Genomic DNA, 288358 nt, shown 5'->3' on the forward strand with positions numbered 1-288358 from the left:
CATGTGTACTCACTCTGACTCAGACACAACTGCTCATGCTCATGTCCACTCCCACACATTCCGCACTGTACATATGTCATACATGATGGAAAAAGACAGAAGCTTGCACGCTCAAACTGCTGCTGGACTGTGACTTTGGAGGTTCACACAAAGGCTATTGGATGATGACACAAACATTGAGGAGGCAGAAAGATGAGAGAGTTGTGAGTCAATTTTTTGTCACAGCAGGTTTGTGTGTACAAAGGTTTTTCTTTATTTGCCTCCGGAGGCCGCCTGTGACTTGATTGTTGAATAACTTCCACTTTTGCAACAACTTTGCCTCCAGCTCCTCAGAACTTTATTGAATGAGAGCGGCAATGTCTCTCTTTGTTTTCATAGACTGTCTAAAGTCCTCTGCTGACACTTTATTTACCAAGCTGTATACTAGAGCAACATTTGTAGAAATGGATCCCTGTGCACACGTGTGTCTGTTTGGTTGTGATAAAGTGAATTCTCCCCGCCTGAATGACAAGGATGCCAGTGGAGGTGCTTGTGGTCAGTTGAGCATGTGTGTGTGCACATCTCAGCAGGGTGCTTGTGGTCAGTTGTCTTTTGGGGTTGGATTAAGTTTGTTTGTCTTTACACATCTGGCCACTAGAGCCACTTCCGACTCCAGTTAGGATTTCCTGAGACTCAATAAAGGGGATTATTGGTCTGCAAAAACACTAGCCCAGACTCTCCCACCCTCATTCGCCTTCCTGCCCCAGCTGCTACGCTCATTACTCCAGTCAGAGCTACAGTCTCACTCCACTAGAGGCTCACAATGACACAGTGACATAAAGCGACATAGACGAACCGACCCTTTTATTCTCCTGCTTTTCTTACAACTCTTTGTCTCCTCCTCCCACATTTGATCTCTGGTTTAGACTCTCCTCGTATGCGAAATGCATCAAGTTCTTCATAAATGATGAAACTGAAGCAATGGAAAAGGAAATTCTCCCTAAGTGGCTGAAGAGAGACCACAAGAGTCTGTATACCAAGACGTGGTTGGGCACAATGCCCTGTTACAGAGCACAGGGGAGCTGGGCTGTGTTGATAGGGGGTCCTGAACGGCTGCTTGTGTGGCAAGAGTGATCACACAGTTAATATTCAAAGGGTTGGGCCTGTTGTAAAGAAGCCTCTAAATAGAGGTTGACAAAGCGTTACGTACAAACAAAGGCTTCTCCCTAAGTAGACTGTGTATATAGCACGAAGTGCAGTGAACGGATGGGCTTTTCTGGGGTGGTCATGTATGGAGTCTATAGTGAGGTGTAAGCAGGGCCTCCTGCTCTTCCTCCCCCATCATCACAGTTAACTCCAAGTCCAGCCACACATTCTTCATTTCATGACTCTTTGGCTGAAATTCATCAGTTCATCCTTTAATTAAGTCACATGACTGTAGATTGCAGTGCGGTGGATTTTGTTACTTGAAATCAGAACTATTCTCATTACACATAAACCACATTATTTACTTCTCATTTGCAGCATAACAACTGCAGATAAACTGCATTATTTCCGCTGGTTTCCATCTGAGTAATGATTGTAACGTCCATGTGCTTCGTATTGAGTATAGCCTTGCAAATTTCCATCCCTGCATCACCACACACACACATTTCAGCCATCTAAACCTAATTATTTTCCCCCTGCTTCCCTGTGCCAACCAGTGATGTCACCCACAGAGAGACGGGGCCTGAGGAGAGGAGATCAGTAGGAAAATGAGGGGGGACCCCCACAGCTTGGCTGGCCCTTGTGTTGGGCTTGCAGGGATTAACCAGCCTGCTCTGTTGCTGAACCACACAGAACCCGGCCTCCTCCTTTCTGCTCCTTCTCCAGCTCTGATAAACTCTGGCCAACACATTTAAGGCTGAAAGGAAAACATGGAGGAGATACCAGAGCCAGGGCCCGATGGGGGACTCCCTCTGCTTGCTCCTCTCTTCCCATCATCTCCACTGGCATTCACTGGGCCTGCGTTGAAGCCTATTCATCCACATTAAACTGTTGCATAACAATGTGGCCTGCCTTTTGCTGCAGCACTGAAGTTTTTGGTAAAACAAGGCACCCTTGGGCCCCCAGAAACCCCCGAGCCCAGGGTCCACTTTTTTGTGTTGTGGGGGAACCTTTGAAGGCTGGAACTTTGGTGGGAGTGACTGGACATATGGGACACACGTCATAGTGATGCCAGGCATTAATGTGTGGCATATAAGACTTGTAATAGTTACGGTCTAAAGTTATAAAGTTATAAAGTTAGCCAATTTGGAAAGTACACTTACTTGGTATGATGGCTGTTAGCAGGTATTGCCAGCATTGCACCAGGAGAGCCATAACACAAGTAGAGCTGATTCCAAAAATATTAAACCTCAGTCGTGAAAAAGGAAGTTGTCCCTGATGGTCTCATCTTAAATATGACAAAGACAGCCACTGTCAATGGCAATAGCAGTTAACATCACTTCTGTACATACAATATGAGCTTAAAACCTCTGATGACAACAGACAGAACAAGGGAGAAATTACTGTCTGAGAAATAGCAAAACAGCATGAGATTTATTCTGCTCTCTGGAAATCACGTATAAAACCTCTCTCCCTTCCTTCCTCTCTTTCTCTCTGACACATGGAGATCTGGTGTGTTTGGCACAGGGAGAAAAGAGCAGGAACAAAAGGATGGGTGACCAATGCAAAGTTGTGATGGCCAGCTGAGTTATTTGGGCAAAACCCAGTAAAATGGAAGGACAGGCTGTTGCTAGGCTGTGCTGAGAGAAAGGGAGAGCACTCTGGGGGTGAGCTTACTCAAAAGAACCAGGCGTCTGTTTACTCACAGTGATATTCCACTTAAGAAGCACTGCAATCACCACCAATTAGTATTATTACCCACTATTACCTCCTACCACTCTCTTTGAGCCTTCATTGGCCACTCAACCTGGTGAAAGGGATCTAAAGAACTTTTCAAGAGTCCCGGACAAAGTCTAAATAGTAGTGAGTGACAGGTCAAAAAATGGACATGGAAATGTACTGAATAAGTATTTTACTGAGGTTATTGCAAATAGCACTCAAATAAAATACATATTCACACCCTATTCTTCCCACTCCTCATTTTGTACTTGCACATGTGACACTGCTCTGAATGAACCTGTTTGCACACTCAGTACTTGGAAAATCAAAGGTCTAAACAACGTGACAGTGTAATGGTCTCAGTGTTCTTGACAAACCAAAGCACTTCACACCAAAACAAACACAACTCATTCTGAGAACAAATCACATATATATATATATATATATATATATATATATATATATATGTGATTTGTTTGTATATATATATATATATATATATATATATATATATATATATATATATACATATAAAATATATACATATATCATATATATGTATATATATATATACACAACATTTTATCAATTTAGAAAGAGATACGCTGCCTATAATTACAAACACTGATATTCTACATGTTCTATGTTTATCTTATTGTTGCCATATTCAGAGTTGGCAACTGTTGTTTCCAGCTGTTTTCAGAAATTATATGAAACAAATCAAAAATATTATTTGATATATTTGTGACTCTTTTTTTTAGAACGCTAGATAAAGAGACAAACTATACAGCACTCTGTACACCACATCAACCCCTGGCTCTGTGTTGTGAAAACTCAGGATGGGCTCCATAGGAAACAGACTTGGAGGATTATCTTGGGCCGGCCCAGCAGTAAAACCAGCATTAGAGATAAAGAAGAACATAATTTGAGAGAATAGAGGGAGAAAAAAATGCAGAGGGAGGAAGCAAAACAGAGGGCGAAAAAGGAAACTCATTGAGATATATGTGTCGAATCCCTGGAGGCCAATGTCTTGTTTGAAGAGCCCTGAGGTTAAGGTCAGAGGTTACAGGTTAGGCTTAGAGGTTATCAGCGAATGTTTAGGGTTAACTACAATTGTCTGAGTAGACGAGCACATCTATAGTTAAATGGATTATCCCAGTGAAGGTATTTAGGGGTTAAAACCAGAGTACAAGCCCACATTATCCACACAGACACAAACACAGAGCATGTACACTTTTTTTGCACCTTTATTGCAGGCTGTCAGACATTCTGGTGATGTAGCTCTTGTCACTCTGGGTGTGGTCGAATGTAGAGCTGGAGTGCGAGAGGAAGCCAGTGGGGAGCAGAGGTGTTGAACCCTGTCATCCTGTTGTTACTGGTCACACCTGCCTGTGGTTCCTGGGGAGTGTAAAGAGTTAAGGCCACATTATACTTCTCCGACTGCGTATGCGTTATCCGTCTGCGTCACCACGGAGACGCCTCGAGCATTTATACTTCTGCGTCGTGGTGACGGACACTCGCTGCAATTTCCCGCCCGATCAGTAGGGGTCGCTGCGCAAGGTTGTTGTGCTTCTGGCTACAGTGAGCAATGGCGTCCGAGAAAGAAAGAGAGAGAAAGACTGTTGTTGTTGAAAAAGTGGCCGTTTCTCACTTTTCTGTGTCACGGAACGCAGTTTTAAGATAATTTGAGGCGAGAAATTGGCCATTTAGAGTCTAAACATGTGCTGTGTGTGTTAAGATATGACGTATTTATAGTTCGGCAGCGGCGTTATCGGCGGGGATCAGCTCCGCTTCTGTCAGGACGCCCGGAGCGCACTGAGAGCCGGCACAGAGCAGCTTAGCTCGGCCTGTCCTGAGGACCAATCGCAGCTCTTGCCGTCTCCGTAGTCCCTTGACGGAGTGACGGACACTTAAAAAATATTCCGTGCACCCGGAGACGACGCAGAGGCTCTACGACAGGTTCTGCGTCGACGCAGAGTCTCTACGTAGCCTACGCAGAGCACTTTACGCAGAAGTATAAATTGGGCTTTAACAGGAGGTGATGTGTTTATGTATAAGACCAATGAGTTTCAGCATAGGAGCCCGTTAATTATGACAATCGTCATAACTAATTTTGACCCATGGGATTTGCTGAGTGTATGTAAGTACAACACACATCTACCCACTTAAAGGACACACACACACATATATGCACGCCCATATACACAGACACATGCGGCTGATCATGGTTGTTTAACACCTCTGTCAATCAGCATGCTGGGGGATGCACTACTGTGTATACTCAGTGGTCTTCCAACTGTGACCAGAAAAGTGGTGTGAAGGAGGAGGGGATGGGGAAGTGTTAGGAATAGATGGAGGGAGGAGAAGAGGGAGGCACTAACTTCAGAAACTAAAAGAGACTTGGGTGTCTTCACTGACCATATTCTAATGAAACTAATGTTTTATTCACTAAACCCTTGTTTTCACCCTAAATCTGTTGTGGTCTATTGTGTGTTGATTGAATGCACTCGACTGAAGCCATCTCTCTGTATTTTTACTGAGCCTAGCTTTGGTCAGAACTGCTGTCACATCACATCAGAGCCCCTCGCAGCAACCCCGTCCATGAAAGGCACCACATCTCTTGGTTTCAACTTGGCAACATCATTATTTTTGGTCCATGTTGCGGTGGAGACCCCACGCGGTAAATTCTGTGTATCTTGGACTGATCTCAGTCATCTCCAGTGACCCGCAGAGGAGTCACTGCAGATGACACGGCAGTCATAATGTCCATCTCTGTCCTGCCGGTGCTGTGATCAAACATAAACAGAGCATGCCTGATTACTTCCATAGGATTTAGTGACAATATGGACATTAAAGTCGAGAAGGGTGCCACTGTGTGGACCATCAGAGCTGTAGGGTCCCGGGCAGAGATCTTGGCACAGAGTGGGCCTTTCATATGCAGCATTTTACATTCTGATTGACAGACATGACTTTGAAGAGCTGTTTGGTGAGGCCTTAACGCCAAAGCTGGTTAAAAGTGTTGACGTGGATCCTTTGCAATCACATAGGTTCGCATATTTAATTTTCTCATGATATATTACACTCAGTCTTGTATAAATAAAAAGGATAATTAAGTAAAAGTATCTTATCAGAAAATGACTTTTGGTAGAAGTTGAATTCACTTTATATCATCATCATGACAACTATAAGTATCAAAAGTAGGGCAAGTTGTCTTTCAACTTCAATTCCTGGCTCTGCTAGTCCATATGTGTCCTTGAGCAAGGCACTTAACCCCATGTTGAAGCGTGTAAATGGCTAAATGGTAAAACTGTAGTTTAAAGCAGCCCATCAAGACTAGAAAAGCTCTATCAGGGTTTCTCACTCATGTTCCTGGGGAGCCACTGCTGCCACCTGCATGTTTTAGGTGTTTCCCTGCTCCCAACACACCTGATTCAAATAAATGGTTTCATTATCAGGCTTCAGCAGAGCTTACTGAAGAGCTGACCATTTGAATCACGTGTGTTTGAGCAGGGAAACACCTAAAACATGCAGGACAGTGGCTCCCCAGGACCAGGAGTGAGAAACCCTGCTCTATATTCTTCTTCTTGTGATTAAATTTGGTAGTAATGAGTAACAAAGCTAGTTAGAGGAAATGTAGTAGCGTAAAAAAAGTACAAGTTGCTAGAAATATAAATGAAGTAAAGTACAGATAATTTTATACTTAAGTGCTGTAACAAAGTGTTGTGTTTTGTTACATGACAACACTGATTCCACTGTAATTTAAACTGTGATGTATACCGATCACAGTAAGATGTATAGAGAAGAGGATTATATATGGGATTGGTAATGACATGTTTGTGTCTTGCTGTAATTCTGTGCTTGACATGGATGGAAAAACAGGGGAGGGCCATTAATTGTGGAGTCACGGTGCTCCATGGGCCATAATAATATAGTGCTCCCATAAAAATAGCAGATAAGGTAAAGGTACTTATTACAACTTACATGAGTGATAAAGTCTGCCGCGCAGTGTCATGCTCCAGTCTAGCTGTCAAGGCAAATTATGAATAAGTGAACATGCCTATTTGTGACAGTACATGTCAGTCATGAATGTTTTTTAACACCAGCTTGTAAAAACCACTGACATATTGTGAGCATGTAACACTACAATGTACTGCACATTTACACGACTTCCATTACCAGTTTTCTACATATACTGGACAGTTTTTCACCAGGTAATGTTAATTATGAGGTGGTTGATTTCGGCATTGTGTATTGCTCTAAGTCCAAGATGCCAAAAAATAGTGCATACACTGCAAAGTGGATATTTGAATCACTGGTTTTGTCCAGTGTGTAGGAAGTAGTGATAATAAAGGATAAGACTGTATATTGTCAAAAACAGAGGACTTCTCCACTCACCCCTCTCTCCCACATGCCTAATTGATCTACAGCGGCCTTTGCATGTACTCAACTGTAAAGCAAGGCCCTCGATATATAAAAATGGCACCTTCTAAAGCAGAGTTTTTCACTCGGAGCCACTGTCCTGAATGTTTTAGATGTTTCCCTGCTCAAACACACCTGATTCAAATGGTCAGCTCATCAGTAAGCTCTGCTGAAGCCTAATGAACCATTTATTTGAATCAGGTGTGTTGGAGCAGGGAAACACCTAAAACATGCAGGACAATGGCTCCCCAGGACCAGGAGTGAGAAACCCTGTTCCCTGTTCTAAAGCTATGAAAACCAAACCGTGTTTATTTAAAAACAATTATACAAACCTACTTATGGGTAGTACTTATTTGCAAATAAACCCTCTGCAAATGTTACACACTGGACCTTTAACAAATTGAGTAAAATAACTACAACAGTGGCTGTAACATAGCTTTACAGGGAGTAAAAGCCCAGGTACCAACCATATCCTGTCAACTGCCAATTTACTTCGTTATTTATATTACTTTTACTCCACTACATTTCCTATATAAAATGTGTACTTTTACTCGAAACAGTTCCTTACCACCAGCTGTTAGCCGCTTAGCTGTTAGCCGCAGATTTCGGCTCCATGTGGAACACACCAGCGGCTCGTTGTTTACCGTGTATCCGACACCGAGGCTCTGGTCTCCGGGTTTCTGGCCTCCTGTCTCCGGGTTTCTGTTGTATGCTCCGGATGCACTCCGGATTTCAGCTCTCAGCTTTTAGCTGTTAGCAGAGCTGCTAACCGGTGAGCTAGCGAGCTCACGCAGATAAACCGCAGCTGAAAACACGCCTAGAAGCTCCACAAACTCCAAAAGTTTAAAAAATACCAACAGCAGCTCACCATTCATGACAGAAGGTTAATTTTAATGTTGTTTGAAGTTGTTAGCCTGTACCTTATGCCTTTATTGTGAAGAAGCCACCAATAATGTCATGTTCAAAAGTGTAATTGCTCACTTTGTTTAAATACTTTTAGTTTTACTTCTAATAAGTACATTTTATATCAGAAAAGCACAGTAAATGTCAGGTACTTTAAGACTTTTACACCAGAATTATTCTAAAAGGTGACTTTAACTTCTACCAAAGTCATTTTATGGTAAGATACTTGTACTTTTACTCAAGTACTGCTTTCAAGTACTTTATACAAGACTGCAAACAAGGCAGCATGGCTGTCATGTTCTCTATTTGGCCGGCGCTTATTCGCTTTGAAGTGACTGTGAGTGCCAGGGTCAACATTTGTTATCTTGCTGTTGATGTATTATGTTTTTGAGTTGAGTAGCTGGAACAGCCTACATCCTTTAGGCTTCATGTTGTTGTGTTTTTCTCTTTTTTTTTTTTTTGTTTAAAAAAAAAAACCTGTGTGGGCCTTATCTGGAAGAAACATGCTCACTCGTAGTTGAGTCAGTGCTCCAGTCCAAGCCAATAATCATGTATTAATGTATAGTCACTTCCCCTTTTGAAGCCGTTCATCTCTCTTCCATCGCTGGGCCTTCAAAGCCTAACCCAGCAGCAGCCTGCTGGTCCAACAACAATATGAGGCCAGGCCCATAATATTATATGAACCTCTGGATTTCTGCCCACATCTTGACATGTTTGATTCAAGTAGCCTATATATATACAGTATGCATATATATATATCGTAGACACATTGAGTTATTAATGCTTAATCTTTGTGATAAGAAAACAAAAATGTACCTGCTTTAAATGTAAGACACATGTTTAGTTTATATGCGATAATATAAGCAATAGCTAATAACAATATTAACTGCACTGGCTGTGGTTTATAGTTTAGCATTTCCTCTTATTATTGGTCTTGGTTAAATTAATCACCGCTTTATAGTTAACATAGTGCTTTCATGTTAATGACATGTGACACATTTTTATGTTCATAGTTGCCTGCACATACATGTGTTCTGAATATACACATGTATGCTCACTATAAAACTCACACTGAGTGTAGGCCAGTGTTGACTGAAATAAAGGAAAAGTAATACAATTATTAACAGCTGCATTTCATTTAAACGTGCCATATTCCATGCCCATATTTGGCCATTACTCACTGGCCTGAGACATAATTGAATACTTCCAAGCTTATTAACAATATTACTTCCACCTGTGCATTGCAGCTGTGATGAGTCAATTATAAGTCATTTAAAAATGAGTCAAGGCATCTGCGCTCATATAAAGAGAAATGCAATAAATCAGACTAACATGAATCAGCACTCATGATATATCATGTCTACCATAGAAGGAATGATACTACAAAGTTGTACTTCCATCCACAGGTTCATTAAATGCACATAAACATGTTGTGCAATAAACTAAAGACACAAACACATAGTGAGTGATTGTAACTTGATTGGTCTTTCAAGTCTTGGAGTCTGCAACACTGTGTCTGTGATGTCAAAGGTCAGTAACTCCTCCACGCTTTCTGACCCTTGTTTCTGCATCAACAACCTCTGACCTTTCACCCCCCCATGTTCCCCTGGGATGGTCTCATCCCTTGGGGGCTGCCTATAAGGAAGGGTAAAGATCATTCAAGAATATAGAGGTGCTAATAAACAAGATAATATTTTAGTAGAACACCTTAACCACAGAAGCATTATATCTCGGCCTTCTGAAAGATTTATGATGTCAACTACACCCAAATTCTACTGGGGTTATGTAGGCAAAATACAGAGCCTGACCTTGGACCTAGTTTTATATTCTCATAGTTGCATTTTCACTTGATACAGTCAGCGAGACAAACTTCCTTGCAATTCCTGCTATTGTTTTGCCAGAGATAACACAAGAAAAAAGAAAGGATGTAATCCTCTGAATCTGAACAGTTTACAGATTAATCAAAAATAAATAACCCTCTTATGCTGCGACTTTCCGGTAAATCAAAATCCTTCTGGGGATACTGTGTTGATGAAAGTTTGGATATTAATTCCTCCCAACTTTACCCATGGCAGTATCAGACAATACAGTGGATATTACGAGAGTCTGCTCTGTTGGTGGCCTTTGCCTTTAAAGGCTTTGCCACATGCAGCTGTGTCTGAATACTGTCTCATGCTGTCTCCTCGTTGAGTGAAATGACTCTTTTTAACCTGGCTGACTTGCACAACAATAGAACTGCTTCATTCTCCTGAAGAGTTTGACAAAAAAGCAAATATGGTCCGGCAACAAAATGTTTTGTTGCTGTGGATGTTTGCTCAAAAGATTTTGTTTTTGTCTTGTAAAAACGTGTTGTAGATCACTAGGTAATCCTTGCCTGTATGCGCTGAACAGCTCAGTTTAGAGACAGAATCACTGGGGTAATTGCAGCATTTTTGCACTAACCAAAATGAGATGCTCCTTGTTGCGCAGTGCTTCAGTCCCACACAGATTAGTGCAGTTATCCTCTTCACTTTGGTTTTGCATGTAAAGCAAAACCGCAGGCATCATTATGTGGATTCATCGCATCATTAAAAGAAGAGGTCAGTATATCTACAATAATGGTCCGATCTGTACTTTGTCATTATGGTCTCTGTGCATATGTGTGTATGTGTGAGTGTGTGAGTGTGAAATTGTCTCCAGCGTATGCTTTATTGCACCTTCTGGCAAGGGCAGTGGATGTGGTGGCCAAGAGGCAGCAGTTACGCCTTTTCCTCTCGACTCCTTCCCTGTTCCGTCCACAGCCGCTGTGGTCCAACCCGTTTCCGACCTATGCTGTGTACACTCAGATACACACAAAGATATGTGCACATAAATTGGCAAGACATGGTTACACATGTTGCACTTGCAGTAAATCAATTAGTTAAGCTTAGAAAAAGGTGTAAAAACCCTCTTCTTCTAAACTGGTGTATGAGCAAAGTTTCCTTTAGACTGACAATATTTATAAAATGTTGCCAAAACGTTTCCTTCAGACCAAGTGTGTATTGTATCTCGAAATGTGTCCTAGTTTCTGTAATATTTCTATAATTGTGTGCTGTATAAACAGGATACCTAGAGAGGAAAAGAACAGGGTGGGAAAAGACAGAGGCAGGCTGAGAGTGGAGGTGAAGTGATCAAACAAGTGCATGAACAAATCACTGTGCAGTTCCTGTGTGAGAGAGGAACTGTGAATCACCATGTGAGAGAAAGGGGCAAACAAACATATCTGAATTAGAGGACTCTTGCCTAAACAGCTTTATTTACCTGGATGAACTATGGGTGGGAGGTGCAGCTGATGATAGTGAAAAGGATTGGATATGAAACATAAACACCTCACAGATTACAAAAGCAGCTCCTTGCTGCTGCTGCTGCTGCTTGTTGTTATTATTATGAAGCTTACCTTCTCAAAGTTGGTCTAATCCTTTATTGTGGCATAGTGTGCAGTTACATAACTGCATCATGAAGAAGCACAGGGCAATGTTCTCACGCGCAGAGGAAGACCGCACAATAAGTTGGTTATGACGCAAAAAATCCATCCACGTCTGATGTGAACAGGTGATGTAAGCGCAGTTCAAATGCACAGATATAAGCTGCTTATACGAAGGCGGAAAGAGGAAACCTTTAGCTTTTAAGGTGGACAGTGGTGCACTGTGCCAGATTTCTACTCTCTGGATGTGACCTTCTTTTTTGGACAAAGTGTTCCCTTCACCGTGGCTTACTCACAAGGTACGGCCTATTATGCAACCAGTGGGAGGAGAGGAGCCAGGAGAAGGGAGAGTGAGTAGTGATGGATGATCCATTTTTCTAAATATAAAAGGTTTCACAAAGCGGAAGACTTCTGCGTAAGAATGGGACACAACACAAGTCTTATTTGCTCAAGGCATGACCACGGGTCAATTATGACTGTAACTGTCACTGGAGAGGAAATCCTTTTGACTGATGGAGAGAAACTGGGAGAGATAGGCGCTAATAGGGGGTAGAAACTACCAGGTGAATAAGTTGCCTCATTAATGTTGAATTGGAACGACAACATGAGCAGGTTGTTGTTTAGTTTGGTGTAGACAGGGGAGTGTGAATGTGTCGGACCTGTGTTTATGATGCATGTACAGCTGGTAATTATAAGGTAAACACCGACAGCTTATTTGTGTTCTTAATTTTACGGATGTAAGGCCCCACCTCCGCCTGATCCTAAACAAACAAAGGGATGGGTTATAACAAGTGCTTAAATCACAGTAGAAAGACGAGAGAGGTCACAGAGAAGCACTCCCAGATTTATTTGAGGGGAGACACTTTATTGTCCCGTGCCAAGTTAATTTTGAATCATAACAGTCAACAGAACATTGAAAGGCCATAAAATAAATGACGTTTGTCCAAAATAATTAATTTCACCGTAAAACAGAACAGAAAATGCTTTGATGCCGAGTATTTCACACGCAAGATGACACAAAAACAAGTCTGAAGAGGACAGATGTGTAAAAATAAAAGACATAAAATGCAAGGGAGTTAAATATCTGAGGCTACACAACGATTTGCAGAGGGTAAAGAACAAAGCAACATCAGAAAATCAAGCGGTCACATAGACTCACAGGATCTCAAGCCAGCCAGGGGGAATCTCCTCTAATCCTTCCCCATTTCAGACATGCCGTCTCTGAGATTGCACACACTCGGTGCCCCCTCAGGTGGATCTAAATGAGATCTGGCAAAGCCGGGATCAGTGGTTTTTTGTCCGAGGGGATTTTTTTTTTACAGTGGAGATTGAGTCAAAATGTGACAGTGTGTAGTAGCATCCTTAAAATATTCATAGTATGTTGTGTGTTGGAAAACTGCGCATTACTCTCCTCATGCAGGAGGCGGTAAATGGGAGTCTACATCAGAGAAGTGACTGGGCCAGAGGTGCATGCTATTGTGGCTGATAGATTCCCAGGGGGTGAATAAAAAGCGAGGATGGAGAGACGGTGTCAGTCAGCTGGTGTAATGGATAGGAGAGACTGACAGCTGGTGTCATGAGAGGTGTCCACACTGCCACTCTGCTTCTCTCAGAGAGGGGAGGTAGGAGGGACACAGGGAAAGAGGAGTGGGCAGGGTGAAACCAAGAAGGGTCAGGGAGTCAGAGAGGGATGACAGGTGATAAATGCTGAGATTTAAATGAGGCAGCAACAAGCCCTGATAACTCCACAGCAAAGAGCAGCCCTGACCTCTGAGACTGTGATGGACACAGAAACTGACGGGGGTTAAAGTGGGAAGTGCAGTATTAAGTATTTCAAAGAGTTGTTACGTGACTTGAATGACGATGTATGATACTGATCTGCTGTTTGTGTTTTTTTTTTCTTTTTCTCAATAAATAATATCAGTGTGAGAGTAACTTAAAACAGGCTGTCTCTAACTGTCCACCTGTACGGAATGACTTCATACGCTCTGACCCAGGGAGAGATGAGTGAACTTCAAACAGAAACAAACAGTTTACAGCAGTGCATTTTAACTTCTAACCGCAAAATGTGTGCCTATAAAACATGAGTCTGCACCTGACAAATGTCTTAAACAAAGGCCAGGAGCATGAATCAAACTCCTAGATCCTGATGACTAACCTATAGCTGACAGCCACAGAGAGCGGTTATTCTTAGCACACCTCAGCTGCTTGAAAAGTCACGATTTGTTATCACAAAGTGACTGTAATTTCCTGAAATTACAATAATTTTTAAAGCTTAACATTTTAAAAGGTCCTCTATTTCGTCTTGTTTTGTTAGTCGGTCAACAATCACAGCAGGTTTGCGGTCTTTCTGTGCAACAGTTTGTTTTGTGTCTTTATTCCCTAACAGACAGGCAGCTTATAGTGACAAATGAGCCTGATGCTGCAGGCCATCTGGAAAAGCAATAAAGTGTAGAAGGTATATGGTTGTCTTCTCCTCTACCATGTATTGTATCTAAACTTTCATTGCATTGACTAACAAATGTATTTGGGTAGATGTTTGTTCTGTGTGAACGCAGATAAAATATTCAGGAAGCTCCTAATCTTCCATTATGGCTCTCTCTTCCCTTCCCATGTAATTTATAATCCTAAGGGTAAGTGTGGCAGCTTCAAGATTGGTTTTATTCTTATGTAAGAATGTGGCCAAAAACGGTTACTACATTCAAATTCAAAATACCAAGGTCTTTTAGGTTTGTTTTCTGACGTAATTGGCAACCCGTGGTTGCTCTGCAGCTGAGACTCTACTGAGTGCAGTGATTGGTAGACGGCGGTAGGTGGCGCCACATGCCAAAACATGATTTCAAAACATAAACATGATTTGCAGTCTGCAAAATATGTTTTTAATGCAAATATTCTGGCTGTACTGTTGTTGTTGGTGAGTCTTTGTGACATATTGGGAAGATTTTATGGCCAGTTGCTTTAGATTTATTACATAATGCACCTTTAAATATTCCATCTCTCAGAGCTGCAATTCCACATGGCAACTACACTCTTAGAAATAAGGGTTCCAAAAGGGTTGTTCTACAATGGCTGAGGTTCTACCTGGAACCATTTGCTTCTGGAAAAACCCTTTCACGAAGAAGGGTTTTTCAAGGGTTCTTGGTAACACTAACAGTTCCAGTAAGAACCATTTTGATCCAGAGAACCCTTTAAAACCCCTTTCCTGAATAAAGGGTTTTAAAAGGGTTATTGGTGGAACCCTCCAAAAGGGTTTCAGGTGGAACCTTTATAAAAAGGTTCTACCTGGAGCCAAAAAGGGTTCTCCTATGAGGACAAGCCGAAGAACCGTATATGGTTCTACTTAGCACTTTTATTTCTAAGACTGTAGTTCAGTTATCATCATCATCATCATATAGTGATTTTATATGATGTGATATGTTCTTACCTGTTTTGGCAGGTTGTGTCTATTTCAAATGTAAGCAACCCGTCCGTCCAGCAGCACCAGTTCAGAATTAGAGGAATTCTGGAAAACACCAATAACACAGCCGTAAAATCAAGAGGAGTCATTGATCGGTAAGCCCCGAGATTGCTTCTTGACCATGATAGCTATTCCAGATGTGAGTGAGCAGAAGGACATCCATTCATTACAGTAAAAATATGTCTGTCTGTGCTCATGCACCACAAGACATGACGGGTTTTAAGTTACTGAATGGAGCATAAACATCGAACTAATGAACAAATAACTCCCGGAGTAACCCAAAGCAACCCTATTCAAGCATCACGGGAAACATTCCTAAACACTGCATGTAAATAATGTGGGTCAACAGCTTGCACTGAATATTATTGTGAAATAAATGAGCTGAAATAATTCAAGCCACTCATTTGCTTGAAGAATACTCTGGCCTGGTAATTAAACAGCACATCAAAAACTCACAATATATAAAGGCTGTTTGGAGATTTTCATAGCGACCCATGCAAATTGACCTGTGAGTGAATTAACCTCTTGCTCTCACGTGTTTCCGAAAATAGCCTCTGAAAGCAGGGTTTGTTGTGGAGAGCTGTCATCCACTCTTTAGGCAAGAGAAGATGTGTCCAACCCGACCGCTGTCCCTGTGACTGTAGCTTGCACAAAGATAAAGCTTGTCAGATGCAATTGCCATCGACACACTGCGCCCATGACATCATTCTGTGCCTGCAAGTGACTGCTAAGCAGTGTTAAGTGTGAGAGCAAAGGAGAGGAACGTGTGGAAGAGCACACAAACCCTGTGCCCTATGCATACACAGAGCACACAGAGCAAAGCCAACATGGGCAATGATGTCAACTGTTTTCCCATAGAGGGACTATGGGAAAAACTGGGATGCGGGGAGCAGTAGCCCCCTTTTCAACATCCTCAGAGAAGAATGACAGATTATTTACTTCACAGGCCAACACATTAAACACACGAGGGGTAGAGGAATACAATTAAAATACAATTACTGTGTTTCCCATTATTAGGATTCAAAAGAAGAATGGCAATAAGTATAACATTGTGATATTGGCAAAAATAGACAGAAGAGGGTTTAATTTAATAGTATAATACTAACACCAAAATATCAAACATCACACACTGCAGGTGCCAATGGTCAACTTGATTTAATGTATAGAGCTTTATACTGTCAGCTGGTCCTGCAGAAATAAGTACATACAAAGGGATCAATGTTCAAAGTTTCATAGCCACTCTTCAGGACTCCTGCATTTTTACTTTGAAATAGGTTGCCCCCTGTTGGTGAATTTTGAAAACTATCACAAGCACCCTTAATATATTTTTTTTTGACAGGAGAATATTAAATAAATATCAGACAATGCATAATTATAATTGATCATTTAACCCAAAAAATACCAACAATAGAGTAACACAATAATTATGGAGAGGTATATTTTTCTGCATAATTGAAAATAGTGTTTGCCATTGGACACTACACCAGCACCATCACTTAAAATAAGGAAAGCAATTACACAGGGTAGCGATGCATTTACATGTGTTCAATGTTTGTCATTGAGAAAGAATAAAGGAAGAAAGTACAGCACATAACGCATCCATTTCCTAACTATAGTGCAGTTTATGCTTGATTACCAACAAAAGTCTGTGTTCTAATAGTTGCACTATCAGTTTCTTTGTTGCTCGTTATTATTTTAATCTTGCAGACTGCAGACTCTTACAAGATGGATACATGTAGATGTTGATCTGATTGATAATTTAAGAGCTGATTCTTCTTTCCTTTTTTGCTGGAACATGCTGTGTGCCTGTTCACCAACGTGTCCTTCCGCGCAATGTCATTCGTAAATAATGATTCGCATTTCTGTTAGAAGTAATACATAAAATATAGCCATTATCTACAACAGCATTGATACATATTACAATGTTATATACTATGAAATGTTGTTTTAATAAGCAATTATGTGCACAAGCTGCAATGGCGATGTGCGGATCTACTTTCTCTCAGTACCTAGTTCCACCCACTTCGCCATTTCATGGTCTGTGGTTGCTTCATTGCGGGGAGTAAACCAACTATTATCCCGTAAAGTCGGGTGTACTTTAATCCGTAAAATATTGTAATTTTGATCAGGTTAAATGATTGATTATAACCAAGCTGTATACTAACCACCGCAACGATAAGAGCGCGTCCTCGAACGAAGATCAGGAAATCAAATATAGAGGTAGCTGGTGAGCTATATAGCCGGCCCTGGCAACGTGTGTGCTGCTAGTAGGCGACAAAGACGACACATTTTTCTCTAAAAACTGTCAACTTCAAGATATCGCATTGACGACCACCGTGCAGGACACCAAGACCGAGGAGATGGCGAGCTCAGTGGGAAACGTGGCTGACAGCACAGGTTGGTTGCTTTCACTTTGCTAATGTTAGCCAAATGGGTGCTAAATGCTAACAAGAAGACGACGACACAGTCCGCCGCGGTCCAGTGTCTGATCCAAGATGGTGACTAACAAACAAACGAAGCTCTGTTAATGAAGCAACTAGTGAAATAATAATTTAATTCATATGAATAGTCTCGGGCCTATATGATCGTGTAATATGTAGCATATCGCGCTGGCGCTAACAAATCGCGCTCTCTCAAAACCGCCCACGGTTGCTCAAACCTATATATTATGATGTAAATAATCGCAATATTCATTGGCGTGTACTGCTTTCTTATTGCTTATGTTAAAACGGCGTGCGGGTGGCTATAGTGTAATCCGAGCGACATCAAGACATACGCTGTTGTATTTTGATTTGCACCAGAAAATGGCGTCCTCCATTTAATGAAACGCCACCAACGCGTTTGAGTCTGATAGTGTCAGTTATCGAACTACGCCAGGTCATGGCGAGTCACAAACAAGCCGTTTTATCATTGAACATCCAATCTGAATCTGAATTACACGTATCCGTAATTGATTTATTATTATTATTATTATTATTATTATACACGTATTCGTTATGACTGAGGTGAATTTACCTCCAGTTTCACCGTCGCTATGATTAGTCGGAATGAAATTGTATATATTTCAAACTGGGATAATGGTTAGTCATAAATTAGATATCTAATCTTGGTATGCAGGTGACTATGGTTAATGGCTGCTGTTTTTCCTGTCACACTGCTGTCGATTTTCTCGAAAGATGCTCAGTGGGACTGATGTAGTTAATGGTGGCCATTCACTCCACCTAGCTTTGTGTAATAAAACCTGTCCATCCTTTGTACATACAAGCTCAACAATGTAAGTCATTGGTGGACAAACCTGTTCTACTGCGAAGATGTCTGCTCTGACAAAATAGCGTGGGTTACAAAGATGTCTGTTAATCCCTACTTATCAGAAAGTCTATTCCACCTGGTTTTACATCATACATGATGTCCCTGTGGCCTGGTACTGTTTATGCCACAAGCTGGGATTAATCTTCTCACAGTATTTTGATTAGGTATAATTGAATCATCCAGTGAGGTACATCATCTAAACCAGGGTTTCTCACTCCTTGTCCTGGAGAGCCACTGTCCTGCATGTTTTAGGTGTTTCCCTGCTCCACCACACCTCATTCATATAAAGGTCGTTATGAGGCTTCAGCAGAGCTTACTGATGAGCTGACCATTTGAATTAGGTGTGTTGGACACCTTACACATGCAGGACAGTGGCTCCCCAGGAGTGAGAATTCCTGATCTAAACATTAAATCTGGAGCCTAATGTTGTATATCAATATTCTGCAAAGTCTGAATATGTTGTTCACATTCATGTCAGAGCTTCTGAAATTCCATTGCTTGGATATTCTCCCACTGTCTTTCATCACACATTTTTTTTTTGCAGCACATGTTGCTGCTTTTTGTGCAAACCCTTGTTTACTTCAATGGGAAAAAGCATCTCAATTAATACAATTTACTGATTGACATGCATACATGGCAAAACCTTCAATCAGTCCGATCTCGAATAAAATTGCCACAGCTACATTGCATCCATATTATTGGCAGTTTGGTAATCCAATACAGCCTGTCATTAACTTTTTTCCCCTCACCATGACCACAATGAATTAAAACTTAACCTTGAATGGACATTGTGATCTCTGCACTCTGGCCATATCCTTTTATTTTACATTTAAATTGAACTTAATTATTTATTACTGATTCCTTATTTTGTGTTTTTCATTTGTCTGCTTTAATTTCTTCCATCACCTCTAACATGTTGTTTCCCCCCTTGGGCTGTGTTGGTGCTCCAGAACCGACAAAACGTATGCTTTCCTTCCAAGGGTTGGCTGAGCTGGCGCACCGGGAGTATCAATCAGGGGACTTTGAGGCAGCTGAGCGCCACTGCATGCAGTTGTGGAGACAGGAGCCTGATAACACAGGTGTCCTGCTGCTCCTGTCCTCAATCCACTTCCAGTGCCGAAGACTCGACAGGTGAGGTGTGGGGGGGCTGACTCGATGCTCACTGGGCATGTGGTGTGGAAATGGCAAAGAATAATGGATACTCGGCACACAGCTGTGTCTTGGGAAATCAAATACAACAGCTCTGCTGGAAATCCTGTTGCTTGGTTTAGTATGGTCTAATGCTGTTGCCTCAATTCTAACTCTCTTCAGTTGGTGGGCGTACTTTTGCTTTGCCGGTTCCGTTGTGAATGTTTTGGGTGTTGTGTGAATTTCAGGATTCCATTTTGTTTGTTTTTTGATCACGTTAATGCAGTATTCTCCTGAGTCCAATAACTATGCAGGAATTAGGTTATTAATAGTTAATACGTTTGCAATTTTGTTTGTGATTCAATTGTTCATTCTGTAAGAATTCTGGGATAAATGATTTCCATTCAGAGCATGTGTATTGCTTTTAAAAGCCATTTATGATGCATAATATAGAACTTTCAGGTTGAGTGTACTGATGAATTGCATAATACTGTTGTACTATGCATAATTGTTTAAAACGCTCGTCCCTTACATCTTACAGCAGGTTTCACTTATTCATCACATATCTTGCTGCTGCCTCGGCGTGGTGCATTAAGTCAACACTGCCAGCTGCTTTTTTCTCAGTGTTGTAACCATTGTTTCCTCTTCTGGCTTTGCAGGTCAGCTCACTTCAGCACCTTGGCCATTAAGCAGAACCCAATGTTGGCTGAGGCCTACTCCAACCTAGGGAATGTGTACAAGGAGCGTGGCCAACTGCAAGAGGCCATAGAGCATTACCGCCATGCTCTAAGACTAAAGCCAGACTTCATTGATGGATACATCAACTTGGCAGCAGCTCTGGTGGCTGCAGGAGACATGGAGGGAGCAGTGCAAGCTTACGTGTCTGCATTACAGTATAACCCTGTAATTGGAGTTCTACTTAATTGACAAAATATGGTGAAAAATACATTACTGTATGGTTTATTGTACTAATAAACCATTTTTCCCCCTCAGGATCTTTATTGTGTGCGTAGTGACCTGGGAAACTTGCTCAAAGCCCTTGGGCGTTTGGAAGAGGCTAAGGTATGTTACAGCGGGTTGTCATTTGAATTGATGTGTTGTTTGGTTTTTTTTGTTATAGATTTTTCTTTCCTTGGCCATACATTTTTGTTTGTAGTTTCCCCGTTGAGGCTATAGATGTCCCTTTTCTTTGGCTTTTTTTAATCTACATGGAGTACTCTAACATGGAGCCTCTAACCCCAAATTGCCCAAAACCTTTGGAAATATTGGACTGCTATGAGTTGCCTCAACACACGAGGCACCTCAGATTTTTTTCACATTCAAAGAAAACGCATTTTTAATTATTTTTGGACAGTATTTTGACTTTTCAGTACAGATAATTCACTTTGCAAATGTCCCTATTCTCTCCCAAAGTTCAGTGCTTCATTCTGACCTTTTCCGGAAGGTCAGCCCCTACCCTTTCAGGAAGAAAGGCTGGCATTTTTCAAAATTGATACAGTGAATCTTAATGGTAAATTCCAAACCTCAGTCCATGCATTTTCATATCGTTGGCTTAGGAGGGAAAATGCTGGCTCGGTCTTTGAAGAATACGTGAACTGATGAGAAACTAGTTTAACCATGCAGCACAAAAGATAAAATGGTTTCTAACCTAATGGCTGTACTCCGAAAACTTCCCAAGTTCCCAATGGCAAGTGCCTGCTCTCAGCTGGCAGGGTGAATTGTCTTTTTAATCTCCCCCCAAGTGTTTGACTTGTATCTCTTACTTTTAAAACTTGACTATCTTACATGGGTTCCCGGGGTTGGGTCAAATCTGGAGAAGTGGAGTTGCCTCACTGGTTACAGGCCATCTTATTTTGTGCTAGAGGGGGGTAAAGGAGTGGGGAGGAGCATCATGGGGCAACAAGCTCTCCTGCTCTGTCGCTCCCCCCCCCGCGCGCCTGCTAAGGTTTGGTGGAGTACGCGCTTAGAGCTGTCTTCCTGACCCTTTTGCTATGCATAATTGGTGCTTATGCACTCATCATTTAGTTTTTCTCTAGGAACTGTGGCTGATGATGTCACACTACCAAGGTGGTTATCAGTTCTGATAGCCACTATTATTGAGTAGCCTGTTAAACTGGGTTTAATCAAGTAAATGTTCTTGTGCCTTGGAAATGGGCTGATTGGTGTCAAGCAGACAGCTCCGTATTTGTATTCCACCTCCTGCGTCAGATGCTGGGTTAGAAAGACAGTATGCGCAGCAGCAGCAGCGATGACTTCTTTATTTCAGAGCTGTGGAGGATTCTAGATACAAGTAATTAAACCACAGACTTTTCTCTCCACCCCATTGGCCAGGATTCAAGAAAGCAGGCCAGGATAACGAAATCAAAGTCTCAAATATTTAATGAAAATGCCAAAAGAACAAATGCAAAGCAATGATTAATACTTTTTCCCCTTTTCCTTCATATATGTAATATTATTCCCAGAGAATTGGGATCAGTTCATTTGGCCAAGATCCAGCCAGTAACTGCCCTCCTGTAGTTTGACATAAACCTAATTGACAGACAGAAATCCTGGCTAAATAATTGTTACAATGAACACAACAAAGCCTTTCTTCCCTCCCTGTTACCCTTGAAACATTCCTTTTTGTTTTCTTTGAAATGAAACATTCATTGCATGAATGAAAACTAAGAATAGTCTGTTTTGTTAGTGATATGGAAGAACCTATTTTGTTTCCATTTTTAAAAATAATGAATTGTTTGAAAACTTTACTAACGATCTTGTTTTCTGATTTTGTCTCTTTTGGTTTTTCCACAACTGATATTGTTATTTAGAAGGTTTCAGGTGGGTGACACTATTCCTGCGTAGGTGCCTGGCGGAAAGGAACACTAGGGCAGCCTCAGTCCTCTCCTCTTCTTCCAGCCAGCCGCGGCCACCACTCTGACAAAGTCCAAAAATATGGTAACGGGTTTGTAACTGCCAACAAAAGAAAAACCACCTCACTTTATGCTTAAGCTCCTCTGTCTTGTGGCTTCCTTTTGAAGAGCAAATGAAAAAAGTAACAAATCAAATTACTGTTAGCATCTCTTAAAATATTCTATACTAATTTCCCAACTCTGTATTGAGTAAAAAGAAACTTGGATTTGGAAGCAATTATCGTGAAAAACAAGTAAGAACCCTCTAACTCTTACATGTTGGTTATTTTTCCTATTTTGTTTTGTTTTTCCTTCTTTATTTGGAGTTGCAGCGCTCTGATGAAGCAGATAGTGCGCTGTGAGTCTGCAGTAGCGCAGGGGCTGCGCAGCGATACCTTCCAAAGCGACCAAAAAGGTGGAAAGCGCAGGCATGCGACCCCCGTCCCCTCACCTCCTTTGGCCAGTTGGTTGCGGACCTCGCTCCATTTACTACCAGCCTTGCTCCCAAATGCCCCAAAAATCTCATACATACATACAATTGGCTACCAAACAGTGTGCATTAACTAATTTTCCTTATTCAACAAGTGACTGTACATGCCCCATGTTTTAAGCCCAAAATGTGGCCACTGGTTGATTTAATACCTACAATCTCCCCTCATTCTGAGATGTTTTAATGGGTGCTGAGCGTGAACCAGTCTGGTGTTGCAGATGTTCTGCCAGGGGTTGTTGGTCTGCAGCTTTCTCATCTGGCCATTCAGCGAGCGCAGCAGCGAAACGCAATGACCTATGCCAGGCGCAAGGTCGCGCAAGCGGCATAATATGGTGAACTGTGGTACTGGTGGCAATAGACACCGTACACACCGTGCGTTTGTTGCGCATGCATTACAGGGACCATCACCTGCACGAATTGTCTAGCATCCCAGGTTGTGAGTTACATGCCCAATTAAAATGGAACCCATTTGATACCTGATACAAGGTATTGAATTTAATTTTTGCGTTTTAACTGAGTAATTTGAATTATGAATACAGATATTATTGGAGGGCATATTTTAAATCCTGTATCTGGGAACCACTACATTTTTTGAGTGTTGTCATAACTGCGGGATGTGGGACTTACGTGTGGGTGTTGGTTGGATTTGCGCAGCGTAGGGAAAAAGCAATGCAGCTTAGCGCGGCAGAATTATGCGCAAGCAAGCCCATGCTGCAGACTCACTTTTTGCCATAATTGAGAATGGTCACTAATTTTGCTTTCTCTGCCCTTTTTGTTTTTTCTTACTTTTACTCTCAATCTTCTATTTGTTTTTATTTTACACTCCCTTGTCCTCCCTTCTACAAACCTATACGTCCCCCATTCTTTCTCTATCCTTTCCTGTCGTTTTTCATTGTAAACCCACTGAAGGCTTGTTACCTGAAAGCCATTGAGACTCAGCCCAACTTTGCGGTGGCTTGGAGCAACCTGGGCTGTGTGTTCAACGCCCAGGGAGAAATATGGCTGGCTATACATCATTTTGAAAAGGTCAGTCACATCTTTTTGTAATGTTCTATCATAATGCTGAATGTCATGATACATTTTCATGTTGCATATTTTTAACCTATGTATCCATTTTTAGGCAGTTACCCTGGACCCAAATTTTCTTGATGCTTACATCAATTTAGGAAATGTTTTGAAGGAAGCCAGAATCTTTGACAGGTGAGTCTGTCATGGCAGAAAGTGATGTCTTTCATGCATGCATGTCTAGTCTTATGTCTTTATGGAGCACCACCCTGGCACACCTTGTGTGGAATTTAGAGTCGAGTCAGAAGCAGTGTTGTTTCAGTTTCCTTATGTGTTCATCTTCCATCGTTGTTTTCACTGTTAAAGCAGGACACAAATGTTACAGTTATGATTACAGAACCACCTCTAAAACTGTGCATAACGCACTTCAGCTTTTAATGAGGGTTTTAAGGTTTTTTTGTAACTCGCTTGTTCTTGATCTTGCATCTTTTGAAATCTGTCCAGAGCTGTGGCTGGATACCTGAGAGCCTTGAGTCTAAGCCCCAACCATGCTGTGGTCCATGGAAACTTGGCATGCGTCTACTATGAACAGGGTCTAATTGATCTGGCCATTGACACCTACCGTCGTGCCATTGAATTGCAGCCCCACTTCCCAGATGCCTACTGCAATTTGGCAAATGCCTTGAAGGAGAAAGGCAATGTAAGGCCACACTTCCTGTCATATGTCTGGACGATGTTGTGCAGCTAAATTTTGACCATTTTATAGCTGTCTGTAACAACATGCATTTACTTAATATCATTTCATTATCTCTCTCAGGTTTCTGAAGCAGAAGAGTGCTACAACACAGCCTTGCGTTTGTGTCCTACTCACGCTGACTCCCTTAATAACTTGGCCAATATCAAGCGTGAACAGGGCAACATTGAGGATGCAGTCCAACTCTACAGAAAAGCCTTAGAGGTAAGAGAAAATTATATTTTCTTTTCTCAGGTATGGTTAAGAAATATTGCTGTATAAGGTATTGTTTAGGTTTGTATTCCTTTACCAATCGTCTTCACCTTTTATTGTTTTTCCATCAGGTGTTCCCAGAGTTTGCAGCAGCTCACTCGAACCTGGCCAGTGTCTTGCAGCAGCAGGGCAAACTCCAGGAGGCTCTCATGCACTACAAAGAGGCAATTAGGTTTGTAGCCGGCTCACTTAGTTTATGTCTGCATGATGTCCTCATCACGTTTAGCTAAATGCTGACAAGTCATCGTCACAAATCTCCATATAATGAATGTGGTCTAATGTGAACACTCATATCAGTAAGTTATTTAGCAAATGCTCTTGTGTTAACAATTTTTCCTGTTTTGTTGTAGAATCAGCCCCACTTTTGCTGATGCCTATTCCAACATGGGAAACACACTGAAAGAAATGCAAGATGTACAAGGAGCACTGCAGTGCTACACCCGTGCTATCCAGATCAACCCGGCCTTTGCTGACGCTCACAGCAATTTGGCTTCTATTCACAAGGTATGGATAGCTGTTGTCAGTAACTTTGACAGTATGACTCAGGTTTTTACTTGTGTGAAATTGCTTGATGCTCTCCATGCTACACACAAACAACATGAGGTTTCCAATTAATGTACCCACAGTAAATTGTCTTGTTTGTATTAAATATAAAGGATTCCGGAAACATCCCAGAGGCCATTGCATCTTACCGGACAGCCTTGAAACTCAAGCCAGACTTCCCAGATGCTTACTGCAACTTGGCACACTGCCTGCAGGTACGTGGATGCTCACAATTGTCAACTTTTACAGAACTACAAGTAGTGACGTTAGATGCCCATTCTCTAACTTGCGGTGCGTTTTTTCTCTTCCAGATCGTGTGTGACTGGACAGATTATGACGAGCGGATGAAGAAGCTTGTGAGCATTGTGGCCGATCAGCTGGAGAAGAACCGCTTGCCCTCAGTGCACCCACATCACAGCATGCTGTACCCACTCTCTCACGGCTTCCGCAAGGCCATTGCGGAGCGACATGGAAACCTTTGCCTGGACAAGGTACACAAAATGATGAAAGCAAGTAAAGTTTAATTCTTTTTCTTGGGACGTGGCTGGTGATGGCAGTGGCTGTCTGCTGGGACATAGGATGGTAAGGGTTGAGTAAGATGTGAATTTTAAAGATGGTGGTGACTGGGTTGCTTGCAGGGCTTTCATTTTTTTCAGTTGATGTTTGACATAACTATAGATGAACCAACACCAGTCTAACACTATTGTTGATGCCACAGATCAATGCACTGCACAAACCTCCATATGAGCATCCCAAGGATCTGAAGGCCAGTGGTGGACGTCTGCGTGTTGGCTATGTCAGTTCTGACTTTGGAAACCACCCGACTTCCCATCTGATGCAGTCCATTCCTGGGATGCACAATCCTGAGAAATTTGAGGTAGGAGATCTTTATTCTAACTTATCTGTCGAAATTAAAATAACCGTGTGGTACAATATAGCGTCCTTTATAAGCACATTCATAAAGAATGCTAAAGACATGTCTTTTTCCCCATAGGTGTTCTGCTACGCACTCAGCCCTGATGATAGTACCAACTTCCGTGTCAAAGTGATAGCAGAGGCTCATCATTTCACTGACCTCTCACAGGTAACTCATCACCTTGAGTTGGCTTATATGAAATGTACTGGGTGTATATCAACCCTAAGAATCGTTACTAATAATGATTCCTCTCCTCCAGATCCCTTGCAATGGCAAGGCAGCTGATCGTATTCATCAGGATGGAGTCCACATTCTGGTCAACATGAATGGATACACCAAAGGTGCCCGAAATGAGCTGTTTGCCCTGCGCGCTGCCCCTATTCAGGTTAGCCCTTTAAATTACTTTTTACTGACACAAAGTTCTATCATCTCTGCTCATCTTAAATGGGAGAATAGAGTAAATGCTTTGCGTCAAGGTATGCACACGTAATCGTTGGTCTGTCCTTTACACGGAACAGACGATGTGGCTCGGTTACCCAGGAACCAGTGGAGCTCCCTTCATGGACTACCTCATCTCTGATAAGGAGACATCACCTATCGAGGTCGCTGAGCAATACTCGGAAAAACTTGCCTACATGCCCAATACTTTCTTCATTGGAGACCACGCCAACATGTTCCCTCACCTCAAGGTCTGTGCTTTCTCGCAGTGTTGCCATTTCCGTAATCGCTATAGGTGTAATTATGGTGGTAACATATTTTTTTTGGATTCACAGAAAAAGGCAGTGATAGATTTCAAGTCTAATGGACACATCTTTGACAATCGCATTGTTCTCAATGGTATTGACGTGAAGGCCTTCTTGGACAGTCTGCCAGATGTCAAAGTAATAAAGGTGAGTTCTGAGAACTAAGTAATTGTTAAGCACCAAAAGACGAACCAGTGGGCTAAGTGTTGCCATGTCACTGCTTTTCTGACCAGATGAAGTGTGACAACAACCAGGAAAGTGCCGGGGACACAAACGGAGCTCTGTCCATGCCCGTGATTCCCATGAACACAGCAGCTGAAGCCATCATCAACATGATCAATCAAGGTCAAATCCAGGTCACAATCAATGGCTTCACTGTCAGCAATGGCCTGGCCACCACACAGGTATGTCTCACTTGCACACACTTGTCGTAATGCTAGGGTCAAAGTGTCTACAAATGCTGAAGCAAATTGCACTGCAGCGAGTTAATTTAGCCTGCCGCTTTTCCAGATCTTTTCAGCCGATGAAGTTGTAGTCTATCGGAATAAGTCCAAACAGGTATGAAAGCAAGGTGTTAAGTGCAGAAGTGTTGGTGAGGGGAAATGGTGGCACTATTGATTGGGTTTAAAATGATTCCCCTATGCTCTTGGCTTGGCAGCATATTCACATTAATGGGTTTTTAACAATCAAGACCAGTCACATAAAAATAATTCTGACCATTCCTTCTTGCATGCTTTGTCCTTCATTTTAGATCAACAACAAAGCAGCCACTGGTGAGGAGGTGCCACGCACCGTCGTCGTGACAACCCGCTCCCAGTATGGTCTTCCAGAGGACTCGATTGTCTACTGCAACTTCAACCAGCTCTACAAGATTGATCCCCCTACTCTTCAAATGTGGGCCAATGTAAGTTCGATTGCTCCGAGTCGTATTATGTCAACTCTGTACTTGAAAATGCTTTGTTTCTTAAGTTGTGTCTCGATTTTCCTTTTTGTTCCAGATCCTGAAGCGTGTGCCCAACAGCGTGCTGTGGCTTCTTCGCTTCCCTGCAGTGGGAGAGCCCAATATCGTGCAGTACGCTCAGAACATGGGTCTGCTGAGCTCCCGCATCATCTTCTCTCCCGTGGCGCCCAAAGAGGAGCACGTGAGACGGGGCCAGCTGGCTGATGTGTGCCTAGACACTCCCCTCTGCAACGGTCACACCACAGGCATGGATGTTCTCTGGGCTGGGACACCTATGGTCACCATGCCAGGTGAGAATAATAAATGTGTGTAAAAGATCCTTAAATCCAAATAACATTCTAACATTTTATTAATTCAGACTTAAGATTTTAACTGTAAGACCTCTTTGTAAAGGTGAGACCCTTGCCTCTCGTGTGGCTGCCTCACAACTCAACTGCCTTGGCTGCCCTGAGCTAATAGCCCACAGTCGCCAAGAATATGAAGACATCGCAGTCAAACTCGGCTCCGACATGGAATAGTAAGTAGTCGTTAATCCAAAGTTGTAAAAAAAAGAAAATGTATCTCTTCAACTGTTAAATCTGACACGTGTCCATGTTTCCTTTTAGCCTGAAGATGATTAGAGCGCGTGTTTGGAAGCAGCGCATCTGCAGCCCTCTTTTCAACACCAAGCAGTACACAACAGACCTTGAGAGGCTCTACCTGCAGATGTGGGAGCACCACAGCAATGGCAACAAGCCAGAGCACATGGTCAAATTCCAAACAGTAGAGACCAGTGAGAATTCTTGAAGTAGAAGCATGTCAATTTTCTTTTAGCTCATATCCCAGCCCTTGCCAGTCGTCGTCGTCCCCCCCCCCACTCTAGCTTGAATGATCAGTTTGTAGCCCCCACCTCCTGAGTGATTGTCAACATCTTCCTGTACTACTAATGGGACTCTTTTTTTGTGAAGGAGCCCACGTGTGTATACTTTTGACCCCATTGCCGTCATCACACATCTGCATTTCCTGAGCCAGAAGGAGCCTGAGACTTTCAGGCTCCTCACCTGAGACTCTTGTCCTAAAGCGCAGTATATTTGGTGAGCATGAAAGGATTGTATATGCCCTGTTTACCCTTTAGTACTTTGATCAGTGGATTTTGTTTTTCCTGTCACTGTGCAAACAGGACTAATTGCAGCATGTGGAGACAAATGCCCAACCATCATTACTTGTCAAACAATTCTAAATGGATAGAGTGTTGTGAGTTTTTAAATGGACAATGCTACATAATGAAAATTGTTAGTCCAACTTTTTCGTCTCACCTGCTTAAAAATGCAACTGTTAAAGATGGATCGCAACTGCTCTTTACTTTGTCTTTAAGCTGTTATTAAATGACTGCAATTAGTTTATGTGCAAGAATATGGTCTGGGTAAAGTCCTCTTACCTAATGCCAACTTTAATTTTGTCGTCAGTTGAGGGATCTGTTCACTAGCTGTCGTTCCTGTATGATGTCACACTGCTTGTAAAAAATTATTGGACAAAGCTGGGCAGTGGAATTTCAGGTTGTTGGAATGGGCCTGAATTCCACTTTACTTGTCAGAGCTGTGCACACAGATTTTTTTTTATTATTATTTCACAAGGAACAGCTTGGGTAAGTATTTTCTAAGCAGTTTGTTTTTGTATTGTCTGTTGACTGTATGCTGTTGATGATGCCGCTCGGCTCTGAATATAATAAAAACAAAGAGTTGGCAAAACAAATTGTAGTTCACTGGAGATCTTACAAACACTCACATTTATTAATAACACTACACTACAATATCAATATGAGAATAGTGTGGCGATAACTAAATTATATCGTAATCCTCAAGTATTAGATTGATGGGGGCTGCAACTGTTGTTTTTATAATCAATTAACTGAACGATATGTTTTCTTGACGATCATTTTTAATGATTTATTTGTTTCTGGAGTAAAAAAAAAAAATGGAATCAGAAAATATTTTAATCTATGATGCTGACAGATCTGAGAGTTTATTTAAATTTAAACACACGCACAACAAACTTCATACTTGACATTATAATCTGGTAATTACCAGTTTTGATTCCCAAACACCTTTAATGTGAAGATATTACACCAATTATAGTCTACAGCAATTCTCATAACCAAGCTATTACTTGAATATCACTTTGGAAATGATATGGCACACAGTTACCATTGTTATTAATGAGCTGGAAATTGCATCACGGTATTACGATTATATAATTAATTTGATAAGTCAATTAAGGCTTCAATTATCCTATTATCGGTCAGTCTTATTTTGTACATTAGTCATGAAAATTACCATGTTAGTTTTTGTTCTTTTTTTTGAATGAAGCAGTCAGAATTGTACGTCCATGCCGAACACTGCTCGTCGCTGTCATGTGGCAACTATGCACTCTGACTTTTGTGCATTTTCTGAGCTGGTAGCCTCACGACATACACGTGATTACCAGCCACTTCTGTGTCTTCACAGGGACTAAGTTCCACAGAGCTGTGGGCAGGTCTTCCGTGGTACAGGTTTATAATGGTTTGATTGAAGGGATAGTAATTGTTAATCTTTTTGATTTTCTCTCTCTTGAATTTGGCCGTTTTGGGACATTTTGCATCTAATGCCTCTGGCGCCTCCTCTTCCCCTGTTGCATCGTCTGGTCTCTTCTTTGAACAACCTTTTTGTTCACGGATATCTGAAAACGTGTAAAAAATTGAAACCACCGTGCAAAGCAAAGAGGGATTTGGGAGTTACCAAACATACTGCATATGTGGTGTGAAGTGCTCACCTGCTTTCATATTAGAACCCTCTTTCGACACATTAACAGCATCCTCTTGTCTCTTCTGTTCTGGATAGACACAATCCTGAAAAAAATACAAAGGCTGTATCAATATAAAAGCATAAATTGGATTACAAATTGGATTACATGTCTCGACTATATTTGAAAAATATTATTCATATTTCAGTTACGCACCAAATTGGCAGAGTTTCTCATCTTTATTTCAGTACCAGTGAGGTGGAACTGCAGAAGCCTTGCAGCCTCTGCGGGGAGATGGGCTAACCCTTCAGTTTGAACCATCTTGTTTTGTCTCTCTGAAAATCAAGCGTTTGTGTAAGACGACACCCACACGAAGTAACAGCACCATGTTATTCTGGGTATTCCTGAATGGGTGTTTACCTCTTTTAGTGGATTCTTTCAGGAGAAAATTCAAGTAAGCATTGCTTTCTTCCAGTTTTCTGGTTCGATCCTGTAAAGGGAAAGCAGGATTTCTCATTGGAATTGGAAAATAGGTCACATAGAAAAAAACCCACTATCACTGGTGACCATGAAGCAAGCATTACACCAGAGTTTCTCACTCCTGGTTCTGGGGAGCCACTGTCCTGCACATACCTGATTCAAATAAATGGGTCATTATCAGACTTCAGCAGAGCTTAGTGACCAGCTGACCATTTGAATCAGGTGTGTTTGACAGTGGCTCCATAACACCATTAAACGAAAACATTAAAGCCTGTAAGGGGACACTTCCCATTAAATAACTTAAGCAATGGATTTGAAAGCATCTCTCAAACTTACTTTGGTTTCCTTGGTTAGCTGGTTAAACTGCTGTTGTAGGTAGCAGGAGAATTTCCTCTCCTCGTCGAGCTTTTTCTGCTCACAGACTAACTGATGATTGAAATAGGCTTGGCACAAGTGAAGGTTCTTCTCTAAGACCTACAAAGTAGAAGAAGAACATTATCTTTTGACCTCTGCCAAGGAGGTTATTTTTACTTTAAGGGGGGTTTTGGTTACAAATCCTGGGTTTGTAGGTTATGGTTATGTGGTTTAGTGCCGGTCTGGATACAGGATTCTTTCTAAATGCTTGATAACCCTGTGGAATAATGAAAACACTGTGGAAAAGTGAGCAGCATTTGGCGGCGGTTTGCACTCTCTGAGTGCTTTCTCTAGTTGAGTCTTGTTTGGATTTGTTCAAAAGTGTAAAACGCCACCAAAAACTGCACTTTTAGAGCAGCAAATTATAACAGATACCCAACGTTCTTTATTCCCGTAGAAGTTTTCATGACTTTTTCTTTGGTGTACGTTTGTGTACCTGTATCCTCTTGTCCTTCTCCTCCAGCTCAGCCGTGGCCTGGGCCAGCATGTTGGTGAGGTCCTCTCTCTCCAGCAGGTTGCGACTCTTGCTGAGTTGCTGCAGGTCTTGAAGAGTGTCCCTCATGTTCAGGAGCTTATGCTCCGTTTTCATAAGCTGCTTTGCGAGGTGATCGCGACAGGTGCGTGTCTCACGGAGCATTATCTGAAGGACTTTGACGTGGCGTGCATGCCTGGCGAGAGTCTGGGAACAGGAGTGGCATCAAGCAAGAAAATGGAGAAAGCTTTCAAATGTCAATCAGATTTTTTTTTCCTGAAGAAATGAACCAATTTGATGTCAAATGCACACAGATAAAACAGCATTAAAGGTGCCCTCCCCTCACAACCACAAGTATTTTACCATCTTAGATTAGACAGAGGAGCAGAAAAACCAGAGGGACGTAACCAACCAACCTCAGCAATCCTGCTTTCCATCTCTTCGAAATGCTGTAGTGCTACTGTGTGGTGATGCTGGAGCTTATTCAGCATCTGGTTCTCGTTCTGGACCTCGGTCAGCTGCCGCTGTAGGCCACACACACGGTTCTTAATCCCCACCTTGGAGCTGAAGTCTTCAAGCTGTAACTTAAACTTTGAAAACTTTGGGGGTTGACATTCATCAGTGCATTGGAGTTTTTTACCTGAAGAGGAGAATCATAGGTTTACTTCATGTTATTATGGCACTTGGCATTCGTAATGTAGCACCACTGCCTTTTGGATTTAAACACTGATAGTTTGAAATTGAACAATCTATTTTCATGTAATTCCAACAACACACATATGGACACATGATAAATAAAGTACCTCTCTTTCTCCCCGAGAGCTGTGACAGTTGTGACATGTCTGAGGACATGGCCTCAAAAAACATGGCCTCTGATGACATGCCATCGAAAGACGTGGCCTCAGATGACATTGACTCTGATTGCGTGGCCTCTGAATATGTTGCTTCTGATTGCGTGGGGTCAAATCGAGTGGTCTTTGATGACGTGGCCTCTAACAACTTGGCCCCGTCAGATTTCCCGTCACTGTCCGATGTGCCATGGAGAATGTTTGATTCACAGGTGGGAGCAAAACAATTCGAATTATCGTCATCATCATCATCATCATCGTCATCATCGTCGTCATTATCATAATCATCTGTGTGAGGTGAACCCTCCTCCTGTAGGCTCTGGACGTTCTCACATGTTTCTTCTTCTACAGGCTTTTTCACTGCGAGAAAGACAAATCACAACCCTTACATGACAATGCAAAATAAACTGAGGACCATATTCCTGTTGGCATGGAATATAAGTATATGCATACAAGTAAATAAGTAAAAAGTACAGCTTTTTGATGTTTTTTTAAAGGATTGCAATGAAATGTGGTCACAAAAGCAGCTCTCAATCAGTTTTTTAGACATTGCAGTTTCATCATCATACCATTTTCTTGTTCTTCAGAGTTGTCCTTGCCCTCTCGTTGCTCCATACTGAAGAATAAACTAAAGAGAACGCATTGACTGGACTGTTGTGCGGAGGGTTCCAGAAATCCATTCTGGATTAGTTTTTGTTTATGCTTTAAAAATGAATTAACGCTCTCCTTTGATCTGCTGTGACGTCATGAACCTGAGACAAATATGTCACACATCTGACATCATACACTGAGTCCCAGACCACAATAATTAGTTTCTTCTTTGCTTCGCTTATGATAAAAATCAACAGCGAATTGAGTTTGGTCAACGCAGCATTGACCCAGCTTGTAAACACTTTGTTTCTAAGTAAATAAATACATCAGTGTACTTCACTGTTGTCATGAAACAACTGTGCTGTTATTGGTCAAAGTACAGATTTAATTACTTGATTTACATTATGCTGCAATGTTATTATAGATTAACGAATAAATTATGCTATGAAAACCCTGTCTACTGTAGGCTATACTGTGTCAGTATTGATACTGCTCATTCAAATGTGTGTCAGATAGATAGATAGATAGATAGATAGATAGATAGATAGACAGACAGACAGAGACAATTGCTAGCTAAAACGATATCTTGATAGATAGATAGATAGATGGTTAGGTCATTTCTAGCTAAAATTACAGCTTGCTAGCTGATAGATAGATAGATATATTTTGACTAGTAAGAATGACGTCACATATATCTGTGATCTATGTCTGTGACTACACTTCGTGCTAGTGGGACTAGCATTAATTAATTAAAATCAGTTAATTAAATATAATTAAAATTTGTTAACATTTAATCGCAAAATTTGACCGTACCGGCTACCGTACACGGAACGTCACGTGTCATTTGAAGCCCGTACCGATTGGTCAAATGTCTCCGTGACAACTTCCGGTTCAATGGAGCACAAGATTTGAATCCCTATCGTCTTCTCTGAGCGACATCTGTTTTAACCGCAAGTGCCGTGTTTACATTGACTACAGACAACCAGCGTTTGGTAACATAACATTTTATCCACCCATCCATATTTTTGTTAATGTATTGGTTTATAAAAGTTATGTGTTTTAGGGAACATTGTATCACGAAACAAGGTGCAAACGATTACATTCGACTGTAGCTATGGCCGCTTTGTCTGTATACAAATACATGCATTTTTTCCCCTCTTTTTCTCTTTAGCTTATTAAATGACCCTGTTAAATATAACAAATATTTATATATATGTGTTAGACGCCCGCGAACTTAACTCTGTTTAACGTGAATCCAATGTTTGATGTGAGTGCTGGACTTTAAATGTTAAATGACAGTGAATGTTGTATGTGCACTGTCCTCGCAGAGGAAAGAGGAAACTATGAATGATGATAACCGCAGGTTATTTGAAAGACTTTCTAAAAAGATGGGGTGGAACGATCAGGAAGGAGGACTGGACAGAGCAGAGAGGAAGGTGTGTTGATTCTTTTCACTGATATATGTACAGACATAGGCACTGTTGGTACTTGGGGAGATTTCTTGTGTTCTGTCTCCAAATTTGCATTGTTTGTTTGCAGTTTACTAATATATTTCAAATACATTTTTTTGTACAAAGCAAATGTTAAATACATTCAATTGGCAATTAAATAAAACTAAACCTTGCCAAATTAGCTTTTGCATACAAAAAAGGCTTAGTGCACTTTGCAGTGTCAACAAGTTTCTGACTGCAAAATCAGAATTAAAAAGAAAAGTTAACCCTTATCACTAAGCAACATTAGGGCTATAAAATACTAAATATTATAGCGTTTCTATTACGTTAACTGCTTTTACTTCTCCCATATATTAAATGGAGCTGAGGGGAAGTGCAACCGTGACATTTGTGACATTCAGACAAAACACTTTTTTTAGCTGCATTCCAGTTTGGTGTTAATAATTTTATCTGTATTGTTTTTTGTCTGTCTTAACTGTTTCTAGTTGATGAGCACAATTGGCAAGACTCGTCATGGTGCGATGAGCGGACATCCATGTGTAGATCGATCAGCTTCGCCGACAACAGTTTGGCTCTCTGACGATGAAGATGAAGCGGAGAAGGAGAACTTTTGCTCCAAGGGCAATGACTACAGAAACAAGTCTTTGATCGAGTCAAGTGACGATGACTTTGACCAATGTGAGTGAGTTAATTTAAATGCAAAATGACGATCGAGCGAGTCTACACACTAACTTGTACATTTTGTCTTTTTATTCTTTAGTTCTCGTGGGAAGGGCGACACCAAGAGCTAAACCTGTTGCACAGAAAACCTGTAGCGCTACAAAGAAGGAATAGTATGGAAATTAAGTTTTACAGGAAGTCTTTTCATGAAGCACATCTTTGTCCTGCTTTACCTTTCTCATGAAAGTTTGGGCTAATGGCAGTATGACTTCTAAACAATTTCCTTCTTTTTTTCCAGTCCAACTGTAGTTGTGGCGAGCTCTGACGATGAAGACAATTTTGAAACATGTAAGTAACCCCTTTCTGTTTCATAATTACTGACAATAAATGAGCCAAACTTTTAACATTGTGGATTATATACTCCCTCCAATTCATCCTCTTCCATGTTTAAGTTCTGCAGAAAGTGAAAACGCCTACCACCAAGCATAATAAAAAACCACAGAGTGAGAGTGAAGACAGGTGAGATTGTGTTGTATTTGTTTCTCATTTTCAAAGTCACTGAAAGCCTGTTTTTGAAAATATGTGATTTACCTCTGTTTTTCTTTAAAGCCTTAAACACTTCATTGTGGATGATTATTCATCAGGTGATGACTTTGTGACACCATTTTCTTTTAAAGGTATGACATTTTAATGCACAATTTGAATGTGGATGTAAAACTTTAAAGAAAAGCAACATTGACCTAAATGTGTTTGATATGGATGTTTGATTGCTCTGTGTTTCAGTGCCAAAGAAAAGCAACACACCAGCATCCAAGCCTCCACGGAGGAGACCACTGTCTCAATTGGAGTCCCCAGTCTTTTTTACTGACAGTGACGATGATTTGTCAGATATTTTGGTCAAGAGCACTTGGAGAACCCGCCACTCCAAACCTCAACCCGCCACAAAATCTAACAGTGATGATGCTCTTCTGTGCCGTAAAGATGAGCATTTGCCGTCACCACCTGTCTGTTCTGTCCAATCTCCATTTCCTTTTCATCCACCAAAAACACCAACAACACTGCCCGAGTGTACTTCTTCAGCATCCTCTAAACTGGACGAATCTGCCAGTTCTGATGAGGAGTTTACATCCTTGCTGGAGAGGCTGAAAATGAAAAACAAACTCGTTGACAGGCCATTCTCACCCAAGAACATCAAAGGTAACCACAAACCAACAAAGCTCTTCATTGTACTTATGAAGCTGATAAATATCTTTAGTTTTGTGTTTGTTTTTCCCTTTTTGAAATCTAGAGAGTAGCAAGAAGCCTCCTGTGTTAATTCCTCCCACAGAGAGACGCCCAACACCAGCCTCTAAATCATTAGGGGAAACACCTCTGAAAACACCAGGGAAATCCACCATTTTGAAACCTACAGTCAGTCAGACAGAACCCAGACACTGTCCAACCAGCAGGTACGAGGGCTTTTCACCAGGTTTTAGGTACAACTTTAAATGTTGAACAAACTCTCAGTGGTTGTAATGATATTTACCTATTTTGTAATGTGGGTTCGGCAATGGTGGTCACTCAGTTTGACATTTGTCTTTCCGTATCTTGTAGGGTAGCACTGTGTAAGACCCCAGGCTGCTTCTTACAGTCACTCTCAAACCCAGGCTCCAGCTCTGTCCAAAATTTTAAGAAGAATAAGGAAAACCTCACTGCTAAACTCTACCAGCTGTACAACACCAGTGTATTCGACAGCAAGGTGGTGACGAATAATACTCTCCCTTGTTGTGTTAATTTTATTCATACAGATGTCTGATTTAAAGCTGCATTTGTTTTGTTGATGTTAATGTTTGTTGATGTTAATGTTGATGGAGAGGGCAAGATGTGTTTATGCTGTCGCACTGAGTTTTCTGAACCGTGGAATTTTGCTTTTGCAATTTTTCATGGGCATTTTTCACTCATTATACAGCGTTCTCGCTTTAATCAGAATCAGAATACTTTATTAATCCCTGCAGGGAAATTGGGTGTGTTACATTTGTTTCTTAAGAATTGATATAACAACAAGATTAAGAAAACACAATATTAGCAGCAGATAAAAATATATACCTTAACATGACATAAGTTTGTTCTTGCAGCCTGTAGACCCAGGTTTGCGACCCTAGTCGAAACAAGGGTCTTTCTCCTTGGAGTTTGCTTGTTCTCCCTGTGTGTGTATGTGTGGGTTTTGTCCGGTTTCCTCCCACAGTCCAAAAACATGATGATTAGGCAAATTGGACACTCTAAATTAACTGTCGGTTTGAGTGTGAGAGTGGATGGTTGTTTGTCTCTATGTGGCCCTATGAGGGACTAGCGACCTGTCCAGGCTGGACCCTGCCTTTCACCCTATGTCAGCTGGGATTAGCAAAGCAGCCCTCATGTGGAGGATAAAGTGGTAGAAGATGGATTAATTAATTATGTATCTTCTTATTACGAGATATGACCTTTAGGTTCTATGACAATAGATGTAACTAAATAATATATGGAATGTGTGACTGTAAAGTATACACAGAAAAACAGTTCATGTGACTTGAATCAAAGTTACTGGTTAAATCGGAAATTATGCTGTCAAACCTACAGGGTTTATAAGAGCAACATTATTTACCTTAGCAGCAGAGACATATTGCGCATGATATATTGTACCAGTGATTTGTTGTGACAGTCGGCTCATTGAGTGAATCCATTCCAGTCTATTGGTCCAGAGCATTTTTGACATCCAGTAGGATGAATGGCAGCAGCAGGAATGATTTGTTTAGATCGGTCCAGTGACTACATCGCTTTACTGAGAAACACAGGGCTTTGTGAAAAGTCTTTTGACAATGGTTTGAATCTAACAGACATTTGTTTAAATGAAGAAATATTGTTTTTGTTATTGCTGTATTATTATGTCTGGTTGCTCGATTGACGTATCCTTTTCGATTTTCCAGTTTCCTGCCGACATGTCAGTGACCTGGAATAAGAAGATGCGGAAAACGGCAGGGTACTGTATCACAGGGCAGGAGCGAGGCAGTGGAAGCCGCTACGCCCGCATAGAACTGTCGGAGAAAGTCTGTGATTCTGCAGGTAATGCTTTAGTAAAGTAACAAAATGTATCTGCTTGATTTTTATATATATACAGTGGGGCAAAAAAGTATTTGGTCAGCCACCGATTGTGCAAGTTCTCCCACTTAAAATGATGACAGAGGTCTGTCATTTTCATCATAGGTACACCTCAACTGTGAGAGACAGAATGTGAAAAGAAAATCCTGGAAATCACATTGTAGGATTTTTAAAGAATTTATTTGTAAATTATGGTGGAAAATAAGTATTTGGTCAATAACAAAAGTTCAACTCAATGCTTTGTAATATAACCTTTGTTGGCAATGACAGAGGTCAAGCATTTGATGTAGGTCTTCAGCAGGTTTGCACTCACTGTAGCTGGTATTTTGGCCCATTCCTCCACGCAGATCTTCTCTAGAGCAGTGATGTTATGGGGCTGTCGGCGGGCAACACAGACTTTAAACTCCCTCCACAGATTTTCTATGGGGTTGAGGTCTGGAGACTGGCTAGGCCACTCCAGGACTTCGACATCCTTCTTACGGAGCATTACGTTGCCCGGGTGGTGTGTTTGAGATCATTGTCATGCTGGAAGACCCATCCCTGTTTCATCTTCAATGCTCTCACTGATGGAAGGAGGTTTTGAATCAAAATCTCACGATGCATGGCCCCATTCTTTCTTTCCTTAACACAGATCAGTCGTCCTGTCCCCTTTGCATTAAAACAGCCCCAAAGCATGATGTTTCCACCCCCATGCTTCACAGTAGGTATAGTGTTCTTGGGATGCAACTCAGCATTCGTCTTCCTCCAAACATGACGAGTTGAGTTTGTACCAAAAAGTTGTGTTTTGGTTTCATCTGACCACATGACATTCTCCCAATCCTCTTGTGGATCATCCATATGCTCTCTGGCAAACTTCAGACGGGCCTGGACATGTACTGGCTTAAGCAGGAGGACACGTCTGGCTCTGCAGGGTTTGATTCCCTGTCGGCGTAGTGTGTTACTGATGGTAACCTTTGTTACTTTGGTCCCAGCCCTCTACAGGTCATTCACCAGGTCCCCCCACGTACTTCTGGGATTTTTGCTCACCGTTCTCATGATCATTTTGACCCCACAGGATGAGATCTTGCGTGGTATTGAGTTGAACTTTTGTTATTGACCAAATACTTATTTTCCACCATAATTTACAAATAAATTCTTTAAAAATCCTACAATGTGATTTCCAGGATTTTTTTTCACATTCTGTCTCTCACATTTGAAGAGAACCTATGATGAAAATGACAGACCTCTGTCATCATTTCAAGTGGGAGAACTTGCACAATCGGTGGCTGACGAAATACTTTTTTGCACCACTGTGTATATATATATTTAAATTTCTACTTTGATTTATTTTGATTGTCCATCCTTCCCAGATCGTCTCAGGGACACACTGATACATGAGATGTGTCACGCTGCAACGTGGCTGATTAATGGTGTCAGGGATGGACATGGACAATTCTGGAAGTTTTATGCTCGCAAGTCCACAGTTGTGCATCCTGAGCTGCCCATGGTCACTCGCTGCCACACTTATGACATCAAGTACAAATTCCAGTATCAGTGCACCCGTTGCCAGAATACGTAAGTCAACCCTCATATGCTCTAAAATAATAATAATACTATTCAACATTTTCCAGGTCACTTTCCACCTAATTCTTGCTGTCATTCTTCACAGTATTGGCCGTCATTCCAAGTCTCTTGACACTGAGAGGTTTGCGTGTGCCCTCTGCAACGGTCGGATCACCCTGCTGACTCCTTCCAAGCCACGCGCCCCCACGCCTTTTGCCAACTTTGTCAAAGAGAACTTCAAGACCACACGACAGGAGCTAGCTGGACAAAGCCACGCAGAAGTGATGCGCAAGCTCAGTGCAGACTTTTCCTCCAAAACTAAACTCAGTCAAAGCTGAGGTGACGTGCATAGAGCTGTGCAATCATGAGAAACCTGTCCAGATTTTCAAATACCTCAGGCAACTAGTCTTACATCAGGGAGCAGCTGTGAATATGAGTACTGTTTCTATTTTTATACTTTGTGTCAGTATGTGAAGATATACTGGATCTGGTGTAACAGGGAAAAAATGAGCCTAGTCATTAGCAAGTTCATGTTTTTGGGTCTTTCTTTATGTAAGTCTGTTTGTGTCTTTCTACTGTGCTGGTGTTGAACAATAACACTCATACTTCCTGTTTTGTATATACGTATGATTTGATATATATGTATGTTTTTAATCTACAAGTATTTGCTGTTCCTGTCTTTAAATGTTATAATAAAGTGTTGTTTTCTATTATTGTACCTTTGCTTCAATCCTGATAACAAAGCTGATTTACTTGGGCGGGGGTTTGTGAAAGTGATTAAACCGACAGCCTCTTCTCCTTGTGTGTAACAGAAAAACAATTGAATCACCAGATCAGATTGAATAGGTGTGATAATGGATTTGCTGTATTAATGGTGAGTACGTCTCATGTTTTCCCTTCTTGACAGCCACTAAAAGTATTTTTTTGTGTTATCGTTTAGCTACCTACCTTCTCACAACTTTTGTGATTTGTGTTTTCTCAGGAAACCAAATAAGAGTGGCTGATCAAATTGAGCTTTCTACCATGGACACCTACTGCAGTGTGACATTGATAAAGACTGAGACACAGGTAATCATCCTCTACTGCCTAATGGAGATGGTCAGCATGTGTGAGCGTTACTATATTTTACTTAACTATTTACCTGATAAATTCATGGTAACAAAAAAGTGCTACTAGGTAAGAAAGTAAATGCAATGAAACTATGGCCAACATACCGGGCATTTACCTGGTAACTATATAGTAAATTATAGTGTGTTATTGGGTAATTACTGCTGGTAATAAGAAGGTAATTACAATGAAACTATGGCCAAAATGTTGGGTATTTACCTGGTAGCTGTATGGTAAATTTTATTATATTGGGTTATAAGCTGGTAATAAGCAGATAGCTACAGTCCCCAAATTACTAGCTATTTACCCAGTGAATATATGGTAACATAAGTGTGTTACTAGGTATTAGACTGTGATAAGAAGGTAAGAACAATGAAACCAACACCGTTTTTGTCCCGCTGCCCACCACAGCACCCTCACCGACGTGGAGTAATTACCCAGTATTTTGGCCATGGTTTCATCGTTCTTACCTTCTTATTACCAGCAGTAATTACCCAATAACACACTATAATTTACTGTATAGTTACCAGGTAAATGCTCAGTATTTTGTCCATAGTTTCATTGTATTTACTTTCTTATTACCATTGGTAATTACCTAGTAGCACTTTTGTGCTACCATGAATTTACCAGGTAAATACTTGGCAATTAGGGGACTGTAAAAGAAACCATTATCCATCTAAAACATGCAGGACGGTGGCTCCCCAGGACCAGGAGCTATAGATACTGGGTGTAACATGTATAATTGCAACAAAATAAAAATAGCTCAGTTTTTGTTAGTCTGAGAATGAGTCTTTAAATGTACTTAAGGCAAGCGTTGCCTTGCTTTGTAGAGGCTGCCATTCTTCTTCTGGTCAACTGGGATTGGCTCCAGCTCCAGACTTGAGGCTCCCTAAAGCTAATTCTATTCTATTGAATTATAAATGCATCATTAAGCTCATAATGATTAATAAAAATAAAAAAAAGACAGGACTAGCTTTAGTATATTTAATTTGTCTCACAAAGATAAATATGTTGTATATCTGCTCCATAATTCACCGTACAAAACTGCCAAGAACACCGAAGAGTAAATGTACACAACAGAAAGTTAAACACGAGATGCTACAAGGAAAAACACATCCAACAATTAGCCGATGAGACGTGTGGGGGAAGGTGTGCAGGTCAGAGAGGTTTGGGCAGCTTCCCTGATTGTGATCGCCCCCCTAAAAGAGGCACAGGCACAAATCTGCAGCCAGCGCTGGGGTGAGACACCATTCCCCCGATCATCAGCGCTTACCTCACAGCTTAACATTGAAAGAAGAAGAAACATAGTATAATTCAAGCACCTATAGATGGCTAAATCTTCAAAATGTACAAACTGTATTGTAAATCAAAGCTCTGCAATGTACTGTGTCACTGTATGGAGGCAGGCACTAAGAACCAATATTCTACATATTTTATTTATGACTCTATTAACAGCATTTAATTTAAATCAATGGACAATGATTGGGATATTATTTGATGTGTGCAACATGTAAACCTCTTTGTATGGCACGACATAATAACAATAATGATGAGGGAAGGTTTGAGATAGAACTTTTGCATGATCTCTTCGTGTGTGTGTAATGATAGTAAATGGATGTTTGCCCTGCGATGTCCAGAGTGAACCCGACTTTCCCCTACGTCAACTGGGATTGGCTCCGGCTCCCCGTGATCCTCGCGTGGAGGACAAAGCAGGAGGAAATGAGTGAATGAACTACATCTATACATAAGAGCAGCATTACATGTAAAACCACCACTTTGACTCTTTGATACTGCATCACCGACCAGAACACCATGACTTGTTTCTTCAGTACAGACAGGTTTTCTTCATAATGCGCAGAAACTCCTGCTGGTTGACTTCTCCGTCTCCGTCCCGGTCTGCTTCATCGATCATTTCCTTCACAAACGCAGCATCAGAGGTGTGTTGACATTATTAAACAACTACAGTCTATGATGAGATGTGAAAACAACGAGCCTGTGCTGTGCGATTACATATTTACCTGCAGCTCTTCATCTGTCAGGTTCTCTCCAAGCTCTTTGGCCACTCTCTTCAGATTCCTGAAGGAGATCTTTCCGGTCTCATCATCGTCAAACAGCCGGAAAGCTTTTAGGATTTCCTCTTTGGAGTCTTTCTCTGCCTGAAGGGACAGCAAATGGAGAGCTGTTTTACCCAAAAAACACTACCTTAGTAAGGCTGACTAATGGTGGTTGCAGGAACACTGTTAAAGTTTGAACGCAATGAGAGCCGAGTGTGAAACATTCAGTAGGGCAGAAATTGGCAGAAATGCGTAAGTGTGTAATCACTTAAAAATAAAGCCACTTGATTTTCATGGCCTTAAAATAAGCCTTTTATATGTCTGGAGGCTGCCATCTTGCGTCACCATGTTTCTGCGGCAGCCTGAATCGACAAACTAGCCAGCAAGTTTCATTACACTCTGCTGTTTCACCATTAGATAAAATAGACTAGAAAAGAATAGAACTTAATTGTCCAACAAGGTGGAAATTTGCCTTTGGCAATAAAATCATAAAATCATAAAGGGAGACATACAGGAAGTCATAACAACAATAAAACAAGATAAGAGGTAGTCATAAAAACATGAAATAGGAGACAAATAAGAGATGTCACTAATTCTCACACACAATCCATACCATTTTCTGTGTCATGACACTGAGGAAGTCAGTGAAGGAGATCTTCCCTGTGCCATCTTTATCCACTTCACCAATCATCTTCTTGATCTCCTCTTTCTTTGGTTCAAACCCCAGAGCTCTCATCGCAACCTGGTACACACACACACACACACACACACACACACACACACACACACACACACACACACACACACACACACACACACACACACACACACACACACACACAGACAGACAGAGGAAAGTGTTAGTTAGTTTCTCCAACACCTGTTGATTGATTGACCGATTGATTGTGTTTACCTTGAGCTCTTTGACATCAATGTATCCAGAACCGTCTGTGTCAAACAGCTCGAATGCCTCCCTGATCTCCTGCTTCTGCTCCTCGGTCAGCTCTGGTTTGGGGGCAGTCTTCTTGCGAGGAGGGGGCACTGGACCCTGCAGGGATGGTCTCTTGGCACTGGTTGCCTGTTGGGGTAATAATAAATATAATAATGATGCAAAAGCACATCCTTGTTTACACCAAAATTATTTATATATAGGTGTATTATTGGATTAGTTTCCCCACCTACAAACCAGAATTATGTAAATATCCATAACCTATAACAACACATTAATAAAGGTTTAGGCTATAATGACAGTACAAGACATTTTGACTCACCATTAGTGACTGTTTGTTTGATTGACTAAAATGACAGAGACCTGCAAATCTACTGAGCAATCAATGTTTTCCTCAGGGCGAAGAAGAATCCTCCCTCTCATTCAGGGAGGAAGAGGAGAGACAGAAACGACCTCCGCGTCACACCAGTGACACAAATTAACCCTTTAACAGCGCTAAATGTTCGATAATCTCTTATTCTTTAAAACATAACCCTGCTTTTTTTTAATTTACCGGAAACAGCAAAATAAATGCAGAGGAAATAACAGCCTGTAGCGACCACCATGCACAGATTCAGCTAGCTGCTGTTGGTGATGGAGCCTGGGGTGTGTTTCATTTGTTCATCCCAATGTGTCTGAAGACGTTCTGTCACCGCTCGTGTGTTCACACAGGGCGAGGCGGACACGAGCCGGGGTTGAAATGAAACGCACCAGTCGGGCAAAAAGATGATTGGTTGCTGAAAATCACGGGGGCGAAAAGACACGATCATAAAAAAATGCAGAGAATTCAGAAAATATGAATTTAAAAGCTCCTGAATTTCACACAGGGTTCATATACATTACTGTAGAGTAGATTGTGGGGAATGAGGAAGTTTGTGACAAAATATATGGATTAAATAGTGCAAACACTTTACTTAAGTAACGACAGCAACACTAATGTGTATTCATGTGTCACCGTAATGTAAAGTATGCGTATATACAATAATACATAATTATTAATATAATACAGATACTATTAGATAACATTTTATAGCCACTACATTTCTGATAAGTTAATATAATATAGATCATTATTTACATGCCATCTGTGAATAGTCATCTATAGTTCTAAAAACAACAATTAATATAATTAATAATAATTAATTAATAATTCAGCTGTGAATATCGAATATAATATAATATAATAAAATATAATTACCCTCATGTGGAGGATAAAGCAGTGATGGATGGATGGATGTATGGAAATTGTACATTTTCAGTTGTTCAATTAAGTACAAAAAATATAGCCCTTTAATATAACTAAACAGCCATATTACATCTTACTGTGTGACCAGAACAAGAAAAAAACACGATATTAGAGAAGAAAAGTGAACTGAAACTAGAAATCAATCACATTAATGTTGACGGTCATTCGGGGGGCGTGGTCTCTGAGGTGGGCGGATGATAAAACATGTTCTCGACCCTGATTGGCTTGAATTGTGGCGTTCTTTGACGTACTCTGTATGTGATTGGCCGTCCGCTGAAGCCATGTTTGTGCTGAGCGTCAGCTCCGCCAATGACAGAGCTGCTCTCACTCAGCTGATTCACGCTGTACACGGTTGGTCTTGGTACAGCAGGACGGTTGTAAGCGGTACCGACTGAGCACAGGTAACAAGTTTAACTGACTACTGAGTTTTCCTCTGTACACTTTAAGTTATTAATGATACTTTTCTTCACATACAGCTGCTGTCTTTGTAAGGTTTTCACCTCAGTGCCTTATCACAGTCGTCATGGCCACACGTCTCAGGCCGGTGAGTGTCCAGTTTTTTTAAGTGCTGTCATTTACCTTGATTTAAAGCTGCAGTGCGTAACTTTTGGTGGATTTTTATTGACATTTTCATTCTTCCTCTGTTCGCAAACTGTGTACATTTGTAGGCCCTTTATCTAAAAACGGGCTCTATATATTTATACTTAATTTTTTTATGTTTTATCTCCACTGCATACTTCCGTACGTCATTTGTGTTTTGGAGGTTTACACAATACTTCCTCTTGAGGGCAGTGACGAGCACCAAGTCACAGGCAGCAATGAACATAGCGACCATGAAAAGGGATTATTACCTCCACCAAGGTGGTCATGTTTTTGCCGGAGTTTGTTTGTTTATCTGTCTGTCTGTCTGTCTGTTTGTTAGTTAGCAACAAAATTTGAAAAGTCACGGACGTATTTGGATGACATTTTCGCAATGTCCGCAATGGGACCAGGAACAAGTGATTAAATTGTGTGTGTGATCCGTAGACACTATCACTGGTTACAACGCTCGCTGTCTGACCATAACATGATCACTGGTTACAACAATGGCAGGGTGTATATTGTTTGACGAGGCCAAGGTGCCTTGGTGGAGGTCTGCGCTCTCCGAGTGCTTTTCTAGTTTTTAATGTGCTTAATAGAAATAGAATAAAATGCAAGCGGATTTGGTATTGGTGACCACTTCATGTAAGCTGTCCCATTAATAGGGAATATTACTCTGATGAGAGAGATTGATGGCAGTGTTTTCAGTGTTTTTGTATGTCACACTGTGACCTTTGACAACTTGCTCTGCTGGATAGCCCCTCGAATAAAACCACAGTGTCTGGCAGTCATCTCTGTCTTTTGCACAAACTATAAATGGGCCTTAACACTGTTAGGCCTGAGTGAGAGTGGCATTTGTGTGTATACAGCAGCAGAGCAGGGGCAACAAGGGTTTACGCTGTCTAACTGCTGAACAACTAGGTTTTTTGAGCAGTAGAATTTCAGTAGAATCCATTCACAGTCGGCACATTTTGCTAGTTTTGTGTTGCTGTTGTCCCGTCTGGGTTACACACTACAGTTTTCAATGTATTAAAAACACTTATATAATCCATATGTTGTCCTGATGCAGGGTAATAAGCGGTGTGCAGTCATCGGCGGCTCTGGCTTCCTGGGCAGACACCTGGTGGAGAAGCTGTTGGAGCGAGGCTACTCTGTGTCAGTGTTTGACATCCATCAGAGCTACGAGCTGCCTGGGGTCACATTTCATCAGGGAGACCTCTGCAACAAACAGGTGAGGGCGGATACTGTAGGTCTTATGAGTTTCAACCTGGTACCTTACCTTTTATTGATTATTTTCCACCTCACTCCTGCGTAAATCAAAAATGACAGGTGGGAGAACTGGAACGCGGCAGAGAAAATGTGTTGTAGAGGCCCAACTGAAGAAATAGCTAAAATTCTTACAGCCATTTTAAGAGTTTAAAGAGTTTAGTGAAGTTTTCATTTAACCCAATGCTCTCACCCTAACTCTTATTCATCTTCAGCTGCAGCTGTGATGGTAACTGGTCTCTTTGTTGTTCTGGTGCAGACTCTCTTGCCAGCGCTGAAGGACGTGTCCCTGGTATTCCACTGTGCTTCTCCAGCTCCTGGCAGTGATAACCGTGCATTGTTTGAGAAAGTCAACATCCAGGGCACACGCACTGTTATTCAGGCCTGCAAAGAAGCTCAAGTACAGGTGAGGCAGCTACAGGATCAGAGACAAGCCTTTTTCTTTTTACATTTAAGTCTGAAAGGAGCCACTTAAGTGTTTTACCTGTTTGCTTTTTGGCAGAAATTGGTCCTGACGAGCAGTGCCAGTGTAGTGTTTGAAGGCACAGACATTAAGAATGGACGTGAGGACCTACCATATGCGAAGAAGCCCATCGACTACTACACAGAGACCAAGATTGAACAGGAGAAGGTAGGAGAGGAATGAGTTCAATTTAAGTTTCATCATCGGCCACATCTACAGAGAAACCCAATAATCAGACAGTTTACTTTATTCTGAAAATTGCATTTTTCAGATGATTGTTTTCAAAGGAACATTGCATTTGTATTCCTGTTTACGTGTTATAGAGCACAATCTAATTATGATTGCATCTACATTGCGTCCACTCCTGTGAAAAACTCCACTGAACACACAATAACCAGGTTAGGATTTATACGTGTCTACATATTGCTGCTAAGACTGGAGTAATACCTTAATCTTTATTTATGGCAGTATTTGGCAATTATTTTGGAAAGTCATGTTATGTGACAAAAACGTTCCAACTTCTCATGTTTCGTGAGGGGAAAAAACGATATTGACTGAATTAATCAGTGATTGAGAATTTTTGTCAGATACATGTTTTTTATAATAATTAGATTAATAATTAGACAACAATATGATATTGAGCCGCAGAAGTGATTTCATCTTATCTAGACTTCCTCTAATTGCATGTCATCTTCTCCACGCTCTTCACATATCAGTCACATCTAAGTCAAGTGAAGGAGGCAAACATCCAGAGCCACGTTGATTAAAGTCAACAGTTAATATGTCATCTAATGTTCTTTGTTACAGTTGGTCCTCGCAGCTTGTGACAAAGAGAACGGTTTCTTCACAGTCGCCATCCGCCCTCATGGCATCTTTGGCCCTCGGGACCCACAGCTGGTTCCTATCCTGGTGGACACGGCTCGCAGGGGCAAGATGAAGTTCAAAATTGGGTATGCTTTTGGGGGTCAGGTTAATCACCAGTAATTTACACCAGTGCCGTTTCATCCATCAATGAATTCTATAGAATGTCATTGAGTTTTTTTTTTTTTCTTCCAACTTGAAGGTTGCATGTTTTATCCCACATGTACATGCCGACGTGTCATGTGCCAGACAGTTAACCTGCTGCTCCACATAGCTTCTGACAGCTATGTACCCAGTGTGTGAATAGGTATGACAGATGTGTGATAGAAAAAACACTAAATGTAGAATGTTTAAGTGACGGGGTGTGTATGGGTGAATAACAAAACTGTGTAAAGTACTTTGAGTCGTCATCAAGACGAAAAAAATCGCTTTATAAATACACACCATTTACGTCTAAACCCATTTATCACTAGCCTTTCTTCTTTGGAAAGTTTGATGTTGAAGTAGAATAGGTCTTCAGCTCTCAAAAAATGTTACCAACGTGTTGAGAGACAGTTGTTTGTTGTTTTTGGACACTCTGTTCTAGGGCTGGATATTGGACTTTAATACTTTGGCATGGGTATCAAACTTATGTATAAAAATTGTGAGAGCAGAAAGTTGCACTGTGTTTGACTGCAAGAACATAAGCGGACCAGCTTCCACTAAAGAATTTTAAAGTCATTTATTTTCTCAAAACAGATTCCATAAATTGGTGTTGAAAAAAGTATGTTTTTCCAGGGATCAAAGTGCAGATAATGATACTTACTCTATATTCAGTGGTGTTTCTCTATATTTCTCCACAGCGATGGGACCAACCTGGTGGATTTCACTTTCGTGGAGAACGTCGTTCATGGACACATCCTGGCTGCTGAACACCTGAGGTCAGACTCGCCTATATGTGGAAAGGTGAGCAAACAGGAACGTTTTTATCCAACCGGCATACATCTCTGTGCCGTCCTCGCAAGATTAAATATTTGGTCTTTTATCCTCTGCTTCAGCCATACCACATCACTAATGACGAGCCAGTGAGATTCTGGGACTTCATGTCCGACGTGCTGGTCGGACTGGGATACGCTGCTCCGCGCTACCACCTGCCCTACACCTTTGTGTACGGACTGGCCCTCCTCCTCTGGCTGCTGGCTCTGATCTTGCGTCCACTAGTGTCATTCAAACCCACATTTACCCCAATGAGAGTGGCTCTGGCTGGAACCCACCACTACTACAGCTGTGAGCGTGCTAAGCAGGACATGAGCTACAAACCGGTCGTCAGCCTGAAGGACGGCATCGCCCGCACCGTGCAGAGCTACCCTCACCTCAGACAAGGGGCCTGATGTGAGGATGGAGATGAAGACTGTCGAGATGTGTAATTCTCTGAATGTTAGCACAGTCACGGTGAAAATGAGGTGATAAAGTCATCCATCAATGGACTAAACAAAATGGGAAACCTCACTTTGTGTACTGCAAAATGTTTACATGTGTGGGGTTTTGTGCCAGCAGATGGCAGCAGAGACAGTCCTGGGTTTTGTTTGGCATTTACTGGAGTCTGTTATGAACAAGCACTTTTTTGAAGTGAACACATTATTGCTGTTTAAATATCTTGATCTTACACTTACACATGTTCTGTTTTCATGTTTCACCTGTGTGCTGTATTGAGAAGCTGCTGATAAAGGACCATTCATACATTCCACTCGGTGATCATTCTTCGTTTTTGTTTTAAAATGTTCATCAAATGCTCAGAAGTACATGGAGGGGACTATGTCTATTTTGTCCGGGGCTGTTTTCTAAACCCATTGATGGTACAGAACACAGTGATTTATTTCACAAACACTGCTTTCAACATGAGGTGACAGTTTAGGATTGTGAGTATGATAAATGGCACAGGAATGTTTCTTTTTTTTGAAGAAGTATTTGATGAGACCTTGTACACAAAAGCCTCAACCTCATCCACGTCCACATCTCGAGGATGAATAAGGCAGCGACTCTGAGCCAGACCTGATCGTTTAAAACCAGTTGCTGAACTGAGGCAAATCCCTGAAGCCATTCAAAAATCTCAAAGTCAAGGCTGCTGTATACAGAGCTGTTTTAAATTCACAGATGTTCACATGGATAAAAAGTAGAAAAGAAGGATCAAATTGAGAGATAAAAAGGAATTCCAAATGTGGTACGTGATTCTGGTGTAAAAGACAGTTCTCATCCTGCATAAAAATATGCTCTTTAGTTCAGTCAGAGCTAATGTGACAGAAAGAAAAGGAATCTGCACTGAAAAAAACACTTAGGGCAGTGTAACTTACATTTGATCTTCACCTCAGACAGGTTCTTTAATATCTGTGATTGACAACATTAGAACATGTCAACTTTTCTCATAAATGAGATGTTTAGCAATCAAAACCAGAGCTAGAATATAGTATATGTATATACAGTGGCCCTTTGCCCTCTGTAAAAGTGCCCTTGAAAGTTCGTTTTATTATGTTGTTGTTTCTTTAAACAGTGTATGTGTATGCTCGACGATTAAAAGCGTGTGATAACGTTGCTCCCAAGTAATATGCCCCGCCCCCTCCTCCTCCTCCGCCGCACACACCTCCCTTGCTTTGTCAACGTGAACGCGCAGAGCGGACACAAACGGAGGCGCGCCGCGTTGCCGTTGCAGCAGCAGTGCCACCTGTCCTACCAGCCAGGTAACACATAAATAAATACAGTCGAGTGTATTGTTTGCCCCCTAAGCCTCAGTTGCCAAGCTATAACTAGCATTTATTTGTCTCTGTTGTGAAGTAGCCTGTCTCATACAGCGCCACACAGGTGAGCATAAATTAGCCGACTGCCCACCTGCTCAACAAGCTAGATGCTAGCCCAAATCACTAATAGATAAGTACGGAGCCCCGGACATGACATGGTCAAAAAAAATTAAATTGTGGCCAAATAATACTATTACGTGGCCACAATTTACTATTTTGTGGCCACGAAATAGTATTATGTGTTTAATATTTCTTGCGCACGTTGTACTTATTTCGTGGCCACAATTTTTTTTTCGACCATGTCCTGTCCGGGGCTCCGTAGATATGGCCAGGCAAGGAAGTAGGGAAAAACACTGGTTGGATAAATGGATAAATGAGTAAAATTTAAAATTTGGCCTAAATGTTGTCTTATGTTGTGTGTTTGTGTGGCTGGCTTCGTGCGGGTTTTATGCATGTTGACATAAGCTCAGTCTGCAGGGCTTGTGTGAGGAGGAAATGCTGTTTTTGTATGAGGTCATTGCAGGCTGTGGGGGAGAGATGCTGTCTTTACACTGATGAGCAAATACTGAATTTTATTAGAGAGTTGATTTTTTTTTATAGTTTATGCATTGTTAAACAGAATTGTCTTAGAGCTCATTCAGTGAAATTGCAGGAGAAAAGGGGTAAAACGGGGTAAAAAGTAAAACTACAGCTATAGTTAACATAATTATATATAATTTGTAAGATTGGTAGGTATATAGCAAACTGAATTGATAGTACAGTATATAACTGCATTGTCTTTATCAAATAACCCACATTAGTTGTCTGTCCTCCATAGGCTTGTTGAGTGACTGATGCTGCCCGTGAACCCGTGTACCTGAAGGGGGTCCAAAGGAAGTGGAATGAGCCAATAAGAGAAGGAGAACCTGAACTGATGAGAACAACATCATCAGCAGTCCAATCTAAAGGAGCATGGCATTGTGTCAACTGAGCCAGTGCGAGGAAGTGTACAAGATCAAGGGATACCTGCCTGGTAAGAGAGAGACTGAAGCTGAAGTTAGGAAGACAGGAGCTACAGCATACAGAATCTTTAAAGACATGGCATCGAAGAGGATGCTGCTTTAGAGAGTGGTATTGCACCTGCCCCCCAAAATGTCCCACTGTATATATATCTATATCCATATAGATATAGACATATGAAAAATAAACATTTGTTTATTATTTATTTTGAATGATCCAGTATCGGTTCATAAAATCACAAATTCAATCTTTCAATATACCTTAAACCAAAAAACTAAAGGTGGAAAGGTTACTGAAATATTCTACTTAAGTAAAAGTACCACTATTTTGATACACATTTTACTTTAAAATATATTCAAGTTAAAATATAAAAATAGATTGTTTAAAATTTACTTACATACAAATCTCACATTAATTGTTTTTAATTAAAGGCAAACCTTTACAAATTAAAGTGCTGACAAAATAAAACATATAAACATATAATGTATCAGTCAAAATAGGTCAAATGTCACAAATGTCACTCACTCAGGGACCTTAATTAGTGCCAGTTCACCTGTCCTCATTATTCACTGCCAAAGTTTCCAGGGCATGAATTTTTTTATTTTTTTTTTAAATTCAGGCCAACATTTTTTTACTCAGTAACGGATGTGGTTTAAAACATAGTAAAGTACAGTACTTAAGTAAAAGTAAAATTACAAATTAAGTAGTACACAAAAAACATTCAATTACAGTAACGCGAGTAAATGTAATTCATGACTTTCCACCTGCAAAGCACATATCAGTATCACCAGGGACTCCTCAACTGAAGGCACTATATACAGATATTTGGTTTAACTCATTTTAAAAACTACAAAGACTGAGAATCTCAGGCAAGTTGGTATTATAAATGAAATATCTCAAACTGAACTGACATTGGACCTGTCCAGGGTGTACCCTGTCTTTCACCCTACGCCCCACAACCCTCATGTGGAGGATACAGCAGTAGATGAATGAATGAATTGACACTGAGTATGATCAAACTGAGCCCTTGTTGAAGCAGAATTGCCACAATACCCAGAATGACTAATCACTACTAATGCATGATCTTGTGACGAGAGGATGCCACAGAGATGCCTAATCCAGATTTTCCAGACTGTTTCTGCGGTGACTCTGCCTCTCTGGTATTTGATGCTATATTATGTCATCAGAAACACAGCAGGTGTTTCCTAGCAAAGTGCTTGACTATAAACTATTCAGGACCTGTCACTGAATACAATAATGGGCTGGGCAATGAAAATGCATCATGAGTTCCAATTCTATTCCCACACTCAATATGTCATTCTGATCATGACCAGTAAGTTATTTTCATTGCCTCGTCTTTGCAGCATTCATGTGTTGTTCAGCGTATATATTTAGATTTGCTTTTGAGGTGAATAGAGATGGAGAAGATGAGTTTTGAGTTTTTTTCTATGTTAATCATTTTTCCTCATTCCTTGTCTTGGTGTGGTGACCACAAGGTGGGGGTTAAGACTAGATACTTTGCATTCTCGTTTTAATTCTCTTCCAGCAGCACCCAAATGATTCACAGTGAGACTCAGAGACACCAGGCAAGGCCGTCGGACTGGTTTCTACAGGGACTGGGATCCGTGCAGATAATAGACTTGAGCGTCTACGCTTGCTGGGGTGAAACTTTGGCTCTTCAGACTTGCTAATTTCCTCTTCCACCTCCTCTTTGTGACACGTTGTGAAATCCACCCACACCCTTTTTCTCAATTGAAACAGTTTTGTATTTGTGAAATAACACAGGCCCTGTTTTTATGCCAATATCTAGGTTTGTGTTTAAGTGGCTATTGATAAAAAAAACCTGCGGTAAAAAAGCAGGGACATCAGACATCCATTTTACTGAATTTCACTTGTACAAACAGACAGCCACTTAGATTGAGCAAACATGTTGTTTATTTTAGGCTTATTAGAAGGTGATAAGTAAATTCACCTTCAACAAGCTACAAGTATGTGAATATTAATCATCCTTAAATCTGCAACACATTTATAAGAGTGACTGTTTTCGGTTTAATATTATTGACAATGTACTGACACATTTTATTTCAATTTTAGCACTAGAAATCAGTGTCTTAGATTGAGTTGTGTATTTATTTTCCTTGCTGTGTGTGGACCTGTGTTTCTGTTTATCTCAGCTCCTAAGTGGTTTGTGTTGTTCTTGATCTCATTTTAATGATGTGTGTGTGCTTCCTGGGTTTTCCTGCCCAGTGAGCGTGAGAGCAGAGTTCCCACAGGAGATGCTGCTGGCAGTTGCTTCATTTATTGTGAGCCGTGTTGTGTGCCGTGTCGCCGCTCTGTTCCCTTCACCCCTGTACACTCTCTGTCGATTGTCGGCCACCTGTGCGACAGGTATATGCCTGCTGAACAAACCACACAGGTGTAGTAAACACAAACTGAGTTCTTAGCAACCTCTGACGTGTGCGTGCGCGCACACACATGGGCACATGCACATGAATAGACAAACACCCACTGCTCCACCCCACATCGAACTTCCTTGACTGGTTGGGCTTGGTGGAGCTTATGCCTGTACTTGCTCACTGGCTCAGAGACTGAGACACCTGTCAGCCACACACAGAGAGAGACTCCCCCTACACTCACACCAGCGTCACTCAGTGGGACAAACTCGTTCTCGACTGAACTACATGGACTTTGCTCTGCTGGGTATTAAGTGAAAGCAGGTAGGCAGTTGTTTGCGTTAGTTACAGTGCGATGCAGCAGCTGATCCCTGGATATAATCTGTGTTTAGAGCTTCGTTAACCGGCAACAGTAAGGAGACATAAGCGTGGAATGTGTGTGATCATTATTTATTTGGGTGTTTCCCCTGCCATTATTGTTTTGACAGTAGACTCGTCTGCCCTGCTTTTTTTGCTCTCTTTAAACACTGCCGCTCTTCATTAATCATTTATCATGTGTTCACTGATGTGTTAAACCCAGGATAAATGTGCTTTGTGAGCCCTGTAAATTTGTTCTGTCAGTAATATCCAGGACAAAATCCTCAAGAGATATCGTGGCAGCAAGCATTAGAAAAAGTGAATTTACAGCCTCGGGAGCTATTTGCATTTTGAATTTGGCAGTACTCTGTAATTTTGCATAACTTGTGTGTGTGTGTGAGTCGACTTTCAGATCAGCAAACACTTTGTTTCATCAATATTTTTTTAAAACTCCTCCTTTAGGTGTGTTTGCCTCTGAGCTGTTCATTATTGAAAAACCTGAGAGGTCAACTAATTTGGATCTTTGTGATATCTGTGACTATATTTCACACCCAAAGATGAATGAGTATGTGTGCTTGTCCATTGCGATTTAGGAAATAGGTGTATTTTCTGTCTTTCTTTCTCTTTTGGAAAGTGGTAGGACAGGATGATCTACATGTCTAAAGGATGAGCCTGAGGAATGCTTTACAGAGCATGTGTTCCTTATTGGGAGGGGACACATTTTCAAACTGACTGTGTTATGATTCAGTTGGCTGTGAAAACGGCTCACTTTGAACACAATTTCTGTTCCTCTTTTTAAGGTGGGCTAAAACAACCAGAGAAGAGAAACATCGAGAACAAACATGTCAAAAGGTGAGCGGGCTGACTGACCGGACAAGAATGTGTGATTTCCTCAATAATAGCAGAGGGCTTTACAGGGTGTGTCTCTGTGATTGTCTGTTGAATGTAAATTTCTCTCATTTAACGAAACTCCAGGTGTTTGATTATGTGTTGTGTGCCCAAAAAGGTCTGGAAATTGTACACTGTCGTGCAGACAGTGATGATGCTGATTGTGGGTAATGTCTCGGACAGCAGTGTGAGTGTGTGACGTGCATGTGTCTGTGTTTCAGAGGGGGACAAAGCTTCTGTATTTCGCACCACCAAAGTGCGGACCAAGCTGAAGGGAGATTTCAGCTGGATGCAGAGCCGTAGTGCAGCTCAGGAGGAAACTGAGGGCGAGAAACCCTGGTAAACCACATGCTCCATTCAATTAAAACAACTTCAATAGTCCCAGAGCGGTAATTCAAATGCACATGGAGCAGTTGTCAATAAAAACAAGTCAGCTAAGTTCTGAGAAGTTTTAAATAAGAGTCAATTTAAATAAAACACAGACAGTATTTACATAAGGTGCAAATAGTTTGATGTGTTGAAATAAGGTTATCTCTCTGTGGTGTCCATTACTGAATGAGTAGACAAAACTAAAATCCATTGTTTCTGTGCCTTAATGCAGGATAGCAGAGGTAAGGGCGAGCCGTGAGAATGGAGCCCCTATCGAGACCAGTCCAGCACCTTCGCCAACAAAGTCCACTCCACCGCCCAGCAAGCCCGACACTGAAAGGTAAACACCAGTTTCTGCTGTCAGTGTCTTATCTGCAGCACACTTTGAAACCTCTGAAAAAACACGATCGTGCTGATAACAAGTCTCTGTTTTGAACCTAGAGCGCCAACATCAGGATACCTGATCAGGTAAGACTTGGTTTTATGAATTCATGGACATGTCAGTCTGGTGCCAAGTGGTTTCAGGGTTTACAGGAACAACATTCAGAAGTCATTTTATGGCCCAAACGTTTACCATTACTAAATGTTACTTTAATCTGATTTGAACCTGAATTATAAGTGCAAGCAAGAATATTTGAGCTCTAAAAAAAGAAAAAGAAAACCTAAATCACAGATTGTGTAGATTCTCATTCATCCACTGGAGAAGCCTTGGATGAGAGGTAAAACATCTCATGATATCATGCTACTGATTCAATGACGTTTGGAAAAATCATCAATCACCCGAGAAATGTCATCCAAATCTATCCTTTACTTTTTGTGTTATGCAGTCAAAAACCTCACACTATGCAAAAAGTATAAATCTAACACTCACTTGTTTTTACAGAGGCGTTTTCACCAAACTAGACGACAAGCCTGCATCATCCTCAACAACTAATGGTTTAAGGTAAGAGCTTGTCTTACTGTAATGAGCAGAACTAAAAGTGTGACGGTGATGCACTCTGACTGACCTCCTTTTTTTTTCTACTTTCGTTTTGCAGCAGCAGCATCAGCACAGCAACACAATTCAGCAAAAAACCTTCAGAGACCTACAAGAGAATGTGAGTGTGCACAAACCAGATTTGCCAGTGAAGTGCAGGCATCTGAGTGGGAAAATTGTATTCATAGGTGTCTGTTTGTGCCTCTGCTCCTCAGAGCTCCTCACACTGTGAGGCCTACTTCAGAGAACCAGGATGATCAGCTCAGCACTGAGGAAAAGGAGAAACGGTAAAAGACTCTCCTCCTCACACAAACAACACTATCCAATCTGTACTCGCACAACCCGAGACATTACATTAACATCATAATGATGTATTTCAAAGGACGGAGGCAGCCAGCAGTGTTCTGCAAAAATCTGCGGTCAGGCAACGGTCTTATGTGCTTTCTGCCGCTAAGAAATTCGAGTAAGTATGTCTTTATGTCTCCTTATTCTAATCTTAATGCTCAACCTGTCTCTGGAATTTTCAACACATAAAAGAAGTGAGTTAAGTCGTACACTCACAATGATTTTATGGGAACTCATGAAAGCTGTGTGGTGACAAACCTTATTAGGTCTAAAGAACCCGAAACCTCAGTGATCAACAGCAGTCCATCATTTGTGGCTAAAAGGTAAATACTCCCTCTGATGAGACACTGAATCCAGAAAGAAAAACCCGCCAATGCATGTGTGATTACATGTTTGGTTTCCTCTTCATGCAAATGTGCAGGGTGGAGATTTTTGATGATGATGACAGCACCCCAAGCCCATCGCCTATCAGCTCTCCACTCCCCGCCCCTGCCACACCTGTTTCCTCTGCACCAAAACCCAAACCAAGGAAAATGTAGGTCATCTGCCATGTTTCTATTCTAAGTGAATAAAACATTTCTATTCCTCCATGTTTATTTATTGTCCTTGTTGATTCCAGAGCGGACACTGGCGTGAAATCACCTGTTGATGTCACTGTTGATGAACCAGTGGCTCCAAAGGTGCAGGAGACCAAGTCGGATGCTGTGACAAACGTAGACCCTGCTCCTGTGCCCCTGACACCAAAAGACCCATTTGAAGACATGAAACCAGGGTGTACCAAGGTGGCCACACCTCTCCCTGAACTCATCCCCGTGTTTGTTCAAGCTGCCAGTACAAAGCCGGAACCTGAGGCTCCAGACGTTTCCGTGCAATATGACACCAAGCTGGTTGAACTCACACCAACATTACCGTCGGAGGAGTCGACAACACCGCCGTCTTCTGTCCTGACTTCAACCGTCTCAGAATCCTCTGACTCATTTTCTACTGTGACAGCCATCTCAGTCATGACAGAATATATTTCTGAACCCGATCAAAACCCTGAACCAGAAACTGAACCAGAGCCCGAACCTCAACCAGAAGCAGAACCAGTAACACAACAGGAACCTGAACCTGAACCTGAACCTGAACCTGAGCCAGAACCGGAACCAGAACCAGAACCAAATCCCAGGTAAGATTCTTACCAATAACATCAGTGTTGCCATATGTTGTATACTATGTATCAATGGTGCATATTTGTTGGGTATTTATATTACCTACCTTTTATATGCCTACTCCTACCTATACGTAGCTAATATATTTACTGTACACATGTACAGTAAATATATTGGTTACTACTGTACTGTTCACACATTTAGTCACCGGAGCACTTGAATATTAAGATTTTACAAACAGAATTTAAGTGGGTGTCAACATACTGTATATGGTGAATTATTAGAAATGAATTATTATCAAGTATCTTGAACAAATAATGGTAAAAGGCTGTACTGAAAATAATATAATACTACAACTCAATCTTTTGTACATTTAACTGACAATGTTTTAATATTTTTCTTAAGCAAAAAACCTTTAAGGGTATTACATTCTTAAAGGGTATTTCCTTGAGGTACCGGTAAAAGTGTTATATATATAATTGTATCTCTTCGCTGTGACGGTGTGCCTCAAACAACATTATATTTGCACAAATACTTCTTCTTATAGTATTTGAATGTCATAATTCTAAATCAGCTTACCTGTGCCGACTGTTTTCTTTGCTTATACCAAAGGTATGTTTGCTCACATTCTTTTCATGTGTGTGTGTAAGAGTGAGACTGAAAGCTGCTCTTAAAAACCATTTGTTTGTTCTCCATTTATTTTCACAGCGCCAACGTCGGGACTCTCGCTGCCTTTTATGACTCCCTCATTTCTTTCGACTCAACAAGTTCAACAAGGTACTGGACAAAAAGAGATTACCATGGCAGTGACTCTTTATATGATGACAAAATACTCACTGCATAAATCATGGAAAGAGCACATTTGTGCAAGATATAACATGTCTGACAATTGTTTTTTTTTACTGCCATTTCTGTAACACCCAATGTTATTTTGAATAGGTAAACCAGACTTTTCCAAATGCAGACAAATGAAGTTGTAACATAATGTTTGATAATTGAATTACAACTTAATTTCTCTGCATAATATTTAATAAATCAAATCATTACAGACAGTAACCCAGTTTCTAAGAATGACTGTGCTAAAGAACATACCATGTGATAATCAGATTTGATTCTTCTCCAGTCACAAGGATGAACCAGAGCTGGTGCAGGAGGAAGCAAGCTTGGTGGACACTCGCGCAACAGAGCTCAGGTATGAAACTGCCAACATCTTCCCCATTCCTGTCATAGCAGAGCGGGCAGGAAAACAGACACTCCACCACTGTGTTTCACTTCAGAGGAATCACCGTTTCAGGTGTCTTCAAGAAGAGGGTGTTCTAAAAGGGTGGGGGGTGTTCTCCTTCATTAAAGTGCTGCTTAAAAAAGGAACAGAGATTTCTATCTGTAAGTGCCAAAGCAGGAGCCTTGATTCTTTTTGTCTTTCTTTCTTTCTGCCTGCAGTGATAAAAAGGAGCCAGTTCTCGCACTCAGCAGCCGTGAAGTACTAACAGACGATCTCCTGGCTCTCAATGATGGGTTTGTTAAATATGTTTTTTTCTGAGTGTGCAATTAAGTAATCCCCTTAAACATAACCCACAAGGTGGCACTGTTGGACTTGTATAAATTTCCCTCTGCTGTGATGTGTCCTCTCTGTAGTCCAGAAGAATCAGCACAGCCCGTTCCTCAAAGCCCTGGACGCTGGAGTCAGGATCTGCTTGGTGGATTGGACAGGTATAGGAGGAGCTTTTTGTTCAGCCAGAATTATCTCTTACTTACTCTTAACTCTTTACATAACGTGACAGTAACAACATGGTAATAATTTTATCATAGGGAGGTTACATTATGGCAATACCATTTAATTTATCATGCAGTTTGCAGCTTTGTAAAACAATGGCAATAGTGTGATGCTAAGGATATAATATTAGAGTAATAACATGTTATTGCCAAACTAATAGCTTCATAATGAGATTTACTAGCGGCTACGATCTGAGAATTATGATGGAATTGCCATAATATGACTCCCCAATCACAAAAGTATCCACAGTACTGAAATGTTAAGTGCGAGTGAATTATCCATTCATCAGAGCTCAATAGCTCCATTGTCAGTAGCGAGCTGGGGAGTCAGCTTTACTTCCCAGAGCTGGATACACAGTTTGAATTGAACGGGTTCCACAAACTTTGTCCTCATTTGTCTTCTGTGTTTGATTTCTTTAGTGAGGCAGAACCAGTCAAGACCAGTGGCGTCCTGGATCTCCTCTCTAATGACGTGATTCCAATCAACACAGAAGCACACAGGTGAACCACTCATTACAATCACTACATATAGAGATTATACGGAGTATGGGCAATAGTCTCAGCTCCCTGTGGTGTGGGAGTTTAAATAAATCCCATTGGGCCCAAGTGTGATCCATACATCAGGGCTTTTCTTAATGATCTGTGATCTTGATGTGATAAGGGTTATGTATTGGCAAGAATCTCACAATAAGATACATATTTAAATACACGGATGATGATATAATATATAACAATATTACAAGCAAGGAGACATATTGCAATATAACAAATGGCCAAAAGCCTGCTGCCACCTGGTGGTTGGATAATTTCCGATATATTGATATTCACAGAATCAACACAGCATGGCCATGAAATGTCGCAATATTTTAGTATATCAGTATTTTTTTACACCCATGTGTGCGAAATACCTTGAAGCACAAAGCCACGTCTCATTTGGACTGAAAAGAGAAGAGAACATTTTTGCACTGATTAATATTCTGGCATTGTTTTTTCCTCGTCCAGCCACAGCACACAGCCAGAGGAGGAGGAGGAGGAAGAGGAAGAGGAGGAGGAGAAGGAGGAGGAGAAGCAGTCTGAGGAGACAGCCAAAGACACAGAAAGGTAGAAGGAGATGACAGGCTGCTCTTAAGCAATTAACTGTCTGTTCAGAGCTGCTCCTGCTAAAAAAAAGGCATTTTATACAAACAGGCCCTTTAAAGACTGCATACTAACTCGACATACTCTCTTTCCACCAGCACCACTGAAACAGTCACTATAACCACCACAACTGTGATTATTACTGACAAAAGGTATGAGAACACACGCACACACACTCACACTGTCCTGTGCTATATTCAGATGGTTTTCATGCTTGTTTAATAGTGCAGTGGATTCCAAGCTTTTCTAATGGACTGGCACTGTAAATAGTGCATGAGGAGAACCACGCTAACCTTTACTTGCCCTCCTTTTTATTCACATGGTGCCATTCATCTGTATCGCCCTCCTTCCCTTCTCCCTTCATACCCCTCGTGCAGTGAGGAGCACAACGCAGATCCCTGGAGCTCACACGTGGCGACAACATTCACTGAATCGAGGTAGTTTGTTTACTGCCATGTCGCATATATGGATGTGTGGGTGACTGTGTAATATATATGTAAATGTCTTTAAAATATTGTACCCTATTGACAGAAAGTGGAGGAGAAATGATTCAATCGTAAGGCACAGTATGGTCCTTGTAAAATGAAATTGATTATCTGAAAAACGCTTTTAAATGACCAAAGTAGAATGATAATAATTTTTTGATCTGTCCAGTGTCACCACTTATATCAGGGGCAATCCAGGTTCATTTTAGGTGAAAAACTCCCCCACTGATTTGCCATTCAGCTGCACAATAGACTTCCCATTTGTCAGAGACATCCAGATTCTGATTTTGATTGAGTCTTGCCCCCGTCTTCCTCTGTGTTTCTGTTTACCATTCAAACTGCATTAAATCTTTCCATTATGAGTCAATGTGATCAGAATTCCTCCAACACAAGATTGGCCATGCTGACAATTGAGAGTGAAATCAGTGTGAAATTGTTTTTCAGCTCGGCTGATCCGTTTGATCCATATCCGATAGGGACCACATCCCCTAACAGGTAATCATATTGGTTTGGAGCTGTGACTGTTTTCCAGCCAGCCAGATATCATCTCTGCATGCATAATGCAGCACTTTCTGATTATGAGCCACTTCTCTCTTTTGCAGCTCCTCTGACCTGCTCCAGCCTCTCGCAGATATTTCCATCAACAGGTACATGAATGATAATGCAAATGACTCGATTGCTATACAACGACCACTGTCGCTAACATGACACCGCGTCTATTGAAAACCTGCTCCCTTTTGTGAAATTATTCAAATAATTTATTCATAATCAGCAGCCGGCAATTGACACTGTGGCCAGAGCGCGTCGTATTGATGTGTTTGTGTTGATTTATTATTTATTTTCTTATTTCTGCAGCGCACCAATCACTTTAATGGAGAACAATGATCCAAGTCCAGAAACAAAGTATGTGGTAATTTTCTGTCACTTCATCTGAAATTAAGCCAAACAATGCACAGAATAAGACAGGCCCTAATGATTGTGTTCTCTATTGATTCGTTTGCTTAGTTTCTGTTTGCTTAGAGCTAACATTTAGTCAGTGAGAAAAAGTGGATAGAATTTTTTTGACAATCAATTTGCTCTCTGGATATCTTTATGTTCATATGACATGTGGCTGTTTTCTGACACACACCAGATCAAAAACAATGAATCATTTAAGTGACAAGATTATTTTCAAATGAATAAGTAATAGGTATATGTAGTTGTTAGTTACAGCACATGACCACATGAATCATGTAGACCAGAGATGTCAAACTGGTGGCTCACCACTTAATATCATGTCATGGTTCAATATTTTTTATAATAAAAATAACACTTTTTTTTAAAGTAATTATAGCATTATTAAATATTATACAATTCTTCAGTTCAAAAGTTTGAGGTCACTTTACCATTTTTGTTGGTGTGTGTTTTCCATTAAAACTCACACTTTTATTTATCAAAAGTGTGCAAAATGAATCGAAAATATAGTCAAGACATGGACAAGATTATAAATAATGATTTTTATTCAAAATAATAATTGAGCCCTTCAGACTTTGCTTTCGCCAAAGAACCAGCAAAACTGTTTTCAGCTGTGCTAACATAATTGCACAAGGGTTTTCAAGGGTTTTCTAATCATCCAATAGCCTTTTAACACGATTAGCAAACACAATGTACCATTAGAACACTGGAAATGGGCCTATATACACCTATGTACATATTCCAGCTAGAATGGTCCTTTACCACATTAACAATTTATATTTATATATATTTCATGTTATATTCATTGAAAAGAAGTGCTTTTCCTTAAAAAATAAGGACATTTCTAAGTGACCCCAAACTTTTGAACGGTAGTGTATAATGTGTTTGAAGCTCTGTGAAATAATATATCATGATGAATATCTGAATATCTAATATCATCTGAGTTCGACACCCCTTGATGTTGACTGTAAAATATTGTAAAGTAGGGACAAAAGCTTTCACATAAATGTGTTTGACCAACAGAGTGAAAGATATTAAAGTTATAATTACTTTAAATTACATACTGCAAATACTCATTTACAAATGTCTTAAATTCTTCTGTTTTCCCCACTACTTTAGTGTGTTTGACAGTGTGAGTGGTGACACCATGAAATCCCTCGCGGATGACCTTATGCCCCTCAGCAGCACAAGGTATTAAACGTGTGTTATGAGTGTGTGAGTGACAGTGTGGACCTGCAGAAATCAATTTCTCACATTGTGTACATTACCAATATCTGATGTGTGCTTTATCTGTCACAACTCCTCCCTGCACTTTGGCTCTTCAGTCTCAGCACTCACAGGTCGTGGGCACACACATGGGAGACGCAGACGAACACAGAAGAGAGGTGATGACACACTCTGATTTACACTTACACACGATGCGGCCGACTATGTCCCACGCATCCGTCGTCGTCCATTACTTGTTAAAAGCCTTTCAATGTACTGTGTGTCCCCTCTCAGCCAAAAGCCCGAACCAGAAGCCCAGGTTGAAGATCAACAGACGGTGGTCATGTTTGAGAGAAAGTAAGTCATCTTTTTGTTGAAAGCCTTGGGTGCATCATATCTGCTCCTTTTATTCACGTAACCTCGTTCCCTTTCACTGCAGTGAAGTAACTGGGCTTTTGCAGCATTCAGCCATTGAGCCATAAGACATTGTGCACTGGTGTTGATGTAAATAGGTCAGATACTCTGTATACTGCTAACAAGTTTTCCTCACAAAGGTGACACACGCACACATACAGAGACTGGTTTTTATGTTAGTGAGGATGCTGCATACACATAATGCATTCCATCGCCCCTTACCCTAACCTTAACCACCTAGTGCCTAACCTAAACACTTAACCGAACCTTAACTGAAACCCAATTCTAACTCTAACCCTAAAACCAGGTCTCAACCCTGAAAAAATAACTTTAAAGTTTCCTCAAAATGTCAGGTTTTTACATTTTTTTGACCTCACAAAGATTTAAATACAAAATTGTTTTTTTATATCTCTGTGAGGAAACCTTATAGACATAATGCTGTCCATAGCCCCCTTACCTTTACATTAACCATCACAACTTAATGCCTAACCCTTACCTAAAACATTGTAACTGTAACCCTAAAACCAGGTCTTAGCCCTGAAAAAGATATTTAACTTTGTGAGGATCAACAAAAAAAATCAAGGTCAAACATGTTTTTTTGGTCCCCACGGGGATAGAAAAACATGTACAACAACACACACACACACACACAGACAAAAAGAGAGGGAAAACCCCTTAAGGCGTCTTCTATCCTTCTTTGTTTCTTTATTTTCTTTCTTTCCTCTCGTGCAATGCCATGTCTCTTTTTTCCCCCTGAAGGTCCGCTGAGAATGACTCACCGTGGGACAGATGGACGTCACCCACTGTCTATACCATTACTGCAGATACAGGGGAGGAGGAGGAGGAGGAAGAGGAGGTGGAGGAAAGGTATCGCTGCAGATGCTGAGCTCATTAAATGCATATTATAGCACCTTTAACAGGATGTGATTATAGCACCTTAACGTTCAACGTCTGTCAACCATTTAATTGAAAGCGAGCTAAATACAAGTTCCTCGCGGTTCCTCACTCTGAGAATAATCATCTCCTCCTCAACTTTTTTTAAACTCTAATGCAATCACGTTTTTTTCATCAGTGCTGCCATGACTTTTATTATAAAGCAGGAATGTCCTCTGTTTTGCAGCCGCGAGGATACACACATGCAGACAGTCACCACCGTCACCACTATCAGGTGAGGAAAAACTTTGAAAACCCCCGACTTGAAAAAACCCTCTTTCAGATGGGACAGGTTTGAGATTAGAGGGAGTGGAGAGCATGAGTGGCGAGTGACAATTACAGTGTGTTGGAGGAGGGATCAGGATGAGGTGACACTGCAGTACAAAAGAAAACAGACCACACCTGGTCAATAAACCCTGATCCCTCTGGAGCTGTGAGTTAGAAAGATCAGCTTTATACACTTCATTGGATAGCGTCCAGCTTATTGACTGCGATAGCCTACAGTAAAATTCTAATACAGCTTTCTTTATTTTCCAGGGAGATACACAGTGAGCCTGAGCCTGCTATGGATCGGTAAGTTTATGATTTTGTTAGTGTCAGACACAGCGTAATGCTAGAATGTTTTCTCTGGAGTATTATTTTCTACTATTTGCTCTGTTGAATTTTTCATTTTGTAAAAACCTCCTTTTTATACTTGAGCTTTTTGTCTTTTATGATGGGAAAATTCAAATACACAGTGTGGAAATGACACCGATCAGCCACAACATTAAAACCAGTAAACTGTTTAAACTGTTTTCAAGTGAGCTGTGTCTGTTTAAGGCTAAACACTGGATCTAGAGTTACCTGGTGCCTGATAATGAAGCGATCTCCTGACTCAACAAAAAATGTGCTCGCCCCCATTGTCTTTCAATTTGCCCTCATTTCCTTGTCTCCAATTATCAGTCTCCAGATGTCAAATTAATGATGTGTATTACAGATGTCCTTTTGTCAAATCACAGCCTGTTTAACAGCACGCCATTAACAAGCAATGGTTGAAAATGATTATCTCCTGAGTTTATCTCCGGATAAATGTCGAGTCCCTCTGTACAACCAATCACACTGCGGTCATCAGTGCTTGAAAACATGAGACTAAATGCTGCCTCTCCTCCCCAGTTATGAGACATATTCCCGCACCGTGGTGGAGGAAGACCAAAGTGTCCAAACGCCAGAACCTGATGCCAAAAAGTGAGTGATTTTTACTGAAAAAAAAAAAATAATTAAACAGTTTCCCAACCATTAACACACTATTTTCTTCACCTGCCTCTGTTCAAGGGCGATCGTATATGTGAAGGAGTATGTCAACACATCAGAACTGGCCATGCATAACATCAGGGACATAAATGATAGGTAAGACCACAGTATTATCTACACAGTCAAATATCAGCAATGATTGAAAAAACACTACTCTAATGGTGATTTATTTATCGCTCTTGTTTTCACAGTGGGTCAGATTATTTAACATCAAGCTCCACCAATTACTCTTACAGAAGCCCCTCGACTTATTCCAGGTAATGACAAAGTTCTCTACATCAGTAAATATCTCAAAACTTAGTAAAAAATCATGGCTGAGTTCCATTTATTTTCCTCATTTACAGTAAGGGTGCTGGTTCCTAACTTACATGAAGTGAAAAGAGCCGTCTCAAATGCGATCAGTCACGCCTGTGCTTTTCCTGCTAAAACGTGTCAAAATGGCTGCTGAAATTGACTTACACTGCTGTCTTACACCTTTTTTTTTAGTTTTACACTTTCACACAGAACGTCTACTTCCAGCTCAAATTATCACTTACACTTAAGGGGACATTTCTACTCCTCAGCATTTTTTAGTTGAACTTAAAACTTACGTCAGTACGTCAGTCAATGCTGAAGCTTAAAATTCATACACAAATTTAATTTTCACTTCCTTTGAAACTGAGACCTACCTTATGTATTCAGTGCCACATCACTTCCATTTCAGCTTTATCTTTAGCTATTTCACATTTCTCTCCTTTCCACAGTGGGTCAGATTGTTTGATATCCAGCTCTGTAAATGACTCCCACATCAGCTCCTCCATTTAATTCCTGGCTCCAACTCCATTTCGCAAACCTGTTTTGAACCAGCTTTAAGCTGCCGGCCCCTCTACCTTGTTATTTCCTGTTTTGATGAAACCAGATACGTGTAAGCAGTGGGGCGAAAATTCCGCCAAGCCTGCTCATTAGGAGGAGGCTGTGCAAGGGAGATGAAATGATTATTTACACTTCTTAAGTTCCCCTCACACAGGACAGAAGAGGTCACAGATTATTCAAGAAGACAGAGTCGCTGTAACACAAGCTGTTTATGAATGAGCTGCCAAACACTCGTCTCAATCACTCTCTCTTTTCCAGCAGTTCACTGTCCACCTGTAACTACTGCGGAGAGCAGGTGGGCAATGATGCCAAGATCACCATTGAGCACCTCAATATCAACTGCCACCCTTCCTGCTTCAAGGTAATTCATCTATCTGCACAGATTAAATGAGGTACTCACTGACCTCTGAAATACAGGATATGGTCACGTCCCTGGGGAAAAAAGAGCTTCTGTTGACCTTAAACAGAATTATCACATTTTTTAATTTGCTGAAAGCTACTTGAACAGACTGATATAAATCATGTCTGCAGCAAAATGAACACCAGATATAAATAAATGATGTACAAGCTGGATTAGAATAGAGACTGTAAAAGCTCTCTGTAGCTCCAACATCTGTCTTCAAAACTGTTCTGAAGCTTCATAACTTCATCTCTTGTTAGTGTCAGACTATTTCTTGGCCTGGAGCAGTGACTAACTCTCTCCAGTGGTTTGCATGGGAGCCTATTGTTGACAAGGGTGTCACATAATCCCCCTGCAAAAGTTTGTTTTTCTGAAAGACAAATCAGATTTAATGTGTTTGCTGTTCAGATTTGGAAGTGCCGTTACTCGGCATTTGCCTCATCTTTATGTTAAGCTAAATGCTGCGGCTTAATATTTGACTGTAATGAGTGTTCCAAATGAATCACTTAATGTGAATACCATTTAGGACGATTTATTGGAAGAAGTGGAATATACTACCCATAGGCATGTTTGTGCAAGTGTATAATTGCCTTAAAACTAAAATTGTATATAATATATTTAAGTAAGGAAAGGGCCTTGTTTTACGGAGTCCACTGCCATCTTGAGCTGTCATGTTTCTACGGCAGCCAGAACAGATGTGCATTTTGTGTTACTACACAAACGCCTGCCGAAATAAACCTGATGCAAAAACCAATTAACAATGAGGAGGGAAGCAGCAGAGAGAGTGAGGGAGAGTGGAGATAGTTGGGAAAGTGTTTCCATCCTTTCTGGTCTGCAAAGGTCAGCGTAGAAAATGAAGTATGAGTAGATGAGTCTACCGTTTGTTGCAATCTGGAGTCTCACCATTATTTATCACTCATTTTGCAAACTGGATCTAATTTCAAATACAAATCATGTTCACCTATTGTTCTCTATATTGCTGTGTGTGATAAGATTAAACCAGCAAGTGTTTTGTCCTCAGTTTTGTCTCATGAAATAAAGATTGTGCTATTGTATTGCTGAATTACAAGCACACAAACACTAACGTTATTCTCTCACTCTTGCAGTGCGGCGTGTGCAATAAGTATATGGGAGACCTGCTCGACAGCATGTTCCTGCATGGTGGGGAAGTCCACTGTGAGAGCTGCTACTCCAGAGCTTTGGACTGATTATCAAAGCTCTTCGGAGAGCCTTGTGTTAATTTGCATATTAAGTGGTGATCAAAGAGACTCTTATAGTGAACAATATGATTTCTTAATGTCCATGCTTTACATGATATCAAACTTCTAATTTCTTTAACATGTCTTAAAAGCTTGTCGTTATTTCTTTTCCCGTGGTGGTGAAAGCTGTATCTGCCTCCGTTTGAATATGAAGGATATGTCTGTGCAACACGATGTGCCACGTACAACTGTGCAAGGGCTACATTACTATAATTTAGCAAGAAGTTGTGCAAGAAAATGACTTTGTTACAAAAATGTTTACTTTCTTTGTTCTCCGTGATACAAAAGAGTGTGCTCACATATATCAATATGATGGTTTGTTAAAAAAATAAAAATAAACTGCTTTATATGATCCTGGTAAAAAAAAAAAAATATGTGAAACACAAACTTACTGTGCATACAGATGACTGTGGTGTCTCAAGCTGTTACATATTTAAGAAAATGTCATTTAAAAAAAGATGACTGCACATAAAGATGAGCTTATAGCATCAAGTAACAGAATACAGTTAGAACAATAAAGTATAGCACAGAAATTCATTAGCCTGTCCTGAGAACTCTGTTAGGATCACAGTGGTGATTTTTTCCCCACTGGGAGTTGTGCTGCATAACTTGACATTTGTCTTTCCTCCACCCATTAGTGAACATAATATTTTCCTTGCATAGTCACTTATAACAGCTTTGTACATAAATGTGACTTAAGCCAATAACCATCAGCTACCTGCAGAGTAACCGTTAACAAGCTTGTGTAGTTCCTTGGCTGCAGTCCTGATGGTCTTCACACACATTTAGGCAGAGCTCCCTTGGTACAAAGGACAAGTCTTTGGCTCTGCCCCAATCCAATGAAAATGTGCCTCCCATGACAATGTGCATCTCTAGAACAGCTGCACTGCATGCAGTTAACGCTAGCGACACAGGGCAAGTACCTCTGCCACAGTAATAAAACTTGAGAATATTAACATATAGCTCTCTAAAACATAATTTCCCCATTACTAAACTCAGGGAAAGGACAAAGGAATCCAAAACACCTGCACACAATGTCAAAATCTGTTACAGTCTAACTAAACTGCTCCTCAGAGTAGGAGTTTGGCTCAGGTGCAAAAATATGAGTAATTGCTGCTTCATTCCCTCATTTAAACAGAGGCTTCGTAATATCAGACTCCCTCTAGTGTTTTCCTCTGGCTCTGCTCACAGCCATGTTTTGGATGTGCTTCCACAGCAGTGAAGGGTCTGACTCGTTATGTCTTATTAGAGACTCCAGCCCCTGTGCTTGGTCCAGACTCTGCCAGTAATCCTGAGGCCATGTCTGTAACCATCTGTGGACAGATAAGCAAACGGATTAGGCTCATCACTGAACATATTTTAATCACACAATTAAAATAGGTTGATTTCTCTCCCCTCGTGTTATCCCACATTAAAGTACAGAAGACTTCACAGCTGGGACAGTGAATCATTTTGGATGCACTCACCCATCATTTGCAGGCAATTCTTGGACGTCTCCGTAGCCAGGACTGGGCAGTGGGCATCCCATGTGCGAGTTATCAGCCATTTTAGGTTGTGGAGATTTGTTCTTCTTAGGTGCTTTCCTATATGCTCGTTCCGTTGCCAGCCGTGCATTCTCCCGATCACACACGTAACATTCGAATCCATTCAAGTAGTTGGGTTTACTCATGTCATTAACTCCCCACTCACGAGTCTCAAGAGCTTCCAGTAAGCGTATGTTCGTTACATGCCTGGGGCTCTTGAACTCTAAATATTTTGCATATTTATCATCATTTTCATCGAGATGTTTGAGGAAGTCAGCGAGAGCTTTCGGTGACGGGAAGTTATCAATGATGATGGCACTGTGGTCGTTGGGCATCCAGTCCGTCACCACAGAGGAGCCTCGGTAGACGGGCACACAGCCCTGATGGAGAGGCCGCCAAAGCTTCTCCGTCATGTAATCTGGACACAGGCCATTCTCCAGCGCCAGGTGGAACTTGTAGCGTGCTACAAAATTCATGAATCTGGGTTCCTCGCCGGTAGCAGTGGACGTGTCCTCCAGGTGTCCAGGTAGAGGCTTGTTGTTCAAGCATTTCCCATAAGAGTCCACCTACAGAGACAGAAATGAAGCATGAGAAAAGGAGTGTTGTGAAATTAAATGGTAAACTTCTTTCTCACGAAAGCCAAGTCAGTCATTTCTAATTGCCAACTATATTTTCACTGGTAATACAATTAATGATGTTGACCGACTAACTTGTGTGCACAAGTGTATGTGAGTAAAAATGGGGGAAAAGAATTGCAGTTGCAGCTGCTATAACTGCATTTCATTTAAAAGAGTGGTCATGATATGATTCAAAATCAGTTTAAAGTGTGTTTAAGACAGTCCTTAAAGGGATACTTCACCGATTTGAATGTGGCTTTGTATTGCTAGAATAGCAGTAGTATTTTTTAGAAAATGTGCTTCCCTCCCTCAGTTTTTCACTGAGTTGTAAAAAAATCTGTTTTCCATTTTCAATATTTGCCCTACTGTGATGCAAACCGCGTCATTTGACTCACAGTAGGGCACATTTGGATAAGGAGTGAGATTTTTTTACAACTCAGTGAAAAACTGAGGGAGGGAAGCACATTTTCTAAAAAATACTACTGCTATTCTAGCAATACAAAGCCACATTCAAATCGGTGAAGTATCCCTTTAACGTGTAATTGCACATCAACAAATTGATAGACTTTAAATCTTTTCTGTTGATCTATATTTTGTTTTCTTTAATGTTAATAAGCATACAATGTTATGCAGAGGTGAACTTATAACAATTTTATAGACAAATTATACTATTTATAGTCGCAGGGGATGGTGGGGGGGGGGAGGCACGAAATGTATTCTTCATCCTAAGGGGGGCATAATAGAAAATAATTGAGAAGCACTACAGTCTGTTCTCTATGAGGAGTGCTTTGTGATTTTTGAGCATCACAGTCAAATGTGACCCTGAAAGACCTTCTCGGTGCTGTACCTCAATGTATTTCATGAGCTCCACGACATATCTGTCTCTGTCTGATGGTACGTCGCAGTGGGATTGCATGTACAGCACAGGAGCCATGCCCTCCCTCCTCAGACGGTTCTTCTCCTGTAGAGACACAGCTGAAGGCTCCAGCAAGTATTCAAGAGAGGGCAGCCACTGCAAAGTCAGCGGGTAGTCAGACTCCCTGCGAAATGTGGCGGTGTAGTTGAACAGCCTGATCCCCGGGCTGTGTGAGAGGATGTAGTTATTCATGGGTGACTCTTCATGGAATAGTGCCCATGCCTGGTGGTGGAGACGCGGGAGCGGCACCTCATATGCCCTGAAGTCTGTCCCGTAAAAGATGATGGATGTTGTCCGTTTGTACAGCTGGACCTTTAATATCAAACACAAACATTAATTAAATGAAATGATTATTACTAATCTTTGCATGCATTCCCTCTCTCTGTGTGTCACCAGAGAACAAAGCTGTGGGAGATAAACACATCTGTGTACCTTGCGGTTCTTTGTGACCAGGCAGGAGGAAGTGGCACAGTCGATTCGTTCGGTGTTCCCAGGAAAATGTGGGAACAGCCCCCCACTCCACCAGAGGATAATAGGCAGCTCCTTATTGCTGCGGTGGTCAGTGTTGCCAGGTCCTCTGTATGAACTGATGGAGGCAAACTCCATTTCAGACAGAGCACTCTGGGGCAGAAAGGCTCCTCGGTCCACGTCCTCCAGGGAGAGATGATCATCTGGAAAGGAGGCAAAGGAGACCCACACCCAACACAGCACACCAAACAGCCCCAGGCACACACAGGGCACCAGCCTGCCCCTACCTGCCATCTGCAAAAGTAAAAAACAAACACAGAGAGGATGCATTATTCTTCCATTCAAAACTTAATAATGCATGTTAATCAACTCAAATTGCATCCAGACAGACAGAGTGTAATAGTTTAATGTCCTGTGGTTCAGTAAAGGCAGCACTGCCGCGTTGGTGCTACGTGTACACGTTTCTACTTTACAGACAACCTCGTTTAACCAACACCGCACACAGAAACACTCAGAGCAGAGAGACGCTGCTGAAATATCTCGACACTTGACCGTTTCTTACCGCTGTCACTGCTGTAAAAACATGAAGCTACGTTACTCTTTATTCGACTGAACTTCTTCTCTTCCTCCACTCTCTGCTGAATCACAACAGGAGGCTCCTAACGGTGCAGAGGAAAAAAAAAAACACAACAGCTTTTTCTTCTACGCTTTGTATTTCCTTTATTTTTTCTTCTTCACGTTACACGTGACTTACCAGCCCACAGCGCCTCCTACAGTTCCTGCTCACGACAGCAGCGCTCTTATGGTCACAAACAGGTTGACAAAAAATCATTATGGAGCAGAGAAAATTATAATCTAAAAACAGTGGAGGATTATTTATTTCCAGAGGAAAGCAGTCATGCAAAGAATGAAATGACGAGGGAGGAGGAGAAAGAAGATGTCAATAGAAATAATTAAAAACAAATGATATACAGTTGAAACAACAATACAAAAAACAACAAACACATCAATTACACTAATAAAATGTTACCATGCCATTCTATGATTGACTTTGCCTGATTTATTATGACTAATAATTCTGAAAATCATTGTTTTTGTCCGTTCAATTCAACAATGATTAAAACAAAAGTATGATTGTTTTAATTACTTGATTTATGGTGGAAATGGATGACAGGAAGTGGACCAGAGGGTTTGCCAGGTTCAAATCCCAACAGGTCAAGTGTTTGGATACCTCTGAGTAGGGTACTCAATTTCCATTGCTCCCCATTGATTGGATTAATTATCTACACTAAATCCATGGTTCTCAAACTGTGTTCTGTGCACCACCAGTGGGACACAAGATTCTTCTGGTGGTACTTGGAAGAAAATAGTAAAATAAATAAATAATAATAATAATTAGAGTCTGGTTATCTCTCTCTTCATCTTAATCTAATTTCACTATACCAGTGTGTGAAGAATAATATGAGGAAGAGGAGGATGCGAGAGAGTAAATTATCTTGTTGGGAATAAATCTGCCTCCTGTGAAAAGTCAGTATCTGACTTTGTTTGACTTGTTTATATATGGCAAAAGGTTTTAACATTTATTCGGTAGATATGATATTCATTACCAATGTGCAACTTAATTTTTACTTGTCAAATCTACAGTTACAGATATCTGCAATTCAATTTCTACTAGTCAAACTTTTCATATAGATTCAACCCTATATGAAAAGATTCATATAGGGTTTCCACAACTGAATTGTAGTTATCTATAATTCCACTTTCAGATATCTAAAACAAGTCATAATGATGTTGGATTACTGAATGGCTCTTCCGGTCTCAGGCCCAGGGGGCCAAGACCTCAGGGGGCCCTGAAGTCCAAGCCTCTGCTACCATCCTGATATTTTTGGTACTACGCTATTCATTCCAATATTTTAATGAGGCCCATAAGCCAAATAACAAAGGTTATTTAATCTGTCCCAGATTGTAAATAGTTGAATTTGACAACACAATCACCCTGTTTACGTCATTTATCGGAGGTGGTGAACCTGTCGGGCTTTAGGACTACGCACTGCCGGGGCGCTGTGTGTGCACGTGCAGCTCCTCGATAGACGCGCGCACGTCACGACACTCTCAGATGCAGGGCAACGGGGCAGACCACTCATCCCACAACTGCCAGGAACAGGGTGAGTGTAAATACAGAGAGTTTGCCCTTTCCTTCGATTGTATTCGTTTACAGACATGTCTCCTCCGTGCAACGCGTGTTCTTTTGTTGCCTACAAGGCTTTTAAAACTCTTTAGAGTCGCATATGTTTTGAGGCTAACGGTTAGCCTTGGTCAGTCTGGAATGTCAACAAGCCGTCAGACTAGCCGGCTAGCTTGCTAGTTGGCTGTGAGGCTTGCTAAGCTGCTGCACAGGATGACAGTGTCATATCTGTCGCAGGGAAGTTTTCAAGTAGAAGACCGTTAGTCGTTCCTCACATGTTCACTTCCCGAGGAAGCACTCAGTGATTTGCATGATCACACAAACCGTCGCTGAAGCAGTTTCATGAGTTTGATCCGTCTGCATGTCTCGTGTCCAGAGTGGCTCGCCCTTGTTGTTGTTGTTGTTGTGGCGTAGAACCCAAATCTATTCACTTTATTTCACGTACATTGGTCCATATCTTTGCAATGATAAATAAATAAAACAGATCATAATATATACATTATTTGATATATGTGTGTGTAAAATTAACGTTTTTCTTTATCAGTTAGTGTAATGCCTATTCCTCAAACGAGTTACGTTAGGTCAGGTGTCATGTAGAAGTCCGTCATATAGTTTTTTTTTTAATGGTCAATGCTGATCTTTAGAGATCATGACATTTAATAACATTTATGGTGTGTCTCCAATTTGCATTATGTGTCTGCAATGTAGTTTGATTAAATAATAATGTATACATTGAATATTTTTATTCAAATAATGCAAAACCAGATTGATAAATTGGTTTACTTTACAACTGTCATGTTGTCAGCAAAAAGGCTTTAGTTCTCCAGCCCACTTGAACCCTTTAGCCAGAGACATTTGGCAGACATCTTGGTCATTGACCCCTGTTATAATGTTCCCAAAACGAGTCAACCATTAAACCTGTCACACATGGTTTTCATTGTTGACAGAAAGACATCATTTGACATTGAGCACCTATTTTGCTTGGATGACAGTTTTCTCCCTGATGAACTGCAGTGCATCATCTTGAGAGATCAAGGTGTTGCAATGTTGCTCTATTTCATTCATCAGCATTGGCAGATTATTGGCTCAAAATAGGCACATTTTGTTCTCAGAAACTTGATAAATGCTGCCCTGTGTTCTAAAACTTTTTTTTCTACAAAAAAAAAGGTTTTCATCCAGAACATGTATTGAATATTTTTCAGGTATATAATATTTTTCCCAAGAGTTTTCACTTTTAAATAATAAATGTAAATAATAAGTTAGTTAGTGATTTGATCAGATTTAGGGCTTAAAGAACATGGCATGTTGTGTTTATTTTGAGGATAATCTTTCATTTACTTTAGCTCAGTAGTGCTGTACATATCACCTTTGATTATCTTGTACTAATAATGATGTCTACATTTGTCTTTTGTTGCCCTCCTTCGAGATACAGTTGACCCTGGTCTGCCACCAGGTGTGGAGGGCTGTTTCCCAGTGAGGAGGCCTTTCTAGGTGGTAGGAAGCATGATGAGTGGAAAGAGCCTGCTGCTAAAGGTCATTCTGCTTGGGGACGGAGGAGTGGGCAAGTCCTCCTTGATGAACCGTTATGTCACAGACCGCTTTGACTCCCAGTCCTTTCACACCATCGGTGTGGAGTTCCTCAACCGGGATCTGGAGGTTGACGGGCGCCTGGTCACTCTTCAGATCTGGGACACAGCAGGTCAGGAGCGCTTCAAGTCCCTGCGCACGCCCTTTTACAGAGGCGCCGACTGCTGTCTGCTCACTTTTGCTGTGAACGACCTGCAGAGCTTTCAGAACCTCGGCTGCTGGAAGAAGGAGTTCATGTACTACTCGGATGTTAAAGACCCTGAGCGGTTCCCTTTTGTGGTGCTTGGCAATAAGGTAGACATGGAGCAGAGGGAGGTGGGGGAGGACGAAGCACGGGCATGGTGTGAGGAGAATGGATGCTGCCCTTACTTTGAGACCAGTGCTAAGGATGACACTAATGTCACAGCTGCATTTGAGGCAGCTGTCAGAGAGGTTCTGGCTGCCGAGGACCAGATTGACCATGCACTTCTGAGTAGTACTATTGATCTCCATGGCAACCGCAAAACCTCTCGTGCATCTTGCTGCTGATTGGTCAGATGTGAATCCACCTTGTCTTAATTTCTCTGGCTTAACCTTGCCTGAGGCAGTTTTTAAAGCCATTCAGATATTGTTTATGGTACATATACTGTAGGTACAAGGTACTGAGCAGCATTCATTAAAGATAATATGGATAAGATACAGGTTCTGCAAGAAGGGTGGTGTCAAGAATTCAGCTGGTGTCTAGATTGTTGAATTATTGCTGTAACCAAGGTACAGGCACACTGCAACAGGCATACTCGTCTTTTGTGCCCTCTCTGCTTTCACTAGTGTTGCACAAGAACATTTTACCCAGCTTCAGCGTTGTCTTCCTATGCAGGGGTTTTTAATCAAACAGTGCTTTGAAAGCATTTGTTTTAATTAGAATAATTAAAATTTCAGTGAATACAGAGACCAGTCCTCTTGTGAAGAGCACATTCTACCTTTGGCACAGCAACACGGCTGGTTTTGTAACTGCTTGACTTTCTATCCATGAATGGATTTTACAATATTTTTAGAGAAGGACTGAATACAACATGACCTTCTCTTCATATTAAATATGGTAGCAGTGACCAGTGAGATCTGAGGTACGAGGTAACTGGATGATTTCTGCATATAAGAGGAAGATGTTCTTGTTTGCCTTCAATTGGAAGGGAATTGTGAGATTTAATTTTACAGCTTTGACTGTAAGCATTGGGTACAGGCGGTAGTGGTGCTCTTATGCATTTGATCAATAGCTATATTACCACTGACTGCACTTCTGTGTTAAGAGTTGACCGATATAGTTTATGTTCCTTATTATTAGCAATCAGGGAGACCAACATTTGAGAATTACAGCTAATATACATCAGCAGGAAAACTTTTGAGTCAACATAACACAAACATTTCTATTATTTTGTCCACACTATTTATATCAATACAAGTCAACATCTCCAAACACCACACTCTCAGAAACGGCCATGAAATTGAATCAATAACTCTAAAAACAACATTAATAATGAAATAAATGGACATTAAAGCTTCCGTGAAACAAGGATTTAATGAGCAGCTGGCGTATTAGACTGCATTAGTTGTAGCTAGATGTTGCTAATAAACTGCCAACTAAATGTATTTTTTTGTTTACTTCTGTTGTTGACAACAGAGAGCGGTGGCTGCGTCAGAGCCAAATTAGCACGTCATTTATGATCAGTTGGAAACAAAAAGATTCTGATAATTGTGACATGCTTAAATATCCATTCATATAACTACACAGTGTGTGTGTAGCCTCAGCTACACAAGAGGCATCAAGCCCACAAAACGGGCATCGGATCATATTTATTTGTCATTATTTATGTATGTGGCTCTGTTTATTGACTCTCAAAGTTCAGAGATGACACTGCAGTTGTTGATGAGCTGCTGTCTAGCTTTTCTGACAAGCATCGACAGATATTAGTCTTTCTTTGGGACCTTCATTAGGCTTCTGTGTTTAATCAGGGGCAGATGGTGCATCCGATATGCTGTAATGAGAATATTTAGAATTGCCATTCATTTTCAAAACCATGGTTGATGTTACTGTCCTATGTCTGTTTTACCGACAGTGTAGCAGGACTTAACATTACAGTTGTTAAGCGCTGCCTCCTCTGATGGGGATGCACTTTGTGCTGTCAGTGTGGTCATTTTAGGTTATCAGGTGAATGTGAAGTAGCATGAGCACAAGGATAGGCTATGACTTATGTGTCACTCACTGTCACCTTTACTTTCTATTCATGCAGCATTGTGTGAAACTTGCGACATAGTATTCTGAAAACTTGGATGTTTACTTGTATTCCTCTGAGCGGTACTTTACTTTTATACCAGTGTTTTTACAGAAAGAAGAATTTGAATAAGTCCCATAGTCCCTTTGGTTTGGCGGCTTTCAGTCAAAGAGCAGTGTTGTTTATCTGGAAGGGATTAGAAACTATGACTGATCTTCAGTGCTTTGAGCGGAGTTTGATACGGTTTTAATAGATTATTTTCAGTATTTCAGTTGCTGCTTGAATAGCATTTTATGTTACTGCACCAACCAAACCTGGTGCACAAATACAATATTATGTTTTCTGTCATCCGAGTGCACAAAATTGCTTTGGTTTCCATGTTGGCCCAATGTTCTCATACCTTTTTTTCCCTCTTGTGTTGATTTTTTTGTCGTTTTTCTCATTCTGAGATCACATTTGCTTTTCAAGGGGAAAACTATCATATATCAATGTGTATGCAGGTGAAAATTACAAGAGTTTCACCGTGGTAATGAACAGACTAATCAGGTACTGACATAATTTTGCATAATTACGTGGTTCGGTTCCTTGTTTTAATGTGAGACTGTAATTCATCGATTTCTGTTTATGGAACTGATGAAAGTTTTATAAGATGAGCTAGTGGTACTCGCAGATTTCGAAGGGTAGTTTATTAACTGTGAAAAGATTTTGTCATTTTAAGAGAACACAGCCACATAAATTCAAGGTAAAAAAAAAAAAAACCAGGGCTGAAAGTTTGTCAGACTTAATGCTTTCTAGATTAAACGGAGTACTTTGTGTTCTCACTGTAATGTTTCAGTTTATAAACTGTTCAGATAATGTAGCCTGCCACAGTGTTTACCTGAAATCTAGCATACCTGAGAATCAAAACTCTGCAGTATAATGTTGTCCATGTCTTCTCTCACTGCAACCTAATGTCAGTATTTCTTTTTTTTTTTTTTTAAATAATGCTGTAATATTTATGAATGTAAAAGCTTATTTCTTTGGGCTATCCATATCAATGGCTTATGTCAGTCGCAAAGGGCATTAATTTTATAATTACGAAACAAAATGACAGTGAACGTCTGTTTCATTTTGTGCTTATCCCATGAGTGTGATTCAGGTTGTGTGAACAACTGTGTTGAACTAATCGACAACTTCTCGTACTCCTCTTTTTTGCACTACAGAGGGTAAGACTGGTTGTGCCAACGTGCTGGCAAAGTGTTGAATACCCTCCAGTGCTTGGCTTCAAATAAAACATGCAACGTACCAAAAAACGGAAACACCGTCTTGGCTGTTGTTTTTGTGCCGATACCTTTAAAAATACATGAAAGCGTGTTGCTTTTGAAATTACTGTTGAAGTTTGAAAACAAAAGCTCTTTTTAAAACTATTTTTAAAACAAAAATAGGTCACTCAAATCTATCAGTACCTTATGTTCCCCACCTTTCTCCAGTCACTTCATCATTGTGGGAATAAGGTCCCAATTAATAATAATGAGCAGTAATGCAGAAATCAAGCATTTCTATATTTCGCAGTGACATCGGGGAGTGCAGTTTTTTGAAATTTTACTCTACACACACCTTGTTTGAATTTAAAACCTTGAATGCCACTGAATTACCAAGTATATGTGAGACCCATGAGACAGTGAGGACTGTTTATTTCCTCTTCATTAAAAAAAGAATATCAAGCATGCACTGCATTTTTATTTTCCCCTCATTAAAAATGATATCAAGCATGCACCGTATACTGTTTAGTTTGTCCTCGGCAGGATGTTTTTTTCCCCTATCCCAAAGATAGATTTTTTTTAAATCTTGGATGTTTATGATATATTCAGACATTGGTCAAATACAGGAGTAAATAAGGACAAAATATTCAGCTGTTATGCACAGTAACGAAGAAAAACACTCCAACTGTATTCGTACCACTTCACAACTTATTATCTCGAATAGCCTTAATGAAAACATAACGAAGGGAATCTTGTTTGACAACGGCTCCAAAGCTATAACACAAAAGTAGAAAATAGAACTTTCACGACCACTTCATTTCTGATGGTTATCCCTGAACGTGTCAGCGGTGAAACAGGACACGTATGATGTCTCTGCAGGGTACGGAGAAGACAGAACTTCTCCCGCGTCCCGCTGCAGCCTCCCACATAGGTCGTAGCCTTTCCACTCGTCTTTCGCCCTTCGCCTCAGCCTCCTCAGGTACACCTGGTTCACTGCCAATTGCAGGACACAGTGCACCTGTGGACACAAGAGGAGAGAATACAGCACACCTTACAAAACACCTTGGCCCATAACTGTGGCAGGAAGCCAGGGATGAAGCCTTTGTTTAAACACCTACTATATTTTCAGTATTTTATAGCCACTCTGCACAAAAAAACTTTAAAGAATATTCTGTTTTATTAAAAAAAGAATTATACAAACACATACACACACACAAAAAAACATCATCAAACAACCAACTGGCACTTCAACCAACCATTCACAGCTGGGTAAAGCTTCAACCAAAAGGCTTTTGTTAGTCATAAGTATAAAAGCATTTTTAAATTCATCTACAGTGAGTAAACAGAACTGTTATACAATAACTACAACTCAATCCTAAATAAAGTACGAGAGACAAAACAAAGCTGTCCCGCACCTAGTGTGTTTGACATCTCAAAAATCATGAGAAACAATTTTAGACCGTTCTAGATCAGAATTTAACAAATATGTCCCTTTGTTAGAAAGAAACTATTCAAGACGACCTGGAATTCCCTCAGTCCTCTTACTAGGAATCCATCATTTCCTTTATCTATGGGGGGTAGTGGTCATGCAGCAGCATGTGGATGTGTTGTGTTTGGTTGTGGTCGCCAGAAGATCTGCATTGTGGTTGCAGAGAGGTCTAACCTCCCTTTGTCCAGAGCACCCTCTCCTTTGACATGCGATACAACCCTTGGCAGAGACCCGTGGTGCAGGTGGTCCCCGGAGCTGCATCCTTATTGGCTAGCTTTCAACACAAGCATGACTCCATTGTTGAGGCGTCTCTCCAGCCCGTGAGAAAAGTCTCGAGGTCAGCATGAGACTGCAAATGCACACTTGTCTGACACCATGGCAACCAGATGTGAGGGATGGTAGCCACGGCAACCTCTAATCCCTATTCTCCATTAACAGCTGCATTGAAGCTGCACATGTATTCCCAGTTGGCGGTCAGTTAATTCTTGCAAATATTAATTTGTTAGAGGAGTGATGTAATTTTAAATGTGATGAAGGGGAAACTGAAATTAATATGAGACACTAACCTCGGCAAGCAACATGAGCTTTGATTTACAAATATTTGGTGAAAAAAAAAAAACACATCACAAAAAAAGGAAAATGTATATATTGTATATATATATATAAAAAACATGTTTCCCTAGGAAAGTAAAAATATAAAAAAGACAAGATTTTCATAAATTCATGGTGGTTCTGTGCAGATGATTTGGAAGAAGAGAATGGTTGTCTTCCCATTTAGAGCCCCTTGCTGGTGGTGACAAAGCAGACAGGAAGTGGGTGAGCCTAACACCGTGCACCTATTCCCTTTCTCCCCAGATACCGCAGAACGGCAAAGTTATAGGTGGTCGACACAGTATAGGTGAGCTACGGAAGGAGAAGAAAGCAGACACAGGGAGTGTCAGAACAGAAGCGAAGAGCAAAGCACATCCAGAAAATCCACAGATATGAAAATACAATATGATTAACTGTTAATGGCATTCGCTTGACGGAAGACATCATCTGTGTAACGTCGTCTGTAAATGGAGTATAATTGTCGCGGCATTTGCGCGACTGGAAAACTACCAGACATTACAACTTTATGATGGTGTTTGTATCAGCTGACAAAGAGGAACAGAGAGCAACAGTGCACAAGTCATCAGTCATGGAGGCCGGAGATGCCTCGCCGCCCACACTACGAGCGTCACTAACTCCCATCAGCCACAAACGCCATTGTTGTACCACGCTGTGGGTGAACGTGCAGCCAAATGAACCCCAACTGGAGCATAATCACTCACCAGAGCCAAGAGGTTGATGCCCGCGCCGACGAAGGCGGCAATGTAGAGGTTGTAGGTCGTTTGGTACTGAAAGCAAGAGATTTTGGTGACAGCGGCGATGTCAACTTTGTGTCATGTATGTTAGGGATGTGGAACATATCTGATTTACTTCCTGATTCTTACCTCTCGAGTCCTGCACACAGTGGACAGGGTCATGCCACAGGCTTTTCCTGGCACTGCATTCCATGGCAGGAGCCCTGTTAAAAAAAAAATCAACAATTAAATACATTTATTTCATCATGCTGTCAACAAATATTATGAAAGATAGCAAAAACCAGTGATAAAACTGCCATTATCAATACTTTTGCTATTTGCCTGCTAGGGCGCTTATCTTATCTACTGGGACAGCATTGTTTTTGTCTGGATCCAACAGGCTTTCTGTTTTGTGTCATCACGTTTACCTGAGCTGCACCCTGTACACAGTTGTTAACCCTGGTTATTGCTTGTTTTCCACCCTGATTACAGGAATGTAAAGAACAAATGGTGGTTAATATACACCTGGATATTAAAATGAAAGCCCAGCTATTGTGACCACACTGGAGTTTTCAAAAACAGGCAACATTATGTACTCTTATACTAACAAATACTTTACAAAGACTCAAAACCTGTGCAGTGTTGGGTAGTGACACTACCGAGTAATATATGACTGTAATATTGATATTTTACCCTTTATTAAAAGGTGCCATATGTAAGAATGTGGCCAAAAGCCGTTACTACATTCAAATTCAAAATACCAAGGTATTTTACGTTTCGTTTTCTGACGTAACTGGCAACCCGTGGTTGCTTGGCAGCTGAGACTCTACTGACTGCAATGATTGGTAGACGGCGGTAGGTGGCGCCACATGCCAAAACATGATTTTAAAACATAAACATGATTTGCAGTCTGCAAATCAAATTTTTTTTTAATGCAAATATTTTGTCTGTACTGTTGTTGTTGGTGAGTTCAGTTTGTTATATGAACATTATTCCTGAGTCTCTGTAACATATTATGAGGATTTTACGGCCAGTTGCTTTAGATTTATTACATAATGCACCTTTAAGTATTTTAAGGGATTACAATTTACAAAACCGTAAAAAAATTGTATAATTTTACAATTACAAAGCAAAGTAACGCTTATGATAACATTAGGAGGAATATACGGAAAAACAAGTCATGCTGCTGCAGATTAATTCACATGAATATTTAGAAGCAGCAGGAATGTGTAAGTGTCACCAAGAACAAATGTGTGATTCATGATTTGAATAATGGAGGAATAAACTGTAACAGGCTTGGACAACACAGACAACATTAGATATGATCTTTTCAAGGGATTTGTTAAGTAAAAAAATATATGATATGATTATTGAGAGGGTGCAAACACGTGTTGCTTTGTCACCGTATTGCCTCGCGTCGACACAGAGCTGGTTGATACTCGCTGGAGTCTCGGTCAGCACGTCGATAGTGTGGCAGGTGGCGTCCATGTTGTAGAAGAAGTACACGGGCAGCGCGGAGAAGGCGAACACCAGCAGCCACAGCACAGCAAGTACATATGTCATCACTATAAACTGCACGAAGAGGGGGAAAAACAGGGTTAACGTTATGGTGCTTCATCACAATAAACGTATACGCATATTGGAAGTAATTTGAGTAATGAAGCCGTTTTTTTTCTCTCCTAAGTTTCTTATGATCTCACCATCTGCTCTCCTCCTTTAGTCCATCCCACCCCCTCAAAAACTGCTTAAACACACACTGTATCCTTTTCCATGTCCCTAAAGGTTTTTAGCAGCCTTAAGATTTTTCAGCTCAGCACCCACCAGGGAATGATATTTCTATTAATTCCATCCAATCTCTCAAATCCCATTTCCCTTGTCCCACTCTGGGCACTCTCACCGAGGAGCTGAGGCAGCGGCCACACATGGTGCTCCTGAACTCTCCGAAGGTTTGTTTTGCAGCGCTGGTGGTGTAGAATCCTTCTGCCAACAGCACAATGCAGTAGAGGAAGAAAAAGGAGGCCAAACCATAGATGACATACTGGAAATATTGAATGCTGATAAAGAGAGGAAGTAAAGAAGGAAAGAAAGAAAGAAAAGTTAAGGTTTGCAGAGAATCCACACCTTTAAAAATAGAGACGACAGCCCCGAGGAAAACAATCTGCAATGCTTAAATCTTACTACTTACATGTAGGCAAGGGTGATGTAGTCCTGAAGGTTACGAGCAAAGTAAGTCTCAATGAGTCTCTCTGTCTCTGTGAGTGCCTGGTGCCCACAACCGCAGAAGAGGGCAATGCCAGAGAAACACAGCAGTGTGGCAACCAGGGAGCAGTACGGCACTCCACCCAAACAGCGCATACAGCAGTCATAGCAACCTGCATGGATATCGGGGCACATTATTAATAAACAGACCATACAAGTACATACTGTGCACAATCGAATATAAATGGCTGACTGTCCACGCTTATAAGTATGATAAACATTCCGTTCAATTCTGGCAGTGGTGAGGAGACGATGAAAACACCAAAAGCTGTTAAATATCCACCATGACAGCACAAAGATGCCCTCGTCGCAATCTTGTCCCGTCTCAAACTGAAGATATTTTGTTCGCAGGGATATAAAGTCAGCTGAAACCAGGAAGCTGTTCTTGCTGAATGATTAATGAATGCAATGTGTCACTTATCAAAGCTGTCAAACTTTGTTTTTTTTTTGTGGATTGACAGTTAGATAAAATGACAGCAATTTCTCCGTCCATAAACATATTTTCCTTTAACCCAGGATATTACACATTACACAACAACTGTTTCTTCGGCGCACAGTAGTTTCCCATGAACAGTATAGTGTACAGTGTATTTTCAGGGTAACAGGAACTCTGACATTTTTAAAAGCACATAAACATTCCTTTGGGGTGATGGCAGAAACCTCCAGAGATGAATATCTTCAAATGAAGGCACATGAAAGTATCTGCATTCCTAGAAAACACTAAAGGCAGGTACGATTTTATTCAACAAAGCTTAGCGGAACATTAAAATGCAGCACAGAGCAGCCGTTAATGTTTCAGTCCGCACAGTCAAAGCTGTGCATTCTCCTTAACAGTCATGTGCCGTTTGAATGGATGCCCAGGGCCAAGGGCATGGGGATGCTGTCTGCTCTGACCCCAGCAGCTCACACCCCGACTCCATTCACCCGCCAGCAGGGAGAGTGTGAGAAAAAGAGAGGGAGGACGGAGAGGGGAGGCAAAAGCGAGACAAGGAGAGAGAAGCTGCTTTTGTGACCGGAAAGACAACAGTCTTTGTCCCAACGCCATCGTGGGGGCACAAGGGCCACCAATGTCACGCAAACAAAAGGCCAGAGGTACCACTATGCCTGACTGACACACACACACACAAACACACACACACACAAAGACACAGATTTCCTTCTGGAGAGACACAGGCACAAGAAAGTGATAGTGGTGTGCTGTCTGTGCTGCGACGACAACAAGCAAATCTATAAACAAACAATGCAACTGTGTGCATGTGTGCCATCACACTGTTGCATGCATGAATCCACACAGAAATACACACACAGAAATACACACACACACACACACAATAGAAACAGGCAGACTGGTTGGTACCATTCTAGTAAACACAGATGGCAGGATGGGGGGCAAATGGATGGCTCTTAAATTGAACACATCTCCACGGTTGTGTTCAGGCAAACTGTGATCACTCTCATTCAGATAACACAACTTAACCATAGTGTGGAAGTGGGGAATTTAGTTAATAACAGACAGTTAATTTCACTATTGTTTCGATTAAAGTGGGAGCCAAATATAGCAGAGCAATTATTACACACAGAGGTTATATCCCCTCCCCAGAAGTTAAAGACATAGACGGCTTATTTTTTAATTTTTTTGCTGGGTGTACGACGAGCAGCAGGGAAATAAGCCTTGACCAAAAAGATGGATGACACAGAATGGACTGACCATAAAAAACGACTGGACAGATGTAACAATGGACGAACTTGAAGATGGACTTATTCACATAGAAATATTATTTTATTTGTATTTCTTATTTCTAAGAACACGTTTGCTAAAGTAATACTGAGCTCCTACAGATGTTTTATTGTAATTTTTTTTTTACTTGTTATGCTTATTCTCTGAATGGACCAGTACCACGACCAATTTCAGTGTTTTTATCTGTTATTGCTGGGCTTAAAATGTTCCATACATACAGCATGAATACATAGGCACACATCTGATTTTATTGACTGTATTATTTTCATTGTTTAATCTTATTATTATTATTATTTTTTTTTTTTTCTCTTATATCATTGCTTACTCAAAGATGCAAGAGGATAGAGAGCAGTAATGTGCACACTCTATGGAAAATGCATGCATGCAAAACTCAATAAGAGCAGGAACAGGGTTCCAAACATCTTCTGGGCAGCGTGCTTTTCCACACACCTGCCAGTTAACTCTTTAATGACATCAGCAGCTTGAACAACCGTGGGTGTGTGTGTGTGTGTGTGTGTGTGTGTGTGTGTTCAGTGTGTGTGCAGACGCTCAGATAAAAATACAGGCCTGAGTCTGGTAGAAAATGCAGAGCCGAGGCCAAGCTCCTCTCTTTAAATATTGAGAAAGATTGCGACCAAAAGCAAATGCGACAAGGCTCCTCCGAGGAAGCCAAGTAAGCCTGTCATCTCAAGCATGAAATAAACCTCATCATACAAGTGGAGCATCCGACGGTGAGAAGCGTCCTCTTAACTGACAAAAAAAAACCAACTTATGATGCACTGTCTCTCTCAGTCCCTCGTATATCAGAGTACATCACATATAATAGAATACAGATTTGATCATAATAAGCTTTCATTCTAAAGGCTAATAAAGTTGGTCTCTGCAGTAGCAGCAGCAGCAGCAGAAGCAGTCTCTTACCCATGTTTGGAGGAAGGATGCGTTCACGGCTCGTCGGCTCAACAACGTTGCTGTCTCCTCTGCAGCTGCTCCACTGATAATGTGCGCAACTTTGTCTGCGGCCCCCGTATATATCAGTATATCAGCGTCAACTCTCTGTCTGTTCTCCCCCCTCACCCCCTCCAGCACAACAATGAATGCACAGACCCGCTCATGACTGCAAGTGCAACCTTAAAGAAACAATGTCGCTTTTCAATGAACTCCGAGGCGCAGAATAATGAGGAGTTCAAAGTTCCTGTGCGCTTGTGGATATTTACTCGGGTTCATTGTTGACGCACATATGCGGAGACGCAGAGACAGAGAACAGATATAGGATTCTCTCCTGTGAGTTTGCATCCCTTCTTCTCAAGGCCTTTGTTTATTCCCCCACCACAGCGTGATAAATAAGTTAGATAGATGAGAATCATGCTGGCTGAGGCTGCTATGTGTTTCTAAGCAGTGCATGTTGATTATAATAATAATAATAATAATAATAATAATAATAATACCACCATCAACATGAACCTGTGTGTACAGTCATGTGCTGCTCTCCAGATTTAGGACATTTTAGTTTGACTGCAGTCTCTGAGATATGTGGCTGAACAGGAAAGATTTGAAATCCCTGCTGGCAACACTGTTATCTCTTAAATTAGTCCATTTAGAGCTAAAATGTTCCCCATGCTGACTTCAAGTGGCATTCACAGACCATTAATATGTGGATAGCTCAACTTTTGATTTAGGAGTTTAATGAATTTTAAGATGGGTAGTTGGAGGGCATATGCCTCTTTGATAAGGGGGGGGGAAAAAATCTATTGGTGTTTTAATTAGACTGTGTTGTTATGTCATCTTTGGTTTCTTTGTCAATGTCAACTCATGCAACTTTAAAACGTTGTGTTTGATTAAAAGAAAAAAAAAAATATGCAAATGAAACATCAGTGATCTCAGGCGACCTGACGTGACTGTGGCAGAGTGAGGAGACCATGCTCTGATTCATCTCCACCCTCTGGCCAAACACTGGAAATAATAGTCGGATTTGGCTTTGCTTGTGTCCAGTAGATGGCAGACTTTCTCCTGTCACATCATGTGTTTAGCAGCAGCAATAGCAGCAGCAGCAAACGCATCAACAGTTTTATCCCATAATTCTACTTCCCCCTTTTTCTGGGAAACATCAACTTCATCAGGATACTTCTCCAAAACATGATGCTCTAAAAACCACTCTGTATAATTGATAGACTTATTTTGTCAAAATGCGTAATTTTTTGCTCTCTTTAAAAATAAATAAATAAATAAATATGAATCCATACATGATGTAATCTCATGAAATCAGTGATACCTCATGTAAAGATGTGACTTTAATGTACAATTATGTTATGGCGCCTCTTATTTTCTCTCACTTAATGTAGCTCATCTCGGTGTAAGCACAGGGGCCTATTGGATTATTTATTTTTGAGCTGCTAGCTTGCAAATCCTCAGAGAGACACCACTCATGTTGTACAAGCCTTGTTCTCCACTAACCGGGATGTTGTACATTGTGTTTTACAGCCTGTGACTACGAGCCTGCCTCTTGTTCTCTCACACAGGTGTATCTTGAAAAGATCACTCATTATGATACCTTACAGACAAAAAAACAAAACAAAACAAAAAAAATGACATCATTTTAACCCCAGCTAAAACAATTAACCTCCCCTCTGGGTGTAATTTTGCGTTCACAGATTAGTGAACATATTTTACACCGACTCATTCATACTTAATGCGTCACTTAACCCGTTTTTGATGTCTCAATTGTTCCCCCGGCATACGAATGTATCAGTAACGCATGAGAGTGACTGGCTTTTGTAAAGGTTTTCTTTGAACTCCAAACATCTGTTGTCGGAACAACAACAAGTGGGTGCAGAACAGTGGGATTTCAGCACTTCTGGGTACGGTCCAGTTCTGTGGGTGAGAAGCAGCGCTATCAGGTGACAGCTGCGAGGTGGTGACTTGAGATGGCCGTGTGCCTTCCCCCCCCTCTGCCGCCTCTTACCTGTCCACAGCCGCTCTCACTCTGCCGCCTCCTACGGTTTCTCTCAGAGCTGAGCTTCTTCAAGAGCTGACTTTCATCACCTTTCCACTAGAGGAACATTAAACCCTTTTGTCTGTCTAAATAGTTTAGACTCCACATCACTCAGTGTTAGAAATCTGAGAAAGGCCCAATCGACTTAGCAGACCATTACTCCAGTCTACTTCTGGCTTCATTCAATTCCTGAAGATAATACTGGTATTATAGTGATGTCTTGCCTATACCGTGCTCTATCTAAGGTTAGGTAATGGTGCATCACCACAGTCAAATGATGATATTCAACATTCTTTGATAGAAAGCATGGGGAACCAGTCCCTTATTCTAGTAGGAATATCACATACTATCAGCTCACATTGTATTTGCTTCCCTGCTAGCTCACAGGGATCTTTATCAGAAAATGGATCAACTTTCTTTCTCCCGCTTCGTTGTTAACAAATGTTTAAATACACTGTGTGTTAGGGATGTGAATCTTTGGGTGACTCACCATTCGATTCAAAATCGATTCTCGATTCAACCGATTCGATTCATACGATTCTCAATTCAAACAATTCTCGATTCAAAAATTGATACAATGCATAGTGTGTTAAGGCAAATTATGGCATCAAAACGATACAGTTTGTATAAGATAATGTGATAATGTGGTCACACAGAGGCAAACTTAAGACAAAAGTTAACATTTATTCATTCAAAACAAATAAAAACTTACTTACTGTACAAAAAAATAACTTGCATAAATAAAAGCTTAGACTAGCTGCCTTTTTCTCACAGAAGTTACAAAAATAAACTGTACACAAATAACACAAACTGGTGCTTTGTGTGGTTTTTCAAAATAGATATTGAGAAAAAAATCAAAAATCAAGTTTTGAAGTTTATGAATCGATTCAGAATCGTGGATGATTAGAATCATGATTCCTATGTGAATCGATTCCCCCCCCACCCCTACTGTGTGTATCAGAATAATTCAACAAAATTGTTTATTAGCACTTTTTTTTTTAACATTTATTATTACATGTTTCATCTCATAAACTGCCTTAATCTTTGACACTGACTGAGTAAGGAATATACACATTGTTTGATTCTTTTAGTCGTGAGAGTTATATTTGTCCCTGAGTGGGATCTCGTTCTCGTCAATCTGTCCCCTTGTCTTCTGATGTACTCTTAGTCGCCGAAGCTTTATGTATAAAATTGATGTCACTAGAAACAAACACATGGACATCAGCATTAATCCCATGCCGGCTAACAACGTCAGCTGAGCAGACCTCGGCGTCTCTATTTCACATATCGGGGCACTTGACGGGGTTTGAACAAAGTTAGATGTCCCTGTCCAGGTCGGTGCCCTCTCTAAGTGGCAGGGCTCCGCGCTCTCGTTGACCAACAGATTAACCCAGACGGTGCTAAAAAGAGGAATCGGTTTCCCCCCATCTCTGACCACGACGAACAGGTGATGCATTCCCAGGTGCGTCTGTAGAAGTCGCTGAGTCAATGTGATGTTCCCAGACCTCCAATCCACCTGAAAGGGGCTGCTGTTTTTCACCGACTCTGGTGCCACAATAGTGTATGTAATCTCTGAATTCAGCCCTGAGTCCTCATCAATGGCGTAGACCTTTGTTACCACGGAGCCTGCTGTAGCAGCAGGAGAGACAGTCAGGCACGAGGAGTTGCTGCTGGGGAAGATTACTTTGGGCTGGTTGTCATTGATGTCCTCCACAAAGATAGTTACCCTGGCAGTGGATGTAAAATTCATTGGGTGACCATGATCGCTGGCCAGCAGGTAGAGTTCATAGCTGTCTCGCGTCTCACGGTCCAAGTTTGTGGCGGTGTGAAGTGTCCCCTGGAGGTTATCCACAACAAACGGTCCACTGCTGTTAACAACATGCAGCTCTGTGTTCCCATTCTCCCCTTCATCTGAGTCTGTCACCCCGACACTCCCCACCAGGGTGAAAGGTGGTACATTCTCAGAGATGAAAAAGATAAAGTGAGGGGTTTTAAAAACAGGTGCATTGTCATTCTGGTCGAGAACACAAATAGATACTGTGGCCGCAGACTCCAAGGGAGGAGAGCCGCCATCTCTTGCAAACACAATGAGTTTGTGTTCACGCTGCTCTTCCCTGTCCAGAGAGCCTGACACAGACAGTTGACCTGACACACGGTCAATGTAAAAAATAGTAGATGCGTGTTTGTCCAGCCTGTAGGTCACCCTGCCGTTGTGTCCGCTGTCTGCGTCTGAAGCCGAGACTCGCAGAAGTGACATTCCCGGCCGGTTGTTTTCCATCACCTCCAGCTGGTAATGAGACTGGAGGAAATGTGGAGAATTATCATTGACATCTGCCACCAAAACCCTGATCATGTGCCTGGAAGCACTGATTGTAGACACTTCACCTGATCGCCCATGGACTATCACAGTAATATGATGTTCCCTTTTCATCTCATAATCCAGGGGCTTTGATGTGGAAAGCAGATATTTGCCATTCTGTGGGTTCAAAGTGAAAGGCACTTCACCCTCAATGGCAAGAGATGAGCCTTTAAAGCTGCTGTCACCCTCGAGCTCTAAAACAGCTAAGCCAGTGGGAGGCTGGTTCTCTGGTAACACCAACGTCTGGTTGTGATGGTCCACTATGAACTTGATCTTGATGGTCAGCTCTTTGTTTGCCTTGGGGAGCACGGATACGGTTACCTGAATGTCTGCTGGAGGGCAGTGACGGCTGCTCGCTAACACTTTTAACACCAGCTCCTCAGAGTTGTCACTATGGAGGTCCTGTGTTAGCCTGATGTACCCAGTGAGGCTGTCAAGGCTAAAGAGCTTCTTGGCCCGCTCAGAGACTTTGGGACTGAGGGAATAAGTGATGGCAGCATTCGAGCCTAAATCTGAGTCTGTGGCTCTGACCTGAGCAACAAACATGTTTTTGGGGGCATCTCCGGGAATGGTGACATTGCGAGGGCTGTCGGAGCTAAAGTTGGGACAGTTGTCATTAACATCCGTCACTGTGACTTTTAAAGTTGCCGTTGCACTTAAGCGGTCTGTGCCACAGTCGGTGGCCACCAGCGCCATGCGGTACTGGTCCTGAGTCTCTCTATCCAGAGCGGCTTCCACAACTAGCATGATGACAAGTCCTTCATCTTCAACTTTTAAACTGAAAACTCCACCAGAGTCTTTCAGGTGGTATTGCACCTTTCCATTAAGACCAGCATCACTGTCCAGAGCCTGGTCGTCTATTACAAAACTGGTCCCTACGAGCACGTCCTCAGAAATCCTCAGGTGTATTTCATTGTTTTCAAAACGAGGTGCATTGTCATTGATGTCCTCTATGATCACAGGAAACTGTATAAGCTCCCCAGACGAGCTCACAATAGCATAGTGCAGAATAATGCATTCTTCAGCTTTTGTCTCCTCGGGGCAGAGGATCTCACGATCAATGTTTAGCTCAGTGGTGTAAAGATTCCCTGTGCTTCTGTCCAACCACAGGTAGTCCTGTGTCAGGAGCTGGTACGGAGGTAGAAAGTGTTCGCTGAGAGACCCGGCGAGAGTGCCAGGTTCCTGTTCCTCTGGGACAGAAAACCGGACAGAACCGCATATGATCTGCCTGAGATGGACCAACAGCAGTAGATTCTGACGGAGAAAGAAACAAACTGTTAGCACAAGGTGGTTTTTTGTCTCTTTGTAAACTAATTTCACCAGTTTTGGCTTTGATTTGGCCCCATGTTGTTGTCCTTTAGTTTGACAGGAAAGGTTTGTTCCCAGGTTTATTCACGCCTCTGTGAGCTCTTTTAAAGGCAGGCAACTGTACAAACAAGGTAATGTGATGCCCCTAACTTATGTCCAACCAATTACTCTCACATACAAAAAGCAAACACTAAAACATGTATTTGGTGTCACAAAAAACGGCATATTTCTCTATAAATATTAATAAGATTATAACTGGATTTTCCCCACATTACCCAGTAATTCTTCAGTGACTCTCCAGTGGCTGCTCCAGCACAGTACATTTAGTTGTGTTAATGTACAGTAAATAATAATAATAATAATAGTTATAACCTTTCTCAATCAGAAACAACACAGAGATCATAGTTTAATACCACCAGAATGAATAACCCCTTGCTTTGTTTTCGCTCACTGACCTGCAGAAGTCCGGTCCAGTTCATATTATGAGGAGTTCCATGACCCATCGGCCTCACACATGTTACTCAAGTTCCCCGGCAGCAAGTAGTGAAGACCAAGGAGAGACGCAGCAGACTAAACCTGTACAGCTGAAGGCATAATTCATTACACGCCCCTCCTACAATGCTCTGTGCGTGAGACCGACACATGAGAAGTCCGAGGAGAACAACAGGTTTCCCTGCATCAGCTGAATACCTGTTATCATCACACAACAATGAATAAAATGTTATGTACACAACTTTTCACAGAACGACTCGTCTGGCATTATTGAATGTGTTTACCTACCTGTTTTTATAGCCACACCTGCCCCTTTTATAATTGTTTGCCTTGATTATTGTTTTTTTTTTCTCTCTGCATGTTTAAATAATGCGTTAACAATGTCAAAATGAGCCTGGGACATTCATAATTTCCTCTGTAGGTAAACGACGTACTCAAATAATACTTCGAGGGAGATTTCAGAGGGAGTTGTTGTGCGTATTTGTGTTCTTTGCCAACTCTATTGCGCTGTATGTTTAGAGGATTTAAAACTGTGGCATTAATTTTACCCAATCACTTCAATCAACATGCAAAGCCACTTTGCTGAAAATGCAAAATGGTCCTCATACTCGCTGCACAGCTGCTCTCCAGCAGCGGGAATTACATTTGAGAATCCTCTATTGACAGAGCAAAGTACTGCACCATTTACGGCACAATCATCATACAGTATGGCATACAGGCCAGGTTTTGTGCATATGTTGTATGTGGAGAAAGAACTCTTCTTATTGAAACTTCACACTTTTAAAGTCACGGCCTCGAGCATGAATTGACTCGCTCAAAATGCAAAATCATTTTTAATTTGCTCAGGTGTTGGAAATCAACTATACAATGTAAGAGGTGGAGGAATTATACTTTTTTTTTTATGACAAACATTGTCACATATGAATCCATGTCTCCAGACAGACCATTAGATTTGGCTGTTATTTTACTTGTCATTTAAAAGCAAGGGTCCACAGTTGGTGTAGTGGTTAGCACTTTCGCCTTTGCAGCAGTTCCTGGGTTCAAACCCCGGTTGGAACAACTTTGGAACAAGGGCCTTTCTGCAAGGAGTGCATGTTCTCCCCGTGTGTCCCCCGGTTTTCTCCGGCTTATTCCCACAGTCCAAAAACATGCAATATGGGGATTAGGTGAATTGGTCACTCTGGATTGACCGTGGGCGCGAGAGTGTGAGTGAATGGTTGTTTGTCTCTATATGTGGCCCTACGATGGACTGGCGAGCTGTTCAGGGTGTACCCTGCCTATCTGGTGGAGGATAGAGCGGTAGATGATGGATGGATGGTTGGATTTAAAAACAAACAAAACCAAAACATTTACATTGTCCTTGTGTTGTGGCACTCTGGTATGACTCCTCTTCACTGTAGTCTATTCCAGGGGTGTCAAACATACGGCCCTCAGGTCAGAACTGGCCCATCAGAGGATCTGATCTGGCCCACAGGAAGAATTTGTGAACATTTCACTAATAATGTGATATTTTCAGTTCTAGATACCTGTGACTAAATGTGTTGTGCCTTTGATCTGTGCGTTGTAACGCACTTGTGTAAATGGTAAACTTAGGCATAATATTGTTGAAATTGCACTTGTTTTTCTGACTATGTTCTGTAAAGAGATACGTCTTTAAAATGCAAAACAAAGGGAATCATTTGGCGTCCTTGTTGTTTTATAGGTTATTATGTATGCTATTATTTTACTGGTCTGGCCCATTTGAGATCAAATTGCTCTGTATGTGGCCCCTGTTTATACTATACGCAGTACAGGCATTTTAATTACTGAATTAATTAATTAAATAAATAAATACAACGTGTTACCTGTGAGACCTGACATCCCCAGACTGCACAGTGTGTCCCTTTACAGTGTGTGTGTGTGTGTGTGTGTACATGGGCTGATCGTCTCAGTTTATATTCTTCTATAAAAGCTCACTCTGACTCTGTAAAACCCTTCAGTCAGTCGTGATAAATCTCAGATGAACAGTCTACTAAAGTGGGGGGAAAATTAACTTTCAAAGTCCACACAGAGTTTCCCTTATTATTTGACAGCGTGATGAGAGGAAAACCTGAGCATGCGAGTTGCATAACGTCTTCTTGCTTTGCATTGCATCTCGTGTGTGTGTGTGTGCGTGTGGTTTTCCTTTTCAACCTTCCGCCCACCTTTTTTTTTTTTTTTTTTTTTTTTTTTTTTTTTTTTCCACTGACAGTAAAATGGGTGGCGCGACCCGCTACTTGAAGCGGGTGTGGAGGACTTTTTTAATGAAAGTGCAGTAGCGCAGCTCTGAACTCGGACACACAGCTGCGGCGTCTCATTTCACTGATCCACTATGTCCTCACATGTTTCCACAGGTGAGTCCACAGCTGAGCTCAGCTTTAGGTGATAATGATACAGTGTTGGTGTTTACAGACCTGTTAGACCACATGTTTAATCATTTCACTGAGGCTGGAACTTAGACTAAGAGTTTTTAGTTGTTTTTTTTCCTCTTGTTTTGTTTTTAACCATTTGTATTTCTCATGTTTTCCTTTTTGTTGGCAGTTGACAGTGTCTTGTTTTCTTGTAAACTACATTTTTACAGGTGATTGGTTGTCTAAATCTGAAAAAAAGGGTGTGTTGTTGATCCTTTACTGTTATTTTACAATTGCAGAATTGTGATTTATGTAATATTTTCTTATCTTCTTATCACAGTTTGCAAATCAGGAGTTTTTACACGGTAGTTTTATGCCCCATCTATCTATCTATCTATCTATCTATCTATCTATCTATCTATCTATCTATCTATCTATCTATCTATCTATCTATCTATCTATCTATTAGCACCCTATAGTCTGGCATATTTGAAGCACTTACTTATTTCTAGCTCTTGTTTCTACCCAAATGTTGAAATGCACTTCTTGTAAGTCGCTTTGGATAAAAGCGCCTGCTAAATGACATGTAATTTAATATCTATCTATCTATCTATCTATCTATCTATCTATCTATCTATCTATCTATCTATCTATCTATCTATCTATCTATCTATCTATCTATCTATCTATCTATCTATCTATCTATCTATCTATCTAAGCTCTTGTGGTCCATGTGCAGTAACCTCAGATGATCCTCACGTGGTTCCTTCACTGATGTAATGTGACTTCTGTTCCAACTGCTGTCACATTTTCCACAGACTTGGAGCTGGAGCTGGGTGAGCTGCTCCAGGAGTTCCAGGATGTGGTGGAGGAGCTGAAGGCGCCCTCGCAGAGCAAACTGCACGCTTACCAGCGCGTACTGCAGGAGGCCAAAAATCGCACGGTGCACGCGGACGACAGCGGGGTTGAGGACTCCGATTACAGTGAGTAAAGCTGTGATTATGAGGGAGGAAAGACGTTATTTACTGCACCGTTTGTTGGGTGAGAACGTCTGAAGCCCCCATGGGTTTCGGTTGAGCCCCTTTATCCGCCCCAAACAAGAGCCGCTTGACGCTTTTAATTTGCATGAAATTAATGTAACAAGAGGACACTTCCCTGCACACTTGTCATAAATGGGTATTTTGCTCATGACAATAGATGTGTACAAGAAAGAAGCGCGTTTACAGGAAATCCATCTTTTGTAATTGTCTGTATTTTTCTTGTTGCCGCTCTTTGTGCGTTTGTTGAAGGTTACGAGATGAAAGAAGGAAAGTGTGTTTCCCTGTTCCCATGCGTCGTCATTATTGAAAAATATTTTGGCCCCTAATGTTTGAACAGGCAAAAGCTGACACATGGGAGTCGCTAACAGAGAAGGTGTTTACCTTCACTTTATTGTCATCATGTGCCACCACTGCTTTGTGTGTCGAAATGACTGTCGTCGTCGTCGTTGTTATTGTGTGTTCATTTGCATCGGCTGGCCTTCGTGCCTGTCTTCTGGTTATTATCTCTGCTCACTCTCTCCTCATCTCCCCTCCTCCAGGCAGTGAAGCTTCTTTGGGAAACAGTTTGAACACCAGTGAGGAGGAGCTTCACACAGCAGGAGTAACGCTGGCACCGAAAGGTACTGGAGGCTTTCGTCAGCCTATTTCCATCCACATAGGCCTCGTTCTTACGGTGATCTCTATCGCTTGTGCTCAGATCAGTATCACAGCCACACAAAAATGCTTCACATTAGGCCGGCAGCTGTTTTGTTTTCACACAACAAAAACCCCTGCCGCCTTGTCTGTGACGTCCCAGCCCTCCCTTTTCTTTTCAATGTCTCTTGTGGGGCTGATTTGTGCTGATACATGGTGGCTCAGGTCTGCGTCCATGTATATGAATGGGAGCTGTTTTGTTGCATGCAAATTTACAGACTGTCCTTAAATCTCAAAGGACGAAAAACAGGAAGGTGACCGGGGGGCAGTGTGAGCCTGCTCACACATTTACAATAGAGATATTGTTGAAATCCATCACGCTGTGGAGTTTTTGTAGCTCTTAATCTCAGTTATTCAAAAAGAAGCCTGCTCGTCCAAGAGCGGTTTGGTTCATATGTAGTTCTGGGAACTCGGTTTGCTTTCAGCGTTTGGTCCAAAGGAAATATCACCTAACTTCGCTGCATTCCTCCACAAAAAAAAAAATGTTCCTTTCTATTTCACCCCCCTGATATTTTCCTCAAATACTATTTCTTTCTGTCCTCTTCCCGCAGCCAAGCTGGGAGACACGAGGGAACTTGAGAGTTTTATTGACATGTTGGACCGGGAACTTGCTGGTACGTATTTAAGAGAAACATATCACTCAATCTTTGTTTGATTTATTTTGCACCTAAGCCGACAAGCCTAAAGGATGCTGTGAGTAATAGTTGCACTGTTCCATGTGGAGTCCATGTATTGTCACACTCGTAGCCTCTTTGTTTTTGCCCTGTACCCCCTCCCTGTTTATCTCTCAGTATCTCTTGTGTGTAAACTCCCTGTCTGGGGACGCTGGTTGACTATCTATGCACTCTGTTATGTGATAACAGTCTACTTGACTACAAAAGCATCATGATGTTGCTATCAGCTCTAAAGCAGTGGGGCTTCAGAGGTTTATGTACATATTCATGCCCCCCCCCCCACACACACACGCACCTATGTTCAAAAACAAAACATGCATTCTCTTTTATCTGTGGTCTTAACACAGAGAGTATTAATGTTATGAATTAATTGGAGCATACTTGGGTGACTGCAAATATCCGTGTGCTTTTTCTCTTAATCTGACATCTGAATTTGTTGTGTTTTTTTTTCTGTTTCTCGCTCTCTTGCAGAGATGTGAAAAGAGAGGGATGGCGAACTACATACGAGGGGGGGGGGGGGGAAACAGGCCGGGAGCGACATGGCTTGGCTACTGCCGAGCAGACCGGCAGATCTACACCAGAGCAGATCTGAGGGAGCAAATACTCCCCTGGCTGCTTTGGGGAAAAAGGTTAACATCAGACATTAAAAGGGCACTCCATTCCAAAATGCAAGAGCACCCTGAAACCCTTGGTAACACCTCATCCAGCCGGCAGGATGATGTCCCTGCAGCATCGGATCCAAGCTTCCATCTGTCTGGGTGACTCGGAAAAAAAAACCTAGTTTGGAGTATAGAACACATGTTAATGCCACATTTCAAATTCCCATGTACAATGCAAGTAAATCCTCAGTGCCGTTTATAAAGGACGCTGATCTTTATGTTGTTCAGAATGACAGATGGCTTGTAAACAAATTTCACATCCAGGAGGTTCAGAACCGCTGTCAAATGTCACTTTTATACTGACCTCTCCAGTGTACAGTTTTTGTGAATATTCCTTTATTAATTATAAATTGTACAGATGAATGCACATATGAATAAAGCCACTTTTCTTGATTTGATGTAGTTCTATATTTTATTCTTTGCTGACACACAGAACAGAATGTAAGGCGGCTCCATGGTTCAGAGACACTGCTGACCTTATCCTCTATAGACAAAAACAATGTTGAAAGTTTTTCACAGAAAAAACAGCACCAACTGTGTTGGCCACACATTATCTCGTGTATGCTTGCACCTCCTCTATCCCCTGAACTTACTGCTGCCAGAGTCGCGCCACATGCCTCGGGAGCCTTTTACCCATTCTTCTTTGTTGCCGTGTTTCCTGTATGTGTGTTCTTGTTATGCTTTGGGTTTCACTTCTGCCAACTAAGATCAGGAAACACACATTTAACACGGAGACCATGTGAAGAAGGACTGAAAAGGAAATGCGTCAGTTGTGCTGCTGTGGGAAACAATGCTCGTTTAGACTATGGGCTGTAAATTCTTGCATGGGCTGACTGACTTTGTCATAAATTCAGGCTTTGAACTGGAAGAAAGAATTTTGTTTGCCTGCAGAGGAACATCTTAATGTTTACCTTACTTGACTTTCCCAGTCTGCTGTCATTTCAGCGTAGCGTTGGACAACCTCTTGTCATCCATTCCCCAGTGTCTCCTCCCTGTTGTCAAAGCAACACAGCTTAGAGAGACAGACTAGCAGCGATGTGAACGCTGTGGTTGTATACTGTGATTTTGTACTTGTGACGTGTGATTTTACACAGGGTGGGGAAAAATTGACATTGTGTGATTTATTTAAAAAAAAAAAAAAAAAAAAGTCTCCCACAGAATGGTAGCAGTTGTCAATTCACCATAAACACTACTTAGATACGCTCTATTCATTTTGACCCAACATTTTATTTTAAAATCTTACAGCACTTCAGTGAACAAAAGCTCAAAAAAATATGCCAGATTCTATTTATTATGAGGGGCAGGTAAGTATAGCAGTTAACTGAAAAAAAAAAAATTTCTGTTGCACATGTTTTGCACCACTGTCCCATTTGATTTAATTAGATGTCAGACTGACCTGACATGCGGTGTGCACTGATTTTGGAAATATGACTCGTTCTTCCTGTCTCGAGAAATGTGGTTTAAAAAGAGTACATGATGAGGTCTACTTGCTGATGATGAAAACTGATAACTGACGAGTTGTGTACAGTGTTTGCTTGACTGCTTTGCAGACATTAAATCAGCTTTAATGAAGACAAGACAGTGAAGTGGTGTCCCCAATGTCCCGCTGGCTCCGGATTCTCTGTTACAAGCCTGTGTGTAGAAGATTTTTTAAATGGATCTTCAGATTCATTCAGTAGTGAAATCCAGCTTTTGTCAATTGCAACTTTTAGCGAAGGTCAAGCCTTTTCTTTCTTTTAATGATTCTGAGAGGCTCATACATGCTTTCGTCTCCACCAGCCTGGATTATTGTAATACCCTCTATGTTGGTGTTAGTCAGGCTGCCCTCTCCCGCTTGCAGTTAGACTGGAACACGCAAGCAAGAGCATAGCACACCTGTGTTGGAAGAATCCATTTTAAAATCCTGCTTTTTATTCCAAAAGCTGTAAATGATCTCACCCCATATTATCACAGTGATCTTTTACAAGCATATTCACGTCACAATCACTGAGGTCTTCCCCCACATTAAACTTGCTTCCACTCTGCCTGTCTCGATTAAACACCCACTTCTTCTCCTTAGCGTTACCCGACCATGTATTAATTTTGGCAGTTTTAGTGATTTATGTATCTATGTATAGATAACACTTTACAATAAGTGTCCCTTAATTAACGTTACTTAATTAACGTTCCATTATTAAGCATTAATTAATTTAATAATATATTAACAATCATTATTAGGTATTACTTTAGCTAACATATTAGTTAATGCATTAATAAGCAGTTAATCAATGTTTACTACTCAAAATTAGTTAATAAATTATTTGTTTAATATTGTAATTAGTTATCATTATGTATTAACACATTAGTTAATAGTAAGCCGTTAATGTCTCTAGTAATCATATACTAATGGTGTTTATTTGGAGTGAATAAGCATCATGTAACAGCTAACTAATGCATCTACTAATCCTTCGCTATATGGTGTACATGTTACCTGGATGATCATTAATAAACAATTCATTTAGACCTTAATTAATCATTTACTAATGCTGTGCTGTGTATGTCATCGGGTAACCCTTACCTACGACATTAGTAACCTGACCTAACCCTTAATAAGTGCCTCATAAGCATGAATTAACCATAGTGTCATGCCTGTGTCTCCTTCTGTGTCTCTCTCTGCTTTATTTTGTAGTTCTCCTTCCTGTGTGTGCTTGTGTTTCCTCTCACTTACCTGCTGTCTCTGCTCACCCCCCTCCCTTCCCTGTTCTCTTGATGAGCCTCATCCCACCTGCATCTGATTTGCCACACCTGATTTCTGTTCTCCACTCACCTTCCTCCCTACTTAATCCTGCCCTTCCCAGTGTGTCTTTGTCAGATTGTCGCTCAAGTCTGTGTCGCGCTTCCCATGTGTTCTTCTATCTCCCTGCCCTGATTCCATGTGTTTTTTTTGGATTTATCTACCTGCCTGCCCACGTCTCCCCCGCTGGTTCACCCACTCCAGCCCCTCCTACGTCTGCTGCATCCATGCCTCTGCTCATCCGTCCTGCTCTCTTCTCTGGGGACACTGGGGACTGCCGCCCCAAGTGCAAGCTCTAGTTTGAGCTAAACTCTGCCACAACGATCCAGGGTGGCGTTCATTATTGCTCATCTGAGAGGCAGAGGCCTAGGTAACAGCGGAGTGGGACTGACAGGCGGACATATGCAACTCTGCCGACGCCTTCCTGGATGCCATCCAGAAGGTTTTTCACTACGTCGCTCCAAGTTGAGAAGCCGCCCGGTCCTTTATTAACCTGCGCCAGGGGTCGGAGAGAGTGGCAAACTTTGCGGTGCTCTTCGGGACACTGGCCATAGACAGTGGATGGAATGAGTCTGCTCTAATCGATGCTTGTCTCCTCGCCACTAACGAGAGCACTGGTGAGCCCCGCCTGCATCATTCCTAGTCCCTCACGACCTCTGCTGCTCCTAGTCCCTCACGACCTCTGCTGCTCATCACTCTATCGGTCGCCGCAGACCACAACCCTCATTGACTCTGGAGCCAACGCCAGCTTCATCTCCCTTGCTCTGTTGGAGGAATTGGGGCTGGAACTCCACACTCTGGCCTCTCAGATACAAGCCCACGACCTGGATGGAAGCTGCATCTGCAGTAAGTCGCATCCCTGTTCAACTCACCTTTGCCGATGGCTACACAAGCTCCTCGTCTTCCGTCTCCTCATCGCCTCGCTGCATCCTGTGGTTTTGGGACTCCCCCTGGCTCCAGCACTATCATCCACAAGTGAACTGGGTAAGGCGCACCATCACTCATTGGGGAAAGGGCTACAGCCAGGGGTGCTTCTCACCTTTTCTGTTTCTCTTCTTTCTGTCCCTAGGTCTCAGCTTGCTGCTGCAACAGCCCTCCCAGTTCCTACACCTTATTTAAACCACATCCCAGCTTGTTACCACGACCTCCAAGAGGACTTAAGTAAGTCCCGTTTTATGTCACTTGCACCTCACAGTCACTACGATTGTGCCATTGACCTACTGCCAGGTACCGTCCCCGAGAGTCTGTTTTCATTATTCAGACCTGAAACTGCAGCTATGAAGAAATACATCACTGAGTCCTTGGCCGCTGGTATTATTCGTTACTCGTCTTCCCCTGCGAGCAGGGTTTTTTTTTGTTGGCAGAAAAGATGGCTCTCTCTGGCCATGTATTTATTATAGAACACTTAATAAAAAAACGCTACCCGCTTCCCCTTATGAGTTCTGCTTTCGACCTCCTCAAAGGGGCAACTATTTTCACAAAATTGGATCTGGTGATGAATGGAAGATAGCGTTTAACACTCCTAGTTGGCACTATGAATATCTATGCCCTTTGGCCTTACCAACGCCACTGCTGTCTTCCAAACGTTTGTAAATTACGTTCTCCGGGATCTCCTAAATCAGTCTGTTTTTGTCTGTATAGACGATATCTTGATTTTTTTCCCCCTGATATCGCCACCCACCAAATTCACGTCTGCCAGGGGCTGAAGAGATTGTTGCGGCATCAGCTTTTTTCAAGGCGGAGAAGTGCGAGTTCCACATCCGCTCCGTCACCTTCTTGAAGTTCATTATCTGACCTGGTGAGGTTAGAGTGGACCCCGAGAAGGTGCGAGCGGTGCGGGACTGGCCTTCTCCCACCTCCCGAAAAGCCCTTCAGCGTTTTTTGGATTTTACTAATTTCTATAGATACATGTGTAATTTTAGTTCTGTTGCTACTCCCCTGCACTCCTTAACCTCTGCCTCGCAGCCCTTCTCCTGGAGCCCAGAATCTGAAGAAGCTTTCCAAGGCTTCAATGTACACTTCACCACTGCTCCCATCCTCCGCCAGCCGGACCCTCAAGCTCAGTTCCTGGTGGAGGTGGATGCCTCAGACTCTGGGATCGGGGGCCGTGCTCTCGCAGAGGTCAGGTACGGACCAGAATCTCCACCCCTGTTCCTTCCTCTCTAGGAAACTATCCAGCGCCGAACAGAACTCCCTCCCCCCGTGTCCTTGAGATCTATAAATATCTCTTTTGATGTGTAAACTGTGTAAAATGCTTTATGTGATTTCTTCAACTACATTTCAGTGGTTAAGTAATGCTTATTTATCACTGTTATGTGTTTCCTACGGGATATATGTTTACACTTTACAATAAGGGATCAAAAAGCATTCAGTAATGGTTAACTATGGTTAATTTTATGTATATGAGGCACTTATTAAGTGTTAAGTCAGGTTACTAAAGCTCAGTTCGTGGTGGAAGTGGACGCACCAGTTTTTTTTTTTTTGTTTACATTGTTCATATCCTGTCTATTTATATATTTTTGCATTGTAAAACACTTTGGTCAACATTTGGATTGGGAATGAAAATCGCAATTATTGAAACTATCAACCCGCAATACAAATTGAATTGGGCCTTGAATACTGACTCCTGAAGAATGAGCAAACTACAAGCAGCAGTCAACAAATCTTTATCTGCACCGCTTACAGCTGGTTGTGATTGATTCGATGCTAATACTCTGCTGTCGGGCGAGACACTGAACCAAAGATACAGCATCTTTGTGTTGATGTTCAAACGTAGCATGTGGCTTTTTGTGTAGTCTATTTGACAAGGACAGTGTTTGTCCATCTGCTTACAGTAATTACTCTTAAGACTCTGGTTTCAGGCAGTTAAAAGTAAAGAAAAAGTTTAGCCTTCTGGAAACAGAGATGTCGTAGTCCAGCAGTTTATTGAATCCTGATTGTTTTCTCCTTTAAAATCCCCAGACAGTTTGTTGATACAACCAGCCATCCATACCAGCGACCCTAGTGATATATTATGGAAAGACGTCTTGGGTGAACCTACTCTTTGTCATCATGTCAATGGCAGTGGCAAAAGGAAGGAAGGCTGGATATTTAAGTTACTGCCCCTGACTCCTCCATTAAATACACAAAAAGTTCTACTCTGGCCAAGAATTCAACCCTGCTGACCGGAGCAAGACCTTACGTGAGTCTGGGGGATACAGGGATAGAAGGGTACAGTATAGTTGCAACAAAAGGGCTCAAAATCTAAAATTACTGTCAACCAAAAAAGAATAATGGGAGCAGCATGACACCGAAAGGGAAAATAAGTTCAGACAATCGGGAAATACACAGGGGTGGTATAGAGTAACCTGTTCCTTTCCTGTGTTGTCTGTTCCACTCAGAGAAAGGCGAGGATGACTGATTGAGGCCACAGCTGTTCCCGGATAATAATACATTTTCTTATACACTTGATGGCGCTTCCCTTTAAATGAGAGACTCTTCCTGTTTTCAACGGCCGAAGGTGAGGAAGTGCAACTTCAACAACTCATGACGGTTACATGACGATGTCGCACAAATGAAACTGAAAGGCGTTTGATTAGGATTCCCACTTTGTGGTTTTTATATGCTTGAATTCTCAGAGGTGTTTAAGATCTGTATCCAGTCTGGTTCGTGACGTCGCTGCCACACTGCTCTAATCCAGGCTGTCATTCCATTATACATAACAAGTCACCAGAAGAAAAATAATGCTGTGCGAGTTTCATTAGATTGCTCTTCAAATGGATCAGACGTGATGTAGTGTTTCATATGGGAGCAACTCTCCGCTGTTTACCTGCTGATTACTCTGAGGCTGGTATTTGATTGGCAGCACACTAAAGTGAGAGGCTAGTATGTTTGCCAGTTGCCTTGTTTAGATAACAGTGTAAATGATGAATGAGCTGAGTTCATTAGCTGATAGATTAAAACGGAACGATGTTATGATGAGGCAGCGAATGGTCTGCAGCGATAAAGACCCAATAAATACCGTGTTGTGCTCCTCATCACCTATAGACACTGGAATAAATGTCGTGTGGACTTTGAAACCTCCGCACACAATGCAGGGTTTATTTTAAACTAGTTAGCGAGCTAATGAAGATGTAATTGAGTGTAGCAGAAACGAGACACTTGTTATTATCAGACAATGAGGAAATGAAGCAGCGATATGGCCTGTGCTGCGCGTCTATCATGGGTGAGATGAGTGCAGCATGCAGAGCACGCCGTTGTCTTGTCATCTGCCCGATGTGAGACCGTAGCAACGGCTCTCCCTTGAGAGCGCTCCACAAATGGTCCAGGCTAACAGCGCTCTCCCAAGGAATTAGCTTGCTCAGCCACCATACACACTCTCTCACTCACAGGGGTCGTACAAAAAAAAGTAAAAAAGGGTCCTATGTTCCCCTCTTTGTGGAAGCCTGGGTGTGGAGCTCCAGGGTAAAGGGTTAGGGTTAGGGTAAGGGTAAGGGTTAGGGGTTCGGGTAAGGGTTAGGGTAAGGAGTAGGGTCCTATGTCCCCCGGGTCCTTTTGGGTGAACAGCGGGGAACCTAGGACCCTTTTTTAGAGAAAGGGTCCTAGGTTCCCCGGTCTCATACAAAGCGGGGAACATAGGACCCTTTGGGTGAACAGCGGGGAACATAGGACCCTTTTTTAGAGAAAGGGTCCTATGTTCCCCGGTCACATACAAATCGGGGAACATAGGACCCGGGGAACATAGGACCCCGGTGAACATAGGACCCCGGGGAACATAGATAAGGTCCCCGCTCACACACACACACGGTGAATTGTCACACTGGCTGATGTTACATAACTGAGGTCAGAGCCTGGGCCCGGGATCAAGGACACACATCACTGACTTGTTATTCTTGCTGAACTCACAAAAGGCAGCGTTAGTCTGTCTGCACCCATAAAAAGACCGGGGCTCGCCTGGCGTACACTGTGAAATGATATCTCTCATATGACCTTTTTCTAAAGCCATGAGATATTCATGTAGGGCGGTAAATAATGTAAAACCATTTCTCTGATATTGTGACATAAGAGGACAGTAAACACTGATACGATCTGCGGCAGTGACTATAACAGTGTTATATAGCTCGAGAGCAGTGTGGTTCTCGGAATAGCAATGCCGTTGAAGGGTTAGACGCTAGTTGGTCCAATATATTTATGAGTTACCTTTACTGCTGACAGAGATTCACGATGATGTGATGTGACAAGCTGTCATGCCTGTGCCTGTTTGTCTCCTTTTGTGTCTTTCGCTGCTTTATTGTGTAGTTTTTGTAGTTGTGTGTGTTTCCTCCCTCTTACCTGCTGTCTCTGCTCACTCCCCCTCCCTTCCCTGTTCTCTTGATGAGCCTCATCCTGTTCACCTGCTTCTCATCTGCCACACCTGATTTCTGTTCTCCACTCACCTTCCTGCCTACTTAAGCCTGCCCTTCTCAGTGTGTCTTTGTCAGATTGTTACTTGAGTCTGTCTCGCGTCCCATGTGTTCATCAGTTTCCTTATTCCAGATTACATGTGTTTTTTGGGGGGGGAATTTATCTGCCTGTATTTCATTACTGCCTTTTTTGATCTGCGACCAGCCTGCCTGCCTGTGTCGTGACTTGTTTTGTTTTGTTTGACCACAGTCCTGAATATTGAATAAATCCTAAGTCTTTTTGAACTCTGAAACACTGCCTGCGCTTGGGTCCTTTGTGCAGCCTGATACTCGCACAGTGTGGACATTTCAGCGATGTGAATCAAGGTCTTTGCTTTACAATGAGTATCTCACGAGGTGCCATCGCTTAGTAACCACTAAATGCAGGTGCCACACACAGCTGACTCGGATTAGCAGATTAGACTGTTCACGGGTAAACACACAGTGAAGGCAAATATTCAGCTAAATTAGGAAATTATTGATTATGAGTCACAAGTCTTTTTTTTAACTTCCCTTTTTTTAACTTCCCTCTTTAATATCATCTTCTTCAGTGTGGTTGTATAACCGTGGTTTTTGTGCTGTTGTGCTATGTCTTGACTTCATTCATACTGCTGTTTTTTTTTTATTATAGCCATTACCACGACAGCCCTAATATTATGTATTTAGATTTTTCCTACTTTCAGTCCCTCATGTGGCACAAATTTTCAACTTCTTTCTAATCATTCAGACAGAAATAGAAACTGGAACTCATCTTCTCATCCATACCAGTTCTATGCAGCATGCCAGATTGGCTTCAGCTCAGGCAGAAGGCAGCAATCCCACAGCAATTTTTTTCCAGAAATTGCTTTCACTAGTTGTTTTTGTTTTTATTTTATTAACTTTTAATGACTTACAATATTGTCCTGCTATGTTTGACTGATGTATACATAACTTGTAGTACTGTTTGGTACTGCTTTTTTTTTTTTTTTTTTTTTTTACACACAAATTCAGTGAAAACATTTAAATACCTGATTTGGATTTTTGTAGTTACTCTTACGTAAACTTGAGCGTCCACGTATGCAGACATTTCCTGTTTTCCTCTCTGATTCCACAGACATTGTACAGAGGCAGGAAACCAGTGAAATGCCTTCACAAGGATTTAATTCCCAAAGAATGTGACTCACCCCGTCTTCCATGAACTTCAAATGAGCTATTACATCAGTGCTGAATGGGGATTTCTTGACACCATCTCACCCTTCCTCATCTAACTAAGAGAGGAAATGAACTTGAATGCGTCACTGAAACTCAAAACACAAAACATACCAAAGAGCTGAAATGTAGCTCCATTCTTGGGTTATGGAGAATAGCTGTATTTTAAATGATGTCCGATTTAAGCTATGGCTATAAATTGGACATTTGTGAAACCAGGGAGTAAAACAAGCTGTGAGAAGATGTGGATTTGCAAATGAAAGTGACAGCGAAACACAGTTTGAGCAAATGCCACGAGCTACCTGTAGGCAGGGAAACTGTGTTCTCTTATTGAAATGTTACACGTTAGTATGCTGTCAGTCACACAAGGAGTTCTCAGAGCATCTTCACTGCTGAGCAAATGTTTCACAATGTGTTCAGTGGAATGGATCAGAATCAAATGAGGACAACATTTAAGATCTACGCCAGGGGTGTCAAACTCATTTTCACTGAGGGCCACATCAGCATAATGGTTACCCTCAAAGGGCCAGATGCAACTGTCATACAGAATAAATGTCACTAAATATAATGTAAAATAAAGGTAACTACTCCGTAACATAATTGCTAAATAACGTTCTGTATTTATTACTTATTCAAGTTACAAACATTATGCATTATAGATGTAACCTGGATGGTGTTTCTTGACAAACTAACAGTTTTAAAAGTCTGTATCTGGTCAGGGCAGACCTGCTCACACACCTTCAGCATGCACTGCTTCAAAAACACACCCTCAGAAAAAGACTTTGAAGCACAGGGGATTTCTTCAGCTACAATAAAGCAAGCTTTCACTGCCTCATCACTTTCTGCTGCGATCACAGTCTCGATCTCAATTTCACTCGTCGCATGATGCATATACAATGATACACTGCGATCTAGATATAATCTGTGGATAACGTAATCGCCATGCATTGTGGGAAATGTAGTTTATGGTCAAGGCATTGCACGTCTTAAAGCAGCATAGACCTATTTTAACACAGATTTTTAAGACCAATTAATCACTCGTGGGCCACATAAAATGAAAAAACTCAAGGCCCGGGGGTTGAGTTTGACACGTGATCTATGCGTAGGCTTTTGCCTGATGCTACTTTGTTCAAGTGTGAAATAACGTTCTGTTTTTTCCCCCCTTCTTCTTTATGTGCCATTAGCTGACATGTTTATATCATAGCTCATAATATCTAATCATGGTGTGTGGAAATGCTGTTGTTTTCTGTTTGTAGTTTGCATTAATATCAGAAGGAAAGAAAATCCACAAATCTCTTAAAACATTTTTTGAATTTAAACATTAACAACAACTGTTCAGTTTATAAGAAAAATAGGAGAATTTGCTGCACAGTACTAACATTTACTTAAGAATTGGCTTAACTTCAAAAGATATCTCCAATATATCACAGAAATAAAAATATTGATGCAGATATGTCTCTCTTTTGGAGAATGCTCAGATACTGACTTTAGACTCGTTGGGTATTTGATCTGAAAGATCTGTGGAAAGCCTGGTAGTCTGGATTAGCACCACAGATCAAAAACTGTGCCACTGAAAGTCAATTTAATGTGATCTAAGTGATAAGATACTTCCGGGAAGTCCACAAAGAATCCTCTGTAGTCTGCAGCAGGCTGGCAAGTTCAAACACCAAACGACTACTGACGCAACCTTCCTCCTGCCACCAGTAACACACATCTGACAAAGGCATTAGTGGACTGCCACCTGATGGTTAACTCCAGCTGATGCAACTCAGAGTTAGCACAAGGCCCGGCCTCAGCTGGTGAGGGACGACTTTGTAGAATGGCTCTGAATCTGCAAGATAATGCTGTGAATGATGAGAGTAGTAGGGGCAGTATCAAAAGCCCCATCCCCACCCAACCACGACCAACTAGTAGGAAAAATTAGCCTTCAAGTAGCATCTCATTGTAGCAGGGTTTTCTGGACAGGAACAGGATAGATATTCAATGGAGGCTTAAAATGTGCTTGTTGCCTGCTGTTGTTGCTTCACTCTCACCCATTGAGAGTGCACAGGCTGTAGTCTCAGCAGCCTCATTGGTATCTCAAAGCCATCCATCTTACAGAGGGAAGATCATTATGCAGTCAACAGGCAGCTTTAGGCCAGGGGCAGGTGGGACTGCTTGTATTAGATGAACCCTAGGCTGCTACTGTTCTTTACTGAACCTCCATAAAAACAAAACCAGCCCTTTTTTTTTTTTTTTTTTTTTTACTGCCGGCCAGTACATTAAAGCTTAAGCTTGTTCTATTCTTGGAATGCTTCTCCAAAGCTGCATTTCAAGGATCATGCAAGCGTTATTTTATCATCAAAGTCCATTTAAATACCAAAAGCAGCACTAACAAGTGTCTGTGCAGCCTCGGCCTGGAGCTTATGTCCCCGTGCCACAGAACTTGTCGTCGTCATCTAATAACCATTAAAAACCGATAAAACAGCCACACTATTAGTTGCTAATTTCAAGTTATTCTGACACCACTCTTCAGCAGCCTTTTCTCGCGTTATGTCAGGCAGACATCGCTGGGCATGCTGTGGTCTGCGGCTCCCTGCTCAGCTTGTTTTAAGAGCTATGAGGAGAGAGTCACTCTGCCTGTGTTTATTGTAATTAAAGAATATGTCACCCAGTCTGGCACTTTTCGAAGTGTCTTTAATAGTATTTGGATGAGGATGTGTTCAGCAGCACACAGGCATATGCTGCGAATGGCTGTGGCTCCACAGACAACAGTTGTTAGCAGGATTGTTTGGTTTTGGCCTTATTCTTGGATTTGTTCTTCGTGATTAATAAAAAAAAAACAGAGACAAACTATTCCAGCATCATCCCATGCTGGCAAAGCTGTGAGGAACAGAGCTCAAATAGAGCCCTTACAGAGATGCTCTCTAAGATAATATGATGACACATACATAAAACAGTATTATCAGTACCAAACTTCTCGGTCTTGGCGCTCCCTCTGAAAATGGATGCTGTGTTCTATATTCATGAGAACCACAAAAAGATACAGAAAGAATAGATATTTATTTTGATTACTCCACTTTGTGTGATTATAAATACATTCTATGGACATGAACATATCTGTACAGTGACACTGAGATAACAGAGATTTATCATGTTGTATTTGGGCTCAAACACAATTGGTTTAAGTGATTTCAGTCCAGGCTTCGGGTGGAGAATGTGTTATATTACCGTGGTTCGATGACACCAAAAAAGCTCCAGTTTGGAAAACCTGAACAATATGCCAGCGATTTTGTCTAATGCTCTGTTGGTACAAAAGAAAATCATCAGGAGTGCATTTTTCACATGGAAATAATAGTTTATTGATGTTCTGACAAAATGCAAAATGATTTCCCTTTGGAGAAAAACAGGCTATTTAAATTTTAGTACAAGAGTTTTGGTTCAGTGACTGGTTCCACTCTGTCTCCCAATAAGTAATGTTCATTAGCTTCTTAGTCTGCAGAGAAACTCAGCAATTTGAGAAAATTAGACCTTTAATGATTGGAAATGAGCGAGTTGTGCAGATTATGGCACTTACAAAGTAGAAGAAGGAGATAACGATCAAGTCGTGTCTGTGTGAAACAGAGGTAGAGTTGCTCAGGCTGACTTTTGCAAAAAAAAATAAAAAAGAGACAAAAACAAACAGCGTGAAAGAAAAATAAGAAGAGGAAAGAGACAAATGTGACACAGGAAGAGAACGAGAGATGAGGGTGAGAAAGAGAGTGAGAGGAAATATAGGTAACAACATGCTCACTGCGGTAGAAATAAAATTCTCACTACACACACCTGCAGCACTCTCCCAGCGGGCGGTACTGTGTAATTTGGCACATCCATTTCCTAGGCTGAGTTTGTCTTCAGTGCTGTCGAGGCAGTCACAAGCCCCATCGGGGTATTCCAGCCAATTCTTCAATGATGTCACTTTCAAAACATACTCGCTGAACTGCAAACAAATCTCGACTGTGCAAAAGTGTCTCACTCATAACTGTCCCGTTTTTTTTTTGACTGGTGGTTATTCTTCCCTGCAGAAGTTTGAACACATTTTTCTAGACTTCAGGTGTCTGAGTGTGGACATTTTTTCTGATTATAGAAGATAGTCTGACCCTGTTTTCTCTCAGTGCAACACACCACTGCAGTTTCAATGGTCTATCCCTGTGGTCCGACACATAATTAAGTGGCTCTTCACAGGGCCGTGTATCCCAAACCTGGTCCCAGAGGCCACCGGGTCTACCCTTGCCAATACTCCGAGACATCTGCTCTGCCTTAAGAGCATATGGGGAAATTACATGGCAAAAAATAGGTTGCCCTCCCATGACATTTCTTCCCTTTGATAGTTCACTCTCAACTCCACCACTCAATTTTTAGCCCTGTGCCACAGTATGTCTATTGCAGCCAATGGAAACTGACCTCCCACTGCAGGCGAATGAGACGAGGGACCAGTTGACTTTGATTATTTGATAATTTGGCCTAAAGGGACATTTGACCAGAACTCTTCAAGGTACATGAGGTGAACTCATTGCAAGAAAAAAGAAAAATGGCTATGAATCATAACATTCAGTGGCAAACCAGCCATGCTCATAGTATTTATGAATAATTTCTGTGGACCTAGAGCGTTAGAATTTATATTTAAAATTAATATAGCAAACTGTTGTTTATTTACACATCACATTTCAAAATTAATTGAGCTTAGTTGCCAAAAACAGCTGCCTGCTGCAGACTAACATGAGAGGTAACTGTATTAAACCCTGTGGGGAAAATGGCATTGTTTCTCAAATGAAAACATCATAGAAATAAAAAAAAAAATATATATTTGTTCCATCTGCTATGGAGGAAGTGAGGACTTCTGCCCAGTACTGCAGCCAAACAATAGAAGAGGTGATCCACATGATATTTCTTCACTTTTGTGAGCTGTCATGTTGCCCATTTACGCTCAGTGGTTATCTTTTGACTCCCCCGTTACATACACTGTCATTTGATCCATGGTTAGTTTGAAAATAATTACTCCGAGGACATGTTTTATCTTGATTTTTTGATGTAAAAATCCCATTTACTTTGCAGAAATCTCTCTTTTTTTTTTTTTTTTTTTTTTTTTTCTTAAACCAAAACTTCCTGCTTGATTAGATTCAACAATATCATCCTAATTCACAAATTCGTTCGGATGAGTGTTGAAGTTTTTCAGACTTTGGAAACATAAAAAAAAGAAAGGTTCACATCCACTTTGCAGTCGAGTGCGAAAAATATCTCATTAAAATACTACTCTCTTTGTGATGTCTGTTCATTGTCTGCCTGAAAACAAGGTTCTGCTGATATTAGTGACTCCTACATGAGCACATGCACAAAGAGACATTATTATAGAAGCCAACTGTGTGTTTTACTCGCGTTTGCAGCTCAGTCAAAGACGGTGGCTGATGAGCAAATACAGCATGACTCATTTATAGTCTCCCCGAGCTATAGTATTTCCCTCAAATAACCCCGTCGTTTTTTTCTGTCACTGGCAGGTTCAGGGATGAGTTGACCAGATTGTGGTTTTCACTCTGCTGCGCCTCAAATCATTAAATAGTGGGGAAGTTGTAATGGGATGCTTCATAGAGATGGCGAGGTCTATGTGCATGAAATGTCTAAGAATTTGCAACAGCGAGGATCACTGGACAGGTCACTTTACTGTGCTTCGCTGTAACACAAGAGACTGCTATGCCATGATACTTCATGAAGTAGTCAGTTCTACTTGAAGCATCAATAACTCCAGTTTTCTCCCAGAGAATAACACATAACAGGATGCAATGTGAGTACATCAAGGCAATCTTTCCACAGTATCCCTTTTGCTGTGCCACTACTTTGCATGAATTACAGTAAAATCTGGTGTTATGCATGATGGGGCCCCCAGCTGTTAGCCTGTTTTTCTCAAAGGTTTCAGCAAGAGAAATGAATAGAGGCAGGAGGAGGAGAGGGAGAGGGAGAGAAGGTAAAGAGGAAGTCCTCAGGGGGGAGGCTTGCACTTGCTGCAAGAATGTGTCTGCTTAAAATCATCATTCAAATTGAAATAAAAAAATTGAACTAAAAAAGATACACAAAAGGGAGTAAAATATCTTTGATAAAAAGAGAAAACAAAGTTTAGTGAAACTTTATGTTTCATTTTTTTTTTTACAGATTTAATTTGGCACATGGCACAATCAGCATGTATGCATCTGGTATACATAAATAAATATTAAATATTTTATACATAAATATACATATAGAGCTCTTATAAAGACACCTAGAGCTGTCTTGGCTTGGGATGTTTCAAACAACAACAATTGATTAATTGAAAATATTTCTGTTGGTGTTTTTTAAACTGAACAGTGTTTTTAATTGATTTGTAATGTCTCCACAGAAGCCCTATACATATATGTATGTATGCCCATATTTATATATATATATAATTCAAAGAAATACAAGTGTGCACTGATGTAGGTTTATTCAGTGCAAACAGGCCACTGTCTGCATCCAAAGAGGAACTCTTACAAAGTCAATGGAGTCATGTCAGTTAGTTCAGTTGAATCTTTAGCTATTTTTTTTTCTTCTCTTACACATAAAATAATAGATTTATTCTGAAATCTTTAAGCAAAATTAGACATATATAACTTTGAAAATAACAAAAGAGCTATTTTTTTTTTTTTGCAAAGACAGACACCCAGAGACGCAGCGGAAACACTACTGGTGATGAACCAAAATCAACATGAGAAAGTACCCTCCCACCCCCTCCCTCCCCAAAACCACATTATACAACTGACAAAACAAAGGAAAAGGACACACACACGCACACACACACACATTGCTCTTGCATTTGCAAGTTACAACTGTGTGTCTCGATCTCAGCCTGTAAACCTCACTTGCACGCAGGGAATGAGAAATCATGTTCACATGCACACAGACACACAGGTGCTCTAAGCAGCATGTGTATGTGCACACTTCGTGGAGATAATATCAGAATATCAGATAGCTTAACAGATAAGTTGGCTGTAAAAGATGCACTTTTTCTTAACAAAACAATCACAGTAACATATTTATCTTTGCCTTCTCACAGCAAGTGCTATCCCACACAAATCATTTCTATACGAGCTTTAAAAAAAAGAAATAAAAAGCACATTTGTGTGGCTGTTGCTGTGTTGGTATGCAACAGAAAGAAAAAGAAAAGAAGAGTTGCCCATAACAAGTTTAAAATCTCTACATCTGCATATCCTCAAGGTTCCCCATCCTGGATTCAGTCTCTCATCTTTTGAGTCTCATCTGCTTGTAATGCAGTCCACTTGGAATAGTCTCAGGGAATAGAAATAATGACAAAACAGAACGAGCTTTGTAAGGCATTGAAACGTAAAACAAAAAAAAGAAGCAATTAAAAACATTTTGCAAATACTGACTTAGAGGCCATTGTTCTAGATGTGTCTCCCGCAGGAGGAAGATGGAAAATCAAAAGCACTTTTCTTTTTAACTGTAATGAATTCAAGAAAAAAAAGTGTTGATATATCCACAGTCTGCTTAAAAAGGCTTTTAAAATGATTATTTTAGAAAAAAACACTGCAGAAAACCCCCTTCCCCCTTTCAGGAGAAGGGAAGCAGTTTGATTTTGGCAGCTCTGCACAACTTGACATCCACAGAGAGCTCTCAGCAACTCTCCTTATTGTAAAAGTCTAGTTAAATCTCTTCACATCTTAATCCGACTCCTGCCCTTCCCTTTCCTGTGATATTTATAAAACACAATCTTCTCCTCCATTTGTTCGTCTGCCTGCTCGTCCTCCTCCACCTTCAACCCCCCCTTTCCCGCCTGCACCAGCTGCCCATGGCCTCCTAAAGCTATACACGGGTGGTTGAGTGGGAGTGCGGCAGGCCAGTGGAGTTGAAGCCGGTTGTGAAGGTGTTGTAGGGGTGCAGGTTGGGCATTCCCACCAGGGAATTGGGGATCATGGTGATGGTGTTGGGGGTCATGAGGGGGATGTCGTCGGGAGAGCGTCGCAGAGTAAGCGTGTAGTCGGGCAGCGAGGCCAAGCGAAGTGCGCCCTCGTTGCTATTCCCTGCCTCGCACTCGTGGTGCGTCTGGTTCATCTGCAGCGACATGATCTCCTCCTCGGGCGCGTGGTGGCCAATGTCATTGGAGGTGGTCTGGCGCTGTGGGCTGGGCTGCCCATGGCCGGAGTCTTGCCGCCGTTTGTCCTTGCGGTAGTAGAGGGCGGCGAAGGCCAGCACGTTGAGGAACAGCAGTGAAGCTCCAACAGCGATGGTGACACTGAGCTCTGTGGAATAATCCCGCGGATTCTCCACCACCAGTGGGCCTGTGGAGTCTTCGTCCTCGCTGTTGTAGGCCGGGGACATAGGAGGCCGCTTGGTGTTGAATGGCCAGGAGGTTTTCCCGTTGGGCCTCTTGGTGGACAGGCTGTTCTGCGTGGTCTCTGGCGGGGGCACTTTGGTTGTGGTGGACGTGTAGTGAAACATATCATGGAGGTTGTACAGGTGGGGCACTAGATGTTTCCAGAAAGCCACTTTGGTGGCGCGGTAGTGGTCGCGCACGCGCGGCTTTAGGCCGATATGCAGGTACAGCTGGTCCTGGGGGTTGTACTTGGACCAGGCCACCTCTTCAAAGCGGTTGGCCTTGGTGTGAATGAACTTGGTGTCTTGGGGAACCGGTTTGTTGGGATCCCTGTAAAGAAGATCGTGATAGTGTTAAAATAGATTTTGAGAGTTTATTTAATTATTCATGCTCTGGCATTCATATGGGGGGAAAGAAAGCAAATACAAATACTAAAAAGATAAGACGGTCACAGTCACGGTTTATATTATATGGTCTGAAAGGGGTTCTGCTGATACTAGAGAATTATTTGATCTTGCTTTGTGAAACCCACAACAGCAAATGCACAAACACTCAACACGCTGCAGTTAATAATTGATCCATGTGGTTTGTATCTCACTTCGTGTTGCTGCATCAAATGATGCTGATTTAATTATTTCCTCAGCAATAAACATACGCACATCTCTGTTTGTACTACAAGAGCTCACCAAGGCATGACCCCGTCCCCCTGTCCGCTCAGGCTTCTCCCATGTGGGCATATTATTCCTGTCTGTCAAACACCACCATCTCACCCCCTCTCCTTTTGCCCCAGATGTAGTTCTCTCATTCAGTTTTGATGCAGCCCACCCACTAAAAGACAGTGTAAAGGCTTTTAAAATATACACATATGAATAAGTCAGCAGGCTTTAGGGCTCACGTCAGGAGGCATCTTGTTGTGGATAATCCAACGCTGGTGGAGCCCTTCTGATAATTGCTCAGGGAAAGCAGCACAGTGTGCAGTGGCAGCCAGTATACTGATGTAAAATTGACTATATTAATCAACGCCGTAAGAGAGAACTACAGATCACACCAGGTGTGTTTGGATAAAAGGATATTTTGTGTGTGTACAGGATCGAAAGAGAGAGAGACCATGTAGAGGTGTGTGAGGTTGAGGGAGTATCCTGGATGCAATACCTCTCTTAATCCCTAGAGTTCACTGTTCCACTTTTCTGTTTTTGACACATGGCTTCAACACCGGGCGGCCACCCTTTTCAATTACAGAGAAGATATTGATTTATTGAATGAATTAACATATAGCAATCTCCCACAAACACACACAACTCCTTGCAGTCTTATTGTGCACACTTTTTCGGGAGTGGGAGTTGTGCCGCTCGTGGTATTGCTTTTGGTACAGATGAAATGGCTTTCTGTGGAAGAACCTGAAGAACAGACTCGCTGTCGACTTGAAAACAGTAATTGATGTTGGAGCTGAGATATTAAAGTTCTGTTACTGCAAGAAAGCGGCGATCTGCACAACATTTTTCTCGAAATGTCACGAAATATCCCTCTTGCGGGTCTGACTCCACTGGCGGTGGCAAGCAAAGTCTGAATTCTATTGGGGATTTTGGGATGCGGACATGTGGACATTGGGCTGAAAAAACTCCAAACATGGCCAATAGAATTAAAAAGCCATGCCAGGAGAATTCACAATCCTCTCCCCTGTTAGTTTCTCTGCTGTCAATTTTTCTTTTTCAGGTCAGTGCTTCTGGGAGAGGTAAGGGCGGGGGGGGGGGGGAGTGAGAGAAAGAGAGAGAGTGAGAGAGAGGTAAAGCAAATTGAGATGGCTGCAGCTGAATCCCTGAACCTGGGCTGGTGTCAGCAGAGCAGCCCCGTAAATAACCTTTTTTATTAGGCCCGTAATGATCCCCAATGTATATTGACAGCAAGACTATGATGACTTTGTAGCTGAATATCAGTAATTAAGTTTCAAAGGAGTGGGTGGTGGAGGTAAGGTCATATTGATCTCCCTGTGTGTGCAACATGCCAGAGAACAGGACGTCAATGAAGCAGCTTGAGACATGGTTGTCTGCAGTTGCCGTGCTTCATGAATTCTCAAAGCAGTCTATTACATGGTGCCTTCCGCCCCCCCCTCCCCCACATACATACAAAAACCCACTTGACAACAATAAGCACCCTATAGAGACACTGAGACTGAGTTTATGGGAAATCCAGGGATTTACGTGACAATGCAAAATGCTCTCTATTCAGGAGGGTCAATTGGCTGAATAGCGGTAGCAAAAATATTGAAAGGGTACACTAAATACATCTTACAAACAATCAGTGTTTGCAGGAAGCAAAGGAGTCATGGTGCAGAGGAGTTAGGAGAGCTCTTTGGTGGCTGGCTGGTTCAGTGCAAGTGAAGATGAATAATTTAGGGAACACAAAGAAATCAATGTGGCATCTTTAGTTAATTTGATTTGCCGCATTAGAGAACAACTGGCTGCCTTATCTAATTACATACACATATGCTTGGGTAATTGTTGCAAAGTCAATAGTAAACAGGGAACATTCCTTTGAACAATTTCTACCACTGCTGCTCAACTTTGGGCTGTTCGCCGGCTTTGAAGTCCTGCCCTGAGCTGTGGAGTCAGAGAGCGATCTGAGCTCACGTTCTGCTCCTCAGTGTGGTGAAGGCTACTAGGTTACCACGCTCTATTTATACTGAGGCTCACTGGGTGCTGTGTAAAGAAATATTCCGATCCGGTTTATAATGCGCTATGCTGCTGTGTTTACCACATGGCAAGATAGTACTACAGTCGTCTGCATGGTTTCTGCAGGTGGCAATATCTCTCAGTTCTGTGGAAGAATCACAGACAATGTGGTTCACCGAGTAACACCTATGTACAATATAATCTAATAGAATAGAATGATAATGAATTACTGCCAGAGAAACCGGATGATATACGCAGAAACACTTAAGACTGACATTCACCTACTTATTATTTCAAGCAGTTTTTTTTATACGTAGTTAGTTCACTCTAGAAAATGACTAAATAAGTAGCACACTCATAACGGAGCGCATGCTAATTTCTCCATTTAGGATACATAGAGTCAGAGAATTGTTATTACAGAGTTCGGTTGTCCATTGCTCCCCTCGCCTATGACATTTTCTGTTAGAATACTAAAATATTGTGTAGTTAATATAACTACACCTTACTCCGAAATATCCGAACACACGGATGGATGATGGTGGTGAAACAGCTGCAGAAAGATACATGCTCAAAAATGTAATCATTTACCAAATCAGCCTAATTAATTGTTATCATAATCACAAAAATATGGGACTTTTACCACCAGATAATTGTGCTTTTAAACGTCCTCATAGAACAAAAATGAACCCAAGTTCATAGGGTGTTAAAGGTGCATTATGTAATAAAGCTAAAGCAACTGGCCATAAAATCCTCCTAATATGTCACATAGACTCAGGAATAATGTTCATATAACAAACTGAACTCACCAACAACAACAGTACAGACAAAATATTTTGCAGACTGCAAATCATGTTTATGTTTTGAAATCATGTTTAAGCATGTGGCGCCACCTACTGCCATCTACCAATCATTGCAGTCCGTAGAGTCTCAGCTGCCGAGCAACCATGGGTTGCCAGTTAGAAAACGTAACCCCTCTGTATTTTGAATTTGAATGTAGTAACCGTTTTGGGCCACATTCTTACATATGGCACCTTTAAATAACCAGAAACTCTAACCCAAGTTGCACACTACACCATATAAAACCTCTCTTGATAATAAAAAGAGGGTAGACTGTGATGATTGTTATGTCAAATGTACTCTATAGGACTAATGTGCAGGTTGAAAAAACTGTGCACACTGGGAACAATGTGTGTGCAGACAGATTTGGTCTTGGCTATGTGCTCTTAATAGTTTGAATGTGAAACAATTAAATGGTAATTAAGTTTGCAGAGACGAGTCACAGCTGAATACCTTAAATACACAAATAAAGCAAAACAGAATGAACAAAGGGAGGCTTGACAAAGCTGACAATGTATTATCAAACACCTGCTCCAAATACCTTAAAGTAAACAACTTTCATTATTACAAAAACGTCGAAAAACACTGAAAAAATGATTGTTTTTCCTTTTCGTTTGATGTGACTAAATAGCCTCCAGCCAAAAAATGACACATTCTGCCCATTGTGTCATTTCACATTTAAATCTCTGATCAGTCTAGTGGCAAAGCTCGAGTGGTGCGTCATTGTCCAAAGACTTCCCATGCTCGCAGTATGTGCACAAACACCTTGTTGTGACTTGCATGAATAGTCCTGGCATAATGTTATGTTTGTGGTTCTGTCCCTCCGCGTTCGCTGATGGCTTTCCTCCTGTCCTGTCAGCCCTCCCACTTAATCTGGACGGTCACTGGAGCTGTAGCTGGACTCCCAGGCAGAGGAGAGGGATTATTACACCCATAAAAGCAGGCGTTTTAATGGCCTTTCAGATTTCCTCTGATGTGTTCATATGGCTGTGGTACTATAAACCATAGCCTTCATCTCCTCCTCTGTCCCTCGTGATGACCTGCTGACCTCTGCTAACCTTGGCCTGTCATGTGTGTTTAAGTGCTCTCGTGTGTGTGCGTACCTGTGATTGATTGGGAGTTGGCGTGTGTGTGTGTGTTTGTATTTATGATGCATCATGGCGTAATGACCTCTGCAGCCGCACAAGTGCGGCACTCCAATGCAAGTCATGTCACATTTCACAAAGTCATACATGCCATGATGATAATGAGCCTCTTCAGACTGAAAAAAGCCTTCTTTTCTGCTCTTCTGTAAGATGCTGCACCTCCTGAAGACGTGCACATTTCCCAGCTCTATACCTACACATGTGGCAGAACAGGGTCTAAGCTCATTACTTATTCCAAGCTCTATCTGCAAGCACTGATGTAAAAGGTAGATAAGAGGCAGAATGATTATCATTTTCTTTCTTTTTTCATTTCCCATGTACCTCCCTCCTCTTTTCACCATGATGTAATTTGAAGCGCTTGAATGATCATAGACGTAGCCATCACCAAATCTGAAAAGACACGTTTAGGTGCCCTAAGGCAGAAGACAAGAATCTATTTTCCCTACACTCAGGGTCTCTGACTCTTGCGAGTATAGTTTCTCAACATAGAACAAGAGATGTGTATTAATTCAGTGATCCACTGATGCTCATTTTGCTAAGCTGCAAAAATATGTAAAGTTGAAACCATTTTTTTTTTTTAGCTTTATTGTTGCTGTTGTGTAACAAATTCCTCCCCTGCAGTTGTTTATCTACTTACAAGGTAACACAAAGTAAGCAGCTAATTGTGATTTTCAGACGGTTCCAAACAGCTTTTCCTTGCAGTCGGTGTAAATTTTTAATAAAGACACTCCCATCTAATTCTGTTTGCAGGTTTTTGCTTTGCATGGCGCAGAGGGCAACTTCAGCACTGAGCGGGCAAATTGTCAGACTTTGCTCTTTTACCCTTCATATGGCTGCATGCTGGGGCAGAGGTTTGAGTGATGCGTGGTTCATATTTAATGGCAGCCTTTAGTTCAGCAGGCTAAATGACGCAGGGCAAGGCGTTGTGACTTTGGGGCGTGCAGAAGTGTTGGAGGACACAGCTCTGAGACCACTCCTTATTATGGACACTATTGATTTGTTTGATTTGATGAGTGGCAGCAAACAAACACCTCCCCCCTCTCTTCCATCATCCTTCCTACAGCTTTCCTTTCTCTCACTTGTATCCAACTAACAGCTTTCTGACACTTACAACTCGCTATAGTTGATTACTTAACATGAATTTTCTTAGTATTTATCTGATTTTAATATGACAACTACTTACATACGGTTGAACACATGCACATCTACTTCCTCTTCACCTCCTCCCCCTGCTGACTGCTCATTATATTCAGTCCACAAAACCGATCAATGGCATCCAGGCCCCTTAACAAGCCACACCACTTCCTTACCTTCTCTAATGCAAATCAGGATATTGGCTACAAATCTCCTATCAAGTGAGTACCTATTTAATGGAGTAGGTAGGTGGCTGTTTGAGGCGCTGTGCTGTTCCACCATGCCAAGCGTTCAGAGACTCCTGGTACATCCTGAGATGGTCCTAACTAAGGATGGTAAAAGGAAGGAAGGAGGATAATGAGGAGAAAGGACGAGGAGGAGGATCACGGAAAAGTAATGAAACAGCCAGCAGCTGCGGTGAAAAGAAAAGACTGGAGTAGTGTGTGTGTGAATGAGGTCAGACAGGAAATGCAATTGATTTGTATTTGTTATCACCTCAAGGAGGGATGTTTGATTGACAAGCTGAAAAACAAAAACAAAAACCAACAAAGAGATTTTAATACCAACGAACAGGCTGTAACTTCGCTACAGGCTCTTTTCGTTACTTCTCTGTATTAAAGCTCTCTTAGAACGAGTAATTTCTGAATGGAAGATGCAATGGTTTGCATACCAGCACACTACTCTAGTGTTAAACTTGAAGGAGGGAATACAAATGAATTTGAATTTGATTAGAAAAAAGGGTGGTGCTTAGAGTGCATAAGGTGAATAGACTAATGAGTGAGTGACGAGGAAGGGGGAGCAGTGTAGGAGAATGAGGAAAGGAAAAAAAAAAAACCCTGCAAAGGAGTTCAAACACATAAAACAGTGCAAATGAGCACCAGCCATCGGGGGGTGGGGTGGTGGAGGGGGACAAGAAGTGAGAAGATGGCCCAATACATTTAATATACGAATGGTAGATAATGATTGATCTTTTCTGAGCCTTTCATCTTTCCGTCCTTTCTGAGGTGCTCTGCCAGTGTTGCTGTGCATAGCAATGCTGTTGTGCACGCGCGAGTGCGCGAGGAAGTCTGTAAGTGGCGGAATTTGGACAAAACATTTGGTCAAAACAGGCAGAAGAAGCAAATATGGCAATAAAGTGAAGGCCAATTTTGTCTTTCAACAGCAAAACAAATGTTGCAGCCAAAAAAATAACTGAGCTGGGTAAATCCCTGGCTTCTGAAACATTCCTAACTGCGACGAAAGAACAGCCTCATAGTGTAAACATGCACGCACGCACACACACACACGAACACGCACACACTAAGAAGATTTGACAGCATGCACTCACTGTATGTTTTTATGCTCCACTGACATTGATGGTAGGGGGGAAAAAAGAACATGGGCAGGGATTTGCCCTGTAAAGTTGACACATGAGAGCCAGGGACAGGAGGAGCTTTTGGGTGGGATGCTGCTGTGATACACACTGTTGACATGGGGACCAAGTGTCTCAACATTCTGTGACACATGTCTCTACAACGATTTAAAGATGCCCCCATCTTTAAAGTGCAATCTGGGTCAGTTCAATATGAACATCTGGAAGGGGAGAGAGAGCTGCTTTGTAGATATAGGAAAGATGCCGTTTGGAAGGGCCACGAAGGCAAAGGGAATTCAGTTGGGTCTTAATTAAAAGTGTGTCCTCCAGAGTCAGACTGGCTTGGCCGGTGTTGGAGGAAGAGAGATCTAAATCCCCTCGTGCAATCTGAATGAGGAAGCTGAACTTTAGAATTCAACCCCCCTGGACAGATTGTGGTAGATTCGTTTACATGAATTAAAACTACCAGCACACAGAGTTTTCCATTGTCCTGGGATCTAATCCCAGGCTCTTTATCATCTGAGTGCCTAATTGTGGTCCGTCTGTAATCCCCCTGCGTGGAAATTCGCCAAGGCAACACACTATGGTGAGGTACCGCGGCAGACACAAAGATCCAGTTTACTGCTTCTGAGCGCTGCTTGAAATTGTGATAATCAGTGATCATATACTGTATAAACTTCTAGTTGCAAAACAACCTTGTGCTTTGAAGCCCTGAGATTTGTGATTTGTGCCATGTCAGTTTGTGCAACCCCAAATGCACAGAAAACATCTCTTTTCCTTGGCATTCAATTCAGATTGAGTTATACAACTTGCTTTTTTTTCCTTTCTTTTATTATGTTATATATCTAGATTTATTTTGTAGTTTGCTGTATGATTTGTTTGACCTGTTTCTGCTGTGTATTTGTCAACGCCGGTTGTGTCGGTCAACTCCGGCAGTTTTAAATGTGCTATATAAATTAGAGATGCACCGAAAAACTGGGAACAAGACGACTGAAACAGGATGTTGTGAAGACGCATGCAAAAACTGCGGCCAGCACGCGCCTGTCTATTCCCGCTTAGTCTGTCCAAGATCAGTTTGGAACACCATTAAAATGGTTCCAACAAGATGTGAGTACACGGTGGAACAGCACCTATTAAATGCTGGAAAGTCTCTTGGCGCAAAAAAGGGAAACTTGGCTGCATACAGCACAGATTATGAACACCCCACGACATTCACTCGGAAAAAAGAAATGTTTACTGACATGAATCAAGTGAGAAGTAACCTCATTTTACTCACAGACTTCCATTCAAACTTTTTGCAAACAGCAGATTTGCCCCCTGGTGGCTAACTGCTACTTCCAAGGCTTATATGTCCTTACATCTATGCAAGTGTAATACATAATTAACACAGGATCAGCAGTGCAGTGCAACATGTCCTTTGAACTCTGTGCACTGTGTTGACTCCGATTGGTTGTATCAGAAGTCATTTCACTGATGTGACAAAATCAAAGTTCAGTGTAATTCTGTTACCTGCAGGGCTCAAATCTTTCTCATTAAAATTAAATACATTCCTCCATTGTAAAACAACTGATAATATTTATGGGAGGACAAGTAAAAAAAAAAAAAAAAAAAAAAATCCATCTGTATCTACAAACTGCAGCTTTGTGTACATTGACACAACATGGCCGCCAGACAGGGAAAACAGCTGTTTAGTCCAAGCATCACTAATGGACTCCAATGCTTTTCCTTGAGGAGCCAAAACAGCTGATGTCAAAGCCAGACGGCTGGATGTAAATGCCACCTGATTGGACAGCAGATGATATAGAGACAGATAAAAAAAGAGAACAAGATTTCAGATTGTATCCAAGTCAGGATGGGATCAATACCTCTCTGGTAACAGGGGGTTATAAAATTAAATTTCAGTTGTTGCAAATGGTTACTAGTCGTCATACAAATTGGCTAGACTTTGTGACGGGTGGTGGTGGTGGTGGGGGGTTGTTGAGCATAGTGGGGACCAGGAGTCACCCAAGGCAAGAGTGATTGACTGGGTTCAGGCTGAGGGATCGATACTGCTGGGGGCAAGACTTTGATATGCCTCCCTGATAAGTCTCTGAGTCCTTTGGGCCTGGGTTTAATAGCGCATAGGAAGTATTTTCAGCCAAACACACACATTACATGCACGCACGCACACACACACACACACGCACGCACACATAAAAGTATACAGAAAAGCAGAAAGATACGCACAATCCAGAGAGTCAGCCGAGCACAAATGGCACAACACACATTCATTTAATCTTCCCCGGATTCAATATGTCCCAGGTTTTCGGACTGAGACCAAAGAAGTCCAGGCAAAAAACATCTCTGAAGAAAAAAAATAAATGCCTCTGTTGAAAAATTTATTTTCTGGTCCATTCAATTTGTTGTAAGGATTCCTATTCCCTGCAGCTTCTTCTTGTAGCACTGAAGCACTTTTATCGAACAGAGACGGGACATCTCTGTGCTACGATTAATGGCTCAGAAAGTTTGTAATGTGTTTGATCACTTGTTTTACTAATTTGAAAGTAATGTTATTTAACTTCTAAAACGAGTACACACACGAGGCACATTGTCAGTCAATGCTAATTATCAGTATTTGAAAGTTAAACACAGAAAACAACAACATAAAGACATTCTAGCAACACTATGCAGCTACTGTCTCTGCAGCCGGTCAACTGTCAAATGCTTGATTTCATCTGATGTTATACAGCAACTATAATGAAGGTTATAAAAACCACTGATGCAATTCAATATTTATAATTCAGAATTAAGAAAGGGATATTGGTAAGAGTACCAATAATACTGATGCGCTTGACTTAATCAGTACACAATGAAATAGAGAGGCCAATGTTTACCTATTTACATCATCATCATTAAAAACATCATCTGATATGGTCTCTAATCAACATAATGTATGACTATTATTGGATTCTTGATGTTTATATTGGAATGTATCTTCATAGGTTTCACTTGAGTTGTGCAAGTTTATATTAGTTGTAATTTTAACAAGTTCCACTATTAATAAACGTTCTGATGATACATTTCTAATTGGTATGATAAATGAAAAATGAGATTGATTTTACTCACCCGGTCTTGGCAAAGTTGGTCCAGTAGGTCATTACCACAGCACTGAGCATGACATCGTTCTTAGAAAAGTTACAGGGAAAAAGGTCAGTGGGACCAATCATAGGAATTCCAAAAACGTATGACACTTCATCCCCGTGGGCGGCGTCGGACCAGGCAGGCTTCATCACGCTCTGGCAGTGGTGATAAAAGGCGTAAAAGTAGGTGGGAGAGCCATAGCGAGCGTGGAGATCAGCCGTCACCACGGATGGCTCGACCCACTGGTGATCGGTGAACAGCGCCACCAGCGTTTTGCGTCTGGTTTCTGGATTGTCTCTGTCCGCCCAGTCTGTGTACATGAACTTAATGGTCTCCCTCAGTGTGTCCTTACCCTCGGGGTACCCGTACAGACTGTCCACAAAGTCTGAGACTGAGAAGTCAAAGTCATTTCCAGACACGCCATCCTCTGAATCCACCACGTTCTCCACAAAGCGCAGGCCTTCGCCCTGGTTCACCCCCAGCATGATGTCATAGTTGAGGAACTCGCCCTGCTCCATTAGGATCTCGGGGTCATCGGGAATAACATCGCCGTCGATCACAGGTCCAAAGGCCACGTGGTACCTCGCAGGTTGTATGTCCTGCTCCACCAGCTCCCTGGAGCTCTTCTTCCTCAGACAGTCCACCATGTCTAAGGTGTCCAGGACATTGCAGCCCACCTTCTCTGCCAGGAGACGAGTATACTTGACTGGCTGGTAGTTCACGGCCCAGCTTGAGAGTGCTGACCCGCTCTGAATGATGGCTCTGTGGAACAGACCTGCACAACGACAAGAGGAGACAGGATAATGATTGGAGTGTCGCTACATTGCGGAAGATAATTCAGTTACATGTTCAACTACATGATAGTTAATTTTGTTGCTGCCATGATCAAGAGGGGGCTGTCAGCTCCACAGCCGATAAGAATAACAAAGGCCAGACAAAGAAAGTCCTTGTTGCCACACGTAAAAATAATGGAATCACGGCTGTGATAATGAATGTGCAGATGGCCTGGTCTCACAGCTCACAGACACGAGAAGGGAATCGGTGTTCTGTCTGTCATTTTCTCTGCTTCCATCCATCTCTATATGCTTAGTCTGTATGTTTGTCTGGAGCAGATGTTACCAATGTGTGCCTCTGCAGGCTTTGTCGCAAATAGCGGATGCATTGAAACTGGCAAACCAGACTGTGCCATACCCAACAGGAATTAATTTACCAGTGTAAAATGCACTGTGCTCGTCAATGTATGAACCTTATGCACAAGCCCACCTCCTGTTAATGTACTCTTCACTGTAGCTGTAATTGGATGAGCCAGAAACACTGCAATTATAGACACAAATGCTCCTTTTCTGCTGTCATTAAACACACACACAGAGAGAGAGAGAGAGCGAGAAAGAGAGAGAGAGAGTAACTCTGCATCAGTTATGCCCTGTGTCAGTTAAAAGTCTTTCCTTTTCCTACCTGAAAGATCACTAAATTTTACAGGAGTTTGTGGGTGGATTCCTATAAATAAATGTAGACCCTTTCTACCTTTTGTTTGCAGGAGTGAAGCTGCACACATTCACCCTGCAACACAATGCAACACAGTGCCACACAACACAAAGACCTACCTGCACTACATCAAAATCATCTGGGTCTATGTGTGTGTGTGTGTGTGTGTGTGGGGGGGGGGGGGGGAGATGTGGGTAGGTGAAGGGAGTTCAGACAGTGAGGCACATCTACAAGTCTGATGGGGTTCTCGCACAAATTGAATTACATTTCCGCTGCAGAGAAATATGAAAGAAATCTAAAATCACCACAAGGAACAGCTCCCAAACAACAAACATCATTCCCTCAGAAATAATCAAATCGCGTCCTCTTTTGAAACATTTCTCCAATACCGGCTCGTGACCTGAAGGTGACATGGCAAACTTGTCTCGGGTTAAGTCTTCTTCACATCGTCGCCAACACACAAAACCTCACTTTCTCTGTGGCGACTGACTGACAGCGCCACTCATCTGTCCAACTAATATATGTTTTGATTTCACAAGTGCTATTTTCCAAATCTTGGAGAAAATCAGAGACAAAGCTGCCACCACTTGACCACGCTGCTTTATTGCATGAGGCTCTGTCGCTGCTGGAGTCGAGTGATTCCACTGATACTCGTGAGATTGTAAACCACAGCAGATTAAGCACTCCTGAAATGACACACATAAAAAAATGCCATTTTATGATTTTACGTCGAAGCCACAAAGCCCAGTAAAGAAAAAGCACACAGTCTTAGTTTCTGATAGTTCAGCATCAGTGTGGGTGGCTGTGTTGAAGTCTGTTGTGTTTATGAGGTAAACAGCAGAGTTAAGTGCCAGATATATCACTTTTGGTAGTCTTAATCAGAGGCGGCGGGGGGCTTATTTCTTCTTGGCAAAGATGAAGTGTTTATTTACAGCGCTATTTACATTTATTTGTTCACAAGTAGTAAGTAGAATTAATGTGTCTGGGCAAGTGAACTGTGAAATGTTTCTGTGGCGAGTGTGTTTACAAGTAGAAACCACAGTTGGTATGTTTGAACAATCATATTTGGGCCTGACAGTAACAATTTCAATAAAATAAAATAAAAAAAGCCCTCAGAAACAAGTGCTTCTCAGTGCAAACACGTTTCATGTTTATTTTAAAGATTCTGCATTGTGTGTCTTATTTGCGTAGATGAGACTGTTGCACCCCCCCCTTCCCCTCCCCCCCTCCCACTGCCCTTCAAGCTGTCCTGTGGCTGTGCGTCTCTGCAGGATGACGGCCAGTGTCGTGTCCCAGTGAGCGGAAGCAGATGTCGAGGGTTTCACCCACTTGAAAGCATTAGAGGAACGGCAGCAAGATGAAAGATGGCCACTCTGACGCAGAAACGGGCTGGGGCTTAATCCTGCCATCCCTCCCTTCTCCTCCTCCTCCTCCTCTTCCTTCCTCTTCCCTCCCCTCCCTTCCCCTCCCTCCTCTTCCTCTCACACTCTTTAGTGGTATTGCCTCTCTTCACATCTCAACTCAGATTGCACTGTGCAGACAGTCAGTCATGGTGCAGGAAGTCTGTCCTGAATCCCAAATGCCGTGGCAGCCGCTGCCACTTTCTAAATGTCTTTGATCAGAAGTTGCTGTAGGAAAGTGTTTGCCAGCAGAGCAGTTACTGTGATTGCCAATGCCATTTGACAGACATATGTATATCAAATCCGTTTGTTGTAATTGAGGAGAGCAAATTGAATGCAACTCGGCTTTGCTGTCTGTCTGTCTGGTCGGACCCCAGAGATGGCCACCTGCTGAGGAGTCATAGCCAGGTTGACGCGACTTGATTTATACCCGGCTCTGGTTGATGAGAGGTAGGAAGAGTGATTGAGGCTTCACTATTGTTTTTCTAGGACCGTATTAATCCAGCGCACACAAGCTGTCAGTGGACCAATAAATATGTATTAGTGCTACGTTTGATGAGTCCCGCTGTGGTAGGAAGCTCACTAGGGAAGGTCAGAGAGAGAGAGAGAGAGAGAGAGGAGAAAAGCACAGGCTCTATCACCCACTGAGGGAATCCACTAATTATCCACACTGGGAGGTGTATACGTGTGTCTGTGGGTGTATGTGTATTTGAGTAGACTTTGATTGATAAGCCGCGGTCATGATGAATAGACCGACAGACGACGGGCATCACCATGATGGCGGTTAACCATTTGTGACATTGTTTTGTCTCCAGCATGCACTCTGTGACATCGGCGCGGTCACTCACTCAATATCCCGACAAATTAACGAGACGGAGCGTGATGCAACACCGTCAACATGTTTGGCCACATGCATGTCTCACGTTTAACTTTAAAAGCCCTATCATTATCACCCTGTGTTTGACATGCATGAACCCGACACCAAAAACTGTGAGCAGATCCATCACACCATAGCATAGCTGGCAGATTGAGGTCATGCTGAATTATGACTGGAGCGCTGAGGTAATCACTCATTGGGTCCCCGCTAAAATACTGTCGCGCCGCTCGGCAGCCGCCTCTGCGCTGCTGTTTTCTGACCTCGACCGTGCTGCCCCCTCACCAGACACCTGTTAAATGGGCATGTGGTTCAGGCCCTGCATTGGAGGATTGGCCTGTGGAGATCATTTACCACTGATGGAGGGGGGAAAGAAGGTTGACCTTGAGGCTATAATGACCAGCGGATAGGTTAGAGAGCCACATTTCACATGCACGCACTAAAACATGAGTTTGGACCATCTCCTGACAACCGCAATTTGGATTAAATGCTGATATTAATGAGCCAATGCTGCATTACTGAAGAGAGAGAGAGAGAGAGAGAGCGAGAGACAGTAACATGACATGGCTAAGCTGTGGATCACTGCTGATGTGTTACGTGGCAAATATGGGCATGTTTGAGTGTTGGGCTTGTGTTAATAGTTGATGCCAGTAAGCGCCATAAATGACTGCACTTTGTACTCTGGAACATCTGGACAAAATCACTGAAGCATCAGCAGTGATTTTGTATCAGTATGGCCCTAAGATACATGTGAGTGTAAAATGCATCCCGGAAACTTAACAATGTCATCAAGCCAAAAAAAATAAAAAATAAAAATAAACTAAAAAAGTTAACAAAGATGGTATTAATGAGAGAGCTATCAGATGACCTTGAAACTTGGCTGAATCTCATTTTATAGGTCAGTATTTAATTTTCTTCACAATATTTCATGAATTTCAGAGCTAATAGGGATAAAATATGTAAAGAAGCTAAATCTAAATTCTTCTCATATCCATTACAGACATCACAAGGGAGAAGTAACGTGGCCACAGGGACATGTCTTTTTTTTTTTTTTTTCCTCAGCCATAACTCCTTCTCAATCTTGTACTTGCATTTTCTTCACCCTCAATCTTTCCTGTGGTCTGTTTTTCTGTCTCTCTCTCTCGTGATCACGCTCTCCTCGTCAGTTTTCTGAGAGACCACGCTGAGTCCCTCCCTGCTGATGATTAGACATAAGCCTACGTTCAGCGGAGCCTGAATCCTCTGAGCCATCTTACCTCCACCATCTCTTCACTGTAAGCAAATCTCCACAGACCCGCGGACTATACTGAGCCCCTCTGTTGCAAACATGTCTCTCCGACTCAGTCCTCAATACATTTTGTGCTGCTTCTTGCAGCATTTCACTCAGACTCTTATCTTCCTTCTCTCTCAGAGCTGGTTTTATCATCTACTTTCACAAATCCAAATCTGTTTTTTTTTTTTCTAAACAGTAAATATATATGAAGAAGTTTATTCCCTTCTGGAGTATTTAAAGCCAGTTGAATGAGGAATACTGTTTGTATAACATTTGCCTAATTGTACAACCTTGGCCACATGCAGTCACATAACATGGTTAAAGTTGCTGTCTCCATGGTTACAGCCTACAGTACCACAGGCTGCTTCCACTTAAACACAAGTGCCTCTGGTCTGATCATGCATTAGTCCATGGATAATTTCACACTAGCAGCCCTGGAACAACAACACCTTCATTATTTTTTTCGTTCGCTCTAATATTGAACTTCAAAAACGACCAATGTAGAAAAAATAAGTGAAAGGACAAGATGTGCATTTCTGACACAGTAGTGGTATCATTGAATACACTGGATCTCCCACAGGCCACACAGTGATTTCCTGTAAGCTAAAGCTCTAAATCTTTCCGGCAGTAAAGCTGCACATATTCATGTAAGTGTGTGTGTGTGTGTGTGTGTGTGTGTGTGTGAGAGATAACATCAGACCAATTATAGGTACTTGTTTGCTTAAACATTAAAAATAATACATGGCCTTAAACACAAAAGGGGAATTACTATTTAGGGCTCTATTCTTGTAACAATGGCGTTACGTGTTTGTTCTATTCAGATTAACTTTGAACTGATTTCATATAAGATGAGCTATAACGGGATAGCTGCCAAAAGAAAAGCATCTTCCTCACATAAAAGGAACGGTTTGTTTTACATGGATCCAAACGCACAAGTGCACACGGTTTCTTAATTCCTTTGTGAATTTGTCTTACATTCTGGGAGGTTTTCGGAGCATTGTTTCAGTGCAGAGAACGGGGCTTTGAAACAGAAGGACTGCTCTCCTTGTGTTTTCGTAACATCCATATCGAGGCAGAGTCTGAGTGGCCTGTGTTTGTCAGTGTGAGATGTGTTTCATGCCAGCTCTATATAATGTTGTTTGAAGCTGTTGGTCTTCTGTTTCAGACTAAAGAACATCCACATGCCTGCCGGCTGTGGCTTAGGCCAGATAAAGAGTCTGATCCATTAGAACGCTTGGAAGGAAGAAAGAGGGAAGAAGAGCAGAAAAGAAGGAACAGAGAAAAATATAGGAGAGACAAGAGGAGGGTGGAGGGAAGAACAAGGTATGAGTGAAGAGGAGGATGAGAAATGGCAGGAGAGGAGAGAGGAGTGAGAGGTTAGGAGATGAGAAGAGAGGAGAGGAGAGGAAAGGAGGATAAAAATGACCCCATCGACAGGCTTTACTACGGTTGTGGGATTGATGTGTTCCTGAGCCCACTGAGTGTGATATCTCCTTCTAATCACAACGTGACATCCACTGGTCAATACCACACACTCCAGGCATCATCATCATCACGCGCATGTTGGCCTCCTTCTGTCCACATGCACAGCACAGCGGGGGCCACTGCTCCGTCTTGAAGTCATCAGAGTGACTGCGAATCACAGGCATAAACGCCACACCTGAATCCAAGTGATTCTCAAAATTAAATTCAGCCTGGGATCCAGCGTGGGAGGGGGTTTACAGCAGCAGATTAAACGGAAATTTCAAAACGCTTCTCTCGGATTGTCTTAAGTTTTCGGTGTTTCTGTGTTGCATTGTCCAATACTGCAAAATTGGATCTGGCACTCAGAGCTGGATAAAGCTGCTATTTATTTGTGTAAGCTTTTTGATCGAGTTATGGTGCGCACAGACGGAAGCACGAGTATATTTTAAATGCCCGTGTATCCGCTCACTGACTAAAAACCATCTTGTGACACTTAAAAAGGCGAAGGCAGCTTTTAAGTACTTTGCTGATGCCAGTTAAATGTTGGGACGAGTGTGTGATGGATGAAACAACCAAAGGGTTAGAATGGGGTCTCTTTTCTGCAGCTGACATTTGTCGAGTGAGCTTGTCATGCTTTATGTTGTCTGGAATAATTCTATAAAAGAAATACAAACCATTCACCATCAGTATCGGCATTGTTCATATCACTGTTCCTCGTTAGGAATAAATAATGAAGAATAATCAATATCTAAAATATTAAGTCTTATCACAAGACCCAAAACAAGTGGAAAATGTTCCATATGTTCATGATGTGCCATCATATCTTGATATAAAAAACATCTTTTAAATAAATCAAAGCTGTCTGTGACTAATATGACAAGTGGTCAAGGGAACAACAGCCACTGTGATATTAAACGTGAGGATATTAAAGCCTACAGTAGGTGATTTGAATAAAAACCCCAAGGCAGTGAGATGAGTGACAAGAATTGTCCTAACAACTACTGAAATGTATAAACTGCTCGTTTATTTTTCTTTTACATTATGATTGCTTTTCTTTTCTTTCATTTTCTTAAAGCTGTTGTAGAATGCAAGAAAATTCTCAGTCTCATCACCGGGTCATAGAACGCTAATACCTGAGCCCCTCCCACCAGAAAAGTACAGAACATACTTCAAGTGAGACAAGTGTCCTGAGGCAATCCTTCCGTCTCGCTATAATACACACATTATATTGCATACTGTATTATTGTTTGACTCTTTCCTTTTTTAAGTTGCTTTGCAGCATAGACAGGAACGGCTGACTATCACTGTTTTGTGTCCGATACAATCCAACCTTGAATTTCTACCACTTGATATCAATTTGATTCAGTATTTTCTACCTATTTTGTTTTAAACCTTAGCTACTAATATGACATTTGAGCCATTAAAGAAAAAAAAAAAAAATATAATGCTCCAATTGGTGCATATTTGCAGCCATCTCTCACGTGCTGGTCACACGACGATAGTGGTGCACATCACAGGTTTCTCCTTTTTCCGATATCAAGTCCAGTGCTCTTGGCCAGTATTGACTGATACTGAGTATTGTATTGAATTATTAAAACAAAAAGTCAGTCTCTCTGTTCATGACTTGTTCTGCAGACCAAAAACCAACTGCAAGTATTGCTTCTACCTGAGGAAAACAAAAAAACTGTCAAATTCTCATGAATTGCTTGCCTGTGCCACTTAAGAACAAAATGTGTTCATACAAAAAAACATTGTGTAACATTCTTGATTTACATTTATGATAAGAAAATGCCCTTTACTACACTTATTATTCATTCAACTGTTTCCTGTGTTTTTCTATATAACGTTAACTGTGCATTCTCATGACTGCATGTACCACGCATGCAGAATCGATTTCTCGGCTTCTTCCCCCCCCTGCAGCTTCTCCACAAAACCAAGAGAAACGTAGAGCCTGCACACTGATTTTTTATTTTTTTTTTCATTTGCACTCATGCATGTGTCACTAATGCTGCAGCGTCTCAAAGGCAGAGAATGCTATCTCTGTGTCCTTCTACTGCTGTAGCTCTCTTTGTGTTGTGGCATGCGAGGTAGAATTCACTCAATCCAAACTGCTGCAGTGCTTAGATCGGCCTGATAGCTGTGCACGCACAATAACAACACACACACACACACACACACACACACACACACACACACACACACACACACACACACACACACACACACACACACACACACACACACACACACACACACACACACACACACACTGTCATCGAGCCCTGACTAGGCGTCAGTGTGGAAATGGGAAGAATAATGAGTTATTACAGGGTTATCTGTGTGCATCTCCATGTCATGACTGTGTAAGCAGCTCTGCTAATCTCATTAGACGAGACAAGTTGTTTAAGATGTTTTCTGACGTCCTCTCTCTTTCCCTACTGCGTCCACAAATAGATTTCAAATCAGTGCGTTAGGAGGAAATCACTTGTGATTTTGGCCACCACAGAAACTGGTTTTCATGGGAGAACTGTGGAGGTGGCTGCTGTGCGGTGACAGTGAAAAACATCTGACTCCTGCTGTTTCTAAATATAAGCATCCTGCTTTACAGCCCATCTGCACGGTATAGCAGCCCAAAAGCTCATTTTTTGTATGTACAACAAACAATGACAGGCAAGACAGAGAGTGCATTAACTTCAACAAAGCAAAACTCCAAAAGTGCAAGTCAGATGTAAAATAATGTCTAGTATGGGGGGGGGGGGCTCAAATATACACGTCAAACACTAATATGACAATTCAGCCATCTGATGTGGAAAGATGGCAAACTTCTCTTCTTGGCGACATCTTGCGCAGTGACAGCCAGATGGGATGGCTGAATTAAATTTTTTGGACAAGGAAAGCCACAGAGAGGGCACAGTTGCATTTGTGACGGACAAATTATCGTAAGGGGTGTACACCCCCCGAGGGGAATCAGGGGGATAGAAGGAAAGAAAGAGAGCGGGAGCGAGAGCGAGAGAGAGGGCGAGAGTCTGAGTGGCTAAGTCTTGCAGAAACAAATTAGCTGTGAGCTGTAAGGGGTATAGGAGGTGAAACTGAGATGGATACGCACATCCTGGCTAAAAGCAGGCGGTGGGTGGAAGCTTACTGCTTACCCTAGCCCTTTTCACAGTCTTCCAGTGGAGCCAAATCACTAGCTTACAAGTCTTTGAGTCTGTTACAGAAAAGGATAGGTCCCCGATTACATTGACTCACACACAAAGGAAAACAATGTGTGTGGCATTCACTCGTGCACCGAGCGTAAAAATGTTGCCTTAACTGCTTGGATGTTCTCGAGGGAATTCCAGTCCTACTCTGGCAAACATGGAAAATACCTATAGGCAATGTGTAATGTACAGTACACACACACACACACGCAAAAACAGACACTAATGATTCAGGAAGCTCATTAAGGACTACACACAGGACACCTAGCAGGCAGCAACCTTTTTTTCTCTGACCGAGAACATCAACAACTCGTTTAATCTAAACCACCATTAATGAAGCAGAACTAGAGGACATGTTGGAAAAAAAACAACCAACAACCTCTTCTTGATGCACTGTACTTTTCTGCTTGTGCCCCACTTGAAATTACAGAGGTCTTCCTATTAGAAATACTCCCTCTATTACCGGAAACTTTTAGGGTCAGTGGTCAGACCAGCAGTAGCGGCAGCAGCATCCAAACCTGATTAAGTATTCTACCAGGCAAGAACGTGCCAGGCTGGGCACGAGCTCCAACAGCGTAAACATATTTTTCTCGTTATGTCTGTGCCACTCTGCATGCTCCGCTCTCACAGCGTCTGACACTACTGTTCCCTGCTCCGTCCATTGTGCCAGTAGCCCTGCAGCCAGGAGCCACACAAGCTCAGTCTAATTCGAGGCGGCACACCATGCAAACAGTCGACCGAAATAGGATGGATACGTGTCGGCCTCGCCTTCGGCCTCATTCTTTGGCACAAAAAAAAAAAACTCAGAGCACTGCAAATTTGATCCCAACACTCGGATGTGGCTTTACTCACTTTGAGGAAGACCGCTGTGTTTGTGGATTTATTGAATGTGTGGGTACGTGCCTGAGCCTGCCTCTATATGTTCACTTTCACACTAAAATCAAGTGAGTATACCGGGGGGTTTGTGAACCTGGATGCACCTGCTAAATAATGCAATAATATGCCGTTGTTTTTGCGCCACATCGTTTAAATGAAGTCCAGCGTGTGGGCAGAGAGTGTTGCGTGAGGACACATCTGCAGAGGAGATAACTTGAGTTCACACATACTTGTCGGCGCTCGACAATGTGGCTCAAAAATAACGCCATAAATTAACACCATTGTTAATCCGCCCTGTGGTGTCTTTTTTGCCAGAGCACAAATTGTGACGTCGTGAACGTGTCAAAAAGAAAACGAATCACAAGACAATGAAAACAACAATACCATGGAGCTCAGTTACTGAGGTTACTGTTTTGCATGTTTTACCTTAGTCGGTCTTTCAGTTGATTGATCCAAAATGAAAATATTGAGCACAGAATTGAATAGAATCTTTTATAATCATGGCATTATTACATATACATTACATAAGCGGTAGAAAATGGATGGATGGAACTGTTATCAGGGCCCAAGATTGGTGTAGTGGTTCGCGCTCTCGCCTTTGCAGCAAGAAGACCCGGGGGTTCCCTGGGTTCCTCCCACAGTAGTCCCACAGCAGATTTGGGGATTAGGTGAATTGGTCACTGTAAATTGACCATAGGTGTGAGAGCATTGTGCAAAATACAGGGGGGTCTGGGGGGGTTAGACCCCCCTGATTAACCTTCAAGACCCCCTGAAAGCCTCAAATGCAAAATTTTAGGCGGGTCTAAACATGTTACAGTGTTATTGGAAAGCATGGTTTTTTCTAAAGATTTTTGTAATTTCAGTTTTACATATATGATCTACATACAATATACGCTTTGCATACTTTCTTATCCTTTTTAACCAGACAAAATGTCAATTATTTTATTTCTAATTGTGTATTTTTTAATGTTTTAATTATTTGCTTTCCAAATGGCGATGTGGAAAAGGCCAACACAAGCCCACATCTGACAGGGAAGATAGCCAATACTGCAGGGTGGCACCTGGGGTAGTGATGGGGACCCGCCTGATTATTAATGTGTATTTCGCAAACTGTGTGAGAGTGTGAGTGAATGGTTGTATGTCTCTATGTGTGTGGCCCTGTGATGGCCTGGCGAGCTGTCCAGGTTGTACTCCGCCTGTTGCCCTATTTGTGACATTTGCATGTACAAATAAATCAATCTATATTATTAATAAGACGAAATGGAAGTGTCATTTATAAGCATGTTTAAAAAGTGCATTAGCAGTTATTGCACATCTGTAAACATCTTATCATTGTGGCAGTGGTGGGGGAGGGAAAGGTACAGGGGGACAAGAGTTCAGTTCATGTACTGTATGGCTACAAACTCTTATTCCTTCAAGAGGAGTGGCATTTCAGGGCCTTATCACATTGTCTAAAGCAGTGTAAAGTGGGGTGGGTGAAGAAATCTGCATGTTCATTGGGGTCTTGCGTTTCCACCGGTGTTTATAAAAACATCACAAAACCCATGTGCATTGTGGAGTCGTCTGACCTGAGAGTGAATGCTAAGTAAGCAGATTCTCACTGGTCAAAAACCCATACAAACATGGGTTTAAAAGTTTTGTGGAAATATGGTATGAGTGAACCTTTGTTTGTATGTGTGTGATGAAAGATGCACATTGGAGCGATAGCAGCAGCAGCAGCAGTGTTGCAAAAAAACCCATCCCTGGAGAGCACTATGTCTGCTGTCCCTGTCTCATGTTTCATACAGTAAACTCCAATTGAGTCAATTACAGTGGCACACTCTTTACCCACTATGGCCACTTACTGTAAGTGGACAGTGAGACAATTGTGTTATGACATGTCCTGCCTTACAAAAGGCCTGGACAACTTTCATTGGCAGCAGCAGCAACAGCAGCAGCTAAACGTATTCTCAAGTCAACTGGAAATCCCAACAATTAAGAGCTATTTACGCTGCCGATCCAAACTCAGCATCCGGCGACCGAGCATCGATCTGCTGCAAAACTAATCTGAATCAATCCATTCTAAAGTTTTTATTTTGATTAGGAAACACGCCGAGTTGCTGAGACGTTGACTTCGGTTATGGAGATTAAAAATGTGGCGAGCAAAGAGTTCATTAATCTGAGATTCTTCACTTGTGCTTCCTCTAAACAAAAGCATGCTGACTGCACATTTATCTGCGCTACAAACTAGAAAATATATCTTAGGAATTCAAATAGACAGACATATGGATGAGCTAAGCTGCTGACATCTATTCTCATTGTGTCAGAGTCAGAGAAGGGAGGGGGAAAAGAGGGGAGTCATGGGAGGATAAGGGGGTAAAGAAAAATACTTAAAATTCCTCAGTGGGTGCTTTTGTCCCAGGAGAGTATTCAATGCAGGCAAAGAATCTCTGCATAGGAAAACAGCACTCGGGCATGCTAGCTGTGACTTTGCATTCATTGCGGAGAAGACGAGTATCTCAATGCGCAGGGTGACTCATGCAACCATTTCGTCTCCAATATGTGCTGTTTTTGAGCACAGTACAAAGACTCTGAAATGATATCAGAGAGTGAGATTTTGGCTGAATCAAATCAGATGTTTCTGTATTGGTATGAAAGGTACTTCACTTCCATCAGTGAAATTTAACTATTTTCTTCCTGATGTAGATTTCGTCAGATGTATTCAATAACAATTTGATTTCTTTTTCAACTTTAAATAATGAGGAAAAACAAAAGATAGCTGTTATTTTATTTTTCTTAAAAAGGCATTCCGCAGTTTTATTGTTGAGAATGTGTGGTTGTTTGTTTGTGGGGAAACGTTCACAGGCTTATATTCAACTGTTTTCTGAGCCGGTCTACCTCTCGGAACAGTTTGCTCAAAGCATTTTCATTTAAGTGCATTTTGCGCAGCTCTGCCACCCGTCTATAGGGTCATATTGGCTTATGATGCTCTGCAACTGTGAGTAAATATAAGCCTGTGTATTAGATTTGGGGCCCGAGATAAAATCTAATTTCTGTGAGCTCAGTGAGAGAGATTGCTTGCTGATACACATCCACAAATCCAAGGCCACATCTGGCAGGACATATCAAATATACATGAACCTCAGAAGATCATGATACGGCTGCACTGCCAAGTCCACAACACACTTTTTGTTCTTCGTAAGGTGTTTGATATCAACACTCACATTTACTTTGATATTTACTCAATTTGTGCCGACAAACACGACACGACATTGATCTTTTGCCAACGCCTTGGTTACTGTCCAACCTCATGACGACACTGAGCACGAAGGAGTGAATATTGTAATGATGGCAATAAAGCAAGGAGATGACTTGGCTGATATTGAGAACTGACAGCTAATTTCAGTCATTGGTGTAGCCAGCTGATAACAGATTGATAGTGTCACAAACTGTAGCGGACAAGTAATTAATATTTATTGCGCAGTCTCCATTTGTAACAACAATGCATCATATTGAATTTCAGATGCAAAAAAAAAAAGTGATAGAAAACATCTCAATGCCTGGCACCGTGTCAATCTCATTTCAGCCTGGCCGGCCTCATGACAAGGACTGTATACATTCCTGTTCCCCAGCAGCATTGGAGCCAGTTTTAAACTTTTGTCAGGACAGAATGTGGTGTATTTTTACCTCTGCTCCTTCCTGTCAAGCTTTGAAAAGGCCAAATGGATAGCGGTGGACAGTTTCTTCACCAACTCAATACCCCAAATTGTGTTGGCTGATTTCAGTGGAGTGCTGGTGCAGGAAGTAAAACTTGGAGTGACAGGCTGAGGTCTGAGCACAAGGGTAGAGAGGTGTGAGCTTGATCTATGGTATAGGAACAGCACATTTCTGCCCTGGCAGCTTATTCATTTGTGAGTCTGTGCATATGTATGTATAAGTGTATGTATGTGTGAGAGTGTGAATTCTGTTTATGTTGCACGTGTCCTGTGCGTGCACACATGCCTGCATCCTAGTGAAGTTTTTGTGCAGCTTGTAAAGATTGTGTTACTGCCTCACTGAGGGTAATAAGGCATTCAATAGTTGCCTTTATCGCCTCAGCAGCCACACTTAAGATTATCAGTGTTCTACATTTAAACCAGGCTGTAGGCAGTGGAGGAAGGAAAATACCAACGCAAAGAAATAATATTACAGTCATGTGACAGAATGCACAGTTTCGGCTCTCTGTTTCTCTCTCTCTCCGTGTCATGTTTTTCTCTTTGGATTCATGCTACGATGCAATCCGTCCACTCTCATATCTGTGCCGATATTTCCTTGTGTCTCTTGCCACTGGCAGACATACAGATGTAGCCACATGAAAACCCAAGGATTGGGAGAGTATGTGGACTTACATGTACACTAGGCCTCTGTGTTTATATTTGTGTGTATGTGCACGTGTGAAGCTGAGATGTGGTGAGCTGAGACTGCGAGATGGGGGTTGTTTGAGCAGGCCAACCTTTAATGACAGTCGATCCCATGAGTGTGCATGTCCATACATCTTTTTGCAATAAGGTTGTGGATTTGACTTATATGCGCATACCGGCATGAGTGAAGCCAGCCACTGAGCGTGCTTGTCGATCAGTTAGGCTGCATGCTGGCATATGCTTCACTCTCTCAATGTCAAGCTTACACATATTCAGCAGCAACTAATGTCACAACACTTGACACATATCTCACCCACAAGACATTTCTTTTCCCAGCACACATTCAGAGTGACATCAAGTAAGCCTGTTCTCAACACTATAGGCTGAATCGCATGTAGTTGTCAGCCTCTGTCACCACATGAAGAAATGAAAAACAGGTGTCTGTTACCAAAAACTCAGCTTGGAGTATAAAGGTCAAATATATATGTATATATATATATTAGGGCTGTCAAAAGATTAACATTTTAACCAGATTAATCACAGGGTAGCTGTGGATTAATCACGATTAATTACGATTAATTACCATTCGTAAATATGCCAAAAAAATTCTAATTTTCTCTTTATATTGTTGTAGGAACGGAGAGATAAATAAAGTATGTGAAAATATAAATGTAAAGAACAATAAAATACTGTAAATAACTTGTAAAAACCTATACAAACTTAATAAAAAAATAAACATTACATTGTAAAAAACCCACATTATAAGACAATATAAATAAATAGAAAAAATAAAATGCTGTAAATAACTTTAAAAAAAAAACTACACATTGCACTGTAAATAACTCACATTATAAACAAAATATAAAGTATAGAAGTTAAATAGTTTTCTTGGGGGAACTAAACCCACAGCAGGAGAAGCACTGCTTCTACTAGTTAGCGTTAGTGTCAGCTAGCATTCTGACGCTAATGTTAGCTGCTGTCTGTGTCCCCGTTAGTTAGACAGTGACTGTTAATGTTATGATTATATCATTATCTGCGCCAGCAGCGCCACTTACAACTGTGTGTCTTTCTTTCTTTTTTCTTCATCCTCTTTTTTTCTTCCTCTTCTAACTTCCTGATTGATAACTCCTCTTCATTTTCCTTCAGTTTCACACAGGTTAACGTGAGGAGACGTGGGGCCCCTTTAGGGAGGTTTTCCTACTGAGATGTCATTGCAAATCAACCCTTGTTGTTTAAGGGGGACGGGGATGCAGCTGGTCACTGATGCATTTAGGCTCCGAGTGTCGGGAGCCCCCCTATCGACTCGGGGCCCCAAGCAGTTGCCCATCGCCTTGCCTGTTCATAAACTGCACGTCTACCCCGTAGCGCGATGAAAGTGAGAAAGTGCGTTAATGCGTTAAAAAAAATTAACGCGTTAATTCCACAAATTAATAATCCTGCGTTAACGCGTTAATTTTGACAGCCCTAATATAAATATATATATATATTATTTACATTATTTACATTCTCCTTGTACTTGAACAAGTGTCACGCGTTGTCGAGTTTGTTAAGTTATGTTCGTCTGCCTTTTATGTGGGTTGAGTCACGTTTTCTGTCACTTCCTGTTTTATTTTGGCGAGGGTTCCCTTTCCTGTTGGTCTGCACTCCGTCTGTCTTTTCTGATCCCCTAAATGTTTGCACCTGGTGTGATTCCTGATTACCTGCACCTGGCCTTGGTTCCCTCTTCCTCTATATAGGGGTCTCCCTCCTTTTGTTCGACGGCACGCTTTTGTTCCTGCTCATGCGTTGTTGTCGTCAAGAAGATTTAAGTTCTAGTTTAGTTCGGTTACAGTTTTCGTTCTTGTCATTCATGCCTTGTTTTTTGACGCAATTTTCAGCATTAAAACGCTTAAACTACGCGTCTTATCTTGTGCATTTGGGTCCATGCTGTGTGTCTGCCATCCCTAACAACAAGGCATTTAAGGCAAATGAAGAAAATGGGTTTATACGAAGTTTTTTGTAATCTTTTTTTTTTTTTTTTCAAATAAGATATTTTGACATGGCACAGAAAGGATTATGTGCAAATAATGAAATGAATGATTCCATTTAGCTGCGTCACTTTCAGAGTCCTGGTATTGCACGCTGGGTCACTGCCACGTGTCATGGCTCACTGTGACATTAAGAACAGAGCCATTGTAAATGTTATTAGTATAAACCTGTAATTTAAATGTCTACTGAGAAAAAGCCTAGTGAAGGGTCTATATTTTCTCCTTTTTACATTTTATTTCTGTCCTAATGAAAATGTATTGCACTATGTGATTACGCTCACAACACATTGGAACTAGCAAATTTATTTTATATTAAAACAAAGTTGAATTACCTTATTTTTTCTTTCTTTTTTCAAACAAATAAGCAGATTAAATTAATGTATTCTATGAAACATAAATATCATCAAACATTCAAAGTCTTTATCACAAGCTCTGTGTCTCACACTGATGTAGGAGGACAAATCTGGATAAAGCCGCTGAGTGTGATTGCTTATTGCAGTAATATCCTGATGAATACCGGGTGCAAAACGCAACGCTGAATTAAAGGTGCTATTTGGTGCTATAAGTATCAAACCTCATTCTTGTCTTTACGAAGAGCGGCCAAATTGCAGGGTCTCCATTAAGGGAGTAATGAGAACTCTTTAGAGCCCAGGGAATGAACACATCAGTTTAGGAACCTTGAATCAAGATTGTTTTGTCAAACCATTACGCTCTTACACGTTTGCAGCGCTTTATTAAAACGCTGCAATTGAGCGGACTTAAATTTGATATAAATGGGGGAAATAAGAATGGACAGAACACATTACAATACAATGCAAATGTATAATTATATTAATAACAATTTAGACATACTGTCTTTTACTAATAAAGCCAGACATGATTTAGAAACTATTTAGAACTGTAACATAAATATGTGCATTCTAGTTCATTAATGACAAATTCAGTTATGTAACCATGCGGATGCAAATTTAAGAAAAACTGCTTGTGCTTAGTGAGGTGCAAGATTACACTGCTGACAGTTACACATCCCCCACTTTTAATTGGAAAGATTAAAGATTTAAGATGTGTAATTGCTACTTTTTTTTTACCCAGATATCTTTAAATATTCTTTCACCAACAACCTTTTGTCTCCATTCATTGTGGTTATCTCATATTTGACAACGTGTTATCACAGGTGAGACGACTTTGTATTCCGTGTACACGTTTCCCTGATACATTTGCACATGACAGCAGAGCCTACGGTCGCTGTCATTTACTGTAAATAGCTCGGAGCATATCAGTCCTAGCGCACATTGATTTCTGTCAATCTCTCCCCGTGTCGTCGCACACTTTGTTTGCCTGTGTCTCTGCGTGTGGAATGTTTGCAACTGGTCTTTTGTTAATTCAATGAAGTACTTCCATGGAAACGTGCTTTCCTGTCTGAATTTTAATCACACATAGGCCAGAAATGGGTTTTTGGCATTGACAAGGATGCTGTGTTTTTGGCACTGATCTGTAGCTGTTCCCATGAACGCCATCAGATATTCAACGTGCCATGTTGTTAGTCTCCGTCCTGCTCGCCAGCTTCATCGTTTTGGGGTTCCTGACAAATTACAGTGGTACAATCAACAGTGTTTGAATAATGTAACACCATACTGCTTGAGATAAAAAAAAAAAGAAAAAAAATCCAAACTATGACTTTCCTCTGCGATTTTGTATCTCAAGCAAGGAGCATATTTTGGTATTTCAGATGCCGTCTCCGAGGGGAACTCAGGTACATATACACCGCCGTTTTCTTTCCCAGGAGGTCAAAGGACAGCATGAGCTGGATTGGTATTTGATCCACAGAGGGAAGGTTTATTCCATAGTACTCCTTAATAGAGACCAGAGGGAGAGAAGGAGATGCTGAGGCTGGTGGTACTGTAGCACAGAGGCGCTGTTTCCCATCCTGTTTCCCTCCCCTCTCCTAATGAGCTTTCTATTAGCAGCTAGGGGACGGATTTAGGCAGTTAGGCATACGGAGAAGGTTGGCTAACAATGCAAGTGGTTAGCTAAACAGCTGTTCTCTCTCTGCTGCCACCTCCCATTGCCGGCTAATGAAGCCCTCACCGATGAACAGGAGTCCCGGGATATGGTGGAAAAAAGCCACAGAAACCGAGACAGGAAATCTCAGTCACTCAGAAGCCTCATAAAAAAAGTCTGTGCAGAGGATAGCTTTACCGATAGGACAAACAAGGCTCCAATTAGATAGTGGCTCTGAGGGGAACCCTAAGAATAGCACATTGCGCCAGTGAAGACATATTTATGAGCTTTCTGTGCCGCTCTGTGTTTGGAAAGTAAACACTCCTTTGCATTGTTTTTCCAGCTGCAAAATGGCAGAAGCTCCGGTGCCTTTCGTAATGAATAATAAACAAATCACTGTGATGATTTTTGTGAAATGTGGCGTCGCTACATTTCATTATGCTCTGCGGTTTGAGTAGTGTTCACAGCGGTGGTGGCATCGATCAAGATTAGAGACATGCCATATGGCTTTGTCAACATCTGAAATAGTGTGGAGGGTGCATGCTCTCCAAACAGCTTTTTACTTTAACAGGAAGCAATGTGTCAGGAGTGATGCCTATTTCTCGTTATCTAAAATCGTGATTGTGTTATGTTTGCCGGGTAAGAAGCAATATTTGATCTGGTTAAATGTTGAGTCGATCAAAGTTTTGACTGTAAAATATCAGGTCACCTTCACGTGATGCATGTATCGCCCCTTTCGAGGCTGCCTTCTGTTCTAAATAAACTGCATTGCAGTTCAAGCGTCGAGATGCTCAGCGTCTATGCTTAAATATATATGTTTTGCAGCAATTAGCCAGGTGTGCTTAGGTGTGAAAATAGCGCTTCTTCACACAGCTACATTTGTCTCTGTGGTGAAGAGTGAAGTGTTCATAATGAACTGCTCGGGAAAGAACCTTCCCTTTAGTGTTTGCTTTTATCTGCATTTGTTAGCTCATAGATAACGTGGGTGTCGCACTGGGAGTTTGGTTTTTAAATCCTACTGTACATTGCTCTTGTTCCTCAGCAAACACACCGGCAGTTCTTTCTACAGCTGCTTCACAATAAAAGCCTTCCAGCTGTTCAGGGAGAAAAATCTTTCTTTTTTTTTCAATAATAATTAAAATAATTTTCATTTTCAAAACACTTCTACAGGTTTCCATCTTATTGTATCATACATGCAAAGTTCTTAATTCAAGGCCCTCTACATGCTGAGGGAAGAAAGAATATATTTCTTTCTTTGAATATCATCACAACATGTCCCATTTACTTATTAAAATTGTCGTTCAGATCATAAAAAGCCCAATATTCCTACAAACCGAGTGAATATGTCATCAATGTGTCAAGTTTTGATTCTGCAGTCGCCATGGTAAACTTTTCAAATTCCACACATGAGGGCTTTAAGGTGCCCCAGGAGGGTTTTTTTCAGTTAAGCGCCTTCACGGAGTGTTGAATTGTATCTCCAAGGCCAGCCACTGTGGACTAATCTTGTAATATTGATAATGTTATACAAGCTGAGTCTATCTGGGGCATTTCTTGGAAGACAAATTATTTTCGAATTATCTATCTGACTAGGAACACCAGTGCACAAATCTCCAACACTAATAATGTTTAAAATTCAACACTTCCACGTCACTTTGCTGGTTTGTAGAAAGATGCAAATGACTGACTCGACTGTACATGTAATTAGAGGATGATTTGTGCCTGCTAGTTTGTCATGGGCATACAGACACCGAGACTCAATTAACCATGCAGATATTTATTTTAAATGTTGTTGTCAGCAGCAGCAGCAGGTAGCCTCTCTGTCCTGATATGATCCAAAATGAATACTGAAGCTTGATGTAAAGTTCACGACCCATGGGAAAAAAGATTTGGTTTTGAATTAGTTTAAAAGCACTTTGGTAATATTGTTCTCCAACAGTTGCTTTTTTTTCGATTTTGTGAGTCACTCTCTTTTACACAGAAAAGGATCTATAGGTTATGTTAGCTCTCTAAGCTAAAAATCTATTACAGCCTTGCAGGCCCAAGAGCTAAAGATTTAGTCTTTTTGTCAGGCTGCACAATGTTAGCCCTTTACCATGGAGGATAGTGCTTGTCAGCATGTTTGCTGAAGTTCCTCTCAATGGGGATTTCACTTGTGCTCAGACTATGCAAATTTCATCGCTAAGGCTAATGCATTCGCACTGCCCGGAATTGACTGTCTTGTGAGGTAGGCGACAACAGGCACACACGCACACACATTTACGTGATTTTCATTTCTATAGTGATATACTACTTGCCTATTATCTTACCCTGAGCTTAACCTTACCCTATACAATTATTCTAACCTAAAACATGCATTCACTTTAAAATGTAAAGGTTATATGTGAACAATATGTAAAACAGTGACCTTTAGCTTTTAAAATTATCGCAACCCCAATTCAAATCATTGCATAAGCACGGCTGCCAGATTTTCCGGAATATGGTAATAAGAGTCTTATACCCGCCATTGCACTGTGTAAATTGCACAAACACATACACACACATAACTGCCCCATCATCTGGCCACAATAAACCAATTTGGTTAATTTCCACAAAAGTGACAGTTACAGACACATCATATCATGTAAATAATCCACTGAAAATCCCAGTTTTACTTCCTCTATACGTCCCCTATAGTTTAACACATCTCCACTGTAGACCCTGGGTTGTCTTCTACTCCGGTCATGACATTTATGAGAGGGGTAGTGTGGCTTTTAGGTTTGGTAGCTTTACGATGTATGCAGCTAGCAGCTCTACTGAATTTGCTGGGATGTGTTCAAACGGTTACACAAGAAGCATTTATTGAGTGGGTGGCAGTTTGTGGCGCGACAGATCATTGTTATCAGTGAAGCCAGTGTTTCATTTTAACAAGAAATGTTATGTCTTCATATAATACATTCCCTACATATAGCACTTTATATAATTGGAATGCCAGCCGACAAAGCACACATGTAGACTTTTAAATCTAAAATTCTGCCGCGCATTATGTCAGTGATAATGATAGGAATGTCATACGTGAAAACCATTCTCTGCATCACATTGTTGCTCTCGCCCAGCAAATCACACTATTGTAGTCCAACAGTACAATAATTCAACTGATGTTTTTCCAATCCAACACTTTTTTATCACATACTGAAGAAAAACAAAACAAATTTCCTTCCAAATCATTCTGTCTACAAGCAGAGGCTGTGGCAAGCAGGCTGTATGTAAACAGAATGATATATTTCTGGATGTCTATTATGATGTAGTAAAAGCACATTTTTTTTCTCCCCTGTGCAGATAAAGTGGTTTTGCCAGAATTAAACGAGCACACGGTCATACTATATTTCCCATTTCAGAAATAACTTAGGAGTTTTCGAAATCAGCGCCCGTAACAGGCTGAAACACCTGGTAATGTTCCCATCCAACTGCAGATGTAAATAAATCACATATAATGCGAACCCATGGAATTGATGAGAAATGTGACGCTGCTATCAAGCAAGCCGTGGCTTCATAGCAGCTCCGCTGTATATGTCTGTAATTCATGCAGAGGAATTGGGCAACTTCCTCTCAGCGGGCATAATCAGGTGTACGCACACTGAAGGACTGGTCTCACTGTAGCTGCAGAGGTGATCTGTCATTCACCAACATGCAAACACAGTGTGCTCATGGTCATTACTGAAGGTTAAAGTTCAGCTAATTATACTGTGGTTGTTCCTCTGGCAGACAAACACTGAAACAGCAACCTACTTAACATCGTACCATTCAAGATTGAGCAAATAAACACTTGTGTACAGACACTTGTTCGGTCGTAGCTCAGGAAAAGGGAATACAACAAACACAATTGTGCAGCAGAAGAAAAAACAAAAAAGGGACAGCAGACTGCAAAGGAAAGGACACATGGAAATAATGAAATGTGAAAACAGTGTATAACGGAGACTAGTGAGCAGTAGCAGAGAAATTGGGCCAATATGTGTGGAACAAGAGAGAATAAAGGGAGGGTGGGAGAGAAAGTGAACGATAGAGAAGGTGTGAGAGGAGGAGGAAGGTCAGTCGAGATGTGGAGATGGGCAGAGGAGGAGGAGGAGGTGGAGAGATGAGCCCCCAGTGCTCAGCTGTCAGTGCTTCCTCTGCAGGTGGGGCAGGAGGAGTGCCAAGTCCCTCTCTCCCACTCACACAGACACCCATGCATCGCTCTATAATGGATGCTTTACACTGGTGCCAGAGAGAGAAAGAGTGAAACAGAGAGAGAGGGAGACATGGTGAGAAGACGAAAGAGAGACATGGGGGAGGGCGGTGTAGTGGAAAAAGAAAGAAACTGCTATGAGGAACAGGGAAAAGGAGCTGAAGAAAATGCCTCAGAGATTAAGGCGGTGGAAACAAGACAGACAGACGGACTGAATATCCAGTCATTATACCAATCAAGAGAGGAAGCCGACAAGACAGTCTGGGAACAATATGATGCAGCTACTGGTTTAATTGATCTAAAGCCTATAACGTGATCAAACAAGGCAGGGTCACAGACGGGAGGCTGCAGCCACTGCTCCCCTTTCCACCACGGCTGACTGTCACTGTCCATAAGTGTGCCCTTGACAGTGATTTATCAGGAATGATTCATAGATGGCATCTACCTGAACAAATGACTTTCCAGCTTCTTCACAGGGGACTGCAGGTCATCAACAGATGACATATTCTGTAGTCACCTTGTTCATCAGCTTCGATTAGATTCCAAAAGCAATCTCAGCGATACATCACCACATGTGTCCAGTTGCATTGTCTCGAAGAATATTGCTGAAATTGACTGCGAGCGCCACATGACGCTCAAGCTGCCACAGCTCATTGGTACAGTAGTAGATATGGGTTAAGGTTAGGTATATATGGTATATGCAATACACTATTATATCTTGGCTGATGGGGGCATGGATTTACTAAAGTACTCAATTACCCCCTTGCTTCTTTCTCTGACCTGCTGCTCAGCTCTTTAAGACCTTTAAGTCTATGCTTTATAGGCTCAACTACCTGCTGCAAGCACAGACAGACTGATGGCTGGACCAGTCCAATGAACCGCCTCCACTGTTTTTGGGCCATTTGTCAATTCTTCATTCCTCTGCTCTCGTCTGGCTAGGGATAGGTAAAGCTGCCTCGCTCTGATGGACAGCCCAGCTGGATATTGTTTTCTGGAGTGCTACCTCAAACTAGTTATTTGACCTCAGTGAAGTCATCTTTAGCCTAATAACACCTCATCCACCTCAAATTACTCCATAGAGCATGTTTTCTTTTTTTATTCTGCTTGACACTTTTTCCTCTTTTCAATAGTGAGAGAAAATAATAAAACCTACTTGCTGCCAGAAATAGGGCATTTCCAATTATTTTCAAGTTTAAAGAGTATTATTATTATTAGTAGGATTTTATTTCGAGGTAATGCACTGTCTTTGTTTTGTAAAATTATATATTATTTTCCTTCTCTGCTATACAGAGCCAAACACACTACCATTCAAAGAATGATGGGAAAATGCCTCATAGGGTTCACATCAGCTTTGATGCAATGATGGCCACAGTATATGGAAGACAACAAACCTGAATAGTCAGCGTAAATAAATACAAGCATTCTTTCACCACAGAGATGGCATCCCCCGGTTTAATTATCGCTCTTGTCAATCGTGGTGTAAGAATACTGCACCCGACAAGGCGCGTCCCCATTCTCTCGTCTCGCGTAGGTCTTTTTCACACCCTGAGATGCGCAGACACCTTTCAGCAAACAGCCAAATCAAACCTCAAGATAGAAGCACTCTGTTGCCCCAAACACCCTTTACAGTGTCGAGTTGCTGAATGCCTTTGACACTTCAGAAATTGGATCTATTCAACTTCGACAATTGTCCCTGTTTTTTCTCAAGCACAAGGTATTTGCACAACAATGGCAGCCACAATCCCGTATGAATAAAGGACGTGGTTATGTAGCTATCTTTCCTGGTGACTCCCATTCACATTCTGGCACTTGCAATGTGCCTTTATTTAATGCTAAAACTTGAGGCAATGGACGGCTGCTTACGGGATGCCGAGTCCGGCCAAAAATGAAGTTGACGCTGAGCGTGGATTGATTGTACCTTCAGATGTGTATGATGAGAGCTCAGCAGAGGGACATAGGGAGTAAGGGGTCTGCAGGCTGTTCGACAAGGAAAACCTCCCCTGGGTCTAATTTCAGAGAGGAAACCCACACGTGTTATTTTCAAAGGTCACAACCAGATGTAATATTACAGCTAAAGCAGTGATGTAGTGCAACACTCACACGCTCTTCATCTACGTATGGCTGTTGGCCTCTGCTCTCAAGAACAGGGTAATGTGGAGTAGTATTAGTATTAGCTCTGGATTATGTATCAATATTTCAAGACTGTACCACATACAATTCCCAGCTGTAGCACTACTACAGAGTTTGTGCTTTTGCCTCAAAGGACAACCAGTAGCCAGCATGCACATGGTAAGTGATTGTCAGAGCAGAGGTTAGATGCTCATGGCAACGCAGGCTTTAAAATCCCACACCGGGATCACTGTATCAGCAAGATTGACAGAGGCAGATTGATTCGAGGTCCAGTAAATGTTGTTGTCAGTCTTATTTTCTTCCTTTGCCGATCCACATGTTAAATGCATGCCACAAACAACACAGTAATCATTTGCAGAGGAATCACTGGATGACCTGGACTATAGATTATACATTACTCTGTTGTAGGTGAACTGAAGCAGGGGGAGACAGATATAGCATGTTATAAGTAATGTATGTTACATATGAGTATTTGCAAAACAATCATTACAGTAATCACCCTTTTGAAGGATGTCCACTTAAAAGTAAGTCTGCTTCGAAAACTACTTTAATGATTTATTGACCCAAATAGTTCTCCAGTTAATTTAGCAGACGTGACTGTGGGTTAATTGTTTTGACACGTGCATTACACGTGCACCACGCATGAAACATGTTGCCCACTGGAATTATGCGTTCTGTGACTTGGCTTCGTGTGAAACAATGCACATAATAATGATCTATTTGTACATACATAAACCAAATTAAATGCGATTTACTCGAGGGGAGACACAATAACAATGGGCTCATTAAATTTTGTTTGACTTTTACCTCCTGAACGAGCTCCATCACACACGGCGGTATCTGAATCCAGCCTGTCTGGTGTAAAGTGGTGTAATGAACAAGCTTCTATATATTCATTATTATGAAATGCAAATCCACATATTATTAATTCATTATTATATTAAAAATGATTGTTGTCATTACTACTTAATATCATAATTTAATTGTGACATACTGATTTGATTCCTCATCAGAAAAAAATTTTAGAAGGGATTATTTATCAGCGATCAATTATTTGATAAACAGCAAATGCATCCACTGGACAAACATTTTATGAGCTACCTCTATTATTCAACCCACTAATCCTCTAATAAGACTCATCTCATCGTCTTCCACTTATCCGGGTCTGGGTCGTGGGGGCAGCGGTCTCAGAAGAGAAGCCCAGACACTTCTCTCCCCCCGGCCACTTCCACCAGCTCCTCTGGAAAGATCCCAAAATGTTATTTTAAGCCAACTGAGATATGTAATCTCTCTAATAAGTGCAGAACAAAATTTCTAGGGAATAATGTACAGTAAAGTCATAGATTAGAGCTGCATTCAATAAAATGTGTGTGCGTAAAATTTAGGGTGACGTGTTTCTTTGCCAGCCATTTTGCCTTGAGATGATTTAAGGACTTGATTTACAAACACATCATCTGTGAATCCTCTGATACTATATCATGAAGGACGTGGCAGTTTGTGTCTCAGTGCAATCGCTAAACCACGCTCACTGTTCGGAAAGTCAACAGCAAGACATTCACCAAGGACAGTCATTGATAAAGGTAATATTTCAGATTTAATTAGAAAAAAAACCCCAAAAAACTCTCATGCCTTTAATTAGATAAATATTCCTCTCTTTCTTCACTTCCAATGATGCGTTTTCACTTATAAAATCTGTTATTCTATGAATTTATAAACCCAGTACCTGTCACACTGCCCTGTTAATGCTTGTGGTTCATGTGGTTTCAGTGTTAGCTCTGTGGTGTCTTGCATTAAAAAGCCTTGGTGCTCGTTGCACCACTGTAATAAAACCCAAGCATTTAACATGCACATTTATGGTCCTCAATAACCCAGAAGTCTTAATAAAAATGAAAGCTGACATTGGCTTGAAGGCTCCTCCACACTGGCTGTCTTTAATGTCCAAGACGTTCCATTAAATGGGGAGCACTTCCTCCCAAGCGGAGCTTTTATCCTGATTGCTTACAGGAAGAGGGGTGGGGGGGGGAAGAAGCAAAATGACCTTCAGCGCCTCTAGAACTAGCCCTTCCCTCGCGTGTGCCTTGTTGATAGTCACTGCTGCGTGCGCAGACATGGACATCTGGGAAACGCACACTAAAGCAGACACATTTTGTGTAGATACGGCCTCTTTCCTTTAGGTTGAATGGGGTGAAAAACATACTGACTTACACAAGCATTAAGAGATCTATATATATATATATATAAAAAAAACACATTTGAGTCATTGGCCACTTGGTATTCCATTCACATGCACAGAAGCCATCATAATGATCATTAGGCGATAGGGAAAATGCTAAATCTGCATGTTCGATTAATGCGCGTGAGATAGACAGATAATACATGGGCCTTGCAAATGTCCTTGCCTCTGAAATTCTTCAGCTGCTTTCTGTTTGAAGCTGGAGAAAAGGAAGATGGGGGACAGATATTTCCCTCTGCAGGAACACAACTGTTGAGCTATATTTAATAAGCCGGTCAAAAACACTCCTGCTGAGAGACTGTGCTTTTAATGACCATTCTCCCTCCGAAGTCTCAGATGTACAGCTCGATTGCTTGCCACATAGAAGACACGGCAGCCATCTTATTAACGGCAACACAACACACACGGCAGACTAGGGGGCTGAAACCCAGAGAGGCAGAAGGGTAGAGACACTCTGGCACATAGAGAGAAAGCGTGTGTCCCTTGCATGCTTTTACTGTGTGTGAAGGCAGGAAGACAGATGGGTGCAGTGAGGGGGAGATAAGACGAAGGAGGCAGGGCAGGGACCAGTGTCTAAAAAATCCAACCCTCAAGAGGGGGCATCCAAGCCAGCATCCGCACACACCAGAAAGAGTAGGTTCAGTGATGGATGCACCCTATGACTGAAGCCCCTGCACGCCCACACGGAGGTGCCACTAAGGCCAGTCCAGAGGAGCCGGCAATCAAAGAGAGAGAGGCTGGAGGGCTAGAATGATATAGGATCCAGCTTATTAAATAGGCTTCAGGAGGAGCATGGAGCACCTGAAATAAGTTGTCGTTCTGCCACCAACAGGCACCAAAGAAGTCTCTGTTAGAGGGAAAGTCTATGCACTATAGACAGTGATGACAGACTGTGTACAGTAAGAGTGGGAATACTGTCATTAAGTACACCGACACACTGGGGAGCTCCAGAACAGTGTGTCATTGCTGATTTACTTCCCCTTTTTTTTTTTTTTTTTTTTTTACCTGGGCCTTGTTTTCCTGCATCTGAGCAGCAGGTGAAGGAAAATATTTGTGTGCAGGCATATGTGTGTGTGTAGTGGGTGTGCAGATGCACGTATGCATATAAAAATATGTAACAATAGCATCATTCAGTGTGACACTGCCATTCTAAGTGCCTGTGTGTTCCTATTTCTATTTGTTAGCAAGACTAAAAAGTTACATCAGGAGGTGTGGGCGGTGCCAATTTTGAGTTGCCAATTTTGTTTTTGACGTAAACTAGAAAACTTCATATAAGGTGCTTTTCCTGAGCTGCAGCAGCCTGCTAACAGAGTTAGAAAACAATTACTCAAATCCATGACTAGAGGCCACTGAAACCAGGTGTGCTCGTCCCACATTATGTAATTCATTTGATTATAGATTTTTTACTTTCATTTTCACAGCTTTGCAGATGCAGACACTGATTCTTTTCTTGTGTACTCTGTTGTCTTGGCAACAAGAACATCTAGGCTTCAGTTTGACAGTTATGGTACAGGAGAGGAGGGGCAAGGTACAGCGGAGGCTGAGAAAGCAGGTGCAAAATAATATTTCCAGTCTCAGATTTCCGGTCTCATCCTGCAGCCCACTCCAGTTCTAAACTTTATACAATTACAACAATCTGTGCTCTGAGAGAAACTGTGAAATCTGATTGCCATTGGTAACATTCACAGCAAGAATCCTGGCATGATAGAAGGTTTCTCGTTTCAATTTCCTATGATCCCTCAAGTTTTACCGGCTCTTTTTTTTTATCCCATCAGTGGGGCATACATTTTTATTCAGGAAAAAAAGAAAGAAAAACAGACCCAGTAATATCCAATTTACTGGAAGGCAGAGGAGATGGTTTCACTGGCAGTATAATAACATGCTACATGGAGCGTAGCATTATGGAGTATGAATAAAAAGCATTTATGGTAAAAATTCAATCGAAAAGCAGTCATCATTCATCGGAGGAAATCAAGGCAATTAGTAACACTTTAATGCAAATTGGAGAACGCAAAACAAATCACAAATCCCTGGCACTGTGATGGAGCCCAAAGAAAAGCAGCTCAAATGACCTCTTTCAGCATTTTTACTCTGCCAGTTGACAAGAGGAACTGTGAGTTTGTACACGTAAGTGTTAGCGTGTGGGGTGCATGCAGCTGTGCCACTTAATAGTTTCATGACCAAGACCAGCCCTCTCTCTCTAACACAAGAGTGATTTCTTTAATGTAGTTCACTTCCATATAATGTACAGTAAATACTCTGTGTCAAATCTTCAACCATGTACGGCCAAATCAGAGCATCTCTGGCTTGTTGACAACATAATGTTCACAGGCAGACGACGTGACTGAATGTAAAGATTTCTCATTTAAAACGTTAGCACAACGTAAACGATGTGAAAAAACCCCCAAAAAACGTGAACATTGCTTTCCAACAACACTTCAAGGTAGACTGATGTGGACACACAGCGCTGCTGTCCCTTATATTCAAGAAACCATCTTTTAAACATAGGGAGAATGATAATTGCAGGTTAATGAGGACAACGTGGGGTTTATGTGGCTCTGCAGGGTGCAGCTGGAGCTCAGAGAAAAGGTTCAAACGCATGGGCAAATACACGTCCGACAAGAACTTGCACGTAAGCTCCATTTTAATAGAATGATGCATTAGAGGGGCATGAGGATGAGGCATGTTTACCACATGTCCAGGTTAAGCACGCACACTGCATTTAGTACTAAAGACATAAAGGCCAGTGTGGGCAGTAAATCATCATGAAGTAGCATTAAGGCAGCGAGCAGATAAAAAACACTGAATACAAAGAGAGCGGTGGGAGTGTGTATGTCATGCACCCCGAATATGTCTGCCACTAGATAGTCTCTGTGGTATACTCCGTCCTCCTTTATCTTGCTTACAAAGACACATTCAAACCTACATGTTTGTTTCGCTCATACATGATACGAGCAAACCGGCGAAGTCCCACGTGTGGTTTTAAATCTGCCGTGTCATTCCAATTCCCCAACCCGAAATGAACAGCACGGTAATTTAAAATGCAAACACCTGCCTCTTCACATTCACTAGGCTGCACAGTAAAGCAGAATGCATTACTTAATAACTTGTGGCCTGCATCGCCACGTTTCTAATATCAAGCTGCCTACACACCAGCAGGCATGAGTTCTACAGCTGTATCACCCATCCCCCGTCCCTGCTGTGCTGTACTGTACCTTCAGAGTGATGGGAGAGGGTGAGCAGGCTGACACAGGAAGCTCCAATCCCAGAGCCAAACACAGTGATGCGGTTGGAGTCTCCGCCGAAGAAGCCGATGTTCTCACTAATCCACCTCAAAGCCTGGATCTGGTCCAGGAGCCCGTAGTTCCCTTTAGCAGCCTGGTCGCCAGTACTGAGGAAGCCTACAAAACAGAAAAAAAGTAAAGCGAGAGTTAACAAAGGAAGGGAAAACTAGGTCAAACTGGTCAAAATCACTGGATCAGACAGATAAAAAAAAAAATCCAACACAATAAAAATCAGCAGAGTCATGTTGTGACCTGGTTATTTCTTCTTTATGGAAACAGAATATAACAATTGGAGAATGATATATTTTAAATAGCTTAAAATGACACGAAGTGTGTTGTTAACACAGTTTAAAAGGTGTAAAATGAGGTGTAGTACCGTGCCATCCCTATTTGGTACCAACTCAAACCAAAATAGACAAGTGGGAAGTAAGACCTTGCACATGTACACAGCTATGATCTGTCCATACACACCTGCAACTGACCCTGATTTCAGTGTGTTGAACCCTCATGGCAGGTGACAGCAGCGGTGAGATCATGACTAATTCACTGACACGGTTCTGTTGGTAACAGAGGAGTGTGCATGGCCACATATCATCTGCACGTTATGGGAAATCAATAGCATGTCTCCCTGGGTGTACACCTATCACCAGATATATTGAGCAGTCATGATTAAAACCTTACAAATCTATGAAAAATTCATAGACGGATAGAGAGGAAAAAAAAACACCATAATACAATTTACAGTCACTTTGATGCTGTAAACACCTTCAAATGGACTGCCACCTCATTATATTTCCTATCAGAGTTACCATCTCCCTCTCATACCCTGTGGTGATGCATACTTTCTGGAACTTCACAACAGGCACTATCCAGGCACATTTTCCCTCCGTGTCTGTGTAATCTGCTATATGATGCCTGAGTTTGGACAGTGAACCTCTTGTGGGTACATCAGAGCTCATGTTAACACACCACCCTCTCCTCAGCTGCTCTCCAGGGCCTAAGCTCTGCTGAATGATGGGTAATCGAGAGTCGCATGAGAAGATCAAAGGCAAGCACTCCCTGAAGTCCCCGCAGTGGACTCGCTGTCCATCAAACCCACACGCGTGTGCATACGCGGTGACAGCTACGAGAAACACGTGGAAAAAACCAAGACCCTTCTCTCTTTAGTGGCAATATTGGCAAACAATTCACAAACAATAAATGTGTTGGTGAGTGTTCACAAGCCTCCAGTGATGGTCCTTCAGCATTGTTTGTAACATCTATTTCATGGTCTATGCCTCCATATAATGATAAGCTCTGTGTTTAAGACCTAAGGGGGGAAAGGGAATAGCTTTGATATCAGCAATCAAAAAAAAAGAGAGATCAAATTTTTGTGTGTGTGTGTGTGTTTTTTTTTTTTTTACTAAGGTCAACCCATTAACAACACTTCAACACAAATAGGCAAATAAGAAAACTGAAGCTCCAGGCTCATTAGCTGTTTACAGTATGTTTGTACAAAACAGGATGCCAATGCCACTGTTTCTTTCTCTGTGCATCCGAGGCCATAGAGGGCACAACCTCCTCACCCCAGCACACACCTGTTGGCAACAACAAAGTGGGCGGGGAGAGGAAAACTCCAGGCCCGATCAACGATAGGGGAGAGGTGGTTGGACGGGAAGCAAAGCAGGAGACAAATGGATCAACAGATGGTCTGCTTCAGTCGTATCCCTGCGGACGACAGAGGGGCAGCGCACATGCAGAGACAGAGAGAGATAGAGAGGAAGACAGACAACAGTGGAGGGAAGAAAAGAGAACTCGATCCAATGGAGGAGGTTTTCCTTTTCTTTTTCTCCTGTGGCTACTCCTCATATTCTTTCATAACTAAAGGACAACAGCTTTTACAACCCTCAGCCGGTTGCTGTGTGTGTGTGGGGGGAGAGAGAGATGAGACATGACTCTCCCAGAATAACCCTCATTTGCGAAATGGTTCACACTTCACCAAGTGTATGTCAGATGGGTTACACAATGTCAGGAGACTGGCATGTAAAAGGGATTCTGTGCAAGTGTTAGCCAAATTGAAAAGATATAATAAACATTATCCGTTTGGCACTGTAATATGAGGCAATACTAAATGACAAAATGTAAATCATTAGAGTTGGATCTCCAGCTGGCAGAAAGAAGCACAGCTCAGTAGTCTGAGTCTGCTGTGACTTTTTGTTTAGCTGTGTTGATTCTTTAGCATCTAGAAGCGAAAATGGTCATTAAAATGGAGATGTGGACGACAGTATCTGCAGGCACATTTTAAAAATACATCTAATATGGCTGCTGGTTATGTTTTAATTGGAAAGGTGAACAAAATTATTTTCTTTGGAAAGCAATTAAGATAGCAAAGTTGTTTTTATGCACAGCTATTTTAATTTATTTTCTATATTCACGGCAGTCCATTGTTTTACCTGCATGAACCCAAAATGTGTTTTTCATTCTATGCATTTTAATTTATGTCCACTTATACATAACCCGCAGACCTACAGAAACATATAATGTTATAAACCCTATTAAACAATGACAGTTTGTAGAATAATTTGGCTTTGTTTGTGGTTTGAATAATCAAACGTCCTCCTAATCTCACCAGGCGTTGGGTTATAGATTTCCAGATCTAGCAGTTGATCCCCGTCTGATGGGCACTGTGTGGGCTTTGGCTGCACATGAACTGTGATGTGCTGATGATCTGTTCACAGCACACACCTACACAGGACCTTGGGATTTTCGGGCTGCAGCACTGTGCGCTTCTAAACGACTTGGTCAAGCTTGTTATGCGCTAGACTGCATTGCTCAGCCTGACGTTCAACTGATGCAAAGTAGTCGTTGGTTAGAATAAGATTTCAATTATAAACGCTCATCACATATAACGCTCATCTTCCTAAGATGCTCGAATTCAAATCAGTATGCAAATTCTTTTTGAAAAGATATGACCAATCGACTTTGGCATACACACTATGCACAATTACAGTTTCCATTTGGAATCTAATTTAACAAACATAAAATAATAATTAAATAGTAAACTGCTGAAGTTGATCTGGTACTTTGAAATTGAAATGCATACAAATAAATTCTGAAGTAATTTGATTTTCTCTGTGACATTACCGATCTTGTCTGTTGTTAGTTCTGTAAAATCCGACAGATTATGCACGGGATATTTTTCATTTCAGTAAACGACGTGAGGCACAAGCCTCGTTTTATATCCACAGGTGGAACTCGAGAAGTCGTGGTATGACGTTTTGTAAAATCAAGTGGTTAAAAGGAAAATGTTTTGTTTAGACTAACACAGAGGAATATCAAGAAAGAAAACTTTCTTTCTTATATGATTGATCTTTATTTGTGTTAGTGACCAAAACTCAGGGACGCCAAATCCAAAATATATTTAATAAGATTATAAAAGCATCACTTGTTAAAGGTCACTTCAACAAACGACATCTGAAATTAACCGCCTCAGTGGTGGAAACAAAGATTAACATCGAACCTGCCTTCACGTGTCGGATGCATTAGAGAGTGTTATTGAGCGTTTCTTATCCCCTGAAAACCAGCTGTTAGAATGTGTCCTGACTGATTACATGATGTGTTTTAATATCATGTCTCAAAGCTGTTCTTCTTTGACAGTGATGCACTGCATGTCTGCCACATGAGGGCAGAGATTCAGTAGTGGTCTCACTTGGAATGACCGTGGTCTGGGTAATGTCACACCTGTCACCTTGCATTGACCTTTCCAGACAACATACAGTGTGAATGCAGCACAGCTCCACTGCCCCGTCACCTTAAAATGATCTGGGGTCCATAAATGTATACAATAATAATAATAATAATAATAATAATAATAATAATAATAATACATATGGCGTGTCTTTGCAGACTTTGAGCGTTAGCTCACTGCTGAGGGCAGTGCATGAACAGCAGAGACTGATGTTTAGAAACTAGAAGACTGATGGCTCAAATCTCATTTTCACAAAATCGGTCCCATAGATAAATCGCCTGAATATCAACAGAATGGAGTTTTTTTCTAATCGAAGAGGACAGCACAGAGCAAGGCGCCACCTAATGCGTTTTGTGGATTCAGATTTGTGGATCGTTAATTGTCGATAGGCACACGCCACTATCTCAGTCTAAAGTGAGCGTGTCTGTTTCCTCCTAAGCAGCGGCAGTGATTTCCTTTAGAAATGTCCCTCGGCATTGATATTACTCTATTGATTATGATTTAAATGTCTGTTTCCTATATGGTTACCTATAACTCATACTGTAGCGGAGAGAGGCGATGATAATGATCGCTCTGACCCTAGACATCTCTCTAAGCGTGGTCTCCCAGATAATGGAATGTGTGTAAAGTAATGGCAGAGGGTGAGAGGGAGGCGAGGAAGGGTGAGGGTGAGGGCAAAAGCTTGTTATTGAGCTGAAGAGTGGGCTTTCACATGGGCAGATGGAGGGAATGGATAGGGAGCTGTGTAGGAAATGAGAAGGAAGAGGAAGAGGAGGAGGAGGAGATGGAAATAACGTAGATGACGTAACAGAGGGAAAGTTTTTGGGTTTTCTGTTGAATTCATTCTCCCTTTTGCTTCATCTTGTATCTTTTTCCCTCTCATCCTCTCCCTCTTTGGGGCTGCTGGTTAACAAGGCTGTCTGTGTCTTAACTCTCCTTCAGTGCTCCCCTCCCCATCTCCCTCTTGCCCTCTCTTCTCTGGGGAAATAAAGGCTCACACAGTCACAGCCTTGACAGCCTCCCCTAAGAGTCCCTCCCTACAAAAGAGCTCCAACTTCCCCCCCAGCCAGGCCCAGGCTGAATGGGAGCCTCTGGGGTGTGGATGAGAAGCAGGGAAGGAAAGGGGGCCACCCTCCACACAGCCACATAAAGGCCCTGTGTGTCAGGCTCATGATGAGCAGGGGGCATACCCAGTGGTCTGTCCTCCACAAGGAATTTTTCCTTTCAAATTTGTATTTTTTTCTTTCTTTTTTTTGGTAGGGGTGAATATTTCAGTGTAGTTACATGACTAAAATAAAGGGCTGGGTGAAGATATGGGTGCAGGATGGGGATGTGGACCTGAAGGTGACTGCCACTTGGATCATTGTTAACCTAAGCAGAAGGGTGAGAGACTAAGAGAAGAAGAGAGAGAAAGAGAGGAAGAAAAAGAGATGGAGAGCAAGGAAGCACAAGAAAGCCTCTTTATAGCAGCCTGAACATTGCAGGCCTTTCACCCAACACCGCATGCTTGTTTCCGGTGGCAGAGAAAATAAAGACTTGAAGGGTGAAAAACCTTTAGACTATTACCCTGACAAAAAGCACTGTAAGAAAGAAGACAATATAATTGTAGAATCAAACTAGAAATGGTGAAAGGCAATTAATGCATGAACCCTCAATTCCTGATTATAAATCAATATGTAAAGAAGACTGTTTTGTGTCACGATGTTGCAGGGGCATGACTGATGGCACTGCAGGTGAGTTCAATCTGAATGACAACATGCTCACTTAACTGCCGGTGTTTGCTGAAAATGTGAACAGACTGATGACTAACAGAAGCCCTTAATGCTTTGGCTTGAGTATTAGTCTCAGACACTCTGCATCTGTCATGACACAGACAGATGCAGAGTGCGCAGCATGAACTAGCACGGCTGCTATATTGTGCGCCGAAAGGTGGACGCGCGCTGAAAGGCGGACGGTCCGTGATGCCGAAAGATACTGGGCTGCCGTTTACAGACCGAGCCACTCAAATGGAAAATGTGGTTTGCACTTAAAATATACACCAAAGTGTCAAGATGGAAAATGGGCGCCACACAAAGAACAAACTCATCTGACACATATCTGAGTCCCTAAAACCCAGTTCTCTAACTGACTGACAAGGGCCGTCTTACAGCACACTGGGATGAAAAAAAAAAAAAATCACAGTGAAGGTTAGAGCAAGTGCTGCAGCTGTGGGTTGTCCAGCATGTGCGTTTAAAGCTGCTTAATCTGATTGTATGATGTGTCTGGGTGGTCAGGTAATACAAATTCAAGGGCTCCAGGTGAACAGCAGCTCTGGCAGTAACTACAAATGAGCAGTTTGCATATGCATGACCCCTGGCATCTAAACACCACTCAATCAATCACACAGCGACCACAGCAGCAGCGGTCAGCTTTCATTTTTGTTGCTCCCTTTTGCATCGCTGCGTCTCCCTGCCTTTTCCCTGTGATGCTGTGCTCTCAGACTCTTTCTCACTTCTCCATGTATGCTCCCCCCTTGCTATACCTATCTCTCAAAATCTTTCTCTCGGTAAACAGCACAGACTCCGGATTCTCAAAGACAATAAAATGATTTTACATTAAGAGAAGCTTTGCATCTCACAGCTGCTGCGGAGGCACGTCTGCACACTCCCACGGAAGGAGAGGAAGAGCGACAACAACGAGGTTAAGCAGCACTTTGGTTCCACTCGGAGGAACATAGAGAAGAGATTTCATAAAAAATAATTTGCTTTTACTTTAGTTTTCTGCTGCATGTGCACAAAAAAAAAAAAACTATTCATACAACAGGTCTACCATCCTCTCTGTGTGAAGAAAACAACACTGCATGCAGGGTGATCTAATGTTCAAAAGCATTATTTAAAGCGTGGAGTCTTGGTGATATCCTTTGGTGAGAAGGTTTAGCACTGCCCAGTGCAGGGAGGACAGAGCAGTGTGCACTAATGTACTGTGATACCATGAATGAGATCAGAGCTCAGCTTATCAAAGCACATCAGCGGAGCAGAGGGGGAGAGAGAGGTCATCATTTAGAGGATCTCAAAAGCCCAACTACTCTTTTCCTCAGGTTGGAGTAGCTCAGATAGCAGGGCGTAATGAGTTTAGCTTTGGTTGAACCTTTGAAAAGAGAACTGGATAAATAAACCCAGGAAGATCAGTCTACAGCCTTTATCCCTGATATTGTGCATCCTGTCTTCATATATTTGTTTATTGGTAAAGACCTGCCAACTTTAGCTGTAACTCAAAGGCAAATTAAATAAACATCTGTTTTCAGGGGGTTTAGTGCTGCGGTGTGTACTGTATGAGTGATGCTTTATTTGTCTTCAGAAGGGTATAATATTTTTGGCTACAAACTGTAGTGCTGCTGCCAGTGGGGCAGTCGAGTTCTGATTTGGAAACAGCTCCAAATTTACAAGAAACCAGGATTTGCTGGGAAACAGGATGTCCGATCCTGCTCATCACATTGAAGGGAAAGTTTGGGCCATGCTCCACTTCAATCTGCATCGCTTATTATACTAATATATTATGTGTCTTTTCAGCAGCCTTTTCCTGATAAATCAGCCACAACAATAACACTGGTTTTATTTAGAATGAATGCTATGTTGCTGTTTTACAATAAATACCAGTGTTAGCAGCCCTTATCTCCAAAAACACTTGTTTGATTAAGGTTTGTTTTTATTCATTTTCTTTAAAAAATCAAAAATCAAAGTAAGTAATTCTGTAAGAGGGACCTCATTTTAATTATATATATTTATATCTTTTGTATAGTGTGGTATTTAGTGTCACATTGGGCCACAGACAAGTTTAGGAAGTCAGAAAGTTTTCTGAAAGATGAACAACCACATTGTTAGTTTTGGTCTTTTTAATCGGATTCGGTGTCAGGATATCGCTATCGTCGTTGTTTAAGCCTCTCAAAAACAGGACAGTAAAACAGCAAATTGTAGAAGCTGCTTAACAAAAATATTTAATGACGAAAACTAGTCATGTATTTATTGCAACATTTTGCAGAATTACACTGTGCCCTCCTTTGTCATAATGCCCCAGACTATGCTAATGCTAGTGGGGACAACTCCACTGAAATATTAACAACAAACGCCAAATAAATAATAATGACCTTTAAAAACAAAAAATAAAATACCTTACAACTTATTACACAAGACGGCTGATTAATTAAGGCGACATAAATCAAAGAAAAACCTATTTAGTTGCTAAAAACTTGTTGAGGTGAAAAAAAACAAACAAGGGGAATCACTTTGTGATCTACCAAAGAGCAAGGGCATTTATGTTTGGAACAATTAGGAAGTTTATACGCAACCTGTTTGGCTTTGGGCTCTGGCCATGTGTGTGTGTGTGAGACTAAGTGGCAGCGCTGTGGCACAGAGTGAGCGAGCGCACAGACACTGTGTGAAGAGGAGAGCTTCCAGCTTTGTTTGTTCGAGGGTGTGCGTGTGCAAAGCAGCGAGTGCTAAGCGGGGGGAGGGGGGGGGGCTGTATGCAGTGCAGTGAGGGAGGTATGGATATTAATCACCAGGACGAGCATCGTTCTGTGGCGCCGGGTGGAGATGGATGGGGTGTGAGTGCAGTGATGTCACCCTGACAAATGGACCGGCCATGTTGGCTGAGACTTGCACATCGCCTCTCATTTCAATTAGTTCCTCACACAACAACCCACCTCACCCACAATCTGCAGCTTACGCAGCGACAAACAAACACACACACACACACACGCTTTGGACACAATCACACACACCTCTGTGACCCAACCTGTGGCACGGCCCTCTAACAAGATGCACTGATCTGTAAGAATACAGTGCAGCTCCTTTAATTAATCTAACTCAATTATGACAGCACTTTTGCCTTTTAGTCCCAGCAGCCAGTCACTCATTACCATTCATATTATCAGCCAAGTGCACTGACTAGGTCTGCGGCCAGCACACTAGCCACTGTCAAAACTGGCAAAGAGTCTGGGTGTGTTTTCGAAGTAAACACTGGGCACTGCCAGTGCATTTTCCCACAATATCAATTTAATGAAATGCTGGAACAATGGCAAGAAGAGCAGTTGTATAGGCCAGTGGTAAAGGCATGCATTTACTCTCTGATGGTGTAAAACGTAGAAGAGCTGGATCAGCCATTTTGACAAAGTGAGTTCAGGTATTAAAGGTCCTCAATAGTTGTTTATAGCCTTGTTCACAAAAGCTATACCCAGCTAACAAATGGTGCCGGGGCTGGTTTTAAAGGGTCAGCCACCTATAAAAGAAGTGTTAAATCTGTTTTCAAAGGTCTGCTGCTGCTTATCAGAGGCAATAAGTATTATTTGAAACTCCCTCTTATCCTCAGTGAACTTTGACACTGGATGACTTCACTACAATGCACTTTCCCCCAAGCTATTCCTTCTAAAGTACCTCTCAATCACCATCTTACACCTCCTGTACCTTCTCACTATCCACTTGCATCCCTTTTCCTCACCGTCTGACCTCTGCCTCTCTCTGCTCTGATCGTCATGGTCTTCCCACCAGGAGGATGGTGCAAGACCACCACTTTGATGTGGGCTAGGGCGGCCTGGGCCACGTGACGCTGAACTAGGCTGCGTACTGAACAGTGAAGTGCTAAGTTGGGGATTTTATCAGAGTCTCTTGGGGCTCCTGCTCCAGTTCCAGCTTAACATCAGTGTTGGGTATCTCTTCATCTGCCTGTCAACAAATCAGGAGGTTAATACCAACCCTATAGAAAGCAGTGAGAAAAGGGATGGGACTTCAATGTGCCCCACATTTAATTAGACCCCACCATATCTACATTTAGCTACACACATATAAGAGGTTCCTTAAATTTAAATATGAAGCCCATTTAAGAGCTATAAGACTCGTAATTGTAGCTGTTGTTTGAGAGCTACAATTATGTACTGTAGGGAATGGAGATGCATCAACACAGACACAGCTTGTGATGCATCTCCGTTTCCTCCAGTATTACATGAAATATTGAAAAACGTGGTGTAGATGGTAAAAACAAAACAAAAAAACATTTCATGTAATACTGGAGGAAATTGAGATGCATCAACACAGACACCAGTGTGCGATGTATCTCAGACTGAGACAAAAAACATGTACAATAGTTTGCCTTAAATGTTACTAACCTGGAATATGATTTACAAATATAACTTATCTCCACACATATTTATGATTTGAACAAGTGTGAGATAAGTGTGATTCAGCAAACCGTGATCAAGAGCCTATTCATACATTATACTGTATATCCAAAGCAGGATATTTTATCTCTGAAGTGTCACGTTCTAAATGCAAAGCAGGAACTTCCACAAAGATGCAAATCTGCGGTTGTGTGGTTTGTTAACAGTGCTACCCGACACCAATCAATCGCTAATATTGGCAAATGGATTCCTTTCTGGTGCAAGGAAACTGAAGCCACTGGTTTTCTGCATATGTCGAATTTATTATATTCCACCTTGTGAGGGTACTTGGCTTTGCTGGGCTTCACATATTCCTTTGTTGATGAAACGTGGCTGTTCTCTCACTTCGAGAACAGTGGGAAATGAAAAATGGATGAAAAGCTTTTGAAATAGTGTGTACGATTACCATAACACTTCTACAATAGTGGGAGTGTGCCTGTCGTGTATTGTTGCATTGTAACACAAAGGCCATGCACTATACAAAAGACACTTGTAGCCAGGTCCTATATATACGGATAACAATATTTGCTTTTATTTTCTCAAATTCAATTAATATTGAAGTCCTGCCGACACTCAGGGTCCCTACATTCACAACAGCTGAAGTGTTTCTTTTTTTTTCATTTCACTTTGCTGTTTGTCCTTTTAATCTTGCAGGGTGAAATAACTAGGTTCCAGCGACAACAAAAAGGTTAGATCTCGCTTGCTGTTTCATCTTAGTCTCATGCGATCACCAGGGACGTCTACACCACTTGCCGATGGGGAGATTGTGCCAGGTCTCTGTTTGTTTGGCTCTTTCTCCCTTCTCTTCATTGCACTAAAATCTGCCTGACACTTCAGCAGCATGGCTCAGGCCCCACAGGAGCTAGAGTCAGATAAAATGTCACCATGGCTTTCTTCCATGTGCCCTATAGTCTGTCCAGACACGCTGCACACCTGAGAGCCTGAAGGCCAAAGCACAGAGTGCAGTAGGGTGAAAGAGGTGGCGCAGAGACTGAACACAGCATCCAGACGTATCAATTTTGCTGCCCGTGCCTTCACCACACTTTATTAACTGGCTGCATTTATCTTCATAGACAAAATCAGCTTTGATGGATGATTAGATTAGACATTTTAACCTTAGAGTTGTATGATTAAAAGACAAATAAATCATTTATGGTTCATCACCAGAACTAATTAAGCACCTTTCCGTGTTACAGGGGAATTAAGTATTGAAGACGGGATGAGAGTCTGCCATCGTGTAACATAATAGCTTCTGAGACTCAAACTCTTGACGTCCAAAGTCAAATCTGATCCATTGTTTTATAGACAACAACAGCAGCAGCAGCAGCAGCAGCAGCAGCAGCAGCAGCAGACCCAGCTCCTCTCTCTGAGCTTCAGATGACTTGTCTCAATGTTTCCCTAATGAGGGTCAAGTGAAAAAGCAAACTGGTTCTCTCACAGCCGAGCACTGGGGCGATTGCCACCATCAGCTCCTGTTAGCTCAGCTCTCTCTGGTTCACGTTTCAGAGAGCACAAACACACTCATTCCAAAAGGAGCTCATCCTTGCTCCTCCACCCAGCCTGACTCCCCTCACAACCCCCCTCCCAATACATTAATAATAGTCGGAGCAGCTCTTGCAGGTAATTTGATTAAATACGACGTCCCTGCTTTAAAGAGTGTGCTGACCGAGCAAATATATGACGGGACGCTGTCGGAAGAAATTGTCACTGTGCTGGAACATGACCCTGGCCTCGGCGGCTCGGCTGTCCTCTCTCCATCAGCTGAACGTCACCACATCCTCTATTTACAAAGGACATCTCGGAGTGTTATTAGATGAAAAACGTTATATGCTCCAGATTACCGAGTTTGTCAGTCACCTAATTTGATGCAAGGCACAGACCGTCTCCTCCCTTTCCCGAGTTTCTTTGGCTTTATTTTATACCAGACTCCGGTTCATAGTTGAACTGTGGCTGTTAGCTGTACACGCCTACAGGCTACATCTGGGCCACATGCTCCTATTTTCAAAGTATAATGTAAACAACAACATAAGATCAAGACATTTGTTTAACACCAAACTAAATGAGTGTAACCAATTCATACCAAATGTGCCAAGGGAATCATATTAGCATAAAAATAATAAATCCTGTCTTTTTTTTGTTAACATGTTTTGTCTATAATTATAATTATGATAAAAAAAAAGAAGAAAATACTGAATTTGTGTGATAACTTATTTCATTTCATGTAAAGTTTATATTCTCCTTTTCCCCTGGTGAACTCCTTAATCTCTTTCTGTATTTATTCCCCCACTGTCTTCTCCTCTGCCCTCAGGCTGGAGAGGGCTGACTAGACTTGGGAGGGTATTGTATTGTATTGCACTAAGATGTATGAATGAAATGACAATGTCATCACAGTCAGAGGGAAAAACGTTCATTACACAGATTGCTTTGTGCTGGATTTGGACAGTTAAGGCCAATGTCACTTCTCTCTCTCTCCCTCTCTCAGTCTGACCGACACGCTTTGTTGTTAACGTTGTATCCTTCACATTCAGGTTACCTAGAGGTTAAAAGGCTGGATAACGGACTCAACAACAATGCCGATAATGGGAGGGAAACAGACGTGTTCTAATGGAAGGAAGGATTCTGAATCTTATTAGCAGAGCATCTTGTTTCAGTCAATGCTGCAGTCACCCCTCTTGACAGCATCAGCTGCGCACAGTTGGCATGTACAGAAAATAAATAAACTAATTTGTGTTTATTGAATCACCTCCCCCCCCTCATCCAACCACCACCCAACATGTAATACTTCACTTGAGAGTGCAGCCATAGCACAGCCAGTTCCTTCGCTGGCAGTGGTATGGATAATGGTCTATAATGTCTGTCAGCGCTCTCTGTGGTGCTATCAAGGCATATGCTGATGACAATACTTTCCTCTTGTCTTTGACAGGTTAACTACGCTACAATAGCGCCCACATTTCGGAAACAGGTGGTTAATGCTCTGCCTGTCTCTCATCAAGGATAACTGGACCAGGCATTAGGCTGTGGCTCATTGTCAGCATAGCATTCTTACTTGCTACCTTTAACTGCCTGTGCAATATTGACAGATGTGTAGCATACTGTGCTCCAGAGAGGAACCTTATCGCTCTCAGCCCGAGAATCCATGATCCTGTCCTTTGGATTGGCACGGAGAATAGCCTTGAGTGGCAGGCTCCTGCTCTAATTAAACCAGCAGAAGCATTAGTCCCGCTTGTGAGCAGTTTTCATAATTACCTGTGCCATTCATTCATTATTTAACTTAACGAGGTGGCTCAATGGCCAGACATACAGTGGGATGGAGGCCTAATTTGAGGAAATGCCATATAGATGGTCGATACCTGAGGTTTTTTCGCTTGAGTCACCTGCAGAGCTTCTGTAGGCTCAACTATAATGCCTGAATATTTGGTCTTATCAAATTCAACATGTCTGTTGGTGTGGTGATGTTGGAAAAAAATGACTTTCCTTTGGCAGTTCCCATTAAGTTCAAATGAAATGTAAGTATGACCTTTCTAAGCTCCTTAATTCAGCTAAATTGGCTCCAGAAGAGGCTAATTTAGCCTTTTACAACATGGGGGTAAATGGGCATTAGAGCAGTGGTGCCACCAGCAAATGTTACTGGACCCTGACTTGTTTACACGTAAAAAATATGTTTGCTTTCTGTCAGAAATAAAGATGGGACTTTCCTTAAATGCCTTATCTGGTTTTCTTTTCTCCCTCCAAACTATTTGCTCTCACCCAAATGCTGGCATTACAGTGAATAATACGTTTAACTACTAACCACCAATTTTCACCACAGACATATTGTTAGTAAATGTAAATAGGGTTTGCATTAAAATGCAAATGAAGCGTGCAGTATGCACAGCATAGAGTCAGCATTTTATAATCCTGCATGAAGAATGCTACCTTAAAGCAGAGCCCATGTATTTCAATGCCAGAATTATGATACCAAATCATGTCCAGCTGTACTCACACCTCAGCCTGCTTGAGCTGGGGAGATAATTACACACAATTCATATCTAAAAGGATGGTGGTTCATGATCAAGTAAGACTGGTTGTGTACAACCCTGCAAAATTATTGAGTCAGAAGATAATCTGTTATGATGCAGCCCTTACACCACTTATGGTAATTCATATTGCTCTGTATTCTCACTCATACATAACAGATGGATGCACGGCTCACTAACACACTTTAAGTCATCTCGCCAATTCCCCTTTCATATTTCATAGTAAAAAGGTGAAATGTTCTCCATATATGTCAAATTAAAATCTTGTAAATCCAGCCCTGCTGATCTTGACATTTCAGGCCAAAGAATCAAACACTTCCTGTTTGAGTCAGGAACAGCAGCGGTAAGCATACTCTAAAAGAAACAAAAAATAAAATACAATCATCTTACAGGGTCTGGCACTTTCACCAGTTCAACTATTATGATCTGTGTCATTGAGTTTCTGCCACTCAGGAATCCATATCCCTTTTAATCCTTGTCAAGAAATGTTAACTTGATTACTGTGATATTAAGCACCAGATACGCTGCCTCAGAAAGCGGTGTGTTGCCTGTGGGCACCAGGCTCACTCCGGTGTTAACAGGAAAAATGAATTCAATTACACACATGTTCCTCTGTAGCAGTCTGCAGATCCTGTTTTTTTGATTTCATCAAATATTTATGGTACACTGACATCTATTTTTGTGAATGTATGACTTACATGCTGTACTATGATGGCTATGTTTATATTAGATTTAGCTCACTTGTAGCTGGGTTACCGCTCACACACACTGGTATTGTCACTGCTGTGTTTGCGGCACAGCTTGCTGTTGACTTAAGGACTACTGCGTTTGGGAGAGCACGATAAGAATATGCAGTATAAAGCAAAAGCCGGGAAATCTATGGTGTTGTTGCGAGTGCTAAACTGTTTAAACAAAGCCGCATGCATGGTGCTTTGTTTGGAGCATGGAGATATCACAACACAAGTCATATAAAAGCCAGAGGAAAAACCTTTTCTCTGTCTCCACTCGCATAGGAATAGTTTAACTAGGCTTGTAACTCTGCTCCAGTGACCCAGAAACACATATTTCTAATTGTTCTAGCTGGCCTCTGGGGCCCTCTTCACAAAGCTCTGACCTCTTTACGATCAGATCCAACAGAGCCCACGATGATCACAAACCCAAAGGAGAGCTGGAGTGAATATGATCCCCCTCAGGCATGGGAGTGGTCCCCTGAGCAAACGATTCCAAATGCCACCAAGATTTGGTTTGTGTGTGGGTCATGTTTTATTCGGTTTCACAGTCACAAGTGCTTTGTCAATCGAACACCAATCCCAGACACAAGTTTACGCCCACCTAAGCGTCGGACACCCTCGCACGGGTCAATGTGCTCTCCCTTTCCTCTTGAAAGTGCAGTGAAAACAGAGGTGAGATGGACTGCATATGCTTTTTCTACCCCCCTCAACAATCTAATAACATCAGACTGCGGTGAAGCAGTGAGGTCGGCCACTGCCCAAGGTCACTCTCTGCCAGGTCCACGGCTGAGGTGGTGTGTTCATAGGGGAATAGCAAGCAAACAGCCAGTTAGATTTGATTTGACCCCAGATCCACCCCTTTAATGCAGTATAATACATATATAATTGAGAATGAGAAGGACTGTGCCATTTAAAGTGTTCAAAGCATAATGTTGATAATTAGTGACTCAGAGGAACAGACAGGATTTTTTTTCACAATCCAACTAGAAGCTGTTAAGGCGTGTGCTGAGATCCATGCTGATGCTGACAAAAGCCATGTACACTGATAAAGAATTATGCACTCATCAAATCCGATCGGTTAAAGTGTATAATTTGAAAACAGAGCCACGACTTCTTTCACAGTGCAGCTTGGGCTTTTGAAATAATCTTGATACTTTTGAAAATATTATCCAATAGAGTTCTCTATCTGTTTTCGGGGGGACATGTCAGGGGCTAATTGTTAAAAATTGAGTTATTGAGCTGTATGCCCTTCTCCAGGCCCTGAAGGACTAGCACCAATACAAATAGCTTCCAAGCACTATTGGAATTCAAGTAGAGTGGGCCAGACTTACCCCAGCCATAATATTGTTCTAATAATTGGAGCTCACAGGCCATCAAATATCATGCCAGTTTGCTCAATTGAATCAGACAAGATAAGAGAGAGAGGGAGGAGGAACGTGCATTTGCAATTTTTCCATAACATGCAGCACTCTGTAATGAAAATTTTTGCAAGATGAAAACATTTTGTAATTTGTCCTCAGGCTAACTTTTGTGTAATATGGTATGCAGGAGCATTGTGGCTTGGACAGAACTACAAACAAGTACACATGCAGACATTATGCACAACCAGTTTCTTGGCTCCATGCACAAAGTTGATATTTCACCTCCCTTACAAATGGGAATTCTGCAGAGATAGGTGCACCAAAACACTGTAAGTGGATGTGTAATGTAATCAGGTAATTTGATAGGATTCATTTTGATAGTGTCCTGCTTAAATTGAATATTTGACAGTGCAGACGTGGGGTGTCAACTGCCTGTCTGCCACACTCTGCAGTCAGCGCCGCGGCACTGAAATGATGAGAGCTATATCACTGTCCATCAGAAAAGGCAGTGGATTACTTTTTTTGTGGGAGACTGCTGACTTAGCATGGAGCAGAATAAGGCTGTGCAAAGGCAAGTGGCAGAGCCAGATGATAATAAAAATAGTTGTGATAAAAGTGTAATGGATGTGGCATTGGGATTAAAAAAAGAATATCATATCATTGTTTGATTGTGCACAGACAATCTGCACTTAGGAAAAACACTCCGCTGACTCCCTTTGAATTCATTGCTCTTATCACCTGTGAACAGGATGGAGGCAGTGATGTGTCCCATCAAACAATTGCCATTCAAAAGTGTTTGAACATGTTTTAGAGCACTTCAAGTGCACAGTGTAATTAGAAAAGCTGCTGATTAATGCTGTTGTGGGTCCAGACGAGTTTTCATAGAATATCTACAGTTCCTCAGTCTCAGCGTGTGCTTCTTGTCAAACTGACAAGCTCTAAACATCAGTCAAAAAGTAGAACAAATGTAATTTTATGAAAGACACTGAGACTGTGCGGTAAAGGGATAGAACAAATCAATACAATAAAATGTGTAGTTGATGGTTCAGCTTGTTTTTATTTCTTTTTCCGAGCCGGGTTTAATCTAGCACTCAAGCTAGAGCATGAGGGTGAACAGACACAGCAAAGGGTACATGTTTTCTGTTGGTGTTTCTGAAAGATCGCTCTAAGTGGGATGGAAATTCATCATTCGTGCATTTAATGTTCTTAGAAAAAAACACTGTATTGGTTAATCTCAGCAACAGCTAAGAGCTGTAATTGCTCAGATTAGATGTGCTAACTAGCCCAGCATTCCTCCTCCACGCTCCCATGGTATATAATATACCCAAAGGGAAACGTGAATAATAAAGACTTCAAATGACAGGCACACAGCAGGGTTAATGATAAAGGTCAACTTGCCAGCATGCAGCCAGTGAGTGGAAAGGGCAAGAGGCATAGGTTCACAACTCACATGGGCTTCTTGCCAATATACAGGAGCAGGACTCACAGTTTTCCAAAACCAAATGAGAGCCGCTTCTCTGCAGTGACTGTTCCCAGAGCGGCTGCCATGTGCCACGCATTTCACTAATGCTTTTATTAGCCTGCTACATCCTGTTAGTGATGAGAGAAACTAATACAGTTTGATATGGGGAAGCACAGCGGGGCTCATATTGTGTAAACAAACAGGAACAGATGAGACCGCAGAATATGAGCAGAGCAATCTTGTGAGGTTGTGGATTTTCAGTGTTCAGGCTCACACTGCAGTGTTCAAGTGCAGCAACTGTGCTAGTGAAAAGACCCCAAAAAAAAATGCTGGGTAAAGAGACAGAGACAGTGCTCCAGAGGCCAAGCATCGGTTTGACAGGCAGCTCCACAGAGAATGTCAGCCAACACCTGAAGCCACGTAACTCTGACAAGGCACTCAGGATTTATCAGCACATTGCACTGCTATTATTCATGAGGAAACTGGCATTCAACAGCGGCACCTGATGCTCACATCAGTCCTGCATGATATTTACAAGAATCCCTTGAACTTCTTTTGCCAATGAGGAATGAAGCTTCTTTCTGTTCTACAGCATAATCTCAATTAAGCCCTGCTGTTGATTAGGTACCTTGTGCACAGCTTTTGAAAATCAGTGGGGAACGAACATGATAAAAGAAAAAAGCTAAATCCAACAGAACGAAGGTCTGACATAATGTTTTTAAATTCTCCACTTTCTTTTTCCGTTAAGCTAAAGTTGTACTTCTTCAACTGAGTAATTCATGCATTTTATTCTAAACGCAGTTCAAATATCAATAGATTTAATTTAATTTCATTCAGTACACGTTTGTTTACGGTGATACCGTTATTTACAAAACTATACTTTGTATCTGTAGTGAAGAATGGTTTAATACAAAAAGACCTAAGAGCGTGAATTCAGAAAACATCTTCATCAAACTGACAGCAAAGGCTGCCAATACACGCAACGCAACCAAATAAAGAATGTTGCAAGTACATGAAAAAGGTGTTTCCAGAGGACACACAACATGGATTTCTTGTCTATGTTTTTCTTGATGTGTTTGGTTGTTTGTTTTAAGGCTATTTGGTTGTGTTGCTCGTGTGTTTGTTCACATGAATTTGAATTAGTTTTGCCTATTTATATGTATTGTGCTGTCCGTTCTGGGATCTCATAGCTCTCATACCAAATTTAATCAAAATGATGCACCATTTACATTAAAGACACAAAGGCAGAAATACTAAACACAGAAAATGTTCCTTAGTTTATCCTGATTCTCTTTGCATGTTAAAATGACATGATATGGTTTGTTTACAGGATTGAAGTATGTAATGTCCACATAGATTGCTAGATATCAAGATTCTACACCACTCCGTTTCCTCTGTAAGATGCACTGTCATGATGTAATTGAATTTTGCCTCTTCAGGCTGCTGCTGATACATAACTTTGTTTTGCTGTCATTGCTGTCAATCCTCAGCTTTTCCACTGCTGAGAGATTTTGAAATCTTGTCATGAAGCAACAAATTCAGGAGGAGAGGCAGGTGCGTGGATAAGCACCTTAATTACAACACAAGGATATTCTGCAGTGCTGTGTTTTGTTTTTCTTTTATTAAAGAAATTACACTTTTAAAACTTAAATAATTAAAGTTATTAAAAAAAAGAAAGACTTAGTTGTGTGTGTTTCTCTGCTATTTGTCTGCAGTCATAATTTATACTTATATGCAGCTGCTGCTTCAGTAAGTTTCAGTAAAGCCAGTTTATGTCATGATCGCTGTCCATGGTGCTGATTCCCCCTTACAGTAGCACCTTATTGCTTCTGATCCGTGTTGCTGAATCTTGAATAGTCTGCTTACCAGGCTTCATTTACTCTGGAAATGTCTGCATATTTATATTGCCTATATATGTAGCCAGTTCAACAAGTTTTAAACTCGTTGTTAAATGTTGTAAAATTGTTATAAGCCTGATCACACAATGTGTAAATGGTCTTGGGTAAAACAAAACAAACAGATTGATATACGCTTGACAGCTTTAACATTCACATTGCACATGGAATTACCCATGAGGTCAGGAATATTTTCTCATCGATTTAAAAATTTCCAATCCTTAACTTGGAGAGTACACCTGGCAGTTCAGGATTCAGTCTCTATCCACTACTACATTACCTTAAATGCCTACAAAAGTTACATAAGCAAAAGCTAGTCAGGTGATGGTAGTGCCCATAGGATTCCTTGTTCACTGGTTTAAAAAGTCTTTCCAGTGTGTTCTAATTCTCTACATGTACCTCCAGAGGATCGCCTTTATGGAGCTGAAAATAATAGACTGGCAAAGGAGATGGAGGAAAATCCCCCTTGGATTGATTTTATACAAATCAAGGCGTGTAAATAGTAGAGAGACAGCGATGGCTCTTTTCGCAATACACCCGGATATTTTGCATCACTGCAGCAGATAATTGATTGTGAAAATGGTCCATGACATATTTGATAGACATATCTGGTGTTTATGACTTATTCAAAACCACACATGATCTTGTAAAACTGGCTCACAGAAAGCTCTCGCTCTGTGTACAATATAACCTGCCATGGATATATTGCCATGGATTTGTTTACTATTTCCCTTCTGTGGGTACTTTGTTTTAATTGACTACATTACACTAGATATCTGGCACTGCACTCTGCTAAATTAACAGCACCTTTATCATCTTCCTCAAAGTTCCAAGTAGTCACGATTCTTCCTGTATGGGCTAAGCTCTCACTTCTGTCCTTTTGTCCTTTTAATAATAATAGCACACTCCCACTCCAGAGGTGTGATTAAAAGCTTTGTGACCAGACCTTGTTCACATGTTGTCTTGCAACCTCCCTCCCTGTGATTGGTGCATTTCCACCCACTGTGTCACTGCATCACAGACTATTACCCTACATGGTGAACCCCCCATTTCAAACTGCCCACATTCATCCATTATTCCAAAATGTCCACCCACTTTTGGTCAGCAATCCCCTTCGCTACCAATTCAAGTGTCACTCTTTACCAACCACTCTTTACCAACCACGCCCTCAAGGTTGTCACTAATAGAACCTTATTATCCTCCCGATTCCTCTCATCCTTCTTTCACCTTGTCAGATTCAAAATCCAGCTCCTCATCCTCTTAAAACTCCTGACTCTCGCCTCTGTCAGTCCTTCTGCAGCAGCACTTTGTGGTGGCAGCTGTGGAGTGCCTTGCACCCATGTGAGGACTGCTGACCTTGATGGTTAGGCTTGGCCACTGCTATGATTAATGCCTCTACAAGACAAGAAGCAAGTACCGCTACCCGCCTGACCAATATATATCTCCTTACTCATTCCTGTCTTAAGACATACCTGATGATGGACACATTTAAGCCTCCGTACTCCTCTTGCTGTGACTGTGCTTTAATCCTGACCCTTCTTATACTTGGCACTGCTGGAGAAAAAAGTAAAAAAAAAAATGGAAAGGAGGGACTTTTAGATTTACACAGGGTTTTTTTCCCCCTTTGGTGCGGCATGATCAAACACGTCACACTGGGCTCATCTGGAAGGTGTACACGCTGGCTTCCGTTCGATAAGGCTGTTACCTGTATGTATTTTGCCCTGAGGAAGAAGAAGCATCTGTGTGTGTGTGTGTGTGTTTTTTTTTCTTGGTTGTGAAGTTAAAAATCCCTCAAGGACAAATACACGAAGAAGAAAAGCTATGCTGCCATTAGAAACCCCATGCTCCCTCCTCGAGCAGAGAATAAAGCAAAACAAAGCATTCAAGCAATGAATCACAACAGATAGATCTTTCAGGGCCCCATAAACAAGAATACAAATACAATACAGACTGACGTTTTAGGTCTTAGAAATACAAATATTCACCTTCCGGTACACAATATATCTTGCCCATGCCATCCTCTGACAGAATGATATTAGTTCTAAGACTTCATTCTTGGATATGCACTGTTTTCTTTTAATTGATTTTTGGGCTCCATGTCAATATCTCATTGGAGAAACAAAACAGTAATTTTCCGTTCCCATTAGCTATACTGTATTGTATTTTCTTGTGGCATTCTGTGCCCAGTGTTCTTCTAATGCATTTGCATGCATTAGTGTTGCAGTTTGAATATCTTACTTTTACCGTTATGCAGAACTTTTTAGAAGTGCATAAATAAGTGTGCTCTATTATGGGCATGGAAAAGACAATGTATCGATTTTAACAGCTACACGTTCCATGGTCATGATATTATGTCATTGATATGTTATTCAATGACATACTAAAGGTTGAAGGGACTTTTAATTCATGCCCTTGAGAAACCATGGTCCTTTTACAATTGCGAGGCAATAAACCAGTCCGCACAAGACTAAGTATAGGAGGTCGCAGAAAAGCCCCTGCTGGTGTGGATATATTTTGGGATTTAGTGATGCGGCTATTAAAAGGGCATCTGGCTCTGAAAGCAAAGGCGAAGGGCAGCCAGGGATTCACACAAACCTCTGCAACATCTATTTGTGCACATTATTAGGCTCTGCAATAAAAACTAAAGGTGAAAGAACAGCTTAATCACTGCATTGGCAAGACCTGCCACTGCACATGCACGACATTATGAATTGCCTGTTGAATACTTTATTTAAGTTGCACACTCACAAATGCACTCAGTTTAAGGGGCACTTGAAAATATGAAAAAAAGAAATTGGCAGCCAGTGACATACCTGGAAATTGCAGCTCTAGCCCTAAATCAGTGTACGCTTGGATCGTGTAGAGGTAGAATTGGAATATCCCTTGTTTTCTGGGCCATGTCACCATGTCAGAGTGAGCTGCTTGGTAAATATTTGTCTTTTGTCTTTGAGGTGCCACTCAAATCAGTCATGATTTGGTGTGCCACTATATTGACTAGAAATCATGTTGATGATGCAAATGAAAGGAGGACATCCGCCTCCATCACTAACAGTAAAGGTCAAACATCTTGCAATGAAGTATCTCAGGGACAAACACTGACACAGAGTTGACATTTCCCTTCAGTGAACCACTGTTCCATCTGTGCACTTCATATTGCCATCTTTGGTTGAAGTGCTCCATTCTCCAGAGGACCCATTGACCAGATGAAAGCAATTGTTGGGTTAGGTCTTTGATGTCTTTGAAATGCATATTTACTGTTTTGGCAAAAGTACTGCAATCATCTAAACATGTTTTCATATCAGGGCAGTGCTACAGCAAAGCTTGTTCTGCATACTGAAAAGCAAGACTGTACCTCAGAAATGGACGTCTTAATGCCACAGTTTTCTGAAATGTCATGCTTACAAAATATAATGAGCTTTGTTCCTGTTTTCAATTGCTGAAAGATGAAAAAGGAGGACAAGTCATTAACAATACATCAGCAATCTGAGTTCAAGTCACAACAGCGAGGGTAGATGGAGACATGCTGTTCTTTCGGTGTAGAACATCTTAGTACAACACTGTTGTGAGTCCGAGCAGGTGGTTGGCTTCAATAACTGTACCTCAGAATCGTGAGCGTACTACATCCTACATCACAGCGACTGACTCTTCACTTAAAAGATAAAAGACCTTTTTAAAATTCAGGTGCCTACTTGTTTTTACCAGATGCCCAATGGGACCCAATTAAAACAAATAAATCCACACATGAATTCGCTGTGAGCTGAAAACGATCAGATACTTAAATCTGATTCCCAAACAAAAGTCTCTTTGTCACCGATGAACTGATAATAATTGATTGCTGAATTTCCTCTCACTGCTTCACATTCAAGCCAACCCTCTTTGCAAATGAAAACATTCTCTCTTTCATAAGCAGAAATTTGAATGACAGACCCTGCCTCAATATAACAGATAATTATACTTCAAGAATTGACATACACTGAATGGCTAACACTGAAAAAGAGGAAGCTAAATCACACGCGGTAAGAGTATAATTTAATGTAAATGATCTTTAGGATTATAGCTTTTTTACTATAAGCCTATTAAGCTTCACAATATCAGTGTATGAATATTGTTTCATATTGCAGCTGGTATTTATTTTCAAACAAAATGCTGCGTGACGGAAATGCTGGAAGGCAACCCTGCTTAAGGTTCCAGATTTTGGACATTCCCATCAGCGTGTGAAAACACAATTAGTCTTGATTGGTTCCCCTCCCTTATCAACAGACTCAGTTCTCTCAATCACGGAGGTCTCCTGCATTTCAAATGACACATTCACTGCATATGAGCTGGAGATTGCGCTGCGTGCCAATCAAAAACCCCCCAGTGTCAGGCAGCAACTGAGAACTTCATTTTCAAAGCTCATGCTAAAATACAGGAATGATTATGATAAACACAAGAACCTTTTCCTGAAACAACATAATTAGACGCAATCATAAAAAGTCAATAACGCGCAGGCTTAAAATAAGTGAGCAGCTCTGTATAGATATCATCATATTTTTGGCCCTGCTTGTGATGTTTGCTGTATTAATCAACTCTGTAAAGGAAACATCTTCTTGGGACAATGAAATGCTGACCTCTAAAAAACAACAAGCCAGGGCTTAGCCGTGTCTTAAAGAGCTGGACATTTGTCGCTGTGTGTCTTGCGAGAGCGGCTTAAGAGTTAATTTCCTGGCCAGTGATTTGTGAGATAGCAGCATCAACAAGCTGCTTCAGACTAAACCATCAAAACCACCAATCCCTCACTCCCTGACATTAATAGGATGAATAAATTTTTGTTCACTGCTTAATTTGGATCAATTTATCCAAATGGTACCAAAAACAAGTAAATATCCATCGCAGGGCCCCCTTGTGATAATAAAAGACAGAGAGAACTCACTATGCCTTTGCTTTTTCTTCCACTGACTGCTTGAGATTTCTCAGTTCGGCACCAGACTCATATATCAAAAGACAACTGAAATGACTGACTCTGGAAACACTTAGTGAGTGAGACTTGTGTTATAGGAAGGGTTTATTTTAAGTCAATGCACTCTCTCTACACAGAAGGTTGTCATATCAAATTTTATTCCATAGTAACTCAGAGAGTGATTTTTCAGATTCCAGACGTCCGTTGTGATAAATGAAATGCACTCGGTTATACAACATCCTGCACATGAACTTGTTAAAAAAAAATGTGACGTTCATACACACCATTCAATAATAGTGGGGAAGGGATATAATAAAACCATGGAGGATCAAAGATGAACTCAACAGCAAGGAACCTGTTTGCACCCATCTCTACGTGTTAGCATTCAAGAAGGATGTGTTTGAGGCTTTTCTACTCAGATGTTGAAAAGCTGTAAATGTATGAGTTTCTGCAAGATATTACAGTGCAGAATGACATTCTTCCTGTTCTGTTTTTACCCGTGACCAAACTACTTCAGTTATATTGTCAGGAGGGCTGAGAGAATATGCTTTTTCCCCATTCAATTGAATTACAATTGCATTTTTCTTTTCCCATTTATGCCAAAATTAAAAGGTATATTTCAGGATGGTGGTAGAAGCACCATTGTTGTATGCAGCCTCTCAAAACAGGATACACCTTAAATGTGGACCTGTCTTTCCAAAAACTCTAGATTGCAGATGACACTGATAAACCGAAAGTAAAAGTAAAACTGGCAAATGCGACTTTTAGCTTTTTCTGTTCATCGAGCCATCATCCAAACTTCTACTAGACATATCATGATTCTGGTAGGGCTGGGCGAAATCTCAGATTTATCGGTGGAACCTTTATAAAAAGGTTCTACCTGGAGCCAAAAGGGGTTCTCCAATGAGGACAAGCCGAAGAACCTTATATGGTTCTACTTAGCACTTTCATTTCTAAGAATGTGGTGGATGACACCTCCACTCTCAACTTAACTCTCAAGTTTTCCTCACCTGTGTACAGTTGTACATGTGAGGCAAGGCAACTTCAACAAAATACTTTTCCACCGGGTTCCTTTCTTGTCGTACAGGACACAACATGAAAGTGACTTGACTACTGAAGACTGTTTTTCTCAGGTGTTTGTGGGCTGTGTACCTTTATCGCTCGGAGAGAGTGACATTTCTCCCACTCGGCTTTATGCCGCTGTTTTGAGCTACAGGAACAAATTTGTTTTCAAGAAAACCTTGCAGTGGGTTGTGCTTTGTTTGTTGTCTGACGCCACAAAACCGAACCAGCTCCAAATGACCAATGACACTGTGCCCTTCTTGGGGACAAGCTCTTCCCCGTTAGCTGCCATGCTTTGTGTGTATCTAAGCAGAAGGAGGAGGCAGTGGGAGAGGACAGCCCACTGTGGACCACAGGGACCACGTGGACAGCGTTGGCGGTTAGAGGTAATTCAATTTTCATGAAAAACAAATTGCGCTAAACAACAAATTCAAATGAATCCATCCACTCTTAGAAATAAGGGTTCTAAAAGAGTCCTTCAACAAGGGCTGAGGTTATACCTGGAACCATTTGCTTCTGATAAACCCTTTCCCAAAGTAAGGGTTTTTCAAGAGTTCTTGTAACACTGATGGTTCCAGTAAAAACCATTTTGATCCAGAGAACACTTTAAAACCCCTTTCCTGAATAAAGGATTTTAAAAGGGTTATTGGTGGAACCCTCCAAATGGTTAAAGAAATGGTTCTACCTGGTGCCAAAAGGGTTCTCCTATGAGGACAAGCCGAATAACCTTATATGGGTCTACTTGGCAATTTTATTTCGAAGAGTGTATAATCTGTTTATTACCCAGCCATAGATTCTGTAATTTGTTAACTCACCTTTGATAAAAAGAAAAAGTCACATATACATAGCAATTCATTTTTTTCCAGAGTCTCTTCACATGTGCACGGACTGAGTCCATTATGTTGAGATCATGTCTTTGTCTGGCAGGGGTTAAACAATGGCTGCACATTTGGGTTCATTGTAAGGGCACATAATTAATGTGGGAGCTTCTTGATGGTATTGTATGATGGATAAGAATCTAAACCCCTAAGGTACAAGTGTAAATGGAGCCAATGCTTTTATAGCACATGGCCTCAGTGCCCAGATGACTGCCTATAGTATTACTACTTAACCAACAACCAGCAGAATACAGCAGCTGGGTCAGGGGGTCACGAGCATGCTATGCTGGGTGCTGCTCAGCTCTCAGTGGAGCTCAGCAGTTATTCTGCAGTAGGGGAAAAACAACTAAACAAACTTGTGTGTAAGATGGTATTTTGCTCAGCAATACCGTTCACACGCTGCAAAAATATCCTCCACTCCCCAAATCCCTGGCTGAATTACCCACCGTCACCATCTTTAGCTTAGTAGAAGGACATAACGGAGAAAGGCAGAGTCACTTACAGTGCACAGAATAACGCTGGCAGTTCAACAAATCAATGCTAAATCACCCACACTGCTGCTTCAGCGCTGCTTTGTCGTACACCATACAGTAGGTTGAGGTTATTTTGATTGGATCTAAAACTATTCTTTTGAGGTGCCTGAATAACTTCAGTAGACTGAGGTGACAGACCACAGCGGTGACAGACCCACTGAAAATGGCTTTGATCACAAAGATTATGGTAGATAAACATCACAGGTCACAAATAAAACCTGTCAGAGGTGAAACTCCCAACAGTTTAATTCTGAATTGACCATTCTGCTTTTTAGAGCAGTTAGCGGAGAAGAGGGTCTCACCTTGGGTTTTGGCAAGAGGAGCAGCCTTTGTTAATTTTTAATGCATTTGGAAACTCGTAATTAAGTCCCCCCCCCCCCCCAATGGACTGGGAAATTGACATGCTCTGGAGAGTCAGTGAGTAATTATATTTGTAAAGAGCAGTGATACAAGATACTCCCCCCTGACTGGGACTCATTACACATCATTAGATAGGCACAGCAACTAAGTACACGCACGCGCCCCATATGCACTGACCACACACACACACACACACACACACACACACACACACACACACACACACACACACACACACACACACACACACACACACACACACACACACACACACACACACATGGGACAGATGAGTCACATACTTTAAGACACACATCAACCACATTGTCTCTGTCACACACACTCAAACAGATCAATGAGCAGAAATCCAAACACTGTTTCTCTTTGGTAAACACACTCTGCTCCACAGGTCCCTGACCCGAGCAGACTGTGATGAGTCCTGACAGGACAGTCTGGACAGAGTGAGACTCTATTTTCCACATCGTATCGGGTGATAATCACACTGCGGTGGGTCGAGGCGTGATTAAAGACCACGCGTGAAAGTAGTTCACATTGCATCTAAACAGTGAGATTTGAAAGTTTCCAAAATGGGGCCTTGGAAGTCTTGTGATGCACCCTTTTTGAAGCTATAATTACCATCACAGGTCTAAGAGCTGCAGCGAGATGACAGAAAAACTTGGTGCACTCCTCTTAAACTGTTACAGGAGAGGCTGCACGTCAAGTTTGTTAAGTTTAGTCACTCATGTCTCGTCTTATTGTGCACCTCCTGTTTTATTTTGTATGCATGTTTCCCTCTCGTTTCAGAGCCTGACTTCCTCCCTTTCTGTGATTTCCCGCCTTTGAGATTACCTGCCCCACCCCTGATTGGTTTCACCTGTTTTCACTTACCTCCCGTATAAATAGTCCTCGTCTCCGGTTGTCTTGTTGCCATTTCATCTTGTTCAGGCCATGGGTTAATGTCTTCCGGGGGTTCGAGCCAGATATTCATGTTTTGGGTTTTGGTTTACTGATTTTGAAATTTGTTTGATCCTCCTTGTGAGTGCCTTTTGGTGATATTTTTGCCTAAACTTTTGGTTAAAACTTTTATTGCTTTTTGAGTCCACTCGTGTCATGTCTAAAGCCATAACAATCATAGTCTCTGGACATAATTCATGCAACTCTCTCATATTGCATCGTAACAGAATTTTTCCCTCTACGAGTGTGTTCTGCAGCTGCTGAGACCAAACTATACAAACTCACTGAAATATAGATTAAATCCACTGCGACTTGTCTTTTGGTAAAATCTATACTTCATAACTCAAAGAGCATCATCTTTCTATAATTTCGCTCCATCTGAGAGGAATTCTGAGGAGCTCTTTATAAAAGGAAATCATGCTACCAAAATACATGCTGTAATGAAAATTAAATAAATGCAACCAACATAAAAATAAAACGTGTATCACTGACATTTACTTAGTTATGGTACAGAATCATTTGTTGATATCTGTTTGTTAATTTCTGTTCTAACTCCACATTAAAATGCTTTCATTACAGATTTGTTAGAGAGAGCTGTTACTGCCTAACAGGTTAGGAGTATTGTTTCTGTGAAATGAGCTAAACCCTCAGATTGTTGTGTGTATTTCAAATGTGTTTATTGCATTATTCATGCCACACTCAGATTGCCTGGGGATGGTGGGAGAGCTATATTAGTGTCAGAAAGTGGAGTTTGAGTTGCCTCGTCTGCTTTTACTTTAAACTCATTATCTTGTCTAATTCTCTCCCCTCCATTATTCCCTCATCCCGTTAAGCAGCCTAATTAAAAGAGCTTTCATTTCCCCCCCCCCCGTTATATTTATTTATTTACTCCGTATATCAACATGAAACTGATTCACTCTGCATAATCTGAATTTTGTTTATTTATTTTTTTAATATTATCATTATTTAAACCCTCAGCTTACTGTCAGAGGATGTGGTTTTGTGTCAAACGCAAACAACAAATCGACTTCCCTTAATGCTGATAAGACTAGAATACATGTAACTACAATTATTCCGCACTGAAAATCTGCAGACTGCAGAGTGTTAATTGGCCCATCATGGTCCAATTTCTCTCTGGCCGTGGTTTTATTTGGTCTATTGCGAGTGTCTCTGTAATAACAGTTTAAAGCCATTCCATGGGGATGTTATCAGACCATGTTACAGTGATGGACATCATCACTCAACTTCATGCATGACTTCTCCCTCTGCTCATTTCTCAGAAAGGCTGCTGGGGAGCTCACCAAGCGAGCCGCTTTGTGAGCCGTATTTCTGTAAACGTGCGTGCATATCTTTGTGCGCGTCTTCCTGTCTGTGAATGCAGGTGTGAGAGTGCACGTGCGTACATGGTGTTTGAGGGTGTGTGCATGAATGTCGAATGACATTTAGCAAAATGTGGCAGCGAGAGAAGAAACATCTGACTCATAATTGAAGTGCCATGAAAGAAATATGATCATGAATCTGTATTAGGCTTACGTGCTCAGCTTTAAACCAGCTGCAGGAGCACTAGGCTGCGTGCCCAGCCGGCCCTCTGACTACCTTACCACCCCGAAGTCTGATTACAATGCTTTAAACCGATACTCCACAAAAATGACAGAGGACAGTGCAGCACGTCCAAGACAAGCAATCCTGATGATAAAATCGATAGGCTGTGTAGCGCTCTCATCTCCATGAAAAAGAGAATCTCAGGATGAATGTCGTGCTACCACTGTGATTTCACCCCACTAGTCATTTTAGTGTCCATGGGATAAAGTAGCACCACTCCTCCATCGCCTCCTGCTCTCCACAAGTGGAGCTCTCTCAGCAGCAACTTGAGGCAAACTGCTCTTTTAGGAATAAGGCTTCTGATGAGCTATGTTTTGCTTACTATCGCCAGATAAGTATGAAAATGCCGACCACAGATTACAACACAGTTACAGCTCACTGAGCCCAAACCTCTTTGACTTTTGACCGCTGAAAATGAGCAATGTTTGCACACTGATACACTGTACACTCTTAGAAATGATTCCAAATGTATTCTTCTAAAAGGGCTGAGGTTCTGCCTTGAACCATTTGTTTTTCAAGGGTTCTTGGCAACACTAATGGTTCCAGTAAGAACCATTTTGAGCCAGAGAACCCTTTGGAACCCCTTTCCTGAATAAGGGGTTTTAAGAGGGTTCTTGGTAACACTATGGGAACGAAAAAGGGTTCTCCTATGAGGACAAGCTGAAGAACCTTATATGGTTCTACTTGGCACTTTTATTTCTAAGAGTGTAGGTGACAATATTATTGTCTCAAAAGGCCACCATTAGATGTTTTATTTTAGCGATACTATAATGACCACTTCTCAGTGGAACACATCAAGGACATATGACAAACATATGCAGTTTTAAAACAAACATTTTTTCAAAAGAAAAACAACAGCTTCTACTGGTTAAAATGTGAAGTATTTAGTGTGACCTTCCCTTACACTGGAACAATAGCACGACTCTGGCTCTCCCTGGAGAGTAACCTCAACAATATTATTAGTAAAACCTGCTTCTCCGTCTTTTTCATCTCGACAAATATCCGCTATGAAAAACGTCTATTACGCCATGTCTATTCAAGACATGCTTGAGTATTACATACACATGTTGTACAAGTTTAAACTCACCGACAGCTTGCTAAAGACCAACCTTTAGTCATATCGTTCCGATCCAAATGCCAACGTTCACAGAATATGACGGACATAAAATCCACAAAGCTGGTGGTGCCCCGAGAGTCAGTTTGCTGACTTTATGACATTGTCCTAATTTGCTGCTGCAACTCAAAGCGTTACGTTTTACAATCATTGCATGATCACAGTGGCTGATTTTCAGGCTCGATTTAATCACAGCTGAAATCCTCAGAAATGATAAAAAGTAACATTTAATTCTCTTTAAATATTAAACCATAGTAGGTGATGATTTAAAACGCTTTAAAAAGAATATTGTAAATCCTTTTAAACTGTGTATTCCTAACCTCATTTTAACATGCAGTATAGGCCTACGTCTTTTGTGGGAGCAATAGCCTGCAGGCTAATGCCACTGGCAAGATAGTCTGAAAGCAGACTTACAGACAGTTTCAGATCTTGTTATGGGATTTGTTGACAGTAAGAAATATGTAGAACAATCCAAACAGTCTCTTGTATGTTTACAGCTGCCAGCAGTGTAAACAAATGCTAACAAAATAGAAATTTCATTTTATATTCAAAGTGTCTGTAGTCGCTACACAGCCACTGTAAATGTAAAAGGAAATGTGTGAGGAGGGAAATCAGCTGTGCCAGAGAGATGGATGGAAAAGGTACAAAGCTCTGGTAGTGTGCTAACAAACTCCATTTTGTGTTGCTGCAGCTGTTTCCATGGAGCTCACTCTCCTTCTCTTTTGCTCGCTCTCTTCCTCTGCCTCTCCATACACACTCTCACTCTCTCACACACACCCACACACACACACTCACACACTCACACACTCACACACACACACACACACACACACACACACACACACACACACACACACGTGTCTGAAAGAGGATTCAGCTGTGTGAGTCAATCTGCAACCAACCGCAACTCGAGTGAACACCTCATACTCTCCAACAGACTCTTCTCCCTCTCCTCCATCTCTGCAGCTTCAACCCATCTCATCACATTTTTTTTTTTCAAGCTCATTACAATAATTTCTTAATTTATTCTAAATTCCAGTCACAACAACAAATCTACATCCAGCAAACTCAATGACTGTGTTTTTGATACAGCATCACATCAACAAGAAACACGGGAACCAGATTGTGCATTTACAGCGCCGTGTTTTTTAACGCCGCTCTCATTTGGAGTGCGTGTGGCAATCAGCAGTGCTCATTACACCTAGCTGCCCTACAAACATGGCCCAGAAAAATGTCCTTGAAGCAGGAATTGCAGAGGAGGAAAAAAAAAGAAAGAAGAAAAGCTTACCGAGGACTCCGACACGGTAGTTGAGAGTGATAACAATGACATTTCCATAGCTGGCCAGGACGCTCCCATCGATCATGTTGCCCGTCCCCTCCATGTAGGATCCTCCATGGATGTAGACCATCACGGGCTTGGCACCAGTATCTCGTATGTCTGCAAGAGCGGCCATCATTAACACATTCACATAGTCGTCCACCCACTCAGATCAAGGATCAGCTCAGATTCAGACAGAGCAGACAGATCACATGATGGCCACAAACAAACAAGCAGAGAGTCACTTCCCAGATACCAGCTATAAGGACACAGTCTGCTGGTCTGCAATGATTATTTTCCTTCTTATTTTCTATTTTCCAGCTGCAACAAATTAATTTGCACTCATCATGTTGAGTTCAACTTCATTACAATAATTGGCCATCTCAGCTGAAAATGGTCTTGTCATTTACCTGAAATGAACCAAACCATTAGGGTTGAATTTTTGTTGCATTTGGTTTTGTGCAGCCTTCCAGGAGGCAGACCCACTTCCCAATATAGACACTTAGGAAGCCATTAGGGAGAATAAAGAGAGAGGTAGTCTGACACATCTCCTAAACAGGGAGAGGCTAATCTGGCTCGACAGTGACAGGGAAAATGCGCTGGCTAATTACACAATGCTACCACGTGCCTTCTTTTCAGGCAGGCCTATCTCTGTGCAACAATTTATTTGCACAGCCTTGCTTGACATTGCAGGCAGTTAAATGTGTGCTTCAGGATTGCTTAAAATGCTTATTTTTATTTCAGAACTTGGGCTTGATACCAAGCTGGAATGACACTTCAGCCAGATAAAGCACATCCAGGGGTAGAGGGAAGAAAAAAGCCTCTGTCTGAGAAATAGACTGAATTACTGACTGGCTTGCATGGAGACAAGACAAGGAACTCGCTCTCATTTTCACTCCTGCTATCCCCGTGTTATGTGTAGTGTCTCGCCTTTCCCTCCCTTATTTTGTATCACTTTTGTCTCTCTCCGTTTCTCTCCTGCCTTCCCTCAATCTCTCTCTTGAATTCCCTGCAACACCCAAAGCCCTGCGAATGGTGAAAATATGAGCGGGAGGGAGGGTGAAGAGTAAGAAAGACAGAGCGACAGAGACAGATCAGAATGAAGGAGGAAGGCAAGGAAATGGAAAGAAAGAAAGAAAGAAAGAAAGATAGAAAGAAAAGTCAAATTTGAAAGGGTGGTATTGTATTATGGTTGCTATAGTGTCTGAGAGTCACAATTCAAAATCCTGAAGAACAGCTAATCGCGGAGCACATCCTGCACAGCACCAATCTGCAGGCACTGCTCATCGCTATGCATCCCATCACATTAGCACCCAGGACAACTACTTAAATGCATTTTGTATAGACACGGTTTCTGTGTAACCTCATAGCAGAACTCAGCCTTGAGTCACAGCTTCTTCTTTTTTTTTCTTTATTCCCTTGGTTATTCATGGCCCTGTTACGTTTAAAAGCAAAGCAATAACTTGTACATGATGCAGTCTTATTTATGGCTTTCTTTATCTTGCTGGTATCTGAGAAGGCTACACAGTGAAATGTAATTTATAGCTGACACTTCTCTATGCACACACTTATCAAAACAAGAGGAGGAGGGAATGCATGGGGTTGAGAAAGCATGGAAGGTACAGTCAGGAAGGGAAAAGGAGATTTTTTTTTGGGGGGGGGGGGGGGGAGTGGGGGGAGAAAAAACATCAAAATGATATTCCTGACAAGCTACTCAAACAAATGGGCCACAGATACAAAGAGAATGACAAAGAGTCAGAAAGAACAGGGGGCAGAAATAAGAAAAAGAGATTAGTCATGTCAGTGTTATCAGTCACCTCTTTTGTTGATTCACATCATGTCTCCATGACAACAGTTAAATCCCTCTGAGAGAGTGTTACACGACCACTTGTTCTAATCTATTTATTGACTTGATCTGATGTGGGAGGATTCACACAGATGTGATAGGCAGTTGTCACTGACACTGACTCGAGTCACAGGGAAACATGCATGCATCAGATCCTAATTACGCTTGGAGTTACAGTGAGAAATAATAATAATAATCTCTGGATACATCCACATGTGGGCTGCAGAGTGGCACGACTTGGAGATAATGAGTTGATTAGCTCTACTCAACCAATCAGAGGTTTATCTGTAGCTGTGGACGGACTAATCTGGTAAAACAGGCGACTGCGTGTCTAACTCAGAAATCCCCCACTTCTCCACGGCATACATTTTGTCACATCAACACACACGTTCAAAGCATCACAATGCAGCATAGAGCTCTGCGCTAGAAAGGAAACAGAGACATGTTTATTATTAATGCAAGTACAAGTAATTGAAGTACACCAGGAACAGAACTACATGCACAGTAAGTGTAAACAAGAAAAAACAAATAAATTCATGTTTTTTTTTTCTCTTTTTTTGGAAATCAACAAAAAATGCATGACAGAAATGTAGATGAAGGTGGATGTGCAACGAAGAGTGAACCGAACAGAAACATAATTTATGCACTGAAGCGCAACGTTTTCTCAGATATTTCTCTCACCCACAGAAGTGAGAACATGCAGCATCTACTACACAGCGACACACACTCCAATCAGTCCAGCACATACAAACATACAATGATTGTGTTTAAAGTAAAGCAAATACATAGAAAATAGCCTGTTATTTGGTCGATATTTCTACTATTTTATAGTTGGCTGCACTTCACTCCAGGTAAATACACCGACGGCTGAGGACATTCACACCTTAACATATCACAGGGTGTGAATTTTAGCAGCACCTGAGGGACACAACCTTTCATAGGTGGCTCTGGACTGATTGGAGTGTCAGTGGGAGGCATAACTCAGGCCTAAGCTGAGTCTCTATGTGTTGCTGCTGCAAGTGAAGCCCCCCAGGAGGGTGAAAAGCACTCATTCTCTGCTCCTCTCTCTTATTTCCCCTCTTCCCCCTGTACCTCCACTTGCCTCTCACTCCTCTGGAAACAGTCAGTCATATGTCTGACGTTAAGCGTCCCCAGAATCGTCCTTGGCGCTTTAGAGCGGGACAGGACAAAGGCGAGTGGAGATAAGTGTCGGTGGTATTCACTGTGTCAACACTTGGTGAAACATGGCGACTGTCCGTGAGGTCTGGGGAGTGGAGGGGAACGGGTGGCAGTGTCCTGATGTGGCAGGACGTGACATGCCCCCCCTACTGTAGCACTCTTGTCAGGGAAAGCTTCTCGCTTCATCCATGACAAGCCCATAACTGGCCATATTCATGTAAAGCACAGAGTTTATCTGGGGAGCTCTTCACAAAACAAGCAGCGCAATTACACTCAATTACACAGCAGCTTGTTCCATTGCAGAAGTAAGTGACAGTATCCTGAAATGCTGAATCTCTGTCTTGCAAGAAGACGTTGAATGTGTCTGACTATAGGTCTTTGTGGGGGACGCTTTTGGACTCGCGAGAAAAAATGTTGCACAGCAATTTCTATTTTAAAACAGTGGACTTTCAGAGGCTGCACATTATCAGGAGTGATGGCATCGACAGGAAAACGTGCACCCTATGGTTTCGAGATGTTTTGTTTTGAAACTCTGAGCATATGAAAGCAGGTGCGGGCTGCGACTGTAAATCTTGACACTGCTCTGGTAAATGTAATAGGCAGAATGACCTTTTGTGTGAAGGTGACTTCTTGCTTCCTATGGTGGTCTGTTTGTGTGTTAAATGTAATGCTGGCAGACAGAGAGCTGTGTGTGTATCGTCGGAGGGTAGAGAGAAAAGAGGGTTTGATATAGCTGCTGGATGAGTCAAATAGAAGCGAAGACACAGCGAGAAGCCTAAAACTATTAGCCAAAGCCCCCTTCTGCTGGTCTGAACCTGGCTGAGAGGAGGAAGCTGTAGAGTGCTGTCATCCTTAAGACTCAACAATAGCTGTTTTTCTCCCTGACTGAAAGAGGACGAGCCCTAAATTCCTTCAGAGAGGCCTGTTATCCTTGTTTCAAGCCACAAAAACTGTCAATATCCTATAAAAACACAAAGACGGGTTTAGGGCAGCACACACTAAACACAGCAAAGTGCTCAAAGCAAAAAGCTGGTCAAAGGAGCATCTCCGCTCTATTTCAGTCTTTGTTTTCACGAGCAGTATTTTCATGTTTTTGTCTCGTTAATAATTTTGAGCCTCTCAAGAAAGATTAAAAACAAAGAAATCAAAGAAAGAGACAAGATGACGGAGGAGTTGTCTCTGAAATGGCTCAAATGATGCCATTGTAGATCAGTCATTAGCAGCAATCCTCATCTTTGACAGAAGCTGCACAGCAATATTCCACATATCCTGACGTAAATGGGCTTCAAGGGGTATGAATTCTCATCCCTGCCACATCAGAGAGAATGGAATAGTGGTAGAGATGAGAATGTAGTGTGCGTGAATTTCCCCTGCTCCTTGATTAACCGCTCTCCCGGCTGCCTGAGCAGAGCTGAGGGCTTTACTGAAAAGGGATCCAGTGGGGCCCTCTGCAATGGAATTAATGGTAATACCCGGGCAGGTGGAGCTCAGCTCTACTCCCTGGCACAGCCTCGACAGAGAGCTTCTCTGGGTTTGTGAGTGTGTGTGTGTGTGTGTGTGTGTGTGTGTGTGTGTTATCTTCGACAGAGCAAGTCTCGAGCTTGGAAGCAAGCATTGTTTGGTGTGTGCTTGACTGATTTAATGGATGTACTGGTGTTCATGTCTGAGCGTGCGCACGCTCATGCTGGGCGGAAGCATTCCTCCTGATTAGAGAAAGAGTCTGAAAGTGCCAAATGACAAGACATCTATTTTTCATCAGCGGAAGAGGGCTGAGGCTGTGGTGGTGCAACACACTCTGGAGGTGGTGTGGGAAACGCTGCCTGCCTCTGCCTAACACTGGGCACATCGGCTCAGCACACAACCACGTTCCACCTCTGAGATTTCCCTCCTCCAGCCTCACTAGCACTAGTTACATGCCCACCTTTTATCTAACAAAAGCAGGTAGGTGATTGAAAGCGTGTGCGTTTTTTTTTTTTTACAGTGCACTCAAAAAACTGATCCAAGCCCTTCTTTGATGTGACACATTAAATTGTTGTTTGATTTGCTGAAACAAATCTATTAAATACTAAATATATGCACATTTAATTGTGGTAACGTAATAATTTCACCTTGACATTCATGAACTCAAAACAAACGTGTTTAATTTGAATTGGACCGCCCATTGCGCATGTGCGAGGTAACGCTCTCAGCCTCTATTCCTCCCGGTCTTTCTTTGACGACTTCTGCCAACGCTGCTGGGATTACATTTCACAGAGCCACGGAAAGCCGCAGTAATTCCACTCCTTGGTGAGTATTCTATTTTCTTATATTTTACAAAACTTGCTGTGAAAAGGACGTGAAGTAAGACGAATTTTACTGTCAGTTAAGTTGGACATTGGCTAGCGGGCTAGCTAGCTAAGATACATGAGGGAAAATGAAGTTTGACTAAGTGTATGTGGTTACTCTGACTAGTGTTATAACCACACACGTTTACTTGAAAAGTGTACATGAACATGAATTATGAGCTCGACAACTACGAGACTGTTTCAGCAGACAGAAATACAAGACTTTATCAGATGAAGAGCTCGCAAATGAGTCGGAGGCAATGTTACCAATGATGTCCGTGGTATGTTCCTTCTACGAGTGTCTACGTTTAATTTCAGGAGTTATCATTATCTGCTTCTGTTTATTATCTTATCATCTAACCAGCGAAACACAAATGTCTGTTACGTGAACATGAGGTTATATGAGCAGCAGAGTACATGTTATAATTAAGCATTACAGCTAACGTGAGCATTGCGCTGTAAACTGTCATCTCATGTCAACACCAAACTAGTCTTGTCTTCAGTTAGCCAAAGAAATGTTATACTTTAACAATCTGGTAGACCTATGAGCAGTGATAACACCAGTGACACGTTTAATGAACCGTTAGTGCTGCATGGGATGCTGGATTAAGTATCCTAACTTAGGTCTGACAGTTTAGAACACGTGATTATGCATATTAATTAGCCATGTGCTTCTGTTTGTTTGAGAAATGATGGAAGATTCAGTCTGATTGATGGACAGATGAAGAATGAATTTTATACATATTTGCATCAGAGGAGATCCATTTCATTATATTTATTTCTGATGAAATTAGAATAATTTTTATAAACATCATATGCAGGCTTTGTCTTTTAATTGAGCAAACAGCAGCTGTTGTATAGCAAATAAGGAGTATTTGGTATGCTTTCATGACATGATGAAATCTGCAGCATCATTGTAGCTGTACATTTTTACCCCTTAGCACGATGACATCAACATGAGGAGGGAGTGCATCCTGAGAAGCCTTGTTGTCTATGTCAATGAAGACCCAGATGTGTTTTTCAAGGAGTATTTGGTAAGTTTATTACAATTCTTTCTCATGAAGTATAATTGTAGACATACAAAATACAAATACTGTAATTCATCTTTTTTCTATTTTTCCTGCATTTCCTGACTTTTTGCACCTCCATTTTACTTGTCAGAACATTGCTGCAACCTAGTTACACATAGTAGTCACTGTATGCACTGTATATTATCATACAACGATACATACAGTACATGCAGACACACCTACCTTTATAAGTGGGGTGGAGTTTTGCTCAATATTTTCTGTGGTAGATTCAAAAAGGATCACTGCAATTGCATAGCTTTAAAACTGAAAAATGTTGGCCATAAAGCGTCTAACATTATATTGCTACTCAGCTCTCTTGCACTGCTATAGCCTTGGCTTGGACAGCTCCAGTTTCAGGCTTTATAGGAGCTGAATGTCATCCATGTTGTGTGCCTCAGATTCTGAGGAGCGGTCTGAGGAATAGGTGACCTGAGAGTCTGTGTCACGGTCCATTTCTCTTTTATCTGTCATGTCAAGTAATTTGTCTCACATCTACGCTCCACCCTCTCTCTTTTCAAAATTATGCAGCAGGTCAAGTTAGGCTCTGACCGCAGGGGTTAGTTACTCTATAATATTGAGACTATTCTAATTCCATGCTTCATTTATGAGAAATACTATGAAACAGCCAATGACACAGGAAACAACACAGATGTGTGTATCAGAACATTCTATGAAAGCCTGACACACCACCACCATGGCCAGATATCTTAGGTCAAATGGTGAAGGCTACAGCCAAATTAGCACCTGTTTTTGACCAAGACAACTGTTGCTCTAAACTGCTGTATGTAGTACATTTATATTTATATGCATTTATATTTTGTATATGATTTTCTGTTTGTTGTTTAGCATTTTACTTATATTTGTTTTCTGTGTTGTTGTTCAGTTCTCTGCAGCTGAGGATGCAGAGAGGGACATCGCCACCACAGTCATGGGGATTTACACGATCCGAAGAGATGGACATGAGGAGGAGCCAGAGGACGTGGGAGTTGTGATTGAGGGCATTAAAGTCCTCAACAATGTTGGCAGTGTCATCATGGGGTTCATCATGCTGTTTGGACTCATTTATGCCCTTGATCTAGCCTTTCCCGAAAACCTGAAGTACACCTTCGAGTTTCTCCAGAAGATCATTATGAACTTGGATGGACACAAGCTGAATACAAAGATACAGCAGCTGAAAATCAAGCTGTTTTCATAAGTAACACTGTCCACACAGTCAGTGACAGTCAGCATGGATGTTTTTCTTGTTTTAAAAATATGTTCTTCTTGAAGTGTGTTCCTATGGATAGGCTGTGACTGGACTCAAAGGACTGGACTTTTTTCAGGTTCTGTTTTGTACTTCTACCATGTGTATTGTACATGTACTGTATATGTCTATTTCATATCAGTTTATGGGCAATACATAATTAGTTTATAGTAAAAAAATATTCATAGTTGATCTGAACTGGTCAAAACTTGCCTTAGCTCTTCTGCCTGAAACATATTTAGGTTTTCTGTGTTTTGACACAAGTCAGTGACTGTCATCAATATGTAGATGAGTTCCATGTTGATGTTTTAAATAAAAACACATTAACCAGATTTTGTGTTATGTGTATCTGAAATTGGGGTCAAATGGGGGTCAAGTAATGAAAGAATTTTATTTTAGACCAACTATATTATTTTGAGTTGTACAAATGTAAATCAGTTTAGGCCAGTTGATTTACTTATTTTATTTTGGCTGTATTTGATAAAGATGAGTTCGACCAACTCAATTAAATCATATTACAAGGAGGTACTTAGTTTAAGTTGGGGCTACATAAATTTAATGGATGGAAATCCTGCCCAAAATGTATTTGTGTTCATCCAATGAGTTATTTCTTTGAGTGTGCTATAACATCCTCTGTAAACTCAAGTCCTGATTGTGGGCCATTGTAAATCACAGCAACACTCCCGTTGCTGGAGGGACGGTTGGAAAAATATTTGAATGCGCTTTACCGGTGCCTGTGGGGTTGACTGTAGCTCAGACGGACAGGTGGGCACAAAGGGAAAGACGGCAAGACTCAGACAACGAAGAGACAAAGAGGCTTGAAAACAGCCAGCAGACAGAAGGAGATATGTTGTATTAAAGGCTCATCATATTCTCATTCCGTATTTCATTTTGCTTATCCAGTTGTTTCAGTTGAATATATTTTGTTGTTTCACACCTTTTGTACTACAAATTTACTGTGTATTATTTACTATCCCATTACATTTATTACTCACATTTCTTTGGAAACGTAAGAAATGATTTATTGTCCCAATAAATTCGAAAAAAAAAAATTAAGAGCGTGTCTTGAGGGTTAAAACCGGGTGGGAGGCAGCTCAAATATTATGGAGGAGGAAAAATAGGGAATTAGCCCAGGACAGACAGACTGCCAAGTGAGACAGCATGGTAATGCTGCGATGAACAGACTGAGAGATGGAGGGGGTGGAACAGAGAAACAAGACAGCGATTCTCTGAACTGAATGAGAATATGTGGCTCAGATGAGATAAAGAGTGCCACTCAGAGTCCTTGATTTTGCTCACCCTATAAACTAAATACAGAAGTTTGACTTTAATTGGTAAAGCCTTCAATACATTTGCCATAGACACGGAGATTGCTGGCTATTACTTAAATAATAGTCCGTCCGCTCATCAGAGCAGTAGTAGAGCAGACAGTTCACAAGAACTTTGTGGTTTGTGAAGTGCACTCAGCCAAACCTTGAGTGAGGTAAGGCTTGTTTTTACTGAAGTAGGAGTTCCCTTTGGGGAGAACTACATAAAAAAACAGGGGTGTTCCTTTCAGGCCATTAGAGTACATAAGAGACAGAACAATGAGAGTCTTCTGGATCATGTTTAGCCATTGATGGCCAACTCTGTTACACATGCATTAGTTACAGTGCAGTGGCAGAGATTCCGCTGGGACTGTATTGTGCTTCTTCTACGGTGATGCTCTGTAAATAGCATTAGTTGCGCTCAGTGAGGAATAGACTTGTCACATTTTCAATGAAGCGAGTCTTGCGCAACAGCTTTGGAGTACGCATGCAAACACTTGCCAGACAAAGAAATTGGCACTCGTCAGTAATTCTGAACCGACTTGGGGCAACATTCGCAGACACACGTGTGTACGCGCATGTACCGTCACGCCAAAGACTGAAGGCAATTTGGCTTCGGTTGTAAAAGCTCGCCCATGGTTTGAATGAGGGGACACCTGTGTTTCAAAGTGGTGCCAAAGCGACACTTCTTGTTCTGCAATCGAAGCCAACATAAGTCGTCTATTGGAGATACAAGACCACTGGCAAAAAAGGGGCTTCGCTTAAAAACCCTTAAACATCTGGAATAAAATCCTGGCCAGCCGGCAAATGCTGGGTTTAAAGCCAAACACAGGACCTGCTGCAAAGCTGGCATTCAATATGCCAACATTCAAGATGCATAAATGTGAGGTTATGGCAATTAAGTGCGACAGTTTGGGTTTCCTGCCAAACAGAGAACCCCTGTGCCCTCAACATTTGCTAATGTCCCACACTGTTTTGGTCCGAACATACGGTTAAATCTTGTTCACCAAATGCAATCATAATAAGCCAAAATCCCATTTGTCAACATGGAGAGACACATGGAGAATATTGTGATGGCTTTGCTCTGATACTCGAGATCATTCTTGCATCACCTGGCCTATAGTGGCAAAGGAAGACAAGGGCAGGGTGATATCGGGGATTTAATTTAGATTCAGACACTAAAGCCGTTTCTGTTGCAGCAAAAGAAACCTTCTCTCGTTCTAATCTCAGCAGAGATCCACACTGAGCCAGGAATATCCCAAGATAAATATGGAAAGTGAACAATGCGATTGCTGAGCAGCAACTTCCCATTTTCTACACCTCTCGCCTCTAATCCTCTCCAAAAGCACTCCTGAACTGCCGCTCCTCATCTAAATCTGCTGGCAGACCCTGCGAACGCTCTGATATTACACTGCTGCTTTACTGTCATTCTGTCATTATCGCCACCAATACATCTGCCGGCCACACCTGATGAAGAGGCTCTTGCGACTGCTCTGCCCTTGTAATAGCAGTTGCTTCAGTCACAGTGTGATATATTAAAATGACCCACCCCGGACTTGGTTATCTAGACAGCTCTCAGATCCCACATGACTCCTAATCCAAACACCTTACTCATCGCTTGAATTTTGATGTTTGGAAATGTCAGACCTCATATTCACTCACATGCACTCCACGTTTGATGAAGACAACACTGTCCAACACTGTAATGTTGCATGGATGCTTGATGAATGCATTTGCAATAATAATAATTAAAAAAAAACTAAAAAAAAAACTTAATCAATTAAAAGTATAAATGATCAAAAAAGGTGACATTTTTTAGGGAAAAATAAATAAATCATGCACCATCTTTGTTCACCATGGAAAGTACCTTCATCTTCATCACCGTCGTTATCCGATAAATCCTCGCCCTGTTTTTTTGCATGGGCCCCTGTTATTGAAGCAGGGAGAGACATAGAGAGGCACAGGGAAATTCAAAATAACATGTTTGGTAACACAGACATGGGAAATAAGGCAATTCAGTATAAAGCAGTATTTTTGAGACCACACAGGAATAATAATAATAAAAAAAAAACATTTTAAGTACATGATATAATTGAAAAATCACAGATAATTTGAGAAATAAAATCATTGTTAAAAATAGTCAACAATGAATCGACACCTTTTTTAAGAGATTTAAACACAGCTTCATTGTTATAACAGCATATCTGGAGCAGAGTCATACACCACTGGCATTTTCAGAAAAATAAACTTTTGATTTATCAAATGGTCCCACATGTTTCGCAAAACAATAGCTTAAAGGATTGCTGCTGAAATGAGCAGTTATGACACTGATTGCTTTTGATTGTATTCTGGAAATGACTCAGTGGACAAGGTTATAGTGTGCCTAAACAACACTTTAGAGACTTCCTAATCTTTCTGGAATATGCACCTAACGGTAATTTCTTACTTGCAACCATAAAAATGGGGAATAAAATTATATTAACAGAAATTGTGGTTACTGCCAAGCTAAAGTATATAAAAATCAGAATGCAGAAAACTATCGAAAGAGCAGGATTTTTATTTTCTTTTAAATTACAAGCATGTGCAGAACTGCAGCATCCCAAGAGGTGGTGATGTGAATACAACACAAGACTGCATGTATCATGTATTACGCAGTGATGTGTGCAGTTACTTTAGATTGTATCTTTTCCATAAACAGTATGTAATGTGCTGTTGTCCTTGTGGAACGTGATAATATGAAAATCCAGACCCATAGGGCACCTTCGTGTAGAAATATAGCGTACAAGCTCTACATCGTGTACTAGTTGTATTCTAAACTGGTTAGTGTGACATTTGTTACCTACTCTCAGCAGTGCCTAAGGACTTCAGTGATGCTTAGTCATTTGGTCTGTCCATCACTCATCTGTGGTCTATCGTCTTCTGACAAGACCTTAGAGAAAAACGTTAATTTATGTTGGATAATTTCATGATTCTGGTGAGACTCTAACCTCATGTATAACACCAGATTTTCCTTTTCAGCAATATTTGATGCGACAACAGTCCTACTGTTTCTGGTGACCTTAGACTCAAGTGCAATTCGCTCATATCAAAGTTTAATGGGCTGACTGTCATGAAGTTTACTGAACCATGATTACAAGATAAGATGTGTAGCATTACCCGCAGCGTTTCATTGCAGAGGGAAGCTGCATGCTGGCTTGAAACAAACACCACCTCTGCTAACATTATGCGTTTTTTTTTTTTTTATGAAATAAAGCATACATTATTTAGGGGGAAAGAGCAGAATTACCATTTCACACAACACACACTTCTTGAGTGTGGCTGTTGTCGTCGTCATGTACATGCCAAACTGATTTTGAGACAAAACACCCCTTATACCAGACTACTGAGTTTGTATGTATGGTAACTAACATCCCATTACTAACATACATGAAGGAGCAGTCCACACAGAAATGGGTTTAAAGCTCCCATAGAACGGAAGTACCATTTAAAACAGTATCTCGTTTATGAATTAAATAATATCAAATATCAATAATATCAATATAATATCAATGAGTAACAGTGCATCCACCGTTCCAGAAGGGGAGCTGTGCTTCTGAGAGCTGTGTGTGCTAATTACGTCACTTCCAGGTATTGGCCAATCACAAGACAGTTGGGAAGGCTCTACGCTGGCTGGCCAATCACAACACAGTCCGTCTTCTCTTTGCAGCAACTAGGAAGTTTTTGACCATAAAAAAAAGTTAATGTATCTAAGTAGACCTCCATAACTAACATATATGTGCGATAGGACCACTCTATGGGAGCTTTAAGTGAATAGCGATCTTCTTTTATTGGAGAGGCGTTCCAGACACACGGAGACGGTGTTTAAGGGAACCTGAAATTGTATTTTTTGAAAATGCCTCCCAGAGTAGGAAAAAAAACGACAGCTTCGCATTTCCGTGTAGACAGTGAATGCGATACTATAGGGAAACAATCATTTTTCACAGCTCTCTCTTGCACTGTTATTTATTGTGTTTGGAGATTGTTTGACAGTTTTACCAACTACTGTCAATGAAAAGTAACGTAAAGTCAGCCTGAAAAGACACTAAATATCACTGTCAAATTAGACTTTATTAAAGCCTGGATCTGTAGCATCCAGTGATACTGACTGAACGTCTTGGCAGTTGACCATCACCACTGCCCTCTGCTCCCAAGAAGAAAACACACTAAGCAGCAAATAAAACTTACTAGCAGAATTAAATTGTTTCTGTGTGGCTAAGCCAGTTGGTTAGGTGGAGTCAGAGAAAGACACAAATGACTTTATGATATGTACGCAGTCTCTCCATCACCCTTCTTATGATCACCCTCACAATTAAATGCATAGGCTATAATTTAGCCGCTCAGTTTTGTAGTAGAAAAATTAAATTAAATTCAGCTGTGAAAATCACTGTGGAAAATTATGCAGAATTGTTTTTGTAATTCTGGACCGTTATCAGGGCCACATGATCTTTTTTTTCTGAAAGTGGTCTGGTTTTGCCGTAATGATGATTCTAACAGTGATCTCATTTAAATGGCAAAGCTTAACTTTTTATGCTAATATCATTCTGAAAATATAATTTTATTACAGTTTTCGAAGGCCTAACACTCAAAAGCCCACCCCTTATGCAGACTTTCGCCAAAGATTTTATCTTGAGCCTTTAATATTTCTCTGCTTTTATGTTAGCTAGAAAACATAAACATGATAAAAGGGCTGCATTTGACCATAATGTGTAGCACCTAATATGTGGTCAACATAATAGATAGATAACAGTTTGTTTGGTCAATGCCTCTGCTTCATGCAAAAGAGAACCTACGGAAATATTTGAGCAGAATGGAAATCGGTGCCCACAAAACACCCCGTTTATGATTTGTTAGAGATTCTGATTATTCTAGCATCGACTGTGCTGTTGACATGCTAAAACAATGAGGTTATTGAGTGAAAATGCTTCAGACAGGCATAGATTGGATGGCAGGTGTCGACAGGGAAGCTCTGTCACTTTGAATTGTGTTGTCTGTGAGCCTGGGTGTCAAACGCTGGATCCATAATGGGAACAGCAAACATGTGCGACATGTGCAGTGACTCAGCATTGCAAGCCTATAGTTGACCTTGAATCTTGAAATTGATGCTGCAGTGAAAGAGTGTGACATTAGAATAACTGCAATGAATTGACAAGTTTCTTTGTGCATAGCCAGCCACCAGGAGTTGACATTTGCATCCCTTCAAAAACAGGCAGCACCGAGAATAACAGCTATTCATGTTCCTTGACAAGCAAAATAGAAACATGTCACATATCAAATCAGGTTCAAAGAAAACACACTTGAAATTCAAAATTTCAGTATGAAATTACGAACAAAATAAAGTCTAGTAGTAGTAGGAGGAGTTTATGAATAAACCCAAGCCTGTACACACGCTATATATTTATTTACACACACACACGTAGACAAAATGGTCTTATACCCTGGAGAATTCTCGACTGTATCCACAATTCACTCAATACATCATTGAAGGGCTGAATGTTAACTGCGTTCCTTTGCTAGAAAAAGGTTTACTGGCAATAGATAGGCCTTGGAGTTAAATATCAGAAAGGTCAGAATGTGGAAAGGGACTTAGTGAAATGTGAAATGTTGCAGCCTTGACAATTTAGAGCAGTTATATTCAGCCACTAATCCTCAGGTGGCCATTTTCCTATTCCAAAGTGTCTGGAGCTGTCTTTCGACTCTGCATGTCTTTCTCTCTGTCTGCCTACATCTCACCCAATCTGTCTCCTATTGTAGAGGTTAAGGAACAGCTTGGGAGGGACACATAAGAGAGAATGATGGAGAATGCAGCTAAAAGGTTAAGGAGGCTGTAATCCTGCAGTAAAGGACAGCCAAAACCCACACTGTGCTTCAGCTGTTCCAAAAATAAATAAAAAACAAATAAAAGGCAGCCAAATAGTCTCTCTGGCTGTCAACAGCTCAATAATGGAAAGTGACATGTTTACCAAAGACCGTGGACATCAAACTGGGGTCTTTCACTTCTCCTTCTAATACCTAATGAACTATTTATTCTCTGTACTAACTGAAAAAAGCTTACACACAATCAGGATTAATCAGGGTTTAGGCATCTTAAGCATCTGTCAAACACATCAGTTATGTAAATAATTGATGTACCACAGGTGACTGTCATTGGTGGTTTTGGACTAATTCAAAGCTTTTGAACACCAGCACAATGTGATGGAGCCTGGAGGACTTATTTAATGCTTTAAAATTGTTAACAGAACTATTTCAAAAAAACGTTAAATACTTAATGCTTTAAAAACCTAAATTGACAATGCTTTCCTGTATCCCATGGGTGTTTTTATCTACCCGTAGAGCTGTAAAGCAACGTAGCAGGTCCCCATTTTATTTTACTCCTGCAAACAGAAGGGACAAGGACACGCATTATTCAGATTCTACATTTGGTGGCACTACTACTTTGTCTTCATGATACATGTGCATCATGAAGACAAAGTCTACAGGCCAACAGTACACAATGCAACTTCTTGTAAGTTGGCGTTACTATGCTGCAACATTGTGCATTCACTTCGATAGTCGCCATGATACATCTGTGTATCTGACAGGCTTTGAGACTGCATGGGGCATCCTGCTGAAATGTTAGACTGTTGTTTTAAGATTTAGGGCTTCAAAAATCAAGTTGGTGTGAGATTTTTATTTTTTTTTGAGTTGCTTTATTGTAATTATAAATTGGTTCGTGTGTGTGGATGATATTGTTTGCAGGCCATGCACTATGACCTGAAGTTCCTCACCCCTGGTATAAACTAACAAGAGATACTAGAAGCAACACATTTTGTTTTCCCTGTCAAATTGGCTTGTGGGCTCCACAGGCTATGGCCTCTTTTCCTTTTGAGTTTGCTATAAACAAAGAGCAGAACAGAGATGCTGAGCCTTGGATTGACTGTGGATGTTGGACAACACAGCAGAAGCAGGAGAGTTCTGAATGGGAACTTCCTGCTTAGGTCAGGTCTTGCATCTCAAATGAATATGCTGCTGGCTGCAGCCTTCACTCACTGGGGTCACCATTGACCCACATAGATGATCATAGAAGATGATAGAAGTCATTTTCTTTCAAACAAAGGCAGACATCTGCTCTGTTTTCAAGCCACACAAGCCAATATTTGCTGTTGTCTTCTTGGAAAGTTTCACACAGTCTGTTTGGTGTACAGATTTCCTCAGCAGCACTCGGGGAGCAGCCCCTCCTTCCCCGAGGCAGGGTTGAGCTGGCCAACCAACAGGATTATCATGGTGTGTTACTGTCTGCCAGAACCCAGACACAGTCTAACCAGGACTGGGGCTCTTTCACAATTTTCACAGCTCTAGCATCAGGAGGTCATCTGGAAATGGGAAAAGATGACCAATGCTATTGGAGTTGTTAATCTACAGGTTTGGCGACTGATCAGACTGTTTTCGCTACTGGCACTAAGATGCATAACACATGGCAGTTTGCTGCCTGTGAGGGCTGCGTAGGAACGACAGTCGAGCGATCCAAATCGGGCCAAAATGTACAACTGATTTCACTGCACTTATCTCAAATAGACTCATGATGAGGGATGGATTTAGAAGTGAGGGAGGTCAAACTCAGAAAGTTTCTCTTGTGGAATCTCACACCGAAAGTGAATTTTCGCAGCATGCCGTGAAGCAAGAACATTTTTGTGTTATTCTTATGTCAGCATCTATCGCCTTCATCGCTGACTTCATTCTCAGCCTTTTCTTTTTTTTTTTCAAATGGTCTCTGTAGCTGAAACTTATATGGCTGCCAGACACGACTGTGACATCAGTCAGAGAATCTCAAAGCTGATTGGTTTTCGCGTCATTGTATGAGGCAAAGTTGAAAACTTTCAACTCGAGTGAATGGAGCGAGTGACGCGAATGATGCAAAGACCCAAATGCGTCCGGCCGATGCGAAAGGTGCATCTATTCATGTCTGTGCATTGCATGCAAACTCACTCTTCTTTTAAAGTTTGTCAATCAATTTGAAAGTATAACATTATTTAAGTTAAAAGGTGACCTCATCAGGATTTGTGCACAAACAGTTGACTAATCCTGAGCCAATAGCAATCTGAGACTAAACAGTGTTTATCTGTCTCATTACCACTTTTCATTGGATTTACTGTGACTAAGAGCAGAGAAAAAAATGACTGAGTGTTAATGTCTAAGGCTCCAAAAACCCCCAACCTGCCACTGCTCTGTACCGTGTGTGCTTGTGTGGGCTACAACGCCAACTCTGACAGAGCAATGGGATACAGTGCTGAACCCTGCACATTAGATTACCTCCACATGGCTCGGCCACAGACTGTTAAGACATCTTGCACATGCAGCGCTGCACTAGTCTTCCACAAGGAGCAAAACCAATCACCAAATTGTATTCCTGTCAATATAAATGGCAATTTTGTGACTAAAAAGTGCCGAAATCCAGATTGGCACTGTCAAAATGATCCGTATCACAAGTCAAAAAGAGGGATGAGTGGATTCTCTACTCTTCACAATAAAGTCTGCCCTGTTTTACTGTAGCACCAATTGCTTATGCACAATGGTTCAAAGCCAAGAGGCAGGAGAGATAACAACAATAAGCATATCATGAGAGATGGTCCAAACGAAAAACACAACGGCTGATGTGTTGCTGTGTCAGACAAGGATGTCCAAGTCAATAAAAGCTACAATTCTTGCCAAAATATGAAAGCGAATCGGTGATCTGCACCTTCCTCGACCCTTGGTACCACAGAGGACTCGAGAGTGATGATGGTGCTTTGGCTGAGATGATGGAGTTAGAAGCCGAGCCAGTGAGGCCAGATTGGAGAGGCAAGAGTAAAATGTGGAGAAAATTTCACAGAATCAAAATTTGGATACCGACCAATCCTACTACAAACCAGCCGTACCAATCAAAGAACAGAAAAGGAGTCTCTACTATAATTTTGTCTTGCTAGGATACTACTGGTTTATATTTATGAGGCTGTTTAATGAGTAGAGGTTCCCACTATATTTGATAGTATATCAAATGGGTTCCCTGATAGCACAGTATGGAGAGATTAATACTTTTGAACCCAACAACCACTCTCCACACGGTCCTCTACATGTACATGTGTTACGCTGTACAAATATATATCACATTCTTGCCAAATAAAACACTTGAATCCAACAAAGATTATGAGTCATGTTTCCCATTAATGATGCTTTGTTCAGCTTTACAAATGTAACACAGGTGCGTCACTCGTAGGTGAGAGGACCACTTACTCTGCTCCTAACACAACTGCATACAGTTGCTTGGCAACAGTCAAGACCAATTCATCTGGAGTCAAATACCATTTTTAATTAATCAGTCTTTCCTCCAGATTCATAGACATAGAGATTTTAAAAGTGCTGGTGGATGTACTGAATATGCACAGTGTGTATGACTCTACCACATTTTACAGTGATGGAACACATAAAACCCCTTTACTATTTATAAGTGTAAGGAACAGATCTAAATATGGTAAGGACACTATTTCTAATATTTAATGAGGGAACTGATGAACTGTTCCCTAATTTACTGCAATGTTCACACCTTTCTTGGTAGAAACATTTAAAACAAACCACAGTATACCTCAAAAATTGCATCCAACATGAAGGATAAATAAAAATTCATTTACACCGCTAATTCAACATGAGCCAAGACTAATAGGATCAGTCTTAAAAGAAAGGTACAACAGAAAATAGTTTCCCCTGAGAAAATTACAACCTTCATGTTTATACCAACAAAGGAACTGTGCAAAAAAATCACCTCTCTGCACAATAATCTGTCACAAAAACCAACACATAAAACGTATCATAGAGTTTTCCCATTTCCAAACATTGGCAAGATAATTGAAAAATTGAAAAAGTGGAGGGGGAATATTAAGGAGATATTTCTGTATATATTCCGCAACTGGGACTAATTCAGCAGCAGAAGTGCCTGGAGGGCCAGTCTTTCTCTCTCTCAAAATTGGTTTACCAAAACAGAATGTACGAGTGCACAGAGTGGGGCCAATGGCAGCCTCCGTGGAAATCAACAGCAGAGGTCTTGAGGCTGAAACTGAATCTTTACTGTGATGTGAGATATGCTCTCGATCACAGTCTTAGGGCTACTCAGCGCCTTTATGGCAGGCTAAGGAAATTAGCCCTCTGCTGTTAACAGCAGTCAGATTTTAGCTGCTGCTTAAGAAACAGGACTGTGTTTCTCCATTACAGTGTGTTTGAGCATTTGTCACATGGATAGATAAAACATGCCATGGCAATAAATTACCCCAGCAAACCATTATTTGAACAATTAAGAATAATACATATAGGAGAAAGTTGGCCCTTGACGTTTTTGTGTAAATGTAATCAGCGACTAAGCCTCCGACAAGTTCAGGTGTCAGGTTTGACAAATAATTCCAATAAGGCGGCGTCTTAAGTGCCGTCGTTCTGCCACATGACTTAAGTTCATACCACGTAAAATGTTATCTTCAAGTATTTCAAATAGCACTCATGCTTCTGATTTAATCAACAGTTGGGTTTGGTTTGAAAATCTTGCATTTAAAGGTGCATTATGTAATAAATCTAAAGCAACTGGCCATAAAATCCTCCTAATATGTCACAAAGACTCAGGAATAATGTTCATATAACAAACTCACCAACAACAACAGTACAGCCAAAATATTTGCATTAAACAAAATATTTTGCAGACTGCAAATCCTGTTTATGTTTTGAAATCATGTTTTGGCATGTGGCACCACCTACCGCCGTTTACCAATCAGTGCAGTCAGTAGAGTCTCAGCTGCCGAGCAACCACGGGCTGCCAGTTACGTCAGAAAACAAAACCTCTGTATTTTAAATTTGAATTTAGTAACTGTTTTTGGCCACATTCTTACATATGGCACCTTTAAATATGCACAAGCCATAAAAAACATTGTATCTGTAGACATTATGATAAACTGCTTACAAAGTTTATTATTTATTGAGGGACCTACATTTTCACTCCTTGACACTCGCTTGGCTAATCGTGATACGGCACACGCCCACACACACACATGCAACACGGCACAAGCATTCGCTCATCTCCCACACTTATGTCAAGGTTGATCTGAGTCACAAGTCCCACGTTCATCCCAATTAGCACTTTGATTGGTAGTTGATAGATGGTGATATTGGCAGCTTTGCAAGGATGCACCCATCTCTCTCCTCTCTCTTTCACTCTTTCAATTCCTCTTTCGTCCCGTGTTGGCTTTATTCTTTTTGTTGTTGTTGTTGTTTTTTTTTACATACCTCCTTTTCTACACATTTTCTTGTTGGGTTTCCTGGCACATTCCTTGGATATTCTTTTGACTGTAAAATGAATGGAAAAACTACAAAATAACAGAGAGCTCTGGAAAAGATCGCATGTGACATGCAACAACTCAGACTGACTCAGACCCCACTGTTCAACCCCTATTTCCCTCCTTCTCCCACCCTCCCAGTAATCAACATCAAGAACAACAGAGGACCTGTAAGTAACTGGGTGTTGCTGCAGAAATATTCCAAAATGCTGGAATGAATTTGCTGCATTCTGGGACACAGGAAGCCCATATTAACATGCACTTCTATTTAAGACCCATTACAGCCAAACCAAAGGCAGAGAAGCAACTAAGATTTTGCAGTTCACAGTCAAATTTGGTGAAAATGGTATTTGTTGGATTCTTGGAGCATTTTAAACCAATTTCCATGCGTGGGTCTCCTTGAGTGAAACAAATAATAGGGGCCAGTTAAGAGTCAATATCCATAAAGCTAAAATATTTTATTACGGTTGGTTTAGTTTGCCTTTTTGCACAAAACCTGCTCATGTATTCAGCTTTGTGCAAGTAAAGGGTCTTACATAGGTCAGGCTGATGCCACAGGCCTCTCGTGTACCAGACAGAATATTTCACCAACCCTGAAGTAGATCATTCTCTCATGAAGCAGGCTACTAATCTATAATGGCTACTTCCCCCAGAACAGTCAAGACAGTGAGGGTAGGACGGTGCACCAAATGCTTCCAATCTGTGTCTTAAATGATTTGATTTATTTTTTCTTTTGTATTGTAGTCATATTAATAAGTCATTTTTGTCATCAAAAGAGGAACCTCTAACAGTGGCATGGAAGGGGAGAGTTGATGAAAAGACTAAATGAAAGATCAAGTCAAGATGGTAGGTGGAAATGATGGACACAGACACAGCATGCGCCAGACAAAATGTCATGCTCCGCGCAAAATACAGAGGTGACACAAAGTTGTTGAGCAAAGACAGAGAGAGAGAAAAAGGAGGCAGAGACAGAGGAGAGGTTTGGTTTCTTCCTAGATACTCGACACACTCACCATCCTCTGTTGGAACATAGATGTTTAAATACAGACAATCCTCATGTTGATCCTGTATATACGTGGTAACTATATCCAGGTTGAAGGTGAACCATATTGGCATCATGATCTCTGGCACAGCATTGTGAATATTTTGAGGGCAGACGGGAGCAAAGTGGGTGGCGTTCTTGATCCCTGACCAGGAAGAAGGAGGCTCAGGAGGCATAAAACGTTTTTCTCCCACTGGGGAGGCAGCGTATGGAACCCCCAGATACTGATCCACCGGCCCCAGGATCTCACTAAGCAGAGGCACCCTCATCCCTCGTAGTTTCCCATACTGCGTGTTGACAGTAGGGTGGTAGTTCTGTCCTCTCACGGCCGCAAAGGACCAGCAAAAACTCAACACCCACAAAGACAAGCTGAAACTGGTGCAACTGTGGAAACTGCTCCAGTTCTGTGAGGGGAGACGACTTCTCCTTAGAGACCACATGGTCCTTGTGAGGGACTGCAAATGTAAGTGACCAACATACAAGCCGGGGCAGCACCTCGGCAAACACACAGGCTTCCCACTCAGCCCTGCAGACCAGCCACCTGAAGGACAGTCATCAGCTGCAAAACTGGAGCCTGCCGGCTTACAGACGAGGAGAACCAGCCAGTTATGCAGTTCCTCTCTCCTGCAGCGTTCTTAGTCGCCGTCCTCTTTTCGCTCGTCAGATCGTCTAGCCTGTGCTGCAACAGAAGAAGAAGGAAAATTAATGAGCCTCTGAGCAGCATACCAGTTCACTCCCATTTTTTAGTCCGTCATTTTTATTGACTTGGTGAGTCCTTTTCTGACATGAATTAAAACAACTCACATAAACATGACAGAGCCCTTAGTGCTATCGTTAATTCACATAATCAAGAATATGCCTTTGACTTGGATATTAGAATTAACTGTAGGACAACTTGTCAAGATGTGCCTAATAATACTAATAGGACAACTGAAATGTAAAAGGCATCAACTGTCAGTAGATAATTAATCTCTACTTCAAATGCCAATGTTTAATTAATAGCAAATGAATAGCAACGCGTGGAGGAATAGCAGTGTGAAAATAGCAGCAAGAGTCATAACGCAAGATCATTATCATATGAGAAGTTTCAAATGTCCCATATTTTATGAGTTACTAGTGTTTTTGACATTTTGATGCCCATAATAAGATATGTTTGTGATATATCTCATCTGTCAGCCTTCTCTCGGCACTTGAGCAGCAATTGGGTACTTCCTGTCAGTCAGTTCATATAGCGAGTCAGTCTCTGAATGTTTTCTGGCTGACACACAGCCTAACCTAGCACAGGTAATGGATTCTAGGCTTCTACTATAGCTTGGAAAAACCTACTGGGAAATTCATTAAAAAAAAAAAAAAACATAAGCCCCTGGTCCCTGATATCACTTCAACCAATGTAGGTTGTACTGGTAGGTTGTTTTGTTAATATAAAAATCAATGGACAGTGAGACTGGGTGGTTTCCACTGGAGCATGGATTATATATCAATCACCTAGATGAGCATCATAGAAAGTTGACTTTCTTACAAGATAGGACATATAATACACTGATTAATGTCATGCATCATTTGGTGGAAAAATGAAACACTGCAGAGATATGATCAATGGGGAATGTTAACTCTACCTCCAACATGTATGCTCTTAGAGATTACTTTTGTGTCGCCACAAACAGCATGGGTGCCTCCAGGGACAGCACTGTAAATGCTAAACAGCAGTCCTGAGGTGAACCTGAAGTACCAGTGAGAATACCTTCCCACACTGCCTGATCAATTTTCAATTTCTGTGGCTTAGGTTCCCCCTCAGCTTTGTGTGCCTACTGCAGAGTTTGCTCTAATAACAATAAAGAAGAAAAGCCAGCATTTAGACAAGGATATTACTATCCAAAATGGCTCAGTGAATGATTTATAATGTGTGAACAGCAGTTGGAGGACCACTAACCACTGAGAAAATAAGAAATCCTGATTTTCCAAGATGTGCTTTAATTACTAGGCAGCTATTCCCATCTGCTACAGCTGTGGATCTGCGGAAAGCCTGTCGGTGGGATCCGCAAGAGTATTTAAAAAGCCCTCACTTTATTTCATATGCACCAAGATTTTGTAAATAGTGGAGACGAGCCTATCTTAGCCGATACATGTGGAAATAGGAACATGTGTGGTAGACATTTCTGCTCAGGAACTCAAAGTAGCACACCGAGTACCTGCTAAGTGATAATACATGAAAAGCCAACCATATCTAATCTGAGGACTAAAAGGCATGCACTGCTGAGGGCCAGGAGCTGGCAAAGCCTTCAAAATGCTCCAAAAGTCACACTCACAATGTACTTTCGTTGCTCATTGGGCAGGTTGTTTGAGCAGCTGCTAAGCTGTACTCAGTTTATTCTCTCAGGGGCTGTCCAATATTTTGTCCACCCTATATTACCCCCTTTACTTTATCAGTAACTGAACATTATGGTCATCAAAAACTGTCCTCTACATTACAACCTTAATTATGTTAGGGTGCGTTGCAGAACTTTGGTATTACAACTTGTGAATGCACCATTCAAACCAAATGAAAGGCACATGATTGCCCACAAACTCTTCAAAAACCAACTTGAATTCATATTGATTGCATTTATGATCCATCCTGCGTTGTGTCTGTGAACTGTTGTGCATATTGATCCCCTGGACAGAGAAAGACATCTGGCCTCTGGTTTTCAAAACTGTGCCAAAAGATGAGGCAGATAAACATTTGCAAAACATTTATATTTTCAGCTGCACGTTGCCATGTTTTGCGCACACAGCAGCAGAATCATTGCGATAACACAAATTCTCGTTGAAATAAAATACGCTGGGTCAAACTTTTTAATCAGGACATAGCAAGGACAGAGGACAGTGTGATGGAGTGTGTGTGTGTTTAGAGGACACACAGCTCAGAGGACTTCATCAGTCTCCCCTCCAACACCATCTCAGAAGTCCTCTGCTTTGATCTCCCTACCTGCTGAAGCGCTGCCAAGGGACAACAGAGAGAGCGAGAGAACGATTGCAGGAGTTCTCCCTCATCATACCAGAAATATTGATCGTCTTATCACTGTGGCCTTGCAACCCATAATAAATATGACAATTCTCCACTCCCTGATTAATGGGATATGTTACAGTCTGAAGGTCCAGTCCCTTTCATTATTCAAAAATGCCCTGGTGGTACAACATGTTAGCTGTGCCCATTCACATCCCATATTTAGAAGAAAACACACAGGCTTTTTCCCCTGCATGTTTTGGTCCAAGCCCACAGCCATGCATACCCACAAGACCCTTTGTTCTTCAACAGCTTAGAGATCTCTGCATCCCAGTAAAAGTCTGAGCGCAGAGCCAAATCTACTCCTACGGCCTGGCATCCCTTAGAGAGAGACGCTGAATGGACTCTGATAAAAAAAAAGGAACCAATAAAAGTTCTGAGTAGATGGAGCTTCTGACTCTCCTCACGCTGTTATTATAGTAGCTAGGCTGCAACAAAGGCATTCACAAAGCTGCATTGGTCCTCTAAAACATCTACCTTCAAAAGAAGTGAGCTGCCCTGACCTGAGAGAGTGTAATCACTGATTACAAAGGCTTGCAGTGCTGTTACATTATAACCAAGGCTGAATGTGCCATTATAAAAATAATCAGAGAGGGCAACAAGATGGGAACCCAAAGACAGAACCTATGTTCTCAGGTAGTTACCTCGACTGAACTCATTAAAATGTGAGAGGCAATGGAACAAAACTTCATTTAGTGTCTTCACCTTCCATTTGTACTGTTAAAAAAAACAATTTTGCTTGACTTCTGTCGAGCTTCTGTCTCGGTGTCATTAATGTGGAAAACATATTGGTAATTCGTCTCCCGACATGTGTAAATTTAAAATGAGCAAACACAAGGAAATCAATAATGGATGTACACACATGCAGCATGTTTCCTCTCACAGACACACTCCTTGTATAGGCTCCTGGGCTTGATGAACAACAACGTGCCATATTAAATCAAGGAGATTGGCATGTTTCAGAAACAACATTCAGAAAATGTCACAACCAAACTGTGGCTTCATAAAACTCCCGCTGGGAACCGGTGCCACTGTAACAGTGAGGAATGAGGGACTGCGCTTCATTTAATTTGCCTTTTTTCCGTCAGCCTCAGAGCCTTTGCAGTCATTATTACTTAGAAGATTTGGTATTAAATCAAGGACAAAGACGCAGCACATTCTGACTGCTAATCACCATGGAGATGCTGACATATTTTTAAAAGGGAAAAATGGTGATGTCGAGAAATGACGGCACAGCTGCTGTGGCTGCTTGCTAAGCTGTGTCTCCACCCCTTCTGGCTGCTAGATGAAGGCTTCCATGAGTATCATTACCAGTTCAACAGCCAAGGAAACACGGCGAGGAAAGCACAGCAGGCAAACGAAAGACGGATTCCAGGTTAGCACAAGAGAGGAGTTCTAAGACTGCACAGCAAATAAATAATGGCCAAGTGCTGACGATGCTTGAAACAACAGTTTGCTCTTTGTGACTAAAATGATAGGGACAGATTTGATCTAGGAGTCCTAAAGCTGCACATCGAGGCTGTGGGCTCATTCCTACATCTATATTGTCTCTTTTTTCGCCTCTCTTGGTGCGCCACATACACTTTATGCAGTACTGTGGTATGTGCAACAGTATGTGAGGGGTACAGGGATATTAATCATAGCTAAATGCCTAAATTAGATGGAGAAGTACTGAGGAGCCTACATATCATTCAAAATGATAAATAAAGAAAATTCCCCAACAGTTCATCATCCGAACTCCTATTGATCGACTGCCGAGTCCCACTTGACATCCTACGGGAAAAAAACTCTAAGTAGCTAATGACTGGAGCTGCCCACAGGGATTTTTTGAGGGTTAAGCATTCTCTGGGTCCGTCTCTAATCTAGCCATATGTAAACACATTAAGATTTTACAAATGGCATACTCATTATCCAAACTCCCACAGATGTCGTTTGCAGAGTGGGATCTGTTCTGCTGACAAAGTGTTTTGTGTGAAATTTCTATCACCATGGCAAAATGCTGCTAAAAGAGCACAAGGCGAGGAGGGCATCTGTCTTCAAAAACCTGTTGACCACAAACAATGGTGTGGGGATTTTGCCAGGTTACATAATTTGTATTATCAAGCACACACTTCTCAGTGGATTTCTTCATTGTTACATTACTTGAGTTCTCCGTCACACACCGAGGAATATACTTATCTCGTGTATGTGAGGGCCAATACCAGTAGGACAATCTGGATTAAAATATTTCAATGCACTTGGTTTAATACAATCTATTTATCTCAAGGTGATTGGTACTCATGTAGTAATCAACCATGTATGATGTGTATTGCTGTATAATAAATTTTTTAAATAGAATAATAACCCAACATCGACATGGTGATGTTTTAGGCTATAGCTATTAACTATTTTCAGTAACGATAAATCTGTTGGTTTTCTTGATTAATCAGTTTGGTTTTTATTAATCCAGAAAATGTAGAAAGTTAATGTAAAACATCAATCACTGTTTCCAAAACCTGTAAATTCTATTTGTTGCAGCCCTAGTAATAGATGTATTTATCTTTGATGTCATTTCTTCAGGTTTCATACAGTATTTGATGTCACAGCAACAGCGATATTGACTACAAGAACATTTTCATCAGCTGTGTTACCACATAAGTGTCATTTATTAGTTGAATCAGATCTTTGAAATATACCTTTGGGATCTCTCTGATTGATTAATTTTTAGCTGTTGGTCAAACCATTCTACTTATATGAAATGGCAACACATTTTATTGGACGTGGGCAGCACATGGGAAACATGATTGAATTTCTCCAACGGATACACTCGAGCCAACCAAGAAGAATTCAGTAAATATTTCAGGCTGCTCTTCTCATCTCCTTCACTGCAATGACAGCACGTATTACATGTCAGCACTAACACCAATTTCGGGATGGATTTGAAGTCTTCTGGGATGCATTGAATAAAAATCAGGCAACTGCAGGAAACCTGAGTGGCACTTGCATGGCGTGGCTGTTATAAAGCAAATTAAAGTTTATGACAACCACTTTATATGTGAACTGCTGTTCACTGCTGCACAAAACCAGCTGTGGGTAAAACAACAAAAAAAAAATCCTATCAAGAGACATTTCTGTAATATTATTCAAGAGCTTAAGGTGGATATATATTTAGACAATTGTCTTGTTTTCCCCTCACTCTGATGAATTATAATTATTTAACAAATAAACAAAAAAAAAATTGAACAACACTTATGGTCTGCCTCACCAATGTTGTCACTTTGCAACGTCCATCAAGTTTCTGAGAACAAAAATGACTTATTTGTAATAACTGGTCAATTAATACAAAATAATCAACTAATGTCAAAAATAATAAAAAAATAGCCAATTAATCAGTCTGCTTCTATCAAGAGCCATGCAACATTATTGAACACATTAACCTCAATAGCTGACTGGCTAGCTGGCTCCTTTTGGTGGAGGCGCCTGATGTGAGAAGGTGATGTTGATGATCTTCCTTAGACACATCCTTTCTTTTTCATATTTCCTTTTACCTTCCAAATAAATGAATTGAAATCAGTATATATTTGTATTTCAGAGTTGGCAACACAACAATTTAAACTCATGTATCTACCAATGAGCAGTGCACTGAACATTGATCCAAGGCGATCGCAAATACCAAGGAACTGACAGGGATGGGAGTCATGGAAACACTTTTTCTTAAGCAGCCAGACTAACACTTCACAAACACAGAAAGATGAACTGGGGGTTTGGTATGAGTTAATTGAGGTCTGCCTGGTAATTACTACAGAGATTTGATCTTTCACAATCAGGGTTGCAAGTTCACTGGCACTTCATTATAAAATCTTAGACTCTTCTATACTAGTCTGGACTAAAGAGACTATACACAGTAGTTGTCCTTGGCCTGAATAACCATTTGCAGAGCCAGCAATAAAATGAAGCAACTAAGAGGAACCTACACGGAAGAGCAATTATTTTAAAAAGAGTGCCTCCAGACCTGAAAATGGCCCACATGATAAAATGATTCATTTGCAATACACATCTGAAATTAAGGTTACGTGATGCAGTAATGTCTACAATTCGGTGAAGATGTTCCTGCTCGGAACAGAAAAATGTTCTTGCTATACACCATCTCCATTATAGAAAGGACATATCCCCATATATATCGTACATTACCGAGCAACACCTTTGAAGAGCTAATCATCCTGATCTTCAAAACACACAGGAGCCTTTCCCTGAGTGCCTCTTTCATCCACTGCATTTTGAAATATGTTTTCTGCAGACAAATATTCAAAATTCTGATGACGTTTCCACAAGCATTTTTTGTATAACACAATGACAGCTGCTGAGGCTACACAGTGAACATGTAGAACCTTTGTGCACGTCTATGTACTGTATGTGTGGGCATGTACAATGTATGCTTTAAGTATGTGAGAAGCCCTCCCATGGCCTAATAAGCTAAATACAGTATAGGCTCCAGTTCTCATTGAAAACCTGAAAGATCAGCTTTATTATTCAGTGTGAAAACGACTCCACTGAAGCAAACATAAACCAAGCAGAAACATGACCCAGTTGCTGCCTGTACAATTAATAAAGTAATAGTGTACTGGGTGCCTTTTTAGTTACACTAATGTGCAAACAGAGCTTTTCCACATTCAGGTAAAATATGGTGGTGTACATTTTGTCTAAAATTATTCCAGTGTGACTTCTCAGTTGCATTTTATATACATATATATATATATATATGTATATAAATTACACACATATATATATATATGTGTGTAATTTTTGTGAATTGTTAGCTTCAGAGTCTAAAATTGTGATTAATGATCAATAGAGCAGAAGTGGATTTTGAGAAAATAACGCATTAATGGAAGCAGCGCTGCCCATTATTCCGATGTGTCTTTTCAAAGGCCTCGGCTACTTGGCTTCCGCACAGAGTGTTCACAAAATGTGAAAAGCACAGTGGTAGAATGACGCCATTGACATGCAAATGCCTGGTAGTTGCAGAGAAGTGAGAAGTGCCAACATCTATTGTTGTGTGACAAGAAGGATTTCTAAATACATAGCAGAAAGCTGAAATGTACACGACTGTGCTTGACACTGCAAAACCCACTGCATCTATTTTTCCTTTTTGCAACAAAAAAAAAAGGGCAAAGTGGATTCATGAGCATTATGGTGGAGGCCTATTTACAGCAGGAGCACAGGGTTATTGTAGCCTAATGACAGCAGATTAAATGAGGTCTGTCGCCTCTATGTGATCCCTGGAGTTTTATGGGAGAATAATTAAGTTTAGAACTGACCCATCAGTGGTGTGCTTTTAAGTAAAGGTCAACAGTGAACAGCAATGTGAGCCACACTTGATTACTATGTATATCACAGCATCAAAAAAAGATGCTACTGCACTAATGAGGGGCTGACCTTCAACTTCAGTGTAAACAAAGACCAAACAAACACATGCTGCGCCACATGGCCTATTAATAAAAGGTGTTTAAGAGATTAATAACACCGTGATACGCACGAGGACTACATGACATACAGTAGGATATTTCAGCAAAGGCCTGGTTTGCTGGTGAATGCATTCAAAGCAAATATTCTGGAATACCTGAGCATTAGGAGATCCAGTATACTGCTGCATGACTGTAAATAATGAACAACGAAATATCATTTCAATTATATAGTAAATAAGCGTCATATAAAATATGACAATTGGAAATGTAAATGTGCTTTTGAGGATTTAAACCTTATTTTATGACATAACAGGGTGATTTGGAGCTACAGCCAGGTGGATTTAGAAGAGATATAGAGGGATTAGTGAAGTGATATCAATCACCACAGTTGAACCATCCCCTTATCTAGCACCATCACAGTCTCTGGCTGCTCTCCCCATTGATCCAGTGCAGGATAAGGGGCTGCAGCTGTAACTGAAGGCAAGGATTTCCCTCAAGGATTCCCAAAGTATCAGAAAATAACTTATTTGATTTCAAATTTTGAGGATAAAGTCAGGTTTATCCTTAAACACTTAAAAGACCTGATGAAAAATTCAATGGGCATCCTCGTGTCCAGTTATGTGAGCTGAGATAAACCTGCTGCCTGTGTGACTGAGTAAAGGAGAGCCAGAATAAAAAATTCCTGAAGAAAAAAGAATTTGCCGTTTTTTTCCTCCAGTGCATCTCTTAGTTATGTATTAAGGAGCCCACTTATTCTGCTCACTGCATGTTCATCGATATTCTAGATAGTAGTCAGGGCAGAGAGTCCAGCTGATCATGAGCTTGGAGAGAGTGCCCTTTCTTGAACCAAGTTTAGAAAACAAGAGGCAGTCAAATATCGTCTTGTTACCAACACTCATCTGCATTGGTTAAAAAAAAAGGGGGTGGGGTGTGTGCGTGCAGGTGGAGCAAAGACATGCCTCAATATCACACATGGCAGGAACACTGTCCACTGACATCAATCCTTTCAGCTCGCCCTGGCAGATATGTCCACTCTCCATTCACTATTTCTAATCCTGTCTGAAAGCCTGTCTTGAATGTCAGGCTTCTCCCTAAATTGGCTCGTGTTCTTTGTGATTGATTAAAGTACTGTAACCCAGCTTTATCAGACCGGCCTGAATTTCTGCCAGATCTATTAGGTAATGCATCCTTTGTTATTGCACCGGTTGGCTCCCCACCCCCGTGTTTGGGAAATGCACAGAACCATTTGTTGCGATACAAAACACTCAGTCATTCCCGGTACCATGTTAACACAGCAGCATTCAGCTGTTTTGCCGCTACTTTTTTTAATATAGTGGTGTTTTTATTCAAAAACTATCTGCATCCAGATGGGTATTTTAGCTCTGTTTCAGAATGAATCTGCGTCCATACCAATACACCTAAAAACACAGGCTATTCAGGTATAACCAACATAAACAGGAAGTTAATTATCTGCAGTTGAATATTACTAACAAGATGGTGTAATGTAGAACAAGGTTGTTGTTGTTTTTTTTATTATACTGACAAAGAGAATTTAAGTGTGAACAGAAGTTTTTGTTCAAAGCTGATAGTTGAGTTGGGGCTTTACCAAAAAAGCAACCCCAGAGTTGTCGAATGAAAACAGAAGCCAGCAGTGTTTTTAAATGTCTCAATTGTTGGGGCTCCAAAGTGACATTTGCCGATGAGAATTTGTGATTCAATTTTAAATGGAAAACTTAGCATAGCACGGATGCAGCCTTGAGCTCACATCCAAATGCAATACAAAATAATTCAATGAAAAGTGGATAAATTTAGCAACAAAGCCCAAAACCATGTGCACAGAAATACACACTTTTATTAATCTCCATTTTTTTCCTTCAGTCTCTTTTGACTGATGTCATGGTGGTGCCAGAAACGCGTCTGTGTCCCCTGACATTGAGCTAACAATATGGCTATAATTCATGCATTCTAATGCTGTAATATCCCCCATGCCATTGCACACAGAGGAGAGGAGAGGAGAGGAGAGGTTATCTTGATATTACTGCTGACGCCTAGGTCCTAGACATTGCACTTAGAGTGTCTCCTGCAGGACATTATTCAAACACACACAGCCACTACAAAGTCCATGAGACAAGAGTAGGCCACGACAGTATACCAAAAACACACATCTTCAGACACTGTGAGTATTCAAGGTCATACAGTACGGCGCTACAAATACAGGGTGACCACCACTGAATCATATGCACTATATATCCAATATTATTACTATCTATAAACTGCAGCACTGGATTTAATATAATGAAAAAAAAAAAAAACACAAAACAGACACTCTGCATATGGAACTCTGGGTATGAATAAAAATCCCATTTGTGTACTTTAAACAGAGCAGAAAAGCACTTAAATGACTGCACACTTAGAAGTAGGCCATGTCCAACCAATGCAGGCAAATTTAGCCTCGGGTTGTCTGCACTTCCTCAAAGACTGCACACAACGCACACTATGAGCTACTGTATATCTCCTCCTATTCTCTGCCTTCTTTGCACCAAAGAGAAAGCCCAGAGCGATGGCAACACACTCTGAAGAATGCACGCATACTCAGCATTGTGTAACTGTGATCATGTATGTTCTCATGCACACAATTAAACATTTCTAAATTATTTCACTCTTTTCTCCATTTTTTGTCTTCATGTTTTTTTTTTTTTGTCGGCAAACATTCTCCCTCCTCCATGTTTCATTACCAACCTGAGGGGAAAAAAGGGGTTTACTCCGACATCTGGATGTTAGCTAGCTTGAGTGAATAGTCATATCAGATCAAATCCTGCGACATCAAATGCAACTTGAGGGCACATTATTTATTCATTTAATTGCTGACATCCAATCCATGCCCTAAACGGTGACACTTTGAAAACTATTCCTCTGTGTCTGAACTGTGCCAATACAAGTGCAACTAGCAGGGGCTCGCAGAGAGGAAGTGAGCTTTATGTTCCTTTTACCAGGCATGAATGTAGAAGAGATGGAACAATGGGGGCATTGTTGTTTTCTAGCTAAAGTGCCTTGGGGGGGTCTGACGGCACCTCTATTCCTACTGACCACAACCTTCCCACAACTTTCAAATACACTGAAAGCGAAGCCCTCAGAGACAAAATTGTATCATACTGTATATTAGTAAGAAGAAAATAATATCTAAAAAAAAAAAATACAAATTTTCATCACCTCAAAATAGGATGAGGCATCTAGATGATGTTGACTTTACTTTTCATGCACTGCACTAGTAATTAAAGTATAGATCTAACCCTGACCTGAAATGTAAGCCTACAAAAAGAGAGTAAACATTTGATTGTCTCACTGTTCACTCAGTTTACGCAGATCTGCAGCTCCACTGAGGACTTTCTACACCCTTACAAATCACCTTGAAAAGACTTGAAACTAAAGTGTAGCGACACACGCAGCAATTCGAGAACAGAAGTCACCTACTGCGGCTTTAAGTGCTGATTGTCAGGCCCTTCATGTCATAAAGAGAGCATAAGCTGGTGAGACCTTCACCCACCATCACCGTCTCATTTCTGTATTCTGATCAGTATGGAAATGAACCATGTGTCATTGCCAACGATGCCATTTCATAAACAAACCTGACTCATTCAACAACCTGCACGCAGGAAGAAACACAACACCTCCACTCTCGGGAACTGATTTAATGAAACATAAATTCAGAGGAGGAGACATAAATTCTGCGCTCCTAAAAAAAGAAAGAGAGACTTTTTTTTTTTTTACTTCACCATTTGACTTGAACTATTTTATTAGTTTCTGTTTGTGAATATACTACTATTTTAATTACTAATTTGCATTGGGTATAACTTACAGAACCACGTTTTGCAAACATGTTACCATTTCTATATTCATCAAAATAGTTAAACCCTATAATGGGAGATATTTGTGCAAATCTATATATTTTTTGCATCATTTAACAAATACTGGGGGTGTGCACAAATCAGTTTCTGTCTTTGAGTTGGATCCAAAAATATGTAAAAGGACCATAAAAAAACCATCAGATAAGGTAATAAAATAAAGGGATAACATCATGGTTTCCTATGACGACCAGACTACAGTGTGACTTTTTCAAGCAATTTTTTTACTACAATTTTTTTCTGTCAATGCAAGGTTCATTTTTACAACTGTAATATATATGGGCTTTTATAAAGTATCTGTTGGTTCACCCTAGGGACAACCTAAAGCGAGCCTTGATGGCAAGGATTGAACTCAACCTCCAGAGGGTTAGCAACTTGGTATGCAGACATACTCGGCCAAGGCAATCCATATGCGATGGATACAAAGGTTTTCATGTGGAAGAGGAGATCCGCCTCTATGCAGGATTAAGTGCTTTAGATCTAATGATGAGAGAGGACCCGTTTTTTTTATTTGTTTTCAAACGGGCAGTTTGCTCTTGATAGAATAGCAGCCGTGGTCTCTCTCTGGAGGGTACAACTGCTCATCAAAGACCTGGCTTTGTCAAACAATCCATAAACTCTTAATGCCACATTGCATGAGATACTTGCTAGACAAGTTCAGAGAAAGACAGGAAAAAAAAAAATCAATGAGCAATTTATCCCACCTTACAATATGATAATGGAAGATCATGTTTAATATCGTAGACTTTTTGTGTTCGATCCCAAGTCATTCAGGGACAGCTGGTGTTTTGGGAAGTCACCCCCTCGGAAATTCCATGGCGGAATTCTTCCTCTTCCTATCTTGGCTGAAAGAAGATTTGGTAGCAGTGAATGCCCGGAGCTGTAAATCTGGGTTAGGGGTTGTGTGGGATGCGCAGATAAATGGGTAGGGCTTTGTTTTACTGCAACACTGCTTGTCTTAACTTTCTGTGTCTACTAGGGATTTTGAAAATTTGCTACTGTCCTTGGGCCTCTCTCTGCAACAGCAGCTCTGAGTCGGGTTTGAGTCAGCCCTGCTGCCCGGAGATTACATAAATATCCTCTATGAGCCTTTCCCTACTATAACCAAGCTTTAGTGTTTGGGTTGTTTTTTTTTTATCTTCAGCAGTGTTTTTGTTTTGGTGTGGGTGGAGTGCAAGTCACAGATTAAAAGGGAAACTGGGGATACTCATTTAACCCAAGTCCTTTCACACTGTGCTCTACAATTAAAAGTCTAAACATTTCCTCAATAGACGATATTCCTCGCTTTCAATTCCTCTGCTCAACAACTTTGCTAATGGATTTTGACTTGAAGGACCTTAATATTTGAAGCAGCTGTTTTTCACTTGTGTGCAGCAAAGCATTAATATGAAGGAAAAGTAGGCCACGGAGACACAAAGTACATTTATCCCTGAGGACATAATGTCACATTTCTGATGTCTTTTGTGATAAGGTTTCCTGGGTTTCCTTCCTCCGTGCTTCCTTATAGTCTTTCAAAAACCAAAAGTGGGGGGAAAAAAGGCAAAGATATGGCTTATTAGGTCAGTCCTTCCTTTTCTACACCCTGATCAAGGATTTGCTGGATAAATCACATGGGTATCATTAGAATCAACCCCAAGGAGTCCTCGTGTGCAGCATGTGTGTATGCTGGCTAATGACTTATTCAACAGCCAATGTGTCGTCTAATACTTAAACAGCCCCACTGCAATATACAGTATTTTACAATTCTGATGCCCTTTGAACAACAAAATAAACTATACTTTCTTTATTTCATTATTTTGGTTTAGATGTTGACTTTGGTTATTGTCGAGTGACCCTGTCTAGGGTGTACACTGCCTTTTCGCCCTATGCCAGCTGCGACTGGCACCAGCGCCCCCAAGCCACCCTCATGTGGATGATAAAGTGGTAGAAGATTGATGGATGGATAAACTTGGGTGATAGCTTGGTCATACAATAAGCGGCTCAATAAATGTGTATTCAGTATTCTGTACGGTGACTTGTTATTCTTCTGCTCTTCTGCAGCAATAGCAAATAACTCAATTTGACATCCCATTAGTTAACATATTACTGGGTGCCAGGCTACCAAAAAGCCTCAACAATAAAAGCTTATTGTCACTGTTTGTTTCGGAGTTCCGCGGAAATTTAAATGCATGGAATACGTGTGAATCAGGTTAAAGGATTAAAAGATGGTGTAATTGAAGGAAATACGAGATGAGCATACGTTTTGGGTTGTCAGAAATCATTAAATAATGTATTATCATGGCAAGGAGATCTGCCTCATTCAAAATGCTTCACATGCAACAGGAGTGCACTTCATGACATACTGTAAATCAATAGCATTTATATTGTTTGTCTATTGATACAACAAATGGAAGACAGGAAAGCTGTAGTTGTCCACAGCCTGAATTAAACAAACCGAGCAGAATTTTTTTCTTTGACTGGCTTCCAAACCCAGTGTCAAAAGACTTATCCGGGCTTACCTTTCGCCAACCTAGCCATTTTCCTCTTGTTTCATTACAATCTCACTTCTTCGTTCTGTCCTTCCTCTTATCCTCCCTGATCCCTTCTCAGGTCCTGCTTCTCTCACAGAGAACCATTTCTATAACCATTTCTATCTAACGGTATCATTTCACTCTCCAGCTTCAGGACTGAACTGCCCACTACTATTATGTCATTCAACACTTGCTCTTCAACCTGGTCTAAATTCACAGTGTGTGCAGGCCAAAATGACCGATAACAGCAGCTCCGGAGTCTCTCATTTCAAAAACCTCCCTGTTGTTGAGACTGAAGAGACTAACTATGGAAAAAACATCACCTTTAGCCCAATGGAAATACATTCAAGTGATTGTCATAGATTAAATGCCTTCCCACAGACTTTCACAAATAATAGCATGTGATTATGGATTTTGTGCACATATTTGGGCAGTTTAGCAAAAACCTCAAATCTGTGCTACTTAAAAGATCAGAAAAACGCCTAGAGCGTCCATGTTGTCTTATGTATTCGCCCACATCACCAAACTCCTCAGGAAAACCAAACAAACTTTCTCTCGACTTCAAAACCTCAAACAGAAAAGGAAGCTCATCAAGACCTTCATCTTCTCCCTATATGCTCACTTTTCACTGAATCTCTTGTCATAGTGACCCATCAGAGCTTCTATCTTGGGAGTATATGCCACTAGGCTATTTCTGTAATGACCCAGATTTTCAGGTGAGTCTGGATCTGTATCAATGTATTAAGCTGCAAGTCAATGAGAACCTATTGGGTCAAACGAGCTATTTATCATGGCTGGCGGTGGTAGCTCAGTGGTAGAGCGAGTCGTCTTTCAACTTGAAGGTTGTGGTTTGATTCCCAGCTCTGCTAGTCTACATGCTGATATGTCCTTGGGCAAGACACTTAACCCCACGTTGCTCCCGACAGCTGTGTGATGGCAGTGTGCGAATAGGTATGAAAGATGAATGATGGAAAATGTGATGCACACAGATGTGCTGTATGAAAGTGTGAGTGGATGGCAAAACTGTAGCGCAAAGCAGGATTGAGCAGTCATCAAGACTAGAATGTACCATTTATCTACAGCTTGATATCTACAGGCGTAGACAATCGATACGTTAAATGCTATAACATCCATGCAAATTGCGTATCCTGACTTTAAAACACAATCAATACCAGGGAAAACTCCCCTTCTTGGTAATTTTGTCAGATTAATATCAAGTAAATTTCCTGGAGCCTGCTCTTACACCGCGTGATGGCATGATAATAACATTATTGGAGGAAAGCAGTGATTGTGGTGCTCCTTTTGGGAGGAATATAGGCACAGATGGGTTCTGAGCTTGACGGAGGAATTTCTCCCTCCCCAATGGCTATCATGAAACTTTGGCAAGAGATATAAATAGATTGTAGCCAGCAGCAGGTCTATAATTAAGCACAAAAAAAACCTCAATCCCAAATCAGGTGCTATCTTATCAAGGTTTGAGTGTCATTACAGCACATTAGAAAAGCGTCCTGACTGCAGAGCACGGTAGAGTCATTAAGATAATCAGCACAGTTTTGGTTGCCTATTGCTTTGTACATGTATGTAGCCATAATTACCACTCAAGATACAAAGATACAGCCACATTAATTATTTTATAACAACACAATTTGGAGGTTTTAATGAACTGAGGAGGACTTTGGATTTAACAGTTACAGATGCACACATAGGTTTAAAATTAAAGGGTGCAAAAATATTCTGACACAGTATTTTAAGAAATTCCTTTTCAGCAACTGTACTGTACTGTTAAGTCTCTCACGAATTAAGAAAAAGCAAAGCAAGAAAATGTATTCCTTTAGTCCAAAACGTGTAAATAATGTGAATGGACTGCAGTATTAAAAAAAACATAGAGACAGAAAACAAAGGAAAGAAAATGAACAATATACTCTGCACAGGGACAAACCAAAGGCAATTGTGCTGTGATGGAAAGAAAGGTGATTGAGCTTAACATTTGTGATAAATGGAATATTTTATGTCGAAATAAAATGAAGGCAAGGCTAGATAGGCGAGCTTTGAACTCATTTTACTCACATTTTTACAGTTCATACTATGATGCCAGCATTTTAAAATGTCTATGATTTCCATCTTGTCTCAAATAGACAGAAAGATGAAGCCGCATCAGCCACAACACTGCACTTTGCACTGAATTGGCAATTTCATAATAATACATAATAATATTATATTTGTCTTTTTAAAGTAATTTTAAGGACACTCAAATATGCTTTACAGTCAAAATCACAATAAACAAATATCACAGGAAACAAGATTATGCAAATGTTCAAAAGCGGCGAGTTATTAAAAGTGATTTGAAGGTGGTTCAGTCGGGGGGGCCAGCTATTTACAAGGGTCTGTATATAATAAATAAAAAAACAAACATTTGTTTATACCAGGGTATTGGATTTGTGTTTTTTTCAAACAAACACATACACCTGCAGGCAAGCACAGAGAGAAAATAAGGAGACAAAGAGAATATTCCACACAAACCACATAAAAGATGGAGAGCAACTGTTCACAGATCTGCCTGTGCTGTCTCGGTATTCAACAGGCAACCGATGGTTGTGGTGAGTTTCTCTCTCTGTGTGTGTGTGTGTGTGTGTGTGTGTGTGTGTGCGTGCGCATCTGTGTGCGCGCAAAGAAGAGGAAGGATCATTACTAATCTCTCGCATTACTGCAGTCATTTCCACTCTCTTCATCACCAGTAGCATGTGCTCAGTACGATTTAAAATATTTAAATCTGTAATCTGTCAGCATTATGAGGTTAACACACACACACACACATACACACACACACACCCACAAGACTGGTGTCCTATCTGTCACCATGCTCTCCACACCACATGCCCCCACATTCATCACGATAACCTGAAATGTACTATTGTAGCTCTAGCTGGAGAACTCTTTGTGGTCAGAATCTGTAATTTCTCAACACTGGCAGAGACGCGCGGCTGGAGCCGAGAGAGAGAGAGAGAGAGAGAGAGAAAAAAGATATGGGACTTGCATGTAGCTTGAAAAAAGAGATGGTTCTGTGAAGAACAAGAAAGCTTCTAATTGTTTCCCCAGTGTACATGACCCAGTGACTCGCCCTTGTTCTTTTACTTTGGGTAAAACAGCATTCATTATTGACTCGGTGGCACACACTCGTCGTCTCTGACAACACGAGTAACTCCTCGCACTTCTTCCGTCTTATGAGTGGTATCTAAGTTGTTTGTCGGTTTGGTGCAGAGCTGTGAGCTTCACCAACAAACCCTCTTTTTGCCCTTTCTTTTAGCAGCACCGTATTGTCCTATAACTCTGAATTAATAAGCGCAAAATGAATGAACTGAATTGGTTTAAAGCCCGAACAACAATGACCCACATATGACCGTTAGATTGATGGAAGACACTTCAACGTTGCCAATTTAGTCAGCTCCATGTCATGTCTTCATACGACAGGCTTTTACTAAGCTCCTTAAGAGCCTGCCCCAGGGGGATCTATGGGAGGCTGGAGGTACTGACTCAGGCCTTATCTCCACTAATTTACCACATGAATTAGATGGGTCCTTGCTTCTGTGTGTCCAGTCAGACTCGCACAATACCCACTCCATATTAGGAAAATAAGGAGAGCTTTGTGGTTTCACGGTTGAATTAGAAGCTGCATCAATATGTTACACAACCGCATCAACTTTACCTGGACAGTAATGTTCAATCCACGGGTTTTGACGAGTGTTGGTTCCTTGTCACTTGTCTGTGTATTTCCATGGGGATAAAATGTGATTTGAAACATGCAAATTTAGGTGAAACAGGCAGGGCTTCACCCCTGTCTGACCTCAAAGAAATGCCTACTTCTCTATTTTTTGACCTACATTTTAAATGTTAAATGAGCTGATACAAGATACAGATGTGGGCCTCTGGAGGATAAAGAGTACTGGACTTGGTCAAAGCTAATGACAACCAGCACCGTATGTAAATCAGAGCGACGTTCCACAAAATAAATCAATCAAATCTACTATCAACTAGCACCTTCTGCTTGAGTTAATTGTTTCCCTTACGCCACAGTTAAAAAGGTCATTCATTTATTTTGCATGTGTCACACAGCTGTTGAGTTTTATCCCGGCATCCTACGCTTACGTAAGTACGAAGCACAGCTTTACATCAGAGAGAGACGCTCTCTCTTCCCATCAAGACTTTATCCCACCACCGCTTGCTGTTTTGCTTCATGCGATGCATTTTTAAAAAGGTCTCATTTAAAGAGGAAAAAACAATCAAAAAACAGTTGAGTGCTGTAGCTGCGTGTTTAGCTATAGTCCTGATTTTAAGTTTAAGTCGTTTTTGTCCCCGGTCTGTGCATTACGGAGGGTAAATAGTCTAATTAATAATTAAATAGACAACTTCTGGCAGAGAGTGAGTGGAGACATACTGTGTGACATCTGCTTTGTAGTTAGAATGGCGATGTCCAAAAAAAAGCTTGTTTACTAAGCAGACATTGGTCTTTGGCAGGGAAACCTGCTTGTCAGGGGAGATGTTTTTGGGCCATGAACAATGTAAAATCTCTAATAAATATGTTATGTGCTTGAGACTTGAGGCGTATCTTTGTGCCTCAGGCCAAACCCATTTTGTTAATCAAACAACGACAATCTCATCTTCTCACACATCTGAGGAAATGTGTCTTCTTCATTATTAAAAGGAAATATGACACGAGTGAATCGAGTGAATTGCCGCTCGTCTTGAGTAATACTCAAACAAACAGTCGGAGAATTTTTGTCAGTTCCATCACAAAAGGTGTAGTTTAATGATGATGAAAGCACATCCTCCTGAAGCGAATATCAAGAAGACACACGTTTATCCTCCTTCATTAATTACTGCTCATCTACGTGTGTTGGAAGACTAGATTGTGACAGTTGACACATAATGAGACTTGGGTTTGAAAGATTGGACTGTTTGTTGCCACATCAGTTGTCGGGAGAGCAATTAAAAAACTTGAAGTGCTTAAAATTATTTTGTATTGTAATTGATAATAAGATCAAGTCTGATTCGCTCTCCTGTTTGTAAACAACAGGTTTCATCATTTAGTTTTCTTGCTAATGTGGAGAAAAATGAATCTCCATTAAGTCAAAAAGCTCCACAAATGCCTTTGTTTGTGTGTGTGTGAGCGAGAGCAACAAAATAGCTGTCTTTTTCTAAGCTGGAGGATAGAAAGTAAGAGGACATACAGTATTTTCAGAAGGTCAGAGGTATTCATTTGGGAAATTATTCAGTTCACAACTCCTGCTGCTTGAAGACAACACACCAGATACGATAAAGAACATTAGGAAACATAAATAACCTTCTAGAGCCTTGCTCAAAATGTGCAACACTCTCTCCTCTAGCCTATGGAGGACTCACTCACTCAAATTGGCCCGTGTGTCAGACTATGAGAGGAAAAAAAACGAGAGAGAGCACCGAGAGAGAAAGTGAAGGCTAGAGAACAAGAGGCCTCTCCGGCCAGAGACTGACGAGTGGCTCATCCATGTTAAATCAGACCAAGATGTACTCAAGTGGATTCACGTAAGGTCAGGGAGAATTCTCGCTGACCTTTTCATCAGGAAGAGGGGGCTCAGGAAGCTTTTTGCACAGCGTAAACAGACTCAGTGCTGCACTTTGAAAGGGGTGTTTTGTGTGTGTGTGTGTGTGTGTGTGTGTGTGTGTGTGTGTGTGTGTGTGTGTGTGTGTGTGTGTGTGTGTGTGTGTGTGTGTGTGTGGTTAATGCCTGTCAGCAGTCATTGTTGGCCGAAACGCTTCCGTACGGCACATATTTATTTGCGTTTCCATTTGGAATAGTACCAAAATAACTGGCCCCCAACTGTTCAGTACCCTTCCCTTGGGGGTATCAGAGTAATGGTACGGTACAGTACAGGTGGAGCAAGACTCACGACAGTCAGCTGTTTGGGCTGATAGAAAAGCATCACTCCCTGAGCTATTCTATCTCATTAAAAGCTTGACGTCTTGTTGATAAAAAAAAACGAGTAGAAATTATTTTTTTTTTAAAAAGCTACTGGACGTCCTCCTCATCTGTTGGTGTGTCGTATTCGATGTCGTTGTTTATTCATCGGTACAACGTCACGCTACGTATTGTGGCATCAGCCTGACCCTGACCCAGCCTTTACCCTACCCTAGTCTTATAAATGACCACATTTGGGTAATTATTTGACAACAGTGTTTTTTAATACACACACAGGTGATACAATTAAGAAAACAAACATACAGTATCTTTGTTATGGTGTTGCCAGAACAGCTTTAGATTGCCTTGGCAAATCAGTGTTTTTGCTGGTGGTGCAGGTAACTGTCAAATCCTTTGATCCAAAAACTGTCGTTGTTCAAATGGGTTGCACAATCGTACCCGTGAAAGCCATTGTAAACGATTCACATCATTTCCATGCACGCACTCTCCGAGAGGGAGCGCTGTTGTCTTGTTTCTCCCCTCATTGGTTGAAAGTTGTTTTTTTTCCCTTTAATTTGTCACCCGTCTGTAATTTAGGCCGCCGTAATTGTTACACGACTCGCAACTCAGTAAAAACGCAGAGGGAAAAATATGGGAAAATGGGTCCTAAAACAGCAGGGAACTTGAAAAATAGTACTTCGCTGGACTGGAATACAAACACACTGAAAGGCCTGTACAAAGAATTCACAAGCAGCAGCAGCAGCAGCATGCATGCATGCATAATCATTCACATGATATTGAGAACACACCATACAATATAAATGAACCCACTTTGCCTGCAAATCGCATCAAAATCAAGAGTGTTATCTAATTTTATTTAGTTTTAAATGTGCACAACAAAAAGTGTGAATGCTATGTCTCTGTCATTAAAACCCATTGAGGGTTATTTTCAACAATAATGTGGAGCACATGCCAAATAAAGGACTGGATCATTTCCTAAACATTGAGGCATCAGCGTCACATTGCCTTTTCATACAATCACCATGACAACTACATTTTTCCTTTTTTGAATTCCACTCTCACCCTTATTTTATTTTTTTTCTTTATACCACTCACTTCAATGAGTCTACTGATCTCTATGCTTTCACTGTGTGCCCAGGAGTGGCCTGGACTTCATTATTACAATTAATTGCTCTCAAATCAAAACTGCTCTATATATATAAAAAAAAAAACATTACACATAAAGTGTAAAAATAAGTCCCCCTGTTTTTTATTTTTCTAATTCATATTGCAATACACAAGAATTAGAATCAATCCATATCTTAAGGCTCATTGCAGTATAATAGTGTATAGTATATTGCAGCAGTGCTCTAAATGTGTTAAATCAATAATGCAGTAAAAGTTTACCTAAATCTTGGTAAATCAAATCACAAATACACTTTTATATTTTTTGCCCAAATCCTTCAAGCCCTATTTACAGTGCACTGACTTTGGCACCAAACTATTTTCATCCAAAATACATTTTTAGCACGTACAATATTTTACTTCTTTGCATATATAGGTTCCATAAGGAATAATTACAGCCTAAGGATGGAGGAGAAGTGACCGTGTTCATGCCAAAATTTAGCAGGGTCATGGAATAAATAGATCAATGTCATCAAGTAATCAGAAGATAGATTAACAGGCCACTACATAATCATTTGTGATAGATAGATAGATAGATAGATAGATAGATAGATAGATAGATAGATAGATAGATAGATAGATAGATAGATAGATAGATAGATAGATAGATAGATCATTACTCTGTGACTAGGAATGGGGGGAAAAAAATCCTTCAATAACCAGGCACAATCTGAGCTCATGCATATGCTATGAGGCGTTTGCATTGAACAAGAAATTGTTTATTCATCCATAACCTTCTGAATGAATCAATCCAAAAGAAAAAAAAACAAAAAAACATAGCAGTTGTAAAATGGGACTCCATGACTGCTCCTCAATTCTACAAAGGGAAAAAGCATGTATTGGATTTAAAAAAAGAAAAAGGTTAATAAAAACAAATCAAGTTCAAAATGTGGTGACGATCACATTTAGTTAATTATTTAATGGATTTATTTTAACTTCTAATTTGATGTGACCATCAGAAAGTCACCGAGCAAATTCAGTGCATTCAGTACGAGAGAGAGAGTGAGAGAGTGAGTGAGAGAGAGAGAGAGATTGCGCGTCACTGCTCTGTTACGCAAACCAAATGGCTTTTGCCCATGCCCAAAGTAACAAGTGCCGAGAACAATTATCACAAGCTTCTCTCGACTGCGCTGACGTTTGCAGTGCAGCTGTGTTGTAACCTGTCACATGTGCCGGTGTGACCGAACCAAACACTATTCCAGTAACCAGCAGCAGCAGCAGCAGCAGCAAACCCCTGCTTTAATAAGACTTGAACAGTCCGTTCAAGTCGCAAAACCCAGATGCGTTTTGGAAGTAAAACGCTGCGTTCATGTGTGAGTATAGCACCAATAAAAAAAAAAAAAAACACAATAAAAATAGAAGTCAAACTAGTCTTTTACCTCGATGTGCCAAATTATCTTGTAACACCCTAAGTCACTCATCACGCATGCATCCGTGAGATGTTTTTTTTTTTTTTTCTCAATTTTTCATCAACTATCATGAAATGACTCACCTGCCTTGTCGGGATGTAATTCCCCCATGCCGCGTTTCTTGGAATAAAAAGCCGGGTCAATGTTTCGCTGTGTGTTGTGGTTTTTTCAATTGCAGCGGAGTGTATTTACTCCAAATATCCGTGCACAGTCTGCGCACCGCTTATCTTTTTCGGGAGTGACCTTCCTGTGAAGCGACGGCACATTTCATGATCCTCCCCGCGCTGTCATCTCAGTTGATTTCTCCCCGTGTTGTTGTTTTATTTTATTTTATTTTTTTTATATTAATCTGTTTTTTTGTTTTTTTTCTTCCAGCAGGAAGCTCTCCTCCTCGTCCTGGCGCGGTTTGACGCTTCTGCCGTGACTTCGGGGCTCAACACTAGCTTCCCGGGAGCGCGCGGCGCGTTCCCGGGCTGCTCATTCGGGAGCGCCGATTGGAGCTGGAGAAGAGAGTTACTAGGTAACCAAGGGCACACGCATCACACATGAAAGGGAGGATTTATACCCTGCGACTATGCTGAGCCCTGCTCCCTGCCTTCTTTGACGGCTCATCAAAATGGGCGTTTTTAATATTGCAATGATGCCACACTTAAAAACCACAATAAACTATATATCATCTTGCTAAAAAAAAAAAAAAAAAGCATCATTCTTCTCCGGGCTGTGATCCTGTGTGGACATCCCCCAGGTATAACTTCTCCCTTAAATCGTGATTAAAAATTCTACAAACTACTTTTTTACGAAGTTGACACGAGGTTAAGAGGCGAGAGGAGGCCTTTAACTAAGTGGAAGAAACCTGATGAATGAAAACAGAAGCAGAGGGAAAAGGTCGTTAAATTCTAAATAGGCTATTTAAAAGCTTATCAAGCTGCAGAGCAGTTTTTGCCGGAATTAAGTTTCAGGTTGATCTTTCATTCCTCACTCTGCGAAGGGTGTTAAAGCTCCACAATTACGTTCCTTAAATATACACACACTGTGAACCAAAATGCTAGGTTATTAAAGGTTTAACAGGTGAAATGATAATAATAATAATAACAATAACAACAATAATAAAGCAACAATAATTTTTTTTACACAAAATGCAATTTAAAGTGCTTAACAAACACCCTAAAACATGATAAAGTGCATTAAAAGATAAAATACATCATAATACAGTGTACATCAAAGTTTCTTATCAGCAACATAAGGTAAATGGGCCAGAAATAATCACTTTTATTGCAATGGCATTTGCATTCAGATTACTGCTTTACTACTGATAGTGTTGTCTTTCCATAATAAAACGTAATAATAATAAATAGCGCTTTTCTAAACAAGGTTATAAAATGTCTTACAGCAAAATAAAAAAATAAAAAAAGAGAAAAAAAAAGAAATGAGTCCTTGGTTATAGGACCGTTGCCTTTGCAGCAAGTAGACGCGGGTTCGTGACTTGGTCAGAACAAGGGTCTTTCTGCATGGAGTCTGCAAGTTTCCTCCCACAGTCCAAAAACATGCAGATTTGGAGATTATGCAAATTGGACCCTCTGAATTGACCGTATAGGTATGAGTGTGACCCTCATTTAGAAGATAAAGCAAGTAGTTTACAACATTAAGACAACAATTATATAAAACAAATATAACCATCAACCAAATAAAAATGATAAGAACTGAGACTGGGTAAATGTACACTTAAAATATGCCTTTATGGGGATATAAAGAGCTTGTCAGTGTGTAGGCAGGCTGTTCCTGAGAGTGAGGTCCTGGACTGACAAAGCTGGTCCACTTTACTTTAGCCTGGTTTGACCAGGACATCCTTTAAAAGTTGCCATTCAAATATTTATCAGAAGGTTTGTGTACTTGTGTGAGAGCTCAGAACTGGTAAAGTGCTCCTTTAAGTTAAAAAATGGATTCAGAAAAAAATCATCTGAGATAAAAGGATTAGGTCTACATGTCAGCAGGAGAGCAATCAATGGGGTTTGCAAGCATTTGTTAGTCATTATATGAACACTTATATGTTTTACAGTCTCCAAACTGTTAATATGTATTTTTTTTACATAATCAGATATAATAATCATAATATTTAATTTTACACAGTCAAATGTAACAGTATTTGTGTTTCAATTTCTTGAAAGGGAATACAGGGAAAATCATCGACATGAAGCAGTTACACACCAGGCATTTCATAACTGAAGGGACAAATAATATAACATTTCGATATGTTCAATTCGAGCAGCTGTCTGATTTTTTTCTTTTGTGTGTGTGTGTGTGTGTGTGTGTGTGTGTCATATTTTATCTGTTTACTCCAGTTGTCAGCACCGTTTGTCTTTCAAGTCCTCTATATATGAAATTGGCATAACCGTTGTTATGAATTTGCTCAGCAGTGTTTTTGAAATACTTGCAGCGTTAAAATGATTCTTTCAAATAGCCAGATGAAGTAGGTTTTTCCCCCTAAAACTAAATTAATTTCGGGCCAGTGTGAGTGGAAATAATATCACTGCTTTAAGGTTTAGACGCATAATTTAATCTCTAGACCTAACCATATTGTGGAATATTAGCTTTTACTTGGAGGCAGGATTATTAAAAGTGCTTCTCTGTTGGCAAAAACCTGTGAAAGTATGATATCAGAAGAGGAGCCGTTGACCATTAATTTCTTCATTAGACTTTGCAAAGGTTTGCGCTTGCATTTGAGTGACACCTCTCTGTAGTTTTCTTCGATGAACAACAAGCAATAATTATTATAATGATTTTATTTAGTTAACAATAACTTAGATTTACTGTCGTAACTACAGACAATGAAAAAGGTAGAGTTGACCTCAAAATCTATGCCTCAGTTATGTTGTGGTGTTGTCTGATTGGTTGTGAAGTGAGGCTACCCAGAATGCATTGCATGTTTTCACATAAGAAAGATGGCGTCGAAAGCAGCGATACGAGTACGCTACAAATTAAGTATTTTCTTTCTTAATAGAGATATAAAAATTATGAAAACCATTGTTTTATATTAGTTTAGGCCCATATTATGGATTACTGACGTCATTGTTGCGTAACATTTATTTTTATTTTACGATCTTTTGTCAATAGCCGGCCGGTGCGGACACGCGATCGTTTGCTATGGTTTACTTTTCAATAAGCCGTGGTGTGTGGTAACTGTCAGCTGAATATGTCCGTGGTTGTGGTATTTGTATGAGTATCATCTTATAACTAACTGACAACCTAATAACTTGACCGACAAACGGATCGTAATAAATAATCGTGACGTAAATGTGTTCTTCTTCTTCTTTTTTGGAGTTGACAGACTGGACGCCGCTTTCACGTTATTCTGCCCGCCGCAGTCTGAAGACGTATCTGCATTTAAGGGGTGTCCCATTTCTAAGTGACAAAATAACCCTCAACACTTGGTTTTGAGGACCAGTTAAGCTAAGGGTTAAGATTGAGGGTTAAGATAGGAATTGGAATTGGCCCCAAGTTTAACTAAATGCAAACGCACCCTCAGAAAAAGACTTTGAAGCACGAGTGATTTCTTCAGCCACAATAAAGCTAGCTTTCACTACCGCATCATTTTGGTTATATAACTTTGGCATACTTGGCCCCTTGTTTGGTGTCAAAATGCCGACGTAGATTGTACTCTTTGACGACCGACACCGCCTCATAACACAAAAGACACACCGGTTGTCCTACTTGAAGCACAAACATGTATTCGCCTTCCCATCTTTCTTGAAACTGCCTTCCATCTGCATCAATCTTTCTCTTCCTGGACATTTTTGGATCATTTGTGGACATTTCAATCTCAATTGAATTCGTCGCATGATGCATATACAGTGATACACTGCAATCTAGTGGATGTCGTCACTTCACGGGTAACACAATTGCCATGCATTGTGGGAAATGTAGTTTATGGTCAACACATGCCCTAAAGCAGCATAGACCTCGCGGGCCACATAAAATGATGTGGCGGGCCACATCTGGCCCCCGGGCCTTGAGTTTGACACAAGTAATATAGAGCAACTATTCATGGTCACGTTCACCCCTGACGTCAGTATTAATCTCTAACACCAACCTGCATATATGTGGACTGTGGGAGGCAGCTGGAGAATCTGGAGAAAACCCACACAAACATGGGGGAAATGTGCAAACTGTACAAAGACAGACAACCAGTTAAACCGTTCGGTGACCTTCATGTTGTGAGGCTCAGTGCAAACAGTATTTTACAGTTTAATGCCGCATTGTAAGCCAACCTGTATGCACTGTAACTGTTGCTCACACTCCTTTTAAAGTTAAAACTGCAGTGCATTGTTTCGTTTTTTGTTGTTGTTTACATTTTGATCCTGCCTCTGGTCTTCGTGAACAGAAACTATATACAGTATAAAGCGCTTCCATCACAGTTTTTCACAAAATAGATAGAAATGTTTTAGCGATATTCAAAAGGTTTTTTTTTTGAAATGTAGGTGTTTCCATTACCATTTTTTATTATATATTACGTAGTATTTATATTTAGGTTTTGCGCATTTTTAGGGGTAATGGAAACCCAGCTATTACATTATTTATATGCTGTGTCCTTCACCAAACAATCTCTGTCAAGCAATACTATCACACCTGACTGAGAGTGTGTATGGTAGGGCAAGAGATACTGATCTGGTCAATCGACTGTAGAATTCACTTCAATTCATTTGTTCTGGGTGCCTTTTTGTGTATTCAGTAATATTGCAACTGTTTGAAAGTCATCTCGCTTTACTCGCGTAACGTCGCTGTTGCCCGTGTCTGTCTTGACATAAAACAAATCCTGTGTGGAGTGGAATCTACTTCACTGAGTAACCCAGACAAATTGTGTGTGCGGCTGATAGACTTAATCTGCATTGTGTGAACTCTTCTGGCAATGGTTTGAATGTAACAGACATTTGTTTGTAAAACCTACACACTGTGGTATTAAGGTGCCAATCACTGAAATCCAATTACATGTTAGCAACGGAAGAGAAAGGACTGTGATGTCTCCAGTGTTAACAACTGTCACACAATTGTCAACCCTCTGACAGTGGAAAAATCCATCGTTAAAAAGCCAGGGGTACATGAGATCATTACCCTCCAGTTTATAAGCTGACTCGATTGTTTAGTCGTCGTCTTTAACGGTCGAGAGGCACAGATGTCAGCAAAGCACGGGGTTTACTGAGGCCCAGGTTTTACAGGTGAGTTCAGACGAGTCATTTACAGATGACAAACAGATGGGTCACTTCAAACTCATGCTGGAGAATAATATTTATGCCCGAGCAGTCAGTGAGTGCTTCACAAATACCGTGATGCAGGATTTTACATTCTATTCTACATTTCACAACCTTTGTCTGACAGGTCCTGGTTCATTGTTTATGGATATCTGCGATTTGAAACACTGAATGTTTAATTTTCTGTACATGAAGCCCAATTTAATTTTGGGGGTTAGGGTTAGTGAGAGCAGGGATATGTCAAACTGGAAGGACTCACAACTCTGGTCTTACTTTTAAGTGTTTTATCATTTTCTAAAAAAAACAAAAAAAGCACATTGGCGTGGAGAACTTATTGTTTATTAAAGAAGAATGTGATGTATTAGAATTTCACAGTTTGTTTAACTGAGACTGTGGCCATTATTGAACAATACAAAGTGGAGTTACCTACTGTCTAATACTGTATAATATGACTATTTCATCTAAAGAGTCAATAAACTAGTAATTATAACACTTTCAAATGATATTGTGTTAATAATAGCAATCCCATGTGAATGGATGTGATAGTGTTTTCTAATGGGGGCCGTGCCCTTAAATTGTCCTCCGGGGGAAAAAAAAAAAAAACGTACCTGGCAATAACATGGTATTCACTGATCCCAATAATGGCCCTTGAAACATTTTTGGTGAACATCACTTTCTCTTTATGAGTCTTCTTTTGTTTTTTATTTCAGAGAGGCTCTTTTGGATGTGTTATCCCCCACAGGCATTCTCAGCGCTCAAATTAGAAGATACTGAAAATGTGACATAAATTATCCAGTGTTGCACAAAACATCAAACTGGCAAATTTAGGCCACATATTTATTCTTTCTGCAGCTGAGTTGTTTGAGTCACTTTCTTACTGTTTTTACTTCAAAGCGTGTTGCGAGGGTGTGTCTGTTTGTAAACCAAGTTAACATAACTTCAACTATCAGAACTTCATTCTGCAGTGGCTTGAAAGTCAACACTGAATGGCAAATGCTGAAAATCAGGGTTTGAAAGCTCAAATAAGGACAGGTAATAATGTAGAGGCAGCTTATGTTAAAGGAAGGTCCCAGGAGTAAAAAAAAAAAACAAGCCAACAAACAAGAACACAATTAACTAAAAAAAGAAAAGAAAAAGAAAGCATCTGTTTGACCAAAACACAGTTAGCTGATCTGATTGTTACTGCTGCACAGAATTAGGGCAAAGTGGGGAATACACAATCATCAGCTTTTGAGAAATCAATTTTCTTTTCAGTGGCTCTGTTACCTTCATGTCAGTACAGTGAACTAATCACTGTTAGAGAACCTCTGCACAATTTAAAACAGGCTGTGGTCAAATATCTGATGTTTGTTGGAGGATTGTTTAGTAAGAGTGGGCCTGTTCCACTGACATGTATCACTGTGTATTCCTACTAAATTATGATGGAGAGCAAAGTCAAGAAAAGGCCCTAATGTAATGGTGCAATGGAATGGTCTAATCTACTTCCTTTCGGTTGTGTTTCTCTTTGCATAAAATTGCCTAGTTTTGAACAATTTCAGGTCTAAACTATAATGTTTTTTTTGGTTGTATTTCTAGGCCTATACAAACATAAGCAGTAATAGAGTTTATTATTGGTTTGTCAGTCTTGTGCTTGGGGCTTTTAGTAACCTGTTTTGCTCTAAAACCATCTGGTTTGTGTGTCTCCCACATGTTCATGTTGACATTCATGATATTTAGCAACTTTTTAATGGTGACATTGTTACATGAATGAAACATTAAAGGACTCATATTATACCCTATTTCTCTAAGTTAACCTAGTTCCCTGGTGTCCTAATGAACATGTCTGTGACATGCTTTGGTCAAAATACAATAAGAATGAAGCACCACAGCAGTTCAATCACCCTGCCAAAACAGCCCTGTTCAGAACATTCTTTAGTCACTCTTTAGGTCCACCTTAAATTAAAACGAAACTTAAAGGTGAAGTAAGTAGTTTATAGTGCCATCTAGAGAAGAGGCTGAAATTTACAACAAAAAACTGCTCCTCTGCTCACCCCCTCCCTTCCCTGAGCGCTACGGTATCCGCAGCTGGTCAAATGTCGTCCTCGTCGTCTTTCTCCGTGTCAGCAGATGAGGTTCGTGAGGCGAGGGAGAGGGCGAGCTACCGTGGCCGTAGCAGACGAAGCGGAGAGAGTGGAGGCGGGACTTCCTCTACAAGTAAAGCGATGCTTGATTTGTTCTCTCGCGTTTGTCCTTACAGGCTACCGTAGAAACATGGCGTCGTGGCAATGCAGTAGCGGCCCGCGACCATGTTATTTTACATGACTTTTTGAAACACTACGAAAATGAAACAAAAACTATCATACAGCGACTAGACAATGCAGGAGCACATAATATGTATAAAAAAGTGGATTTTGGGTCATATAAACCCATAAATACTACACAGTGTCCCTTTAAGGGATTGGGAGCTAACAGCAGTTAGCATTTGGAAAAGTGATCATTTGCAGGCTCTAGCAGGCACATTGCTGTCATATATGACATGTATCCACTGAACAGATAAATCCTCTGAGGCTGGAAGTTTGTGTAGGACTCTGTGCTGCACTGTGGAGCCAAGAATAGAACTTCCGGTTTTCAGATACCGTTACCCTCGGCAGCACTCTTGCATGCTTTACAGACAAAGCAGACAACAAATCCAGAATTTAGCGCATTTTGACGTCCCAATGAGTGCGGAAGTCAACATCACATGTTTTATCTCCTGTACTTAGACTGAGGAGGACCACAAAAACATGATTGAGTCATATCCTTTTACACTTTGCCGACTGATAGGACCTCCAGAGTCACAAATATAAGGATTTAAATTATTAAAAAGTTGATTTAGCATAATATTGGACCCTCATGTGGAGAATGAAGTGGTAGAAGATGGATGGATGGAATGATCCATTATGTTTGATAAGTTTGCATAATGTGATGGTTCTTGCTGTTGTGTGGTCAGGTGATTTTAAAATATCTGGCATTCTTTAAGAAGAGAAGATGAAAATATTGCAGCGAGACAGAGGGGGAAGAGAGGAAAGGATGAAATTGACACTTAATATACACTTAAAACAGCTAAAGCAAATGATTATGACCTTCTTGGCTGTGCATTGCGTTGATTTGTTGTCAGTATAAGACTATGTGTCTAACACACATTGTCAGCCACGCTGCCTTGTTACATAAATGTATGTGATTTCTTTGATCACAAGTATGAGCCCAAAATAAACAGATAACAGAAATGTACAAAAACAAGTCAAGAGGAGTTTTTGTGCTGACAGGATACAGGCCTTCGGGGCACAGGCAGAAACACACACACACACACGCGATCATACAAAGAATTGACTGATTTACTAGATCAAATAAAAAAGCACCCAAATATAACATGAAACCTATCTATTTCAGTCATGTTGACAGTCTGAATAGATGTTACAGATTAATCAGGATCTGCTCTCCCCCCCTGTGTTATTTTCAGTTGGATGAAGTGAGTGTTTCTGTCCTATATCTGCAGCAGATCTCCAGTGCAGGACAATACACAGGTCTTATATGAGCACCCACAAATAATAAATAATAGATCATGTCTAATGTTCTCCCTAGATTTTCTCTATAGAGGGTTTTCTCTCTTTGGTTTGCAGTCTGATTACATGTATTAAAAATATAAAGTGAAGTCGATGAAGTTATCAATGCACAATCTTCCTGATTTGAGGTTAGAAAATGAGTTGGAATTACTCCCTTTTTTTTGTATTTGACTCAATAGATGTCAAACAGCTCAAAGGATACACACAGTCATACATACTTTTTCCACCATCCACCAGGATGGAGCTGCAGTCGTTCATATGGTGACCGAAACCCCACTGAAGAGTATCTGATGCAGAGAGGTTCATGTTTACTAAACTACAAAATGTAGCTTTTAAGTCATGCGACTCTTGATTTTGATACCTCCACATTTTCGAGTCACCCCGCATAAATCCTCCTGTGAATTGTAAATCATAAACATCCACTTTCAGGTTGGCTGACCTGCTTTTTGCAGTTTCAGAGCACATTTATGCTATTTTGAAATGCTCTGTATATGGGGTTTCACAGGTATAGCCTTAAAATCAAATTTCATATACACATACTACTGTATGAAATAGCCAAAGAAAAAATATCTCATGTGTTGTTGTGCTCTCAGCACTAATGGGTTTTTTTTAGACACATTTTTAGTAGCACATCATATTTATTAGGACAGACTTTTTTCTGGACACTAATCTTGGCGGCTTTACCCCAGAGAAGTGTTAGTCACAACATGTGTGCCCAGGGTGGGAGAGGGAATTTGTGGATATTTTTGTGCCAAATGCCCAGGGCTTTTCTGGTCTTTCTCTGGTCTTCAAAAATGAAGCTAAATTCAACATGCAAAATTGTATTGTGCACAGAATTTCACTGTCTCCCACGCCCATTATCATATCTCCAATGTATAATTACTGAGATATAAAGCAGCGGAGGAAACCAGGACTCTGCAAATTGAAACTGTTTAATTTTGACTTATAAAATGTTGTCATAGTGAAATACAATTTGGCCAGTTGAGAAAGCTCCAATCATACTGTTTGCCGTCAGTGTGTTTGTGCTATAGTGATACTTGACTAAACTGTTCAATGGGGAAAAAAAAGCTAGACAAGAGCTTGGCTCTCATTCTCAGATTTCCATATTTATTGCTTGGGATCCTGCAGGGAGTTCAAGTGAATGCCAATCGTCGAGCTGACTCACTGAGACGAATATGCATCTGCAGCCTGCACACTTCAACACGGGGCCAGTACTGTGCGACGTTGGGCTGATTAAGATTTATCTTTTCAGTCTTAGTGCGACAGCATAAACAGCCACCTATGTCAGCACTGAAACTCTCGTATAACGACGACATAATAATCAATTTAAAGAGCTAATTTCAAAGGCAAAGTTAGAAAGTGCTACGCACAAGCAACAAATCACAAAATGATGAGACTTATTTCTTTTAGTGATGCACATGAGACCAATGTTGTGGAGATATTAAATAAGATGCTATCAATGTAAGTGTTTCCCAACTACCTACAGGAAAAATATATATGAAAGACCAGGATGGTACAGAGTGCAGCACAGAGTCCTACACAAACTTCCAGCCTCAGAGGATTTATCTGTCTAGTGGATACATGTTATATATGACAGCAATGTGCCTGCTAGAGCCTGCAAATGATCACTTTTCCAAATGCTTACTGCTGGTAGCTAGCAGTAGCCTCTGTGGCTGATGTCATTTCCTGTCCCTTAAGTTTCGTTTTACTTTTTTTTAAGGTGGACCTAAAGAGTGACTACTAAAGAGAGTTCTGAACAGGGCTGTTTTGGCAGGGTGATTGAACTGCTGTGGTGCTTCATCCTTATTTTGACCAAAGCATGTCACAGACATGTTCATTAGGACACCAGGGAACTAGGTTAACTTAGAGAAATAGGGTATAATATGAGTCCTTTAATATGTTTCATTCATGTAACAATGTCACCATCATCATGTTATCTAATCTTATATTATTTATATCATTGTGTTTCCATTTTTTTGTGTTTTTATTTTATGTCTACAGTATTTAAGCATTTCATTTGCGAAAGCACTTCATGAGATTATTTTAAGAAGTGCTATATTTAAAATGATGATTATTATTATTATCCTTATCATCGCCATCATCTCCCCCACAAATGTGTTTGTGTTCAGCTTCATTAAATAAAGGGCAGGCCATAGATTGTTATCACACAAGAGAAACACATAAAGGAAAGGGGAAGAAGTGGCATGTGTAGGACATCAAACAGCTGCAGGCAAAGCAAAGTGAGTCGCTGAACCTCGTCAGGTTTAGCAGCAACGGTGCACTTAGATCCTCAAAGCAAACTTATTTCTGCCCTCAACACCGCACAAAGGCTGCATCCGTCTCTCTTTTGTCTCACACGGACAAAAATGTGCGCACACTCTCTCAGACACACCTGAGAGCACAGAACTGTCTAATTCTATCGAATGCAAATGTGTGCATTGTGAACCGTGAGTCATTCACCGTTGCTTATTCTGAGCAGGCAAAAGGTGGAGGCACCTCAAGACATTAGTATGCCAGTGTGTTTAAAGGCCAATTTCACCCTGCATGCCTCTGGAACAAAACCCTCAAAGAATTTGCATTTCAACAGAATATCACTTTTCACTGGCTGTTTGTAATTCTGTGTCCCATAGGTGCGCCTATTTCACATCTCCTAGCTTGGATGCATAATCACTTTTGTGTAAAATTGTCTTCATTGAGTTGTAATAAGCCAACAAAAAAAAAAAAGATGCCAAGGGAGAATAGTTTATTTCCTCTCCCCTCTATTATAATTTTTGCTGAGAGTTGGTTTTTTTGATTCGTGTGGGGAATTCTTTGAGGGTATGATGCGCTGTTTTAAACCATTATATAGTTGTTACACACGAAACGACCAGGCCACGTTCAGTCCTTTCCAGGCTTAAATGTAGGTCTCACTGTGCTTTGCACAGAATTCAGTCACTTTCCTCTTATAAAAAGAACCAATTAGAGGATCATATTCCCAGTGCGACGCGCCATCATTTCCTCCTTTAACACTGGTAGTAATCACAACTGGGGACTGTTGGCACTACTCCCCTTCACAGGAAGAACTACTTAGCATGCAGGTTTCCTCCTGTCAGTGCTGCCACCACATGTGAAAGCAAGGTCTCACAGGTGTGAGGAGAAAGCAAAGAACCTGCATTTTTTTTATATATTGGCCTGTCACGTGAATTAATTTGTTTGTTTTCAACACAGCTCAGAGAAATTTATAACCGTCGTCTGAGCAGTTACAATTAAGACCACAAAAGACATCAGCCACTAAAAATGGTATATTGTCTGTATTTATATGGTGACGACTCGAAGCACTTTACATGACCGTGCCGCCATTTACCCATTCACACTTAGATTCATGCAGTCTATCATACATCATCCTCACACTGCCAGCACAGCCCGTCAGGGACAATTTGGTTGTTCTGTGTTTGGCACAATGTACACAGACTGAAGAACCCGGGGATCAAACCGCCAAATGTCTGGTTAATAGCTGCCCTCCAACACGATGGCTGCCCCTTACGATTGCTGAATAATTCTGCCATGAGATATTAATTGAACGCTTGACAGAGACTTTAAAGTCTTGATACAATTATGAACGAGGAAATGTTAAAATTTGAAAGGCTGTTTTTTGTTTTGAATCTCTGCAGCGTGAAAGTCAAGCAAATCTATTAAACACAGCACTTGACAAAACAACAAATGTTTCTCGAAGACAATTATTCACTTTGTGAGAATGCTTCTTGCCTGGAGCATAAATGCGGCTCAGGCAACAATTCGTGTCAACAATACACTAAATGTTATGAGCTTTATATGTGCACTAACAACATCCCCCAAAACCACACAATGAAAAGCCTTCGTGCTGACAGCAATGTCATGTGCTTGGAACAAAAAGAGCTTAAGAGAAAGGGACTAATTTACTGCATGTGTTTAAAAAAATAAAATAAAATTGCATCATTTTTTCTTTCCCAAAATCCCAAGCAAAAAACAGATTGAACTCTTAAATTAAAGAGACTATCACTATGATATCAGTGGCTGCGCCCAGGTGCACTCTTAACTCAACAGGAAAGGAAGAAGAGATAATTACAGTGAGGGTTAAAAATAAAGCAGTAAATATTAAAGGGGAAAAACATGTCCCTTTTTTTATATCAAACTGAGAAACCACAAGGGCAGATGTGTAAACAAAGGTATACAGATTTCACCAAAACAATAAACTGTACAAAGGCTTCGGCTTCAAGTCGTTCTTTTATCCAGTTAAAATCTCTCTAATCCATCTCTCTTTTGTTTGTTTAACTACACACCTCTGCCAAAAGCATGAGTGCTTTTAACAGATGTCAGAGTTCTTGGTGACCCATAAGCTGTGGGGCAGAGAGTCAGCAGCATTAGTAGCAGTGTTTATTTGTGGTAAAAGGTCAGCTGCTGCACATTTACAGTGTCTCTGCTATTTACCTCGATTTGCAAACATGCAAGCTTGTGCACAGCGAGCAAGTCAAACTTGATCACACTTACGGCCGTGTGTAATAAACACATTCAGGCCTGTTTGCGTTGGCAAAATGCAATTGAAACTTCACGCTCGTGCTTCGTGCGCACAGGAAGTTTGTAATTAATCAGCAATTTGTAATCTCCAGTGTGATTAGAATCTCGATAAAGGTTGTTATTATCTGTTTTGTTTGAATGTGCGAAAAGAGGCCAAATCACTGAACCGTGAACTCTGTCGGTGTCGCCTTTGCAAGTCCATTTATCACCCTCAATTCCGTGATATTAGGAACCCCACAGAGACTGGGACGTGAGCAGCACACATCCTCCTCTCCCTGTTTCTACTGAGAACAGAAGCTCGAGTCTCCCACCTGCAAAGTCTCCATCTGCTCCCCAATGCACAGCAAAACAACAAAAAGCTCCATATTCCATAACACAGCCAAGCCAGCCCTGAATGTAATATCCTATGACAGTTTGTATTTGACAGAGACATGGCTGCTTGATGCTTTGCAGTTATTTTCAGGAGCTACAATTGTCTTCAGAACAAATGCATTCAGTGGTGCTCCCAGATATTTTTTCTGTCTTTCCAAATTACATTCTGTCTGTGTTTTATATCGTATCTCAACTCCTCAAACTGGCTGTCTGCAGTGAGATGATGCGGCACACAAGGCTTAGGAGAGAAGAGGGTGAGTGTATGTTATAATACAATATTAGTTATTCATGTGTGTGGCCTACAGACCAAAAAAAAACCTCCCCCACAACCCCCGAATAAAGCAAACGTGTAGTAAAAGCAGCAACGTGGACCCCAACAACCTCTCAAGAGGAGATTTATGGGACATCCATGAAGTGAATCTTTCAGAGGTGATGGAGGAATGAGGGCACTTTAAATCCCATTACAATGTGATCAGAAGTCATTTCTCACTCTTGGTTATCCCATGAAGGCACAGTGGGATCCTGCAAAGATGAACCTGAAATCCTGAGAGGTAAAGTACTGAAAGGTGACAATGGTGAGAGTGCGAGGGGGCACATATTTCTCTTCATTAAGTAATAAATAATGCAGGGAAATCATATGAATAATTTTCCACCTAATGGATATTGCATGCTGAGAAAGGATTTCCAGTTCCAGTTTTTAAAAATTTAGTATGTGAAATGATGCGTCGCAATGTGACAAAGTGATTTTTCGGGGCAAGGAGAGAGTAGCGGAAATGTATCAGAAAGCCTCTGGAAAAAAGTGAGAGAGGAGAAACAGAGAGAGAGAGATAGAGGCCGAGACCTCTCTCACTGAGTCTGATAGCATCAAATGACTTAACCTGTCAGATCTCACCACATATTATGAGCTGGTACACACCAATGTATTTGATCTCATTGTTGAATATTAGGAGGAGCTTATGCTCTACTTTTTGGTTTATAATCATTAGAATCTTTGGCCCTTGGTGTGTGTGTGTGCGTGCGTGCGTGTGTGTTTTTTGTTCTTGCATTTACCTCTTTGGGACCTTTTCTGGAATAAACACTGACATTGCCAGGACCACCTTAGATGGCAGAACCTCATTCCTGAGGAACTGGTCGAGTTTAGGGCTAACTTTTGACTTGTGGTTAGGTTAAAGTTATGGTTAGGCATTAAAGGTGCATTATGTAAAAAATCTAAAGCAACTGGCCATAAAATTCTCCTGATATGTCACAGAGACTCAGGAATAATGTTCATATAACAAACTGAACTCACCAACAACAACAGTACAGACAAAATACTTGCATTAAAAAATATATATTTTGCAGACTACAAATCATGTTTATGTTTTGAAATCATGTTTTGGCATGTGGCGCCACCTACCGCCATCTACCAATTATTGCAGTCAGTAGAGTCTCAGCTGCCGAGCAACCACGGGTTGCCAGTTACGTCAGAAAACGAAACCTAAAAGACCTCTGTATTTTGAATTTCAATGTAGTAACCGTTTTTGGGCACATTCTTACATATGGCACCTTTAATTGGATATAGTCAAGGTTAGGGATAAGGCCTTGGCTAGGCTGTATAAATAAGTGGTTTTGAAATAGATAGAAATATGAGTGCGCATGTGTGTGGCTCATGTTGAGGGGACCTGTTTACACTTGTCTTGACTTGTCTTCCTTCATCCAAAAATCAAGTCCCCATGACATAAATTACTATTTTAAGGTTAGGTCAGGGTTAGGATTAGGGCAGTAGTAGTTGTGGTTAAGGTTAGAGTAAGTCTCCAGGAAATGAATATAAGTCAATTCAATGTCCTCTGAAGTCATGGAAAAACAGTGTATGTGTGTATGCGTTTTCATACCATGAAACGATCCATCTTAACCATCCTCAAAATAATGCGGGAGGTGCAGCCAGTTTCATGAAATTGTCCTTTGCCAATAAAATTAAAGCATTTCTTTATCAGAAATCAATACAGTAAATGCTGAACATATGGTTGTGGAGTGTGGAGACGGCACTTCCCATCTGTCTGTATATAGAATTCCTCATACTTTATTCTCACCATCAAAACTCAACTCAAGTAAAATGCATGTCACAGATTGCATGTGCTCTGGAACTGCACCCTGTCATCACAGAATAGGATACGAAGTATGACAGCTTATGGAATTTTAAATAGCATACTCGGTAACGCATGCAGGCCCCTTCACCACAGCCTGATTGCATGGATGGATGAGTTTTAACATCACAATAAAAGATCTCCTCTGCTGTCAAAGCATTTTGATAACTTGCAGTGACACATCTGTACAGATACGACAGTTAACTATAGGCTCAGTGTGAAGGATGAAGACTTTTTCCGACTTTGTGCAGCCGCTCTGATGCTACCTGCATCCAGCAGCACGGCATACAATATGCATACGTTATCAAAGTAAAAAAATCTGGCATGAAACTTTAATGAACGCAGGAATAGAAGAGAAGTTGCTTCGCTCAAGGCGACGTGGAATTCTTTTAGCGAAGCGTAACAGACAAGGAGCAGGAAACCTGGGAGAAGAAGAACAATCGCTATAGGCATTCGCATTTCACATGTCACCACTGCAATTATACATACCACCGAGTGAGGACATGGCTGCAATCTACAAAGCACATTTCCATGCTTCGAACAGAGCCACAGCTTGCCTGAGGACTTGGCAGCACAGGTGGCAAGCATGGTGAATTTCACCATTTGGAAGAACTTGTGAGCCTCAGTCTACATGGTCAGCTGCAAAATGTTTTCCTTCATAAATTGTCCTTGGATTATAGTCTTTTAATCTTGTTTTAATTGCGGTACAGTTCCCTTTGTGAGCTACTTTTGTCTTAAATAACACACACACACACACACACACACACACAACAAGAAACCAGCGCTGATTGAGAAAACTGTCCTAAAGCAACAGCAAAGTTTGACCCACGCCTGCATGTAACCTAATTTGAGATCAGATTGCCCCACAATTTACCTCCACAAACCAGACAGCATTAGTCCGCACCAGGGCTGGAGTTGCTAGGCAACAGAAGACACTTGCTGCACTGACTGAAATGATTCTTTGATTCAAAGAAATATCTTATATAAGATCTTACAGGCGATGTGTAATTGCATAAAAATTGTCTTAACAGTAATAATTAATGTAGTATTGTGTCAGAGTAGAGAGTATCAGCGTGGCTTCATTCTCCGTGTAACTGTCATAAAGGAAGAGCATCAAGTCGCTGTGCAAAGGGCTAGGCCTTTGTTTAAGACACATTCCACATTTAATTACTCTTTCTTTAATATTGTAAGGTCTCTGCCTTTCTATGTAAAGTGCATTGAGATAATGTATGTTGTGATTTGGCGCCGCACGGATGCAATTAGATTTGTTTTGATACGCACATCATATCAAGTCGAGTCACATAATCTGTAACATGAATGGAATATAAAAGCAATGGAAAACACTGAATATTAACTTCATGTGTGTAGCACTGCGAGGACAGGAGTATATTGTTCTCTTCATTTGCTTCTCCAATTTTACCCCAAATTTGCATAATATTTAGATTTACCTACATTTAAATTGATTAAAAACACGAGCTGTCTCTTCGGATCATATTAGCTTTGCTTGTGTTAACAAATGCTGCAATGCTGCACTGCACCAGTGAACCACTGTGCAAAAAAGAAAACACTTGACTATTTCAGTCGTATGTTAATTGTGGTTGGTCTAGTTAACATAATATGTGGGTAGTCTTAGACATCAGTAATTACCATTTTCTATATTCCATAAAGACCCAAGGGAAATTACTGGGGTTAAAGGTTGAGCAGTGGGAACTCAATCCTGTGGATGACCTGGAGAAGCTTCCAGGAAATTAATGGAAGTGGCTGCAGGGAAATATGTAACATATATGTGCTTGGATTATCTAAGTCATGAGTGAAGAAGCTCATACATATGCATATCCATTATGGGATGCAGCATCCCTCTCACTAAATCTATCATGAAGATTAATGAAAATCATTCAGTCATTCATGATTTACCCAGTTTTTTTTTGTTCAAATGTGGGCAGACAGCACCTCCTACTGGTTGCCAGTAATATCCTGCAGCAGGATTATTGAAAATCCACTTCCTGAGAGAAGATCATTCTGTTTCAGTTGCCTTAATCACATTTACGTTGTTAAATTAATATTTATAGTAATTTGTACTATTGAAATATTATTTTTTTTAGCTGCAACTGTATTTTTCTTGCATAATTTACAACCAGTGGAGATATTAGCCATTCGTGCAAAAGTAATACAAATAAAATCCATGTGTATATGTGTGACTCAAGTGAATTTATTTTTAACCCAATGATGGTTAAAGCTGTAAGTGTTGAGGTAAATGCAGTACAGAACTTCACCACTAGATGCCACTGCACAACTACTAGTTCAACATGAGCAGCTTTTGTAAAAAACCCAGTGGATGTACATTATGACTAAATGATAACATTGCACTGGTGCACATGAAACAGTACAACTCAGTAGTACAAAGTACATAACTCACAGTACAAAGACATATTGATCCCAGACATGTGGGCTGTGTTGTTTGTCTCACTGTGACTTTGAAGGAGATTAATTTACAATCTGACCCACATTCAACCCAGAGCAAACGCACCCATGAAAAAAATAACACCACAGAACAAAACCTTGTGTTTTCTTCGCCTTTGAAGTATTTATTTGCTGTATGTTTTTGTTTGTCATTCTTATTTGAACATTTATCCGCCTCAGCGACAAACTGAAAGAAGAAGAAGAAGAAGAAGAAGAAGAAGAAGAAGAAGAAGAAAAAAAGTAAAACTCAAAGCTTTTTAACCCAGTTCAAGTTCATGTCTCATGTCGTTGCAGTGTATCTTTGATGCTACGGCTATCATGACTCAGAGATGAAGTGTGTCTGTTTCTCCAGTTGTCAGGCTATTGTGCTGCTCGTCTGTCTTGGTGCAAGACTTTTTTCTGACATAGTGGCTGGTGGGGCTGCGCTGGAGCAGCAAGAGACACTGGCTCCTCAGCTCTTTGTTCATACAGAGCAGGATCACAGGGCTGGAGAGCACGGGCAGGTCCAGCAGCAGATCTCTGACCATCTCTTGACACACAGAGAGGTGCTCCATCAGTGCAAATACAGCACCTACAGCACATGAGTAAAAAGTAAGATTGTAAGTAACCATTGAAAATGATGAACCACAAATGCAGTAAAACAACATATAAATCACATTTCCTAAAGATCATAACCTAACAAATGTTAAAACCCCAATAATTAAATATTTAATGTCAGGAAAACAGGTGGGATATACAATAATATAATGATGACATAATAATGATGATGATGATTATTATTATTATTATTATTATTATTATTATTATTATTATTAATAATAATAATAATAATAATAATAATAATAATAATAACAACAACAACAACAACAACAACAACACTAATAAGTATAATAATAATAATAACATTTATAATTATTATAGGACCAATTTTTATTCAGTTTTTATTTACTTTTAATTCCTTAAAAATGCACCATCTTCTTAAAATGCAGTCTTGAGGACACAATTATAAATAAATTATGTTATATCTCAAATTATAGACAGAACTGAATCAAAACTAGTTTCTAGACAAACCTGAATTTGAAACACACAAATTAATTAATCAAATAAATATTAATCACATGTTTCGGGATAACAAAACAAATATAGCGTGTTTTTTAAATAGACCCGTGAATCACGTCCGTCTCTACGCACCTATGACGTCACGGTCACGGGGAAGGAAGTAAGGAAACGCACACACACCTCAGACTTTCAGGTAAAGAAACGCGCACGCGGAAAGCGCCGCGTGTCAGAGGCGTTAAAAGTAAGAAGAAACAAGTGAGTTTGTGCAGGGACACGCGGATACTGCAATGAGGCAAATCCCAAGCATCATTACAGCTGGAGTCAATTACAACTAAAACGGATGAGTTAGGGTTAGAGTTGGGACACATGCTGTTAGTTTGTGCTGAGTCTCTGTGACCAAGAAGCAGCTGCAACCAGACTGATTCTGACAAAGAAGTTTCCACAGTCACCTTGTATGGTGAGTTAACAGATATCAAAGATAAATCCAGAAAACCAAATGTAAAGGAGCGTTGGCACCATTGTTCCCCCCAAAAAAACACTCAACTATTTCACCAAGATACTTTATGCTGTTGCAGAAAATGCGAAACTGCTGAACTGCAAAACAGGAAAAAGCTTCCATCTGCTTGAGCTCCATAAACTGTATGTGCATCCTAAGGATTTTCTCATTCCGAGGAAGGGAAAACGGCACTTGAAGTGAAAACCTGCTGTGAAGCCTTTTCTTTTCCCAAAACTACCTAATGAAAAGATCTGCTCTAGAATGGCCAATCCAAACATGGAGCCCCAGCTGTGAGAAGCATCAACATCACTGCCGTTTACATCACATGCCGCAGCACCAGCCTTCACATCAGCAAGGTCAGTTGTGATAGAGCGGCCTTATGTTATAGTATGGACTTGAAATTATGTCACATAATGAAAAGGTTGATGTATGATGGTGAAAAAAAAGAAAACATGATTCAAGCTTTTGTTGAGCTGCAGTGGAAGGATTTTTACATAAGAAAGTCATTTTGTAGTAAATGTCTGTGACTTTGGAAGAAAAAAATAAAAATACAACAGTTAAAACCACATGAACTTAATGTGAACTCGGGAGGGCTTTGTACAATGCCTGTGGATTGGTCCTGTCTCTTATTCAGGAATTAGGAAGTACATCTTCAGGGTTTTTTTTTTTTGTACGGCACTACAATACTCACCAATTGAGTATTGTGGTAATGTTACGCACATCTTCCCTTTTAATATGTAGCTGAAGCAAAATGCACAGATTCTCCTATTTTCTCCATGACATTATGTTGGAAAATAGTGGATGAGAATAGTTTAAAATAAATTACAACAGTGGAGTGAAAAAAATATATGGAGTAAAGACTGAAAACAGCTGCTTTTTTACGATTTCTTTTTTGGCGAGTCTAAAAATATGGCTCGATGACAGACTGTCGTCACAGTCAGCATAATTCCTCCTCAAACACTGTAACGATATAAAAACCCTCAAGTTGTGTTAAATCCTTCTTCCCTGTATGCAAGAATATGCAGAGAAATTTATGCCGCTTTATTTACATTCGTAAAGACGAGTCGTTAAACTGCGAACAAAGTGGTGAAAATATCGCTTCTGTTCTGGGAAAACAAATGGTTTGATAGTGGAGTTTATTTTCTAACGCTGACAAATAGCAACGTTGAGTTGCTTTGGTCCCCACTAAAGTGTGTAACATTTTTTAATCATTCATGGTCTAACTATGGGAAATTTTAATAGCAATAGTAACATGGAGTTTTTAAATCCTTTGTCAGATTTCATTTTCACGTTAGCACAAGTCCTGCTGTGTTGGCTTCTGTCACCATGCTGCTCCCCAGGTCTCTGTCCTGTTGCTGTGATATTTGATAGCTTACTCTCTAGAACCTTGATCCTCAAACTGTGATACGCAAGCTTACTCTGGTGGAAAATCAGAAATACTGTTCAACTGTATATACCAGGGTATGTGATTGGATTGGAGCTGAGGAATTTTGAATAATAATAATAACTAGAATGCATTTTTCCGGGAGAACTGCAGAGCAGTCACTAATGCGAGCCCGCGGTTAATGGTTAGATAGTGTAGGGGCAGTGACGAAGGTGTACAGTTGCCTGGGTGTGGTCCTGTAAATAAGAAATATTCATAAAATTTTAATGTTTTTTTTTTTTTTTCAGATCTTGTGCTTCCTCATATTGGAGTCCCGAGTTAATGTACAAAGTTTGGTTTCGATACGTGAAAGCGTTCCTGATAATATGAGCTAACTTCCAGATTTTGTCTGGCTGTGACGGGCGAATGCTTCCGAAACATCCTTCTGGTAACTTTTTTGAGGCTTGGTCCGAGGATCATGTATGGTCAAGTTTCGTGAAGATCGGACAACATTTGTGACCTGTGAAAGTTTAGTCTCTCTTTCTATTCAGTCCAATATAGCGGAAGAACGACAAGGGTCAGTAACACTATCTTCAATTTCCGCACTACACCGGTTCCGGCCCGGGCGTTTCAGAGTTGGACCGGTGGAGATATTTCAAAAGGTCTAGGAGCAGGAGCTGACAGGCATAAAACTTAAGATGGAAAAATGGTGTGCTGCCTTTCAGCTAGCACACTAATAATAATAATAATAATAATTAGAGTCACCTTGTCTCTCCATTGGGACCATGGGATCCTGTGATTCTCCATGGATCTGCTCCATCTTAATCTTATGTCACTGTATCAGTGTTTGAAGTATATGTGAGAAAGAGGATGATGTTGAGAGAACAAGTGATTAATAAATTTATTGGACCACCACCCAAAGCCACAGCTGCACTTTTTTTTAATGTTTCTGTAATGGTTAATACACCAGTATGTAGACCTTTAACCGAAAATTTTTGAAGCACATTATTATTTATTGATTAAAATGTCAAACTAAAGTTATTTTCTTTCATTCCTCAACAGAAAAAAAATCTTCTAAAAATATTTATGTTCGAGACAACAACAAAAATTGTAAACTCGAAGCTGATGATTAAAATTTTTGTGAAAATCTCCCCCCTAAAACAGGGTATCCGCGGGGTCTTATAAAAAGTCTTAAATCCAATCATTTGAATTTAAGGCCTTAAAATGTCTTAAATTCTCCTAAAATGTAATAAAAAAGTCTTAAATACAATTTTCAAAGGTCTTAAAAATCTATTAATGTTACCTTTATTTAAAACATGCATAAACTTCAGTCTCGCTTTGAAATGTTTCTGTTTTTGAGGATGCGATATTACAGCTACAACACGGAACTAAAGTAGGCCACCTGTGCTGCCCGGTGACAATTTATCGAGCACCACTAGCTAGTTTGCTGTGCACGCGCCGCGGTGTGTTACAGCTTAGCATAGCAGCGGAGAAAACATAATGAAAAGCCCACAGCTAAGCCCAATTGCAAGTTCAACAATTTGTGGCTCCAATTTTCCTTCATGTCTTTTATACTTTTTTGCCAGTATGGATTTGAAATGGGTCTAAAATTGTATTCATTATGGTTTTAAAAAAGTCTTCAGAATTCTTAAATTTGACTTGTTGAAACCTGCAGAGACCCTGTAAAAGCTTGTTAAGTGATGTACTTACCAGGTGTATGTGCCGTGAAGGTAATGACAGATATGAGGCTGAACACCTTTGCCAGCCGAACGTTTGCTCTCTGACTCCTGTGCAGCACCTTAGCGCTGTGGACGATGGTGTGCAGAATGTGAGCGTAGAAATACAGGCTTAACGGCAGAAATACGAGCGTCTTTACCAGCAGGAGGACCCTCATGACTCTGTCGTTTATGAAGGAGAAGCAACTGAGCTTGACGGGATCCAGGTGATCTACGTGGGCGCTCAAAAGCCACATGATCAGCTCCTTTGCCCCCACGGGAAGGAAAGGGATGAGAAGCTGCAGAGCGAGAAAGACCCTGCTGTTTACCAGGTTCCTGCGGCCACATACCATAGTCAGGTAAACGGAGAAGGTAATGAAGGAGACGTAGAGGAAGGAGGCAGTGCTCGTCATGTGTTTGGCGCTCACCATGATCTCGCACAGTTGAGAGCCCAGGAGCCAGCGGCCATGCTGCCTCCAGTGAATGGTCATGGGCCACAAGCTCAGGTTGACGAGGTTGCAGCAGGTGCTTCCGAGGATGAACATCGCCACGTTGCTCCTTATCTTACTTTGCCGGCTCAGCAAGCAAGACGCCACGGAAGCTAGGATGAAGATATTCAGGCAAAAACCAGGGACCAGCAGGAATACTTTAGAGGAGGCACACAGTCTCAGGTAGCCGGAGATGGCGCACAGGGAGAAAGATGTCTCATTCATGTCTGACATTCAGGTTCTGAAGACAACGTGTCGGCAAAGGTAGAGAGGCACACTGATGTTCCTCTTAGTTACAAGATACTATAAAGATAAGCTTGCAACACTCTGGGGCATTAGAGTAAGAATGACATCAGAACAGATTCTAAAGTGTGAAATGATCATCTCCCTATCACCAGAACACATTTTCTTCCTCTGCACTGCCTCTGTGACCAATCACTTTGACTTTTGTTCCTCTGAAGTTTATTGTTGCTAAGACTTTTGCCCAGTGGACCTAATTACAAAGGATTCAATTCATAATCCCCTTTCTAAAGTTTTAAGCCTTTAAAAAAAATAAATAAAAAAAACCCTGAAAATCTCAGCTACTGAGCCTCATCTTGACAAATGGCCGTTATAGTATGTGCACAACCTCCCCGTCTTTCTCTGTGAGTTTTACATGATTTTCTCCAGCTGTTATCAGAGGTTGACGATAACGACAACAATCTGGTTTGTTTCACAGTTTCCTTCCTCAAACATTCGAGGCCACACAAGTTTTAACTTGTGATCACTCATCTATTCGCGCTATTCTTCTTACTTATACATTTTTCCGAGTACCCTAATGAGACTGGGACATGCATTTCCCCGTAAGTCATAATATTCTCTTCATGAAATATCGGGGTTTGTTAATTCTAGGTTTTGTCTAATTTATTACCATGTGATCTGCACATCATTATCGAGCTGATCCCCCCCCCCTCCCCCCACTTCCCCTGCTCCACTGGTGTGGAAATATTCCTAATGAGAGTGGGAAATGTATTTGTTTACTTCTCTAGGGCTTTATTAGTGTGACATAGAGCCTGGATGATTAAATAGCTAACTACTCTGACATTACCAAAAAGCAGCACATAAAGATTCCCTCCGTTACATTAGCACAGTGATGTACAGTAAAAACCTGATTCAGTGATGGATACGATGCCTTTAACATGACGTGATATTCAGGTATTTTGTGAGTGGGAGTGCATTTATGTTGCGTGTACACATGGGTGTTAAACTCTTGTCATTTGCTATATGGACGTTGGGTTCTGGACTGTATTACTCTATGGATGACTTTTGGTCGATTATTTCCAATATTGTATGATTTCTTAGATACCATCATGATTATTCAGGTAATCAATCCTACTCACTGTAGTATAACAGATAATATGGAGGGACATTTTGAGTTTTGAGTAGAATCCTCAGCTGCTATATGGATCACCATGGTGTTTTGTACATGTTTATTGCCAAAGAGGAGAAAAGATGAATGTAGCTCATTAGGAGATGGTATGAGTCACTGTCTACTTGACTGATGTGAGCGTTTGGTACAGATTATTGGTGCTAACCTGTTTTTTTTTTACATCCTTGATGCTCTGATCTTTTTCTTCAACTCTATTTATGAGTCCTGGGCATTACCCCCTGTCATTCCTATCAGCCTCAGCTGCATGCTTGCATTGTCATTGTATTTCCATGTACAATAAACAAGCAACACATCATTGTCATTGTACATTACAGTGATATAGAGATGCTGGTGTCTCACCATGTTGATCAAACAAAAATGCCAAAATGATAAGTTGGTTGACTGATAGATTAGTTTCTGCCTATAGATTATAGAGATTTTCTTATTTTTCCGTCTGTTTATATGATTTGGATTTTATACCACAGAATGTAAACATGCAAACATTGTAGATGTCACTGTTGGTGTGCTTTGGAGCACAGGAGGATGATTGTGTCTAACATTCTATAGACTTGATCAATTTATCCCATTGAAAACTTATATCTTATACTTTATATATAAAAATGTGTATACTGGACATGTGCAATTTTTTTTTTTAACTTGACCATCACATTGTTCTTAAAAACTGATGTGTTGTTTGGTATTGCTGCCAACAGTTGATCTGGTATAATTAGTCGGCATGAACTGTCTAATACATGAAGGTGTGTGCACGTAGTAGAATTAATTCCTCATAAAATGAACACTGGCGTTATGTGCTTTGCTTTTATTAGGCGTTTCTTTTTCTCCCGAGCAAGTTGGATGTACAGTTTGCTTAAAATAGTTTTGAGGTGGGAGGAAGGATGGCAGTGGTCCTAAAGTGCTGTTCAAGCTTCTGGATAAATTGTGACTGCTATCATCTTGTGTCCCAGAAGGATTCTTCTTCCACTAGCTCCAACAGTGGCAGCTCAGAAGACTGATAGACAAGCAGACAACAGTGAGAGGTGCTGTTGCCGAAATTGATTGTGAATCAGAGAAGCTTGCAGGAGCCGTTTGATCCAAATTGACTGCAGAGCGATGGGGAAGGAACATGGAGGAGTAGAGACAAAAGGAGAGGGAAAGTGCTGTCAGTCAGTCGTGGGAAGAGATGGGCCTTGAGGTGACAACTCCTTCCATGTGATGGTTTTCCACGGAGGGTAATAGAGCTTGGGTCGTGTCTCACAAAAAGCAATTTATAGCTAAGCCCACTGAGGTCTGAGAGATATATAGTGAAATATATTCTGCTACAAACTGTGCTGTAGATTTCTACCTGAGGCCCATATAACGCTTTGCTCAAAAAACATGCTGCTTGCAAAAGAAGTTCAGGTTGGTCGAACCTTAAAAGCAGGCGAACAGATGTTAACAAACGCTTGAGGACCAAGAAAATTCTCCTAACAGTCAATAAACCGACAGGCTCGATTAATCACTCTTCTCCAAGAACATCGCTTCAAATACCATGAGATCATTAATCACAGAGTGGCTGCCATCATACAGTATTATTCTTCTGCGCTGTAGTTGTAAAATCTTAACAGGAAAGTTAATTAAACGAGTGTGCTGTAAACTATCTCATGAAATAATCCTTACTCTAAATCAGCTCATGCAAAAAGTGAAAAAAAAAAATGCTGCAGAATCAAAACAATATGCATTTAAAATGCAATAACCTAACACTGTATGCCAACTGAGGTGAGTGGAAGGATTCATCTAATTTTGAGGAGAACTTACACCTAATAAGTGTTTGGCAGTGATCCAATACATTCTGATCAGGGTTTCAAATCGGCTCTGTCCACATATTTGCTTGGACAAAAAAATCCCAAATACATGGCAGGATTTAATGTTGCTTCCAGGAAAATGAAGAGAAGCGTGCACACCGCTCTCAAAATCACAGGCTTGGTTCTTTGATCTCCATGCCAATGTGCTACGCTTTTGTTTTGAAAGCAGACAATGTTGTTAGAAAACTCGCTCGAGCAGAAAATGGTAGTAAACTCCCAGATAAACAAGAAAGTGAACTGCACCAAACTGATGGGTCTTTTTAAGTGAGTGGGTCATGTGCTGCACAAATGGCACTCATATACCCAGTTTGTATTGGTGTCAAAACAACAATATCATCATCAACAACAACAAAAGGTTAAAACAGGATAATAATTTTAACCTTTTGTTGTTGTTGATGTTGGTCAACAACAATGATTATTAATTAACAAATGTGACTTTGTTTACTCGGCTTTAATTCCTGGGTCAAATGACTTAAATGCATGTGGGTTTTTATTTGCTGCAAATTCCAGCGTCATTTCCAGCAAGATGTCCATTATGTTGTGTTCTGACTGTAAACATAGCCGTTAGCCATGAACACTTTTAGTGAACTGTACTTTTATAACTTCAGATTTTTTTTCCCCAGTACTTTATTCATTGTATTTGAGCCTTAAAATTGTTTACTCTTTGAGTATGAACAAGGGACAGAAGTAAAAACTAAAACAATAGTTTTGGGTATAATATGATGCAGAATAATTATTTTATTTTTTTGTGAAATTATAACTCTATATAGTTTTTTTTTGGGTTTTTTTATATATAATCTTGGAGCCAGATACTCTTAACCCCCCTGCAGCCCTCATCTTCAGTCCCCATGGATGAACTAATTATCAGACAGACGAGGTCCAGCTTCTGTCCACAAATCGGTGCTGTTACAGTATGCAGATCTCACTGTTGGATGAAATATTTGGAATGAGTGTACTTGGCCCTCAAAGCAGATTCACTGCAGCACATTTTTCATTCGACCTTCAGTCTCTTTTCATCAGTGTCCCTGTGGTCGCCTAAGCCTGGCATGTAAATTCTTATGGATTCAGGCTCTAGGGTTCCAGCCTGTGTGGGCTGGTGTTAAAACCTGTGAAAAAATTCAAGGACACGGGCAGGTGTAAGAAACCGAGACCTCTCGCACCATTTTAATAATCACCTACTGAGTGTGTGGACAGAGAACTTGTGTGGTGTGATGATCAGGTTGAAGACAAATGAGGAACAGTATAGGCTAAACCCTCCTATGATTGAACCATCGTCTCTGATTTGAAATGGCCCCCGAGCAGTTGATACGGTTACTGTACACTGTGAGAGTAGCGCTCTGTGTGGTTAATGGCCCCTAATAAGAAAATGATCACATTGGGCCTGTCATGGTGTGAATCCTCCTTTTTAAATCCATGGTCCTATTAGCGTTGTCTCTATGTGCAAGGGTTTGTCAAAGTTTTCTCTTATGATATACAGACCTCAGGCTTTTATTTAATATAAATTATGTAGAAGTACTTGTACGTCCAATGAATTGATGACCACTTGTCTTCCAAAAGTACCCACGGTATAAAATGACTCGCTGGAAAGAGGATTTTCTGATCCCTTAACTTTATGGGGAAGTTTAGACAGTAAAAGTTTAGTGGTAAAGGTTAGGGTAATATACTCATGGCTAAACATGTCTGCCGTGGAAAGCACACTCAGCTGATCAGACCATCTCCCTAAGAGATTTGTGGTTATGCTCCTCCTCTGCCTTTGTCACTGAATATAATCATTTCTTAATAATCCACAGTTGCTGGTTTTCTTGAGAACAGTCATTACATTTGAAAGGTCACTTTTCCAGCAAGTGGGTTTTCAACATTTGAACAAAAGACTACTGTTATCCAGAGGACACGCTCTTCATAAAGCGTTCAGACAGATCGTGCTTTCTTTTTTTTGCTCAGTGTTGCTGAACTCCTCACCTTGCTCTGAGGATGTTTGAGGCCACGCTGGATACGTGCGCAGTGCAGTGACGGCTGCTTTGCCGATGTGCCGTGTCTCTCACAGCTATCCTGTTCACACAGAGAGGGACTCTTCTTACCTGTCTTACCTTTACCAATGGGTTTGCGTTCAAAATGATCATAGAAATATACTTGCAAACGATGTAAATATGCACATTGGTGGGTCCTGCAAATAATGAAACATTAGAGTGCTTTTACTTTGAAATAAGTACAGGGCATTCGTGTTGGTGGCAAAAACGACAGATTTAGACATTTGAAATTACAGTGAAAGTTAATTTTCACCGTCTATTTATCTGTGAAATGCACACAGCTTGGGGAAAAGATAAAGAGGGCATTCCCCAACAAAAATCTTTGCGGCACTTCTGGCACCCATGTTTTTATGTGGGCAGCGTGGCCACACAAATCTGTTACCATGGGTCCCTAAGAGAAAAGCAAGACCATCTGCGATACAGATGCACTGCTTATGGAACCAGTTTGGCCATGGTCGTAGTGTTCTCAATGTGACATCACAGGGTGTGGTTTTACTCTACATGTCCTAAGCATTTATTTTTTAAATGCAGCCAACCACACCCACAAGACTGTGGTCTTTGAGGTAAAGGCTGTGACTGTTTTTTATTACTGTTTTGAAACTCATCTGAAGAGTAAAGTCACTATCCACATTGTCCTCACCTGGTGGTGATGGAAAATGAGTAACTGTCATATACTATAGGCTCCATAGCAAGATACAAGCTCTGTGTTTACTTATCACTGAAGCTGATGGGTGTTTGAAACCAGTGGGTTCATGCCGCTGAGGTGTAGAGTGTTTTAAGACGTAGCTGTGGAAGAAAATAAAAACACACAAGGGGTCATATGTGAGTGTTTGGACGGGCTGGTAAATCTAATACAGGGGTTCTCAAAGTTTTGATACCTGAGGGCCAATTTAGGGACCCAACATTGGACTGAGGGCCACCAAAGGAAAAAAAACAGAAAGAAATCCCATTTGTAATAATTTTAATGACCAGATTGCAGTTCTTCAGTTTACACTTATTGGTCTCTATCCAGTAATGTCCAATAAACATTTAACAAGCTTAGTAGCTCCTGGATTAAAACTATCAACTGTAAATCATTGCGGGCCGCCAGAAATGTTTCTGCGGGCCGCCATTGGCCCCCGGGCCACACTTTGAGAACCAATGATCTGATAAAATGGAGTTTGTGAAGAAAAAAAGGGGAGTGACGGATTTAAAAATGGTACGTACAGTATATGTAGATTGATCTTTTCAACTCCAGCATTTATTCAAGTGTCAGGAAAAAAGCTCCTGACTCGAGAGAAACACAATCACTATGTCAACTGATGGTGACATTTGGGTAATGGATGAATCAAAAGAATGAGCAAATCAGTCTGATTTACAGCCGATTGACTGACTGACTGACTCCAGTAGAATATGAATGATGAAAAACAGTTTTGTCCTCAATCGTTAACTTGTTTCAGTTTTGAAGAAAATGGAAAAAGGTGACATTTTAACAGAGACTGTTCTTGTAGAAACTCTGAATTCCCAATAAATCAATGGCAGTGTAGAGTAAAATAGTGAAAGCAAGGCTTATAGGGCATCGACGGCAGTGCAGATGATTTTGTTTTAAGTTTGCGATTATATTTTGCAGTAAAAAAAAAAAAAAAAGCATAATGACAAGCTAAAGTCAAAAGTTACCTATTTCTGCTTTAACATGATGCACGTCTCCACAGAAACACAGAACCTGTCCAATTATACAGACTTCCAGTTGGGGGGAAAAGCACAAGTGCACCACAGCTGTCTCTTAAAAGTTGTTTGTTGAGATGATAAAATACAGATCATTTGTACGGTATGTGCTTCAGTTAGGGCAGCGTCAACATTAGATCTCTCTGTGATTCTGATAATTAAATCTATCGTCACCACTACCTGCAATTTTATTATTTTGTTAAATACAATGTGTCAGTGATAAATCGCAACTGTAATGAAGTAATTTTTCAAGTGTTTACAGCAGCTGTGATTTGTGTCTGGTGTAAGCAGCTTTGATAAATGCACTGTGCTGTGTTTGTCATCCTTTTGCTCAATCATTTTCATGCTTAAATGAAGCAATTTGTTTCTCGGAGAACAATCTGTTGGAGTTGATTATCCAAGCTGGCGATGTCCATCTTGATAAAAGCGGAGGAGCCAGTCTAGCCACCCACTGCTCCTGCCAGTAGAAGTAGAGTTGGCTTTGTTTCTGTTGAGAGTCTGGAATGATTGCAAGCAGTGACTTCTGTGGAAGAATGTGAGAAAACACAACTTTAATTACTGTAATGAATCTTTCTGGAGAGGTATTGAAAGTGTGGCACTCGTGTGGTCTCAGCGAGAGCTCATTTTGGCTTCCAGCACCGGGGTCATTCATCATCAGCTGAACAATACAGTGCACGGTGGAGAGAATGATAAGGAACATGGGAAGAGGGAGACGGAGAAAGAGAAGGAGAAGACAGTTTATGTCAGAAGAATCAAAGATGTGCAGGTTCAGTCGAAAACCTTCTTATAAGTATACATTAGTACAACATTGTCCACATTCTGGGACCATCAATTGAATCTTGCACGTACCCTGAAAATAAGTGATGAATTCAATTGCTGTGTAATTCAATCTTGTAGCTAAACTGGTTTGAAATCTGCCCAAGCTACTTATATTTAGATCATTTTGTAATATATATGCAAATCTACTTCCTGATACAATTCTACAAGCAAATTAAGAGTGCTAGTTTCCCATGATGGTCAATCAATTCCTCGTTTTGGATATTCATTTTCAGCAACAATCAAAGGCCTTGCGCTGGCTCACAGCTGTAAATGGTCTGCTGAGTAATACATTGCACCCCCCCTCGCCCCCCCAATTTTTCAGTTGGAGATGAAATTCCAGTTTCTAATTTTCTGTTTTCTGTTTGTTAAGCTTTTGCTGATATTTGTGTGCCATTGATGAGATGCACTTTACTGAGCAATGTTCAATAGTTTGGAAATTTAATCATCAAACACATTTGCACACACTTAGAACTGAGGCTTTTTTTTTTTTTCTTGTTACCAGCCACTGAACCAACTCGTTGCTAATGTACCTTGTGAAGTGTCAAGCAAGTTGTTAAAATCTAAAAGGGAACAACCGGTCATGTATAATTTATGAGTTGTTGTTGTTGTTTTGCTGAATTATAGTTTTTCTCGGTTACTTTGACTGCCTGCCTCGGTGTTTGAAAGGATTTGCGTGCAGCATTCTGTTTTCACACTTTCATATTGTTACCTGTCAGAATATGCAACTGATGTCATTGTAGTGATCCTCTTTTTGTCTCGGATTGTGTTTCAGCTTTAAAGGTGCATTATGTAATAAATCTAAAGCAACTGTCCATAAAATCCTCCTAATATGTCACAGAGACTCAGGAATAATGTTTATATAACAAACTGAACTCACCAACAACAACAGTACAGCCAAAATATTTGCATTAAAAAATATATATCTTGCAGACTGCAAATCATGTTTATGTTTTGAAATCATGTTTTGGCATGTGACGCCACCTACCGCCGTCTACCAATCATTGCAGTCAGTAGAGTCTCAGCTGCCGAGCAACCACGGGTTGCCAGTTACGTCAGAAAATGAAACCTAAAAGACCTCTGTATTTTGAATTTAGTAATCGTTTTTGGCCACATTCTTACATATGGCACCTTTTTTTTGTTACATCTGATATGAATGAGTAATGAGGGTCAGTTGTGTATAATTTCCTCCACACTCCATTTTAATTTCCTTGAGCACTTTCAGCTCACTAATGGTTTTAAACTTTGACCTGACACAGTTTGGATGGCGCACAGATGTGTGCGTCTGTTTCGTGTGTGTGTGCCTGAATTTTGCAACAAGGCATGCAGCTGTGCCTCTGTGAGTCACTTTTGTGGGCACAGCAAAACATAATCATTCTGATGAACACTGACTGGCTCAGTGGTTTTCTGAGTTCACAAATCATCCACCAACACCAAGCCATTTATGTCACGCAGAGACGAAGGCAGGAGTGAGACCTTACTAAACACCTACATCACCAAAGCATTGACCCTAAACATGGTTGCTTTCTTGTTCTGCCCATAATCACCAACACTGTGTTTAGGAGGCAACTTTCAGCACATTAGCCCAAACACTTATAGAGTCTTTGAAGCATAGTTTTATTTACAGTACAAAGGATTAACAAAACACAACAGATCACTAAAAGTGGCCATAATGTGAATCCTACACTAATACATTTCGGATGTAATACACTGTCTCATACCAGTACACAGTCCACTTGTAAAATGACTGGTTTGGTAATTTGAAAGAGATGTATCAATGGAATAATAAAAGGAACCATCAGTGCTTATGAACTCAAGTTGGTCATTTACGCCAAAATATACCACTAGGTGGCACTGGCATTCTAATCTGGAATGGGTTCAGCTTCTGTCGAGGCAGAAAAGCATAACCACCTACCAGCAATTTACATGTCTAATAGCACAGGGTTCTCTCTGAGAGAAACTGCCTGAAAGCAGAGAAGAGAGTTTCCCACGCACAGAGCTGGAATACCAGTCTGCCCAATATAAATTTCCCATCAAATCACCTCTCTTCTGCAAAATGTGGGAATGTGGTTTTACCATTACTTCACCTGCTCCCATCTTAGTATTGAATGCATCGCATCACTGCGCATGGGTTTGAATAACTTTGGTCTCCTCTATGAATTGTGACGTGTGTCAGAAATATTTTTCGTTTCAAATACTGAACCAGTGTAAAAAGAAAAAAACCTCTATACACGGGGCTTTTTTATATGTGAGAAAGGTGAAAGATATCTTTGTTTCACTGATGTCAGGTAGCAATTCATTCTCATGATAATACCCATGTCCTTGATTCAGACAGCAGCTATACTTGAATGATAATGTGCTGATGGGTCTGAGCCTCAGTCTGCCATGAAACGAGCACGGGCGGAGTGATGGGAAGAGAAACGTGCATGAAGCCACCCTGTGTCTCCCCCTTTCCACATCCAACCGATCTGTTCTCTGAAGACATTAATGGAAATAACAGGGCCCATTCTAAAATGGATGCCCCTTTTGTCAACCCTGTTATTCGCAAGACCCATTCCACAATTTTACAATTTTCTCTCATATTCGTCTTCCATCTTCTCCCTGATAGAGCACTTCCATTTCATTGGATTACAAAGAAAAGTCATTGAGATTGACACGGCACGACACTCTGCTGTACGCTACTAAGCGGTACTGAATCTGTAATGGAGGTGACACACACATTCACACACACACAGCTATTCTCAGTACATTGCATTGACTTTCATTCATTTGGACTGCTTTAACACAGCTTTATCCCCAACCTTAGTGCCTAACCCCAGCCTTAACCTAATCACAACCTAAATCTAAACTTAATCAGTTACTTAGAAATGAGTTTCTGCCTTATAAGGACTAGGTTTTGGTCCCCATGAGGACTAGTGGTCCTGACCAGGTTCATGCCACAAACACACACACACACACACACACTTTACAGCTGGAGAACAGTGATAATGGCAGTGTACACAACATTGTTCCTCTACATGATCAAGAACAAAGCTATGTCCTTTTACTCTCGTTGTCCTGACAACCACCCATACTTCAGAGCATCAAGCGCCAGGGAATGTGTATAATTTTAAAGGAGCTATCCACACATTTTACTCAGTTCAAATCAGTTCTAATCATGGTTAGTGATGTGCAAATATGCCCAAACTTATGTACTAGACAATGCCTACTGAATATTCCACAGTGACGTCTCAGGAAGTGTGGGGTTTGAAAATTACAGGTAAGTAAAGGAACTGAGTATGTCTCCCCCCCCCCCCCTCTGCTTGTTATGCAAGTTTAATATCAACTCTTTTTTATTCAAAGTGATACTTTCGTGTATGTAGGGTCAGGCCAGGCTTGCGTTTCAATTGAGAACAGTTCCTTTACTTGGAAGGCAGGGTGTGTGCTGTGCGTAGTGTGACGTTGTACAGGTGCGAAAATGGACAACCACCATGAACGTACAACATAACCGACAACAGTGCAATAGCCAGCAGCTAGAAGACATCCAGCAGCTTGTTTTTCTTCTGCTCGGTTTGTGGCTGTTTGTCTCAACAAGATGTCAAACTGTATATGAGAACAGACTGCGGGTGTTGAAGAAACACTTGTCGCAAGGGAGTGATGCTTTTCTGTCGCCCAATCAGCTGACCGCCGGTCTTACGCCACTCATACTGTACTGTACCATTACTCTGTAGCCTAAGGAAAGTGTACCATAAAATGGAACGGTTGGGGCCAGTTATTTTGGTACTATTCCTAATAGAAACACAACAAAATCTGTACCGAACTGGTCCTAACTATTCCAATTGGTGGAAACACGTGATTAGGTCAGGCAAGACTTCTCGATCAACTTATTTGAATCGTCGTTTTACCTCTAATTGATTCTGGGCATGTGGTTGTGTTTAAAGCGGACCTAGACCAGAAGTTCCAGTTAACGCTGTTTTTTAGCGTGTATCGTCCTTACCTTGTTTAAGAAGCCCTGAAGGTTCTAAACAAACAGTTCAGCCACTGCTGCGAACGCGGTGTTTTATTGTTTATTTCAGAGATCTCGGGCTCAGCGAGATCTCTGAAATAAATAAAAACCCGGTCCGGTTACGTAACACTGGTTCTCCTGAACAGCAGATCCTCCTGCTCCGGGCACTAGTCCGGGCACATCCGGTTGCGTACATTGAACCGCAGAAGAAGAATAACGAGCGACAGTGTCTTCTGACTCTGGGTCTGACTCCGGGCCAAAGTCATAAAAGGGACTGCGGCGGGGAGTCGTGAAGAAGCTATTTTTAAACATTGTTAAAACAATGTTTTGATAATGAGTAGCAGTGCATCCGCCGTTTCAGAGGGGGGAGCTGCGCTTCTGAGAGCGGGTGTGCTGAATATGTCACTTCCGGGTACTGGCCAATCACAAGACTCTGTCTTCTGGGTGTGCGAGTTGAGTCTCAAATCTCGCGGGTGGGAAACACCGTCAGAAAAGAGGATTTCTATCGGCTCGTTTACAGCAACTAGGAGGTTTTTGACCATAAAAACAAGTTAATGTATGTAAATAGACCTCCATAACTAACATATATGTGCAACAGGACCACTCTATGTGAGCTTTAAGATTTGTGATTGATTTATAACTCTGGGGGAACAGATTGATATACAGTATAGGCATGCACCAGCTGACAAGCTCTCTCTGAATAGGAATAAGGAAGGAGAATGTGGCTTATTACCACAACATGGCTGTTAACACTGTCAGTCAGAAGAGCAGTCAAGTCCAAGCTAAACGAGCAAAGAGACAACACAGTGCATTGGCAAGGTTAAGGAATGTGCAACCCCACAGTCTATGTGAATGTGATAATATAATTTCAAGAGCACTTGACCCGAGCACTTGTTCACAAACATCTGGGCAAACATGGAGGCAAAGACTGTAATACACGGAAAAATTATTCAGTTTTTAATGTGTAACGAAACCCGAGTGTGATGCAGCACCGTATGATTGGAATCACAATATCCTCACACAGCAGAGTGTAAAAAATGGAGAGCTGTCTGATTTACATGCTGGAACGATATGAGCAATCACACAGACTTAATTGAACTTGAAGAAGAGCATATCAAGGTGAGGTTTGTCATTACTGACAGACTCTCACCGACAAATTAGGCCAACCTTAGCATATGCACAACCATCGACTGATGGTCATGTTCCAATGGACTATTTTAATTATCTTTCTAGATTTATTGTGTTAAAGATATACTTTATTATTGAGTCACTGGTTTTCATCATCATGTGGAGTGACCTCGCCAAGGAAACATGTCTTAATGTGCCCCTTGTGCTTGTATGTATTATTATTATTATTATTCACATAAAGTCTTGCGTGGATTGTTCATTAAAATATATATTAAAGTGGACCTAGACCGGAAGTTCCTATTAACGCTGTTTTTTAGTGTGTATCTGCATCATTACCTTGTTTAAGAAGCCCTGAAGGTTCAAAACAGACAGTTCAGCCACTGCTGAGAACGCTGTGTTTTATTGTAATCTCGGACTCAGCGAGATCTCTGAAAAAACCCGGTCTGGTTACGTAAACACCGGTTCTCCGGAACAGCAGATCCTCCTGCTACGGGCACTAGTCCGGGTACATCCGGTTGCGTACATTGAACCGCAGAAGCAGAATAACGTCCGTTGTGGAGGTGTTTCACGAGCGACGGTGTCATAAAAGGGACCGCGGCGGGGAGTCGATAAGAAGCTATATTTTTAAACATTGTTAAAACAATGTTTTGATAATGAGTAGCAGTGCATCCACCGTTCCAGAGGGGGGGGCTGCGCTTCTGAAAGCAAGTGTGCTGAATATGTCACTTCCGGGTATTGGCCAATCACAAGACTCTGTCTTCTGGGTGTGAGAGTTGAGTCTCAAATCTCGCGGCTGGGAAACACTGGCAGAAAAGAGGATTTCTATCGGCTGGTTTACAGCAACTAGGAGGTTTTTGACCATAAAAACAAGTTAATGTATGTAAGTAGACCTCCAATACTAACATATAATGCAACAGGACCACTCTATGTGAGCTTTAATAATAATTTCACCACTTGTAATTTGGAAATTATAATGCTTTTTGGAAAGTGGCAGTAACTGCGCTTGGCACCGAAATAAACAGTGGTGTTTACCATGTGAGGCAACACAGCGTAACGTGAACTGGGGCCAGAATTAAATCCACTCAATTCAATTTGTATCAGATGAGGGTACTTCAAGCACATGGGTTTGTTCAGCTTTATCAGGGGCTCCAAGCACGATAAACTTCACACGGAACAACATGTGTTCAGGCATTCCAAGAGTAAAGAAAGTAATATACAGTGCTTATGCACGGAGAAGAGTGATCACTGAGCTCCTCAGCTCCTGCAGGCTTCTTGATCTGCAGTTTAACGGACCTCCCGACAAATTCTCTTTCTTTGGAATACATTGCCCATGTCTGATAGGAAAGTAATTTGTTGTTCACCTTTAAGTCAGATTTATTATAAACACCAGGTTGACGCTGTTATGCTTGTATGTGTTGCATGTTAATTCATAATTTCAACATAATTACTAGACACAAAATTCAGCTCACATTACGATTCGTGTAATGAATAACATATATTCTTCGAGTGTACTATAACTAGTCACCTGACAGTTGAATACCACCTCATGGATTATCACTGATTAGTAAAAGGCCAGGTGATAATTGAGGCAGTATTCAATCAATTCTTGTTTAATGAAAGACTTTTTCTAACAAAGCATCGGAGCATTTACAGAACAGAAATTGCTCAATTAACTCTTGTAACTTTTGTAAGAACATGATATTTAGTGGCACATTTTGTTGTTTCTGTCAAAGGTCGGTTTATTTTACTGTTTTAAAAGGCTTTACCCTGGTTGACCTTGATGTGCTTTAGGCTGAAGTTGGTGATGCTGCGTGGGCTTCCATAGGTGCAATGCAAACCGAGCGCTGCAATCCTGGCTTGTGTCCAGGGGGACAGAGGCGGAGGAGTAAACTCTGCTTGGAGAAAAAGCTGTGGGGCAACGGTGATTAATCCTGCTTCCTTACATCCTGCCTTTATCCCTTTCTCTGTATGCAGTAAATTCCCCTTATGCATCCACTTTTGTTTCTCTTATGGTCCCTGACCCTCAGTGTTTAAGAATGAAGGTTTCTTCAAATTTATAAATACAAGAGGGTTACGTTTGCATAAGGAAACTGTGCCTTTCATCAGTTTATCAGACTTATCAGGTACTAAAAAGAGGAATACATCTCTATTTTCTGTCACTTTAGTGATACTGAGAAATTAAAGACAAACATTGACATCTCCAGAATAGCCAGGCTGCTGTTGTAGGTAAACGAGTGGAATGGTAATAACCTATTCACTTAATAACATGGTGGCTGCTTCAGTTGACTTTGGAAAACTTTATGACCTACACATGTGGCGCTTTGCCTTCGGCTGCTTGTGACATATAAAAACCCATAACAGATGTCAGACATATAGACATCGTATTTGTGGAACGCAACAGATGTAAATCACATGAACATCAGATGTTTCACTCTTCACTGTGTGATGATGCCGACAAATTAAAAATAGAAAGTCTAAAAATAAATATGCTTAATATGCTGCTGCAAGGATACATAAGCAGCTGTAGGGCATATAACTTTTGAGTTTTTAGTATTCAGAAACAGCACAGCATTTTGGACAAAGTCTGATTTCCTCAGTGACTCTCCACGCGCTATATTACTTGCCCAAGGGGAACTATATACACTGTAAGAAAAGGGGGCATGTCATCAGTTTTTTGAATGTGGGCTGCAGCCTGCAGACTAACTTGTGAACTTATCATTGAAGTGAGGAAATCGGATGATTTACTCGACACCCATGTTTCTAAAGATACCATTTGCACTGGTTCATCAGCCTGATTTGTGACATTGGAGCCACAAATATTTAACAATATGTCTGATGAAATTCTGACATCTGTACTAAAACTGGTATTTGTTATACTGTGACTTTCACTACTGTATGGAGAATTTGAAAAGCAAATAAAAGCCCAGTTGCCTTTAGGGAATAAACTTACTGCATCTCTCATCGCACTGGGCATCTCTCATCTAAACGCATCAGCATCATGGTTGACTGCTCATTGCCTTTTCATCGGGAACGCCGACAGAGAAATGCGCCCATGAGTGGAATGGGTCGTAGGTTGGTGGCGTGTTGGGTGTTTGGGGGATGGTCCTTTGAACCTATTAATAGCTGTCTGACGAAGCACTTCAGGGAGGTATCACATGCTCTGCTGACCACCTGTGTGCTGATGGGCTCTGCTTACAGACATATGGGAAACAAAAACCAGATGAAGCTCATCATGCTGTTTTTGGGTGGAGCGTGTTGAATGTGCCTGAGTAAGTGTGAAGAGATGTTAGAATATAATGTCATATAGCTACATGCATAATAGCTCACATATTTTAGGGAGAGGCTTTTAAAGAACTGTAATTTATGGAGATCAAAAGTCCATATTAGCAGCTTTGGGAGCCCTTGCTTTAAGCTAAATGCTCAGATTAGCATATGCATATAGCATGTGTTCAATAGTCGGAACCACAAATGTTAAGTTTCATGGTTACACTAGTTGATGTCAAGATTATGGAGCCCCTCTGGTGACATTTATTAAATAATAACTATTGCAAGCCCACGAGATAGTAACGCTTTCTGCTGCCTCAAGATAGCGACGCGTCAACAATGCACCCAACCACAACTCATTTTAAGACCAACACACCTATTGGCACACTGATGAACACGAGCACATTTGATATCTACACAAAACGTGGGCGCTGGGCGTGAAAATAACAGCTGCGTCATCCAGCAATGACGCATATTCTGCGTCTCACATTGTGCCAGGTGTAAGATAGAGCCCCATATCAGATTTTGAACCACTTAATGGTTATCTTGTGGCCCCAAGTTGTTTTTTTTTTTATCAAATGTCACCAGAGAGGCTCCACACATTCATGGAACTAAGGGAATTATCATGGGGAGCTCGGACGCATTCTTTCAGCACAGCAGTGGACTGTCCAAGAAACCATCAGAGTGACAATACTGCACTACTAGTTCAGCTAAATACAGTGTTTGTGCTTTTTTCTCAAATTAAACAGTTTAAATCATTGTGTGTTATGTCAAATTGGACCACAAAGCAACTATGTGTATTGTATTGGATGATCCAAGTTTTTAGCTTTGGCCACTGGGTGCTTTTAAATGATCTCAGGATGGATAATCGAACTAGCTGTGAGTGAGTCAAGGACACTTTCATTAACATTCAGATCCCGCTTGATCGATGTAGACCATGTTGATGAGTTTGACCCAGGGCTGGTAGATGCCAGTGATTTCCTCCATTTCTCACTGCAAAGCAGTCTGAAACCTCTTGAGTCAGGAAAGAGGGTTGCTATGGTTCTTCCATTATTAATACATCTAAAAGGAAAATTCTGTTTTTAAGCTTGTATGTTAAGTTTGCCCTTATTATACTTGCTTTAAGTTCAGTGAACAGCTAATGGCATCTCTCATTTTATAAGCAAATTCAAGAATTTAATAAATTCACTGAAATATACAAATCATTAACTATGTTTAAACTATTTAAAGAGAAATTATGATAATTGAACAGAAACCGATGATTAATATGTATCTGTGGAGAGAGGAAGTGAGCTTTAGATGGTAATGTAATGTCGACAGAGGATTCAACCTTTAACTGCACTTTAATGATCTGGTTATAGCTTGAACTCTGTCATGACCCCCACATAATACTATCATAATTTTTTATAGGACAACCACCTTTTCCCATTATGACCCATTAGAGAAGTTTACAACAGCAGAGTGAGTAGAGACAAGGATATAGCTCAGCCTAATAAGAACTGCAGTATATATGTTTATCTTATTGTCTATAAAAAATGCATGTGGTAACATACTGGTGCACTCAATCCTGCAATAATGGGCTGATCAATAAAATTTTCTTTACAGTTTATAAGATTGATAATACAATTGTAGATACTGTTGAGAGGAGAACACAGTTTGCAATGTCATTCAAGTGCTGGACACTGGCAAGACATTAATTTGATGCAGACTGCTTCAAATAAATCAAACATTTTATTATCATTGTGTAGCAGCTGTGGAACTGGTCTTGTAAACTCTCAGCCCTGATTTGGAGCCCTGACCATCTGGCCAGTGGCTCAGCAGAAATCCATGGATAACTAGGAGCATTCAGAGGGCACTGAGCCATGGGCTGCCACTGAGGCTTACACCATGTATGTGACTTCTGGCTGGACAGGTACACACTGGCAGGAAGTAGCTGGGCATCATGGAAGCACTTTGTTGGTATGGTAGAGATGTGATAATTTCTTTCATTTTGCAGTGTCATCACAAGTCATAATGTATTATTATGTCTTTAAAGCCATCACTGTGATTTTGTCAACACATTATGCAGAAGAATAAGGAGAAGCGTAACATCCGGTCGGCCACATCAAGGGTACTGCTAGTGCAAGCCCATCCCAAGCCTAGATTAATGGGTAGGATTGCGTCAGGAAGGGCATCCAGTGTGAAACCTTTGCCAAATCCAATATGCATATTGCTGATATTGCGGTTTTTCCCAGCCGCGAGATTTGAGACTCAACTCTCTCACCCAGAAGACAGAGAGTCGTAATTGGCCAGTACCCGGAAGAACACCCGCTCTCAGAAGTGCAGCTCCCCCCTCTGGAACGGTGGATGCACTGCTACTCATTATCAAAACATTGTTTTAACAATGTTTAAAAATAGCTTCTTCACGACTCCCCGCGCAGTCCCTCTTATGACTTTGACCCGGAGTCAGACCCAGAGTCAGAAGACACTGTCGCTGGTGAAACACCTCCACAACGAACGTTATTCTTCTTCTGCGGTTCAATGTACGCAACCGGATGTGCCCGGACTAGTGCCCGGAGCAGGGCAGGTCTGCTGTTCCGGAGAACCGCTGTTTACGTAACCGGACCGGGTTTTTTCAGAGATCTCGCTGAGCCCGAGATTACAATAAAGCACAGCGTTCTCAGCAGTGGCTGAACTGTTTGTTTAGAACCTTCAGGGCTTCTTAAACAAGGTAAGGACGCAGATACACACTAAAAAACAGCGTTAAATGGAACTTCCAGTCTAGGTCCGCTTTAAGTTGTGGAAGCATCAAATCCTGCACATGCTGTGGTTCAGTATCAGTATGACATGTACCCGATCAGTCAACCCCCAAAACCCAGAAAAAGACTCCTCAGGTTGTGTTGAGCATCTCTGGGCCTGGAGCCAGAGTTGTTTAGACAAAAGACAGTTGAGGGCAAACCTTGCCACTCTGCAGAGCAGCTACCATACAGAGCACCAGTAATGAGAAGTCTGAGTCAGAGATCATTAGATGTCATTGTCCGTACCTGGTGAATAACACAGGCAAAAAAATCCCCAAACATTTATATCATGGTCCTTTATTCTTTAGTCATTTTGGTCACGTAAAATCAAGTCTTGTAGTAAGTCACGCAAGACAGCATCTTCATTGTCAAGTTGTCAGTGTCTTAAAGGCCTTTAATGTTGAAATTTCCATTGCCTATTATATATCTTTTTTGGTTCATCAGTGGTGCATTGAATATCATGTTGCAGTTGATGAATGAATACATTTTTCTACGTGTTAAGTCATTTTTTTAAGAACACTGAAGGTCAATCCTTAATTATGTTTAATGGAGCAAAAAGGCCCTGTGGTGTGTTCCTGTCTGTATGGAACAGAGCAGTGTATATACTGTACAGTCTGCCAGGCTGTTGCTGGCTTTTCACTCCAACATATCACCCATGTCCGCCCTTCACTCCTTTTATAAATAAACAAGCACCAAACCTGTTCAGGTCTACGCTGCATATGTGCTTATTTATGTCATGGCTAATTTTCTCTTTAGTACATTGTAGTGAAGGTGAAAAAAATGCATGACTAATTGGATGGAATAAGTTAGTGTAATTTATTATAACATCAGCTTAGTTTTAGTTATTTTTTGTATTGGAATACAAATCTTACTTTGCTAACAGAAAGTCTCAGTGAGTTTTTGTACAATACAACCAAATTGAAATGCAGACTTTACATAGAGAAGAATAAAAGTAAGATCTACTGCAAAGTGAACATACAGTTTTCCTGTAAGTGAGTAGGTCTATTTAGGAAACTGAATGAGACAAATGGCGCTTTTCCACTACATGGTCCGATCCTTGGCATGGTGCGGTTATTTTGCTTTTCCATTAGCGATCGTACCTGGTACCTTTTTCTTTTTTTTTTAGTACAGGCTCAGGTGAGGCTCCAAGGGCTTTGAGCCGATACTATGCTTGCCGTGGTCAGACTGCCGTCCCCTGATGGACAGGAAGAGGCAAGAAGTCCGACACAAGAATCAAAGCAAACTGCCGAACTGTAGATCAATTAAAAAGACTTGACAATCCTGAAAATGTGGATTAATCTCCAACATCTAGCAAGGAAATGTCTAAAATCTCGTAATTTAACAGAGCAGTCTGGTGTATTTAGTGACAGCACTGTTGAAAGGCAGTGATTACTGTGTTCTGGTCATGGAGGGGGTACTGAACAAATCTTTTTATTTAACTGATTCTAGTCATTCGGTACACCGAAAACAACTGCTTTACAACCACTTCAATAATGTTGAATGTTCTTTAACCAGTTGCAACATTTTCAAATGACAAAGCTGAACTGTTCTCTGCACGATGATATGACCGGCCAGAGAAAACAGTCTCTCACATGGCCCTGTTGAGGCAAGAATAGGCGATACCTGAGTGCAATTTTAGCCAAATTACCATGGGCACCAGATTGTGTCGATCACCACTGCAGTGGTCATGCCTCCATGCTGACACAGAACACAGGGCTCTGCTCTGTACCTGTCAGTGCCTCATCTTCAGGAGGAGGGCCATCTTCCTTTTTGGTGGCTTTGGTTCCATCTCTGGAGGGCTGTGGTGCAGGTTTTCTCTCCTTCAGCATGTTACTTATCTTTTGTCAGACCTCTTCGCTCTCTGCTCTGGGCAAGCACCTAGGGTCCTTGAATCTGGCATCTACTGTAGAGCTGCGACGGGTTTGTGTGCTCCGTTCGTCCGTTGAGGTCTTCTGTAAATGCAGCCTTGAAGCGCACGATGTAGGCAGGGTCAACATCTGAGACCTCCATTGTATGCAAGAGGTGGCAGAGCATACTCAGGGCACCGCAGAGCAAGGTCACATATTGATCACCACCGAAGGGTTCAGTAACACACACAGAGAAACACAAGATCAACAGAACTAATTAACTACAGTTGTCAGGCCTAAAATGATTTCTGAAATATAATAACAAAGTGATTATAATTTTGAAAATTAAATTGCCTGCACATTTTAGGCCTTATTTCTAAAATAATTAATACATAATAAAATGACTAATATATTAGTTGCATTTGTCAGAAATAGGGGATGGGGAAATCCCTTACACTATTAGACTATATATATATTTTTTTTTTATTACAATAAGAAATTGGCTTTTATATTCTTTGTATCTGTCAGAAAATAAAACTGAAGAGGGCAGGGAAATCCTCTTATTTGCCTAGCTCCAGCTGTGCCAGTCCATCACACATGTTATAGCATGGCTAAATTGTGCCTCTGCTGTGTCAGTGTTGCCTTCAGTAGGTCCTTGTTGCGTTATACTGGTTTGATTTCAAGAGTTGAATTCTAGCGAGATGGTACACATTGGATGAGTGACTCTTCCTTATTCCAAGGCTTGCTGGACTTTGTGTTTGAAATGTCTGACTATTTTATGGCATTTGGCCAAACCACCTTCAAACCCACTGTTGGAAAGGGCCACTATGATCACTCTCTGTTTAATGTGGGGTACACGGGGCATTTCCTCAAATGGTAGACTCCTTGCAGCTGCAATCATATTACGAGCACTATCCTTTCCTATCGTCATTATCTCCCACTCCCTTGAAACTTAAGGAAACTAGGCTTGATAGTAGTATCAATAAGATGTGCTGTGGCACCGAGGTAGTTATGGTTGCTTACTCATGTCCAGTGGTCTCCAGTCAGTACAATAAATGGGTTAGCAGAGCCAACTGCTCTGCTTCTGTTGCTCTTTCACTGCCATACAATTCATGAATTCCTCTAACTATACTTCCCCTTGAAGGTAGCTTAGGATATGTCTTTTGAAGTTATCTGGATAATGTCTTGAAGCCCCCTGGTCTTCTACAATATTGATGGGTCTGCTAACTTCAGCAAAGATTTTCTTTGCCCAAAGATATTACTTTGATGGAATGACAGTTCATTATTTCAAAACAAGAACATAACTTTGTTTTTGTCAAAACTTTCATCTGGAAGCTTTTTAAAGTGAAACTGACCATTCAACACAACAGGGGGATGTCTCTTCATACATCTTGTTATCTGCGTCTGTTAGACATTCAAGCCGTGTTGGTTACGAGGCTGCGGTCAAACTGACACGATTCACTTGCGTTGGAAAAAAAATAGTTGTCTGATTAATCACAAACACTTTAACGTTGACTTTCCTTTTACATTTATATAATGCCTCAAGCAATATTTAGAATTAGGCTTTGGTAACATTGGCAATATATATTGGTGTAACAAACAGTTTAGTTTCCACATAATTCAGAGATTGGTACAGTATATAGTACAAGAAAGGGCAACGACATGTTGCTCTTTAAATTCCTTAACGCAGAGGGTACCACTTAAATAAAAAAAATCTGTAATAGATTCAGTATTGTTGCTATAGTGAGTAACACATCTGTTGTGTACACAGAAAGAGGGGAAACTATTAAGCTACCTATTTTGTCCAATTAATTTTTATAGAGATTCACTCAAGTTTCTAATTTAGGTTTTTGAGTTGATGCCAGCTGGTGCACATGTGACCATTTATTCTGAGGCTTTTGAAACATTTACATGTCCAGCCACATTAGGGTTTGTTATGCCCTGTATGGTGAGGACATTTTCCTGTCTACTGGTCTGGACCAGTGTTTTCTACTAAATAAATCCAATAAATGATGAGGCAGCATGCACAACAGAGTCCTAGTAACAAGTACACAGACCAGAGTGTGAAAGAGAAGTTCTCTGTACTGCTGAGTTTTGGCTTTTCCCCCCAAAACTTCATGTGTGATAGTGCGAGTGCATGGCACCATGCAATTAAACATTAAGGGTGAGACTGAGTTACTTTCTTTTTGTTATTTTGAGACGTGTAAAACGTCTTTCAGTAAATAAAAAAACAAACTGTGGTAGGACAAATTAGATTATGGAAGAATTCTTTAGTCTAGATGATTAATGGGAAACATATAATTGAAATGTGATCAGCTTTTTGGTTTCAGGTTTTAGGGTACAATTTTAGGTCTTATTTGTCACAGTGCTTTCAGGTTTGAGCTTGCAGCCCAGTAAGGGGGGGGGGGGTTTTCTTATAATTATTAAGGTGACCCATTCAATAGGTGCATAAAGCATACAGTATCAATTTGTCGTTAGATGATTAACAGAGTCCTTCTTGTGTCCACTAGATGGCAACTTCATGAACCAAAAATGATTTACATTAATCTAATGTTGTATGACGTAAAATAGCTAAACAGCACCCAAGATGTGTCCAGCAACCACATAAAGACAGGGGCAGCATATTAAGTTAGACAAGATAGTGCAGTCAAATTATTCATTAAGTGTAAAGGAAAGTGCAGAATTAGATGTCTTGCTACATGCATCTTAGATCAATACTTTCTTCCACAAAAAGTTTATTTTGTCTGACTTGCATGAAGTTTAACCTGCAGTTAAACCGTGAGCAATACGAATATCAACAATGTTAGCAAACACGTATGAAAGCGTGAACTCCGTGGCACTTGTAAAACTATGTGTACTTATGCACCATATGCCCATGGCTGTAGGTGAAAAGACAAATAAAGAATAGACAATTTCATGAGGCAACATCCAGATCACTTCTGTGCCAGGATAAACGTCTGCCATCCACACTACCCTGACATTTAAAGCCCCCAAAATAGACATATTGGAAAAAAAATGTCTGGCTCTGTTTTTCTTTTGAAAACTCTGGGGCTGCTATTTTTTTCCTGGACGACCAAATACAGAGACCTTTGGTAATGATGTTGCAAAGCCCTGCATTCACCTCTCAATTGGTTGTTATCAGCCACAACTTCACTCTCAGCAGAGAAAGGAAAGCTCTGTTAACACTTACTTTCAGTTGCACCTCATTGTCAGTCTGTTAAAAGAAATCCCTGCTTTTACTTTTCACCATTGTTATTTATTGGTAATAATGCTTTAAAAAAACATTATTGAAACCAAGCAGGAGAGTATTAGCTTCTTGTTTACACCTGCACATGTATGCCCAGAATACCTGAAAAGTACCTTCTTTAGGCTACTCCCTTCAACCTGGGCCTCCACTGATCTGGTATGACAGTATTATTATCAGTGATCCACGCCTGAAACTTGAAAGGTCAAGATATACTGTATGTTTTTTAGGCATGTTACTATGGAAGCAAAACATTCCTGGCGCAAAGCAAAGATGCTTGCAAAAATGCCATTTTCAAATTAAAATGTAGTAGTATGGTTGTAACCTAAAAGACTGAAAGGCTGAATTATTGCAAGTTTATGTTAATGGCTTTGTCGTTGTTTTTTTTTAAATTGGTCCCATTGTTCTAGGCCTATAAGTCTACCATTCTCTGAATGATCATGTTATTAAAGCAGTTACAATGTAAAGCAGTAGAAATGTAATCAAACATACTGTATATGAGGCAACATAAATCTGATTGTCACAGATGACATCTCCATATCAAAAGTCAAAAATCGACTAATTTTCTCTAAGCCTCCTCATTCTCTCATCTCTTTTTACAGCATTTTTCCCTTTTTTTATCCGTCAGTGATATGTTGAAACATAATCAACTGATGAAGATCTTCAAGCCCTCAGAGCTTCAACTGCCTGCAGATTATTCCTTTTCTTTTGGGTCAATATGTACTTAATCCAGCATGAAATTATATTCTGTTGATGAAAACAGAGAGAGCTTATCACCTTGTCTGAATATTTGTGCCATCAAAATGTAAGGCTTTATAGATAAATATTTGCTCGTAGCAGGGTGGGGGTTTACTTTATTTTTTTTGTAGGTGTCACAGGCCATTATGCACCCTTCCATCATCAAAGCGGATATTAAAAAGCTAACGGATCAACACTATTTAGCATATGGGGCAAAAAGCCCAACTCTCATAACTCGCTTAGTAACTTTGCTCCATAGATGCAAATTGTATATTATTTATCTTAATTGGGGAATTACATATTAGTAGTCATAGTCTGCATTATGGTATTACTGTATTTTGCATAATCACTTACATCACAGCCTCCATTAGTTTTAATTGAACAAATAGGCCTGAATTCATTTTTACATAATAATCTGATGAGTGTTTCTTTGTTATGCTTGTTTATTTCATGGGACCATAGAGTCATAAGCATCATTAGCTGTGTGCCTGTTATTGGGACATCACTTTAACTCGTTCTGTAATTTTAGTTCTTATCAATGCCTCAAACTTCCTTATTCCTCTTTGCGCTTTTGATATTAAACTGGTTTCCAGTTTTTTTTTTATTTTTGCCCACTTTGGACATTTTGCTTCTTAAGTAAATATCTAATTTTCCTGTGCATTCTCTGGGTCTGTGTCCTTTATCCCACCAGGGTTACATAGTGCCTTTTCCATCTCTGTCCAGTAGTGTTGTAGTATGAGGGTTTTAAAGAACAACATCACTTCTTTTATGCTTTGTCCTAATATGCAGATTGTCCAAATGTCCTTGTTGTATTGTCAAAAGTAGGCATTTAGTGGTAATAAAAGTGGTAATCGTAAACCCAAGGTCATGGTAAAGTAATGATTGATATAGCTCGAGTAGACATGCACCACCTTAGCATAATCACTGCAGGGCTACATTGAATTAAACATAACTAGTGCAGTGCCCGTAGGAAGTATGTATTCCTACAGTGGGAGCTAAAGAATATTTTTCAGGTATGGCCAAATGAGGTTGTTAGACACACACAATTAGACATGGGGTGGCGCTCCCCTGAAACTTGTCCCCTTGGAAACAGTGAAGTGCTGCGATACACGTCCTACGTAAATGAATACAAAAATCTTCAACTTTCGAGCTATTTGGGCTAATGAAAACTGTCGGGCTAGGCCATGACACGTGGCACTACATTAACAAATTGTTTGTTACCAGTAGGCTATTTGACTACTTTATCGCAGGGTATTTCACCAATATGAAATGAGCATTAGGCTATTCGCGACCTGTAGAACCACGTTTATTGTGGCCATATCCATGTATTTTTAAAACACTAACGGCAAAACTATGTTTTGTCACAATAAAATACTCATCAGTCCTTAAAGTTATGAGCTTGTGTTTGAAGATGCATTGTTTTATAAGTAGCCTCGAGGTTGGGGGTGGGGACTGTGCTTACTGTGAAAGACGATCCCGACAGCGCCCCTGCCTGGTGTAGCGTGATAAATCAAAAAACGGTCAGCGAGATATGCCCATCACAGACACAACTTGCTTTATAGATAGACATCCATGTTTGAAATAGCACATCCTGCAGCAGAGCCTTGTGTTTTCATGCTTTTGTTACTTTGTGTTGAGACCTTGTTTAGATGATTAGACACAGTAGCATCAGTTGCGCTAACTTAAAAACGTCAAAACATTTTTGATACATTTTACTGCATGTGGTGTGCTTGGGTATAATTAAGATTTTATGGCCTTTCTCATACTGCCACGCTTGCCTTTGGAGCTGATAAACATTTTGGAATAAAGCCACTAAAAGTGCATGTCGGTTTGCTCCAGGAAAGGCTGTTCTGTTGAGCCGGCTTACTTTATCAAGTATATATCCTTATCTCATGTGCTTGAATTAATCCAAACGTGGCAATGAATTAATCAAACTGTGGCAATGAATTTTATCTTGCGCTCACGCAGCATCAGTGTCGTAAAACGTGGCCTGTGTTTTTATACAATTGTGTCTTTGCTCTGTGGCCACTGTGTGTTTCTATACATCAAAGTCTTAGCACATGATGACGACAGTGGCACTGGATATGGTGTCGCAGCAAAAAGCAAATTATTTTTGCAGTATCTGAGATTTAAATCAAATTCCATGTATAACATGAATGAGACAATCTGTCAAGTTTTTTCTTTTTTTATGAAGGTGCCAGAATGTAGCAGCAATACTTCTAATTTAGACATGAACCACAACAGAATAGAGTATACTTCTTTATTTGTTATTGCATAGAATGCAGTGAGATATACCTGTTGTGCAACCCTGATCATTGCATTAAATACTATAAAAACAATAAAGAAAAACAATCAAACAAAGTAATGGGGAAGAACCTCACACATTGAATAAATAATGAATAATAAAAATGAGTCATAACACAGAGGGTCAAAGGTTGGAATTTGCTGTCCTACAGACAGAGGAATGGACTGTCCGTGAACCTGGATTTGCAGGTTTTGATGAACCCGTAGCGCCTCCCAGAGGATGACGGGTGGAAAAGGTGGTTAGCTGTGTGGGTGAAGTCTTTGTTGTTGCTTGAATTCTGGAGTGATGGCAGAGGACACCAACTGTTTTTGCTTGCAGCGTTAATGGCCTCCTGAAGACCTCCTCTGTCCACTGTGATAGCTTCCATTTCCAATTCTTCCTGTGAGGAATCAATAAAGGTACATCTTCAACATCCAGACAATGTCACTGATGTACGTAAACCATCGACCATCAAAGCCAGTGTGGCTGGTAATTTGAATGTAGCCTAATCTATAGATTCAGTGTGGATATATTTTAGACATTCATTATGATAATTTATTTGGTTTACTTTTTGGTAGACTTTGCACAGGTCTGTTTACGACACCAAATAGCTACACAAATCAAGCAGAACAAGAAAGCCCTCTCAGTGCCTGTCCTAGCCCTTTGCCTTTTAATAACCAACAAGCAAACTCTGCACACCCACCACCTGCTAGCAATTCAGCTGGTGTGACACAACAAAAGTAAGGCAAGTGATAAATGGCCAAATGTTGCTGGACCCTATAGTATTATCCTCTTCCTAGCGCATCAGGGTTTCTGCCAGTAAATTGCAGCCTTAACTGGCCCACTGCCGGGCCTTGGCATCGTGGATTTATTCATAAATAGATTTCAAGTCAGGCAGCTCAGTTGGAAACCTATATATAATGGCTGGTAAGTTCACCAGCGACATCCTCTAGTGGTTAGACGAAAACCAAACTTAAAAGCAAGTCTCAGAATTATGCTGTTCATAGTGGACAAGCATTAGGTTTTTTGCGAAACTGGGAATCGGGGAGTTGCACCCTCTTGTCAAAATGCAGATTAAGCATTTTATGTTATTCATTACTCTTACTTTTCATGCAGGGATGGTACCAAAATCTGGTACTAAACAGTTTTTACATTTTTAAATACCGTAGTCGTTAACCGTTGACACAATCAGATATGACAGATTTTCGCTGGTCCCATTTCTGAGGAAAGATCTGTATTTGTAAGATCTCTGTCTGTGCAGGGGCTGGGGCTAGCTGCTTATCACACAAACACACAGTGGTAAAAGTTAAAGCTCCCATAGAGAACTGTCTTGTGATTGGCCAATACCTGGAAGTGATGTAATTAGCACACCAGCTCTCAGAAGCGCAGCTCCCTCTTTGGAATGGTGAATATATGCAACTCATTATCAAAACATTGTTTTGCCGCAGTCCCTTTTACACCTTTGACCCAGAGTCGGACCCAGAGTCAGAAGACACTGTCGCTCGTGAAACACCTCCACAATGGACGTTCTTCTTCTTCTGTGATCAATGTACGCAACCGGATGTGCCCGGACTAGTGCCCGGACCAGGAGAATCTGCTGTTCAGGAGAAATGCTGTTAAAATAACCAGAATGGGTTTTTTCAGAGATCTCGCTGAGCCCGAGATTACAATACAACACAGCGTTCTGATCAGTGGCTGAACTGTTTGTTTCTAACCTTCAGGGCTTCATAAATGAGGTAATGGCGCAGATACACACCAAAAAAACAGCGTTAACTGGCACTTCCGTTCTATGGGAGCTTTAAATGTTCTAAAGTCTGGTTATGAGATTGATAATAGTCGTTGGTTCACACGGGTACAACAAGACTTTTGCTTGTTTTGACTTTCCTGCTTCACTTTTAGTCCATGGTCAGAAAGAGACAAAGGAGGAGGTTGTTACTGTTTAAGCATCGACTTTTATGTAGGATCCGTGTACGAAATTTTTGTTAAAGCTGTGCAAAATTTGCGATGGCATCATTTTGC

General features: G+C 41.0%; 11 protein-coding genes across 25 annotated transcripts; 6 read left to right on the forward strand and 5 right to left on the reverse strand.

The window, feature by feature from the left end:
• Positions 1 to 17107: 17107 nt before the first annotated feature.
• On the forward strand, positions 17108 to 29749 carry LOC310928549 (UDP-N-acetylglucosamine--peptide N-acetylglucosaminyltransferase 110 kDa subunit). Of its 7 annotated transcripts, none has more exons than XM_083891123.1 (22): positions 17108 to 17462; positions 19325 to 19505; positions 20162 to 20405; positions 20496 to 20564; positions 23793 to 23909; positions 24004 to 24083; positions 24393 to 24588; positions 24706 to 24846; positions 24966 to 25066; positions 25245 to 25398; positions 25551 to 25652; positions 25749 to 25946; positions 26156 to 26314; positions 26432 to 26521; positions 26613 to 26738; positions 26872 to 27042; positions 27127 to 27243; positions 27330 to 27500; positions 27848 to 28000; positions 28095 to 28362; positions 28451 to 28574; positions 28663 to 29749. In XM_083891123.1, the coding sequence occupies exons 1-22, from the start codon at positions 17426 to 17428 to the stop codon at positions 28841 to 28843; spliced, it is 3180 nt and encodes a 1059-aa protein (XP_083747249.1). In that variant the 5' UTR covers positions 17108 to 17425; the 3' UTR covers positions 28844 to 29749. The 7 variants fall into 7 exon arrangements, with proteins under 7 accessions (XP_083747249.1, XP_083747250.1, XP_083747251.1 ...); XM_083891124.1 differs by having other exon boundaries at positions 28095 to 28347; XM_083891125.1 differs by having other exon boundaries at positions 25749 to 25928.
• A 5213-nt stretch (positions 29750 to 34962) lies between these two features.
• Positions 34963 to 40724, forward strand: gcna (germ cell nuclear acidic peptidase; the record flags this gene model as incomplete). The annotated part of the gene is made up of 12 exons (XM_083890795.1): positions 34963 to 35055; positions 35556 to 35748; positions 35831 to 35903; positions 36029 to 36078; positions 36183 to 36249; positions 36340 to 36407; positions 36514 to 36927; positions 37019 to 37178; positions 37324 to 37468; positions 38673 to 38808; positions 40194 to 40398; positions 40493 to 40724. The coding sequence occupies 12 exons, from the start codon at positions 34963 to 34965 to the stop codon at positions 40722 to 40724; spliced, it is 1836 nt and encodes a 611-aa protein (XP_083746921.1).
• Positions 40725 to 43318: 2594 nt separating this feature from the next.
• Positions 43319 to 44754, reverse strand: cetn2 (centrin, EF-hand protein, 2; the record flags this gene model as incomplete). Its single annotated transcript, XM_083890796.1, has 5 exons — positions 43319 to 43408; positions 43512 to 43649; positions 44161 to 44289; positions 44461 to 44625; positions 44734 to 44754. 5 exons carry the CDS (start codon positions 44752 to 44754, stop codon positions 43319 to 43321), a joined length of 543 nt encoding a protein of 180 aa, XP_083746922.1.
• Positions 44755 to 46134: 1380 nt separating this feature from the next.
• On the forward strand, positions 46135 to 50343 carry nsdhl (NAD(P) dependent 3-beta-hydroxysteroid dehydrogenase NSDHL). Its single transcript, XM_083890616.1, has 8 exons — positions 46135 to 46182; positions 46258 to 46325; positions 47430 to 47591; positions 47886 to 48032; positions 48129 to 48257; positions 48897 to 49039; positions 49793 to 49895; positions 49988 to 50343. Exons 2-8 carry the CDS (start codon positions 46305 to 46307, stop codon positions 50318 to 50320), a joined length of 1038 nt encoding a protein of 345 aa, XP_083746742.1. The 5' UTR covers positions 46135 to 46182; positions 46258 to 46304; the 3' UTR covers positions 50321 to 50343.
• Positions 50344 to 52672: 2329 nt separating this feature from the next.
• On the forward strand, positions 52673 to 69851 carry znf185 (zinc finger protein 185 with LIM domain; the record flags this gene model as incomplete). Its single annotated transcript, XM_083890797.1, has 28 exons — positions 52673 to 52733; positions 56580 to 56697; positions 56960 to 57067; positions 57169 to 57195; positions 57611 to 57670; positions 57765 to 57824; positions 57919 to 57990; positions 58086 to 58166; positions 58315 to 58371; positions 58470 to 58583; positions 58668 to 59216; positions 60323 to 60391; positions 60640 to 60714; positions 60835 to 60909; positions 61393 to 61473; positions 62487 to 62546; positions 63039 to 63089; positions 63197 to 63241; positions 64668 to 64739; positions 64874 to 64933; positions 65049 to 65111; positions 65928 to 66035; positions 66289 to 66336; positions 66639 to 66674; positions 67254 to 67325; positions 67413 to 67487; positions 68505 to 68604; positions 69750 to 69851. The coding sequence occupies 28 exons, from the start codon at positions 52673 to 52675 to the stop codon at positions 69849 to 69851; spliced, it is 2499 nt and encodes an 832-aa protein (XP_083746923.1).
• Positions 69852 to 70268: 417 nt separating this feature from the next.
• pofut4 (protein O-fucosyltransferase 4) lies at positions 70269 to 74126 on the reverse strand. The gene is made up of 5 exons (XM_083890611.1): positions 73989 to 74126; positions 73391 to 73720; positions 72890 to 73270; positions 71369 to 71991; positions 70269 to 71215 (listed from the first exon to the last, which is right to left on the reverse strand). Exons 2-5 carry the CDS (start codon positions 73718 to 73720, stop codon positions 71065 to 71067), a joined length of 1485 nt encoding a protein of 494 aa, XP_083746737.1. The 5' UTR covers positions 73989 to 74126; the 3' UTR covers positions 70269 to 71064.
• A 1420-nt stretch (positions 74127 to 75546) lies between these two features.
• Positions 75547 to 80691, forward strand: rab9b (RAB9B, member RAS oncogene family). The gene is made up of 2 exons (XM_083891071.1): positions 75547 to 75591; positions 77044 to 80691. Exon 2 carries the CDS (start codon positions 77115 to 77117, stop codon positions 77724 to 77726), a length of 612 nt encoding a protein of 203 aa, XP_083747197.1. The 5' UTR covers positions 75547 to 75591; positions 77044 to 77114; the 3' UTR covers positions 77727 to 80691.
• A 2254-nt stretch (positions 80692 to 82945) lies between these two features.
• On the reverse strand, positions 82946 to 88490 carry plp1a (proteolipid protein 1a). Its single transcript, XM_083890612.1, has 7 exons — positions 88418 to 88490; positions 85688 to 85874; positions 85400 to 85556; positions 84906 to 85074; positions 83653 to 83726; positions 83491 to 83556; positions 82946 to 83080 (listed from the first exon to the last, which is right to left on the reverse strand). The coding sequence occupies exons 1-7, from the start codon at positions 88419 to 88421 to the stop codon at positions 83000 to 83002; spliced, it is 738 nt and encodes a 245-aa protein (XP_083746738.1). The 5' UTR covers positions 88422 to 88490; the 3' UTR covers positions 82946 to 82999.
• A 3085-nt stretch (positions 88491 to 91575) lies between these two features.
• On the reverse strand, positions 91576 to 94658 carry pcdh20l (protocadherin 20-like; the record flags this gene model as incomplete). The annotated part of the gene is made up of 2 exons (XM_083890766.1): positions 91576 to 94101; positions 94611 to 94658. 2 exons carry the CDS (start codon positions 94656 to 94658, stop codon positions 91576 to 91578), a joined length of 2574 nt encoding a protein of 857 aa, XP_083746892.1.
• A 2220-nt stretch (positions 94659 to 96878) lies between these two features.
• Positions 96879 to 99936, forward strand: LOC310928532 (regulator of cell cycle RGCC). Its single transcript, XM_083891100.1, has 5 exons — positions 96879 to 97019; positions 97835 to 97999; positions 98596 to 98676; positions 99301 to 99363; positions 99895 to 99936. Exons 1-5 carry the CDS (start codon positions 96998 to 97000, stop codon positions 99900 to 99902), a joined length of 339 nt encoding a protein of 112 aa, XP_083747226.1. The 5' UTR covers positions 96879 to 96997; the 3' UTR covers positions 99903 to 99936.
• Positions 99937 to 117308: 17372 nt separating this feature from the next.
• Positions 117309 to 212858, reverse strand: nlgn3a (neuroligin 3a; the record flags this gene model as incomplete). Of its 9 annotated transcripts, none has more annotated exons than XM_083891142.1 (7): positions 117309 to 118149; positions 128061 to 128850; positions 158834 to 159019; positions 191015 to 191164; positions 201881 to 201940; positions 211327 to 211386; positions 212390 to 212858. In XM_083891142.1, the coding sequence occupies 7 exons, from the start codon at positions 212856 to 212858 to the stop codon at positions 117309 to 117311; spliced, it is 2556 nt and encodes an 851-aa protein (XP_083747268.1). The 9 variants fall into 9 exon arrangements, with proteins under 9 accessions (XP_083747268.1, XP_083747270.1, XP_083747272.1 ...); XM_083891144.1 differs by having other exon boundaries at positions 201869 to 201940; positions 212390 to 212759; XM_083891146.1 differs by lacking the exon at positions 211327 to 211386 and having other exon boundaries at positions 212390 to 212777.
• Positions 212859 to 288358: the final 75500 nt, after the last annotated feature.

This window comes from Microchirus variegatus (genome assembly GCF_963457635.1).
Source record: "Microchirus variegatus genome assembly, chromosome: 6".
Classification (NCBI taxonomy): Eukaryota; Metazoa; Chordata; class Actinopteri; order Pleuronectiformes; family Soleidae; genus Microchirus; species Microchirus variegatus.

What these genes read in the sequence shown, in the direction of transcription:
- LOC310928549 (XM_083891123.1), top strand. Translation starts at nt 17,426, where the DNA reads ATGGCGAGCTCAGTGGGAAACGTGGCTGACAGCACAG. An exon ending in GGCGTTTGGAAGAGGCTAAG is followed by an intron (nt 20,565 to 23,792) that starts GTATGTTACAGC and finishes AACCCACTGAAG; the next exon opens with GCTTGTTACCTGAAAGCCAT. An exon ending in ATGGCCTGGCCACCACACAG is followed by an intron (nt 27,501 to 27,847) that starts GTATGTCTCACT and finishes CCTTCATTTTAG; the next exon opens with ATCAACAACAAAGCAGCCAC.
- nsdhl (XM_083890616.1), top strand. Translation starts at nt 46,305, where the DNA reads ATGGCCACACGTCTCAGGCCG. An exon ending in GCAAAGAAGCTCAAGTACAG is followed by an intron (nt 48,033 to 48,128) that starts GTGAGGCAGCTA and finishes GCTTTTTGGCAG; the next exon opens with AAATTGGTCCTGACGAGCAG. An exon ending in AAGATGAAGTTCAAAATTGG is followed by an intron (nt 49,040 to 49,792) that starts GTATGCTTTTGG and finishes ATTTCTCCACAG; the next exon opens with CGATGGGACCAACCTGGTGG.
- pofut4 (XM_083890611.1), bottom strand. Translation starts at nt 73,720, where the DNA reads ATGGCAGGTAGGGGCAGGCTGGTGCCCTGTGTGTGCCTGGGGCTGTTT. An exon ending in AGCTCATGAAATACATTGAG is followed by an intron (nt 71,992 to 72,889) that starts GTACAGCACCGA and finishes CTGTCTCTGTAG; the next exon opens with GTGGACTCTTATGGGAAATG. An exon ending in GAATTGCCTGCAAATGATGG is followed by an intron (nt 71,216 to 71,368) that starts GTGAGTGCATCC and finishes ATCTGTCCACAG; the next exon opens with ATGGTTACAGACATGGCCTC.
- rab9b (XM_083891071.1), top strand. Translation starts at nt 77,115, where the DNA reads ATGATGAGTGGAAAGAGCCTGCTGCTAAAGGTCATTCTGCTTGGGGAC.
- plp1a (XM_083890612.1), bottom strand. An exon ending in TACATCACCCTTGCCTACAT is followed by an intron (nt 85,557 to 85,687) that starts GTAAGTAGTAAG and finishes TCTCTTTATCAG; the next exon opens with CATTCAATATTTCCAGTATG. An exon ending in TGTCGACGCGAGGCAATACG is followed by an intron (nt 83,727 to 84,905) that starts GTGACAAAGCAA and finishes TTTTTTTAACAG; the next exon opens with GGCTCCTGCCATGGAATGCA.
- LOC310928532 (XM_083891100.1), top strand. Translation starts at nt 96,998, where the DNA reads ATGTCCTCACATGTTTCCACAG. An exon ending in GTCCTCACATGTTTCCACAG is followed by an intron (nt 97,020 to 97,834) that starts GTGAGTCCACAG and finishes CATTTTCCACAG; the next exon opens with ACTTGGAGCTGGAGCTGGGT. An exon ending in GGTTGAGGACTCCGATTACA is followed by an intron (nt 98,000 to 98,595) that starts GTGAGTAAAGCT and finishes CCCCTCCTCCAG; the next exon opens with GCAGTGAAGCTTCTTTGGGA.